General features: G+C 36.8%; 9 protein-coding genes and 1 non-coding gene across 18 annotated transcripts; 4 read left to right on the top strand and 6 right to left on the bottom strand.

The window, feature by feature from the left end:
- Positions 1-22054: 22054 nt before the first annotated feature.
- Positions 22055-22128, bottom strand: Trnai-aau (transfer RNA isoleucine (anticodon AAU)). The gene has a single exon. It is a non-coding gene; the product is annotated as a tRNA-Ile (tRNA).
- Positions 22129-30859: 8731 nt separating this feature from the next.
- On the top strand, positions 30860-59689 carry LOC106065936 (barH-like 2 homeobox protein). Its single transcript, XM_056040454.1, has 5 exons — positions 30860-31335; positions 42246-43439; positions 56559-56787; positions 57447-57564; positions 58635-59689. Exons 2-5 carry the CDS (start codon positions 42524-42526, stop codon positions 58812-58814), a joined length of 1443 nt encoding a protein of 480 aa, XP_055896429.1. The 5' UTR covers positions 30860-31335; positions 42246-42523; the 3' UTR covers positions 58815-59689.
- A 30801-nt stretch (positions 59690-90490) lies between these two features.
- Positions 90491-98792, bottom strand: LOC106065935 (uncharacterized). The gene is made up of 2 exons (XM_056042409.1): positions 98652-98792; positions 90491-91476 (listed from the first exon to the last, which is right to left on the bottom strand). Exons 1-2 carry the CDS (start codon positions 98664-98666, stop codon positions 90541-90543), a joined length of 951 nt encoding a protein of 316 aa, XP_055898384.1. The 5' UTR covers positions 98667-98792; the 3' UTR covers positions 90491-90540.
- A 1122-nt stretch (positions 98793-99914) lies between these two features.
- Positions 99915-109290, bottom strand: LOC106065934 (outer dynein arm-docking complex subunit 3-like). Its single transcript, XM_013224871.2, has 12 exons — positions 109111-109290; positions 108211-108332; positions 107872-107949; positions 107586-107765; positions 106858-106962; positions 106144-106392; positions 105519-105662; positions 105186-105346; positions 104686-104842; positions 103849-104004; positions 101561-101645; positions 99915-101378 (listed from the first exon to the last, which is right to left on the bottom strand). Exons 1-12 carry the CDS (start codon positions 109187-109189, stop codon positions 101251-101253), a joined length of 1644 nt encoding a protein of 547 aa, XP_013080325.2. The 5' UTR covers positions 109190-109290; the 3' UTR covers positions 99915-101250.
- A 5785-nt stretch (positions 109291-115075) lies between these two features.
- LOC106054520 (receptor-type tyrosine-protein phosphatase kappa-like) lies at positions 115076-217577 on the top strand. Of its 4 annotated transcripts, none has more exons than XM_056041556.1 (24): positions 115076-115108; positions 116765-116838; positions 192658-192744; positions 193214-193321; positions 193867-194007; positions 194430-194567; positions 194757-194877; positions 195896-196134; positions 198835-198867; positions 199437-199603; positions 201208-201349; positions 202165-202260; positions 203272-203466; positions 204193-204416; positions 205495-205674; positions 206320-206494; positions 207937-208087; positions 208468-208582; positions 209060-209287; positions 209876-210050; positions 210766-211810; positions 212172-212858; positions 213336-213993; positions 214769-217577. In XM_056041556.1, exons 2-24 carry the CDS (start codon positions 116766-116768, stop codon positions 214934-214936), a joined length of 5346 nt encoding a protein of 1781 aa, XP_055897531.1. In that variant the 5' UTR covers positions 115076-115108; position 116765; the 3' UTR covers positions 214937-217577. The 4 variants fall into 4 exon arrangements, with proteins under 4 accessions (XP_055897531.1, XP_055897528.1, XP_055897530.1 ...); XM_056041553.1 differs by lacking the exon at positions 115076-115108 and adding an exon at positions 116220-116420; XM_056041555.1 differs by lacking the exon at positions 115076-115108 and adding an exon at positions 116427-116629.
- LOC106054519 (uncharacterized) lies at positions 125211-140486 on the bottom strand. 5 transcript variants are annotated; one of them, XM_056041563.1, is made up of 5 exons: positions 140244-140484; positions 138526-138653; positions 137892-137960; positions 136318-137020; positions 125211-125442 (listed from the first exon to the last, which is right to left on the bottom strand). In XM_056041563.1, the coding sequence occupies exons 2-5, from the start codon at positions 138551-138553 to the stop codon at positions 125370-125372; spliced, it is 873 nt and encodes a 290-aa protein (XP_055897538.1). In that variant the 5' UTR covers positions 138554-138653; positions 140244-140484; the 3' UTR covers positions 125211-125369. The 5 variants fall into 5 exon arrangements, with proteins under 5 accessions (XP_055897538.1, XP_055897537.1, XP_055897536.1 ...); XM_056041562.1 differs by lacking the exon at positions 125211-125442 and adding an exon at positions 134877-135600 and having other exon boundaries at positions 140244-140486; XM_056041561.1 differs by lacking the exon at positions 125211-125442 and having other exon boundaries at positions 135721-137020; positions 138544-138653; positions 140244-140483.
- On the top strand, positions 125993-127282 carry LOC106063557 (uncharacterized). The gene is made up of 2 exons (XM_013221950.2): positions 125993-126360; positions 126777-127282. The coding sequence occupies exons 1-2, from the start codon at positions 126203-126205 to the stop codon at positions 127036-127038; spliced, it is 420 nt and encodes a 139-aa protein (XP_013077404.2). The 5' UTR covers positions 125993-126202; the 3' UTR covers positions 127039-127282.
- Positions 141360-167864, bottom strand: LOC106054517 (deleted in malignant brain tumors 1 protein-like). The gene is made up of 11 exons (XM_056041558.1): positions 167566-167864; positions 163388-163550; positions 162645-162895; positions 161247-161403; positions 160440-160651; positions 159488-159678; positions 159097-159185; positions 148782-148881; positions 147699-147901; positions 146802-147085; positions 141360-144508 (listed from the first exon to the last, which is right to left on the bottom strand). The coding sequence occupies exons 1-11, from the start codon at positions 167672-167674 to the stop codon at positions 144282-144284; spliced, it is 1986 nt and encodes a 661-aa protein (XP_055897533.1). The 5' UTR covers positions 167675-167864; the 3' UTR covers positions 141360-144281.
- Positions 217578-217836: 259 nt separating the features above from the next.
- Positions 217837-251949, bottom strand: LOC106054515 (receptor-type tyrosine-protein phosphatase U-like). Its single transcript, XM_056041557.1, has 17 exons — positions 251667-251949; positions 250352-250427; positions 248930-249096; positions 247843-247990; positions 244646-244741; positions 242968-243168; positions 240622-240839; positions 236598-236759; positions 235691-235859; positions 234978-235119; positions 234003-234102; positions 232101-232325; positions 231131-231302; positions 228414-229467; positions 220387-221064; positions 219021-219711; positions 217837-218316 (listed from the first exon to the last, which is right to left on the bottom strand). The coding sequence occupies exons 1-17, from the start codon at positions 251670-251672 to the stop codon at positions 218248-218250; spliced, it is 4374 nt and encodes a 1457-aa protein (XP_055897532.1). The 5' UTR covers positions 251673-251949; the 3' UTR covers positions 217837-218247.
- A 2752-nt stretch (positions 251950-254701) lies between these two features.
- Positions 254702-283671, top strand: LOC106054522 (uncharacterized). Of its 2 annotated transcripts, none has more exons than XM_013210410.2 (12): positions 254702-254777; positions 255583-255851; positions 265446-265599; positions 268810-268922; positions 269898-270155; positions 272157-272376; positions 272804-272949; positions 276343-276648; positions 279167-279357; positions 280476-280634; positions 282707-282853; positions 283541-283671. In XM_013210410.2, the coding sequence occupies exons 2-11, from the start codon at positions 255625-255627 to the stop codon at positions 282838-282840; spliced, it is 1908 nt and encodes a 635-aa protein (XP_013065864.2). In that variant the 5' UTR covers positions 254702-254777; positions 255583-255624; the 3' UTR covers positions 282841-282853; positions 283541-283671. The 2 variants fall into 2 exon arrangements, with proteins under 2 accessions (XP_013065864.2, XP_013065863.2); XM_013210409.2 differs by having other exon boundaries at positions 254703-254777; positions 276340-276648.
- The last annotated feature ends 4687 nt before the right edge of the window (positions 283672-288358 follow it).

Here is a 288358-nt window from a genome sequence, read left to right as displayed (position 1 = left end):
GTATTTTCAATCATAAGTGGATCTTTATTTAATCTGTCGAAAAATTATAGGCTGTCTCCAAACAAATCCTGCCCCGGGGCATCAACATACTTAAATCTGGCCCTAACGAAAGGTTAAGCTTAAATTATCAGTACAGCGTTTCATTGAATACTAACGACTAAGATTTTTTAAAATACTACTACTACTACTACTACTAATACTACTACTACTACCACTACTACTACTACTACTAATAATAATAATAATACTGGGATAGGCCTATTCTGACCGACAAAACGGTAGATTTCAATCGCCCGGATCTGCTGTTCATCGATAAAAAAGAAAAAACCGCTACCATTATCGATATCGCCGTACCACTGTCTCATAATTTAAGAAAAACTGAGATAGAAAAACAAAGAAAATATGAGAACCTAGGCTTGGACTCCTTGGAGATTAAGCGTCTATGGAAATTGTGAAAAATAACAATATACCCCATTGTTATATCAACCGAGGGGATAATAACAACTGACCTCACAGACACCTTCAAGGCCCTTAACATTCCTAGGAACATCTTCGTTGCCTGTCAGAGGGCGGTACTGCTGCAGACCTGCCACATCACCAGAAAATTCCTCAGTGGAAACTGTTAAAGGGACTACGATGAATTTTGTTTCTCTTTAGCAAAACTCGACCCTGGCAGCGCCAGAGAATGACTACTCGTTCATTTCTAACATAATAATAATAATAAATATGTATAATATCAAAGTACCTTACTAAATAAAATTGTTTTTTTTTGACAAAGCTTGTATCACCTCACTCTGTCTGGCATGTAAAACGTTGGTACACATCCAATCTCGGATAGAGCTGACATTTAATGTGATTGTTACTTTTACCAGGCAACACAATAATCAGTTAAAAAAAACATTTAGTTAATTAACCATTGGTAATTGATTACATTTGTTGATATCGAACAAGGGAAAGAAATTGTACTTGACTGATATGGTGGTATAAGTTGAATTAGCCCCTTGTATATTTTGTAAGTCACCTCTTAAAAGCTTGAAGCTAACAATATCTATCTATCTATCTATCTATCTATCTATCTATCTATCTATCTATCTATCTATCTATCATTCTATCTATCTATCTATCTATCTATCTATCTATCTATCTATCTATCTATCTATCTATTTATCTATCTATCTATCTATCTATCTATCTATCTATCTATCTATATCTATATCTATATCTATTTCTATATCTATATCTATAACTATATCTCTCTCTCTCTCTCTCTCTCTCTCTCTCTCTCTCTCTCTCTATACATATCTATCTTAGTTGGCAGCAGTCTTGTCAGTATGATCAGTGAGGCACGAAGACCTCTCCCACCGCCTGAGACAACCCGTGGCGTCCATACATTACGCCAATCAAGTTGGACTTATAACCCGCAACTGCTGTCTCCCGTGTTGTTTTAGCCGCTTTGCAGCAGAACAAGAGTTTCCTCTCCGGGGCGCATTCCTGGGTCTTAGTTAAAGGGGTCATAGGCAGCCCATGCGTCATGGTCCCTCTTTCGACCTTGCTGATGAGTCCCAAAGGAACGCTTCGCATTAAATTTGGCACCAGCTCAGTTGCAGAAGCTGCTGGAGGAAATGTCAAAATTGCTATTCCCAACGCCTAAGGGGCTTCACTCCTGATTTTTCCTCGAGGTTGTCTTCTGAAGCCTCAGTACCGCAAGGCAGCCGGGGTTTCAAGTCAGAGGACCCCTTTCCTAGATGAATAGCCTTACTAGGCTGACGAGCTCCTTCTGCCCAAAACTCCCGGTTTTGTGGCACCAGGTATCTGCCTTCACCCTTTCACCTGTTAGTAAGAGCAGTTTCGCCGGGCTTAATATTCTAAACCACATAAGCAGGCCAGGTGCTGGACTTAGTTGTCAGAGGCTATTTGAGACGCATCCCATTAGGAGTATTTTATACACAATGGGAGCCTAATCCACATTGACACCCTTGGCCATGACAACCTTTGAAACCTATCAGTTGCATATTTCTGGAAAAACGTCATCGACAAAACTGTTGCTCTTGAACTTTGGTGGTTGGCTGTAAGCTTTGTTTGCGAACATTGGGAGAATTATGGCGGCGCCCTATCCGATGTTCTTACTCACGGAAGCACAGTCATACACTCTGCTCGACAATACGCTGCCTACATGAACACTTCAGGCAATTAGCGGCGTATGCTACGGGTCGACTAGTATAGCTATAAAACTTTCAATTTTCATAAGAGATTCGCTGGCACAGTGGTTAGTGTGGGCTTCTTATGTGTTGTCTGTCTTATGTATAGTATTTCTTATGTATGTCTGTCTAATGTTTCGTTTTCCTAGTATGTAATCTCACTTTTGGGTTCAGTCACTCTCCACTAACTTCGTATTCCTGAACCCAGGTCTACCGGTACCCTGCTACGCCACTGCAGGCTGTATTGACACTTTCGGAGGACTGTCCTCTCTCAGTTTAATTTTCCTAAGTAAAAAAAAAAAAGAAAGCAACATTTGAAGATATAAATCTAGTACAACGTTTACAAACACATTATATGAAATGAAGGCGCCTGGTCAGGTGTTAAATTAGTCCCGGCACTGGCTCAACACCAGGCCAGCATTGACCAAAACAATCAAGTTTTTGTTTTCTCTGCGATCGTCTTAATGTGCGTCCGACTTGCCTAGCACCCACGAGCCCAACTCCACGTTAACGATGTACCAGCACGTGACATGCCCACGTCGTGATTTGGAGGCGCCAGGGGAGCGTGAAATTCGCGCCACACTTTCCCCCCCAGTGATGTGGCCGGAGTATGCTGTTTTGCTTGATGCTGTATCATTGTACTTTTAGGTCAGCAAATCTTCGGTTTCGATCAGCTTCTGGTCATTCTCGTTGAACTTTTCTTCATTTGTAGTCTGTGTTTGTGTGAGTGTGTGTGTGTGTTTTGTGTGAGTGTGTGTGAACTTCTAATTGTGTGTTTGTATATGTGTTTTAATTTAATTATTTGTGTATGTTAGCTCATTATCCTAGGTTGACTATCCATCTTGGAGAAGGAATACTCTGAATCCAAACCTCCGCTGCCTTGCACCTTTACCCAAACACGGGAAAAGGCTTTAAGAGTCAACCCTGATAAAAGGTTCCCCATAGGCGGCTCGTATGTTGCACTCTGGTTCTCATATACCGCTGATCCCAAATTTCATCGGGTGCCGTTTACTCTCAAAAGAGTTGAACCGAGGAAAGCCTGAATAAACAAAACGCTCTGTCTGGAAGAGGTCCAAGTGTGATTGAAGAAAGCGCTCTGTCTGGAAGAGGTCCAAGTCAGATTGAAGAAAGCGCTCTGTCTGGAAGTGGTCCAAGTGTGATTGAAGAAAGCGCTCAATCTGGAAGAGGTCCAAGTCAGATTGAAGAAAGCGCTCTGTCTGGAAGTGGTCCAAGTGTGATTGAAGAAAGCGCTCTGTCTGGAAGTGGTCCAAGTGTGATTGAAGAAAGCGCTCTGTCTGGAAGTGGTCCAAGTCAGATTGAACAAAGCGCTCTGTCTGGAAGTGGTCCAAGTCAGATTGAACAAAGCGCTCTGTCTTAAAGTGGTCCAAGTCAGATTGAACAAAGCGCTCTGTCTGGAAGTGGTCCAAGTCAGATTGAAGAAAGCGCTCTGTCTGGAAGTGGTCCAAGTCAGATTGAACAAAGCGCTCTGTCTGGAAGTGGTCCAAGTGTGATTGAAGAAAGCGCTCTGTCTGGAAGTGGTCTAAGTCAGATTGAACAAAGCGCTCTGTCTGGAAGTGGTCCAAGTCAGATTGAAGAAAGCGCTCTGTCTGAAAGTGGTCCAAGTCAGATTGAACAAAGCGCTCTGTCTGGAAGTGGTCCAAGTCAGATTGAAGAAAGCGCTCTGTCTGGAAGTGGTCCAAGTCAGATTGAAGAAAGCGCTCTGTCTGGAAGTGGTCCAAGTGTGATTGAAGAAAGCGCTCTGTCTGGAAGAGGTCCAAGTCAGATTGAAGAAAGCGCTCTGTCTGGAAGTGGTCCAAGTGTGATTGAAGAAAGCGCTCTGTCTGGAAGAGGTCCAAGTCAGATTGAAGAAAGCGCTCTGTCTGGAAGTGGTCCAAGTGTGATTGAAGAAAGCGCTCTGTCTGGAAGTGGTCCAAGTCAGATTGAACAAAGCGCTCTGTCTGGAAGTGGTCCAAGTCAGATTGAACAAAGCGCTCTGTCTGGAAACAGGGACCCTATATAAGAGCGAGTGTGTTATGAGTGTTATGAGACACTTCACGTTACCTCGCAATGTGACCAGTACGAGGCGAAGTTAGAAACAGTACGGTGTGTGAAGTCAGGCGGAGCAAGGCTAGGTTTTTGGACAGTTAGTGTAATGTTGTTGTCAATTGTGATGTATTTGAAATTAAACTGCTACTGATACTTTGGAGACCTGAGTTGTGAGGTTCTTTAAGTTCATTGTGCCGTGTGGTGCAGTTTGAAGAGAGCCTGGAATAGTGGAGATTATAGTATATATATGGCTCCTTTTGTCTCGAAAGGCAATGGATGCGCCCAAATGAGTCACTGGTTTGGCTTAATCTTGAGACGGGGCAGAGTCTGGTGTGGCTAATCAAGCCAATTCTAGAACGGCAGACTTTGCCACAATTCGTACATGTGTATGCCTCTGATTCAGGGCTAGCGGACAGGGCAGCTTTCCTTTTTTCCCTCTTGATTAAGGCCGCTTCAATTCTTTTGTTCTCAGCAAGGCTTGTCCCAGCATGCACAGTCTGTCTACATGCACTCCGGTCTTTGGCTATGTTTTCCCACATACTTTCGCTGATATCTGTGGCTCTCATGTCTCGCTTGCAGACATCTCTATATGTTAGTCTTGGGCGACCCTTGGGTCTGACTCCTTCCACAAGCTCAGCATATAAGATATCTTTGGGGATTCTACAATCTGGCATGCGGGTGACATGTCTGAGCCAGCGTAATCTTCTTTGTGTCAGGAGAGCATACATGCTGTTCATATTGGCCAATCTCAAAACTTCCTGATTGGAGACATGGTCCCTCCAAGAGATGCCCTTTATGCTCACAACACCGGCCTTGTAGACTAGGATTTTGGTCGCTGTGGTCAATTTACCATTTTCCCAGACGCGTTTGGAGAGTTTTGCCAATGCTGTGGTAGCTTTTCCTATCCTTTTTGTCAGCTCGATGTCTAAGTCTAGGTTACTGACAATTGTTGAACCCAAGTAGGTAAATTCCTGCACCGCTGAAAGGTTGTGGTTCCCAATATGTATTATAGGTATTTCTGCGACGTCTTGTTCCAGGATATCGGAGAGACTTATAGTAAGGCTAAACTCTTGACAAGCAGCTGCTAAGGCGTTCACTAGCTTCTGTAGACCTCCTTGTGAGTGAGATACGAGTGCCGCGTCATCGGCAAACAGCAGCTCCCTTATCAAGATACGACAGATCCTGGCAGATCTTGTTTATCCAGAGTCGCAGTGTGGCTTTAGGGCAGGTAGATCTACAACAGATATGATTTTCTCTCTGCGGCAGCTACAGGAGAAGAGAACAAAAGCAGCCCCTCTTCATAGTATTTATTGATTTGACCAAGGCCTTTGACCTTGTTAGCAGAAGCGGTCTGTTTGCTGTACTAGAGAGAATCGGCTGCTCAAATAAGTTAAGAAAACTAGTGTCAGCTTTTCACGAAAATTTGCAGGGCACTGTTCAGTTTGAAAGTTCTTCCTCCAGGCCATTCTCCATTAAGAGCGGTGTAAAACAAGGACGTGTACTGGCCCCTACACTATTTGGCATCTTCTTCTCAGTCGTACTAACCAGTGCTTTTAAATCCCTAGAAGATGGAATATATATCCATAGCAGATCCGATGGAAGGCTCTTTAACCTGGCACGTCTTAAAGCCCAAACGAAAAGGCGTCTTATCTTGATATATATATGTATGTATGTATGTATGTATGTATGTATGTATGTATGTATATATGTATGTATGTATGTATGTATGTATGTATATATGTATGTATGTATGTATGTATGTATGTATGTATGTATGTATGTATGTATGTATGTATGTATGTATGTATGTATGTATGTATGTATGTATGTATGTATATGTATGTGCGTGTGTGTGTGTGTGTGTTACTAAATCAGAGAATAGTAAGTAAACTATTAATTGTAATTGTATCCATTAGTTTGTGGAAAGAATGGGGCCTATGTGTGAAGGTTACCGTCAATGCTTTTAAAATGTATTATATATATATCAATACATTAAATTACCACGTGCTTTTAAAATGTATTATATAGATATCAATACATTAAATTACCACGTGCTTTTAAAATGTATTATATATATATCAATACATTAAATTACCACGTGCTTATGAAATTAGAATGTTCCATAGATATTTCTTGTTAATTTCAAACTTTAAACGACAAAGTATGAATGGACTACTTCAAACTATACCGCCACATCAGTCAGTACAATTTCTTTCCCTTGTTCGATAGCAAACAAAATAAATTAACTACCAATAGTTAAAAATACGTATTGGTTATTGATTCTTGTCTTGTCAGGTACAAGAAATTGTGAAAAGTTTCAACTTGATCCGAGAATGGGCGTGGGAGAAATAACGTATTCAAACGTAGACAGACAAACAGACAGATTGAGTTGATATAAGCTTTGTGGGGGAGAAAAAAAAACAACGCAGAGGGCGTTCAGTGATAGTAAAAATCATTTTGAATTTCTTTTTGTAATGATGTTTATGTGGTGTAGCTGTGCTTGATTACTCATGCTATAACCACACCGTGATATTGACTGTCCGGTGCCTCCCACACATGAAGGATGCTCTTCTGTCTTGAAGTATTTTATTGACCATAAAAAGAACGACAAAACATAAACATTAATCATAAACAAAATCATAACAAAATAGTATTTCCATGTTGTACAGTGGAGTATATATTTATTTACGTTAATAAAATGTATTTGTTTCAGTTTTTAATACGCTTTGATACAATCAGCATAGCAGAGCGAGAACATAAAGCTATAAACATTTGATGACTTGAAGGCTTGGTCTCCACTTTATGTCTTATGTAGGTCTCTCCCTTTGTAGTGGTCAAGGACACGTCCTCGTTGTTCATGACAAGGCAGATACTGCATTGTACAAATCATTGCTTTCCATATTTATATTTGCTTTAATGTGATTCTTGGCTTTACTTTTCAACTTTTCAGATTGTAGTAGATGTTATTGAATTTTGTGGTATTGATTCTACAGGTTGTAGTTATGTAACTTCTTTTATGTTTAAGAGTGTGTGTCAGTGTGTGCGTGTGTGTGCGCGCAGAGGCGACTTTTTGAAAGGTTTCAAGTAGGAACATACTTTGGACGTTGCTTCAGGGCAGAAGATTATTACATCCTGTACAAAACCTCTCGCAGAACGAGAATTTCGGGTGTCAGGGTTTGAACCCGTGACCATTGTGACGGCATTCCAGAGCGCATCCACACGACCAGGTAGTCAAGGAACGATGTAGATCTATATTCGTACTGAGTGTAAGCATCAGTTTGACTGTGATCTATAATTTAAAAAAAGTATCTAGTCTTTGCTGTTTTTTTTTAATGTATGATTTATATTTCTTATATAATTATATAATAGTCATATAATGCTAAAATGAAAAGCTGGGGAAATGTAAATTTGTAAATTTCTTTTTGCAATATGTTTTTCTCCTTTTCATGATCTGTCATACACACATGGACAATAATGCTCAGATCTTTCAATGGTCTCTGTGGGCCAGGCACTGGGTCGTTGAGACCCCTTAGACCTACGGTTGCAACGTCTATATTTGTGCTATAGAAATCAACATCATCTTTCATTGAGTTCCTCGTGGAACATAGGGCCTCATTAAAAACACGCCACTCTCCACGGTCTCTTGCTAGTTTTTTAATGGCTTCCTAGCTCTTTCCTGTCCTCTGGGCTTGATCTAGTATACTGCGTCGCAATGTTCTTTTTGGTCTTTCTCTAAGTCTAGTTCCCTTGGGGGTTCCACTCCAAGGCCTGTAAGTTGAGTGGTCGGCCTTACAGGATTCGTTCGACTTTCCCTGAAAAGTTTTATAAATCGCCTCAGACTATGTTTAGTGTTTGTTTTTTTTTGTTTTTTGCTATGGTTTCTGTAACAGTATGTTTTTCCATGGGCAGGTTTTAGCACAAACCCTATGTCTCGGGGAAGGGGGATGCACCTTTAATCTGGCCTCTTTTCTAACAGACCTCTCCAGCTTGGTAGTACCTGCCAGGAGTGATGAGCTCCCGCCGGTATAGCTCTGAGGGTCATTGAGGTACTCAAGCTGTCACACCACGGCAAGGTATGTGCATCAGGTGACAGGCTATAGAAATAGACATAGGGAATTCCCTATACATATAATTACTAAATATATAAATATTTTTCTTTCTTTCTCTCACATCCTGTGTCTTTCACTGATTCTCTCTCTCTCTCTCTTCATCTCTCTCGCTCTCTGTCTCTTTCTATTTTTTCCTATACTACAAGTACTCACGGATGGAATTTTGTTATCAACGTATTGAAGATTTTCATACATGGCTGAAAAACTGTAAATAGTCAACTTTCTGGTGTATCTGGTGTACAGAATAAAGGAAGAGTTGATAAACTAGGTGTGTTTTTTTAAACGTACATGATAATTTGTATGCACATTTTCAAAACTGCAGAATCAACGTTCCTAAGCACTTCCATTTGTCACACAGACTAATTGTTTCTTGGTAAAGGTCTTACACGTCTGGGATGTTCCTTCAGATTTCAACCTAACCCAAAGCTCCCGCAGTACGAGGGTGTATGGCAGCAGACAAGGTATGAACCCGAGCTATTGGGACCATGGGCGTAGCTAGGATTTTTTTCAGGGAGGGCTTTGGGGGGATTCCCCCCCCCCCGACATATATATATATATATATATATATATATATATATATATATATATATATTAGTATGTGTGTATGTGTGTACATAATTAATCTATATTGCATGCTGACCTTTCAATCTTTCGGAAGTTGTTTATTGTAACCTGGAGTTAATAAAAAAAAAAACTGTAGACACCCCGCCCTTTTTAAACGCAAAACCCTTCTTGGCTAACTCTCATAGAGTCTGGTGACATATGTATGCTTTAGTCTTATATTGAATAGGGGCTTTTATCGTAAACAAAAAATATCAGGAGGGGTTTTTTAAACTCAAAATCCCCCTTGGCCATGCTCTTAGAATTTGAGGATTGTAGTTTGCATTCATTTTTGTGTGTGTGTTATAGAAGAGGGTGTTTGAATGGGGGTTGAACCCCCCCTCCCCCGCTACGCCCATGATCGAGACTATCCGAACAACATCGTGACCATCCGAACGACAATCCAGTGCGCAAACCACGCGACCAGGCAGCCATCCAATGAAGCGTTACACTTTCCCTCTACTAACATCTTATCAATATGTGTTATCATAGAACCTAACATTTACAACCAATAAGCTTTTAGAAATACTTTATGTACAAAAATAAAGTGTCTACTACTTAACAGTGTAATCTCTCGCTATTGCTAGTTGTATCAATGTAAGATTGAACAGAAAAGAGTGGACCATACGTCAGGTGATTAATTGACTTCATTATGTTGTAGACAATGACTTGACTTCAGATCTCTTGTTGGTGTGGACCTTTGCAACACCCTTACCCCCTCCATCCACCAAACAAAAAATAAAATAATATTCACATAAATGGGTATATCTCACAAGAGCGGAAAGAGAAAGAGAGAGAGAGAGAGAGAGGGAGACAACCTTTAAACGAGCAATTAGCACAGGAGTCACGAGTTACCTGTAAGCTAATTATAGCCCATCATTAAACATTCATCGCGAAGCCATTTAGCCCTGTCGAAGTTCAGTCCCAACAGAAGGTGTCTCATAACTTTATGACTTCATGCAGGCATAAAAGTCCTTTCTTGTCATCAGTACTCTCTCTCTCTCTCTCTCTCTCTCTCTCTCTGTCATACGCCCACGCGTACACCAACACGTTATAACTCCAGTGGCAGGTCGACCGTAATCAAATCGGAGGGTTAAACTGACGCAGGAGTAAGAGAGGGGCTGGTAGGGTGGTGGTCCCGGCGAGCTGGAATCCCAAGTCTTACCATCTGCTTGTATTAATCAACAACTTCTCTCAGAGAAATTAATTTCTCATTGAATTAATTGATTAGATTGAAGCCGTAAATATGCCCATTTACTTGACGCAGACTAATCCTGCAATTCAAAAGTATCCATTTATATAATAAAAAAAAAGGCAAGTTCAAAATACAAGAGTTATTTTATAATGAGCAACTTAAAAGCCAAGTAATTGAGAAAACGTATTGAAACGTATGTAGCTTTTAATATATTGATAATTGTATTAAACAATAGAGAAGTATTGAATAGATGGCTCATACTGACTTATTCTCAGAGCTTTTGTTTCTTCTAGCCTGAGGCTGAGGCTGCAAAGAATTACCTCACAAAAAGTTGTAGATGAGAGGCTGGTCTTTCAATCCACTGCGGGGAGCGTAAAAATCGACCCGAAGTATACAATGCATAAATAACGTGATTTAGTCACTTAGTAAGCTAGTGATTTATTGAGTTAGTGAGCTAGTCAGTTGGTGAGTTAATGAGTTAGTCAACATCCTCTCGACCATGTCCTCGTAGAACCTTAAGACTGAATGTGACAACAAAAACTGAATGAATGTGTGTGTGTAACCAGTGGCGTAGCATCCATGGCGATGGACACGGGCCCATGACCATAAGGGGCCCACAGCCCGTGGAGTAGCAACCATGGCGCGGATAGGTTTTATTGCGCTTGGGCTGATGGGTCATGACCAATTAGGGCCCACATGAGCCCTTGGGAGTAACACTAAAGAGAAAAAAAATAACTGCAACTTTTGTAAGAGCCAATTAACACGATCTTGTTTCTTGACCGATGTCGGAATACCCAAAGAATTAGCAATCAGAGAGTCATTTCTAGATTTTCGTATTTGCAGGAACCAGAAATCTGCAGAATTGGCTGATCAAATACTCCAAGTGAAAAAAAAATCATTATTTATCTTTCAATAAATTGCGAAGCCAAGGCTGTAATGTTTCTTCCCATATGAGTGGACAGTACAATAAACTTCCAATACATAAAATACATAGATATATTTACAATTGATTTTTATCAGCTTATTTTTAAAAATTCATATATTATAAACCTATTTTAAAACTTAACCAGTAACTTCTATTGTCTTTAACGTTCCTACTGTATATAGGATACAGTATAGTGGTATTCTAGAAAAATTTAAGGCACGGCATGACCTCAATCGTGTCAATGTGCCATATAATCAAAATCTAATCAAACCTTCGGACATCGATTTTGCAAAAAAAGTCCTGCGCATTTTGTTCACTGTGCTAACCACAACTTAAATTTGGTCTTCAATGATTCCGTCAGCTGCGTTCAAGAAGTTGCAGATTTCGAGTACAAAACGTTTACGACTATTTTTGCTCACAACATATGATGGGTGCTTCTTGAATCCAGTAGGGAAAGCATAGCTTATAGAACACTACCAAATTGTGATCTGCAAGTGGTCATCAAGGAACGATGTGCTAATAGCAATGAGATTCAGATATCTTGATGTACTAAAGATGTTGACACCAAAAGTAAAAAGATTGCATGGAAACTGCAGCACTCAGGTGAGAATTAGAAACATTCCATATTATTAATGATTATTTGATTATTATTAATTATTGTCAAGTGCAAAAATTGTATCTTTGTGTCTAAAAATGGAAGAATGAGCAGCAAAATCTACTTACAGCTGTAAATGAACTGGAGAAGATGTATACTGAAGTGCGTCATCTGAAAACTGGCTTTGAGAATGAAAGCAAGGAAGCATCTTAGAAGCTCAATCTTAAACTGGGAATCCGGTTCTACACTTAACGCGATTGCGGAAAGTTAAAGTTTAAATTGATGAGCTGACTACAGTGAAGAGAACATTCAAGATGCAGAGAGAGGTTTTAAAATCAACGTATTTGACTGAACTATCAATGTCTTTATAATTGCTCACTTAGGCCACCGACATGACAGATTTCATTTTTAAAATGTTTTAACGCGTTTCAGTCGTTAGTCCCCAGTCACTTGACCTTATCTTCTTATCTTATCAAATACAGACACGACTTCAAAAATGTAAGTGATTACGTCCTACGCGTGTCCCTAGGTCAATCTAGTCATGCATGTTAATCAATGACTTAATCTCTGCCAATTTGTTGGTTTTCCCGACTGACTCAGGCAACCCATTCTATGCTCTAGAAGCACTAGGGAAGAACGAGTATTGGTACAAATTTGTCTTAGCATTTCGAAATGAAGACCCACCCTTTGTGTCTTTATGAATATTTTATTAGCGTCCCCCGAAAGGGGAAAAGACGCTTTTAGTTTTGCGTGGTCTGTCTGTCCGCCCGTCCCGTTTAGATCTCGTAAACTAGAAAAGATATTGAAAACCGACATCATGATATTTTAGAGTTAGACGACTCAAAGTTCTATTGCAACGGCGATTTTTTTCTTTTCTGAAAATGAAAAATGTAATTTTTGAAATCAACAATGCAAGCAGTTTTTTCATAAAATGCACCATTTTTACAACTATTCACTTTTACGTATCTCTCTATCCAGGCTCTCTGCAAACTGCACCTTACACCACCTTACACCACCTTACACCACCAACTTAAAGAACTTGACAACTCTGTGCTTCAAAATATCGTAATGGTTTAATGTCGATAAATAACAGCCAATACTGTACAATTGGCAGCACGTAACACAAGACTGTACAAATATCTATCCGCCGTATCAACTCTTGCACTGGTCTCTCTGTCTCGCCTCGGACTGGTACTAAGCCGTTGTAACGAACTGTAGATCGGGAAGTTGTGACTGACTGGTCTCTGATACCTTCGCTCTTTATATAGGGTCCCTACTGGCCTTCTCGAACCAGACAGAACGCCGCTCGACGTTTCTAGGTGGTCAGATGACTACAACTCTCGTGACGCTCCTGAGCTCTGTTCACAACGTCGATCCTTCCCGGACCGCCGTCGATCCTTCCCGAACCGCCGTGTTGACACTCGTCTCGGCTGACCATCGTAGCTCGTCACGGTTGACCGCTCGTCTAGCGCTGGCCTGGGGCGATTTGCGTCGGCTGACTACACACACACCACTACCCCCATTTGTGCCACCACCAGGTTTATAACACTGCCCCCTCCTTAGATCTGTCCGTCCCGGGCAGATCCAGCTTCACCATAGTACTTGTTGAGTCTGTCGATGTGGACGAACTTCAGTTTCGACCTTGGGCTCTTCTGTATTCGATACACAACATCGTTGATTCTTTTTATCACTCTGTAGGGTCCTTCCCAGTCTTTTTGAAGCTTTGGAGACTTGCCTTTTCGTCTTTGTGGATTGTAAAGCCACACTAGATCGTTCTCCTGAAACCCAGCGGCATTGGCCCGTTTGTCGTACCTTGTCTTCACCTGGTCACTGTTGATCTTGATGTTCCTGCGGGCAAGAGCGTGAGTTTTCTCCATCCGTTTTCGGAGATTTGCGACATAGTCTGTTGAAGAGGCTGGCACATTTCCCGGGATCCCGAATAGCAAATCACATGGTAGTTGCAGCTCTCGGCCGAACAACATCTTTGCTGGAGTGTAACCGGTGGTGCTGTGAATCGATCCTCTATATGCCATAAGGAACATTGGGATATAGGTGTCCCAGTCCTCTTGATGTTCATCGACGACTTTCGACAGGTATTGCTCCAGTGTTCGGTTAAATCGTTCCACCATTCCGTCTGACTGGGGGTGAAGAGGAGTTGTGCGTGTCTTTTCGATGCCGAGTACCTGGCACATCTCTTGGAATATCTTGGATTCGAAGTTTCGGCCTTGATCGGAGTGTAATTCCCTAGGAGCACCAAAACGGCTAATCCAATTCTCCACAAGTGTTTCCGCTATGATGGTGGCTTCTTGGTTTGGTATCGCATATGCTTCGGGCCACTTAGTAAAATAATCTATCACTACTAGAACGTACTTGTTTCCTCTCTGGGACTCAGGAAACGGTCCGGCTACATCGATCGCTATTCTTTCGAATGGATTACCGACGTTATATAGCTGCATACGTCCCCTCGTTCTCCTGTGTGGGCCTTTTGCTGCTGCACATGTGTCGCACCTTCGGCACCATTCTTCTACATCATCTCGGTAGCCGAACCAGTAAAACCGCTGGCGTACTTTTTCAAAGGTCTTGTTGACGCCTAAATGTGACCCACTGGCATTATTATGGATTTCTTGCAGCACCTCAGCAACTCTCACTTTGGGCAACAATAGCTGTAAGCGATTGCATGTCCCATCTGCCGTTTCCCAGACTCTCTTGAGAACTCCATTTTCGATTGTCAGTGAGTCCCATTGCGCCCAATATGCCTTGGTGGCAGCTCCCTTGTCGGAAAGGTGATGCCATTCCGGCCTTTGCCCGTCTTCCTTCATAAGCAGAATGGGAGCTAGATCTTCATCTTTTAACTGGTCTTCTCGGATTCTTTCGTCGGACCATGACCCGGAAGCTTGTACACCAAGACGTTGGCAATCAATGATAACTCCCTTTTCTTCAACCTTGCTGCAGTGTTTACATTCCATTCTGCAAGGTCGTCGAGACAGCGCGTCAGCATTCTGGTGAGTTTGTCCTTTTCGGTGCTGTGTCTCGAAGTCATAGGTTTGCAAACGTTCAATCCACCTGGCGACTTGTCCTTCAGGATTTTTAAATGACAACAGCCATTGAAGAGCAGCGTGGTCTGTCCTAAGGATGAATTTTTGCCCATATAAGTATTTGTGGAAATGTTGTATGGCATCCACAACTGCCAGTAGCTCACGTCTGGTGACACAGTAGTTTCTCTCGGCTTTTGACGAGCTCCGACTGAAGTAAGCTATAACCCTCTCAGTTCCATCTACCCTTTGGGATAAGACAGCGCCTATTCCAGTATTGATCGCATCGGTGTCAAGTATGAACGTCTCGCCTGGTATCGGGTAGGCCAGAATGGGTGATGAAACAAGAGCCTTTTTAAGTTGCTCAAAGACCTGCTGACATTCCGTTGTCCAAATAAACGGCCGCTTCGGTTCGGTCAATTGATAGAGGGCGCTACAGAGGCTAGAGAAGTTTGGCACGAAACGTCTGTAGTACGTGCAGAGTCCAAGAAAGCTTCTTAATTCCTGGATATTAGCGGGGATCGGCCATCCATTTACAGCTTCAACTTTATCCGGGTCTGTGCTGACTCCTTCATTCGACACGATATGCCCAAGGTACTTGACGCTCCTTCTGAACAAGGAACACTTCTTTGGATTCAATTTCATTCCAGCGTTTCTGATTCGTTCGAATACTTCCTTCAGGTTTGCGATATGTTCCTCGAAGGTTCTGCCTATGACGATAATGTCATCTAAGTAAACAAGACACGTGGTCCAGTTGAGTCCTCTCAACACATGCTCCATTAGTCTTTCAAAGGTGGCTGGGGCGTTGCAGAGTCCAAAAGGCATCACGGTAAATTGCCAGAGACCATTACCAGCAGAGAAGGCCGTTTTATCTCTGTCCTCGGGGTGTAGTCCCACTTGCCAGTAACCGCTCTTCAGGTCAAGGGTGGAAAAGATCTGTGACCCAGCAAGTGTGTCCAATGTGTCGTCAATCCTAGGAAGCGGGTAGCTGTCCTTGTGTGTGGCGCCATTTAATAATCTATAGTCGACACAAAATCTCGTGGATCCATCTTTCTTCTTTACCAAGACGATGGGTGAACACCATGGACTGCTGGATGGTTCAACAACCCCTTGCTGCCTCATTCGTTCTATGATGTCCATAGCTTCTTGGTGTTTTGCCAGCGGCAGGCGACGTGGTTGCTGTCGGATAGGTCTAGTGTTTCCTGTGTCTATTCGATGCTGGATTAGATTTGTCCGCCCAAAGTCCATTTCATCAGATAGCAATATGTCAGAAAACTCTCTGAGGAATTGTTCTGCTTTGGTGTACTGTTCTTTTGACAAGATCGTTTTGACTTCTGTCAGAAGTTTAGTAACCTGCGGTTCACTGGACTCGAGTCTTTCTTCGGAGTTTTCACTGCTACAGTTTCTTATCATCTCAAGAGCATGGCAACCAGCGATGGTGCTACCTTCCCGCAAATATTTCTCTACTGTAGCGATGTTCATAATTCTTATGGGTACCTTTTGGTCTTCCCCAATCGTGACTAGTGTCTTTCCTACTGCTATCCCGTTGTGGATGGTGTCCAAGCTTTCTACCAGCGCTGTTCCTGTCTTGGGATAGCCGTCCTCAATTTTACCCCAAATGATCATTTCAGACTTCGCAGGCAAGGTTGTATTTTCTACCAACTTAATCCTTCTGACTCGGTCATCTTCTTCATTCTCGTCGCCAAGCAAGGGTACTTCGAGATCCCCACATTGTAAAGTGCCTCCGCCGATATTTAAGGAAAAGCCATATTTCAGCATGAAGTCGAGCCCTATTATGCAGTCATCTGTGACGTCAGCAATCAGGAATTCGTGTTTGAATGACTGATTTCCGATCTCGACTGTTATGTCGATCAGGCCTTTTATGGGCATCAGTTCTCCACTGGCTGTTTTCAACTAGTAGGCCCTAACTGGCGTTTTCTTGCTACTGTCCACTTTATCTGACCGGATGACTGATCGTGAGGCACCAGTGTCTAGGAGGAAGCGATAGTTTTGACATCCAATTTTTCCGATGATTTTCAGACTCTTACTCTGCCCTAGCACGGCGACCGGGATGATGGTTGCAGGGGCTCTCATTGTCTGTGCCGCCGGGTTCCGCCCCTTGAAGCCGGCGCGTGCTAGTTTCCCTGGTAGCCCCGGGAGCTTGGTCGTGCATACCTTTCTGATCTGTAATGGGTCCCGGTTTGTGGAAATCTTCTAGTGCAGCTTCTTTGTATATGACCGAGTTCACCACAATTCCAGCATCGTACAGGAACCCTAGGTTGATTTTCTGGTATCTGGTTTGTTCGTCGTTCATCTAGTGCCTCTGTCACCACCCTTCTAACAAGTTGTTCGAATTCTTCCTCTTTGACTTCCAACCTTCGGCCTTGATGAGCGTTCCCAGATGCGTCTCTAGCGGCTTCATATGAGAGAGCGTATACGAGGGCTTCACTTGCCTTACGTCTACCACTAACTCTGGTGGCTTTCTTCAACTCGGGGTCTCGAAGCGCATCAATGAATGAGTCTGTGATAATGACTCCCAGAAAATCTTGTGATGCTGTTGGGTATGCCAGATGTGCGAGACGTTCGATGTCTGTCTCTAGCTCCTGTAGTGTTTCATCGGGGCGCTGTAGTCGGGTCTTTAGTTGCACACGATAAACTTCTTGCAGATGTTCATCCCCGTATCGGAGTTCCATAGCCTGGACAAGGGCGGTAAAGTCTTGTTGGTTCGGTAGAGACTGTAGCAATTCGGAGGCTTTTCCTCTTAGGGATAACACAAGGGCTGTCGCTTTCTCCTCCTCGCTGTTCCATTTGTTAACTTTGGCTGCTGCGTCAAATTGCTTCTTGTACACGGACCAGGACACGGAACCATCAAACACGGGGGGCTTCATTTTTCCGGAGACTTCAGGTACAAATGACGTCACATCTGCTTCCGGTACATTAGTGTGCTTGCGTTGGACTTGTATCTTCATTTCGTCGATGGCCTTCTCCACTGCGTCGACCCTCTGGTTCATCTGCTCGTCAATGTTAGTGATTCTCTCCTCCACAGCATGAATGCGTTGGTTCATTGCCAATAACTCCGATTTGATTCCCGAGTCCATCGTGTCTATCTTGTAATTGGTGTTTCCTAGCTCCTCACGAACCGCTGCCATCTGTTCCTTCTTGCTACTGGCGATCTCTTCTCGCAAATCCGGTTCGACTTCAAAAAGATATGTGTCCGGATCTTCCCCTTCTTCCACAATGTCTTCTCGAAGGCGTGCTTGTAAGGTTTCTTTATTTCCGCTCGTCTTCAGATCTCGATTACGGAGCTCTTGCCTAAGTTCCTTCACAAGGAGTTGGTCTAGCGTTTTCGTAGTAGCCATTGCAGATCCCACTTCTGACACCAGTGTTACGTATCTCTCTATCCAGGCTCTCTGCAAACTGCACCTTACACCACCAACTTAAAGAACTTGACAACTCTGTGCTTCAAAATAACGTAATGGTTTAATGTCGATAAATAACAGCCAATACTGTACAATTGGCAGCACGTAACACAAGACTGTACAAATATCTATCCGCCGTATCAACTCTTGCACTGGTCTCTCTGTCTCGCCTCGGACTGGTACTAAGCTGTTGTAACGAACTGTAGATCGGGAAGTTGTGACTGACTGGTCTCTGATACCTTCGCTCTTTATATAGGGTCCCTACTGGCCTTCTCGAACCAGACAGAACGCCGCTCGACGTTTCTAGGTGGTCAGATGACTACAACTCTCGTGACGCTCCTGAGCTCTGTTCACAACGTCGATCCTTCCCGGACCGCCGTCGATCCTTCCCGAACCGCCGTGTTGACACTCGTCTCGGCTGACCATCGTAGCTCGTCACGGTTGACCGCTCGTCTAGCGCTGGCCTGGGGCGATTTGCGTCGGCTGACTACACACACACCACTACCCCCATTTGTGCCACCACCAGGTTTATAACAATAGTAACAGACACGGGAGGCTATTTAATAAGGCAAATGACTATTTACCATATTTTCAACACATTTATGCAAACGGTTTTAGATTTTTTGTCATTTTTTTTATTACAATAGTATTTCCAAGAAAGTTCTGTCATAATACATGTTATCTCTGTATGTCTATCTATCTATCTATCTATAGGTATCTATCTATCTATCTATCTATCTATCTATCTATCCTAGCATAATTAAACGATACTAATAATGTTTATGTTTAACAGCTGCACTGCAGTCTGCCTGGCCAAAGTAATGTAGAACTCTGAAACTGAAGATAACTTTAAATCTTACGCTGCCATCCATTTCCATTTCTAGTTGCTAAAAGTTCAAGTCTGCCATAAGGTGTTTGAAAAAATGTACGTGAATATTTAAGAAAAAAAAATATTAGTTTTTTTTTTTTTTTAAATGAATTCGATGGGGGCCGCCTCTGTGTTTGTGTAACTACACAAACTCTCTTTGTAATCTTTTTTTTAAGAGAATAGTTTATTTGTGTTTATATAGAGAGGATGTAACGGATGATGGAGAGACAATATCAGAGAGGGGGAGAGAAAATGAAATAATGAGTGAGAGATGGGGGAGAGAATGCACGAGAATGTAATAAAGAGAGAGAAAGAGAGTGGTAGGTAGGGCTCAGAAATTAATACTAGTAATGAGAAGAAGAGTAGATAAAAGAGTGACAGACAGAGAGAGAGGGAGAGAGAAAGAAAGAGAAAAAGAAAGAGAAAAAGAGAGAATAGTGTTCTATGAGAGAAAGAATGAGAAAAAGAAAGTGAGAAAAGAAAGAGAGAGAGAAAAAGAAAGAAAGAAAGAGAGAAAAAGAAAGAAAGAGAGAGAGAGAAAAAAAGAAAGACAGAGAGAGAGAGGGAGAGAGAAAGAAAGAGAGAGAAAAAAAAGAGAAAAAGAGAGAATAGTGTTCTATGAGAGAAAGAATGAGAGAAATATAAGTGAAAAAAAGAAAGAGAGAGAGAAAAAAAAGAGAGAGAGAAAAAGAAAGAAAGACAGATAAAAAGAAAGAAAGAGAGAGAGAGAAAAAGAAAGAAAGAGAGAGAGAGAAAAAGAAAGAAAGAGAGAGAAAAAGAAAGAGAGAGGAAAAGAAAGAAAGAGAGAGAGAAAGAAAGATAGAGAGAAAAAGAAAGAAAGAAAGAGAGAGAAAAAAAGAAAGAAAGAGAGAGAGAGAAAAGAAAGAGAAAATAATGTTCTTTGAGAGAAAAAGAAAGGGAGAAAAAGAGAGAGAGAAAAAGAAAGAAAGAGAGAAAAAGAAAGAAAGAAAGAGAGAAAAAGAAAGAAAGAGAGAGAGAGAAAAAGAAGGAAAGACACAGAGAGAAGGAGTGAGGAAAAAAGAGAGAGAAAAAAAAAAGAGAATAGTGTTCTATGAGAGAAAGAATGAGAGAAAAAGAAAGTGAGAAAAGAAAGAAAGAGAGAAAAAGAAAGAGAGAAAGAAAAAGAAAGAGAGAAAAAGAAAGAAAGAGAGAAAAAGAAAGAAAGAGATAGAGAGAAAAAGAAAGAAAGAGAGAGAAAAAGAAAGAGAGAGAAAAAGAAAGAAAGAGAGAGAGAAAGAAAGAAAGAAATAGAGAGAGAAAGAAAGAAAGAGAGAAAAAGAAAGAAAGAGAGAGAAAAAGAAAGAAAGAGAGAGAGAAAAAGAAAGAAAGAGAGAGAGAGAGAGAGAAAAGGAAGAGAAAATATTTTCTTTGAGAGAAAAAGAAAGGGAGAAAAAGAAAGAGAGAGAAAAAGAAAGAAAGAGAGAAAAAGAAAGAAAGAGAGAGAGAGACAAAGAGAGTAAGAGAGAGAGAAAAAGAAAGAGAGAGAAAAAAGAAAGAAAGAGAGAGAAAAAGAAAGAAAGAGAGAGAGAAAAGAAAGAAAGAGAGAGAAAAGGAAGGAGAGAGAAAAATAAAGAAAGGGAGAAAAAGAAAGAGAGCGAGAAGTAAAGAGAGAGAAATTAGCCTATAATTTTGTGTAGTCTGATTTGCTAATTATTTTTTCTCTTTCGTGTTCAATTTTAAATGACTGTGTTTCAAGTCACGCGCGTGTGTGTTTGTGTGTGTGTGTTTATTTATTTGTTGTCGAAACATTTTTTAAAATTTTATTTTGATTCCTACGTACCAAGTTAGTGCATCCAGTTAGAATACCGGTATGAGACAAGAGTACAAGTGAAACATATGCCAGCCTCGATCTGGCTCATGGACTATTAATGAGGTCACACAAAGATGAAGACCACAATTCTAAGACGTGTGTACTCGACGTTGGACCGTTGTTTCGCCTACCTTTACATCTGCCATGTTGCTCTTCCACAGGTGCGGGGAGAGGTAGGATAGAAGGGATCACTGGAACATTGCTTGAATGTGCGACAGTGTCTGTTGGGAAATGAACGATTTGGGGACGCCATACAACACTCCGAATGGCTGAACTTTATAACCTTTACAGTTACACTATGAGACATTTTTAAGACATGTTGACTTACTTTACACCAGTGGGCCTAAACCTATTTTGGCCTACCGCCCCCTTTCGTATTGTATCTTTTAAAAAATACGCCAGCGCTATCCCCCACCCCCTTCCACCATCTAATAAAAATACTAAGTGTTAGAAGGCAAATGTGAATACAGTTTTATCTAATTATTTATGTATGTTTGTCCCGAATAATAATCAAAACCTAATTACCAATCTTGATAAATCTTGGCGTAAATGTTCCTTAGATCATGGCGGAGACTGTAGTGTATGTTTAATGTCCCTCCCACACTCCGAGGACACTAAACATAGACAAAAAGTACATAATTGAATCTCAAAAAACGAAACTTTTTAACAATTCGGGTAAACCCGTTTTCTTTGTATTTTATATTGGATACAAAAAGTCGGCTGAAAGGGTAAAACCCATTTTCACAATCTACTTTTATTTTCGTGACAAACATGAAAGACAAAATGTTTAACGAAAATCTAAATCCAATCAGCAAATCAGTAATACCTAGACTTAGATCCGCAGGCCGCGGGTCATATCAAGATACTAAATGCATAAAAGAAAAGGAAAAAATACTAACGATATCGATTATGCAGTCAAAAATAAATTACTTTTTGTTTGTCCAGTAAAACGAGTTGAACTGTTATTTTTCTTTTAAAATACAAATGTACCATCAAATAAAATATTTTTATAAATAAACAATAAATAAAATAAATTGAGTTATTGTTACACAAACTCTTAGCCATATTTCTAGCACGACAAATCTGATGTTGACATTGAATTTTTATAACGCTTTTAATTGTGATTTTATTTCCATTGGGATATTACGAGATGCATATATTGAATTCTTAATGCAACATTATTAAAGACAGAATGCCAGGAAAAACAAATAAACTTAAAATAAAAAAAAACACTGTTGGCCAGTATGGGGATCGAATCCACGACATTCGCGTTATTAGCACGACGCTCTAACCAACTGAGCTAACCGGCCACTTACTAATGTAGTTATCTAGCAACCAAACTTAAGCTGCTAAAGCATTCTTTTGCGTGATCTCCTGAGTGTGTGGCTAGCAGGTCTAGATCTAAATATAAGGCTGTGAGCGGAAGTCGATGCAACCAAGAACTGCTTCTTCTTCTTATAATTGAGATAAGAGTAGAGAATTACCTCCTTTGTTATATATAACAGCCAGAACTTGTCTACAGTTTTGTCTTTCGCTGTGGCCACCATCTGGCTAGATTTAGGCGGGCGACAAACAGGAATCAAGAATTCATCGCACGACCAAAAGGTTACTTCAAATCTCTCGAACCCTAGATTCTAGATGTCATTCAAGTCTAATATGATAGACCTAAACTTCTCTTATACTTTAACACATATTCCAATAGCACATATATTTGAATTAAGTACGTCAGGACTTCTACATTCAAAGATATGAGGTACGGATTTATGTAAAATTTCTTTTGAAACACAAATTCGAAGGTTAATTTTATCAAATAATGACATCAATGGACTATATTATGCATGTTCATGTGTCAAAGTAAAAGAAAAATTATCGTTGCAAAGTGTAGTTCTCAAAATTAGATCTATGTTTCGATCTTGTCTCATATAAACATGGCTATATGACCTAGATCCATGAAATAGGAATACCTTCATAGAGTTGGGCAACTTTTTTTTTTGAGAGTTTTAACCTCGCTTTAGTGCTACATTACATACGTTACTGTTCCACTTAATACCCAAGGAAAATTTATGCCAAGTTTTATTAAGATTGGTCCAACGGTTTAGATTTCTATGCGGACATACACGCATACATACATATATACATACATACATGCATACATATGCCTTACTGTATGCTTTATATTATATTTATAAACATATATCTATATATCTATATCTATATTTATATAGTATATATATATATATATATGTAATAGATATACAGAAATAGATATAGATGTTGTTTTTTTTAGCTTTTAAAAACCTATAAAATAGTAAAAAAGAATAGTAAAATAAAAAAAATAACTACATAATGAGCCATAGGAAGGACAGATAAATATTATACAAATATAAAGATTGTAGATCCATGAATATGGCTAACTGGCCATAGCGTGGGTATAACCGATCAAGTGTATTGGGCCTGGATCCACGTGAAATTTTATTTTGCCTAGAAAATAAAAGTTGAGTGTAAAACTGAGTTTACTCATCTAGTTGACATAATCATCCTTCCATCTTAGCCAAAAGGCCGAGAAGCAATACACATATATACAAAATACTGTAAACAAAAAAAAAAGGTTTTACTCGATTAGTGAAAAGTTTGTTTGTTTTTTTATTCAGATAATTTTTATTTTTAATTTTTACTGACATTCGGATAGACGGATGATTCGCGGCCCGCGAGCCTTAGCTTGAGAATTACTGATCTACTTGATTAAATTTAGTCAAAACATGACAAATATTCCCGTCTTTTTTTTTTTAAATAATTTGGCCACGAAAATAAAAGTAGAGTGTGAAAATGGGTTCAGCCGACATATTCATATCAAGTACTGTTGCAACGGGTTTACCCGATTTTTTAAAAAGTTTCGTTTTTTAATGGTGATAAATTTTTTAGTTTTTTATTTTATTTTTTTTTTTTAAATTTATTTCTAGCGCCTCCCGGTTTTGGGAGGGACACATTAAACATACACTAAGGTCCAAGCCATGATCTAATAAATATTTAAGCCGAGCTTTATCAAGATTGGTCAAACGGTTTTGATTTCTATGCGGAACATACAAAATACATACATATTGTTGTTATTCAATAATATATATATATATATATATATATATATATATATATATATATATGGATAGATATATATATATGGATATATATATATATATATATATATATATATATATATATATATATATAATATATTTAAAAGAGAGAGAGAGTAGATATTTGTAAGTTATCTTAGCCTTCATTGTACAATAACTCATCACGCTTCCGACACCAAAACTTTGATTTCCTCTTGCATATACTTAGAATGCTACTAATGAAATAGTTTTTCGTGTTGACACAGTGATAGTCTCATTTCGTGTCAAGGTATTGCCAGATGTCACCATGGGACTCTTCTCTCTTGTTACTCTCTAGAAATACAGCTATAATATTCCAGATTTGGGCAGGAACGGTGTCGCTATCCTTAGTTGGCTACCCACATATTAGAAAGAAAACTTTGAATCCAAATCCCCACTGCTGACTAAACCCAAAGCACGGAAAGGTTTCGAGAGTCAACCCTGAGAAAAATGAAGAGTCGTTGCCCCTTAGGCAGCTTGCAGCAAACAGTGCTTATATTAAAATTTAGAAAAGTGTTTGTATATAAAAATACATTACTGTCTATATTGTCGTGTGTATTGGTAAAAGGAACTATAATCTAACTAAGAAACAAGCAGTTTTAATATCAGTTAATGTAATTTACATATGTATAGGTAATACATCGTCTACTCGACTTGTATAAATAAATACCGCAAGATTCTATGAAAGGTCATGCAGGGTTAGCCCGAAGATAAGGGCGCCGATTTATATTGAAGGGTGGACAGGGGCGTGAAGGAGTAGCTATAAAACCTATGCAATTTGACGCCACTATGTGAATGCGGCTTTGAGTTTCATGACAGGGGCCCCCATTCGTTCAGGCCTTGCCAAATAGAAGCGAGTGACACTAAAAGGGGTGCTCCTGTCTGGGCTGGTGACAGTGGTAGCAGGGCTACAATTGTGGGACGTGTCGGAGATGATAGTATGGGATGGGGAGGGCTGGGGGTGCACAGACTTCACCTTTATGTTCCTCTCCACCCCACACACTCCACCTTTCTTGTACACAGCTAAGCTTTAAAACTGAAAGTTAATTTTACAAAGCTTATATCAACTCACTCTGTATGTCTGTCTGTCTGGTAAAAAAAAATTGAACACATTGTTTCTCCTACTGCCATTCTTGGAACAAGTTGAAACTTTGCACAATTATTCATTGGCGTAGACAATGCACGAATACAAAAAAAAATTAATTAATCCATTAATTTACTAGCAATTAATTACTTTGTTTAATGCCAATAAGGGAATTTAATCCTTCAATATTCTCAGATATGGGAAATATGTCGGGGTTTTGTCCCCTTAAATAATTGTACACGTTCTAACTCCCACACCCATCCTCGGATCAATTTCTAATTTTAAAACAATTATTTATTGTACCAAACAAAACATAAGTCAATTAAAAAATTAACAAATTAGTTAATTCATTATTGGTAATTAATTATTTTGTTCAGTATCGAAAAAAGAGTAATAGCTTCTACATTCTTGAGAGATATAGCTGTAAGTGTGGAGTTCTATCCCTTAGATAAGCTTTGTTTTTATAAATGGATTTTTAAAATATTTTGCTTGTTTGTCGTATCGACAATGGCAAGGACAGATAGATGGCAAACAGATGCATTTTATTGACATTAAGACCACAATGGCTACCAGAATGCTAGTGATGTACATGGTGAGGGATTATCAAGTCTGTTGTACATTGTGAGGGACTATCAAGTCTGATGTACATGGTGAGGGACTATCAAGTCTGATGTACATGGTGAGGGACTATCAAGTCTTCACGAAGTTCTATGTAGCCAACGTCAAGACCTCTGGCAAAGGTTCTCCTTCTAGTCCTTACTGTATTTGGGGCCAATGATATACACTTGTTTTTCTATTGCCGATGGTTTACAAAGCGGAAGCCAAGCGCTTGATCACTCCATTGTTTCTGGTGGTCCAAATGAAATGGGTACAAAGGCGAAAGCTTGAACATAATAGCTACACTTATCTTTAAGAGTTGTAGCTACATTCATCTCTAAGAGTTGTAGCTACACTCATCTCTAAGAGTTGTAGCTACACTTATCTTTAAGAGTTGTAGCTACATTCATCTCTAAGAGTTGTAGCTACACTCATCTCTAAGAGTTGTAGCTACATTCATCTTTAAGAGTTGTAGCTACATTCATCTTTAAGATTTTTAGCTACATTCATCTCTAAGAGTTGTAGCTACACTTATCTTTAAGAGTTGTAGCTACATTCATCTCTAAGAGTTGTAGCTACACTCATCTTTAAGAGCTGTAGCTACACTCATCTCTAAGAGTTGCAGCTACACTCATCTCTAAGAGTTGTAGCTACACTCATCTCTAAGAGTTGTAGCTACACTCATCTTTAAGAGTTGTAGCTACATTCATCTCTAAGAGTTGTAGCTACACTCATCTTTAAGACTTATCAAAATGTATACATTGAATAACTTTACTATGAATCGGAGGTGACGGCGTAAGAGTCAAAGAAATGTGAAACAAAGACATGTTTTGCTTTTTTTTTTTTAGGGATGGGATGTTTTTTATATGTGTATTGACGTATATATTGTCAATACACTAGCCTAGTATGACCCGCGGCCTGCGGGCCGGATTTATCCTATTTGTCTAAACGTTTTACTTTTTAATAGAGATACATTTAGGTATTTTCTTTTATTTTTAGGGCCCACCGGTTGTGGTAGGACATTTAAGATAGACTATGGTCTCTGCCATGACCTAATGAACAGTTGTGCCATGTTTTATCAAGGTTGGTCAAACGGTTTTGATTTCTATGCGGGATATACATACATACATACATAAATACATACATACGTACATACATACATACATACATACATACATACATACATACATACATACATACATACATACATGCATACATACATACATACATACATACATACATACATACATACATACATACATACATACATACATACATACATACATACGTACGTACGTACGTACATACACACATACATACATACATAAATACATACATACGTACATACATACATACATAAATACATACATACGTACATACGTACATACATACATACATAAATACGTACATACATACATACATACATACATACATACATACGTACATACATACATACATACTATACATACATACATACATACATACATACATACATACATACATACATACATACATACATACTTACATACGTACGTACGTACGTACATACATACATACATACATACATACATACATACATACATACATACATACATACATACATACATACATACGTACATACATACATACATACATACATACATACATACGTACATACATACATACATACATACATACACCTTACTATGACCTAATGAACAGTTGTGCCATGTTTTATCAAGGTTGGTCAAACGGTTTTGATTTCTATGCGGGATATACATACATACATACATAAATACATACATACGTACATACATACATACATACATACATACATACATACATACATACATACATACATACATACATACATACATACGTACGTACGTACGTACGTACGTACGTACATACATACATTCATACATACATACATACATACATACATACATACATACATACATACATACATACATACATACGTACATACATACATACATAAATACATACATACGTACATACGTACATACATACATACATAAATACGTACATACATACATACATACATACGTACATACATACATACATACTATACATACATACATACATACATACATACATACATACATACATACATACATACGTACATACATACATACATACATACATACATACGTACATACATACATACATACATACATACACCTTACTATGACCTAATGAACAGTTGTGCCATGTTTTATCAAGGTTGGTCAAACGGTTTTGATTTCTATGCGGGATATACATACATACATACATAAATACATACATACGTACATACATACATACATACATACATACATACATACATACATACATACATACATACATACATACATACATACATACGTACGTACGTACGTACGTACATACATACATACATACATACATACATACATACATACATACATACATACATACATACATACATACATACATACATACATACATAAATACATACATACGTACATACATACATACATAAATACATACGTACGTACATACATACATACATACATACATACATACATACATACATACATACATACGTACATACATACATACATACTATACATACATACATACATACATACATACATACATACATACATACATACATACATACATACATACTTACATACGTACGTACGTACGTACATACATACATACATACATACATACATACATACATACATACATACATACATACATACATACATGCATACATACATACATACATACATACATACATACATACATACATACATACATACATACATACATACATACATACGTACATACATACATACATACATACATACGTACATACATACATACATACATACATACACCTTACTATGATCTTTATATCTTAGATGTTGTATATACTAGGATGCTATTGTACGTACCATGACCTAAAATGAACATAAATACTAGGGAGGGTCAAAACCAAAAAGCCCAAACTTGAGGTTAACAAGGCATGTGTTTTAAGCACGCTACTCTACGGCAGAGATATATTCTACGGCTGAGGTGCCCAAAATACGGCCTGCGGGAAACATCAAGCCGACGGCGTGGTTCTGTCTGGCCCACCGAAACGTCGTCACAAAGTGTAATAGATCCCCCCCCCCTTTCCATACAAAAAGAGGTGGGAAAATGTAACTTTACCAACGTTAGGGCCCTCACTTTTTGTCTGATGGATTGGTACCATGACCTTTAACATTTGCGTGTTTATGAAACGGGACTTTGAATATAGAATCTCTCATTAAAAGTGGATAGATCTTTAATTTTTTCTGGAGCGTGATAATAAGCCAATATTGTTGTTTTATAAAGACATTTTGGCTGTTTAATAAAACAACATATAAAATGCACTGCATTACAAAACAAATATGACCTCATTCTAGGTCTGAGCTGCAAATAAAAGATTTTTAAACTACGCTTAGAGATTGGAGGATGTATGTAGTAAAGTAAAGTTCCCCTTTTAGACCTTGCGGTCTATAGGGCAGATGATGTAAAGGTCATCTGTTTCTGTGGCCTACGGTTAACGAGGGTGTCATGTGGCCAGCACAACGACCAACCGCCTTTACTTTTCCCCAACTAATGTCAGGTACCCATTAGAGCTGGGTGGACTCAGAGGTGCCCGAAGATCCCGAAATTAAAAATCCCAGTCCTCACCAGAATTCGAACCCCGGTCTCCGGTTAGGAAGACAAGCGCTTTACCGCTCAGCCACCGCGCCTCCTGGAGGATGTAATGTCAAGAAAATAAGTAGGTGGTAAAGCTAGCTACAATGTTGCTCAAAAGTACATTTAGTGTTAGTATCTTTTCGTTGATGTAGCCCGCGACAAGAGTGTTGAAAATTAAAATTGCCCGCAGGCCGAATTACTGTACTACGGTAACTACCTCTGCAAATGAAGAGAGAGAATTCAATTCATTTCACTTACGCTTCCTCTAAAGGATGTTGAAAACACCAAGGCAAGAAAGAGTGTGTAACCCTGAGATACTCGCTCGAGCAGATCTTCCCAGCATCTTTAGACAACATCGTCTGCGCTGACTCCGTCATGTACGCAGAATGGAGGACGAACGTCCTCCTCAATGGGCAATTCGCGACAAGCTCAAGAAAAACTGGTGAACATGTCTGGGAATATTAGCAGGGGACATTGATGTTGAGTACTGGAAAGACGTAGTTACATAGCCCCAGGCCGCACTATAAGGAGAGCGATGGGGAAAAAGAAGGCTGTGGACAGTGAAAAAGCGTTGGCCTCAGCTCTGGAACAAAAGCGTGCCAAACGAAAAAAGGCTGGCTCCTCTACCACCAAAGAGAATGTCATCTTAACCTGCGTGATATGTTTACGGGAATGTCTCCGGGAAAGATGTCCACAGTCACATGAAAAAGTGTTTGGTTCTAATACCGAAAGACTCAAACAAAAACAAACAACTTTATATTTATATATAACGTGTATAAGTAAAATTACAGATGTCCGCTAAAGGAGGCCATGCAATCCTTATTGGGGTCGTGTCCTCCGTACGGCAGGCATTGGCCTAAACGTAACAAACAAAACAAAACAAAACAATATAATATCTAATATCGAAATAGCAGTTAACAATATAACATTGGAACTAAAACACTTTAAAATATAACAATATAGGGAATAAGAATGAATGACCCGAGACAGACAGACTGACAGACAAATGATAGATAGATAGATAGATAGATAGATAGATAGATAGATAGATAGATAGATAGATAGATAGATAGATAACAAAATGATAGATTTACATTATTAAATAAACCAAGCGATAACAATGTGAAGGTTAAAATGAGAAAACTGACACCCTCCTCTGCATTACACCTCCTTGCAGCTCTCCAGCACCCACCACCCTCAGGGCCACCGCCACACTGGCCGACCAGGTCCCCCCCCCCCTCGCTTCACGTCCAATCATCAGCAAGCACTCGACTGGCACCCCCATAAAACCAGCAGCTGAAAATAGACGGGCGATATCAGCCGTAAAACCGGCCCCCTTGTTTCTCCCGAGCCGACGATCGAACTGGCCTGGGGTAGCGCCCTGCTTTCGCCCCGCCCATTTTCACCGTTGTTGACAGCCCGCAATGGCTTGTCAGCCAAACTAGAAGGCGTGGCACATATCGCTTTCCAAAAGTGAAACACACATACACACTGAGAAAAGAACGCACTTTAAAAATGTATAAACTCTTATTTGTATTACTTTTGCTGAGTACTCTTCCATGCTGGATTTCAGAGACTCAGTGACGCGGCCACCCTCACTATAAGTCCCGCATTGTCACAGTGTTCTATTATATTAGGAGACAGTAGGGAGTTGTTGTTTTCTTTATTTCTCCCCACTCCACGCCACACACACACGGAGAAATTTCTCCCACATCTGAATCTCCACACACACATAGACATATTCACGGCACGGAAGAATAGAAAGGAAGGCGAAAGCTCCAATCCGTTTGAACGAATTCCACGTAGGATTTGTATTTTCATGAATAACTTTTTGGCGTGTAATATTTGGACATGAGTAATGTCAGCAATCAGAGTTGACGTCCTTGAACTGCCCGAAGATTTTTGTGTTTAATTGTTTCGTATTAGACAGGATTTTCAGCAAGAGGCAAGGACATATCGCAGCAGAGACATCTAGACCCGCCTTTCTGTTGGTGAGTTGAGAGCTTTCATTACTATGTGGTTGAATGAGATAGGACTAGTCCTGGGCCTGGACCTAGTCTTAGACCTAGACCTAGTCTTAGATCTAGTCCTAGACCTACATCTACACCTAGACCTAGACTTAGTTAGACCTACATCTACACCTAGACCTAGATTTAGTTAGACCTACATTTGTTCTTACGTTGACTCACTTCTTATGTGCAAACACAGTCCACATAAATTGATCATATTGAGACAAACAGTGCTAAGAAGGCTATAAAGATTTTGAGCATAAAAAAAATCAGCCTCTTCATTTTGATTTGAACATTCGACCATCACAAAGCTATAAGACATTGATCGCAAACATTAAGGCACAAAGAATCTTTTCTTCCTTTGGCCATTAAATTATTGAACAATTTGTAACTTATTGTTGTCCATTGCGCTTGTAATGTTTAGCAAAAACTGGGGTATAGAAGCATATTTTAGCTATTGATTGTACACACGTTTGTTCTAATCATGTATTGTTTTTTTTGTAATGCACAATCGTCAAACAAATTTCCTCACGGATAATAAATATTATTATTATTATTATTATTACAAAGATCTTAATACATTCCAGTAGATCTTAATACATTCAAGCATTGAAAAAAGTGTCTATGTGTTTATAATAATAGTTTGAGCATTTGATTGAGAAGTCAAGCTAACCCTAATAATGTACGTTTATGGTCGACCAGGTTTAAAAAAAACAACACCCTAACTCAGTTAAGATTAATGTTTATGTTATTCTTTTGTGTGTATTTACCTGTCCGCCTTTTCATCTAATGAGTGTAAGAACTAAGTTGTTAGAAATTCTAGGGATCATGCTATCTTATGTCGAAATCTGTTGGGGTCCTATGGATCATGCTATCTTATGTCGAAATCTGTTGGGGTCCTAGGGATCATGCTATCTTATGTCGAAATCTGTTGGGGGTCCTAGGGATCATGCTATCTTATGTCGAAATCTGTTGGGGTCCTAGGGATCATGCTATCTTATGTCGAAATATGTTGGGGTCCTAGGGATCATGCTATCTTATGTCGAAATCTGTTGGGGGGTCCAAGGGATCATGCTATCCACGCTTGCCCAACTTGCATACTTGCTATTTACGCAATTAGAGTGCAAGTGAATAAGATAAAAAGTTATGCTCTCATGATAATCATATAAATCAATGTGAGAATTGGATCTAGTAACTTTTAAAGTTTCGGAGTCTGTCTTCAGACTAAAATGAAGCAAAGCTATTTTGTTATTTGTTGCAGTACAGAATGGGTTTTAGATATTGTCTGTTTTCACAAAAAATTGTAGTTTGTTTTCACAATTATTCTGTTTTTGTCTGTTTTCACATTTATTGGTTTTTGTCTGTTTTCACAATATTTATTCTGGTCTTTCCCCCCCCCCCACCCCCCCACCCCCCAAATACAAGTCTTTGTTCCTGAAGCAGATGAGTATATTCCTCAATAATTTGACTTGTTCTTTCAATATTTTAGTCCAGCGTGGTGAGAAAAAATATCTAGGCCACCTGGAATATCTATATATTTATTTACACGAATTAAAAAGAAATGGAATATGTCTAATATCCCCAACAGTAAGGATACACCGAGGTTATCTGAGGGCAGAGATATGGCAGTTCAAGCGCCCCTCTGTGGGTGTCTTTTCTTTTGTTAATGTCATCACGGGTGACATGACGCCGGCTTTCAGCAGTCTCTACGCATGACGCATGACTCACGACGCCATGGGTATCCCCACTTGTAATATTTACATCAACTATTTGTCCGGGAAATGGCATAAAAAAAAATAAGTCCCTAAATCTTGTATTCGTTTAATCTGGAATGAGTACGCGGTACAATTAACCTTTACGTATCAGAGAAGACAATTATAAGATAGTTTTAAGTGTTAAATAGCTAAATAAAGAAATCCACAGATTTTGCTGATTTCATACTGCGAGTGCAAGAAAAATCGGTAGACGGTAATTACGTTGTTAATGAACGTTAAAAAAGTCGTGATTGAAACTATGAATAATGACAATAGATTTTTTTTTTGTTTTAGGCTTATGTCTTCTTTTTTTTTTGGGGGGGGGGGAGGGGAGGGGGCTTTATGCCTCTTTTTGGGGGGCTTTATGACTCTTTTTTTGGTTATTCCAGCTTCATTCCGTTTTGTTTATCGGACTTCTGCTGATATTAATTGTTTCCAATTTGAATCAGATAGATTGAAGTCTGCAGATTTCATCTATAGATAGTTTTATTGGGGGCTTGCTTATTTTTGTTTATTCTGACCTCATTTCAGTTTGTTTGGTAGACATCTACCGCTGATGTAATGTCCAATTAATACCAGGTATACAATTTATTTATAGGTAGTACAATTTTTTACAGTCTAAGTACCAGCAAAGTAATGATCTACACAGCATAGTCAGATAATGACGATAAAGAAGGTTATAATTCTGGTTTCCTTTAATTGCAGAGCAACCATTCAAATGTCTTGTTAGATCCAAAAGAAATTATTGGATTTTATACACCATGTCAACTGTTTGCTGGTCTTCTATTTTCTTCTAGAAAATACATTAAAAAAAAAACCAACATGAACTGAAATTATTAACAGGGGGGCGGGGGAGGGGTTTAAGGATCATTTATGAGAAGTAAATTGATTAAATGAAATATTGAAAGATTAATACAGTCTGCTAAATTAATCATCTTTAAAAAAAAATTTTACTGAGGAGAATTAAAAATTACAATCCTAGAGAGTTAGATTTAATTCTTTCACTATTTTGATAAAAAGTTATAAATACAATATGTTTATTATGATTGTACCGAATTAGGATATACTAAATTAATACTTTGACATTATACATTAAAATAAGTTACAACAGAGAGAAAAGGTTCAGAAGCTACACATTCGTCTATTGTACTTAGATCACATTGATATTATTAACCATTGTGTAAACGATATTGATGACAATTTAAATTTTTATAAACATTATTATTACTATTTTTATTAATATAATTATTACCAATGTTTTTGATAGAAAATTCAAATATTGATGTACTTAAAGGTCGGCCAATAAACTTCAGTATAAATAGAAGACTCCATGTTTAGTATAAAGGATTACAGAGAGGACTATCTTTTAGTCGATAGTACTAAGTGAACTACGAGTTTTACCTATGCTGATTCTACTCTGTTACCTTTAAACAAATATTGAATAACAGACATTTATATATATATTCAAGGCGCCGATGTTATAAATATCGAGTTCTATAATTATACTTTAAGGAAACAGTCGAATGTCGCAAAAATCCTCCGTAAAAAAGTACGTTGTTACTTTATGAAGTCTCAAGCCCGTTGCCTCTGTCTTCTAATTAACCCGAGTTCTGTTTTTAATCTATCGTCGCATCGCTACAGACATTCCCGATTGTGTTTCTACCTAGACCATTCGCTATACAAGGCCTCACTACTGACCTGCGACGTCACAACCTGTGGGCTGTGGAGGCCAATAGCTCTTTGCCAAGTCGTACAGACATGTGACGTGGCAACACGCTATTGGTCTAAACTGCCCACAGGTTGCAACGTTGCTAGTCTGTGTTCAGGCCTTTTATGACGAATTGGCTCTCTTCTACGGGCCAGCCTATTGAATCACTACAAGTTTCATTCATTGATTAAAATTACGAAATAAATTGACGTGGGAATAAAAAAAAAACAGTAACATTTATTCATCTTGATTTGCGGTATCATCAATAATCCTTTTTAACTTAAATCAAAAATGATGTCATTTATTTATAATTATTTATAATTAAAATAATTTATTTCTAGATTTCTGTTAACAAACATTATGTCATACAATGGACAAAAAACAATAGCCCCCCACACACACACACAACCTAAAACAAGAACAAAAGAAAATCAAACGAAGTTTTCAACAGTTAAGAGCTAAATGTATATCTTGAACTCAGTATAACATGGGGACTGTCTGCGCTTAATGTATATCTTGAACTGAGTAAAACATGGGCACTGTCTGCGCGTAATGTATATCTTGAACTCAGTATAACATGGGCTCTGTCTGCGCTTAATCTGGAGAGGGTTGTCATTCAGAAACTAAAATCCAACACTACTATCTCGTTACTCTAAGTAATGAAGTGTTTGTCACTTGTCTGTGCTTTATTTCTCAAATAAAAAACGGTATTATTCAATAAAAGAGTCTTATTTTTTTATCTTTTGTTAATTTTAATTATATACTTTACCAATTGGATGCCGAAATTCAGGGGACCCTAAAAAGGTCAAATCCCTAGCTGCGCCATTGAATGCAGTGCCGGGTATGGGTGATGCTAGGCGCTGCTCCTGCTACTCCATACGAGAGGGGCCCAAAAAATACAGATTAAAAATATATACGTAGTAGTGAAAATGATTTAGTCCGAGAGCTACATGTGAGCGAAATGATTTAGTCCGGGAGCTACATGTGAGCGAAATGATTTAGTCCGGGGCTACATGTGAGCGAAATGATTTAGTCCGGGAGCTACATGTGAGCGAAAGGATTTAGTCCGGGAGCTACATGTGAGCGAAATGATTTAGTCCGAGAGCTACATGTGAGCGAAATGATTTAGCCCGAGAGCTACATGTGAGCGAAATGATTTAGTCCGGGAGCTACATGTGAGCGAAATGATTTAGTCCGGGAGCTACATGTGAGCGAAATGATTTAGTCCGGGAGCTACATGTGAGCGAAATGATTTAGTCCGGGAGCTACATGTGAGCGAAATGATTTAGTCCGGGAGCTACATGTGAGCGAAATGATTTAGTCCGGGAGCTACATGTGAGCGAAATGATCAAATAATTTTTATCGAAAAAAGCTGCAAAGTTTCATTTGTTAACGCGGTCATTTAATTTGTAAGAAATTGTATTTTGACTTTAAGAACTTACTACAGTCTTTGATTTAAAAAAAATATTTGTTGGCTATAAATTTTTGAAGGAAAAGCAATCCTTTTATTTGGAAAATAATTGGGGGCCTTCGTTGCCCCGGGTTCTTCAAACCTTTGAACCGGACTTTCTGTAGTTAATATTTTAATCAAGCTGTTTTATGTGTATCTGTCCATATGTGCTGAGATAATGTATGTCAATCGAGGGTTTCTGTTTATGTGTTTGTACACGTATGACCTTTGGTTGGTATATGTTGTCACACACACTCATACACAAATACACACACACACGAGTAAACAATGGAGCTAATACAATTAATGCAGACCTTACCAATGAATTAAATTCCATTTGGCTGCGATCGGGTTTTATCCCTCGGCCCAATAATTGTCAGCTGTCACGACATGTCACTGGTAATCTGTCACATTGTCACACTCAGCCAACGACTCTCACCAGATTAATGGCTTTGAACTCCCGCAATTAAACATAGCGTCGGTCTGTCTGTCTGTTAGCATGTCATGCAGTTTCTGTTAATGTGAATACATTTTTTTTTGTTTTTTACATTTGGTCATTTTACATTTCATCTGTCACATTCAGTTCAACAGCCCCCCCCCCCCCCCCCAAACCGTGCAACTTGCAGCTCTTTAGATCTATACTTCCACAGTGACTTAATGACTCAACAGTCAAATGATAATCATGTATGTGTCTACGTGTGCAAGTATGAATGTATGTATGTTTGTATGTATGTTTGTATGTATGTATGTATGTATGTATGTATGTATGTATGTATGTATGTATGTATGTATGTATGTCTCTATCTATCTATCTATTTATCTATCTATCTATCTATCTATCTATCTATCTATCTATCTATCTATCTATCTATCTATCTATCTATCTATCTATCTATCTATCTATCTATCTATCTATCTATCTATCTATCTATCTTTCTTTCTTTCTTTCTTTCATTCTTTCTATTCATCTATATTTCTATGTGTACATGTCATTTGGGTGAATTTGTTAAGTACTTGTGACTATGCTCTATTATACAATTAAACAAACACACATACACAAGCTTTATTCCTGTTTAGATTCTCACCATTGTATTATTTAATTATGGATTAATTACTTTTGAGTCTCTGGTTTAACGATGCAACGAAGTGTCCATTTTAATTCTGGTTTCTATTCTTGTGTTGTAGTTTTTAAATCGATCCTCTACAAAGGACATTGTTGGCATGGCAAATCTAATTCTTTCTGCTTTTACGAACCCAATGCCCTCCGTGAGTGGGATAGATTCTTTCTTTTCTTGAACTTTGGGAGTTTCTTTCTGTATTTTAAGGCGTGGCATAAACTATCAAAATGTGAGTTCAAGGTCTAATGAAGGTCATCGTATGCTTTTAAATATGGTGATTTTGATAGTTATTAGATTCCAATAAAGAAATAAGGAATATTAGTTAAACGCCTTAAAATCATCTGGGGGTTTTTAAATGCATTTACACAAAATAAAAGAAAAAAGGTGATCGGCCGAAATTGGAACTCGGGGGCTAAGGGCTTCTCAGCCCCCTGGAGGGTTTTATAGTTATCTATTGTAAGCTTCAAACGTTAAAACGGAGACCTGTAAAGCGAGCTAATTCAACTTATACCACCACATCAGTCAAGTACATTATTTCCTCTTTTTCGAGATACAAAAAAAAAATAATTACCAATAATTAATTAACTAATTGGTTAATTTTTTTTTTTTTATTGATTCTTCTATTGCCAGGTAAAAGAAATAATTTTGAAAATTTCAGCTTGATCCGAAATTGGGTGTGGGAAAAATAACATGTATAAACTTTTTACCAGATAGACGGACATAGTTGATATACGCTTTGTAAAAGTAAGGTTAATATTAAGATCAATAAGATGAATTTTTTTAAATTTTTGAAATGTAAGTATTTAAATGTGTATTTATTCATACAACATAAAAGTTTTTTTTCAGAACATAAAGTTTATTTATAACAAAAATGGAATCGTCATCATTTTATCGTCACTTAATCTCTTTAAAGCAATAAAATTGACAAATTATTCGTTAATTAACATAAGAAATAAACGTTTTATTAAGATGATAAGTAGCACATATCCCAGAAGTCATGCAAATAAGCCGGCCCCCCTCACACATATAAATTGATGTTCATGTGGAACTGTAAGGTCGCATACATCCTTCATAAACCATACAGTGAGATCCCCTCCTTGAGTGTAATAGTTGTGTCAACAGTTGTGATATTGTATAAAAGAACAATAAAAAAAACATGTCGTTTCCTAAGCCACAGATGTTTTTTGACATTCGCTGACGATGTTTTGTATTATCCGAAAGGACATTTTATCTTTATCCAAGTTCAAACAGTTGATTTATTGGTTTCGGACGTTCGTTTGGAAAAGAAGATTATTACCTGATAGCCCAAACCTTCCACATGAAAGCAAGGGATGGCAGCGGGCTTGAAATCTAGGACCATCACAGTGACAATTTAAGGCCCATACCAATCGACCAGGCATTGAGCTTAATAATTGACACTTTGTAATCTGTCTTTGGTCCACGAAAATAATTATTTTGTCCTCTAGTGAACTAACCCTAGAAGATAACAAACTAATGAATCATAATAACATCTCAAAATCTAACTCACAGGTTCCCACGTTTGTCAATTATATTTTTAATTTTAAAAGTTAATTGAAATCTCTAAGTCTTAATTTAATGTGATTTCCTTTTTTTTTTTTTGTAATCCCACCACCCAGCGAGAACTTGACAGACCAAACATCAACAAGTACATTTCTGGTGTGTCATTGTCCAAATATGTAAGACTTCATCATTTGACTTTTAACGAAATAAAAAAAAAATAATATTTTTCAAAGTTTTTTTGTTGTTCGAGCTGATCAGGAACGTCGTCTGCTGCAGGAAGGACACAATGACACATCAGTCCGTGATCACATGATCACTTCGTAGCCATCGCCCTCAACGACCCGATAATCCCTTTCGGGGAACGAGAAAGCAACATCTAAAGAAAGTCCAAATTCTTTCTTTCACTCTTTCATTCCTTCCCGTCCCTCCGTCCCTCCTCCTCGCTGCGCCGTAAGACAGAATGACAACACTCAACGACCTCAGGATAGAAATGAAAGCAGACGAGATTCGTGTCGAGCAGACGCGAGTAAGTCTGGTAGACGATTGGCGCTCGACTTCTTCGCTGTCTTAGAGAATCGTGAATAGGAATAGAATACGAGAAGAAGAATGGGTTTAAGTGTCATATAATATTTTAATAAAGTTAGGAAAGTAATCGGTCCAAATGGAGTACAGGCAGAGTTACGATGTTTTTTTCTCTTTATTTTTGGAGAAAGCGCCAAGAAGAATGGGAGCGCATGGGGCTTGATGAAGTCGTCAAGTTTGTTTTGCGAGCGAAGGCAGCGCCCTTGTCGAGGCTGGGCCGAGGGCTGGTTCACTAGGTCCCGTCCTTTCTCCCACTACTTATACAACGTATTATTGACGTTAATCGCAAATAAGGCCAAAAGTGACTGCTAGCTGTTGTCTTTATGCCTGAGGGGGGAAGAAAAGGGGGGGGGGAGCAGGTAGGAGGGAGTAGTATTGGACGCTCTCACTCTCTCCTCGCGAGGGTAACTTAGCGCAGTGCTTAGACCGCGACTCGTTGAAAAACCGTTTTGTGTTACGTCCCGTGGACCCGCCGTGTGAAAGCCACTGCCACGTTAGCTCTATGAACTGTGCAGTAATGGATCCCATTGTCCCCCATTGTGCACGCCCTTGTAGGGGGCTGGGGTAAACGGAGTACCAGAATGCTAGCCTATGATCCCAGTTTGCACTTGAGGAACTCGGGGGGAAACAAGGCGTCGCTCTAGGGGGTTCCCTCGTTTTATTTTTTTCCTTCTTCACCCCAACGAAGCGCTAACAAAAGGCGGCCCAAAATGTTTCAATTCAAGTCGAGTCCCTTCTATTTTACATTTCTCCTTGCCACACCCCCCCACCCCACCCGATAGATATTTTCTAATCATTTTAATAGAATTAAGAATTCCTTTATTACTTTTTTTTTCCTTAATCATTTTGCATGAGAGAGTCTCGGGAAGTGCTAAAGTCAAACACTAAATGACCTCGAACTTAGGAATGTAGCACTTTAGTTTGTGTTACCTCTGATTCTCACTGATGCCTTCCCTGCTAGATGTCGAGGCAAGTGTCGAGTTTTGTTGTATTGTGTCTTCGCCCTGGACTGCAAAAGACTTTATTCATTGACTACCTCCAGCTCCCCTCCCTTCCTCCTCTAACTTTCCTACCTCTTTCTTGTTCACTCTCTGCCTCTCTCGGCTTGTAACGAACTCAGTCACCAATCGATGGGGGAGCACTCGAGTACTTTCTACGATCAATCGATTGTTGTCGTTCCCTTTCTCAGCCTTGCACCTTCAGACAAACACACACACACACACACACACACAGTATGTAGAGTGCACACACATAGACACTTTCTTTTTATGTCCTCTTGATTTCGACTTCCTCCATAACATTGTTCTTGTGTCGTATGTCTGTCTGTGTGGACTACATGTCGCCCCGCTCACATGCACGTATGACATTGTCTCAAAGAAATTTAAACACATTGTTGACAGCAGAAACTCTAAATGAATTGTACATGATTAGTACAGTGTAGTATTATTTGCAACGTTACCACTCAGTGAGTCTACTAAATAGCTCAGGAATGCCCTATGCCCTGATCACTAAAAAAAAAAAGAAATTATTGCAAGGGTAAAAACACCAGGATGATATAGGTACACAAGTCTATAAAGGATGATATAGGTACACAAGTCTATAAAGGAAGATATCGGTACACAAGTCTATAAAGGATGATATAGGTACACAAGTCTATAAAGGATGATATAGGTACACAAGTCTATAAAGGATGATATAGGTACACAAGTCTATAAAGGATGATATAGGTACACAAGTCTATAAAGGATGATATAGGTACACAAGTCTATAAAGGATGATATAGGTACACAAGTCTATAAAGGAAGATATCGGTACACAAGTCTATAAAGGAAGATATAGGTACACAAGTCTATAAAGGAAGATATAGGTACACAAGTCTATAAAGGAAGATATAGGTACACAAGTCTATAAAGGAAGATATAGGTACACAAGTCTATAAAGGAAGATATAGGTACACAAGTCTATAAAGGAAGATATAGGTACACAAGTCTATAAAGGAAGATATAGGTACACAAGTCTATAAAGGAAGATATAGGTACACAAGTCTATAAAGGAAGATATCGGTACACAAGTCTATAAAGGAAGATATAGGTACACAAGTCTATAAAGGCAGATGTCGAGAAGTTCAGGGTCAGTGTACCACTATGATTTGTCTGTTATTTCATTCAATTCAAATTTATTATTCCAAAATGTAATGTAGGAGAAACTACCTAGACTAATTATTGCGACTTTTCCATTAAAGTGGCTTCCATCTGTAATGTCTGTATCATGTCATCCCCAAAGCCTATGTCACGGGGATTGTCACCTATACAAATTAGCTGTTTGCTCCTGGTTGAAACTGTAATAACGCCTATATCAAAAGAATGTAAGAGTTCCATAATCTAACATAATTGACTTTGATGATTTAAATATATATAGTGCTATATAAATGTCAATATCAAAATACGTAGGAAGCGTAGTCAAGAGGCTATGTTTCCTTGAACTTCGCTTGGCTTCCTATGAAGAGGGCTCGAGGTTCGATACCCGACTCGAGCAGAGTTGTGTTGACTAAGCGCCTACAGGCAGCACGGAAAACCTTCTTCCAGATACCCTCTCCCCCAACTAATCCATAAATGAGATTGGACCATAGCGCTCTGAGCATGCTATAAGCATGAAAGTAGCGCTATATAAAAGCTATAATTTATTTAATTAGAGACACGTAGTCTTTTGTGTGAAATCTTTTTTTGGTAAACTTTTATTTTTTTTTTGTTTTGTTTAAGGTCTCTGATACACACCGAAAGAAGCCTACAGTTTACAGCAATCATTCTCTACCGCTTCTTCAGCAAACAATTGTTTTCACCGTCACCTGCATCAAGGGAGATAATTGGCGATAAACTTCCAAGAATAACTCATTGAATGTTTATTCTGTTCGACTAGTAGAAAGTGTCTTGTGATGGCCCGGTCCATACAATCAGGCCCCTAATGTTTAATTGAAGCTAACAAAGGAAGCGACAACTTTTTGTGTTCTTTGAAAGCAGCCGAAAAAGTGGTCATAAACATGGCTACTCAGGTGGCTAGGCCAAGACAGTTAAGCGTGATTAAGCCAGATGACGTCATCCACTCCGATGACGAGACCATTGACGTCATGACAGATACTCTGGAGAAGACGGACGACACCAAAGCCAATGAAGCAGAAGACTCTGCCAAAGAAGTGATCAGTGACTCCGAGGAGACTGCAAGCCGGCATGGGGATGACAGCAGGGTTAGCGGAGAGCAGCCCATTAATCTGTCGCCCACAACGCCGCAGTTAAAGGGAGATAAGCTGTTTGCCAGCCCTCCACAACACTTGGAACACCGGAACAGCGCTTTCAGCGCTCTCAATTTTCACAAGAACAATTTCCTCCATTCGAGCTACTCTGCGTTCCCCTTCGACGTACAGGCGAGCATGAAGTGTTTGCCCCTGGGTTTCCCAAACTTTCTAAACCTCCACCACCCTCCTTCGCCTGTATCTCCTCCAACGTTACCGCTACATCCTTCCTCACTGCAATCCAGAACATTCTTTTCATCGCCGCCTTCATCTCTGCCCATGAACCTGAAAACAGACCCTTCTCAAAGTATGAGCCAATCTGGCGCCAAAGACGCAAAAACGCCACCCAGCTCCCGTCCATCCTTTTTAATAACAGACATTCTCGGGCCGAGGCCGACAGAGGCGGATCGATCATTCGACGCCTCTGATATGAGCAATGACTCTGCGCTGGGTAGGCCCAATTTGACTTTCGGCGCTGCTTCCATCAGACACACGTTTCCGGCAGTTTCCGACAGAGTTCGGCAACTTTCAGAAAAAGAAGCCGACTTGGAGGACGATGCTGAAATAGATGTTGATGATTTGAACGATGAGAACTGTGGCGATGATAGCCTCAACGGGGGAGATAACTTGGATGACAGCCATTTTGGTAGTGCATCTGACGATGACGGTAAGTTTATGCCCGTTCATTTTTTTTTCGCCTGTCAGTATGCATCTGTGTCGCCCAGACTACGGCCCGCGGAACACATCCGGTCCCTAATGCGCTTCGATCTGATCTCTCGAAATTTCTGTCACAGAGCTTAATGAAGCAGCAGCTTTGCCCTCAACGATTTCTTTTGCGCTGAGGCGGCAAGAAACGTCTGCTTTTGGACATTTCAATGGTCTCTAAGTCAAAGGTTCGGCAGCGTTGATATAAATTATAAAACAATGGTTCTTTAATGGGCAGGACATTTGGAACTTTTCCGAACGCCCCTGCCAACTCGCCGATATTTAAATTCTTGCAGTGTATTGTGAATGAGATTTCAGTAGTTTAAGTCGAAATGTACTCGTTTCATCGGGCCCAGCTAGGGTTAGGCAAAGTATGTGTTCATGCTTGAATCGTAGCTCCAAATGTGAACATAACATCATTAGCAAACTTAGTGTTCATACAATAAACTATTTTCTTTTTCTATAAACCATTAAAAAAATATTTGCCAACATTTGTTTCCTTTAACTAAATTTCTCTGAAAACGAGCACAGTTGGTCAGTTGTTGTTTTTTATTTGAAAAAAAAAACAAAAAAAAAAACGTAAGTCGCAAAGAGACATACTTTCTTTTCTTTCCCTTAGTGTAAAGCAATAACTATCAATATTCTAATATGTTCTTTACATCAACTAACAGCCCTGCATTACAAAACTAACCTCCCAAGAAATTATTTTTTCTCTCCTTAAAAATGCGAATTTAATCTTTAACGATTTCTTTCTAATATTTTCCTGTTGCTATTTTTTTTTCTCCCTCTTAAATTGTTAAAGCTTAACAAGGGAAATGACTCCCCAACACGGGATTTCATTCGGCAAGTGAGATTATCTCCTCTTAGCTTGCCTTTTGCTTTGAGAGCTAGACGAATCTATTGATTGATTTTTTTTTTTAATCTAAATTTCTATTAAATAGTAAAAAAAAAAAAAATATCTTCCAACTTTCTTAACGGATCACGTTTCAATAAGATATTAGTGAGGAATTAAATAAAGAACGTTTTCTTTCTAGAATTTCAATTTTAGGCAGGGGGGAGTTAATCTTTAAGAAAAACGAATCTCCAGCTTTGCCAATCAGAAAGACTTAGAATTACAAAAGATTTGTGTTGTTATTTTTATTTCGGTACAATTACACATGCGCTAAAATGAAATAGTATTACGAGGTCTATACAGTGTTGATGAGTAGGTTTTTTTCCCCTCTCTATTTAATGACTTTCTAATTTTGGTCGTACCTTCTATTAGAAGAGAACAAATCATCAAGAGTCGTTTCAAACATATAATATATTGGCAAGGATATAATATGTACCTGTCTTCAAGTGTCGTTACGTAGAATATATTGCCTAGGGAATAGGTTGTACTGAAATACGTTGGAATCTTTTGTTATTTGAAAAGAAATTTGGGTTTTAGTTTTAACAAAAGAGATTAGACAATATCTGGCCTGTGACGTAGAGCTATCTGGTCAATGACGTAGAGCTATCTGGTCAATGACGCACAGCTTGCCTTCTGGCCATAACGTAGAGCTATCAGGCCAAACTTATTGATACAATTACAAATAATATAAGCCTTTTTTAAAAGTATTTTTGTTTACAAGGCTTGTATCTACTCTCTCCGTCTGTCCGTCTGTCTGGTACACATTTTGTACACGTTAGTTCTTCCACTTCCCATTCTCGGATCAAGTTCAAACTTTGTACAACTACCCATTGTCCCTAACAAAATAAAAAATCAATAATAAAAACAATTATTTCATCAATCAGTGGTAATTGATTAATTTTGTTTGATATAGAAAAAAAGGGGAGTAAATCTTACTATATCGAGAGATACTTATATAAGCTATGTTTCTTCTAGTTACTTTCTTTTGTTCGTATAACTGGCTTTATATTTGAAACTGTATTCGAGGTGCAGCCTATTAAACATGTTATTAACGGACATATTTTTAGGGCTAGCCAAGATTCAAACATCATTTTGCTACTCGCTCTGTCTGGAGATCTGAAGTTTATAAAAGTGCAAAGTTAGATATCAATCTAACACCAGTTGTTAATACTCTGATATAGGTGAATTCCTGTGTTGTAAATTTACAAGTTCTTATATTATTCATAGACTAATGTTGTTAAGCCTTATGTATTCCAACACATTTTCGATTAATGAGAAACAGCAGTTTACGTAAAGATTGTTGTCATTAATATGGATGTCATGTCTGTTATATCTGACCATCGGAGGATAGGGTAATTAAAATAAGCATGAATACAAAAGTTATCGGAGATCTCCAGTTCGCTTTGTACTGAGAGTTATCCGCCCATGATTGTCTTTGATGATTCAAATTAGCACGTCGCTCAGGTAGATATTAAAGTAGATTAAACCTTTTTTTTAAGGGACGCCCTTGGTGTCCGTGAGATATGATTGCATCTTGCTCCTTTAGAAATCAATGCGCAGCACTAAGAAACACCTTTGATGACCAGAACAAAATATGGGCACGCTCCACACTGGCATAAAGTCAGGTGAAACACGGTCGAACAGGTGTCATGAAGAGGGGGATCCGCTCTCAGCGTAAACCTGTTACGAGTTTGGAAAGTAAAATAAAGCAGCAACGAGAGAAATATGAATTTACAAAATCCTCTCAATACCAACATCTGTTGTCACACGCGCTGATAAAAAAAAAACACATATACGCAGAAAGATAGGGCCACGTAGATCTTACAAACACGCACAGACACAGTCGTGATTAACGTATACATTACAATAACCTAGCTTAATATGACACTTCCGTGATAATTACATCCCCCTGATTCAGTCATAAATCACCAGTTATCTTTGCCTGAATTACTCCCATCATGGCGCTATCAAGAGTCCTCTGATCAAAACAATGTGTCCCCCCCCCCCCCCCCCCCCAGATGACGGCAAATTAAACCTTAAGGTCGGCTAGCGAATAAAAAGATTAGTGTCTGAAGCAAACACAATTAAAGAAATTGAGATAAATGGTGGAAAGAGAAAAAGACAGTGTGCGTCGTTAGAGCTGATTTAAAATAGGTATATGTGAGTGGTGTGATGCACGTGTAACTGGTGTGTGTAAGTGGTGTGCGTGTAAGTTGTGTGTGTATGTGTAAGTTGTGTGCGTGTAAGTTCTGTGTGTATGTGTAAGTTGTGTGCGTGTAAGTTGTGTGTGTATGTGTAAGTTGTGTGCGTGTAAGTTGTGTGTGTATGTGTAAGTTGTGTGCGTGTAAGTTGTGTGTGTATGTGTAAGTTGTGTGCGTGTAAGTTGTGTGTGTATGTGTAAGTTGTGTGCGTATAAGTTTTGTGTGTATGTGTAAGTTGTGTGCGTGTAAGTGGTGTGTGTGTGTAAACGTGGTGTTTGTAAGTGTAGTGTGTCAATATTTGTGTAAGTTATGTGTGTGTAATTGGTGTGAGTAAGTAGTGTGTGTGTGTGTAGTGGGTGTGTATAAGTGGTGTGTGTGTAACTGGTGTATTTGTGTACGTGGTGTGTGTTTGTAAGTGTGTGTGTGTAAGTGGTGTGTATGTGTGTAAGTGGTGTGTGTGTGTGTAAGTGGTGTAGGTGCTAGTTGTATGTGTGATTTGTATGTGTTGGAGAGTTATATGTTAGTGGTATATGTGAGTAGTATTTGTGAGTCGTGTGTGAGCGGAGAATTGCAGTGGTTAGTGTGAGTGCTATGTGGGAACAGTGTGAATGGTATGTGTGCGAGTGATATGTGTAAATGTGCTGTCATTTGAATGTGAGTGGTATGCGTGAGAAACATATGAGTGATTGTTTGTATGTAGATATGATAGTACACTTCTACATGCATGTATGTCATTTCGCAATCACTATTTCATCCATACGGCTTAATGGCCATACTGCTAAATAGCTGCAATGCTACATGGATAGATAACTAGTATTGCTACATTGCTACAAGGCTACGTAGCTACTTTGTAGAATTGCTGCCTGTTCGTGGAATATAGACTACGTACTGTCGTTACTGTCGTCCAGGGTTTGAACCCTGTTGCCATCATTCCCTCCCACCGTGAAGTAGTTTTGGACTAGGATGTTATCATTTTTCAATTATGATGGAACATCTGAAACTTACAAGGCAATTCTAGGGCTACGCTAGGCTGCAATGAGTTAAACACAAACATGACGTGATACTATCATAGAGTCTGGTGAAGTCATGTTATAAGACTAAACTAGTCTCCACGGCTCCAATAGTCTAGAACACGGACAAAATGTGACTTTATCATGCAGGATCCAAAGCCTCGTGGATCTAGCATTCGTTAACACTTTTGAAGGATTTCCTTTCAAGACTCCTTGCCCATTTTTGTCAATGTAATGACCAAAGTATTCATTAAAATATCAATAAATGCGAAAGATTATTTTTCAATGAATGTAGTATTAAGTGTTATATTAACTTATATACACGAGAAAGAAGAAAAATATTTTTTTTTAAATGTCTCAATAATAATTATATAAATGTAAACAACAATTAAAGAAGAAAATGTAAACAAAATCACAACACTATTCTGTTCCACAATAATGGTTGTATGGTTGGATAGCATTACAATATCCCTCCATTTCGCGCCACTGCCGGGCATGTAAGCGCCACCTGCAGACGTCAGGTCGTCTACTCTTCCCCGAGCACGTGACGCAAGCCAGCAGATCTCAATTTCAGTTCACGGTGTGACTACACGAGCACTTGTTTTCACATGTGCTTCAAATTTTCAAACGGCCAGTGAGGATATCTTCAATTGGGGGACGAAACAGAGGCAGCACTTTTAAATTTTGAATTCATTATTTATTTTTAAATTGGTCGCCACAATAATCAGGGCCATGTTGTCATCGCTAAGAGTGCAACACTCAGCACACATTGCATTCATTCCTAGTTTATGTAGTTGGTGCTCAACGAAGTCTTGTGATTTTACCATAACGAAAATAGAAGACAAACAGACACAAACATTCAAAGTTTTGAAATAATGCAACATCATTTCTCGAATTTTCTTTAGACTAGGCTATTAATCACATCTATATTCACGCTAAAATACGAAACAAGGCCATTTCCTGTTAGTTTCCATTGGGATAATGTTTCAAAAAATTCTAGATCGAAATGATTCATGCCTGTTGATTTTAATCATCTTACGTAGCCTACATTTAAATTGATTGATTACTTAGATCTTTCTAGATTATGTATCTAAAAATTGCAAAATAATAATTATGAGACGAAAGTACTCTTATTTTTTATGTTTAATTACTAGATCTAGATCTAAAAATTAAATTATATGTTACATAGGTTCGGGTTGAAAAAAAAAAACACCACTCTACTTCTTATAACTACTTTACAAAACAACGCCTTGTTTTAAATTTTTGTAGTGTTCAAAAATCTCCCTGTTCAGTCTAGATATAGTCTATGTCTATGTGTAGAACTTTTAAAATATATTGTTTCTACACACTCCTAAAACTTGCACATCGGATAAAAAAAAAAAAGAGTTATCCGCCATAATCCAATACACTTTTTAAAGATGAGATCTAGAAAGATGAAATCTATAAAATCATCTTCTTTAGGTATGAGCAGCATAAGACGAGAACATAATTGTTCCATACATTATTGTAGAGCCATTCAGCAATACGGTTGCACTGGTGATAGCGAAATTACATACAGGCATAAGTCTACTTACTATCCAAATGGAGTTCAAACAAAATTCTGGCATTTTGATGGATACGTTTTCTAGAACTTTCTACAATTCTAAATGAATAGATTAATTTACTTAATAAATATTTTTGACTAGATATGAACAACTAGTGGACTATAAAATGTTTTTTCTTGGTTTCTTTGAATTCTTTCTGACAGAGTTACCATAGCAACCAACTGGGGGAGTCGCATTTGCCTTGAAAAAAAAATTATGAAGAGTTCTCTTAACAACCAACTGGGCTAACGCCTTGACAAAAAAAAAAAAAAAAAAAGTCTGAAAAGTTCCCATATCAGCCAACCTGGGCACCGCCTTGAATTGAACTCCCCATCTCGTCCCGCCCCAACTGTCACAAATTAATGATTTGCCTGCTCAAGGCTCACCTCACAGGTCGTGTGAACAAATACTGTCAATTAGGAGGGCCATGTTTCCAAGTGCTTGTAATAATTCTAATCCTATTCTTGTCCTAATGGGGACATAATCCTTGTCTATACATGTCGCGGTGTCGGCTTTCAGCAATAAAACATATTAAAGAATGGCATGAACAAGGGAGGAACCCCCCCCCCTACTCCAATACTATAAAAAAGGAAAAAGACTTGATCCTTGAGCTTGTAGGGATGCTCTTGGCAACTGCCTACCATTTCTCAATCTCGTTTTTCCAGACATAGTGTGCCATTACATGTTCCCAAGACTTTGCCCCGCTTCTTCTCCCCCCGCTGAACAAGCTGTTGCGAGGTCATAGCGTCATCTCTGAAAACAATCGTGTCCTAATACCTCGCACGTAATAGCGTAGTTCCGACTACAAAAATAAATTATTTTTTTTTAGACTAACTTCTAGAGGTTAGAACGAATTACTTAAAGCCAATGAGGCAAGCTAAGGGCTAGATGTGGCCAATATATTCTGTAATATGATGCTTGTGTACTTTTAAAAAAATGGTCTTACAACTAGAGATGGACGTTATAACGAATTACTTGAAGCCATCGTGGCAAGCATAGGGCTAGAAGTGGCCAAGAGATTCTGCAATATGATGCTGATGTACTTTAAAGTAAAAAAAAATTCCAGTCTTACAATTAGAAATGGTGATTATATTAACCAATTACTTGAACCCAACGTGGCAAGCATTGGGCTAGAAGTGGCCAAGAGATTCTGCAATATGATGCTGATGTACTTTAAAGTAAAAAAAAATTCCAGTCTTACAATTAGAAATGGTGATTATATTAACCAATTACTTGAACCCAACGTGGCAAGCATTGGGCTAGAAGTGGCCAAGAGATTCTGCAATATGATGCTGATGTACTTTAAAGTAAAAAAAAATTCCAGTCTTACAATTAGAAATGGTGATTATATTAACCAATTACTTGAACCCAACGTGGCAAGCATTGGGCTAGAAGTGGCCAAGAGATTCTGCAATATGATGCTGATGTACTTTAAAGTAAAAAAAAATTCCAGTCTTACAATTAGAAATGGTGATTATATTAACCAATTACTTGAACCCAACGTGGCAAGCATTGGGCTAGAAGTGGCCAAGAGATTCTGCAATATGATGCTGATGTACTTTAAAGTAAAAAAAAATTCCAGTCTTACAATTAGAAATGGTGATTATATTAACCAATTACTTGAACCCAACGTGGCAAGCATTGGGCTAGAAGTGGCCAAGAGATTCTGCAATATGATGCTGATGTACTTTAAAGTAAAAAAAAATTCCAGTCTTACAATTAGAAATGGTGATTATATTAACCAATTACTTGAACCCAACGTGGCAAGCATTGGGCTAGAAGTGGCCAAGAGATTCTGCAATATGATGCTGATGTACTTTAAAGTAAAAAAAAAATTCCAGTCTTACAATTAGAAATGGTGATTATATTAACCAATTACTTGAACCCAACGTGGCAAGCATTGGGCTAGAAGTGGCCAAGAGATTCTGCAATATGATGCTGATGTACTTTAAAGTAAAAAAAAATTCCAGTCTTACAATTAGAAATGGTGATTATATTAACCAATTACTTGAACCCAACGTGGCAAGCATTGGGCTAGAAGTGGCCAAGAGATTCTGCAATATGATGCTGATGTACTTTAAAGTAAAAAAAAATTCCAGTCTTACAATTAGAAATGGTGATTATATTAACCAATTACTTGAACCCAACGTGGCAAGCATTGGGCTAGAAGTGGCCAAGAGATTCTGCAATATGATGCTGATGTACTTTAAAGTAAAAAAAAATTCCAGTCTTACAATTAGAAATGGTGATTATATTAACCAATTACTTGAACCCAACGTGGCAAGCATTGGGCTAGAAGTGGCCAAGAGATTCTGCAATATGATGCTGATGTACTTTAAAGTAAAAAAAAATTCCAGTCTTACAATTAGAAATGGTGATTATATTAACCAATTACTTGAACCCAACGTGGCAAGCATTGGGCTAGAAGTGGCCAAGAGATTCTGCAATATGATGCTGATGTACTTTAAAGTAAAAAAAAATTCCAGTCTTACAATTAGAAATGGTGATTATATTAACCAATTACTTGAACCCAACGTGGCAAGCATTGGGCTAGAAGTGGCCAAGAGATTCTGCAATATGATGCTGATGTACTTTAAAGTAAAAAAAAATTCCAGTCTTACAATTAGAAATGGTGATTATATTAACCAATTACTTGAACCCAACGTGGCAAGCATTGGGCTAGAAGTGGCCAAGAGATTCTGCAATATGATGCTGATGTACTTTAAAGTAAAAAAAAATTCCAGTCTTACAATTAGAAATGGTGATTATATTAACCAATTACTTGAACCCAACGTGGCAAGCATTGGGCTAGAAGTGGCCAAGAGATTCTGCAATATGATGCTGATGTACTTTAAAGTAAAAAAAAATTCCAGTCTTACAATTAGAAATGGTGATTATATTAACCAATTACTTGAACCCAACGTGGCAAGCATTGGGCTAGAAGTGGCCAAGAGATTCTGCAATATGATGCTGATGTACTTTAAAGTAAAAAAAAATTCCAGTCTTACAATTAGAAATGGTGATTATATTAACCAATTACTTGAACCCAACGTGGCAAGCATTGGGCTAGAAGTGGCCAAGAGATTCTGCAATATGATGCTGATGTACTTTAAAGTAAAAAAAAATTCCAGTCTTACAATTAGAAATGGTGATTATATTAACCAATTACTTGAACCCAACGTGGCAAGCATTGGGCTAGAAGTGGCCAAGAGATTCTGCAATATGATGCTGATGTACTTTAAAGTAAAAAAAAATTCCAGTCTTACAATTAGAAATGGTGATTATATTAACCAATTACTTGAACCCAACGTGGCAAGCATTGGGCTAGAAGTGGCCAAGAGATTCTGCAATATGATGCTGATGTACTTTAAAGTAAAAAAAAATTCCAGTCTTACAATTAGAAATGGTGATTATATTAACCAATTACTTGAACCCAACGTGGCAAGCATTGGGCTAGAAGTGGCCAAGAGATTCTGCAATATGATGCTGATGTACTTTAAAGTAAAAAAAAATTCCAGTCTTACAATTAGAAATGGTGATTATATTAACCAATTACTTGAACCCAACGTGGCAAGCATTGGGCTAGAAGTGGCCAAGAGATTCTGCAATATGATGCTGATGTACTTTAAAGTAAAAAAAAATTCCAGTCTTACAATTAGAAATGGTGATTATATTAACCAATTACTTGAACCCAACGTGGCAAGCATTGGGCTAGAAGTGGCCAAGAGATTCTGCAATATGATGCTGATGTACTTTAAAGTAAAAAAAAATTCCAGTCTTACAATTAGAAATGGTGATTATATTAACCAATTACTTGAACCCAACGTGGCAAGCATTGGGCTAGAAGTGGCCAAGAGATTCTGCAATATGATGCTGATGTACTTTAAAGTAAAAAAAAATTCCAGTCTTACAATTAGAAATGGTGATTATATTAACCAATTACTTGAACCCAACGTGGCAAGCATTGGGCTAGAAGTGGCCAAGAGATTCTGCAATATGATGCTGATGTACTTTAAAGTAAAAAAAAATTCCAGTCTTACAATTAGAAATGGTGATTATATTAACCAATTACTTGAACCCAACGTGGCAAGCATTGGGCTAGAAGTGGCCAAGAGATTCTGCAATATGATGCTGATGTACTTTAAAGTAAAAAAAAATTCCAGTCTTACAATTAGAAATGGTGATTATATTAACCAATTACTTGAACCCAACGTGGCAAGCATTGGGCTAGAAGTGGCCAAGAGATTCTGCAATATGATGCTATGCTCTTTTTTTTAAATTTAATTTTATGTTATTTTTCCTGTAGGCGTTTTTGATTCAAATATGCAAATTATATTTAAAGAAAAAAATAAATGCTGTGAGATGGCTTTGTACAGTCGTTCACCCCTGCAGCAGTACATCTTTGTTATTTGTGATATGGATTGTAGAGGAAGGTTGGGGGGGGGGGATGTCTGGCTAGGGTGAAAACACTGATCATACATTACCTGATCAAGTTTGATTTAAAAAAAAAATGTCATTTATTTTAAAGTAGTTCTTAACAAAGTCTCTCCTTCCGAGTTGCCAGGCGACATCTTGGCGTTCTTGCTTAACATTCGCCAAAATTGGGGATGGGAGGTGGTGCTGGGGTGGCTGGGGAGAAACAGCTTGACAAGGGCGGCAATTTGATCGAACTCTATTCAGAGCACTCAGTACGAGTGGAAATAGTCCGGGTAGAGTTATCTCCATCGTGGAGACGCTCTTCGTCCGTTCATTTGTGGGGACGTATTTGGTTCAGTTAGATGCGTGAATTGTGTCAAAATCTGGCAAATCAATCGACGATCATCTCTCACGATAAGTGGTCCTACAGAAGAGTGTGTTTATTACTCTCATTTGTCCTTGTCTCCCAAGCACTATACACTAATAAACCCCAGAAATATACAGGTCAAGGTCATACAGTTTAAATTTTCTCTGACTATAGCATAGCACACACAACATTTTTAAATGAAATACTTTTGAAAACAATTTATTTGGATTTAAAAAAAAAACGTGATTCTAGCCCTCACATTTGGATGGTCTCTTCTTTTCAATTGAGATCATCCTAATGTGGGGGCCTAACATGACATTCAGAGGTATGCTGGGAAACAAGATCACAACGCGACTCTCTCCCCCCCCCCCCTGTTCCTGACACTCTCATCATAATTCACTGACATTTGTTTTCAAGACGGCCTTAACGGTGCTCCATAATTCACTGACATTTGTTTTCAAGACGGCCTTAACGGTGCTCCATAATTCACTGACATTTGTTTTCAAGACGGCCTTAGCGGTGCTCGGAGCACAGGGTGAGCGTCATATCAGGTCCACGAATGGCTGGATGCCACACTCGCCACACCCTAAGACCTCAAAAGGTTTGAGGATCTCATCAGATGGTTATTTAAGTATTTCCAGTAATGGTGGACAGCACCTTTATAAAAACGTATCTTCGTGGGTGGTCGTATATGTGCCGTGATGCCCCAATGGTCTAACGGGATAGGCGAAGTTGAAAGTATATTGACCTAAGATGTTACGTAGGAACGTAATGTATATACCAGCAAAAGTAAAGTTCCCCGTTCACAACTTGAGATCTATGGGGCAGATGATGTAAATGTCATCTGCTTCTGTGGCCATGGTTTACGAGTGTGTCATATGGCCAACACAACGACCAACCGTCAGGAATAGTAGAAAGAAAAGGTTGAAAAACGCTGTGACGCCCCATTCCTGATTAAAACTTTTTGTTAACACCTTGTACTTTGATCCTTGGTAACGTTTGTACCCCAAAGGACCACCGCAGTAACTTTTACGTATTCATTTTGTAGTCATTCTGCAAGTCTGTTCCGTTTGTACAGTACAAAGTAATCTACAGAACAGTAGCCAGTGAAAAAGTCCTGTTCTATCTAAATACAATGGCTCCAACACAGAGAGCCTACAATCGTCAAACTTAACTCTGTGCTGATGAGTAAAACCTAACATTGTTTGCAAACACCCTTAAATAATCGATTAGCCGATTACTGATCATTAACAATAAGCCGCTAAAACTGTTGGCTAAAAAAATCAACTAAAAAAAACCTCTGGAAAAAATGAATGTATTTTATGATATCAATAATTACACTAATAAACTGAAGAGATACACTGAATTGTAATGCTTATCATTTGAATTTCATTCGAGGATCAATCATTTCAATAATGGGATGACAATAATGTTCATAATCGACTATTTTATTAGCTTGATGGTCAACAAATGCAATATAAAACGCTTACTTTTAATTAAAATTCAGGTTTTAAAAAATGGTTGAGAGAGTTCAGATGTATGTGCACTAGTTGACACAGAGAGTTCAGGTGTATGTGCACTAGTTGACACAGAGTTCAGATGTATGTGCACTAGTTGACACAGAGTTCAGATGTGTGTGCACTAGTTGACACAGAGAGTTCAGATGTATGTGCACTAGTTGACACAGAGAGTTCAGGTGTATGTGCACTAGTTGACACAGAGAAATCAGGTGTATGTGCACTAGTTGGCACAGAGAAATCAGGTGCATGTGCACTAGTTGGCACAGACAGTCAGATGCATGTGCACTAGCTGGCACAGACAGTCAGATGTATGTGCACTAGCTGGCACAGACAGTCAGGTGTATGTGCACTAGTTGACACAGAGTTCAGATGTATGTGCACTAGTTGACACAGAGTTCAGATGTGTGTGCACTAGTTGACACAGAGAGTTCAGGTGTATGTGCACTAGTTGACACAGAGTTCAGATGTATGTGCACTAGTTGACACAGAGAGTTCAGATGTATGTGCACTAGTTGACACAGAGAGTTCAGATGTATGTGCATTAGTTGACACAGAGTTCAGATGTAGTTGACACAGAGCTCAGATGTAGTTGACACAGAGAGTTCGAAATGGTATTTTTAGTTGAATGTCTGTTAGGCAAAGGCCTGTCGAATGATCAGCATTTTAAATAAAAATAAATGTAATAGTTATCAGAATGTGTTAAGTTTGTACAGAATCATGAGATAATCGTCATAAAAATAACGAAACAAAACAACCCAACATATTTATAAAAAAAAAACTGATTTTAAACTAACTCGTCAGCTTCATTATCTCCCTTTATTTATCGACCACATTTTAACATGATTGGGACTAACGAAAATGCCAAAGAGTACACAATCTTTATTTTTAGCGCCCCTTGACTTCTTTTCTTTCTCTTCCATTTTCTATTCTTCTAAAAAAATAGACCTAAGAACAATGACCCACCCTCACTTCCACCAACGACCTAAGTTTGAAAATATGTGACTTCATCTGTAAATCTATGAGCTTATGACTTCATCTGTAAATCTATGAGCTTATGACTTCATCTGTAAATCTATGAACTTTCGTTCCCAGAGTCCAGCGATGGAAGACCGCACAGAAAGAGGGGCAGCTCCGGCTCCCCGTTGATGATCAAGTCCAAGAAGCCCAGAAAAGCCAGGACTGCCTTCACTGACCACCAGCTGTCTGTCCTCGAGAAAACTTTTGAGAGACAAAAATACCTGAGTGTCCAGGACAGGATGGAGCTGGCCTCAAAACTCAACTTGACAGACACGCAGGTCAAGACATGGTACCAGAACAGAAGGTACGAATGTTAACTACAGCATAATATTGTGTTTCTATCCAGCCCACTCAACCACCAAAACAAAACTAATTTGGAGAGCGCAAATGAAATGGCAATAGAATTACACAAATTAATGCTCATTAGAGAAATATGAATAAACAAAAATAAAAACAACAAATAAGCTTACAGCATAATTATACATAATAATAATAATAAGATGGTAAAAATATTACCAGAACCAATGAGCTGATAGTATTCTGAGAATCTTTGAATTATCTTTGGACTCTCAATGATAATAATAATGGAGACATTATGCTGGCTAATAAGATTTATATAAAAAAAACTTTTTACCAAAACTCTTTTTTTTTTTACATTAACTTCAAATACCTTACACATTTTTCTTAGTCCAATGTGGGAAGGTGGTCAAAAGCACATATAGAAATGAAAGAATCAATCCTTTATTTCAAGCTAAACTTTTGCACACATTAGTATCGCTGGTTAACAAAAGTGATAAGCAATGTCGCTAAGAAAGTGAATGGAGTGGATTCGATCCTCATTCTGGCCAACATTTGTCTCTTTATCTTTGCACTGACAAATAAAATATGAATATTTAGTTTGCTTTAGTCTTGGAACATTAGTTACGAAATGATTTTAATTCTGTAGTACTTGTTTGTCTCCAGAACCAAATGGAAACGTCAGACAGCTGTTGGTCTGGAACTTCTTGCTGAGGCAGGAAATTACGCAGCAGTCCAGAGAATGCTACAGACCAATCCCTATTGGTTCAACTATCACCCTCAGGTCTGTGTTGGAGATTTCAAACGTTCATTTTAAATAAGCTGTCTATGTTCTTGACAACAAAATAAAACAAACACATTGATAACTAACTATGGCAGAGTGGCAATACCCACATTTATTTTCAATCTTGAGAATATCTTATTTGGCATATCTTTTATTTTGTTTTATTATTTATTTTTTATTTTTTTGGGCCTTGTTTTCTCCAAAGCCAAACCACTTTAAGATTGTGGATGCACGGTCGTTGGATTGTTACCTCAAGTCCAATTCAATCCGTTGTAGGCGTATTCTTTTTTATTTGAGAACTTGAACTAAACTTGAACTGAATTCTTTCTAAACCCAAATGAACGTCACATTTCGTGACAGTATAGAACACAGCTTTCAATTTCAATTGAGAGGAATGTAGGAACTAGAAACAAAAATAGCAATCACATGAGCATTTTAAACAAGATACAACTAAAAAAACAAAAACAAAAAAACATAACACGTTTTTTTTTCATTCATCTCTCGTCTCCCACTTGGGCTCTCTCTACAAATTCCTATCCCCCTATTTAGAACCTCAACTTCGATGGACTTACATCATAAAGTAAAGTTCTCCTTTCAGACCTGCGGGCAGATGATGTAAAGATCATCTGTTTCTATGGCCCACATTCAACGAGGAAGTTATGCGGCCAGCACAACGTTTACTTCCCCCCCCCCTCCCCTTATACCACTTACCTTCTAGTTTGAATGCCAAGCGCTTCGCCACTCCGCCACCGCGCCTCTACATCATAATCTATTCAGATAATAAAAACCAATTCTCTGCCGTAATTTTACTCCTTGTTGCATCACGCACACACATTCCATAACAGAGGTGACCGCGGGCAAGCTTAGAACTCTGGACAATCGTTACCACATTACCAATCACATAGCACACGACCAGACAGCTAATAAGTGCATTAAAATAAGGCTTTAATTAGTTATTTAATTTTTTTTAAATAATTACCATACATATTCTCTACCTCCATATTTAAACGGAAATTAATTTCCGTGGACTGAAGTTTTAAACTATCGCATTGTTCTTTGTTTATTTTCAGGCCGCGGCCATCTTGTCCAATCTGGATGCCCTCTACTTCCGGAACCCTGAAAATTCAATGTCGCCAGCGCCTCACCGGCCTCTGCTACCCCGTATGTTTATTCATGGACTCCAGCAACACGTCAGTCAACTTCCGGTTCAAAGCTCGCCATCTTTGTTTCCGGCTGAAAATAGAGGATGAAGACGAATGAAAATAAAAAAAAACAGTATTGGGGAAAGCAATACAAATCAGAAACAGGAAGGAGAGAGAGAAAAAATGTTTAAAACAACACATGAATCTTAAGACAATGATTGCTTTCAAAAAATAATAAATTCTATCTTGCCTATTTTGTGTGTGCACAGTTTTTGATTTGATTTCTACGTCGCCGTCACTATTCTTGACTTTATGAAGACAAGAGTCAATGCAGTACTTTATTTTTTCCACTACAAGTGAGAGTGGCCTCTCTTGGAAATGAATCGATACGCTCGTCGAAACTTCAGTGCAAAGGAATCATTTCTTTATAATTATTCAGACACACTTGACATTGAATAACTGTTGACATTTTAAAATGCTTGAACTTAAAACGATCCTGCTTGATTAAAAGCAGTTGCTCTTGGCGTGTGGTCTATTTAACCCCTTAAGTCAGTGCTATATATTCTAAATGATATATAAAACGTTTTCGGTTTTGAGGCGAATGAACACTAAATAACGTATAAAGTGAGGAGCAAAAATGTGTTCTCTGCAACAATGCTGAATTGAAAAACAGTGAAAAACAATAAGATTGGCATTCCTATCTTGAAAATATTTGGCCATTGTTAAGATTTTTTCTTAGCACACAAATATGGCTAAAACACAAGTCAGACAATTATTGTAAATAATAATAATACCTATAACTAATTGTAAAAAAATATTGATTTTAGACTAAAAGACAATCATTTTAAATCATTTTTTTTTCATTTGGTGATGTTTTCTTAATTAACAAATATTTTTGTTTTCTTTATAAGAGATTTATGATAAAATATATGCTTTTCTTTTATATAACCAATGTATATCAATAAAAACAACTTCATTTCTTATTTCACCTTTGTTTATTTTTTCCTGTATTATGGAGAAGGAATATGAGATCTTTCTTGTAATTCATTTTTTTTTATACAGACGTTCTTATAAACCTTATATGTAGAGCTTGTTTTCAATGGAAACAATACTATTTACAATACTTGTGTACAAGATACATGACAATGTATACAAGATACATCACAATGTATACAAGATACATGACACAACTCACCTCTTGTTCTTAAATGACGTCAAAGTAAAATGTCCAGCCATCTAAGTGCAGGTGGCACTCGAGCAAGAAAACTTTGACACTTAGACTCCAGTCCAAAAAACCAACCAGTAAATAATGGGTTTAGGTCATGAGATCTTCCTGCGTATAGTTCATGACAACAAGGACAATCTGTTACATTGTAGGTATTTTTTAGAACAAGTCATGTTTCAGGTCTCCTCTCACAATCACCAACAAAACCTGGAAGATAAGATCTTGAAACAAAACAAATGGACTGTGGATAGCATTGATAATAATAATAATAATAATAAAATTATTCTCGTTGCCTGTCTGAGGGCAGAACTACTGTTAAGATGTTTGAAAAATATTTGACATGTTTCGTGTGTTCCTTCAGAGTTGAAGATAGTTTACTTACTTCCTAGTCAAAACCTCCCGCAGGACGACGGGGGATGGCAGAGGGCATAGTATGAACCAGGGACCACCGAGAAGTCCGAACGACAGTCTAGTGCGCATGTTGCAAGACAAGGAGGCCATTCTGGCACATCACCAGAAAATTTCTCAGTGGACACTTTTAAAGGGACCTCAATGAATTTCTCTCTAACGAAGCTCGACGTTGTGCCAGAGAATGAATCTTAGTTTATTTTCATAATAATAATAATAATAATAATAATAATAATAATAATAATAATATTAATATGAATATGAATGCTTACAATTGAGATGAATAAGCAACATTATAGATTAATTTAAATAATAATATATCCTACTGTGATATCACCCGAAGGGGTGGTGACTATTTACCTTGCAGACATCTTTGAGACCATGACCATTGCTAGGAAGATCTTTGCTAATTATGATTGCGCAGTACTGCTGCAGACCTGCCACGTCATCCGAATATTTCTTGGTAAACACTCTTAGAGAGTACAATAAGTTTGTTTCATTGAAAGATTGTAACCATGGCAGTGCCATCAAAACTCTGTTTGCTTGTTAGTTTCTTGTTGGAGATTTTCCTACATGGCGGAGAGACACAATAAATAGCTGGCTTTCTGGTATGCCCGGTGTAAAGACAGAGTTGATAAACTAGCTTCGTTTCGTTCTTTTTTTTAACTCTATGATTTCATTTTTTTGTGCAATTTTCAGCACTGCAGCATAAAATATTAATAGCGCTTCTGTTTGTAGCAAAAAATAATTTCAATATTAGAATGAAACATTAAACTCTCACTTTATGACCTAAAACTTATTTAAGACAAGTGGGCAACTAACTAGCAATAAAATAAAGGCAATTTGATATGAAGATAAACTGCCCAGCTCAATTCTTTTCTTTTTTTCTTTTGTCGTTGTCAATAACAACGTCTTTAGTTTTTGTGTGAAAATATCGACAGTAACCAATGTAGCCTGTGTCAATAACAATATAATATTTCTTATTGCACGCTGTTTATTCTTTTCAAAAGATAAGATCCTCTGGCTTCTCTGAGTGAGAAAGAAAATGTGTTTTATTTTAATCAGAAGACTACAACGAACCTGTGAGTCTCTTAAACATAGGCCCTATGTTGATCCTGACAGAGAATGACTACATTTAAAAAAAAAAATGGGTAAAAATGTATTTCACAAAAAGATGTTCCGATATAGCTACAACTCCCACGTTTAACTAGTGTTTCTCTTTGCTGTCTCTGTTTCTCAACGCCGCCCATTTTGAACTGTGCAAAATGATTTGCGTAATTATAAGTTTAGATTTCTAAATGAGTTCTCCCCCATTCCTCTGTCTCTCTCTCTCTCTTTCTCTCTCTCTCTCTCTCTTTCTCTCTCTCTCTTTCTCTCTCTCTCTCTCTCTCTCCCGCCCCCCAATTAGTCTATCAAGGGTAGGTAACTCATCCTCTTCCAATGGGGACAACCTCTAATATTTCATGGGAACCGCAGGTATGGGAAGCACCGTGTCTTATTGTCTGGTTACAAGACAGGACTTTAGAGAGCGAGATAATATCTGACAATTATCTCTCACAAAGGTAGCCTTTCTTTATTCCCCCCCCTCCCCTCCAACGACAACAACCCCCCCCCCTCTCTAGACATACAGAGCGGGTACGGAAGTGAGGTCTTAGTAGTGTCATTAACAAATGGCAGACATTAGGGCACCTCAGCAGAACAAACAACCTATTAACAATTTTTCTTTTGCGTCGTATGTTTATTTGTTTTTTTTATTTGAATAGCTTCAACTACGAGATATCGATACGAATCAGTTGATTGGTTTAAAATATCAAAGCATAATTACCAATAAAACGATATATTGTTTTAGTTGACCTTTGCCCTCTACTACAGACAGGCCACTGTTCGATAAGCTGAGCTTTGAATATATTGTAAAGCTTACACTGTAAACCAATGACTTGGCAACAAGAAAAGTCTTTGACAGATCCTCAACTACGTCAGCCGTGTGGATAGTTTTCCTGGAATTTTGACTTTTGTACGGAACATTATCCTAAACAAAGCATTACTTTTTTAAAGCTTTTAAATTATACAACAAATCTTTCTAATCTCTAGACCAACCTTTGTTTCGTGTTTCTCTAGACTCTGGAGTCTCCAAGTGTCCATTGCTGTCTATTTTATTATTTTGTTTCAAGAGCTAGATTGTCCAACTGTCTTGCGCCAAATGACGTGGCCTGTGTGGCAGAGAGGCAGACACCGCTTGGCTACAGTTTGATTACCTAACAAGGAGGCTCTTCCATGAAATCAAGAAACTCTATGCTGATATGTCATTGACGTTTTATAGAATAAATATATAACATATTGTGATATCAGCCGAAACGGTGGTGACAAAAGACTTCGCAAATATCATCGGAGCCCTGAACATATTGAAGAAGATTCTGATAACCTGACAGAGGGCAGAACTGCTGCGGGCCTGCCATATTATTCGACGATTATTCAGTAAACATGGTGACAATCTGCCTATATCTCTGCTAATGCTAATAATAAATGTATGAAACACTGTTGGTAAAATAAGCGACAGACATAACATGGAGTAAGTGATGGAGATGGCATGGTCTCGAATGGTAGTAATACCGTTGAAAACTTGCTACAGCGGTACTTATCAGCAATGCCTTTTACTCCATCAGATATGGTGGCCCAGACAATAGTAAAGAGTGAAGAGGTGGCTGGCAGTCAAGAAAGTCAACGTTTTCCATTATCCAGAAGATGATGAGAGGCTACATTAAATCTATAGATCTAGAAATTCTCTAAAATACCTTAAAAAGTTTTTTCAGCATTGATATAATTGTGTATCTAGTCTATCTAGATTTTAACATTCTAAATGTGTAGTTTATATTGTCTTTTTGACATTCTAAATGTGTAGTTTATATTTTCTGTTTGACATTCTAAATGTGTAGTTCATATTGTCTACATGGTTATTGAAATAGAAAAGGAATATAGGAAATTAAGCATATGCTTTTTTTTTAAAGTCAAGTAAAACTCGCTGTAACCCTATAGCACTACAATATTGAATCAATGCACCCTCGCAGTAATGATGGAGGAAACGCCACCGTCTAAGCCCCGATAGCCAACAACGGCGCAGGTCTCAATTACAGACAACTCAGATTATTGGTTGCCTCAGTATTGTTGTCCGTTGTTTGTCGGCTGCGCTTGCTGGAGTTGCGATCTGGACTTTGCTGTAAGACTTCAAATTGTTGTCCATTGTTGTCGATGTCCATTCTGTAGTGTAATGGAAGATTTAGAAACAAACTTTTGAGCTTGTAATGATCAATTTTTTAAAAACATATTTGAGGATACATTGAAAGACAATACAACACTAGAAGAGGACATTTTCCTTAGAGATTTTAATCTTATTTTTTAACCTTTATTTTTGGTAATACAATCCATATTTACATTGAAATAAGCATGGCCAATGACACTAGCTCCAGCTGGAATAAGCTGCCCAGTGTGCAGTCGAACATTTCGGCTCACATAGATCTCACCAGCCACACGAGGAGGCACAAAACCCCAGTGCAAAGCCCTCAGCCCCCAGGAAGACAAAAGTGGTCATCATCAAACCACGATGAACGAACTATATATATATACAGTGAAATTAAAGTTATCACCAAAGATTTGGATTTAGTACTTAAAAAAAAAGAGTTGTACAATTGCAGACTATATTCTCCCCAGAAAATGAAACAATGTCATTTAAAAATAATTTTTTTTACATTTCATTACCTTTTCTAAAAACATCATTGAGGAAAAACTGAAAGGAATAATAAAAACAAACAAACAAACTACAAAAAAAAAAAAAACAAGGTTACAAAGACAGTTTGTGTGGAGACACAAACTTAAAATCGGCCCCCGAAATGGTCCACCCAGGCAGGTAAAAAGGCAGGTTTCAATATTTTCAGAAAGAACATCAGAATGAAATTCTGTCAAAGACAAATGACAGAGAAGAATGGAGAAAGAAGGTTGACGGATCTTGCGTGGTGCCCCAGCGGACCACATAATAAATTTCTTTAGTTCAGTGTTCTATCGTCAGTAGGCAATAGTGCAGTTCAAGCGATACTACGATAAACTACTCATTAATTGTTGTTTTAAATTATGTGCAACTTATATGCATTTTAAATAGATTTTTTTATCTTTTTGTGTAAATGTACCTAGCATGTGAAGTCTGGACTTGGCGGCCTGTGCGTAACGTCACAAAACTAGACTAATCGGACAGAATGACAAGTACCAGCACAGTGCTGTGGAGTACTCAAGAGCAGGACAAGACACACAGAAAGTCTCTGGTCATCCACTGCACCCAAACTTGTCCCCGGACGTCTTGACCAAATCTTGCTTCCGGAAAAGGACGGGCTTTAGGGCGAGAGAGTGAGGTCGACGTGTTGCGCGAATCCTCCTCACTTTAATCCAAATTCCAGCGCAAGTCACTTGTCATCCCCCTCCCCCACCCCTATATAACATAACTTACTTAACTTAGCAATACAAATGTAAAAAAAAAATACATTTTTTGACAAAAAATCTAAAACCGTTTGCATAGATGTGTTAAAGATATGGTAGATATGTATTTTCCCTACTAAGGAACCTTTAGTGTTTGTTCCTATTAATAGTAAATAGTTGTAAAAGTGGTGTATTTTAATGAAAAACTGCTTGCGTAAGTGATTTAAAAAATTAGATTTTTCACTTTTCAGAAAAGAAAAAAGTAGCCGTTGCATCAGAACTTTGAATGGTCTAAAATATTATGATGTCGGATTTTCACTATCTTTTCTAGTTTATGAGATCTAAACGGGACGGACGGACGGACAGACATTCCACACAAAACTAATAACGTCTTTTCCCCTTTCGGGGGCCGCTAAGAAGACGACTTGGGCTATCAGTATTTCGGATACATAAACTTTTTTAAAGAGTATTACAGTATTCTTTTAAACCCTTGCAACCAAACAGTAGGCGGAGCTAATGTTCCCAAGAGCTTCTCTATTTCCCGCCATCATGGTGACAAAGGCGTTAATTTTGATCCAGACGATAAGAAAAAATGTCGCCTCTGCGAACAAAATTGTCTTTCTTTTATTTGTGTGTGTTTAGGTCGATTATGAGGTTTATACTTTCCGCTAATGAGCCCTGAGATTTTGATTTCTGAGATACAATGAATTCACCCCCCCCCTTTTTTTTTTTCTTTTTTTCTTTTAAAAAAAAAGTTAAACTAAAGGAAGAGATAGATAAAGGATAGCGCGTTTTCAAGTCTAGACAATATTAAACGGTTCTCAAAAAGGAGTTAGTCAGACAAAATGTTGATGTTGCAGAGACAAAATGTTGATGTTGCAGAGACAAAATGTTGATGTTGCAAACTGTAGTTTCTAAGATCCTTTCGATCTTTTCATGCAAATATGGTAAACATAGTCTAGATCGATGAAGTTATAATGCTTTCATAGAGTTGGAAAACTTTTTGTTTGAGAGTCTTAAGTTTGTTTTAGGGCTACAATACATACACTACGGTCTAAGTTAGTACCCAAGGAACGTTTACGCCAAGTTTTATCAAGATTGGTCAAACGGTTTTGATTTCTATTCGTAACATACATACATACATACATACATACATACATACATACATACATACATACATAAATACATACATACATACATACGCCTTACTTTCTACTTTATAATATAGATGAACTTTACATCATCTGCCCTAAAGAACACAAGGTCTGAAAGGAGAACTTTTTTTTTTTTTACTATTTTTATTATTCTTATTATTTACTTGAACACAGGAAACCAGGTGACAAGTGGAGTTTGTGTAAAACTGTGTAGGCAGACCTAGTGGGTCCGTTGAGTTCCAACATTACATTTACATACTGACACCAAGCACACATTCACAACGGCCACTTTGAATGAATCCATTATGATGAGAGACAGAGTGTGTACGACATATAGTTGAAGAGTTGTGTCCCTTTTCGCAATCTTATCGAGATTGGGATGAATTAATACAGTTATTTAATAACTCGAATTCCATTTTGTGTTGTAAAAATAGTTTTCATGTATGCAAGTGTACATGCAATATGCCTACTCAAAGGTAAGCATTTAATTGTTTCATCAGGGCCGGATTTACGGCGGTGAGGACTATGAAGTCGCCTAGGGACTCACCCTTTAAAAAAAAATGGCGGGGGGAAGGAATGACAAACACAATACTATACACTTTAAAAAATATAAAACATATTAAATATAAAAAAAAGATTTAGAAAAAAAATGAGATAAATCTTTTCAAATACTCTATTCCTTAATTCAAAAATATTTTGAGGGTTTAGATTTAATTATCAACATCAATTAAGTGCGTGTCTTATTCAAGCACTCAATTTGGCCTCCTCAACAAAAAGAAAAAAAAATCCGGTTCAAGGTCTCCACTAAGTAAAATCCGACATTGTTTTGTAAGCAAGATACAATTTTACCCACTAGGAAGATGCTCGTGTACAGTACAGCATGACTACCATGAAACTATTTCTATGTGTTGAACAGTGCTTAGTCAGAGTTAGTTAGTACAAATACAAAGAGTGCTCTGGAAGGACAGTCACTAAGTTAAAAGTCACATAATTTCGAACGCAGGCAACAATGAAAGAGAAAATTTTAATTGATTTATTTAGATTTTGAAAGAAGTCTGCACATTACATTACACGTTTCAAAGTATAGATATATATAAGTAAAACATACAAAACACTTTAAAAAAAAACAACAAAGCTTATATTAAGGGTAGGCCTACTTGTATCAATTAGTTTGGATCAGTCATGTTATTAAATTTGTAATAGATCTAGACCAGTGATTCCCAAAGTGGTCTATATAGACCCCCAGGGGTCTACGAAGACCTCCAAGGGGTCTACGAAAGTGAAACAATAAATTGGGGGTCTATGAGATGTCCACGGGGGTCTACGACATTAGATTTCATTTAAGCAGGTCGAGTTACTTTATTTTCACATTTCATTAATGTAATTATTTCCTTCACTAATATATGATTTGTACCTTCGTTAATTCTTTATCTTGCTATTCAAATGAAAAATTGTTGTAATCAATTTCAATACTTATTTAAATAGCTTAATTTTGTCTACATGCAACTAATATTTAGAAAAAGAAAAGAAATGTAGACAGTACATCATTAATTATTTAAAATTGGGATTCCTTCCTTCCTTGTCAAACAAGCAGTTGCCTAAGTGACTTTTTTATGACGATATGAACCAGTTAAGCTGGAAGATCATCTGAGACAATGTCACCCTGATAACAATTAAGATTAGAAAAACCTTTGAACACTCAAAGTTCAAAATAGAACCACAAAATTTCTGTTCGACATCATATAGAGAAGATGATGGTTTGTGAGAGTCTTACAAGATTTCTTTTCTTATAGCAAAATACTGAAAACAGCCAAGGTCAAACATTGATTCTACCAGCCGTTTTGCACAAACCTACATCTGTTATTATTAAAAGAATTTCGTTAAGCAACAATACAGTTCAAGGTCGCTTCGGTGGCATGAGTTATAAAATTAAAAGCTTCTTTTGTAAATTTTTGCAAAAGACATAAATACAGTTTGGTCTGACAAGGTGTAGCGCTGTGTGCTACAAACTGTCTAATGGTCACCATCTCATCTCATCTATGCCTGTGGTTCCTTCTGGGTATAGGCCACCAACCAGCTTCCTCGAGGCATCTCGGTTCTGGGCGAATCTCTCCAACTGTCCCCACGTCTTGCCCATCTGCTAGGCATCTGCTTCCAGATTGCGGAGACCTGGAGAACCATCATCACCACCATGAAAAAAAATCCAGGTATTCATCAAAACCTGCCTGAGGAAGATTCTTATAATCCGCTGACCAGACAAGATCTCGAATGAGGAACTGTGGCAAAGAACAAAGCAGCAGCCCATTAAAGTAGATATCCTTCAGAAACGCTGAAGATGGATAGGACAGACCCTTCGCAAGCCTGCATCCAACATAACAAGGCAAGCCCTAACTTGGAACCCCCAAGGAAAGAGAAAGAGGGGACGGCCCAGGAATACATGGCGCTAATGGTCACCGTCTCCTTATATTTCCTTAGGGTTGACCCACGAGACCTTTCCCATGTTTGGGTATAGTAGCAAGGCAGCAGGGGTTTGAATTCAGTTTTCCTTCTGCTAGGTGAGTAGCAAGCCAAGGCAATGAGCCCTTCCTGCTCGAAGCTTACTGGTTTAGGAGACAGTTATTCGCCTTCGCCCTTTCTCCTGTTAATGAAAACAGTTCCGCAGATTCAAAACTGCTCATTGCGAAACCTTTACAATGATACTTAATGCATATTAATTAATTAATTAATATTTAAAGTTGGAAAGACTACTTCATAGAACGACAAATTCGTATATGAAACATAATATCCGTAGTTGTGTAGTTTTAAATTACTTTTTTGTTAATGGATTTGCAAAAATGTGCAAGTTGAGCAAGTTGAAAGTTGAGCAGGGGGTCTATCAAAAACCAGAAAACATAGCAATGGGTCTACGAGACAAAAAAGTTTGGGAACCACTGATCTAGACTAACAATAAAAAAGCATTTAAAAAATAAATATTTAAAAAAAGAGGGAACGAACTGAATTCGAACTTGTGAGCCTTGTCAAGCCAACGCGGTAACCACTCTACTAGCGTAGAGTCTATGAACATGGAAAATTGTAGAGTTATCTCTCTTGTTTCTAGTTCATGTTTGTGTTCGCGTTCGCTAAGCCTGAGGCGGCAGCCTAATTTAAAGGGGACTAATTCAGCTTATACCACCACTTCGGTCAAGTACTATTTCATTCCCTTGTTTGACTTACCAAACAAAGTAATTTTTTACCAATAGTTAATTAACTAATTTTTTTTTTTTTTTTTTTTTAATTGATTCTTGTGATGTCAAGTAAAAGAAATAATTGTGCACAATTTCAGCTTAATTCGAGATTGGGTGTGGGATAAATAACGTGTACAAACTTTTACCAGACAGATAGTCAGACAGAGTGAGTTGATATAAGAGCTTTGTAATAAGATAAAAATGTCACGTGACAAAAACATTGTGGTCAACATAGAACCCCAGTTTGTTTCATTGATTTGTTTGTAAAATGTTTGACATGGTTCGGATGTTCCTTCAGAGTTAAAGATAACTTACTTCCTAGTCCAAACCTCTCCCAGATCGACGCGAGCAGGGTATGAACCCGGGACCATCGACAAGTCCGAAAGACAGTTTAGCGCGACTACCACAATTAGGTAGATGACTGTAGCACAGGGCAAGTCATACGTAACACATTAAGTGTAGTTAAAACAAGCCCCAAGTTGACGAACTTAGTTAATTAGCTAAAGTCAAGCTCTATCCTAACAGGCATGTATTACAAGACACCTTCCTGTTTAAGTTCAGTCCCTCCATTTCTTCCATTTTATTTAGAACTTTTTTTTTAAATTTTCAACGTCCAAACACAACCTCCCCCCAACCCCCCCTAATTTTTTTTTCATAATAGCGAAAAGTCTTGTCGTCTGCAAACATAGGCCTATAATTATTTCCAATATTTCGGGACTCTCGTGGTCGTGAGATCATCATCGCAGATATCACGTGACACTATCGTCCGGTAATCTTGACGTCTGCAGTTTCAGCCATTACTCATGGCTGGACACGGTTTGTTTCGTCTGTGATCCTGGGGCGACAATTGCGGGAAAAAAGAAGTCCCCCCACCACTTCCAAAACCGACAGCTCCTTGCACTTTCGACACCAAGCGTTTTGTCAAACTACGCAAAACTATGATCCTATTGTTGCCAGGAAGACTTAGACAATCTTGTGGCCAAAATGAAAAGACAAACGTTTTAAAGTATTTTGGCTTAGTATTTCTCTGGCGTGTCACCCGATTACCTACTAGGTATTATATGTAAGTGTTAATGTCGTCTGCTTATATCTGAGGCCTGATTTACGACCTCAACCTATTTGCGTAAGGATTAAGTTTAGATGTGAAAGAAAATATAAACAGATCGATGTCTCGCCGGTTCTGACATCCTCAAATCTTTAGGAGAAACGTTGTCACGGATGGATGTTAATTCTTTGACTAAATTGGGCCTTATGGCTGTGTGGTTAGAACGCTTGGCCTGCAACAACCAAGGGTGTGTCCTTTACGCAGGTCTTAGCAGAAGTGTTTTAGTGTTGTACAGAGGCGTAGCGCGCACCCTAGATCTAAAATCATGTTCCCTAACCTCCGCCAAGTTTCCACTCCTAAAAGAGTCATGAGCAAACTACGGCCCGCGGGTCAACTCTGGCCCACAGAAAGGTTCAATTCAAGGTCCAAAAGTTTGTAAAAATTATTTAAAATAATTTCACTCACAATGTAAAAATTAAAATTTCAGTTTTGCTAATTATAATTCTTACGTGATTCATTACCGATTGCTTCAGCTGACGACGTCAAAAATGTCAACTCTAAAGCTGGAATTAAAAACTGTAAAATTTATTTAGAATGTTTTATTTTAAAGATGAGTGGATTATAACTATTTGTTATTTGCAAAGACACTGTGGCCTTTTATAAGAACATTAATATTTCTCATCCCTTCACAGTATCCCTTTCAGACCTTGGATCTGGATCTCTAGGGCAGATGATGTAAAGGTCATTAGTTTCTGTGGCCTAAGGTTAGCGAGGGTGACATGTGGCCAGCACAATGACCAACCGCCTTTACTTTTCCCCAACTAATTTCAGGTACCCATTTGAGCTGGTTGGACTGTGATGCGCCCTAAAGATCACACAATTAAAAATCAGTCTTCACCAGGATTCGAGCCGGTGAACCCTCTGTTTGGAAGCCGAGCGCATTACCACTCAGCCACCGAACCTGTTCTAAACAAAGTAACTCTCTTTCTACCCATGACGAAAGTAAAGCAAAAAGCAAAAGAAAAAAAGATTACATTTAAAAAAGACTATATAAGGGAAAGAACCGCTAATTAATGCCATCTATCTGAAATTGGCAGGATTTAACTCTTTTTCTGCTGCATAAAACACACTTAATTAATCAGAACAAATTCATTCATAAATTGGTTAATTTTTGGATTGATTCGTGTATTGTCATCGACTATGAATAATTGTGCAATATCTCAACTTGAGCCGAGAATAGGAAGTGGGAGAAAAAAACGTGTAAAAACGTATTTAGGGGATTAAATTCAAATATACATCCAAATCTCTCATTAAGTAGCATTTATTCCCCTTATTTAGATATCAAACAATAATAAATCGTTAAATTTTTTAGAATTGATTCATGTCTTGTCAGGTACATTGAATAATTGTGCAAAGTTTTACTTGTTCCGACCATGGGAAAAGGGAGAAAAAAACAACTTTTTAGCAGGCAAACAGACATCTAGACAGACAGACAGAGTGAGTTGATATAAGCTTTGTAAAAAGTGGACTAGAAGTTCTGAGACAATACAAGACTTTCAGCTTTATTGAATTGCGATTTAAAAATCCTCGCAAACAATTATTTATAAATTTTCCAAATTAAAGTTCTACAGGAGCGTTTCGAATTCCAGTTTAAAGACAAATTGTGTCGAACTTTGAACAAATCAATCGAGTCGTCAGACAACGCATTCGTTCAAACTTTGTATAAAATGTTAGATATTATGGCTGGTCAAAATTTTTCCTTCACATGTAAGTGTCATTGTTTAGCCATATCTGGAGTCGTCATGGTGTCACTGCTTAGCTCTATCTGGAGTCGACACGGTGTCACTGTTTAGCTCTATCTGGAGTCGTCATGGTGTCACTGTTTATCTCTATCTGGAGTCGACATGGTGTCACTGCTTACCTCTATCTGGAGTCGACATGGTGTCACTGTTTAGCTCTATCTGGAGTCGACACGGTGTCTCTACATAAAGCCAATGTAGGACACAATCTAAAAGTCAATCGAGGACACACTCTGTGACATTATCAAGGTCGCAATCTCAAAAGACAAGAAAACTGCGACACAACCAACGCTACAGATTTAGGCAGTGGTGTAGCCTACTTCTGTGTCCTGGTCTATTCGGGTCTATCTTATTTCCGTTGCAATGTAAAGTTAAGTTCATGGTTTGTTCAGTCTATTCTCTGGATAAGTGTAAAAGCTTTGTCTACCCAACCCCACTCCTAAAAAAAAAAAAACAACAACGTGGGCTTCCATTACAGAACGCGGATCACGTTGCCCCATTCCTGGTAACGTAACTGTGTTAAAACGGCTAATGATTGATGAGAGGCTTCCTCAGAAACACTGGATTTAACTTCTCGTGAATTGAAAGATGTTCGCCTTCCCCCCCCCCCATATTTCCTTCCCCTCTCTTCCTCCATTGCCCCCTCTCTTCCCCACCTCCCTCTAGTCGCCAACACCTTATTTCCATAATCAGATTTAACATTACAAGATCGAGTTTTATTGCGTAGGTGAAATAATGGCTCGCGGTCTACGGGGCGAGAAAACTGTCACTAAGAGGTTAATGGTTTTGTAACATTTTAGATAAGATTAGATAGATAGATAGATAGATAGATAGATAGATAGATAGATAGATAGATAGGGTTAAGGTATCCAAACATATACACTGGTATTAAAACAATAACAACTCCAGAACTAACGAACGTTTTCTAGGACATTGCTCTTCACATCATGCGTTTCTAACACAAAGTAATGAACTCAAATTGTGGTCAGGAAATTGTAGGTGTCCTTTTTTTCAAGGTTAAATTAAAAAACTGTATAAATCTTAAAAAAGGTTTGTTTGTTTATTTAGGCTGAATATAAGGAGGGAAAATGAGGTGTATAGATATTTTGGCGTATCAAGAGTCTAAACTTTCGTAATCCTCGAACGACCTTTTTTTTTTTAAATATTGTTATCCTTTATTAAAGTTAGGGTCTCGTAAGTGGGCAAAAAGAGAAGTCTACATTTTTCTAGCACATACATTTCTATTTGATTGTGTAGAAATTACAATATTCTGGTCAAATAATAAATACATTGCGATAGGTGAAGCTGCATTTCCTATATCTTTCACTAATTTTCATTTTTAGTAAAAGTTCACGATGTATAACAGGTCTACAAACACATATTTGGGTTGTTTAGTAAATGGAAAAACGAGAAGGGGCAGTAATCGTACCTGCGTTTCCAGGACCGCTAAGATACAAGAAAGTTAAAGTAGACCCATTTTAGTTTTTGTTTTTTTTATTTTTAAATCACAACCCCCCCTCCTCAAAAAGTTCTAGATCCTCTCGCCTAGAGGGGCGGGAGGCATTTATTCCATCGTTATCTCGTTGATCTCGTTATCTAAAAGTACATGGATTCGAAGTGATCCAGTTCAAAAAAAAAGGAAATCTAGGATACAAGAGAGTGACGTAACAGTAGGTCCCCTTGGACTGATCATCTTGTAACTCTGCTGCCTTAAGGTTAAGTCACTTTCCAAAAAGCGTTTACATTTGGCCCGGTCACACTGACCTGCAATAGAGATGTCTATTGACATGGCTACTTGTGTGTTAGCCTGCACATAAATCAGATTTAGTATTTAAAATGTCCCTTTCAGATGTTAAATGTTTGACAAGCTTAGAGTCATGTTCCATGCGTGCTTTCTCTAAGTGCTATGTTTGAAAGTGATCATAATGGCAAGCTTTTTCTCCGTATTGGCGACGTATCAAGGGTAGGGTCAGGTGAGGTTATTAGAACAAATACAACAATTCTATTTCATTACAATTTTATCACGTATAGGCATTTACGTGTCGTTGTTGTTTTTATGTTAATACGCTTGTTTTAATATTTGATTGAAATCAAGCCAATGTTCACTGATTCTAATATGGAAATCTAAAGACTAAGTCCATAGTATTGTTGTAAATCTAAGGCAGGCTGTTGTAAATCTAAGGAATTAGTAATAGACAATGTATTTATTTACAGCTAGTACAAACAAACAAGCTTGGACATCAGCCATCAAGTCCCAGAGTGGCTTAAGTTCCACCAGTCCTTTTCTATCTAAATACTTGTACCGACCACCGACACACTTCCCAGTGCCGCCCCAGGTCTTCAAAGGACGTCTCTTGATCCCAGACAGCTCAGACTCCAATAACTTCCAGATCACATCAGCCGGATCTACAACAGTCCTTCTTCGTGTAGAATCAACATGTCTCGTACAACTTGTGTTGAATGGTGCTCTGATGCGCACCATCAGAGTGGGGCTGGAACGGAGTTACAACCATAGACTTATTTATTATATCTAGACTGGAAATCGGAAATAAATTCTTATCCGCGATTGATCGATTCACAGACCTATACATATATAGATTTTTATGTACGTAAACTCTTTTTTCAAGCTCTAAGGGAAGTCGCCCCAATCAATTTTTTCTGTCTTAGAAAGTAATGATCTTTAGGTTTCAAAGTTTAGAAATAATGCAAAATCATTTCTCGGATATTCACGCAAATTTATGAAACAAAGCCGTTTCCTGTTTGTTTCCATTGAGATAATGTTTCAAAAATCCTAGATGGAAATAATTCATGTTGATTTAAACCATCTTATGTACATTTAAATACATTGATTACCTAGAATTTTCTAGATTATGTATCTAATAATTGCAAAATAATAATTATGAGACGATAGTATTCTTATTTTTGATGTTCAATTACTAGATCTAGATCTAAAAATTAAATTATGTGTTACATAGGTTAGGGTTGAAAAAAAAACACACTTTACTTCTTTTAACCTCCTTACAAAACAACGCCTTGATCCAACTTTCTAACAAATTTTCACGACATCTTATGTAGTGTTACAAAATCTCCATGTCCAGTCTAGATATAGTATATATAAGTCTATTGTTTCAACAATATGGATATATATACACTGAAATATAAGATACGCCACAGAATACTTAATTCATCTAACAACCTTTGTAAAACAGTTTTTAGGATTTTGTTTTCATTGAATAGAAACAAGACTACAAAAAGAGATTGTGTGTACACATGTTATAGCTCTCACACCAAATCTCGGATCAAGTGGAAATTTCGTACAATTATTTCTCGTACCTGATAAAACAATTTAATCAATTTAAAATAATAACCAGTTAGTTAATCAATTATTGGTAATTAATTATTTTGTTTGGCATCGAACAAGGGAAAGAAATTCTACTAGACAGACGTGATGGTATAAGTTGAATTAGTCCCTTTGAGGAGGCTTAAGCATAGCGTTCGAACTGCAGTAACTCAACAATTCTTTTTAAAGCATTTAAAAAGCGATCGCTGTAACTTTCACACAGATACCCCCTTCGTTCCTCCCTCTCCCTTTCCCAAATGGTCTAAACTAGTGATAGGTTAATAGCACATTTACAATGCTAAAAAAATGTAATTGCACTAAACAAAAAAAAAATCGATAACAATATTTCTAATCTCACAGATTTATCATTGTTAGTCGAGATGTATTACAAATGTAATAGCTTGACAGATCCAAACTTTGAGATACAAATACACTGAGTATAAGCTTTGTCTTTTTTTTTTTATAAAAGATTTTTATTTGTGTTGCGATCAGACCACACAAAACCGAATTTCCCCTATTGGGGGCTGCTAAAAAAAATACTACAGCGTTGTTATTTTTTAAACCTCCAAACGAAGTTATAACTGATAGGAAGTTGAAAAACATTTGTCAAAATACCATTGTTTTCTGTTCAAAGCATGTGTTAGAATATCAGAGAGAATTATATGAGTCAATATTCTATACAAAGCTTATAGCAACTCATTCCGTGTGGTAAAATTGTGAACATGCTAGTTATTCCCCTTCCCTTTCTTGGATCAAGTTGAAGCTTTGCACAATTATTCATTGTCTAAGACAATACATGAATCAATAAAACAAATTAACCAATTTGTTTGATACCAACAAGGGAAATTAATCCTTCAGTATTTGGAGATATGGCTAAATATGTTGGATTTTATCCACCCTAGATAATTGTACACGTTATTTCTCCCATACCCATTCTCGAATCAAGTTGACACTTTTAGCAATTATTTATTTGGCTGACAAAATGTGAATCGATTACAAAAGTTAACTAATAAGCTAAATTAAATATGTTAATTGATTATGTCTATCCGTATCGAGAAAGAGAAATAACTCCTACAATAGTGAGATATATAGTTGTGAATGTGGTGTTCTACTTTTTCCTAGATTTTTGTTTTGTTTCAAGATGTGTTTATATTTGTTTCAAGATGTGTTTATATTTGTTTCAAGATGTGTTTATATTTGTTTCAAGATGTGTTTATATTTGTTTCAAGATGTGTTTATATTTGTTTCAAGATGTGTTTATATTTGTTTCAAGATGTGTTTATATTTGTTTCAAGATGTGTTTATATTTGTTTCAAGATGTGTTTATATTTGTTTCAAGATGTGTTTATATTTGTTTCAAGATGTGTTTATATTTGTTTCAAGATGTGTTTATATTTGTTTCAAGATGTGTTTATATTTGTTTCAAGATGTGTTTATATTTGTTTCAAGATGTGTTTATATTTGTTTCAAGATGTGTTTATATTTGTTTCAAGATGTGTTTATATTTGTTTCAAGATGTGTTTATATTTGTTTCAAGATGTGTTTATATTTGTTTCAAGATGTGTTTATATTTGTTTCAAGATGTGTTTATATTTGTTTCAAGATGTGTTTATATTTGTTTCAAGATGTGTTTATATTTGTTTCAAGCAAACAAATTATGAAGATCAATGAGGTTTTCCAAAGTAATCCGTATTCATAATGAGTGAGTTGTGAATGATTCTTGTCATATTCCTCTCAATTGAAATCTGACCACATTGACATGGCTGGAACGAAAACAACAAGAAGTGGATCTCAAAATCAAAAACAACTTCAAAAACATTTGATAAATTAATAATTGACATCAACTAAGTACATGTACCTCAACAAATATGCCAACAAATCTGTGCAGTAGATTGTTGTAAACTTCTAAACCTCTACAGATACAATAATTTCGCTTTATAATGTATGATTTATTATAAGATTTCGTTGTTTTTTTTTAATTATTTAACGCAGATTATAATCCCCTGACTCTGATCTTAAAAACCAAAAAGTCAAGAGATGGAAATCAGATTCTGACTTTGATTTTAAGACCAAACCTGCAAAATATAAAAAGAAAACCAAAGTTTATATAATGGAAAGGAAAGAACCGCACAATTAATGCCATATCTCTATACTAGAAGGTTTTGATCCCCTTTTCTCTATAGAGGATTTTTTTTTATTTACCACTAATTAATTAACTAACTGGTTTATTATTTTTTTATTGATTCAGGTTTTGTTATCAACAATGAATAGGCCTGTGAATGCAAAGCTTCAAGTGGAGGAGATAACATGTACAAGACTCCACCCAGACAGAGTGAATTAATACAAGACTCCAACCAGACTCAGTGAATTAATACACGCTTTAAAATAATCAGAAAATCCTTGTACTATTTCAGAAGTGTGCAGCAAAACAGAGCGAGACGCGCAGATCGAACAAAGTAATCTTCCAGCATGTATTATAGCTATAACGACACACTTGAAACTAAAGATGTTTAAAAAGAAAAAGAAAACAAAGAATAAATTAAACAACTTTTTCAATACCAAGTATTGTATGATGAACAGATGGATTAATCAGGTGCTCCAAGGGAAGCCACTACATTGCATCCATAAAGAAAAAGCCAGAACAATACGAGAATTAATTTCCACTTTTTTATTTCCACTCGTTGCCGGACCATCGTGTCAAGATTACGTGAGGTTTTCAAATAGTCACACCCCAGCGATTGAATGTCTTAAACGAGGTTTATCTGGCACAAAGACACCGATGCCACCTTGGCTTTCTCCGGCACGTAAGAACGACAACTTTGATCTCCTGGCAGACAGGAACAAGAAATAATATACCACTCATTTTGACTCATCGGTCTGGAGAGTTTTCTACGTAAAAAAAACAAAATGAAATAAATCATCACAAAATGTTGAGCTTAGTTAAACACACGCTAATGTTATTCTACCTTTTTTTTTCTTTATATAATCGTGGCTTTCTTTTTATGTCAAGTTTTTTATTTTTAAAAATCAAATTATGTTGATGTAGTCTTGCTCATGTACTATTCTATTTGAGATGCGTGATTCCACTATAACGAAACATTAGAGCAGGACCACGTTAGTTGTGAAACACATGAGACCATAGATACAATTAAAGATAGCATACTATATATCAACGAAGAAGCCATCACAGACATCATCATCAACAACATCACAGACATTAAGAAAGAAACCAGAATAGACATAACAACAGACAATATCATAAACACTAAGAAAGACCAGCATCACAGACATCACTACAGACACCATAATAGACAAAAACTACACATATATCACTAAAGACAACATCACAGAGATCACTAAAGACATCATCACAGACATCACCCCAAAGACCGTCACAGTCACCATCACAAACAATACCACAACATAAAATCATAACAGATATCACCACATATACCATCACAGATACCATCACAGATATCACCACAGACATCGACACAGACAACATCACGGACATCAACACATACATTACCTCAAACACAATCACAAGCATCATCAGAAACCACCAGAGACACCATCACAAACACTTTCACAGACACCATCCCAGACATCTCTACAGACACCATCATAGGTATAGGCTAAGACACTCGCACGGGTTTTAACACAAACTCCATAACAGACATTACCACAGACACCATCATATATATATATATATATATATATATAGCTCCTCCTTCGTGGTCGAAGATGAGCACATTTCTCATTTCCTATGGACTCGAAGATGGCTGTAAAGCCCAATCCTCGCTTTAAAAAGCTGGCCGTATGGGCATGGGTGGGTTAGGTCAGTTTCAGATAGACCACAGACACCATCACATACATCATCCCAGACATTCTTATAGGCATCACCACTATACCACCATGTACACCATCACAGACACTCTTATAGACATCACCGCTATACCACCATGTACACCATCACAGACACTCTTATAGACATCACCACTATACCACCATGTACACCATCCCAGACACTCTTATAGACATCACCACTATACCACCATGTACACCATCACAGACACTCTTATAGACATCACCATTATACCATCATGTACACCATCACAGACACTCTTATAGACATTACCACTATACCATCATGTACACCATCCCAGACACTCTTATAGACATCACCACTATACCACCATGTACACCATCACAGACACTCTTATAGACATCACCAATATACCATCATGTACACCATCACAGACACTCTTATAGACATCACCACTATACCAGCATGTACACCATCACAGACACTCTTATAGACATCACCACTATACCACCATGTACACTATCACAGACACTCTTATAGACATCACCACTATACCACCATGTACACCATCACAGACACTCTTATAGACATCACCACTATACCACCATGTACACCATCCCAGACACTCTTATAGACATCACCACTATACCACCATGTACACCATCACAGACACTCTTATAGACATCACCATTATACCATCATGTACACCATCACAGACACTCTTATAGACATTACCACTATACCATCATGTACACCATCCCAGACACTCTTATAGACATCACCACTATACCACCATGTACACCATCACAGACACTCTTATAGACATCACCAATATACCATCATGTACACCATCACAGACACTCTTATAGACATCACCACTATACCACCATGTACACTATCACAGACACTCTTATAGACATCACCACTGTACCATCATGTACACAATCACATACACTCTTATAGACATCACCACTATACCACCATGTACACCATCACAGACACTCTTATAGACATCACCACTATACCATCATGTACACCATCACAGACACTCTTATAGACATCACCACTATACCACCATGTACACCATCACAGACACTCTTATAGACATCGCCACTATACCATCATGTACACCATCACATACACTCTTATAGACATCACCACTATACCGTCATGTACACCATCACAGACACGATCACAGACTTCCCTACAGACGCCATAATATCACCATCACAGACATAACCACAGACACCATCGCTATCACCATCATAGTCACCATCATATGTATACAGACACCATCGCTTGTATCACTGCAGCACCATTACAGGCATTACCACAGGCAACATCTCATACACTATCACAGACAACACCACTGACACCACCTCATACACTATCACAGACAACACCACAGACACCACCTCATACACTATCACAGACAACACCACAGACACCACCTCATACACTATCACAGACAACACCACAGACACCACCTCATACACTATCACAGACAACACCACAGACACCACCTCATACACTATCACAGACAACACCGCAGACACCACAAAACTTATGTTTACTGTAAAGAAATAAAACACAACATCAAACATCTGGTTTGACAATTCATCCGTTAAAGAGAAAGAAAAAATTCATGATTTCGTTTCACACTTGATACAAACCGTTTTAAGACTCTAAAAAAACGGATAAATAACCTAGAATTATTACTTTTCAATCGTGCCAGTTAGATTAGAGTTGAATCAAATTGTAATATGTTTAGTTATTGGAATAGTTTTGAGAGCTGAAAATATTTTTTGGATGCCAATGTTCGTTGTTTAGAATTCGATCTACTTCCAATTGACTACATCTCCCACGACTGAGGTCCCAGCATCCGTGGCACCAGAAACTATTATCTGGCACTATCTGATCTCCTAAATATCTTCTTACAGGTCAGTGCCATAATTGTAGTTGTAATGGTCCCAAAGTGTAAGCACGAAAGAGTGAAATATAAAAACGTGTAATAATCAGTCTATGTGTGCTGTAGTGGTAGGATCTATTTACTGCTGGATTCAGATCACAGATATATGTATTTAGTAACGAACTATAGAAGACCGGATAAGATGGGGGCTAGATGAGATAATAATACCCATACAGGCATAACATGACCACACGAGGTAGCGTGAGTACCAGGGAAAGGTAAGCGCTATCTTGTCTGTCATCATGGTAAGGCTGTTCATTGCCGGGTTAAAGGGCACCTCTAGGTAAAGTGGGCTAGGACAGGACAAGGGGAGAGGGGTAGAGAACAAGGGAGGTAAATGATCGGGGTTTGAGAAAGGAAAAAGTTAGGCCCCTGGGAACGTGATTTGTCGAGCGAGATTGTTGGAGGGGGTGTAGAAGTAGAACAAAACAATGTACAATATCTCAAGTCTGAACCATTATTTATTTGTTAATTTACATGCCATAAATTGTATATTAAACAATAACAGAAAATATAGCAATACAACTGAATGCAATGTTTAAACTATACCAAGTGCCTAAAATAGAACACATAAGTACAACCAAGTTCACTCTATGGAATAACAGTTTCACAATTGCACCAATTTGAAGCTAAATTATTGCTCTTCCAAAGTCCTATGTCACACTAAAATATCGGAAAGATTTTACAGCTCTGTGCAGTTCATGGAAACTGAGTGGTACCCGAACAATGGACGGGTTGTTTCGAAAACGGCTCTAACATTTTCCAAACTAAAGCTGATCATAAATTATTAGTGATCAACGATGACAAATGTATGACTCGCTCATCTGGCAATTCTGTTCATTGAACTTTCTTTTTTTTTCATTGTTTACCTTTCAGACTTTGCAATCTATGGGGCAGGTGCTGTAGAGGTCGTCTGTTTCTCTGGCCCACGGTTAACGAGGATGTCATGTGGCCAACACAACCGCCTCTACTTTTTCCAAACTAATGTTAGGTACACATTAGAGCTGGCAAATCCCAGTCTTCATCAGGAATCGAACCCGGGAGCTTTCGGTTTGAAAGCCAAGTGTTTTCATCTACTGCGATTCCCTTTGAACAAGAAGTGTTGGAAAACATTGATTTTGATTGTTTAGCCAGCAAGAAAGCACGTACGACTCATTGGTCTTGTCTTTTTATAAAATTGTTTGTTGCGAATAAGCAATGGTTAGAAAATGAATACATGCTTTTCCTTTTTGAGGGCATCATGGGGAGCTGCCGCACGGGCATAATATACCCTAGCTATGCAACTGCTGCACAGCACCTTTTTGCCAGTAATTAAAGAGCAGTTCATTTAGGTGATGACTTAATGTAGCTTTAGAAGATCATAGGGGGGGGGGGGAAGCCATCGCAGCCATCGGAAAAAGCCTATGGCTTTTGTCAAGATTTACTAAGGTGGGTATTTCATCTGACTCAGTCATTGTGGGTATGTATAAATATAAATAAAGTAAGAAAGACGATACAGAATTAGTCTTTGTCTTCGAGACCTAATATTAAGAATGAGTGCATTATTGAGACCTGCATAGTTTGCCATACCTAAAGCAGACAGAGACGTTGTCTGTTGGGGTCTTTATTAAAAATCTCTTTTGCAGTCAGGCTGCGTTACAATGTGAGGAGCACTGAAAAAAAAATTCGTGTTTAAAGCTATGTGTTGGTCAATATTGTTTAGTTGCTTCAAATGTCAAAGTGGGGGGGGGGGGGTAATGTTCGTTTCACGTCATGTGTAACTGCTAACTTTACACTGGGTTTTAAAGTTTTATTTGACCTTGTTGAATTCATGCCCTGTTTGCCTTTGCTATTCTTTTTGTTTTTGCCTTTACAAACTCTGTTTCAGTTCAATTGAAAAAAAAAATAGTAGGCCTACTTCTGTTTACAAAATTTGAAACTTTAATTAAATATATTTACTTCATATAATTGTGTGCAATTGAAATTATGGTAATGTGATAAAGAATTTTTTTACTAAAAGGAGTAAAATCAAAAATGATAAATTCTGGTTCTCACTGGGATTCAATCTGGATTCCCTTAGCCCGGCAGCCAAGCAATTTATGAAGGTTGCACTGTTCAAACCATGTAGACATTGTCCCTAATGACATTTTTAATGACAAGAAAGAAACAGGAAATCCTTACAACTTTTTGTATTCATTGCATTGTGTTAGCACGTCAATAAAGGTGTTAGTTTTGAGAGTCAAGAGCTCCAACCTTCAATGGAGGAACCTCAACTCAATATAGCCTACGCCTTATATCAGAATACAGATTGGATATAAACTCTAGGTGCTGTACATGTCATGAATAAAGAATGTTCGCTAACTAAAAACTTGTCAGTTCAAGACATAAAGATCCGGAACTATCCAGTGTATGAAGCTCCCACAGAAGTATAATATTGTTCTTCTATTTGGGCTTGTGTGGGTTCAATTATCGCTCCCTTTCTAGTTCCTTTCGCGACTGCCTCAGAGAAAGTGTGTAGTATGGGAGGCGGGGAGGTGGGGGGGTTGGTTTGTTGAAAGGGAGATAAATGTATTGAAAGATATTAAATTAAATTAATGACCCTGATTCCCTGGGAGGGCGACATCATGAATGAAGCTTCGCTTTTAGTTCGTGCCTCTACAAGGGAGAAGACTTTGGTCTATTCTCCAGCAAATCTAGGGGGTTGATTAACGAGCGAAAGTTAGGAAAACATTTGCCCATTGACTGAAAAGGGCACTTCTCGAGATTGTAACAAAACGCCCCCCGTTGAGTGGGGGGAAAAAAAGCATCGCCGATTTGAGCGAGATTAGCCGGAGTTTGCCGATGTTTGACGAACGTGACGCCTCGTAATGCTACGTCAATACGCCTGTCCAAACTTTAGGGGAGATAATGAAAAGAATAGTACGCTGTGATTTTCAGAAAATAGGGCTCCATCTCTTTCCTCCTCTCCCCCCGCCACCGCCCACTCTCCCGTTCGTCCTTCATTGACAGCGCAAATACAGCCGCTGGAAACATACGGAGGTAGAAATATTAATCCACGTTTGTTCAGAGTAAGGGAGACTGATTTCCCTTGAACGATCCGGAAGGAGCTAGAGACGTTGCCCACCCCTTTCTTCTGGAGAAGCTCTTCGCTGCTGTTTGGTTAAGTCGAAGAAGCTGAAAGGAAGTGCCGGGGGGGGGGGCGCTGCCTTTCTTATGTCTTACCCCAGTGTCCATTACACTTCCTGTGGCCTACTGCGGGGCGCTCCTTAGAAAGAAATCTAGGGACTTTATACAGAATATAGTAAATCGGGTGTATTTAGGTTTTATAAGAATAAAGAAGAGAAAAAAACAACTTAAAAAACAAGAAATATATATATTAGGTGTAATTGTATCAAATAAGTTTAGATTAGTTAGGTCATGTCATTACATTTGTAATAGATCTGGATTAACAATTATAAATCTGTGCGATTAGAAATATTTTTTACGAATGGTTTTTCTTTAGTGCAATTTCATGCTTTTAGCTTAATACTTAATCACTAGTCTGGACCAGTTCGGAAGGGGAGGGGTAGGAAGTATCTTATAAATGTTACCATGATAGCTTTTAAAATGCATTTTATAAAAAAAAAGTTGTACTACTTAAATTCCAAGTCAAGGCCTCAAGCCTCCTCAAGCCTCTCCTCAAGCCTCCTCAAGCCTCTCCTCAAGCCTCCTCAAGCCTCCTCAAGCCAATACACTATCCACTAAAGCAGCGAAGTGCTTATGAAAATTGGTTACATAGTTATTTGTTGCCAGTTTCAAACATTTCGACAACTAAACACAATAATTAATTATGTTTTTTTTTAAAATTGATCTTTGTGTTGTCAGGTAAAAGAAATGATTGTGCAAAATTTCAGCTTGATCCAATATTGGGTGTGGGAAAAATAACGTGTACAAACTTTTTACCAGACAAACAGACATAGACAGTTGATATAATCTTTATGAAGAGTTGATCTGAGCTTTGTAATTATTAATTTAAAATTTAAAAAAAAATTTGTTTGTACATTTTTTTCGTTCCCTAGTGATCTATTCTATGTAAACACTAAAGTGTGACTAAAGCATGACACTATATAATGTAACCATATCATTATGCAGACTATAAATAGATCACCTTTTTACACCTTTTTTTTTAATATTGATAAATGCTGACTGTTATTTTAGAACACATGCATTAGAAACTAGCACATATAATTAAACAAACTCGTACGCCCAAAAGGTCAGTGAAAATAAATTATCTAAGGTAAGGGAAATAGCAAAGATATTTCTTCCCATGCAAGCATTACTCCCCTTGAAGTCATTTCTTACAGTTTGGCCTACGACAATGTGAAAAAAACTAACAATTTTCTCAGTTTGAGATAGATCATATGACATTTAGATCCATAACCTATTTGAACGTTTGCATATGTAGTACATTAAGCAATAAGCAATTAAATTCTGTGTACCAGCGTTACCCCCCCCCCCGGCTCTCTGAAGGTCCATCATCATCTTTACCACATAATGAAAATTATTTTCCATTTTCCTTTCAAATCAACAGACAATAAACAAGCACACTAATGATACAGGCGTTTTAAGATATGCTTCGAAGTGTGCTTGTACAAGACCTAATTGAATGAATAGCTGGGGGACGGCTGCCCACTCAGACTCTTAGCCCATGAATGGGTGGGTAAAGGGCGGCTCAAAAGGACATTGTTAATGCGGACTGCATTGAGTCTGTCCCAAGAGCTTGCTCCTCTCCCCTCAACGGAAAGAGCTGCTTTCGCTATCACCTGGGCTTTCCACCCGGCAACAGTTCCCAAGCTGCCAGAGGTGCGGAAAACGATGATTGATTCAAAGGTAAACAAGAAATATACACCAAACCTACTAAATAGCACTGTGAGTCACTGTGAGAGAAACCATAGCCTAGTACCAGAAAGACACCATCAATGTCTATACGGACGGATCTACGAGAGATGTCCAAGGCAGAACAAACTCGGGCTATGGAGCGGTACTCAGTTTCCCCGGTGTAACAGAATGCGACGAACTGGTAGGTCCATGTGCAGGAGAAAGCTACTATGTTGAGGAAATGGAAGAAATCAGACATGCCCTGGAGCACATTGAACAGCGTATTGAGGAAGGAACTGCGGCACCAGCCAATGTAATCCTCTTTACAGACTCACTTTCCTGCCTGCAAGCTCTCGAGAGCCCAGAGACGTGGCCTACCCTACTGGCAAAAACAATGGCATGTGTGGAAAGGAAACATAAGGTACTTATAAAGATGTAATGGATTCCCTCACATTGTGGAATCAGAGAATACGAGAGGGTTGATAGTTTGGCAAAGCTCAGAACGCTTCTAGACCCACCAAAGGGGCCGCAGACATACACGAGAGTGCAAAAGCCAAGATTTGTGAATGAATCAAGTCCAAGTGGTACGAGGGCTGGGACCAATGTAGCACGGGACGGGAGGTCTGGGAGGTTCTCAAATGCCCAAACAGGAAGAACTAATAGTGGCAGTTAGAAAGGATCAGGCAATTTTGGCACTGTTTCGCACGGGACACTGTCCGATAGGAGCCTATTTCGCTAGGATCTGAGAGAATCATGACCCAGATGTCAACACTGTCACACGGAATACGACACAGTAGAACACATCCTCAATGATGCAGTGTGCTCAGAGACACATTCGAAGATACGTTTAGTCTTGAAACATGAAACAGAACTGGTACATGCGGGGGTCTTGCCCTGTACGGAGACAGGCAAACCCTACAGAACACTGCCTGATACCTGGACCGTGCTATTAGGGATTAATCTCAGCACAGAGCCTTTAGTGCATGGAGGCTTACAAATTGCATGAACCACATGATCTACATGAGTTGAAAATGTTTTTTGCTCTCAATCGCAGACTATAGAAACTCGTTATATGGTACACTGACATAATCTCATTTTCATGATAACTAGCTTACCTTAATTTGGGATTATTTGTAATGCCTGTATCGTTGCTTATATTTAGTTGTGTGGTATGAGCCTCGGACTGTTGACAAGACGTTCTATAGTTTGAATCCTGCTTGGTACCATCCCCGTCTGACCTACAGTACTACGTTTCATTTGTGGAAAGACATCCAAATAAAGCAAATTACATTTCATTATAACAAACTTTTTTTTACTAAACCAACGTATGTTTGGTACCCATGAGAGTTGGGCGGACTCAAAGGCGTTCTACAAATTCTGAAATTCAAAATCCCAGTCTTCACTGGGATTCTTACTTTTGACATGTCGGTTACAACACAGCCTCAACATATAAAGTAATTTGCTTCGCGAACGTTTTGGATTGTCTCCGAAATACAACTTACCGTAGACATACTTAGTGACAACTTTTAAGTTTAAACACTGACAATAATGTTTTGTTTCGGCAATTTAGAACTACCAGTCGACACGCTATTTTGCAGGGCCGGCTTAAGGCCAATGCAACCTATGCGACCGCAGTGGTCCCCGCACTTTCAAAGGACCCGCGCTAATTCTAGGTGTAAATTATTAAATTGCAAAATATACAAAAAAGTCATGGAAATCTCTGGAATTTATTAAAAAATCTTTTGAAAACACATACAAATCTCACGAAATATATATAAAAAGGTGTCATTTCGGGGTGTCATTCAATATTGAAAACGCCAATCCTACGCGCGATAAATAAAAACGGCATTATGCATTACCCGTAATTGTGTAATCTGGTAAAAGAAGCTTCTCGAGGTTAACAATTCTCGTAGATAGATTAAAACATTTGATAATTCCTGCTATTGAGAGTGATCTATGTAGGAAATAAAATTTTATGATCTACTGTATGACTTCGCTACATGCAATGTTCATAAAGTAGTTCTGTACGTAGTAAAGAATGAATAAAATGCAAAGACGAATTTATTTTCTAATACAAACTCTTAAATTTCACTATCCCTACCCAAACTGGACCCCGCGAAATCCGTTTCGCATAGGGCCCCACAACGGTTAAGTCCTGCTATTTAGTGACGGGTGAATACAGAGTAGATTACTTGTTCTCATACCCTCTCTTTTTTCGCCGCTAAAACTACGTGGGGTAGAAATTAAAGAAAATGTGATCTTTCCATGACTTCTTGGTCACAACGGTTAAGTCCGGCCCTGCTATTTTGTGACGGGTGAATACTACTTGTTCTCCCCCCTTCTTTTATTTTTTTTCGTAGGGTAACTCTAGTCCGTCCGACTTGCAGAAATAAAAAGTGATCTTTCCTTTACTTCTTGTACAAACTCTTAAGCCATGAAGAGAATTATGTATACATATAAAAGTAACACACAGATGAATCCTAAATTTTTTATTTCAATACAAATTCAATATCAATACAAAAAAAAATTTATGTTCTAGCCAGGCAGTTTATTTAAAGAAGTAAATTTATTTAGTAAATTAGAAAATTTTAATTATCTTATACATGCACTGTCATTTCTGTCCATAAAGTCGTACTATAATACAATATGTTTTATTTAAATATACTCTGTAGTTATATAATTGTATACAAATGTATTACAGTTGTACTTAAAGAGAAGCAGCTAATGGGGTTTGATTCTCTGATAGCCTAATTGTGTTTCTGTTCATTACATTTGGCAAGACATTTAAACAAAAAAGGGTTTATTTCTCTACTGTTTAATTTGTTCACCATTTAGCGAACTATATATAGTCAAAGTTGCTTAACTCAATTCTAAAAACAATCATGTTTTGTATTTAATAATTTCCCTTATATTTAATGCTACCAGCGATATATCTTAACAGCGATTTTAGATTATATGTGTCCTTGTATTGTGTATGCTTTGTTTTGTGTGTTGTGTTTGCATTCAACGCTTTGCTTCGTTAGACAAGTTTGTAGATCTATATTTCCCATATGGATAAAGTATTTAATAAAATACAAATAATAATAATGTTCAAAATACAAACTAGAAAAAGTATTCTCTAATTTCTCTACTGTTTTATTTACTCGCCATTTAGTTAAACGGAACAACTAGTGAAAGCTGCTTAACTCAAAAAATTATAAAACTATAAAACTATCATATTTTAATTTTAATTATCTCCCTTCAATTGAAATAATATTTCTCAAAAAGGATTTTAAGTTCTTCAAACGATGAGATTGTATAAGGCAGTATAAGCCTTCGTGTTAGTGCCTCGTTATTTCATACATTTATAGATCTATAGTTGCAATTTGGCTAAAACATGAAATAAAATACAAACAATAATAATAATGTTTAAAATACAAACTAGAGATAATATTCCCTTGAAATCAAAATTTTAAATAGTTTGAAAACTAAACTATTGTTGTGTTCAAAGCATAGAATTTATTTATCTTTTCAAAATAAAGTTTGTATCAAGCAAACAGAGCAACAATCAAATCACAAATCAAAGAAAAATCTTCTAGTAATGGAAGAACTGTTAGTTTACGGTAGTAAACAAAAAAAAGAGTCCAGCCGCCCAGGGTTTCGCCCTCAAAACGGCTGCCTTCACAAAAACCTAAACAAATAAAAACTTTAAAAAGATCCTTACTAAATATGAAATAATAATAATAATAAATGAACAATGAGCCTTAACAATTTGGGCTCCGAATAAAGAGATACTTTAATGAGTGTAATACATACGCAAAAAGAAGCAATCAAATACTGTACAATTGGCAGTAGTCAATGTCTGAATATAGCAACTATACACAACTTGGTTCTCGGTCTCGTTTTCTGTGATATGAAATACTTTGTTGCTGTTTTTTTTTTTTAGCAAAGCGGCATATATATATATAGAGAGAGAGAGACGGAGAGAAGAGAAAGATTAGTTTCACAAGGGCACATAATCCATGAACTAACACTTCATTTTAAGATTTTATCAGTTTTCTCCCTTTGGGCATACTACAAAATGTGTCAATAGTTGATAAAAGCATATTTATGTTTACAAAACGCTTTCATAAAAAAACAGCGGTGGAAAAAAAGTAATTGTATAGGGTATATTTCTATAAAGATTATATATTCATTAATTACACTGAATAATTTCAACATTTGATTTCCCCGTACAATACTTTATTCACCAACAGTACCTTAAATCCGAAATAGAACACTGTCAAATGCTAAACATCTTATTGTCTATCATCATCTGATTGTTTGTAGCTGACTAAACCCTAGTTCAAACTTGGCATAAAATCCTGAAATCCAATCGAAACGATGTTCTGTTTATTTATGATGCATTGTGGGTTGAAGTTTCAATGGACCAAGTAGAAGCACATTAGTTGTCAGATATGTCCCGCGGGTCGTGGTTTGGGCATCACTCTTTTATGTGTGTGTGTGTGTTTTAAATAGAATGCTAGTACCGCACTAATCATTACTTCGTGTCCACATTGTGACCAAACTTAGACATAGATAACTCCAGCACCGCTGAAGTTGAGCCCATTAGAAGAGGCGCCACTATGAAGAAGCTCGTCCCACCAACCCCACTCTTTAAACCCCATCAAGTAAACCGGCGCCCCACTGCTCCCTGGGCAGGTGTTTGCAGTGTAGTGGAATCTGTGGTAGCTGTTGTTGTCACCCACTTGCTGTTTGTTCTCCCAGTGGCCTAAACTGATCTGCTTGGGGCCTCCGTGAGGATGAGATACAATAATAGCCCGAGGGTCATTTTGCCTGGACTTTGCATAGATGTAGTAGAAGTCATTTCTGGTCTTCTCAAATAGTTTCAGCTTAGCGGCTAGCGCGTCGCCTAAATCTGAGTCACACGTTGTGCATTTTAGCAAGCACCAGTCTCTTTCGACGTTGGCGTAACACATACTTAGGACATGAAGGTTTACTTTTGGACTTAGATAGCTGTCAAAGAACAGTCTTATGGAAGCTTTCTTTGCCTCTTCCTCATCAAAAACCACGTGTGTGGCAGTGTCTATAAAAACTATGTACGACCCAAGATTGGGCGTGTCTGATTGACGGCATATACTGCACGTGCAAGGAGAGTCTGGACAGTACACAACTCTGTTGATTCTTCCACTTCCGAATCTGGAAAGCTTTTCCCCTCTGACTTTGTAAAAGGGATAAGGACACTGCTCCTCCGACCCAATGACCTGTGGCCAAAATTCTGGGCGCGATGTACTGACATATACACAACGGACTCTGACAGTTATATCTGCTACAGATTTTATTAAACTGTGCATATGTTCGTCGCGGTATTCTAGAGGAATATGTTGGTCACAAAAATGCGCAGGAATGTAGTCTTCATGGTTCTTGCTACAGTTTAGAAAGCATTGATTCAGGTTAGTTCTGTTGTCCTCTAACACTTGACATTCAAATTTCACCTTCAATCTCTAAAAAGAAACAAAAAAATATGAAAATACATTAAAAAAACAAAGCTTATAAACTGCAAGATATATATATTTTAATTAATTACTTAGTCTACCGGACCTGTATGTTGAGCACCTTGCTGTACGGAAGTGAAACATGGTCAATCTACTCATGGCAGGAAAAAAAGCTGAATGTCTTCCACCTCCGATGCCTAAGGCGGATCTTCAAAATAAGGTGGCAAGATAAGATAACCAATGAGGAAGTGCTACGAAGAGCAGGGTGCCAGGACATCCGCTCTGTTATCAGCAGCAGACGCCTTGGCTGGCTTGGCCACGTTCGTAGAATGCCAGTAGGTCGACTTCCACAGGACATCCTGTATGGCGATCTAATAGAAGGCAGGAGAGCCGCTGGTCGCCCACTTTTACGTTATACGGATGTATGCAAACGCGACATGAAGCTCTTCAAAATCGACACTGGCAGCTGGGAAGAGGTGGCACTGGATAGATCCACATGGAGAGAGAGCATAAAGGAAGGCAGGGGCGGACTGGATGTCAAAATGTTTGTTTGTTTGTTTGTAAAATGTTTGACATGTTTCGGATGTTACTTCAGAGTTGAAGATAGTTTACTTCCTAGTCCAAACCTCCCGCAGGACGACGGGGGATGGGAGCGGGCAGGGTTTGAACCCGGGACCATCGATAAATCTGAACGACAGTCCAGAGCGCAAACCGCACGACCAGGCAGCCATCCAAAATAGGCCCAGGCATTTCTGTACAGTACAGCCCATAAATTGTATATCATATGATGGTCCTCCAATTATAGGCCTATCTGTTCTCAAAATCATCATGGTATTTTTTTTTAATGTATCGATAACTGTATGCATTCTCTATACCTTTATAAGAAATATAGGTCTTATGTTGCTTTTTAATCGTTATGTTTGTAGGCCCTAAAAAGTTGAAGCCAACTAATAGCACTGTCAATGGATGTGGGCTATTACATTATTTTTGAAAATGTGTTAGATTCAATAAGTATTATTTATACTATAGTCTGTAAAAGATGTTTTTAACATGATGCCCATATAGTTCCCATATAGTCCCTTATATATGATAATATTATTAAACTTTAACAATTTAATGCGTACCGTAGTGGCATTCATGAGGCCATTTAGTCCCGTTTGAGTACCGGCCCACCGGGCATTTGCCCAAATGCCCATATAGCCAGTCCGCCCCTGAAGGAAGGGTAACGGATTGCAGATGTCATACACAACAGAATGCAGAAAAAGGGTGAAAATGCAACGGCGCCTGGTGATTACATATGCCCAACCTGCGATTGCAGCTGTGTATCAAGGATTGGCCTCTTTAGTCACACGAGAAGTTGCAAAGGGAAAAGATCGTCTCTCTAGACGTAAAATGCCACAGAATTAATTACCTCTAAATAATTAACTTATTGGTAATTTTTTTTTATTGATTCGTGTACTGCCATCGACAATATATAGCTGCAAAGTTTCCAGTTGATCCGAGAATGGGAAGTGGGAGAAATAACGTGTACAAGATGTATACTAGACAGAGTCAAATGTGTACAAATGGCAAGCATAATATAAAGAAAATACTTTTCAACAAGCAAAGCTAATTAGTAATTTTTATTTCTTTACTTATTTATATTTTGTTAGAAACAATGAAATAATATGAAAATAAAGTTTACAAAATGTGTACCAGACAGACAGAGTTGATATAAGGTTTGCAAAAATAAGGAAATCAATCTAATATATCAATAGACCAAAGTGTTTCGTGCTAAGTTGTGTGTGTATGGATGTAAGGGTGTTGTATATCTTCGGGACACAGTATTCGTGTCATCCACCCTCCGCCTCATAGTATAAAAAAAACGTATCCAATTTTTCAATACCGTCATACAATTCAACCAAACTTAAGCATCTGTGTGTTACAGCGTATCAGATCTGGTTGCTAGAAAAACACAGAAATAATAAAATTAACACAGAGCAAGATATCCTGTTCATTCATAATTGTCCACGACTCATGTTATTATTTATTTAATTCATGTTAAAGAAATTCTTGGTATTTGAGAAATACCGCAGCAACTCATAACTCTAGTAACAAGTGGGACAAGTTTTGTCTTTCCTTATTCATTTGGCTCTTTGCGACTCATCTGATAGGTATGTCTTCATTGTAACTGTAGTAACAACTGTAGCAGACGTTAGCAATAATATTTCTTAACAGTATCTAACTTTCTACAATAACACAGCCTTTCAGTCTCACGTTATGGAGTCGTCTCCCCTAACTCAAAACAAGTGATGACTATACCACCTATGTTGCATCATTCACAACCAACCGCTAACCTTTTCCCACCGTCACCATATAAACACATACACACACACACAACATAACACCTCTGTCATGTTTAAATCCCATAACAAAACGAACACAAGATAAATAGATATATCTAATTGAAAATAGAGGCGCTATATAGAGGCTTATGCCTATTCTGTAGGTGCTAGAAATAGGTGCACAGCTACTTTTGGTCTTCGTAAAGTCAAACCTATTTGTTTTACATTTGAAAGATAAACTTTTTTTTATTATTATTAAAGCTTTTATCAACTCCCTCTGTCTGTCAGGTAAAAAGTTTGTACACGTTATTTCTCCCACACCCAATCTCATATCAGGTTTAAATTTTGCACACTTATTTCTTTTACATGCCATCAAGGGAAAGAAATATTACTCGACTGATAAGGGGGTATACGTTGAATTAGTCCCCTTATTGTTAGTCGAAAGAAAAGTTTGTAAATAACTAAAAAAAACTAACTATTTTCATGAGCAGCTCCCTGGCGCTATGGTGACCGTACTGGCTTGAGGAGGCCTTAGACCTAGAGTTCGAAGTCAGGTAGCTCACCTTTTTTTATACATACATTTAAAAAGCGATCACCCAGATACCCCCCTCTTTCTCCCTCCAACCCCTTTTCCAACTGGTCCAGACAAGTGATAGCATCAAAGCGTAATGACAAAGTTAAAAGCATGGAAAACAATTTGTCAAAAAATATTTCTAATCGCACAGATTTATTATTATTAGTCTAGATCAGGGGTGGGCTAATTACGGCCCGCGGGCCACATGCGGCCCGCCTGAGTGTTTTATGCGGCCCGCCGACACCTACAGACGTCAGTTGTGCCCACGGTATATACTTATAAAAATGCAAATATATTAAAAATAATATAAATATAAATTATTGAAACTGTCATTATAAAAAGTTTCAAGCAAACGAAGACTATGTTTATTGGCTATACATCAATACACTCAATTCAAGACACAATCTCTGATCAGTATTTATTCAATGCTATGAAGAACTGTGTTGAATGTTGGGTATGCTTGGCGCGGGCACGCTGCCCTGCCTCATCGTGGCGCCCGCGTGGAAACGGCCATTTGAGGAATTGGCTAGGCAAAATGGGTAGCAACACAGGACTCCCGTGGGGATGCCCACGGGTAGACGAGAGTCCACTCATTGCACGGGCGGAGTTGTAATAAAGTCCCCACAAACACGTCACCAATCCATGCGCTGTTCCTCAAAGGGACCGTTACATAAATGGCGGATCCCGCACAGTTAGCTTGGTACATTGAAGGAAAATGGCAGAAGTCCCCGGTGCATTCTCGGCCTTCGGCCGTGTCTTTAGTCCACGTGTCGGGGGCGGAACGCATCGGTCAACAGCAATGCCTTACATAGGCATTGTCTAGGGTCTCTCCCAAACAGAACTGTGTGTTCACACAGGTTTTTTTTTTTTTTACTGTTTGGCGTCCAAACAGGTTTTTTTTCAAACTTAGAGCTCGAAGAGCCTTCGGCTCAGCTCTTAGACATCAACAAGGGTATGCTTGGAACAAGATGGCAAGGGTGACAACTGGTGGCGCTCGATCTTTGACTGAGTAAAATAGTTAGGGTTTTTTTTTAAAATATCCCAACCATAAATCTTAAACAGGAAAGTTTGCACAAAGCTTCATAAAATTTCAGATTCTTAGTAACAAAATATAAATATAAATCAAACTTATTAGAGCTAGAGTGTAAAAACCACAGGTAGTTCCGATTATGAACAAAATGATCCAATAAATCCGCCACCTTAGCAGGGCAAGGTAAACGAGAATAGTGTAAAATCTCAAGGAAGAAATGGTTATGTTACTTGAAAGACATTGACTGTGACCTTGTTACCAATATTTCTAATGAAGAGTGGAAGACAGATTTTATGTTTCATAATTGCCATTGCAATGAGCCTTTTGCATATGAAATGTAAATGGATGTTAAATCTTTTCAAACAAGGCTTTCCCTTTTCTACAAGCAAGCAAAAGAAACAGGTTTTGTCATTTTCCTTTGCTGAAAGGTGAAATTATTTCTAGTAAAATGATTAAAAGTACAACACATTTTTAGATTCCTTCATTTTGCAATTTATAAAATCAAATTTTAAGACGTCAAGAACCGGTTTTCAATACATTGAGCTCACCGTTTAGCGCAGAAGCTGATTTAGCTCCAGAGGACATAACTCCGAGCAAAGAGAATTTCCAGTCAGTACTTCCACAGGAGTCTTATGAGTGCCAGAATCTGTATGTCAACACTACGACATTAATCCGAGAGTGGGTACATGACAAGTGGTTGAAATCCTGGGATGGCTCCAACAAAGTCCGTGGAGTCTGGCAGCATTTGTGTCACCCGGACAGCGACGATCCATGGTGGAGGCTAAAAAGGTCGGAACAATCTATCAATGCGTAGTGTAGAACTGGGCACTGCCCTGTCGGTGCATATTTTGCCCGGTTCCGGCCAAATTTTGATGCCCGTTGCCGACACTGTGGAGAGTCGGTGGAAACAGTGACGCATCTCTTGCAAGAGTATCCGCAGCTCCGAGAGCTGCGGGGTAGTTTGTCTGCAGAGTCACTTGACCTGTATGGGAGCTTGAAGGCACTACGCCTAACAGCAGAGTTTCCCCCCAAGGCTCTATTGGAGGACTGATCCTTCCAGCCTTGCCAACAATTGGAGTTCATCTCAGGTATGTCAACACTTTAAAAAATGTGCTGCTGTTCACACTATTTGTGTACACCTACATCTGTTCTTCTTCTTCTTTGTTCTCATTTTACATGTTGGAGGATTCAGATCAGTAATCCTATATCTAAGATGAACCGCGCAATGTTTTCCAGATCAGGCAGTTCTCCGAATAGTTTTGGTTCTATAGGAGGGCTTTGGGGCCAGAGTCCTGTTCGGGTCTCTGATTTAGTATGCACCATTGAAGGACATGGTCAGCATTCTCTGGTGATGCTCCAAAAGGGCAGGTTTCGCTCGTCCCGACATTTAACTTCCGGAGCATATATTGTCTCATCCAGTGAACAAGCATTATATTTTGGGTGGGGGGAAACTAAACAAGTACTGGTTGATTTTGACTGACTGTAATTTGACAGCAGTCACAAGGGTAAAAACTAGTAAGCTAGTTCCAAAGTTCCGGAACATTATGCACGAGTGTAAAAGTAAAATACTGCACATTAATTACAACTGTATATTAGTGGGGTTATTGTAGGCTAATATAAAAAGACAACAACAATTTAAAAATTATTAATTGATTTCAGAAATTGCTAACTCTTCTTTTAATTCCTTAACGTGGAGTGTGGAAAAAAAGAAACGTGAATATAATACAGTGTAACTATGAATTAAAAGTTAGCTAGAGTATTTTTCTAAGTTGTATATACATATACGGCCCGCCATCCCAAATTTAAAGAGATGCAGCCCTCAATCCAAAAAGGTTGCCCACCCCTGGTCTAGATCTATCACAAATTTAATTGCATGACTGATCCAAACTAATTAATACAACTACAGTAAGCTTTATTTGCTAGCGGCCCCCCGAAAGGGGAATAGACGCTATTAGTTTTGTTTGGTCTATAGTCCGTCCATCCGTCCCCTTTAGATCTCGTAAACTAGAAAAGATAGTGCAAATCAGGCGTCATGGTATTTTAGACCTTTCAAAGTTCTGATGCAATGGCTACTTTTTTTTTCTGAAAGCGAAAAATTTAATTTTTAAAATCAACTATACAAGTTCATAAAAATACACCATTTTTACAACTTTACACCATTTATGAGCTTGTCAATTGTAGTCAAATTGAATTTCCATTAGATTAGATCAATAAAAATTATATTATCTTTTCTTTTAACACATTTATGCAAACGGTCTTCGATTTTTTGTCAATTTTTTGTTAACAATTGTATTAATAAGTCATGTAAGTTCTGTCATACTAGCTACAACATTTACAAAAAAAAAAAATGTTTACTTTTGTTTTAAAGAGAAAGAATCTATCTTCGAAATATAAAAGTGGAACATAATTTAAAAGCAACTATTAATAAGTAGGTTTTCAGATCATCTCGTGAACTGCAACACAACCATTATAACATGAAACACTGAACAAAAGGAAAGGAGATACATTTTTTTTTCATATTCTAGGAACGGAAATATTTTTTTTTTTGAGGCTTTGAATAAGAGATTGACCCTTTACTGAACAATTAGGTTAATTAGATAATCATTATATGATATTAGTTAGACCAGGTTCACATCGAACTTTTTCACTTTCACCAATCCCTTGGTCTGCTGGACCGCTGATGCATCACACAAAATCTGTCAACCTTCTTTCTCCATTCTTCTCTGTCATTTGCCTTGGATTATTTTAATATATAGCCTGCTTAATATTTATATATTTAATTATTTGCCTTCAACAAATATTCTTTCTGAAAATATTGAAACCTGCCTTTCTATACCTACATGGGTGGACCACTTCAAAAAGGGGGAAGGGGGCTATTTTGAGTCTTCACACAAACTGTCTTTGTAACCATGTTATTGTTAGTCTAGAGTCTAGATCTAGAAAAAAAATTACATGACTGATCCAAACTATTTGATACAACTACACTTAATATACCCTTTATTTTTTAAAATAGCCTATATTCTTGTAAAATAGGCTAATTGTTGTAAGTATATATTATGTTTAAAAACGTTTCTATTATTAAATAATTGTATATATTGTTAAATCATCATCTAAAAGCCGTTCAGCTGATTTAAAAATAGAATGTTGTATATAGATCTAGTCTTTACAGTGTGTGACTAACTCTCAATCTGTATTTAAAATCTATAGGCCCAAAGTTACTTTAACACCCAGAACACACTAGAATAAACTTAATTACCTCCAATGGCTCCATTATTTAATAAATGTACTCGGTTTCGCTGGTAGACTAATTACTTTGTATCAATTGAAATTGGACACAGAAAACACATTGTGATTTAAATGTAAACAAAGCTCCAAGGCTGTGTTCATATTGAATAGTAAATAGGCCTAAAATGAGGCGGAACCAGGAAGGACTATGACGTAACTTTACGGTTCAGTGCTTAGATAAAAATAGAGCTCTAGATCTATACGTTCTGTAGTTGTAGAGTGTAAAATAATTCGACAGTCACATCTAAAAATGGTTAGACCTATGCCACGTAAGTCTGAGTTGGATAAAAAAAAAAAAAAAAGAGACCAGCTCTCCAATGTCTACATATAGCACATATTCTTTTTTTTTAATTATTTTTGTTTTCTCTCACATACAAGCTATATAGACCTACACTGACTACTTCTGAAAACAAAACAGAAATATGTGACGACATTGATATTATAATAGGCCTATTACACTTGAATTTAGTTGTTTTTAAAGTATGGTATTTACCACTTTTAGCTTTGAAAACTATTGGAGGGATCTAGCTCACTGACTCTTCACTAATCTCCTCACTTGGCCTGGACGAGAAAATACGAACATTTTAGGTTACCTTAATCAATGTACCTCAACTGAGCACCTTTCACCAACGAAACGGCTGAGGGCAAATGCAGCACTCTGCAGATATTTTTTTTCAGAACATATTGTGATGAGATACAAAATACAAAGGAGATTGTTTTTAAATGTAGGCTACCAATTCTTATATAATCATACCAGGACACTATATATATATATATATATATATATATATATATATATATATATATATATATATATATATATATATATATATATATATATATATATATATATATATGTTCTTATAAAAATTATGATGATACTGTATGAATTCATAATGTGTTTTATCTTGCATCCATTTTAAGGATCCTTAAAGGCATGTAGCTAAATGATATGGATATAAACCAGAAAATTGTTTTGGAAAAAATAATTAGTGAATGTAACCAAATGTATAAAGACTAGATATCTATTGAACTATAACCTAATGTAAAAAAAAAATTTTTGAATCACTTTCTCTTTTTTTTTCATTTTTTAAGTTGCTTGAATTCAATACTTGTCACAATTATAATTTTGGAGAGCTGTGTATTGTCTCCACAAACATATGACAAACGGATTCAGAGATGCCTATAAATCCATTCCAACTCACTACCTGCTTACACTGAAGAAAAGCTGCACTGGATATATATTTCTTTTTAGTTTAATGTTTTTAAACTCAGTTCAATAAAATAAGCTATTCAAAATATAATTCACTTGTTCAATGATAACTAAATTGACATAAAATACAATAGTTGAAATTAAACACAGTTAAAAAATAAGTAACAGGTAATAAATAATTATCAGCAAAGAATAATGACAGACCAATAACTAAGGACCAATGATCAATGACAGTGAAAAATGACTGCGATTGCTAGCTTTATATTTAGGCCTATTATATAGTACAATACAGAGCGTCACATAATTGATATTAGATGGCCAAACAAATTTCAAACAATAGTCTGTGAGAAAATAAACCCAGCAAACACCAATAGAGCAAGAAATAAAAAAATACAAATGGGGCTGGATTGAGCATACATTACAAAAAACAACAGAAAGCAATGCAAAACAGGCCCTAGACTAAAACCCACAGGGATAGAGAAAGGTCGGAGGACCCCGGAGAAGATCAGTAGACCACGAGGTAAAGACGACAGGATGGACATGGACCCAGCTGAGGGATATTGCCTAGAAAAAAGTCCAATGGTGAAGTGCTGTTGCACCCTATGATCCTCATATGTCACTTATAGTAAATTCTCCAAGTTTCTACCATAACCCTACATTTAGTTTATTCAAATCGATCAGTTTTTTTCCACACATATGCAATGGAACCTAATGATACGGACAGTTCACTTTCCACTGGTCAGCTCCTATTGTGTGCTTACCAAGCATGACACAAACACACACATGTGGCATGGTATAGTAATACACGAGTTGCCAGTTAAAAATTTTTCAAAACTAATAATGTGACTAATTAATAATGAAATACACAAATGTATCATAATTAGCAAATGGTGGAATGATATTTCAAACACAATATATTAATTGTATTAAGTATGTCAATTTATTCACATAATATGAATCAAATTAATCATTTTGACTTAATGAGTGCTGTGATTTCATCATTTAGATAAAAAAAGTAACTACAACAGGCCTTGAGATAGATATGTTAAAATGAATCATGCATCAAATTTTAAATGTACATAAAGTTAGCAATGCCAATAAACCTATAAGCTTATAATGTGCTTTACATTAATCCTACATTTTGAAATTGTATGAATGTTAAATAAACTTAAAACTATTTGGAAAATATTAGAAAACATATTTATAAAAATGAATATTCATGAAAATTCTTTGAATTCTGTGTCAAGTTAGAAAAGGACTGCTCTACAAATACATTCAAACAAATGTTGTTTTTTTTTAACGACTTAAATTGATTAAAATTGAAATTCATATTATTGAAATCACAACAACTGAAACTTTATTTTGTCTTCTTTTTCTTTTTAGGCACACGTCTCTTTGTCTTACTGTCCACAATGAATTGAGATTGTTTTTTAATTGCTGCTCTGTTTGGTACATCAAAGTCATCCTCACCACTGTCTTCGTCGTCTAAAATACAATCAACATTGTTAACATTTTATATACTAATAAAAGAAAAGTCTCTAATGTTAGGTTTTATAGTGAAACGTAACTAATGGAACAATGCAATAGTAAAAAAACTAAAAAAAATTAAAACAACTAAAAATAAAAATAAGAGTTTGCAAATTGTTTAGAGAATAAAAATAATTTACCATCATATACTAGATCTTTCTGCATTTGTGGTAACTTGACTCTGGTGTTGTACGTGGGCAGTTTGCCTTCAATACTAGCATGGAACTAGAGATGGTATAAATAAAGATTTAAGAATTTTTAAAGCAATAATATAATGTCAAAAAATTTTCAATAATAACTTTACAGCAACTTAATTTTAATTACATTGAGCCATATTGCTAGTATATTGCTTTTTTGCCCTACTTGGGCCAATCAGCCATGATGATAATTAACAGCTCTGCATTCATCTTCACTTATACAAACAAGTCTGAAACACATAAAGATAACCAGAGGTTGTCTTAGAAGTGCACTGAGCCCGGGGCGAGTGTCATATAGAGTCATAAACATTTGTAAAATGGGCTGATGGTCACAAACCGTTTCATTGTCTAAGAGGTGAGCCAAAGGCTCTTCGAGTTCTAGGTTTGAAAAAAAACAACATGATTTAACAGGAAAAAAACAACCTGTTTGAACAACCGTTCTGTCTGGAAGAGATCCAAGTCAATGCCTATGTAAAGCATTGCTGTTTCTGATATATCTGGCACTCCGGGCGCATGGGCTAGAATGCATGGCCAAAGGCCAAGTATACCACGAACCTCCACCATTTTCCTATGTTGTACCAAGCTTAGCCGTGCAGGACTCACCATTAATGTAATGGTCCCTTGAGGAACGGCGCATGGATTATCGACAGGACCATAGTAGCTCTCTTTCAACTCTGCTCCATGCAATGGGACCATTTCCACTGGAGTTTTGTTTTGCTATTCATTTAGCCTAACCACTTCCTCTAATGGTCGTTTCCACCCGAGTGTCACGTTGAGGCAGAACAGCGTACCCGGGCTGATGGTCACAAAAGATTCTATTGTCACAGGCCCCCTAAAGTGTGAGTCCTATGGCAGTTCCCCATTTTTTACCCCCTAAGGCCTACCCTACCATAGCACTACAGACAGTGGAAAACAAATTATATGAAGGAGTGCAACCACCATCAGATATTGTTGTCTTTACAGACTCCCAATCTACTCTGCAAACACTTAACAGCAGCACCTAAAACAGCCCAAAAGAGTTGACAACACTAATTGTGATAATCCATCAGATGATATCAAAATTAAATATCAATATCACACTAGAGTGGATCCCTGGACGCATTGGCATCATGGGAAATGAAAAGGCAGATAAGCTATCAAAGGCAGGTTCATCTATGGAACAACCAGATAGACCTGTTAACTACCTCACCCTAAGGTCAATGTTAGTCAACAATCACAAAGAGGAGTGGCTCAACCAATGGCCATCAGGAAACACAGGCAGAGCCATGTACAAAGAAATGAATATGCCTAACAAACTGGACAGTTTTAACTTCCTCCCCCAAAAGAACAATCTACAATTTTCCAACTAAGAACAGGACACACACCACTATTAAATTACCACCTGAACAAAATAAACTCCACATAATTCCCCCTTTGCAGACACTGCGCCCACCCCTTTGAAACCATAAACCATATCCTTTTTGAATGCCCCTCCATAATCCATCTTAGGCAGACCCTACTTCTACTACAGCCCAACATAACCTACACCCTGTACGGCAGTGCTGAACAACAGAAGAAAACAGCACACTTTTTTTCCTTGGCACAGTCTGCAAAAGAGCTCACAGATCAGCAGCAATAAAGCTGGCTAGAAGAAGAAGAAGAAGAACTCCCCCTTAGGCTACCTCTGTATAAACATCCAAGAAATAGCTTTTAAGGAAAATCTTCTATCAACATTAATACAGCTCCTTTTCTTATTATGCTTACAATATTTATTTATTTATCATGCTTTATTTCAATACACAGAGACACTTGACTAAGGTCATGTAAAGGTAATCTTAAGTTACTTATTGAAAGGCCCAAGTGCTCTTAAACATGATCAGGGGAAATTTTATAAACATTGTTAGCTCTTCCAAACACCAACCTCATAACTGTACCTCTATTACATTGACATATGGCATCTTTGCATTTTCTAAACTAAGGAAAAATGGTATATCTTATATAATAAAGATGTTACTTCAAAAAAGATGATTATGTCCTATGCGCCATGCATGTTAACCAATGAAATAAATTCTGCCAAGTCAATGATTTTCCTGGCTGGCTCAGGCAACCCATTCCATGCTCTAATAGCACTTGGGAATAAGGATCATTTGTACAAATTGGTCCTAGCATATGGAACAAGGAATGACAGTGTCCCTCTTCCTCTTAATTAAATGCCCAGTTTCCTTTTCCCACCCCTAACTAATGAGTGTCACCTCTTCTTCTTCCATTTGTTTCAAAATCTCAGCAATATCTTTTCCATCAAGCTCTTCCAGGAGTTTGAGAAGTTTTTCCTCTGACGTGGAGAGTTGGTCCAGGACATATTCATCAGAAGTAGCAGGAATTTGTGCTGTAGGCACATGTCCTTTAGTCTAAGAGTAGATAAAAAACATAGATTAGTGCTCTTAACAAATAAAGAATTTGTGTGTTTTGATAAATGTGTTTTGAAAAACTGTTACTCTTTTTATGAAACTATTTTTTTAATCCAAATATAACAAATATATGTCAAATATATATCATCACTGCTTTGTAGACTTAATAACAAAATTTATTTAAGATAAAGTTACGCTTTCAGACCTATAGAGCCTTGCGGCCTATAGGGCAGATGATGTGGCCTAAGATTAAAGAGGGTGTAATGTGGCCAGCTCAATGACCGACCGCCTTTACTTTTCACAACAAATGTCAGGTACCATTTAGAGCTGGGTGGACTCAGAGGCGCCCAGAAATCTCTAAATTAAATATCCCAGGCTTCACCACGATTTGAATCCAGGACATGGTTCAGAAGCCAAGCACTTTACCACTCAGCCAACATGCCTCCATTTAAGATAATGTTATCATATTTTGAATAACCAGTTTTCTAAGATTATTTACTCATTGCTTTTGCCAGATAACAACAATAAAACCAGAAAATGCAACTAAGGCATGTATTAATGCTATTAAGAAATGGGCTTGTTTATCTTATTTAATCAAAAGGTTGTGAATGAATAAAACAAAAAACAGGCCCTCCTACTGAAATTGATAAAATAAAACAAAAAAAAAATTACTGTTCTCACAGCTTTTAAGTGATGGAGCTTATCAGCCAGATGTTCTACACCAGCCTTCACTTGAACTAGGATGCAGCTACTTCTCTGCAGTTGTTCATCAGCCTTGTCTCTTCTCTCTTCTTCTTTAGACAAGTGGGCCTCAAACTCTTCCAGCATTGTCTGGCCGCTACGTTAAAAAAAAAGTAAATTTCTCGTTCAGAACTTGTGATCTATTGGGCAGATGATGTTAGGGTCATCTGTTTCTTTAGCCAATGGTTATCAACACAATAACCAACCATCTTTACTTTCCCCAACAAAAGCCAGGCACCCATTAGAGTTGGGTGGACTCAGAGACGCATTTAAAAATCATGAAATTCAAAATCCCAGTCTTCATTGTGATTCAGCAAACTAAAATTCATAAAAATTTACATTGTTGTCATAATTCTTTGGTTCAAATCATGTATTTAATTTAAAAGAATAAAAAATAGCAATTAGATGATGATTTATGACTATATAATACTTGTTACAACCTGGATAATTTAGCCTCTCCAGAGTATTTCATTTCCTCAAATTCTAATTGAAGTTTTTCTTTTTCTTCTCTCAACCGAGTAATTTGCTTTTCATTTTCCTTCTTAAGATCTTCAAGGTGACGAGTTGTTTCCCCTTGATTTTCAAATCTGTGAACTACTTCCTAAAATGTTAAGAAAATCTGTTTAGTGCTTGATATAGACATTAAGATACAAAATCATTTATTGCATACTTCTTTACATTTATAAAATAAAAGATTTAGATGCAGATTGCATTTAAATTTGAGAAATATGGTATTTAAATTTTTAGTATTTAGGATATTTATCAATCACTACCATAGTATCAGCAACTCCAGTGCATTCTTTGATACGTTTGAAAGCTTCTTCATATGTTGTGATTTTTTGTTGATGATCCTCCCCATTGAGAGCTGCCTTCTCCTGTGGACTGAGGTCATCTTGTTGAACTGATCCACGCTGAGCCTGGAGATTTGAAGCATTATATTTAAATTGTCATTCATCTGATAGAAAGCCTAATTAAGACAAGGGACTGATGATGACAATGATATATTGAAACACAGTTATATACATCCAATAATTGTAGTGACATTGTTGCTTTACAGTTTATGATGACTTAAACTTATTTATGCCAACACGCAAAGCTGAAAATAAATACATCTTTCTATACTGGTATAGAAATCAAAATTTACTTTTCAAAAATGAAATTTGGTACCAGTACTGCATAAAATCGAAGTGGTTTTAAAGGTCTAGAGTTACAATATAAAAGAAAGAAATTGTTTTTATTATTTCATAGCATAGCCTACTACTTTTTGTCTAGAAAAAATATTACATATCGGTAGCTTTATATAAGATTCTAGAAATAAAACACACCCCAACTCAATCTTGGAATAAATAATCTCAAGCTCGCCTACCAAATTTAGAAGAAGGATTAAATTCTACTTACCAGCCTTTTCTCAATTCTTTCATGCTGCATTTTTTTCTCTTCTGCTTCTTTCTTCATCTTTTGCAGTTCAATCTCTCTCTTTTTCCTATCAGCATAGACAGTCTCTTCATGTTTCCTCAGATCTTTCAAAGCCTTTTCTTTGGAGAGCTGTGCATCATTATGCATGGCTTTGAGCTCTTTCAGTTGAGCCTTGGTGTCACGTATTTCAGCCTCCAGAGCATCTAGTTTGGTTGGGTATTCTTGTGCCTCCTATATATAGTAAAATTTTGTCATACACTAAATACAAAGGTAAAACTTTGCAAGTCACTTTTCAATAATCTACAAAAAAAAGTACCCTAGTTCATCATGATCATCAAACTCCATTTGAGTGAGGGCTTGAGAGGCTTAAATTTACTCTTGCAAAAGCTCTGCTGTCTTGCGTAATGCATACACGTCACCATACAGGTCGAGAATTTTTGGTTTCCCAGACCTGTCGAGCGGATAGGAAGTCTGGGGCAGTCAAACAGAATATGAGGCATGGGGGCACTGTGGGCAACCTAGTTAGAAGCCTGGTGGTATGTGCTTCAGACAATCATTATGATAGTTCTAAATTTGAATGCTGCAAGAAGCCATCCCCTTAGGTTAGGACATGCTATATTTATTTTTGAAGGAATCTACAAACCATATATATCAAAGTCAATTTCAGTTAACAAAAACACACCACAAAAAAATTACCACTTCAAATCTGTGCTTAATATCCAAATATACTCTCTGTACTTGCTTGGCCTCTTCTGTTTTTAGAACTACTTTATCATAACTGTTTTCCAAATAGCGCATTGTCTGTAAAGAATACAGCAAATATTCTATATCAGAAAATGTCTTGAATAATAGCATTTGAACAATTTAAATTATTAAAATTTATTAAAGTTTTTAAAACTCATTTATACAGATAGTTTAGAAACTTTCATTCCAAGGATGTTCAATTAAAATGAAGTTAATTCTCTGTTAAAATTGCAGACATTCAGTCAATATCAATAACTAACTTGTATTTGAATAACAATCACACTGAAAGTGGGGAAGCAACTGGAATATAGGCATATACATATATAGGGCTTGAAAAAATTATTACTTTTCTTGTATTTTAACGTATATTATTAATTTTTAGTAGTTAAAAGTTAGGCAATCAACTATACTGAGTACCAGTACCTATAAAAAAAAAAGCACTGTATATAAATACATATATGATTGTATTTATGTTTAAGTTATAGTGAGTAACATGCTAAATATTTGTAACTTTTATGGCCAAAGTTTTTTTTAAACAAAAGTAAAAAATATAATGAGACCCACTAATCTTTACATACATAGAGCTAAACCCAACTTAATGTACTAAATGCCTTTATCCACATTTATGATTTTAATAATGCTAATTTTACTTATATTTAAAAAAAAAAAAAATTAGTTACCTGGGCTTCCTCAGAGTCACCTTTGTCTGTTTTTACAGCATCAGATGAATCTTTTTTCATCTGTTCATACTGAGTCTCCAGCTCAGCTAGCCTCTTTTCTTTTCTGGCAGTTTGATGGCGCTTGTGGTTCAGTAGCTTAATGGAGTCACAAACTTTATGATCGAAAATGGTGATGGCCTCCTGAAAAACAAGTGTTACAAAGAAAATGTAATTAATTAAACTAAATTACATGATACAAAGATTCAAAATATGTTTTATGTCAAACAAAGAACTGTTTACCACTTACTCTCCCAGTTTTGTTTGAGAGGGCAGCTCTTTCAACTGGCCTGTCATGGAAAGCTTTGCCGATAACATGAGCATCTTGCTGAAATATACATGAAAGTAATCTTTTAGTGTTTGTAGTGTGAATATTTGCATAAAAAAAGGATGTGTCCTTTTAAAAAAAAGGACATTTAATAAGAGAGAAAATGTTTTTCAGATAAAAGTTTCATTTATGCTAAAGGGTCATCACAAGATTCTGTTATAAATTTTCTCTGTTTGTAAAACTTGACATAAATATATAATGAAACTAGAAATAAAGTTATAAACATGCTTTACATGAAGTTATTAATTTTGTAAAACTTACACTTAGTTTATCTTTAAGACTTTGTCGCAGCTCTTTATTCTCTTTCCTGAGCTTCAAAATATCCTCTTTGTTTTTCTTAATAGCATATTGTGAAGATTCATAGTAAGCCTTGCGGTCTCCCTCTGAAAGTATTGATAAAGTTTTAACACTATGAAAACTTACATATGACATTGTTAAGCTGGTCATATATTCTCTTGTTCCCATTAAACTATTTTCTGTTAATGACTCCCCTTATTATAAGAGAGATATATTTTATTTAATACTTGCAACAAATTTATGTATGAAAATGCCTACAATCCTACATGTGCACAAAAATAAAAAAAGATTTATTTAAGTCAATATGTAACTATTAAAAGCAGGGGCATTAAACATTTTATAATAATATAATTAATATATAATATAATATAGGCATATAGGTCTACTTTTTGTTTTAAACCTTAAGTTAAGATCTAGATTTACTTGACAATTCTATTTTTATAAATCAAGGGCTTAACTTAAATGACTTAATAAATCTAGAATATAGATCTATTACTACTTGTACTATTAGTAGTACTGTATATAAATATTTAGTAGCTCACTTTAGTCTTTACTAGATTCTAAATCTAGTAGTAGCCTACTAGTAATAAGTAGTAGATCTAGTAGCTTGATTAGAAAGAATTTTAAGTTTAAGATGATTGTCATCACAAATTGAAAATGTTGATCTATCATCTAGATCTATCTACATAATGATAATCTAGATAATTTTAGTAGATAACCTAATTATTCAATTCTAATAAAAAATTAGATCTAGATTCTAGATCTATAAAATCTAGACTATTATTTTAATTAATAAATTATTATCCTCATATCCTGATAATGCCTGATTTATTTTAAATAATTAATTTATAACAATTAAATTACCTAGAAGTGAGATCTTGGCTTTTAATTCTTCTATTTGTTCTGATATTGGCCTCTGAACTGCAGGACTATTAGTTGGCATTTTTCAAATATTAAGTTTGCTTTTATTTAATGACATTAGCTAGTCCATGCAGAAGTTCTAGACAAACTCAATTTTGGGCACAATAAGTGACAATATAAAATGTTTACCGTTGTTGTTAGGGCATTTTTGCGCATGCGCACAGTAGATCTATTTCCTCTCTCGCTAAAAAGTCTCGCATTTTTAAACATTGACTCGTTAGCACTTGGCTATTGGCATTGGTAAGTAGGCCTATAAAGTCACTGTTATTACATGTTTTATTACATGTATTAGATGTTTTAAGTAATGTCATTAGTTATATAATTTCAATGTAGTTATATACTGCAGTTTTTCTGAATTAGACAATACATAAATATGAGTGGGTAAAACTTGCAAGGTACAGTAATAAAAATAAAGGGAAACGAGAGGGGGGGGGGAAGTAAACGTTTTAAAACTACTTTATGGCTCTTGCATTTCAAAATAATAATTTATACAGAATTCGTACGTTATGTAATACAAAACATACATATATATGTTTTTATGAAATGTTAATCTTTTCACAATGAAACTAAGATAGGTGACGTAGGTTTATATTAGGCCTACCAAACCAAATGTAGGTATGGTGCAGAGTTGCTCAATTCGTGAAGTGCGTCCACCTGCTAGATCCTCTGGCTACCTACTGACCAAAACAAAACAAAAAAAGGAGTCGAAGCCAACTGGTTTCTTTTACGAGGGATAAAAAAAAAAGTGTTTGTATTGTAGATATCTATTCATGTTTGACTATTAAAGGAAGTAAAATGACTTTATTACATTACTTTATTATATATGTGTGATAGATTCAAACATTTTAAATGTCTTTTCATCTTCTAATAAGGATTCTTTAAAAAGTATACCTTTTTTTTTGCGTATGCGACAACATTAACTCCTTACTTTTTGAATATGGCTTTTCAAAATATTATCACTTTACGTGATTCTTCTTGTCATTTTTTTTAATGTGACATTTGTCGAGGGAAAAAACGAAGAAGCCTTTCCCTTTGGTTAAGTCTGTCCGGTAAAAAATTTGTTCACGCTATTTCACCCACCCCCATTCTTGGATCAAGTTGGAACTTTGCACAATTATTCATTGGAATAGACAAGACATGAGAAATATAAAAAAAATTAGTCAATTGATTACAGCTATTATTTATTTTGTTTGAAAACAACAAGGAAAGTAATCCCTAGATAATTATTATACACATTATTTCTCCCACATAAGTTGAAACGTAAAACAATTATTTATTGTAACTATCAAAACATTAATCAATTTAAAAATTAACCAATTATTTAATCAATGAATTAGTGGTAATTAATTATTTTTGTTTGATATCGAATAAGGGAAATAACTTCTACATTATTGAGAGATATAGTTGTAAGTGCAAAGTTCTTCCCCTTAGGTAATGCTTTGTTGTTGTTTTTTTAATATTTGTTTAAATTTTTCTTATATGAACAATCGGCTCGCTTTGAGAAAAAAAAAAAAAAGCATTTGTACTAACACTTTGCAAGATGTAAAATCTAGATATCGGATTTTCAATAAATTTTTCTAGCTTTTGGCATCTAAATGGGATGGACGAGCGGACGTAGAAACTAACAATTAGGTGGCTATTCCTCTTTCGGAGGCTGCTTAAAAAAAAGACTAAGTAGACTTGCTTTAATGTAAATTTAATACGTACTTTTATATTCTTAAAATACTTTAAATATTGATGCAAAATACGTCCGTAAAAGTGTTATATATATATATATATATATATGTCTTTAAGTTTGTTTTCTTTTTTTTACTTTCTAAAAGCTCCCCCCCCCCCCGGAAGCCTACCTTGCTCCTCAAGGTCTTCAGCTAGTAAATATACACGCGAACAAATTATTTCTCGGGTGGCACCACTGGCAAAAGTTTGAGAAACAATAGTGTTAGAAAAAAAAAGATAAGCTAAATTAGATTTTGTAGCCTAAGCTAGACCTAAATTTTGAACGCTATCATTATGAAAAGTGTAGTTCGATACATGAACCAAACAGGCACCAACATAAAGTGACCAGATATTTGAAGAGAGAGACAGCGGGACGCTGGTTGATCTAGGACGAAAGAAAGAAAGCTTTGCTCAAATGTTGCACAGCAATTGTACTTTTGACAATCAAGATCTACGTCAATAAAATCGCACCTTAATAATGAAAAAGAAAGACAAACGGTATTAAAATTTACATTGGGTCTACCTAGCTTATCTCAGCTGTGCCAATGAGGTTTGAAACGGTTTCCCAAGATGCAACCTTTTCAATGAGATCCACCTAAATGCGTCAACGTTGTTGACGGAGGGCTAGAGTGGGGAGGGCAGTAGAAGTAATCACCACCCCCCCCCCCACTAGCGGATCCAGAACTTTGGAGTGGGGGGGGGCGAATTTTTTTCAAACCCTAACCCTAACGCCCAGTAAACCCTAACCCTATGCATAAACGTGCGTACAGCGCGCGCGCGCACACACACACACACACACACACATATATATATATATATATATATATATCATTTCTCAACCTTCGGCGAAAAACAAAACAACTGGGGCAGAGCTATAAGGCCCCGACGACAAAAGTGTTTTCTTGCTTTTTTCACTGTAGAAACGTATTCTCCTGACATCTACAGCTCATTATTCATCAGTGGAGTTCGGGGCGAAGCCCCGACGCCAAAAGCGTTTTCTTGCATTCTTCACTGCAGAAACGCATTCTCCTGACATCTACAGCTCATTATTCATCAATGGAGTTCGGGGCGATGCCCCGACGCCAAAAGCGTATTCTTGCATTCTTCATTGCAGAAACGCATTCTCCTGACATCTACAGCTCATTATTCATCAAAGGAGTTCGGGGCGAAGCCCCGACTCCAAAAGCGTTTTTTTTTTTGCATTCTTCACTGCAGAAACGCATTCTCCTGACATCTACAGCTCAATATTCATCAATGGACTTCGGGGCGAAGCCCCGATGCAAAAAAGTTTTTCTTGCATTCTTCACTGCAGAAACGCATTCTCCTGACATCTACAGCTCATTATTCATACTATTAAAAAAGGACCTTGAAAAATATTCTAATATAAATTTATAGGCCCATAATACATTGCAAATAAAACTGATTTGTTCCTTGAAAAGATAGGATACCCCACATATTTAGCTTTTTGCTTTGAGGATCGCCGCCGAAAAAAAAAATTATTCGATAAATAGTATTTAAGAAAATTGTGAGTTATAGTCCCAAATTTATTTAACTAGAAAAATATCAGATTGAGTAAAGGTTGGGAAAAGGCGACTATGAAAATACTATTTGAGCTTAGAACTCATCTCAATCATGACTTTTATACTGAAAAATTTCGTTTGAATGCAAAGTCTTTCTTAAAATAATTATGATAAATTCATGTGAAATTATATAAATAAACTCTGTCTGGAAATGGGAGGGGCGGTAGAGTGAAAATGATTAATCTTAGCTTCTTTAATATTTTCTGCTAAATATTGCATTTGGCATTAAAGAACAGGGGTGGGGCGACTCGATATAAGAATTTAATTTATAGTGTATATAAATTATATTAGTGACAGATTTTTTTTAATTTTGTAATTTCTTAACTATAATACAAAAAGAAAAAGTATTGATTTTTCCGATGGGGGAAATGCGATTGCATGTATCGCCCCTCCCAACTGGTACAACCATCTTTCATTTAAATTTACTAATGATACAATTTGAGATTAGAATATGGTACGACATAATAAACAATGGGTCACATATCAATACGTAGTTTATATTATATAGATATTCAACTAATTTTGTTCACAAACTATGATTCTCCACAAAAATAGGACTGCCCCCCCCCAGCACTCAGAGGGCTAGAGTGGGGAGGGCAGTACATGCAATCGCCCCCCCCCCCTCACCCCACCGAATCGGCTAATAAACCAGAAAGGGAGCGACATAATGTAAAATGTATATATTAATTCAACTAATTTTGTTCACAAACTATGATTTCTCCATAAAAACGGACCGCCCCCCCCCACTCAAAGGGTTTAGTTGGGAAGGGCAGTAGAGGTATTCGCCACCCCCCCCCCCCACACACACCAATCGGCAAACAGGGAACGACATAAAGATCGGTTAAAATATCAATAATAAGTTTTAATAATATAGATATGTAATTGATTTTGTTAGCAAGCTGTGATTTCTACAAACAAATTGGACCGCCCCCCCCCACTCGAAAGTGTAGGGGGGAGGGAGGGCGCGGGACTGATACCATCGCCCCCTCCTGACCCCACCAAATCGGTCAACATACTAGAAAGGGGGGGGGCGAAATAATCTAAAAATAGGTTGAAATATAAATAATTTGTATATATTTTTAACATAAGTAATAAATTCGTATACAAATTGTGTGAATCCTATACTAAAGTTCGTCCGCCTCACCCCCCCGGGGGGGGGGGTCGGCCGAGTGGGGGGGGCGATCGCCCCTACCGCCCCCCCCCCCCTGGATCCGCCAGTGCCCCCCCCCCCCACACCCAACTCACCGAATCGGCGAAGATACCAGAAGGGTAGCGACATAATAAAAATTTCTTATTATATAGTAATTCAACTAATTTGGTTCACAAACTATGATTTCTTAATAAAAGAAGAATCACCCCTCCCCCCCCCCACACACACAGACACTCGAAGGGTTTAGGTGGGAAGGGCAGTAGATGTATTCGCCCTCCCCCCCCCCAGCCAATCGGCTAACAGGAGAACGATAATATGTGGATTTGATATCAATAGCAAGTTTAAACCATATAGATATTTAATTGATTCTGTTAACAAGCTGTGGTTTCTTAAAATAAATTAGACCGCCCCCCACTCGAAAGTTTATGATGAGGGGGGGGGGCGGGATTGATGCCATCGCCACCTCCCCACCCCACCAAAATTGTCCAACACACTAGAGGGGGGGGGGCTGAAATAATCTAAAAATAGGTTGAAAAATAACTAATTAGTATATATTATTAACATAACTAATAAATTCGTATACCAATTGTGTGATGTTTTTACTAAAATTCGTGCGCCCACCCCAGGGGGTGGGGGTCGGCCGAGTTGGGGGGGGTGCGATCGCCAGTGGTGCAAAGTAATTAATTAGGAAGGAGTCTTTTCGGCAAAGGTACAATGCCTATCTACTTTGAGAGTGCTGACGTTCTGTCACTTAGTGTGTAGAAGTGCTGCATGGAATTTCACTGTGATTTGTAGGCCTATGTAAAATGCAGCCGCAACTCAGCTCACGGGTTTTCAAGAAAGTTTTTTTTTATTATAAGTGGGTACTTCATTTGAGAAAAGAAACAGGTTTTCAATGCAACAATGATATAATTTCAGTCATCTTTTTGCCGCAGGCATAAGACATAAACTAAAACTGTTTTTCTATATCTCGAATTAGGCCTACTGTTATATTTTCTACATCAACAAATTTTCACAATTCCTTGGATTCCATGCTAAGAGTCTATGAGCAGAAGTAGCCTAATAACAAATTGGAATAGTTTACACGTCTATTGTTAGACAATCTGAAGCAGTTTTTTTACGACATGGTATACTATGTGAGCAACACAGAAAATACACTGACAGTTTTTTTTTATATTATGTCGGGGTTGTCGTGATACGGCTGGACCGTGAGAGAGGCGGTAGATACAACTGCCCCACCCCGATAGGTCCTGTCCTAGGGGGAAGGCGGGTGTATTTCAGTGGAGAATTTTAATGTAAAATAAAAAGAAGGGGGGGGGGAGTGGCATGTTCTATCCAAAAAGCCATAAATCAAATATTTCGCTATCGAATTGAGAGGCCGAAGAAAAGATATATGTAGGGCTAACCTTTGTTGTTAATATATATATATATATTACAGTTTGCTCCGCTGTTTAAGACAGTTAAATAAAAATAATAATTAACAACTGTCACTTAGGTAAGAGAGACAACGTTTCTAAGTTATTTGAATTATTTATATTTAAATAGTCTAAAGGTCAACACAGACCTGTATCTGATAAAATATAGGCCTATATTTCGTTTAATAGCTTTGATTTTTTTTTTATAGGCCTACCGTACTAAGAACATTGAGTAAGCTATATTAGTAAGACTAAGACTGCTTTATTGATCCTTATGGAAAGTCGTTGTGATTACAAGGACTCTTTTCTCAAATATAGAAACAATACAACAGAAACATTGGCATAGATGAATTCATTTCAACTTTAACATAGCTTCACCGTTACCTGTTGTGAACTTGTTGTTTTTTACAATACATATAAGATTGTATGAATATCTAAATACTAAAATTAACGACGTTAACCATCATTAACATTGTCAGCATTTGATGATTGTGGACAGAAAGCTTGAAACAGACGGCTTGAAACAACTTACTTGAAACAAACAGCTTGAAACAACCGGCTTGAAACAGACAGCTTGAAACAACTTAATTGAAACAAACAGCTTGAAACAACTTACTTGAAACAAACAGCTTGAAACAACTTACTTGAAACAGACAGCTTGAAACAACTTACTTGAAACAAACAGCTTGAAACAACTTACTTGAAACAAACAGCTTAAGCAACAGGCTTGAAACAGACAGCTTGAAACAACTTACTTGAAACAAACAGCTTGAAACAACCGGCTTGAAGCAGACGGCATGAAACAACTTACTTGAAACAAACAGCTTGAAACAACTTGAATCAAACAGCTTGAAACAAAACAACCGGTTTGAAAAGGACGGCTTGAAACAACTTATTGAAACAAACAGCTTGAAACAAATCAACCGGCTTGAAACAGATGGCTTGAAAAACCTTACTTGAAACAAACAGGTTGAAACAACATAAAACAAACAGCTTGAAACAACTTAGGCCTACTTGATACAAACAGACTGAAACAAAACAACCGGCTTGAAACAGACGGCTTGAAACAACTTACTTGAAACAAACAGCTTGAAACTACTTACATGAAGCAAACAGCTTGAAACAACTTACTTGAAACAGACAACTTGAAACAACCGGCATGTAACAAGCTATTTAACTTTAACTCATATTCTTATCTATTTAAGTTTTGAGTTTATCTACAATAGCACTACAATAGAACTACAAGTAATAATCTTGTGTTAAGCTGGTGAATCATATCCTGATCGAGATCTGTGTTCTAGAACGTCTCTGACTCAATGCTATTTTAACTCGGTTGGGGAAAGTTAATGTGGCTGGTAAAGATTAACCAATGTATCGAGACACAAGTCAATCGTAAGCACATTTAAGAATAATTTTTCGTTATTTTTGTTGTTTGCACCAAGTCTGACGACCTTTTTAAAAACCAAAAGTCAGCTCGTTAAAAAAAAAATTACTATAAAGCAGTGAAGTCATACAGTACGGCTGCTCATTTATGATTTTTTTCTACCCAAAACTTTGATTACGATATTCTTCCTAGAAACCTTTATCGTTCTTTGAAGCACGTAAGTTTTCCCAACGCACTCTTTGCTGGCACCGTTTTAAAAACAATAGTTGTAATTATTATTGAATGCTCTAGTATAATATATACACCATAGAACAGATTATTCTCATAAGTTCTCACATTTCGCTCATTTCAGAATGTCGCCTGTCACGTTCTTGCTATTGGCAGTCTTGACTGTTTTCTTCTTACTTAACTGTAGAACCTTAGCACGTAAGTACGTCTAGCTAATCCAATAGTGCATGAGTGTTTGAGCGTGTTTGTTATGTGTGTGAGTCAATGTGGTGTGAACGTTTTCTTCTGTATTGATACATGTATATGTAGACCTACTGTTGAGGATTATTTCTTAACAATGAAATCATGTATTATCTTTCATGCTCATATGTACATATTTAATGCACTTTGAAATATTTTAAAACTGACCGGTCTTACAGGTATTTAGAAGTAGCATATTACCATTTTTATATATTTTTTTTTTTGATTTTGGTGTAGTGGCCTATAATTCCCTTATAAAGAGAAGATTGCTATATATAGGCCCTAGAATTTAGCCTGTAACCTTATCTATGTATTAGATAGATGTACTCTCGTATGGAGTTAGGATGATCCGAGAGTGGAAAGTGAGAGAGATAACGTATTCACAATTTTTACCAGACAGACAGACAAACGGAGTGAGTTGATATAAGCACATTCCCCATGCTGTCAAAAGTTGAATGAATAAGATTCCAACAATGACTTGACACCGACAATGGCTGACGGACATCAACTGATTCACAACTGCCATTAATAGTCCTGCACTGACAAAAAAAAACACCCTGGCACCCTGTACAAATAAAAAGCAAGACTAACGTCTGAACTAAAAGTAAAAATACGAATCGAATTCCCACACAAACTACTCATAGAAAAAAAAATATTTAAAAAAAGCTCTTTATTAAAACTCACTACAAAATGTAGAAACTAATGTCGAGCTCGTTGAGCCCAATGGGAGGACACTCTAGTTTGACGTTTTCAAAGTAAAGAATAATTACATCTTACAGTTGGCTAGAGATGTAGGTTTAGATCTTGATCCAACTTAGGTTGTGAACGTAATGGTCATTTGAGGGGAAAAGAAACTGGTACGCATGGCAAGCTAGCTCTGTACGGAGACAGGGCAACTCTGGAACGAACTGCTGCTTTCCGTGTTATCAGAGAATAGTTTTCTTAACACGGTGCCTCGGTACAATGAGACTTACATGGCTTAGAAAGTGAAATCGCGTTCTTGAGAGGACGTTCACTTTCGTGAATTCCCGAATGTAAGGCTTTGATTCAAGAGCTTAATAAATAAAAGAATAATTTTGCGTAAAAAATGTCCCATTGTTTTTTAATCAAGCATTCATTAGTTAATAAGTGAAAAAATTTCGCTTTGTTTAGGACTACGTTGCATAAAGAAGAATGTGATTAAGATTGAACCATATGGATTAAACTATTCCATTTAATATTAGACTGTTCTTTGTAGAAGAAACCATATTATATGTGTAGTTAAGACTTGCTCATTATCAATTACAGACTTTTATTAATAACTAATTAATATAAATACAGTTTATGGGTTCAATCTCTACATCAACATATAGCCTTTGATATAATCTGTACATTAAAAAAAGTAAAGTTACCCTTTCAGTCTATAGCCGCTTTAACACTCAGCCATCTCGCCTCTAGTCTGTACATTAATATTGAGTTATTTGTCCCTAGCTACTTTTCACTTCTGCCTGCCATGCTATATTAACAAATCTGTCCGATTGCTGTATTATTTAAATTATTCATTTCTATCTTTATTTTCCTTAGCAAGTTGAATAATATCTTATTTTATCTTTTACAGACGTTACTTCAAAAATAAAAAGGAATAAGGCTTTTCAATGTTAAATCTTCATCAATTTGTTAAGCACTTGGTAGTGTAATGACATCAGGCGTTGCCTTAGCCGCCAATCAGTGATTTTACGAATTATGTATAAGAAATCTTATTTTGTTGGTCTACTTTGATCAAATAATTATTGCAGCTTTTTAAAAAAAAAAACACCCATCACCGTACCTTTGTGACTTTCTAACAGGAAAGTATGCACTTAGAAAACTATTTACTTGAGCGACGTTTGTGACGTTTGACGCAGCCAGTTAGGCGCTCACCATTTTGGCGCTAGAAGTTCTGGTGATAACTTCAAAAAAAAAAAAAAAACAACACTAAACCTTTTTTATTTACTATACTATATGATAGTATCTATAGTATACGCTCTAGCGAACTCTCCATAAAAGTTGTAATAAAGGTGTTGCATACACATTGCGAACTATGAGACGTCAGAACGGTCAGATTCATACCTGAGACGACAATGTTGACATGATCTCCCCCTTCTTGTATATGTGAGCAGGTCTGGCAGGCGCGAGTGGGAGAACCTATTCTCTGCAGATGTTTGCGCTACTGGGTGGGCTCAATCTGTGCACCTCGGTATGGTGACCAAGGGGTTAGAGCAGTGATTCCCAAAGTGGTCCATATAGACCCCCAGGGGTCTACGAAGACCTCCAAGGGGTCCACGAAAGTAAAAAAATAAATTGGGGGTCTATGAGATGTCCAGGGGGGTCTACGGTAATAGATTTCATTTAAGCAGGTCGTAACTGAATTTTCACATTCCATTAATGTAATTATTTCATACACTAATATATGATTTGTACCCGAGTTAATCCTTTCAATATTTATCCTGCTATTGAAACGAAACATTCTTGTATTCAATTTCAATACTTTTTTAAATAGCTTAATTTTGTCTACATGTAACTAATATTTAAAAAAAAAAGAAATGTAGAATGTACAGCGTTAATTATTTAAAATTGGGATTCATTCCTTCCTTGTCAAACAACAGTTGCCTAAATGACTTTTATAACGATATGAAACCAGTTACGCTGGAGGATCATCTGAGACAATGCCACCCTGACAAAATTAAGATTTGAACAACTTTCGAACACTCAAAGTTCAGAATAGACCCACAAAATCTCTGTTCGACATCATGTAGAGAAGATTTTGGTTTGTGAGCGTCTTTCAAGATTTCTTTACTTATAGCAACATACGGAAAAAAGCAAAGGTCGATAATTGTTATTACCTTTTTACACAAACCTACATCTGTTACTATTAAAAGAATTTCTTTAATCGACAATACAGTTTAAGGTCGCTTCGGTGGCATGAGTTATAAAATTAAAACCTTCTTATGTAAATCTTTGCAAAAGATATAAATACAGTTTGGTCAGACAAGGTGTAGTGCTGTGTGCTACAAACTGTCTAAGGTCACCATCTTATCTCATCTCATCTCATCTATGCCTGTGGTCCTTTCTGGGCATAGGCCACCAATCAGCTTTTTCCAGGCATCTCGGTTCTGGGCGAGACTCTCCAACTGTCCCCTGGCATCTGCTTCCAAATCGCGGTGCTATTGTAAAGCTCAAGCAGCCTTCCATTAGCTGAAGAACACCTGGGGATCTAGGGAAAAAGGCACCACCACCAAGATTAGGCTATGTAACACCATTGTTAAGCCGATACTACTTTATGGAGAATAGACCTGGAGAACCACCATCACCACCATGAAAAAAATCCAGGTATTCATCAATAGCTGTCTGAGGAAGATTCTTATAATCCGCTGGCCAGATAAGATCTCGAATGAGGAACAGTGGCAAAGAACAAAGCAACAGCCCATTGAAGTAGATATCCTTCAGAGACGCTGGAGATGGATAGGTCACACCCTTTGCCAGCCTACATCCAACATAACAAGCAAGCCCTAGCCTGGAACCCACAAGGAAAGAAGAAGAGGGGACGGCCCAGGGATACATGGCGGTAATGGTGCCGTCTCCTTATATTTCCTTAAGGTTGACCGACGAGACCTGGTTTAAGCTCCAGTTACTCGCCTTTGCCCCTCTCCTGTTATAAAAACAGTTCCACAGATTTAATATTTGAGCCACACGTGAAAGATCAAGAAATACACGAGAAACTGCTCTTTGCGAAACCTTTTACAATGATACTTTTACTTAAAGCATATTAATTAATTAATTAATTAATATTTAATGTTAGAAAGACTAATTAATAGAAAAACAGATTTGTGTATAAAACATTATATCCGTAGTTGTGTAGTTTTAAATTACTATTTCACTCTTCAACGCACTACAGTTAGAAATTTGTTTAAAAATAATGTTGATGAATTTGCAAAAATTTGCAAGTTGAGTAGGGGGTCTACCGAAAACCAGAAAACATGGCAGGGGGTCTACGAGACAAAAAAGTTTGGGAACCACTGGGTTAGAGTCACCTAAGTAACCAGACAACTAACTATACTAACTTAACTAAATGAAAACAAGATAACAAACTTTAGTTTACGATAAATAAAACAAAACGAAACTTTATTTACATTAAAAAATAAATCAATAATAAATTATAATATATACACTAACTTGACTAATCACTACTACTGAACCCATCAACTAACTAAAACCCTCTAAATCTACACCACTACAAACACTAACAAACTAACCAAACCAACTATCTAACTAAATCACTACAACCATGGGCGTAGCCAGGATTTTTTTTCCCGCGCAAAAAAATATTTGTATGTATGTATGTGTGTGTGTAAATAATCTTTATTACATTCTGACCCTTCATTCTTTCGGAAGACGTTTATTGTGCCCTAGAATAGGTTCTTCCTGTAGGGGGATTTTAAACTCAAAACCATCTGGAGGAGAGGAGGAGTTTAAACTCAAAACCCCCTATTGGCTTGGCTACCCTCAAATAATTTTCGTGTGTAATTTGCTTTTTTATATTGAAGAGATATTTTTTAGCATCAAACCCTTCTGAAGAGGGATTTAAACTCAAAACCCCTTTTGGCAACGCTCATAGCATTTTGAGTGAGTAATTTGCTTTTTTTTTTAGGTTGAAGATGTATTTTTTAGCTTCAAATCCCGCTGGCGGGGGGAGCGGGGTTAAACTCAAAACCCCTTTGGCTACGCTCATAGATTTTAGAGTAATTTGCTTTTTTTTAATTGAAAAATGTATTTTTTAGCTTTAAACTCCACTGGAGGGGAGTTTAAACTTAAAACTGAGTCAAAACCCATTTAGCTACGCTCATAACATTTTGAGTGCATAATTTGCTATTTTTTCATATTGAAGAGGGGATTTATCGTAAATTTAGGAGGGGGTTTTAAAATCAAAATATTCCTTAACTTTGCTCTTGGAATTTAAGGTATGTCGTTTGCATTTTTTTTTTTATAGAAGAGGGGGATTTAACTTCAAAAACCCCTGGTAAGGGGTTTTAAACTCAAAACCTCCTGGTAGGGGTTTTAAACTCAAAACCCCTTTGGCTACGCTCATAACATTTTGAGTGCATAATTTGCTATTTTTTCATATTGAAGAGGGGGGTTATCGTAAATTTTGGAGGGGGTTTTAAAATCAAAATATTCCTTAACTTTGCTCTCGGAATTTAAGGTATGTCGTTTGCATTTTTTTTTTATAGAAGAGGGGGATTTAACTTCAAAAACCCCTGGTAGGGGGTTTTAAACTCAAAACCCCCTGGTAGGGGTTTTAAACTCAAAACCCCTTTGGCTACGCTCATAACATTTTTAATGCATAATTTGCTTTTTTTTTATATTGAAGAGGGGGTTTATCGCAAATTTTGGAGGGGGGTTTAAAATAAAAATCTTCCTTAACTATGCTCTTGGAATTTGGGGATTATCGTTTTCATTTTGGATCTACACAAACACACTACAATAAACTAGTCTAGATATACAATATCCTACTACTATAACCAACCCATAACTAAAACAAGAACATCTTAGCCTTAGTACACTTACTATTAGTATTCACTAAGAACAGAAATAGACTATAACTTATAACTAAGTGGTATAAGGCAACACAACATAAACAAAATAACACCAGCTTCCTTAGAATTAGATCTAGAATAGATCTACAGAAACAATAACAAAACTATCAATAGCAGAAACAAAATAACACTAGATTCCCTAGAATTAGAAAAGATCTACAACAGCAGTTATAAGCAGCAGCTATTTCAGCAGAGTAATTGCAGCAGCTAAAAGCAGCAGTGTAATAGCAGCAGCTAAAAGCAGTAATTATAGCCTGCAATACATAAATGCAAAAAAGGCCGTCCCAGGTACAGAATAAAAATATAATTAGACCACAGACCACAAAGATCTTCAGCTGTCACACAGACATACTATACTGACCACAGGTCAACTGTACACTCAACTGTTTTAAGACAAATTGTAGTACATCACTTTTATACTATCCCGCACTAACCTATATAAATATGCTGAAGTACAATTATAAAATCTGACACTAACCTATAAAAATAAAATATATAAAAATAGATCTAACCTATACAACAAAAATGCATTTAAAAAATAGCTAAAATTGCATATAAAACTAGCTCTGGGAGCGCAAGCTCACCTATAGTATAGGTGAGGGGTGCGAAATGCACAGGATAACATAGCCTACTTATTTTTAGCTGCCCCCGAAAGGGGAAAAGACGCTATTAGTTTTGTGCGAAATGTCTGTCCGTCTGTCCCGTTTAGATCTCGTAAACTAGAAAAGATATTGAAAATCCGACATCACAATATTTTAGACCATTCAAAGTTCTGATGCAACGGCTACTTTTTTTTCTGAAAGCGAAAAATCTAATTTTTAAAATCAGTTATGCAAGCAGTTTTTTAAAGAGAAAAAGATAATTAGTATGCATTATAAGTTAGACCTAATTTAACACGAATAGTAATCTTGTAAACTTCATTTTCCTGGACCTTTTTTTTAATTTTTTTTTAAGGATTCGAATAAGAGATTGAGGCTTCTCAAAACAATTATAAGACATCAGTTAGGCCCGAGGAGGCGCGGTGGCTGAGCGGTAAAGCGTTTGGCTTCCGAACCGGGGGTCCCGGGTTCGAATCCTGGTGAAGATTGGGATTTTCAACTTTGGAATCTTTGGGCACCACTGAGTCCACTCAGCTCTAATGGGTACCTGACATTAGTTTGGGAAAGTAAAGGCGGTTGGTCGTTGTGCTGGCTACATGACACCCTCGTTAACCGTAGGTCACAAAAAACAGATGAACTTTACATCATTTGACCTATAGGCCACAAGGTCTGAAAGGGGAACTAGTTAGGCCAGGTTCACATCTATTTTTACATTCACTTTCACCTATCCTTTGATCTGCGGGACCGTTGGGGCACTACCCAAGATCTGTTAACTTTTTTTCTCCATTTTTATCTCTCATTTGTCTTTCATATAATTTCATTCGGATGTTCTTTCTAAAAATATTGAAGCCTGCCTGGGTGGACCACTTCGGGGGCCGATTTTGAGTTTGTGTTAAACTGTCTTTTGTAACCTTGTTTTTTTTTTATCTAGTAGGAGATATCATTAAAAGAAATTCTATCATTGGTTCATTTTTTTAAAACAAAAAACGCATTCAACCATTTATTATGTTAAAGACATAACAATAATTACGCAACAAACTTAAATCCCAAAATCTTATGGACCAAAAGAAAAAATACTTAAAAAAAAAACATTTTAACACAAACATATATACATCCTGATATCGCAATATATTTGGTGTTTGCCTTTTTTCCTTTTCAATCAGAATGAACTCCTCCTTGTCTGAGAGTAAATGCTTGCCCTACCAACACTTATTGTGCAGAGAAACCAGATGGCACTATATCATGTATAGGTAAATGTATTATTATTGTTATTATTTTTTAAAGATCACTTCATTAAAAAAGAGGGGAGGGGGGAGTAAGCAAAGCATCAGTTGTTTCTTTTCCTTAGTTTACATATAGTCATTAAAGCATGTTTTCCAAATAAAAAAATATATTTTATTTTGATATTAACTATAGCATGTGATGTGTCATGTGAGCTTATAGCTGTGATGGGCCTGGTCCAGAATTCTGTAAAAGTTGTAAAGCAGGCTACTATAAGCCTTCCACTAATTTTCATGTATGCACAGGTTAGTTTGGAAATTGATATGAAAAACTTATATTCAGCTTTTCACTAGTTTTTGTGACAATGGCCCAACTAATGGGTCAAGAAGGTGTAAAATGGCTAGCTTTTTGACCAAATAAATATCTCGTACTTAAGTTTGTGATTTATATTTATCTAAACAGCCAAACTTTAACTGCCTTACCAATATATTGATCATGCTTGTTCTTAGAATGTGATGTTGATTTCTATGGAGTGAACTGTTCTAAACAATGTCGTTGTCTGAACAATGAACTTTGCAATAAAACTGATGGATTCTGTAACGGTTGGAAGTGTGACAGAGGCTATACTGGACTACCCTACTGCCAAGACAGTAAGTTTAAAGAAATTTCTATATTTAAAAAAAAACATTTTAATTACTTTAAATTATATTAGGACTATTATAATTCATCTCACAGATTACAATAAAAATGTTACATTGGACACTAGCATTATAATTTAATAGGTAAAAAACTCGAATTTGAATTGTTCTAGATAAAACTTCATGGACCAAGTCTCAAGTATATTATTTGAAATTGACATTTAAACATCAGAGAATTTGTAACAAACAGCTTAATCAAGTGAATGATATTTACATATGATTCTTTTTAAACAGTTTTACACATTTTCTTCTTGTACTTGTGCTATAGACATTAATAATGTCTATCTAATGTGTGCTGCTTCCAGAGTGCCCAGTAAACACATTTGGACTTGATTGTGGGTTTGTGTGCCACTGTCCAGTCAATGACAATTGTAGTAATATGCAGGGGGACTGTAGCAGTGGAAAGTGTGGCGCTGACTGGGATGGACCTGGCTGTCAAAGAAGTAAGAATATTGAATGTACAAGTATGTTAACTAAATACAAACATGCAAACACAACAATTGCTTTTAACTTAACAATTTTGTAATACAAAAATAAATTTTGTTTGTCTTCCTGATGACAATTTTTTTTTCACATCACACATCTTTGTTAAAACAATACAAATTAAACTTCACTACTATTGAAGCTTCTTGTAGCAAAGAAAATCTTAACAAGCAAAATATAAAAAAAATCCTTTTTTTTTTTTTTTTAAAAAGTGTATTTAAGGGGGAAGAACTACACCCGTTAAACTATATCTACCAATAATGTACAAGCTATTTCCCTTTTCGATACCAAACAAAATTATAAATTACCATTAATTTATTTAATAATTGAGTATTTTGTTGATTGATTCATGTTTTATTAGGTATAATAAATAATTGTTTTAAGTATGACCTTGATTGGAGAATGTGTGAGGGAGAATTAATAATTGTTTAAGGGGACAAACCCAACACATTTAGCCATATCTATGAATACTGAAGTATTAGTTTAGTTTCCCTTGTTATTAAACGAATAATTAATTACCACTAATTAATAGTCTAATTTTTGTAGTTTTTTAAATTGGTCTTTGTCAATGAATTATTGTGTGAAATTTAAACTTGATACAAGAATGGAAGAAATAAAGTGCACACACTTTAAAGTGACAGACAGACAGAGTAAGTTAATATAAGCTTTGTAAATAACAAAAAAGAAAACAATTTAAAACTACAGAATCATGATTTTTAAACTAACTAACCTGCTCTTCTCTTCAGGAGTGCCTAAGTTAATGTTGCCACCAAGACTACAGTCAGCCACATGTAACAACATAACTATATATTGGGATGTTTTTAATAAGTCAGTTGATATTGGATTAGGCCCTATCAAACAATATAAGTAAGTTCATTGTAATGTTTTAACTATTGTGTACACATGGAGGAGGATTGAGTTCCAATAAAAGTCTAACATTGTTTATTTTTAAAAAGCGATAACAGTAACATTCACCCAGATACCCCCATTCTTCCTCCCTCCAACCCCTTTCTCAACTGGTCCAGACAGTTGATAGTATCATAGCGCATCAAGAAAGCTAAAAGTATGAAATTGTGCTAAATAAAACAATAGGTACAAATATTTCTAATCCCACAGATTTATTATTGTTAGTCTAGATCTATTACAAATTTAATGACATGACTGATCCAAACTAATTGATACAATTACACTTACTTAAAACTTTGTTTTTTCTTAACTGTTTTTTGTTTTGTTTCTCTTGTTAAAATTGGTCTTAATATTCTAAAAACTTTTTCGGTTTTCAGTGTATTGTACAAACAGATTACCACTGTATCAGCAAATGGCAAGACTAATTGGACTAATTATATTAGTATAGATGATCTGCATGATGGGCGTAAGACCTACATTGTTAGCATTACTAGTGGGTTGCTGCAAGATGTTGATTACAACTTTAGGGTGGTTGTGGTTGGAATGGAAAATGACAAGCTACTGAAAAGTACCACTGCTGGAACTGTGTCTGCTGCCATTCGAAACACATGTACTGTAAACAAGCCCACATGCTCTTAACATACTTTTTTTTAAGCTTACAAGAACAATGTATCATTTGTTATAATAGTTATAATAATATTTTATATACTCTCTTCTAACAATTGTATTTAATCTTATTGGCAATTAGCTCAAGGATAAGAAAAGAGACTTCTACAACATTTTTGGAAAAATTATTTGTGAATGTGTCTAAGTATAAAGACTTAGATATCTTTTTGATCTATAACCTAATGTTATAAAATGTTTGAAAAAAATATTTACAATTGTTAAAACTCAATACTTTTAAATTAAATTATATTCTTCTTCTTCTTCTTCTAGCCAGCTTTAAATTAAATTATATAAATTCTCTATTTTTTTCAGTTGCTTAAATTCATATTTGATTTGCTTTTAATGATGTGGTAAAACTTACTATGTGAAATATTTAAAAAGTAGTCTAATAATATAATTAAATCATAATTTTTTTATATTTATACATCAATTGTATTATGAATATAAATTATAGTCAATCAATCTAACTTAGATTTTTCTCACGTCATCATTTATAAAATCAAATTAATCATTATTACAGGTCTTTAAGAGTGAAATTATATTTTAAGATGAACATAAAGTTGACAATGCTAATAAATAAAAAGTTTAATATGTTTTACATTAGTCCAACCCTTTGAAATTGTATGAATGTTAAGGAGCATATTTTTTTTTATTGAGAGAACATCAATTAAAGAAGTGTGTTTTAAAGAATCACAATTAAAAATCTTACTATCAGGATCACAAATTTATGATTTTTAGGCCACTGTATGGAAAAAGAAATTCAATAGATCATTTTTTTTTGGTTGTGATTTAGAAATACAGCCTGTTCTCTACATAGGATATTGAGAGGATTTTATATAAAAGTGTGTCTAATAGAGCATGTGCATTTATTTTTTACAATATCTTTGTTAGGGCCTACCAAGACAATTTCTTTTATCTTTTTCCAATATCAAAATGTCTAAGGGTAATTAAGTCATTAGTTAAGAGTAAAATAAAATAAATAGAATAAATACTTAAAAAAAAACACACAACTTATCTTAAGGGAAGAATCGCAAAATCACTGGCATATATCTCAATACTGCAAGAATAAGCTAACTTTTTTTCTCTATTAACAAAATTAATTAATTGCCACTAATTGATTAACTATTTAGGATTTATTTATTTATTTATTCACGAATTGTCATCAACTATGAATAATTATGTGAATTTTCAAATTGATACGAGTATGTTAAGTAGTAGAAAAAAAATGTACAAAATGAAATAGGAGGAATTACTCAACTTATACAGTCTCTCAATAAGTAGAATTTGCTTCCCTTGTTCAATACCAAACAAAATAATTAATTACTGTCAGGAGGGTTTAGCCGCTTAAGTAGGGTATGATATGATGGTCCTGTATCCCCAGCTTGAACAGAGTAACACAAGAACCCAAAGGTAGTGGCATGTAAAATACGAACACCGAATAACAGTTGTTCAACTGAACAGTTAGTGAATAACAACAGTTATCAATATGAACAATATTTAATAATAATTAATTATAAGTTCTCAACATATTTACATATACATCACTATCATTGAAGTCATCATTGAATTAATAATTAGTCTAATATAACGCCAATAAGTTTCCATAACACACCTCCACGCTCACACTCCATCTCGGCGCCCAACGTAACCTCAACAACAAGAGTTACTGCAAAACTCCAAAGGCGACACACTTTCCGCATAGCCCAACGCCTAACACCCTGAAACGACAAGAAAACCTAGATCTAGCGAAAAAACTTTTCAATAGCGACACCCGTACCGAAAGATCAGCCTACTTAATAAAACTATGTACTTACGTACCCTTACAAGGGGGAAACACAACCAGCTACCTAGCTCACAAAAGAAGCTCTCTCTCTTGCGGGAACTAAGGATGACGTAAACACACACACACAATATTCTAGGCAACAAAACGCACTTAAAAGAAACTACTTCCTATACACTAAAACGCCAATATTAAATGCAAAGAAAACTTCACGCGCGCACGACAATTACCACCACTTAGTTATGTTTTTTTTAATGTACCGTACCATACACGATGTGGGAAGTTTCAACTTGATCCGAGAATGGGTGTGGGAGAAATAACTTGTACAAAAATTGTACCATACAGACAGACAGAGTGTGCTAATATGTTTATATTGTGTCATTGTTGTGAATGTTTTTGTGAGAAAGTACTGTTACGATCCGATCCTCTCTCCTAATCAGGCCTTCTGATCCGGCCTTCTGTAAACACTGCTAAACACAACACAGCACATCTAACACATCAAGAACCTGACAACAAGAGCTCTAAATAATCTGGCACTTTAATAATGAGTGAATAAGTAGAAGACAGCCAATACTAGACTATTGGCAACACATCAACAACTAAAATGTTACATTGTACATCACCGTACACAACTCTACTGTCTCTATTTCTTCCTGGACTCCGTACATAACACTTGAGGACTCGACCAGGAATTTAGGAAATTTAGGCACCGGATATTTAGGCACCGCGTATTTACGGATATTTAGGCACCGGATATTTAGGCACCCGGAAATTTAGGCACCCGGATATTTAGGCACCCGGATAATTAGGCACCCGGAAATTTAGGCACCGGATAATTAGGCACTTTTTGACAAGGCGGAAAATTAGGCACCGGATAATTAGGCACTCTTTAATTAGCGACCTTAATTTTGAAAGTAGTTTTAAAATGTTAACGTATATGTTATCCTTTAAAGTGCTCTACCCATCTTCTTTGGTTAGCAAAGTTTTGCCTTGCTTGTCTTTTATTGGTGCCCCATGTCCACTCTTTGCTCCAGTGAGATCTCGGACAATACGATGGAGGGTTTTTGTGTCATTTCTGCTTGCAGCTGCTTGTGCCTCTTGTCCCTTCTGCTCAATCCAGTCCCGTTTATCTTGCCGACAGCTTCTCTTTACTTTCAGATCTGCTTCCCTATAGGCTTCTTCCGCTAGGCTGCGATCCTGTGTTTCATTTTTCTGATCTCGTCTACGTTTGGCCTCTTTCCTCTCATCTATCAATTTCCATGTTCTGTCTTGTATCCACCGTTCCTTGTATGAACCTCGCCTCCTTCCGATAACTTCTTCTGCGCACCCAATAGTGGTATCTTTGAAGTTGGCCCACTCTTCTTCAAGGGTCAATATATCTGCAAGAGCCTCAAAGCGGTTCGTTAGTTTCAATTGGAACTGTGCTGCAGTATTGCCGTCTTTAAGCTTCTCTACATTAAATGGGCGGGGTCGTGTGGCTCGTTTTGGTTGGCGTTTCAATCGGAGCTTACATTTGCCACTGACAAGGTAGTGGTCTGAGCCGATATCAGCTCCTCTGCGGGTCCGCACGTCTAACAGAGATGACCTCCATCGTTTGGAGATGCAAATGTAATCTATCTCGTTGAAGGTTTCTCCATTTGGTGATCGCCATGTTTTTTTGTGTATTTGTTTGTGCTTAAAATATGTGTTTCCAATTGAAAGGCTGTTGGATGCACAGAGAGAAATCAAGCGCTCGCCATTATCACTGATGTTTTCTGCAGAGCCATATGGTCCCATTACATATTCAAAGCCAGTTCGGTTGGGATTGATTTTGGCGTTAAAGTCTCCCATCAGTAGAATTAGGTCGTGAGTAGGTGTTTCATCAAGAGTGGTTTGTAGTTGATTATAGAAATGATCTTTGATGGTATCTTCTGCATCCTCTGTAGGGGCATAGGCTTGGATGGTAGTGACTTTAATTTGCTTTGTTTGGAGTCGAGCTGTAATGATGCGATCACTGACCGGCTTCCAAGCAATTAGCGCTGAAGCTGCTATTTTAGACATGATGATTCCTACACCACCAATGTGCTCCTTGTCATGTCCTGAATATATTATTGTCTTGCCATCATTGATTATTTGTCCACTTGATGTCCACCGCATCTCGCAGATCCCAAGGATGTCCAGCCGGTAAGAGTCAAACTCTCTTAAAAGTTGGGCCAGTTTACCGCATTGATTCAGGGTTCTTACATTCCACGTGCCTATAAGAGTCGGTTTCTTTGCGTTGAAAGGCTTGCCATGTATCGGGTATTGGACTTCCAGTTGGCTTTGATCCAACACCGTCATCAGGGTTTGGCTGCCCTCGCCGCATGTATAGTTTTCATTATGTGTCGAGTTTGCCGTTTCTGTAGCAATAGTGGTTTTACAGGGTGGGGTCGCTAGCCCCACGCCAAACCCTCCTCCTTTCTCACCCGGGCTTGGGACCGGCATATGGCGGGAAAGAGACCCTTAACCAACTGTCGCCAGACCTAACTTACATATTCAAGGACCCCTCTCCAGACAATGATCTCAAGGTCAAGACAGACCCAATAACTGCTGAGGAGGTTACCATGGCCATAGCAGTGCTAAAGAATAACAAAGCACCAGGACTAGACATGATATCAGCAGAAATGCTAAAATATGGGGGACAGTGCATTGTTAACAGAATGACTGATCTCTTAAATCTCTGTTGGCGAACTTCAAAAGTCCCAGAGGACTGGCAAAAGGGAGTGATTGTAAAGCTTCCAAAAAAGGGCAACTTGGCAGACTGCAACAACTGGAGGGGCATTACTCTCCTCTCTGTCCCAGGCAAAGTTTTCAGCACTGTTTTGTTGAGACGGCTTCAACAGTCTGTAGATGAAAGACTCAGAGAAGAACAAGCAGGGTTCCGAAGAGGCAGATCATGTACAGAGCAGATTTTCGTTTTACGAAATATCATAGAACAAAGTCTTGAGTACCAACAACGGCTAACGATCAGTTTTGTGGACTTCAAAAAAGCGTTTGATAGTGTCCACCGAGAATCACTATGGAAAATAGTTAGAGAATACGGTATCCCAGAAAAATTCGTCCAGATCCTACGACACCTTTACAGTCAGTCTAGTTGCTGCATTAAAACAGAAGAGGGAACAACAGAGTTTTTTACAATCGAGACAGGTGTGAGACAGGGGTGCATCTTATCTCCCTTCCTTTTCCTCCTAGCCATTGACTACATAATGAGGAGAGCAATGAACCAGACTGCCTTTGGTATTCCATGGCATGAACAACTCCGATTGACGGACTTGGACTTTGCTGATGATGTTGCACTACTCGGGGCTACAAATAAATGCATTCAAGAAATGACGGAGAGCCTAGACAGAGAGGCACCCAAAATTGGCCTCCGCATAAACTTGGATAAGACTAAAATTATGCGAGTGGGATATAAGGCAAAGGGTGTCCCCATCAGACTTGGCGAGTCAAAGCTTGAAGAGCTGGACAAGTTCACGTACCTTGGCAGCATCATAACAAATGATGGAGATGCTTACCATGATGTAGCATGTCGAATAGGAAAGGCAGGGAGCATTTTCCAAAGGCTGCAGCCTATTTGGACTAGCCAAGCCATTGGACTCGAGACAAAAATACACCTTCTCAACACAATCGTCATTCCAACTGCTACATATGCATGTGAGACGTGGAAGTCATCTGTCAAAATTGAGAAAACACTAAATGTGGCTCAACAGAGATGGCTGAGACGGATTTTGGGAGTCAGTTACACAGACCGGATCTCAAACAAGGAAATCCTATGCCGAACTGGGAGTCGAACACTTAGTGAGGTTGTGACTGAGCGTCGCATGAGGTTTGCAGGACATGTTCTACGTCAAAATGAATTACGCACACCAAGAGTTGCGATAACATGGAAGCCAAAACGAGGAAAGCGCAAACAGGGACGTCCTCGTATTACCTGGCGACACACCTTCATGGAGGACCTCAGAACAGTGGACACCAGATGGGAGGAGGCTTCAGACATTGCCAGTGACAGATCATTATGGAGACAGCTTGCCGCCCAATGCGCCGAACGGCGCGGGAGGACCTAAGTCCTAAGTAATATGTTATCCTTAGGCTATGGGCTATCGGTGACGTTATCAAAAAATAGCAACCATAACGATTCTAACTAAAGAAAAGCTGACAAAATGGGGAAAATGACAATCATGAGAATGTGTGGAAAAAAAAAAGACTCCTGAGTCATTATATAATATAGACATCACAGCATTCAGGGGAGGGGAGGTAGAGAGGATTCTCCGCTCATTGCTTCCGTCCATTACCAACCCCTAAGGTTGACTGGTGAGTTTTTTAAATTGATGATTATGCAAATTGTGTAAATATTTAGTTACTAATGTAAATACTTAGGATTAAAAAGTATTATAAAATATTTTTATTATGTCGGGGAGTGTTGGTGATAAATATAATCGCAATCGCCCTCTGCTTGTGGAAAAGGGAGGGGTCGTACTCTTAAAATGGGATGGGCGGGGCGGGGGGGAGGGGGCGCACACACTCTCACTTAAATGAGAGGATTTTACGCAGGTAGATGTAAACTTAGTCGTAAAAGTTACGTAGTGAATCTGAAGGCTACACACTGGACTAAAGGGTATGGAAACACAAAGGTGTTCAAATGGAAGTCTGGGGATTATATTTTAGAGGCCTTCCAAAAACTTTGGTAGACACATTTCTGTTAAAACCATCATAATAATAAGAACAGTAATAAAAATAATAATATATATAAGGGAAATGAACATCGGCAGTTTTGAAAGTTAGGGAAACGAGTGTTTTTTTTTTTTTAATATGTGTGTGTGTGTGTTTAATAATGAGTGTATGAAACCTTTTTTGTCGTTTTTTTTTTCATTCTGTAGAAAAAAATAATTGTATAAGGTAGGCCTACTGAACACAAAAGGAATGGAGGAATCATACCTTCTCGAAAATTGTAGTAAATATATTTGGTTTATGATAGAGAAGGCGGGGTTAAATTGGAACATCAACAATCTTCTATAAGCAGAGTAAGTATTAATAAGAGACCAATATTCCAAAAAAAAAATGATATTTAAATTTTTAACTCATCTGTCTTCTCCATAAACTTTTTTTTAATTTTCAAAACATTATATTTTATCGTAATTTCTAGCCGTTTTGCGATTTCCATTGCTATTTATATAAATATTATATTACATAAATCTACATATTAATTCAATAAAAGTTAATAACCACATTTGAAGGACGTAACACACCTATACACTCCCACAATAGATCTTGTTAAAGGGGTTACCCATTAACAATATAAAAGAAGGAGTGTTGATAATAGATATTAATGCTATTATAAAATATGTATAGGGCCTACTACTTTAGTTTATCAACATATTTAATTCCTATAAGCAAATCCACCCTGCTCATTTCCATTCCCACTATAAGAAGACAATTTCTCCAGACTTCCATTTTAGCAGTTATGTTCAATGCTGTACCCTGCCCTGTACTCCAGTGTGTAGCCTTGAGACTCATTGCGTCATTTTCACGACCTAGCTCAACATCTACCCGCGACAAATCCTCTCCCTTTAGTGGGAGTGCGTAGAGGGGGAAGTGCTAATGAGTTGAAGCAATGAGAAGAGAATCAACTCTACCTCCCCTTCCCTGAATCCTGTGAGGTCTATATTTTATAATGACTATTAATCCGGAGTCATTTTTTCCACACATTCTCACGATTGTCATTTTTTTCGTTTTGTCTGTTTTTCTTTTATATCATGAAAATTCAGTTAGAATCGTTATAGTTGTATTTTTTTTTTGATAACGTCACCAATAGCCCATAGCCTAAGGATAACATATACGTTAACATTTTAAAACTATTTTCAAAATTAAGGTCGCTAATTAAAGAGTGCCTAATTATCCGGTGCCCAATTTTCCGCCTTGTCAAAAAGTGCCTAATTATCCGGTGCCTAAATTTCCGGTGCCTAAATATCCGGTGCCTAATTATCCGGTGCCTAAATTTCCAGATACCCTCGACCAGGACCGACTTCATGGCCGACTAACAGTCCCGGTCTCAATGCTCTCCGGTCTTGAACTGCCGCTTTCTTACACACTGTGTCTCTGGTCTGCGCAGGCTTATGATCAGATGACCATAACACGGTCGCTATTCACATGCAAAGTTCATGCCAGTACTGTCCCATGCCTTTCAATATAGCACGCTAAACTGTATTACTGGCCTGTGTCACATATGTCAGCTGATCACACACAGTTAACCCTTTTGCGTCGTGAATAGGGTTATAACAGTACTTAAAAGGATGTGACGTAATAAAATGATAGTCTTCAATGTCTATTTATATCAATACAAATGCTCTGTTCATTAATTGTTAATATTAATGTCTACAGTATTTTATTTATTTCTCTGTGACAACAGAACACAAAGTGAGCTGATATATAAGTTTTGCAAAAACAAAACAAAAAACTAATTATCTTGTTCATGGTGAACCAGTCACAAGACTAAAAAATAAAAATATCTAGGCCTGATAATATATGAAAAATTATCATGAAATACCCATATTGATGAAATTATTAATAATCAAATAAAGCATTAGATTTTTTTCTTTTAAAGAATTTTTTTTACATATCAAACAAGAACATTAAACTAAAATGATATTTAACCTTAGTTAGGCCAATATGTTATTAGAATAGTCGTCATCTTTTTGGGTTGCCATAACTCGAGAAACCAGAGCATACACAAAATAGAGCTGAGAGATTTATAACAAACAAATATTCAAATTAGATTAGAGTAATACAATTAGTAAAATCACTAGATTTAGAGTAAAGTAGCAATTATACATACAACACTTAACCATAGTTTCCAAATACAAAACCTAATAAAATACTCAGAAAGACAAAGGCACATTTCTTATTCCATATGCAAGGACATAAACTTGAACAAGCACTCATTCTTCCATAGTGCTGTCAGAGCATGGAACGGGTTGCCTGAATCATACAGATAAACCAACGACTTAGCAGAGCTTAAGTAACTGATTCAAATGCATGAATAGATTTACACATGTGCAATTCATCCAAGTCATTCATCCAAGTCATTTACCCAAGTCATTCATCAATGAGCCGAACGTTTTAAGCAGAGATTGTAAGAAATCAATGAGATCAGTGTAATTTAGTTCCATTCAATCTGCCAAAGTATCAAACATTTTGTTAAGCCAGTAGTTACTCAGGTCAGCCAGCCCACGCCACTGTAATTGATCTCATTCAAAGCTCCACTATGGACATGGGGTCTCATCCCACTGGAACTGTAGCCCACACAAAAGACACTTGCTCCACTGGTACCCGGGCAGGTGCACGTATCGTAAGTCAGCTTGTAATAATCCCCATCACCCACGTGGTCTTTTTCTGTCCACTGACCGAAGCTGACCTGCTTAGAGCACCCATGGGGGTGGGACACTATAAACATAAACCTGTTCACATCTCTTATGCTATGGTACCGGATGCGCACTCGCCAGAAAATGTGATCAAAGCTTCTGTACATCTTGTAGAGTCTGTCGCCAAGATCACTGTCACACGTTACGCATTTCAACCGTGAAGTATCTCTTTCAGAATCTGCTTCGAGGAAGCCTACGCTATCAATGATGATCTTGGGGCTATCTACTCTGTCGTAGAAAAGCCTCAGAAGTGATTGGTTCGCCTCAATGTCATCGAAGATCACATGTGCGGCAGTGTTGACATCTATCTCCCACCAGACGTTGCTTGGTGTGTCCGAACATCTACATTTTTTGCACCAGCAAGTGGTATAGTCTTTCCAGTGCTCATGTTTAAAGTCGCTGACACCATCAGTGAACCTGGTCACAGCTGACACCTTTCCAGTTCCCGTCCTTGCGTGTTTAAGTCCTCTTTTATGATATAAAAAATATGGAATGCTTGTGTTTGGCAAGAACTCTGGTCTATTTGGACTAACCAAACTGACACTAATTCTAACCGTCAAGTCAGCTACAGATTTAATCAGCCCAAAAATGTCATCTTTGCGGTAGTGCTCGGGAAGATCTTGCTGGGTGAATTTTTCCACAGGAATAAACTTTGTATGACCTGGATTCTTCCTGCAGCTATGAAGATCTCTGTGTAGATCTGCTTCCTCGCCACTTGTAGTCTGGGTTTCATATTCACCTACAATTATTTAAATAATTTAATGTATTAGTCATGCGACATCGAGCTTTGTAGCAGCTCAATATATGTTAATAATATAATGTATTTAAATGTATATTATATGTATGTATGTATATATATATATATATATATATATATATATATATATATATATATATATATATATATATATAGGCTATATAAGGCTTGTCTTCAGGTCTAAAGATTAATGAGGAATGCAGTATTTCCTGTGCTATGTAGTCCCAGCTGTGACCTACATATTTTGCCTTAACCAAGGCAGGCAAAACCATTGTATATCTATATATAGGCTATATATAATCATCTTAACTTTACAGTCTGGGCTAGCAATGTTATTATGAATTTTCGATCAACTGAATAAAAGAGTAAAAAAAATGTAGTGTCTATGTTTATTCAAAGTCCAGTAATGTAAATAAAGGAAGAGTAGTAATGTAATGGTGGAACATGGAAAAGACTTGTGCACTAAAAAAAAATCTTATATCTTACAGAACTGAGTTATCATATGGAGAGTTGTTTATCAGTTAATTGTTTTCTCAAGGTTTAAGTCATATATCTAATTAACATCTTGATATTTTGCTAATGTTTTTAAGACTAGTTAACTCTAGTTAAGATTTGTAAAGCAACGTCAAAAGATCTATTAAATTTGAAAAACAACACTAAGAAGAAGTTAGGTAAACACAAGAAAATATGGACTGGTGATATCAATGATCAGGTTAATATACAACGTAGAGGGGTGGAGATACATGACACTAAATTGTCTCAAAGCAATGAAGTTTAACACTTAAAATATACATTAAAACATCAATAGCCTATTATTGTTAGAGTACTTTGTATGATAAACATTTAGGCTTACCATAGCACACATTTTCTTCAGCGACAAACTCGTCAGTGACACTTGTGTCAGTAACATCCACCAGACTATCTGCAACATTCAACAAAAGCTCAGTATTTGTTAGTGATTATTATAAAATGCTATTACAAATATTAAATCCTCTATATTTTCTCTGCTTGGTTTAGTGGACATATGAGTATACAACATATAGAGAGCTTCATTGAACTGTATGAACTCCTTTTTTTGGTCATAGATGAGCATACTAAAAAGCTGATTACATTCAAGGGACACAGTTTGCATTTTTATTTGTTTTTTTTTGTTTTTTTTGGCTTGTATTTTTTTAATGTCAGCTAACCTCTTTGTGTAAAGTATTGATGAGATCTTGGGCTAGGTTTTGCCAGTCATAGATGTTGTTTTTTCAATGCCTTGAGGCAGATCTTGGAGGTACCTGAATATTTCTATTGTCCCCCCCCCCCCCCACCCTCTGAGAATGCCTTTAAAACCATCAGACATGGAGAATCCAGCGCATCGTAGTTAGGGAATTTGTTTCTTTTCCAGGCTAGAATAAAATAAATGTGAAATGGACTACTCAAGATAATTTTAAAATTATTTACTTGGCCTAAGTGTAATTTTTTAAAACTATATTTAGAATTACCTTTGTTAATTGAAATACCTTTATTCATTTTGCACCTTTAGAAGAGATTGCAAAGTGTAAACAATAATTTTCTTCTACTAATTAAGTCAGTTGTGAAGGCATCTTGATTTTGCACACATCATATAAAACTGTAAACATAGAAATAGAATCTGTAGTTTGTAAGAGACAATAATTTTACATTTGTTCCTTCAAAAAGATTGTTACGCCCCCAGAAGTATCCAATAACTCATTATGATATGTTTGATTGACAGGCATGTTTTGTACCTGCATCTTTCCTTCGGGATAATGAAACTTACTATTGATATTATTTTAACTTATATTATTGTGAATCCATTTGAAAATTAGTTCTGGAAATTCTGCCTTTTCCTGATCCTCGCCAACTAAATGTTAGGCTTAATTACAGAGACATATATTATTATGATTAATCTTCAACAATAGAATTTTATGTTTTAGTTGTAAAGTTCCCCTTTAATAAGATCTTGCGATCTCTAGGAAAAATGATGTAAAGATAATCTGTTTCTGTGGCCCACGGTTAACGATGGTGTCATTTGGCCAGCACAACGACCAACCACCTTTACTTTTATCCCAACTTATGTCATGAGTTAGAGTAGGTTGAATCAAAGTCTTCACCGGTAGTCCAACCTGAGACCCTTCAGTTCAGAAGCCAAGTGATTAACATGCGCGCCACCCTATATGTTTTGGTACGACTTAAAAAAATCTTTGGGTCTTGTATTAAATCTACTACAATTAATTTTCATATTAGGCTTGAGCTAGGTCTAGTTCTGTGAATGAAAATATAGGGCTACTAGAATCTATATTTATAAAACAATGTGACAATGTAAAGATACAGATAGAGCGTTAATTACAACAAAATCTTTAAAATGCGTTAGAACATTAATAAGCAAGCTTCCACTATAAATAATTTGTGATAGTCTATAGATCTAGATCTAGTTTAGTAGTCTGGATCTAATCAATTTCAAAATCTATACTAGAGTCTAGTACTATACCTAAATAGTGGTAGCCTAGAAATGTATTTTATAATTTTACATCGTCTTGCAGAAAGAAAACAAACATTAATTATTATTAATATTTAAAGCATTTCTCGTTGTATTGTGAATGTGTTTATGCATTGCGCTCTAGTCTAATACTATGCCTTAACCTTAAAGTTAATGTGGATATGCATGTGGTAGCAGTGGGAGGTATTAACCCAGCCGACACAACTCAACTCGAGTTAAATCATGTCTTTAAAATTTTGAGTCCCTACTCTTATATTTCCTTGTAATTGACCCATCTTTTGTACCACCAACCCAGACTCTTCAAGTTCGGTTACTATGTTAAAGGGATAATATATAGATCTATAAGCTGTTTTATTTTGTCTTGTAGTCTCCCTTGTTCAACTATTCGGTGTGTTTACGTTTTTCTAAAGTGAGTTCGTATTGTGTTGCATCAGTCTATTTTCTTCTTCAACGTATGTTAATAAAATGAAGTCATGTTATGAACCTCCGTGTTTGTGGTTGATAGAGATCTAGCTACAGATGTAGTGAACATGTTACAATATAAGCCTTTATAGATATACAGACTACATGCATATCCTAAAACTATGTAGGCCTACTAAAACATTGCAAATATTATGTCAAAGTAGACTAGTAGTTGTTCTAGGCTGGCTTCAACAACTATAAAATAATAAATATTTATTTACTAATCGACAGCCTTCTTACCTCTAATCTTTATACAGCACATTGGTAGTTAGTGATAAGCCTATCCCACTATAAATTTAACAACCGTCATTTTCTTTTTCTTTGGCAATGGGCCAACTGCAGTAATCGCCGTGACCTATTTTCTCTTAACATATTGATGACCTGCTTTTCTTTTTCAGCAAAAGGATTGTAATTGTTAGTTTTAGTGAAACCAGAGGGATTCTCAAACTTTTTCTTTCTCCCTTCACAATTCCATCCTATTTACGCAAATATGTAATGATAGACCTACAATACACATAGATATACACTTATGCATTATTGTGTGTCAGTTAATTTTAGACACATAAGAAATAGTGTATGTACCTGTGACTTCGAAGAATGATATATAGCCAGCTACCTTATAAACCCATACAATTTTAAGTCTAAAAACACAGGTTAAAATATGTCTATCCAGTGTAGTGCGCTAATAACAAAAATGCTAATAACACAAATTCAAGAGGCTTTTTTTCAGTATTGTTTTTTAAAAAAAGACTAAAATGATCAATACTTTTGTATTATGATCTAAATTTGATTCCTCTTACATTATTATTTAAATACTTTTAGATTCTTTATTTTGCCATAAGTGAACAAGTAAAAAAATGGTACAATTATAAAACAGATCACTCGAATCACTCTTCAAATCTTTTTAGGTGCAAGTTTGAGGAAAACAAAAAGAATAGAAAAACAAAATTCCTTGGATTACCATTTCCAGTGCCTGCATGCGAGACCTGAACACTGACCTGTGATGTCACTTTCCTGTGGTCAGTTTAGACAAAAAAGCTCATCGCCACATTACAGGACTGACATAACGATCTGTGATGTTGCAATCTGCTAATTGGTCTAAACTGCCCACAAGTTGCGAGGTCTTCTATAACAATTGGTCTCATTATATGCGTCCTCTAAGCTGGCTAATTTCAGTAGTTCTTGTATGTCCAATTATTAAAATCACAGAACATATAGCTGTCCATTTCATGTAAAAATAAAGTGTAATATAATCCTAGATCTGATATTAATAACACAGATTTATATTTGAAATTAACTAAAGACATAAATGATCAGCTACAATATAAATGATAAACAAATAATACTATAAGAGTAGCCCATCTATAGTAACAAGTTTTATTTTACAGCAAAACAGATGTATATATTAAAAGTAATTAAAAAAAACAACTCAACTATAACAATAATTTATTTAATAAAATAAAGTAAAGTACAAAAAATTCATGGAAAGTTGTAAATATTAAATATAAAGATTTATTAAAAGATAGTAGATTTGAATACATTTTTTGGGCTTATCTATATAAAAGCATAATATTAACCAAAAAGAAAAAAAAACACATTATATATTTCTAATTGATAATTTAAAAACAAAATATTTACATTTATAAATTACATATCAAATCACAGAGTGCTATTTACAAAAAAAAAATCTTGTAAAAAAAAAAAACACTACAAAACTCACTATCTCTCAAGTTTGTTTGTCATTTAGATTTCTTCATTACTTTTTGTTTGCCTCACATGTCAGTTGTGTATCATGTTTTGTAACTTATTGAACTTGAGAAAACAAGTGAAATTCATTACAGAATATTTTATCCCTTAATAATTCATGTGTTGTAGCATGACAAGTAATACATGTGGACTATAAAAATTCTAAAAGGAATTAAATATGAATATTAGGTAAATATAAATATTTTAGGCCAACTGAAAATAGAAAATTTTTAATTAATCTTCACATAATATAATATTTATCTTTATTATATTTCAAAATTTTTGTGATTACCAAAAAAAAATCATAGCTCCAGAATTATTATAGATACAAAAGTTAACAAAATCCTTCTTGTCTGTTGTAACCAAAATATCATCAAAGACGAACAGAAAGCCTTGTTTTTAGTGTGTGACCAAACTATCAGTAAAATTTATTTGTATTGAAGCACAACTGGAATAACTAGTAAATCTATACCATCTAACAAAGAGAAGCTTCAGAGTACTAGTGTACATGTCAACAGCTAGTTTCTTTTATATTTAAGTAACTGATATAAATTATACTTGTTGCCTGAATATAGAAATACTACTTTCTTGCTCTTAAAAAGCAGTGTTTTAAGCTCAAAATAGATTCTTAATATCTACATAAAACTATTGCACAGAAATCAACCAAAAAATAAGCATGGAAAAAAAAAACTTAGCAGTAAAATTTTATTAAATTCAATAATGACATCAAGAGTTTTCATACTCCCTGTGATTAATAGTGCATACCATATTTTTGTTCATATAACCCTTGGGCTATACAAATTTGACAAAGAATGGCAGCTGTATGGTGTATGCAACAGTATGGAGTTTACAACATTTATTTTACTCTTAAACATAGCATAATGGAAATTATAGACATACCGGTGGGTCTTTCATACTTCTTATAGTTCGCTGTGTGGTAACTGTGGTTGTGAAATGTACATTGGAAAGCTTTATGAAAATCTCAGTATAAACCTCAAGAAAACAAAAAAGTATTAATGTGGCAAAGAATCTTTAATTTACTGGTAATTAATTGTGACACGTTTACAGCAAGTTGCACTTGTTTTTACTTATTTTGTAATTTGTGTGGGGTAGGGTTAGGGTTTAGGGCTGTGCGGGTTATATGCATGTATGGGTTACATGTGCAAAAATACAGTATATATTTGAAACCTTAAAAAACATTTTTTTTAAAGTGCTTAACTTCATTAATAACTGAAACAAAACAATCTGGAGAAGAAAAAAATACATTCATTATTTACTACATTAACAGTATAACTGAAACTAAAATATAAACTTTTTAATGAAATTAAAAAAAACATTTTGTATTTCATCAGCCAGTTCAAAATTTTGTACAAACAAAATTTTTAAAACCCTTTTGATTCATCCTATTTTATCAGCAATGTTAAACTTATGCAACTAGACACAATGTCTAAGTACAGAGGGAAAAAAAACATATTAAAGACTGACAATAATAAAAACACTTTACTCTATGGCATCCAAGAAGTACATGTCATTTAACACACAGTTCATAATAACCAACTTGTTAATGGCATTGTAGAGTTTAACTAATTAGTATAACTCCTGATAAAATATAAGAAAATTATTGTATCACATTGTATAGTTTTATACCGGTACATGGGATAAAAAAAATATATATTGTAGCAGGACCATGGCTGTATAAATATATACAACAGAAGCTAATAAATATTTAAAAAATGTGAGATCAGATATGATGTGGAACTGATGTTATATACTACTAAACAAACTAATTAGCACTTTAAAAATGTAAAATAAAAATTGAGCAGATACCTAATTATGCTAATTAATAACTAATCAACACTTTCAAGATTTAAATTATTTTACAAATAAAGTACATACATATATTATAAATAAATTAGTAAATTGCTTTTGAGAAATCTCACTGTCTTTTTTATGCAGTAGTTAGGCTGAATTGTATTTTATAGCCCAGTTCTTATGGCTAAATTTTGGTCATACCTTATGGATATACTTAAAAATTTTTTTTGTCATATTTTATTTCTAAATCGTTACATTCTTTTACTTTAAAAAAAAGTAGAGAGATCTTCACATTAGAACACAATGTAACAATTATGCCCACATTTATTTTTAAAAGAAAAATAAATAGGAATGAAATAAAAGCAAATTTACTGAGCATAAAAGAAATTGTAGATGAAACAAAATATATATATATTATATGTATTATCTATAAATCTAGCAGACAATTTAAAAAATGTAATTATTATTATATTAATATGCTAGAATTTATTTTGATATTTTAATTGATTCAATAAAAACATTTAAAATTGTATGTGGTTTCATATATAAAAAATTCTTAGATTGTATAAAAGGCACCAGCACAAGACAATAACAATTGATTACTTAAGAAAATATGTGGCATTTAAAAGTAACTTCAATAAGTAAATTTAAATAAATATTATTTTAAAAAAGCTTTTTTACTTAGTGAAATTACAAGGAAAATAATAGTTCTGAATGACTTTAAAAAATGTAGACCATTGCAGCGCATATTAATAACAAACAATATAATTGTACCAGTGAAAATTTATGTTTGTTTCCCAAATTGTTGTCAAGCAGTAAGTTTGACTTCTCCTCTTTATTTGATATAGAATTTTGAATTTGTTGTGACATAGGAGCAAAGGTTGTTAGGACTGCTTCTTTCTCTGTGCTGGCTATAATTACTTTGTTTGGTTGGCTAGTTACAACATCTGTACAAAACAATAAAAGATAAAGCTAAGAATATACATCCATATATGTGTCATTCCTATGTACATGTAGCCTGTTGCTATATATATTACTTAAACGTTTGTACATTAAAAAACTTTCTTAAATATATCTATAAATTGAAAGAAATAAGAGCTTGTTGCAGAAATGAGGCCAAAGCTCATTATTCAAATACTGTAAAAACCCTTTGGATGATAGTTTGTACTACAACATTTATGTTTGGTTTCAAAGGATTTTATATTGTCATAGCCAGGAGTTTTAACTGGGGATAAGCTCACATCTATCTGTATATATAATTCTCTACGTCACCCAACCATGCGGGACACCATGCAGGCACGCCCAATCTCTAACCCTCGATGAAAAAGTCATGGAAAGATAACTCTTTTATTTCTGCAAGTCGGTCTAGAGTTACCCCAAGTAACTTTTGCAGTGACAGAGAGTGTGGATCAGAAAAAAAAGAGGGGGGGGGAGAACAAGTAATCTTCTCACTAAATAGTGGTGTATGCTATGCTGGGGGTTAGCTTGTATATATAATTCTCTACGTTGTCAACCATGCACGACACCCTGCATGAACGCTGACTCTCTAACCCTCCTCCCACCCTATTCCGCCCCTTCCTGCCTACACCTGCACCTTCATCGCTCTCCAGGCATGCACACACAGTCGTTTGCCCAAACTCACCCCTTTGGACAACTGTTTTTCAGGAAGTGTTCACTTGTCACTAAATAGCGGCGTATGCTAAGCCGCGGGTCAGCTAGTTTTTATAAAAAACAACTTGAAGGCATGAGTCTGAAATAGCCTCTGACTATCAAGTCAAGAAACTGACCAGCTTGAGTGACTTAGACATTAAACCTTTTGAAACTGTCTCTTCACCTATCCCTTAGTCCAGAGGTTCTCACACTTTTTTTTTTGCCCTTATGCAGTTAAAACTTGCCCATGGACTCCTAAGTTAAAAAGCTACATAAATGCTTCTTACATAAATTACTAATGTAAAAAAACAAAACATTTTGTTGACGAAGTGTTTATTGAGATTAAAATTTTGTTTTAAATGACATTTAAAAAAAATTATTGACTCAGATGATTTTATGAAAGTATTTCTGTCCGGCTTAATGTTTGTAAGTAGCAACTGCAAATCTCCATGAGCACACATTTCTAGTCCGTTTCTTTTATTTGTGATAAAATTCATCATCAGGCAATGTTGTATCCACTTTCTAACATAACAAGAGGGTAAGCAGTCAACAGCTTCTGTACAATGACCCATAATGCAGGATCTAAAATAGGAATCTGTATTTGTAACCAGAATTAATGGTCTCCTTGTTCAAACATAAGTTTCAGTTTCTTGTTTTTTCTAAATTTCAATAGGCTGCTCCTGCATTAGTATGGATTCATGTGTGATTGGGATTTGTGTTTATCCAGCACAAAAGTGTTAAATACCCAGTCGGGAATATCCAAGAATGTCTTCAAATCTTTGGTTTAGGTCTACATAGAATAGTATCTAAGAGGCACCCTGATCCAATCAGATAAACTGGCTTTTAACAAAGAAGTTATTTTAATCGTATACAATTTTGTATCTTTCTGTGGAGCCCCTAAGGTCCTCACCAGACCTCTTGGGGTCATGGACCAATCACTGTAATAACCCTGTCTCTAATCTCTTCATTTGTGATGCAGTCTTTAGATCTGATACCTAGAATCTTTTTTTAGCATCTCAATTCCGTTGCTAGGATACTCCTCTCTAGCTCTGCAGTCAGCATCCAAGACTTGAAATCATATAAGAATGTGGCCATGACTAAAGAGAACATCAGTCTTATTTTGCAATCGAGGGCTATGCCTTTACTGAAAGGTAAAAAGGTTGTTATTGGATGATTCTAAAGCCTGGAGTTTTGTGAAGATAAAGCTTTTAAATGTAGTAATACAATGAACCAAGATAAGGTTTCTCTGATTCTATAATTCCACTGCCTCTAACGTTAAGACTTTATTTCCAATAGGAAATATCAGGACTATTTATTATTTATGATAAAGTTCTGACAGCTCTTAAATTGCAACAGACCAACTACTAACTATATACCGGTAATAGAAGCCCTTTGAATTATACCAGTGATGTCAAAAGAGGAAGCATGATTCATATTTAATCCATGGCACATTTATCTAATGCCTAAGAATGTACGCCAAAGAGGAAACTCTGGTACTGCTGCAGAGCAGTTGGGTCTGTTGTTCAAATTGTTATATGTTATTGTTGAAAAAAAATGTTTCAAAAAGATATTTATTTTCTAAGATCTTACCTATCACACTTGGTCCAGTGCTATATAGAATTATTGGTTTTGAGTCAGTATAGACATAATACACACCAGCTTCTCTTTTTCTTCTGCCAGCAGCAGCTGTGCTGTTTGGTTTGGTGTTGTTACAAGTTCTGTCACATTCTTTGATGTTTTCAGAAGCAATACATACAATGGCATCACAATGTAAATACAAAAGATCATAGCCTACAAACTTAAATGGCTTGAAGCGGAAACCAAACTTGAAGTTACTAATTGGATAAAAGGACAATGTACTTTCTTGGCTGCACCTAGTGATGAAACAAATTTGATATTTAGTTTGACAGAGAAAAGAACAAGATTAGACAATATGGTTGAATTATAATTATATTATTTATAAAAAGAAAGCAAGTAAAAGGTAGATTCAAAAGAATTTGGTATTTCTAAAATTGCTTTTTAAAAAATCAAAATAAATGCATTTCAAATATATGATCAGTTAATATTATTTTTCATTTTTTTTAACGTATTAATTGAACCTACAATGCCAAAACGTAAAAAAATCTTTAAAAAAAAATGAGAATTAACACAGTTAAAATTTCTTTTTGTTCATAAGTAATACCTATGAAGACCTAAAAAGCATAACAAAAGAAGGAGAGATGTAAATGAGTGTTCATATTTCTAATTCAGTGTACTGCCAGTTAGTTCAATTTTGAAGTGTCTTGAATTAAATCTTTATGAGTTGTTTTACATGTTTCAGATGTTTCTTCATATTCTGCAGATAATTACATCAAGCCCAAACCTCCTGCAGGACGACGGGAAATCGCAGCTAGCAGGGTCCAAATACAGAACAACAGTCCAGAGCGCATACCACATGATTGTATAGTAATTCTAAATGTTTAATTAAAGCACCAATACATCTCTTACTTGTTAGCAATTAACACTTGTTTGACCGTTCCGGTTTTATTGCCAGTGGGTGTTGCAAGGCAATCTGTAACTGTTAACAATAGCCTTGGGTCATACTGTTCCATGACAATAGCCATATTAAGCCATTCTCCAAGGGGGACAACCACTGGGTTGTCACTAACTGCTATACTAAATGAATCATTTCTGTAAATCTCCATTGTGGCCTGGAAATACAATGGCATTTAATTATTCAATTATTTTTTAACAAAGTATTTTTGAAGCATTTTATTATGACATGATTTTTAAAAATTTAATAAATATTTTTTTTTGTTTCTCAAAGTAAATTTTTGAACACTAGATAGAGCAGTGTTAGAATGTTGGGTGAATTCTAAAATGGAAGATATCAACCTATGATGAAATTGTTAGTTTTAAACCTTAGCCATTGCTGATAATAATAATAATAATAATAATAATCTTTATTATCCGTAAGGAAATTTGTCTTACAATTTGTGCATTACACCAAACAAAAAACATTATAACTATAAGAAACCAAAGTGTACATTCACACCAGACTCACTCATAATTTACATGTGACAAAGTTTATACCAGATTGTTCTTATTTAAGTGTATATATTTTGTTTTTGTCATGCCTGCTGTTGTTATTTAGTTGCCAGTATGTGGACCCTATTATTATTATTGTTTCATATTACTAGAAGTGTAAAAAGGATAACACTTTCCTTAATATCATGTCAAAGTTGTATTAAGCAAGCCATGGTAAAACATTAAGTTTATCTTAGTGTGAGAAGGTATTCAGTCAGTGCAATGATGGTAAAAAAAGACACAAAGATTTTGTTTTTTTTTTAGAATAAATAACATTTTTAGTATTTTTTTTCATGTTCAATGTGATACTTATTTAAAAAAACAGTTAAAAATTAAACAATGGAGAACTAATTGAATCAATGGAATTCATTAGAAATAGATTTAAGCATTTAAATTAGAAAAAAAAAAGTAATACTAAATTAAATATACCAGGAGATAAAAAGAGATGTTTTTTTTCAATTTATTTTAAGTGGATTTTGTTAGTTTCTTGTTGTAATTACTTACGGTGAAAGCTCCAACAGCCTTTTGTGTAACTAATTCAGTGACGGACTGCACCCTTTGTGTCACACCTTCATTCACAGGTAGAGCACATGTTATGTCAATCCTAGAATCAGAGAAATGTTTATCTAACACTTTAGTTTTAAATGTACAGAATGAACATAGTGAATTGAATCAGTATCTTCTACAAACTATTATATTGTTACGAATCTCTCTATCCCGGCTCTCTGCAAACGGCACCAGACACCACCAACTTAAAGAACTTGACAACTCTGGGCTTCAAAATAACGTAATAGTTTAATGTCAATAAATAAGAGCCAATACTGTACAATTGGCAGCACGTAACACAAGACTGTACAAATATCTCTCCGCCGTATCAACTCTTGCACTGGTCTCTCTCTGTCTCGCCTCGGACTTGCACTGAGCCGTTGTAACGAACTGTAGATCGGGAAGTTGTGACTGACTGGTCTCTGATACCTTTGCTCTTTATATAGGGTCCCTGCTGGCATTCTAGAACCGGACAGAACGTCGCTCGGCCATTCTGGGTGGTCAGATGACTACAACTCTCGTGACGCCCCTGAGCTCTGTTCACGTCGGCGATCCTTCCCGAACTCTCTTGTTGACACTCGTCTCGGCCGATCGTCGTAACTCGTCACGGTTGACCGCTCGTCTAGCGCTGGCCTGGGGCGATTTGCGTCGGCTGACTACACACACACCACTACCCCCATCTGTGCCACCACCAGGTTTATAACACTGCCCCCTCCTTAGATCTGTCCGTCCCGGGCAGATCCAGCTTCACCATAGTACTTGTTGAGTCTGTCGATGTGGACGACCTTCAGTTTCGACCTTGGGCTCTTCTGTGTTCGATACACAACATCGTTTATTCTTTTTATCACTCGGTAGGGTCCTTCCCAGTCTCTTTGAAGCTTTGGGGACTTGCCTTTTCGTCTTTGTGGGTTGTAAAGCCACACCAGATCGTTCTCCTGAAACCCAGCGGCATTGGCCCGTTTGTCGTACCTTGTCTTCACCTGGTCACTGTTGATCTTGATGTTCCTTCGGGCTAGAGCATGAGTTTTCTCCATCCGTTTTCGGAGATTCGTGACATAGTCTGTTGAAGAGGCTGGCACATTTCCCGGGATCCCGAATAACAAGTCACATGGTAGTTGCAGCTCTCGGCCGAACAACATCTTTGCTGGAGTGTAACCAGTGGTGCTGTGAATCGATCCTCTATATGCCATAAGGAACATTGGTATATAGGTGTCCCAGTCATCTTGGCGATCATCGACGACTTTCGACAGGTGTTGTTCCAGTGTTCGGTTAAATCGTTCTACCATCCCGTCTGACTGGGGGTGAAGAGGGGTTGTGCGTGTCTTCTCGATGCCGAGTACCTGGCACATCTCTTGGAAGATCTTGGATTCGAAGTTTCGGCCCTGGTCGGAGTGTAACTCTATGGGAGCACCAAATCGGCTGATCCAATTTTCTACAAGTGTTTCCGCTATCGTTGTGGCTTCTTGGTTTGGTATCGCATACGCTTCAGGCCACTTAGTAAAATAGTCGATCGCCACTAGAACGTACTTGTTTCCTCTCTGGGACTCAGGAAACGGTCCGGCTACATCGATCGCTATTCTTTCGAAGGGATTACCGACGTTGTATTGCTGCATACGTCCCCTCGTTCTCCTGTGCGGGCCCTTCGCTGCTGCACACGCGTCGCACCTTCGGCACCATTCTTCTACATCATCCCGGTAGCCGAACCAGTAAAACCGCTGGCGTACTTTTTCAAAGGTCTTGTTGACACCTAAATGTGACCCACTAGAATTATTATGGATTTCTTGCAACACCTCGGCAACTCTCACTTTAGGCAGCAACATCTGCAAGCGATTGCTTTCTCCATCTGCGGTTTCCCAGACCCTCTTGAGAACTCCGTTGTCAATTGTCAGTGAGTCCCATTGCGCCCAATATGCCTTGGTAGCAGCTCCTTTATCAGAAAGGTGATGCCATTCCGGTCTTTGTCCGTCTTCCTTCATAAGCAGAATGGGGGCCAGATCTTCATCTTTTAACTGGTCTTCTCGGATTCTTTCGTCGGACCATGATCCACAAGCTTGTACTCCAAGACGTTGGCAATCAATGATACCCCCCTTTTCTTCAACCTTGCTGCAGTGTTTACATTCCATTCTGCAAGGCCGTCGAGACAGCGCGTCAGCATTCTGGTGAGTTTGGCCTTTTCGGTGCTGTGTCTCGAAGTCATAGGTTTGCAAACGTTCAATCCACCTGGCGACTTGTCCTTCAGGATTTTTAAATGACAACAGCCATTGAAGAGCAGCGTGATCTGTCCTAAGGATGAATTTTTGCCCATACAAGTATTTGTGAAAATGTTGTATGGCATCCACAACTGCCAGTAGCTCACGTCTTGTGACACAGTAGTTTCTCTCGGCTTTGGACAATCTCCGACTAAAGTAAGCTATGACTCTCTCAGTTCCATCTATCTTTTGGGATAATACAGCGCCTATTCCAGTATTGCTCGCATCGGTGTCAAGTATGAACGTCTCGCCTGGTATCGGATAGGCCAGAATGGGTGACGAAACAAGAGCCTTTTTAAGTCGCTCAAAGGCCTCCTGGCATTCCGTTGTCCAAATAAACGGCCGCTTTGGTTCTGTCAATTGATGAAGGGCGCTACAGAGGCTAGAGAAGTTTGGTACGAAACGTCTGTAGTACGTGCAGAGTCCAAGAAAGCTTCTTAACTCCTGGATATTAGCGGGGATCGGCCATTCATTTACGGCTTCGACTTTATCCGGGTCTGTGCTGACTCCTTCCTTCGACACGATGTGCCCAAGGTACTTGACGCTCCTTCTGAACAAGGAGCACTTCTTTGGATTCAATTTCATTCCAGCGTTTCTGATTCGTTCGAATACTTCCTTCAGGTTTGCGATATGTTCCTCGAAAGTTCTGCCTATGACGATAATGTCATCTAAGTAGACAAGACACGTGGTCCAGTTGAGTCCTCTTAACACATGCTCCATTAGTCTTTCAAAGGTGGCTGGGGCGTTGCAGAGTCCAAAAGGCATCACGGTAAATTGCCAGAGACCATTACCAGCAGAGAAGGCCGTTTTATCTCTGTCCTCGGGGTGTAGTCCTACTTGCCAGTAACCGCTCTTCAGGTCAAGGGTGGAAAAGATCTGTGACCCAGCAAGTGTGTCCAATGTATCGTCAATCCTAGGAAGCGGGTAGCTGTCCTTGTGTGTGGCGTCATTTAATAATCTATAGTCGACACAAAATCTCGTGGACCCATCTTTCTTCTTTACCAAGACGATGGGTGAACACCATGGACTGTTGGATGGTTCAACAACCCCTTGCTGCCTCATTCGTTCTATGATGTCCATAGCTTCTTGGTGTTTTGCTAGCGGCAGGCGACGTGGTTGCTGTCGTATAGGCCTAGTGTTTCCTGTGTCTATTCGATGCTGGATTAGATTTGTCCGCCCAAAGTCCATTTCATCAGATGGCAATATGTCAGAAAACTCTCTGAGGAATTGTTCTGCTTTGGTGTACTGTTCTTTCGACAATATCGTTTTGACTTCTGTCAGAAATTTAGTAACCTGCGGTTCACTGGACTCGAGTCTTTCGACGGGGTTTTCACTGCTACAGTTTCTTATCATCTCAAGAGCATGGCAACCAGCGATGGTGCTACCTTTCCGAAAGTGTTTCTCTACTGTACCGAGGTTCATAATTCTTACTGGTACCATTAGGTCTTTCCCAATCGTGACTAGTGCCTTTCCTACTGCTATCCCGTTGTGGTTGGTGTCCAAGCTTTCTACCAGCGCTGTTCCTGTCGTGGGATAGCCGTCCTCAATTTTCCCCCAAATGATCATTTCAGACTTGGCAGGCAAGGTTGTATTTTCTACCAACTTAACCCTTCTGACTCGGCCATCTTCTTCATTCTCGTCGCCAAGCAAGGGTACTTCGAGGTCCCCACATTGTAAAGTGCCTCCGCCGATATTTAAGGAAAAGCCATATTTCAGCATGAAGTCGAGCCCTATTATGCAATCATCTGTGACGTCAGCAATCAGGAATTCGTGTTCGAATGACTGATTCCCGATTTCGACTGTTATGTCGATCAGGCCTTTTATGGGCATCAGTTCTCCACTGGCTGTTTTCAACGAGTAGGCTCTAACTGGCGTTTTCTTGCTACTGTCCACTTTATCCGTCCGGATGACTGATCGTGAGGCACCAGTATCTAGGAGGAAGTGATAATTTTGACATCCAATTTTTCCGATGATTTTCAGACTCTTACTCTGTCCTAGCACGGCGACCGGGATGATGGTTGTAGGGGCTCTCATTCTCTGTGTCGCCGGGTTCCGCCCCTTGAAGCCGGCGCGTGCTAGTTTCCCTGGTAGCCCCGAGAACTTGGTCGTGCATACCTTTCTGATCTGTAATGGGTTCCAGTTTGTGGAAATCTTCTACTGCAGCTTCTTTGTATATGACCGAGTTCACCACAATTCCAGCATCGTACAGGAGCCCTAGGTTGATGTTCTGGTATCTGGTTTGTTCGTCGTTCATCTAGTGCCTCTGTCACCCTTCTAACAAGTTGCGCGAATTCTTCCTCTTTGACTTCCAACTTTCGGCCTTGATGAACGCTCCCAGATGCGTCTTTAGCGGCTTCATATGAGAGAGCGTATACGAGGGCTTCACTGGCCTTACGTCTACCACTAACTCTGGTGGCTTTCTTTAACTCGGGGTCTCGAAGCGCATCAATGAAGGCGTCTGTAATTATGACCTCCAGAAAATCTTGTGCGGCTGTTGGGTAGGCTAGATGTGCGAGGCGTTCGATGTCTGTTTCTAGCTCCTGTAGTGTTTCATCGAGGCGCTGTTGTCTGGTCTTTAGTTGCACACGATATACTTCTTGTAGATGTTCATCCCCGTATCGGAGTTCCATTGCCTGGACAAGGGCGGCGAAGTCTTGCTGGTTCGGTAGAGACTGTAGCAATTCGGAGGCTTTTCCTCTTAGGGATAACACAAGGGCTGTTGCTTTCTCCTCCTCGCTGTTCCATTTGTTAACTTTGGCTGCTGCGTCAAATTGCTTCTTGTATACTGACCAGGACACGGAACCATCAAATACGGGGGGCTTCATTTTCCCGAAGACTTCAGGTACAAATGACGTCATATCTGCTTCTGGTACATTTGTGTGCTTGCGTTGGACTTGTACCTTCATTTCGTCGATGGCCTTCTCTACTGCGTCGACCCTCTGATTCATCTGCTCGTCAATGTTGGTGATTCTCTCCTCCACAGCATGTATGCGTTGGTTCATTGCCAATAACTCCGTTTTGATTCCCGAGTCCATTGCGTCTATCTTGTAATTGGTGTTTTCTAGCCCCGAGTTCATAGCTGCCATCTGCTCCTGTTTGCTACTGGCGATCTGTCCCTGCATAGCTGCCATCTGTCCCTGCATAGCTGCCATCTGTTCCTGCATGATACTGTTACTGGTGATCTGTTGCTGCATGCTACTGGTGAGCTGTTCCAGCAAGTCCGGTTCAACTTCAAAAAGATATGTGTCCGGATCTTCTTTTTCCTTCACCAGTTCTTCCCGAAGGCGTGCTTGTAAGGTTTCTTTGTTGCCGCCCGTCTTCAAACCTCGACCACGGAGCTCTTCCTTCAGTTCCTTCACAAGGAGTTGGTCTAACGTTTTCGTAGTAGCCATTGCAGATCCGATCCCACTTCTGACACCAGTGTTACGAATCTCTCTATCCCGGCTCTCTGCAAACGGCACCAGACACCACCAACTTAAAGAACTTGACAACTCTGGGCTTCAAAATAACGTAATAGTTTAATGTCAATAAATAAGAGCCAATACTGTACAATTGGCAGCACGTAACACAAGACTGTACAAATATCTCTCCGCCGTATCAACTCTTGCACTGGTCTCTCTCTGTCTCGCCTCGGACTTGCACTGAGCCGTTGTAACGAACTGTAGATCGGGAAGTTGTGACTGACTGGTCTCTGATACCTTTGCTCTTTATATAGGGTCCCTGCTGGCATTCTAGAACCGGACAGAACGTCGCTCGGCCATTCTGGGTGGTCAGATGACTACAACTCTCGTGACGCCCCTGAGCTCTGTTCACGTCGGCGATCCTTCCCGAACTCTCTTGTTGACACTCGTCTCGGCCGATCGTCGTAACTCGTCACGGTTGACCGCTCGTCTAGCGCTGGCCTGGGGCGATTTGCGTCGGCTGACTACACACACACCACTACCCCCATCTGTGCCACCACCAGGTTTATAACAATATGATCATCACCTTAAGCAGAAAGATGATAATCAAATGTTGGGCAAAACAACATTTATCAACCCTTCCCTATCCTCTGATTTAGGCCATTTTGATAGGTAGTTTGTAAGTCAATTGTGATCCAGACCCTGAAAACATTTTCTCAGACTTAAGCACTTTTTTGATGACCCTTACCTAAGAAAAGGATTTCAGCAACAGCTAGGAATAAACGATAGGGTCTCTATTGACCTTTCTGTCTACAGAGCCTCAATCAAATAACATTCATTTTGAGGTTCTTTTTCTTCAAGCCTCACTCTATAGTGAGTACAGGGGGATAACTTCTTATTCTTTATCTGTACAACAACAAAAATTTAAGTAGGCATTTACCACAGCGTTCATACCACCTTTCTGAAAAACACCATTGTAGATTTGTGATGACAATTAGAAAGCCATTTTTACATTTTCAATGCAATGTAATCACTACCCAGTTAGACCACAGTAGGCTGTGTTAATCAATTAACCTTTGTCTTTTGTTAGTAGGCCAAAGCCTGGGCTAACAAGAATTCAAGTAGCTAATTGGTGATGATGGGTGGATCTATGTGTGCTAGCATCATCTAAGTAACCAGAAGACACATAACTAATTGCTAAGCTAAGCTAACTTTGCTAAGCTAACTAACTGAAAAATATAAACAGAAATTTAATTTAAGCTGAAATGATCTTTTATTTAATGGTAATTAAAAGTAGAAAAAAGTTCCCTTTCAAACATTGCAATTTATGGGGAAGACGATGTTGAGGTCATCTGTTTCTTTGGCTAACAGTTAACAAGTGTCATGTGGCCAGAAACAGCAACAAACTGCCTTTACTTTACTATATTCAGGTACCCATTAGATTTGGGTGGATTCAGGGTCATCCTAAATATCCTGAAATTCAAAATCCCACGAAATTTGAACCCATGACCCTACTGTTGGCCAAAGAAACAGATGACCTTAACATCTTCTGCCCCATAAATTGCAATGTGCTTAACCACTCAGCCACCATGCCCCCTTTATTTAATAAATTTAAAAAAACAAAACACACAATAGAAATAAAGAGCACAACCCACCCTTACTAGATCTACACTAACACTAGAAAGATAAATAATAGAAGCTAGATTTACATGCAGTAATAAAACAACACAATAACATAGCTGAGTCATGCAGACAGTTGTAAGGCAGGAATAATAGCAGACAGTCTTTTAGACCAAAATAAAAAAAACCCCACTAATACACATAACTTTCTCTGGAGCCACTCCCCACAACACAACCACCTGTTGTTGCTCGGTTGTTGGCTTGTAGCTCCAATCAGCTAGTACAATTAAACCAATGTATGTGCATTATATTTTTAATAAACTTTAAATAACATGAAACTTCTTTTGTGAGCAAAAACTCAATATAACTGTTATTAAAATATTCAATGATTTTTTTTTAAATGAGATAAAGATCTAATAGTAATAATTTAAACTATTGCTGCTTCTACTTCTAAATTTAGTCATATCTAGATCTAACATTAACTTAGAATGTAGGTCTAGATCTGTAACTTTTTTTGAGGTGCAAACTATTGAAGTCCTAATTGAAAATACACTGATATTTAAACTAAATCTAACTCATAACAAAAACAAGTCTTTACTCTTTGATTTCTATAAATTGTCAGAAGTTCTTTACATATCACAGACCCTGTTGTAATTTCATCATTTCACAAGATCAAAAATTAGTTCTCCCTTTCTTCATCATCACTTTGGAAACAAACACACACAATCCATAACACTACACACTTTGACAACAGATCAAAAAGGGATAGAAGCACAGCATCTGTTGTACTTAAATACCAAGAGATCATAAGGGTCATATTTAACCCCAACGTATTGTTGTAACTCTCTAGGTTAGGCACTCAACGAATAGGCATGCAACTCAACACAGTGTAACAGGAAATAAATACAGGTGTTTATTCACTAGGACAAACACATAGCATCCTTCAGCTTCCTCAGAGTCTTTCTACTAATTTACCAGTCCTTTAGACAGCAACCCGAATGTGGACCAACGACAGCCTTCCCCGCTTCGCTCCAGGTCCCTTCTACAACCTTCAGGCAGCACCAAAAGCTGGCTTCTTAGTTTCCAAACATTCAGACTCTTCACAATCCCTGATGCAATGTTATTATCTCCGTTCTAGTCTCTTCCTGTTTACGTTCACTAGTGCGCTAGTGCGCACCTCAAGCACTGGTGCAAGGCAGGGTTACAACACTACCCCCACCTTAGTCTTTTCGTCCCGAAAAGAAACATGTTCACGGTTGGCCAGTGCAGGTGGAGGTCGGTCAGTGGGAGTCACAGATTGCATTGATCGTGCTCCCCACAAAGCAATCCACACTGCTCTCTGCAGGTGCCGCTTTCTCCTTCTGCTCCAATGGACCTGCCTTTGGTTAAGGGGAAGTCGTTTCCGTTGTCTGGCCTTTCTCTTAGTTACCACCGACGGCAGACTCATGGCAAGAAGCGATGCAGTGGATGTCATAGCGTAGGTCATCAAGACCATTTGTCTTACACGTTGCTCCAGCAGGCTTTCTCGATGTGCCGTGGGCCCCCAGGAGGCCAGGTTGTCAAACACGGTATAATCTTTAAGCCTGTCTGAAAGACATATCTGTGGGGCACGTTTACAACGTCCTATGTGTCCATCTGCTGTACCACCATCAGCGCTTCTCTTGCTGATACTGGTATCAGGACAAATACTTAGTTGGCAGGTCTTCCGGTGCTCGAATTCTCCCTTTGAGGAGGTCCCGTCATCTCAGTTATTTTTCAACGTCTGAGTGTAGGCAGGAATCACGATAGCATGATCAGATCTGTGCTCAGTACTTTCACAACAAATGTTAGGATTCTTGTCGTAGGAGCCAAGCTTGCACGGCTCACTATTACAGTCATAGACAGCGCCACCATCAACGGCGTCTCCGTTGAGTAACGGATTGTTTATACCTGTCGACATGGTAGCCATCTGATCGTCGGTCTTGCTCATCACGGTATCAAACGTATCATCAGTCTTGTTCAGCGAGGTACTGATACCTATCTGTTTAATCATGGTACAGATCTGCTCGTTGACCTCTTTTAGCTGTACCTGGAACGAGTTCATCTGATCTGTCACGGTATTCATGAGCTCTCTGATATCTGGTTGTACTTCGAACAGATACGAGTCCGGATCTTCATCTTCGTCCAGCAAGGCTTGTCGAAGGCGTTCTCTCATTTTTTCTTTGGCACAGAAGATCCTCAGCTCCCTGGCTCGGAGCTCCTCTTTTAACTGTTTACAGCTTAGTTCATCTAGCTTCCTCAGCGTTGTCATTGTTTCCTTTCGTTGAGCTGCCCAAATCCCACTTCTGATACCAATTGTTGTAACTCTCTAGGTTAGGCACTCAACGAATAGGCATGCAACTCAACACAGTGTAACAGGAAATAAATACAGGTGTTTATTCACTAGGACAAACACATAGCATCCTTCAGCTTCCTCAGAGTCTTTCTACTAATTTACCTGTCCTTTAGACAGCAACCCGAATGTGGACCAATGACAGCCTTCCCCGCTTCGCTCCAGGTCCCTTCTACAACCTTCAGGCAGCACCAAAAGCTGGCTTCTTAGTTTCCAAACATTCAGACTCTTCACAATCCCTGATGCAATGTTATTATCTCCGTTCTAGTCTCTTCCTGTTTACGTTCACTAGTGCGCTAGTGCGCACCTCAAGCACTGGTGCAAGGCAGGGTTACAACAGTATGTTGACATGTCCATATTGACTCCATACTGAGGCAAGGAGAACTTTTAGTTTTACCCTTGCTGTTCCCAGCTACTGAAGCCACTATCTACATTTATACGGCTCCATATTACAAGGTTACAAAATACTTTTTATAATTCATTTGTATTAAGATTACATATGGTATTATATTGCACTTTCAATTTCTATACTATTACATATAAATAAGTAATTCAAACATAAATATAGACTATTCACATGGACTACTTTATTAATTTATTAGACAGAGGTGAAACCAAAAAAAAATACAAACCTGTAAACATTAACTCTTGTGATTGCACCTTCTTGAGAAGTGAAGTCATATTTAAGCTCATTGAAGTAAAGAATGTGTGTTCCATTTCTCTGAAACAGTGAAATAATATATTCTTCAAGATTGACTGATAGAAATAACATTGAAGGTTCAATTATTGTTTGACCCAATATACGAAAAGGTCAATTATTGTTTGACCCAATATACGAAACATCAATCTCAAACTACCAACTTTGAACAAGTTATCATTTTATTCTTTTTTCTTTAGCTTGAATATTTTAAAAAAAAATGATTACAAATTATTTGAGATTCATCCAAATCATGGCTAGTTTATAGAGTTGTTCTAATTTTTAGCTTTAAAAATGTCAGGCTTTAATATAAGTCTTCAACTTACTGATATAATTGTACCACACTTATCAACAGGAATTGTGATAGAAACATAATCTGTGGTGGTGGACTTGGTCACATCAGTACAGTTAGCTTGGCTTAGCACAGAAAGATGTTTCTCTTCAAGATTTGGATCTTGGGTTCTTGAGAACTGTGCCACCATTAGGCCCTGACCACACTTCAACACTGGGACTGGAGCTGGAGGAATTAGGTTAAAATTTTAAAATAATATTCTAGCAAGACCAAATTAAATTATTTTTTAAATAGTTGCCAGAAATATTCTAAGAAGCTGTGGATCCAACTAAATTAACACAGTCAAGCAACTGATAAATATATTTCATTATTTACTTATTCTTAAGATTAATATTTCTATATGTTATTTTGAAATTATAGATTGGCAAATAAATAAAACTAATGATGGAATTACTCTTATAATTCACAAATATTAAAAAAATGTTTTAAGGATCACTGAATAACTAGCAAAATTTCAAGCTTCAAAATATTGTTAGTGCCAAAAATCCCATGAGAAATTTTACAACTAGAAAAAAATAATACCATAGTAAAGTAAATCATAATCTGAATTAGTATAATTATAGAATAGATCTTAAAGGAGTTTACACATATTTTACCATCAATAAATGTTGTATCCCTTACAAAGGAAACATTAGAGAGAATTAAAAGTAAGCAATCTATATTTAACATGGTAAACTGACAGGATCTCTTCAAACTGATTATCATTCATCACTGCTTATTTTTGTAATATACCGGTATCTCAAAACTTCTTCTCATCTTGATGTCTACACTATAAGTTTTACAGACAGGGAAAACCTTTATTCCATATTGTACTTGGTTGAAAAGACTAGACACAATCATAGTATGTACATTTTAAATACAAGTAAATAACAATCCATTTGGAATAGCACTTTATCAGACTTTATTGATTAGGTGAAACAACTTACGAGCTGGAGGTTGATATGTTGCTGCCACACACTGAACACCTGCCAATTCATCTTCATCTTTTTTGCAGTCTGACTGGTACCATGTGGCATGTTGGCAGTCTTGTAGTGTTGCCTCTGTACCTGTGCATTGTACATTATCCAAATAGATAGAAGCATTGACTGGTTTCAGCTTATTCTCTGCTGGTATGCCAGGCTTGGCTGTGTAGTTGGTCCTAAATTGTGAAATAATAATAAAAATAATAGATGGTCTTTAACATGAAAAACAAAGTTACACATTTTAAAAATATTTTAAAAGTCTAATAATGCACACAAAAAAATTCATATGTTTATTTGTCATGCTAAAAGATGATTATTTTTATGATTGCAGCATTCCATTTTTCAATGCCAAGGAACCTGGTAAAAATGCATTTCAATTAACTGTGTGTATCTTGCAGCACTATTAGGCAAAAGGAATATTTATATTAATTCCTTGGTTTTCCTGTAACCATTATATAATATTGTATTAAACTCTTAACATATCAAGGAAGTCCTGCCAAGACCCCAGTGGTTAATTTTAGTTTATCCTGTTCTAACTGTAATACTTTTTGTTTTCATGCTGAAATGTAGTTTCCTAAACATACAAAAAAAAACTATTTTGAGTACAAATAGCACTTACAAAATCTACAAAAATCAATGGGATCCCTACAGGACCCCATCTAGGTAAATCATGTTGACTTCATAGCTAAATGCTACAATTTCATGTATTTGGATATAATTCAATGTGTTATAACTGTAAATTACAACCACTGCTATGGATGGATTACTTACGGATAGCACAGCTGAGCACATACAATTTTTGCAGCGACTTCATTCCAATTGTCATCACACACATAGCCCCATGAGCCATTGGGAGCTTGCACTTGCACATAACCCATTCCATCAATTCCTTGCTTACCATACAGTTTGACAGTTGGAACAGTTTGGCCTTTAAAATGTTCAGAAGAAACATTGATCAATTATAGATTGAATGCTTTGCTATTTTCTTCCGTCTTGAAAATTTGCTAAAAACTATTTAACTTATTTTTATCTATTTATTAAACATTTGAGGACAATTGATACATTACTACATGGTTACAATAAAGTGCTTGGCTACCACAGAGACTACTAGCCTTCATAAAGAGCAGGGGAGTGTAAGATGTGAAATTGTGTGTCTGTTTATTTTATTAGTTGTTGTGAACTGTTTTAGCACAGGGTTTTCAAGGGAATTAATAAGGTTCCCAGTGGTCAGTCTAGTCAGTTGGAGAGCTGACCTGGTCTGAGTAGAGTGTTGGTGATTGTTTTCGGTTATTATGTTTAGAGTATGGAGATAATATTCTTTCTAAGTGTGTGTACTGAATATTTGGGTAATGCTATGTTGTATCATGATACCCTTAAGTAATCTATTATTGAATCTAGTCTAACCACCCTTGAATATTTAATTTGGGCACATTTAATACCTTTTAGTATTGATGATTGTGTATTCTGTATTATATGTGTAACCCATTGTATGCTATAAATAAATACTAAGTTCCTACTCCTTTGCTGAGTGTAATCTATAATAACCAATAAGTAATATCGGAAAATTGACCACTGTGGCATCTCCTTCATGTTGAATATGAATAGTGAATCATACCCGAGGGTGTTAAACCCAAACTCACCTGCGCTCGTTATACTTTAAAATGACCAGCACCTAGTCAGTGTCGCTCTATACATTGGGTATCATATCTATAATACTTGTATGCTTTAATTGATCTACAGTTGGGGCATTAAGTTACAACCCTCAAAGAACTAACCTAAGTTCTTTACAGCCTTCTATATTGTTGTAAACTTGTTCCCCTAACTGACCATTATTTCCACATGAGAACTTTTTGAATTTTGTTTATGCTTGGAGGCGAAACTGACCTGAGCGAGTGTGTTGATGTGTGAAGTTTTTTCTTGAATCGTTTTTTTTTTTGTGAATAGGGATATGTACATTTTATTAGGAGAACTGTGAAATTATTTTTTTCTACTTGGAGTATTGGCTGTTCATAGTTGGATTGTGCTTCAGCAATCAGAAGGATACTGGCGACCTGACAATCAGTGAGTTCACTTTCTTTATTCTACTCCAAAGTCGTAACAATATGATACACAGTGACTAAGACAGAAAATATATTTCCATATTTAAAATTTTTATAAAACTTGTCTTACATTTTCCACTAATTATATTTGATCCGGGAGTTGTTGTTGTAGCTGGTGCTGGTGTTACTCCTCCACTGCCAGAGTTCTCATTGCATTCTACACCAACCTCTACATCTTTTGTTGCCTGTGAACAATCTATAGTCTGACTAGCAATACACTCTGTTAGATTTTTTTCATCTCCAGTGCATGCTGCACCATCCATAAGAAAAACAAAGTTCCCAGTGCCATAGAGATCAGACAACACAGCTTTGCCACCATTTCTAAAATATAATAGATTATTACAAAGCTTATATCAACTCACTCTGTCTGTCTGGCCAAATGGTTGTACACATTATTTCTCCGACACCTAACATAGGATCAAGCTGAAATTTTGCACAATTATTTTTTTTTACCTGACAACACAAGAATCAATAAAAAAAAATTGTCAATTAGTTGATTGACTATTGGTATTAAAATTATTTTGTCTGATATCTCAAACAAGGGAAAGAAATAGTACTTGACTGAAGTGGTGGTATAAGCTTTATATTAGGTTGTCATCTGAGGCTTAGTGAACACAAACATGAAATAGAAACAATAGATAACTATACAAACTTCCATGTTCATAGACTCTTTGCTAGCAATTTTTTTTTTTTTAGTTTTAGCTATATTTAAAATAATTATCTCACTATGGAAGATCTCAGACTATTTCTATTGAGCATAAGCCAAAAAACAATTAATGAGAAAATAAGTAATAATTAACATAAGTAGCTTACGTATATCCAAGCATTCTGCATGCAACAACAGCATCCTTATCATCCCAGCCATCATCACAAATAGATCCCCAGGTGTCAATATTATCTACCTGAATCTCAATACGACCTATTCTAGTAGAAACAGTTGATCCATTTTTTAATTGAATCCTTGTAACCTTTACACCTGAGAAAATTTATAATATTTTTAACAAATTACATTTGTTTAAATTTACATCGCCAACTTCAAAAAACATATACATACCTGAATTTAAAAAACTTTCTGTTAATTGATGTTATTAAATAAAATTTTCTAAACCTCAGTTTTAAATATTCAACTTTTACTGTTGAAATTTTTATATTTTATTCCATTATATATTTGAAGAGATTGTTTCATTTTTAATCTATAGTTGAATTGATATGTAAATGGCACCAATGAACAAATGTTCTTTGAGATTAAAAAGGTTTATTATTTTTATTAATATTATTAGGGATAATATTATTTGAAAGATTTATAAACAGCAAAGAAACACAGCAGATACCTTTTTTGAAAGAGTCCAAATTTTACCCAAATAAAATTCATACTAGAGTTGCAAAAAAAAAGGTATGGAAATAAAGTTGCCATTGAAACCTAAAAGTAAAGATCTCATAGCATGTTTCAATATTAAAAATTAATTCCTTAAGCCCACAGACCATGATTAATCAATGGTTGATGAAGGTGTCATTTGGCTAGCAAAATTACCAACAATTTTTTTTCCTCAATAAGTATATGTCAGGACAGGTATACCATTTGGCTTGGACTTCTGCTAAGCTGTGCATTGTACACTTAATATTATCTGAAATGTCTGGAATGTAAACCCAGTAAAAGCTGTTTATTTTTTTTTTAGTTGGGACAGAGTAATTTCGTTTTATGGGAAAATTTAAAAGCGTATTAAATGAAAAGAATAAAAAATACCCAGAATTCAAATTTCAGCCTTCACTGCACCTCAACATTTTGAGACTGGAATCACACAGGCAGAGGCCAACAAATCAATTTAGTGAGAAGAGAAAAGTTGTGTCATATTTTATATCTGGAAGTTATAACTAATTTATGTGCTTATTGGCAAAGTTGTGAAAAGGAATGGCAATAAATCAGACAGTCCTCACTAAACATTTGATATACATAACAGTGAATCAAAGTTACGACAGGCTTGATGACTGACCCATTATTTTCATTGTACAATAAAATTTCAAAGCTACAACATTGCATGGCTGACTGATATTTTTGACAAGTGTGGAGTGAAGCAGGAGCATAATCCTTGTCAGGCAGTGTCTAATGCAAATAAGCAAACAGAGGTAACACTCAACAAAATCCAATAACACTGGCAAAAGGCTGAACAATCAATATAAGTTAGTCGACGCTGATACTGAATGTCGAACAAGAAGTTTAATAGCAATGAAGCGAACCATCAAATGTCAGCTAACTCTCTATGTCTATCAAAGGCTTCCTATCTCTAACGTGTCCAGGAGGTAGCCTGTTTACGTTGGCTGATATTTCGTTGTATCTAAAACCTGTCCTTGTTTTTACTAGTCACGTCATTGTCTCTAAGTTGAAACTTCCCGTATTTCCGAAACAAATAATTAATTCCTAATTGTGCCATAACATCATAAATAAAAATGATTAATGTATCCCTATCAGACTTTGCGATTTATAGGGCAGATGATGCAAAGGTCATCATATTCCATCATATTCCACTACATATCTATCGTTTAAAGACTACCATTCATTCTAAGGGGCTGATCCATTATTGCAAAAAAATTCTTGACCATTAGTTATGACATCCTAATTAGTAAAAGAATGCCCATAAGCCTGTATATCAATAATAACAAATCACTGTAAATCTTGTTTGCTTTGTAAAATGTTTTACATTTTTCAGATGTTCAAACCTCCTGCAGGACAATGTGTGATGTCAGCAGGCAGAGTATGAACCAAGGATCCCCAAGATGACACAGTGACAGTCCAGCCCACATACAGCAGACCAGGCACACTCAAAATTATTTGGGAGAAAGCTACATGAAAATGTTAACAGCTAGTAGAGATAGGTTAAAGAGAGAGAAAAACTGTAACATGAGATTACAAAAATAAATTCCATGTCCAGTCTACTAAAAGATAGATTAGCTTAAATAAATAATTCCAATGGAGCTCTGTCATTAAGCAAGGAATTTTATTTAAACAATATATATATATATATTTATATATATATATATATATATATATATATAAGGAAGAGAGAGAGAGAAAGAGATGCATGTGATGTGTGGACCTAATTGCTTATTCCCTGAAGTTCTGAACCAAAGAATTATATAATATTATAATTATTATAATGTAATCATTATGCCTACAGATAGGTATTCCTAATGTTTAAAAAAAATAATTTGACAATATTTTTTTAAAAATTTTCAATGAAGACTTATAGATTTGATTATTACTAGTGATGGGCAAAAGTTAACTAAAAAATTAGTTAAGGCCATTGTTTAACTAGAAAAAAAAAGTTTAGTTAAAATCGTAGTTTAATTATTTTTTTTTAGTTACTAACTAAAAAGTTTAATTAAAATTTGTAAAACTTTTTAACATGTGGTCAGGGTTGAAACGCACTCCCTGTTTTCTGGTCATGTGATATCAATAACTTTGATTTAACAAAAAAATGATGCAGTTAACAACTATTTAAACAGTCTGCATTTGAAGAGGGTAAAGTAAGATCCTGGTAGAAGTTATGGGAGTAAATATTTGCACTTGAAAGTAGCAGTATTATAAAATGTTAAACATTTTTTGCCAAAAGCTTCTATGCAGTATTATGAATGAGGTTGTTCCGAATTGTTTTGTGAGTCATGTGGAGGTGTTTAATTTCTGTTTCTAGTGGGAATCTGATTAGTGAGTTAGGTCAATATTTAGTGGTTTTAATCAATTAATTTGCAGCAAACAATATTTTTTTAACTGCAGGAACATCAAGTACACCCTTTTATAGTCTTAAGACTTTTATTGAGATCTATTAAGTCTAAATCAAAAGCTAGGCCTATATAGATCTAAAAGCATTAGGGTAACCAACTCTAGAAAAAAAATCCTAATCCACACCCTCTCTGACCATAAAGTAAATAGACTGTGTCCAACTGATTTTAACAACCTGGTCAGCTAGACATACATATGACCACATGTAGGCCTAGTGTACTGCACGTGTGTAGTCAATAATACTGCAAGACTACCCTGCATAAAGCGTTATGCAATAGTGTTTGCTTAATATGGAGAGGTCAGACAAGAAAATAACACACTGGCGTGGCTACTCAAGCATGTTCGTAGATATATCTTTACACTAAAATAGTTATACACCCTCCCTGCCCAGAAAGTAAATAGACAGTGTGTCCGACTGATTTTAACAACCTGGCCAGATAGACGTACACGTGTAGGTCTATATAGTATACTGAGTGTGCAGTCCATAATGACAAGATCACCCAGTTTTTTTCCCCTTGCGCGTTTAACGGTTATGCAATAGTGTTAGTTGTATTTTTAGTGGTCAGACAAGAAAAAAGCACATTGGCATGGTTAGTCAAGCATGTATTTTACACTATAAAATAATTATACAGGTCAAATGTTTTAAAAACTCCAACGATTTCTTTTCTATTTCTTTGGATACTAGATCTAAATTTGAAATACTAAATATATGTAATTTAATGAGATTTTAAAATTTACCAGTATAAGTAAGATTTTCCGTTATATAGTAAGTTTATATATTTGTTTTCAAAAGAGTACCATTATTTTCTAAAGGTTTAAATTCAAGGCAAAAATTCAAGCACACATATTTATTTAGACATTTTATTTTATTGTGCATTAACGTTTATGTAAGAAACACATTCCTTATTACTGATTTTATTATAGATAAATATTACTAGAATGTTAAAAGAATAAGATCGAACTGTAGGCATACAGTCGGATGATTATATCTATGTAGGTCTAGTTCAACCCCGCCCCTCCCTCCCCCCCTCAAAAAAATTTGTTATAGTTTAATTAACTTTCTTTAGATTAGTTTAACTATCTTTTGGAATTCATGATAAACTAATAGTTTAACTACTTTATTTTAGTTGAAAACTAGTTTTAGTTTAACTTTTAAAAGTTAGTTTAGTTCCCATCACTAATTAGTAATTATTATTACAATAAAAAATAAAATTACCAAGTATACAAGGTGCCAGGACTAACAGTGCCAATGCTGTAGACACAGAATATAAATAACAACTAGATCTAGTCGATCTAGACCTAGGTTTATTAAGAAGATGATTCATTCCAATGAAGATTTAGAAAAGTTCTGATTATTTTATAATATATAAATAGAATCTACATTCACATTGAATATATCCTCACAAAAAGTGACATATCCTTGAATTTGATGAAATATGTTGATTCTGCTATCCCCTCTAGCCTAGCTAGTATCAGCCCTATGGCCTCAAACAAACAAGAGATAGCTTGGATCTATTAAATATAATTAAATCTATATTCTTTATAAAATATTAATCTATTCGGTAATATCAGGTAACTCAGGTTTTTATTCAATATGATAGATCTAGATTTACGTTTCTTTATGTTTTGTTTTTCGAAATATTGCATCAAAGTTAAAAACAAGTCAAAACACTTTATTCTGGCAAATGCACATGCGCAGAGATTACATTGTTCACATTTAAAGCATGATTCGTTGAGTGAATCATATGGTTGATAAAAATCGACCGATTAAGTTAAGCCTTAACTTAAGGATCGATCGTTTGTTTGAACATGACTATTTATGATTGCGTTAGTTAACTGCAAAGTCATCTTAAATTATAATACTCAATTACTGGGTTTGAGTAGTATTTTAGTTTGAAAAAATGTAATTTGTTATTTTTCGGACTAATTTCAATTTGCAATTTTATCAGGCATTCTAAGACGTTTCTGTTTGTTTATTATTGTTACCATAGGGATTTCAATTTATAACTGCTATAAACTGATATAGCTTTTGTCGTATTCATGGTCCTATTATTTACATTCAAATAATGAGATCACTGAGCTATATATTATATAAAGTTGGTAAAAAACAACGTTTGCACTGGTTCGATTTTTCGATCCTATTGTCAATGCTGAAATAGATGTGAAAAGAAAACAACAACAATGTTTGGTACTACTCGACAGCTGGATATAGAGAGTCTAGAATATTATATTTCTTTTTCAGTTTACTTAAAACTGTAACATATGTGCTAGAAATCTAGTTCTCAATGTAGAAGATAGTTTGTTTGTTTTTTGTGTGATTCAATATATATAAGGACGACTAGTTTTCTCTACACAAACAGATGCATTGGCGTCAACCCATTGTTGTTGTTTTTTGTTGTTTTTAACTGCCCTACTGCATTTTAATAAATCACTCTGCTAGATGTACCTTTTTTATTTCAAAGACAGAAGAAATTAATGTTAAATGAGATTGCTGTGGTGTTACGTAAAAGGGCCTATATATGTGCAAAGGGAAGGGGTGGAGAAAAAGTGAGCTTAGTTGTTATTGTGTCTTCTTGAACATTTTGTATGAAAGTAAAAAAAAAAAAGTCCGGAAATTGAAATGAAGAACATTGTCGAATGTAATAGTTAATTATTATATTCAGTTAGAATTTGTGAAACACTGTAAAGCATCCAGCCTACGCAAAGTATTTTTATAGTGGAATGTGGATTGCGCAGACCAAAATGACCAAAACCACTCTTTAGACCAGGGGTTCTCAACCTGTGGGTCGCGACCCCCTTGGGGGTCGTTTGACCAATTGCCAGGGGTCGCCTAAGACAATAGAAAATATGGATTGTTATTGTCTATTCTTCTATTGCTGTATGTGTGTGAGTGTGTGTGTGTGTGGGGGGGGGGTCGCGGCAGAGTGGGGCATTGTAAAAAGGGGTCACCAAACTTAAAAGGTTGAGAACCGCTGCTTTAGACCAATTGTCGACCAAATGCAGTGGTTCGGTAATTTGAAACCGCTGTTTTACTTTTCATCTAGGCTACTAGAGTGTCCTATACAATTCTGTCTGCCAAATTATTAACATCGATCGCAAATATAATTCCTTACAACTGCTTTACGTAGAATCAGTGAGTAGGATTAATACTTAGTGTAGACCTAGATTAGGTGCGTAGGACGTAATTCTGTTCTTTTTTTGAAGTAACGTCTGTAATCTATAAGATAAGAAAAGATGATATCTCGACCTACTTCTGTAAATAAACTAAAATCAATGCAACTGTTGTTTATATTATATATGTTTATACATTATATTGTATCACTTACTAGCGACTGTTCTTATGCAAATATAGATTACACACATCATCGTTTTTCAATCGGTTTGTCTTGCCCTTAAAAGGGGAGGAGGAGTTGTAAATGTTTGTAAAATGTTTTTCATGTTTCGGATGTTCCTTAAGAATTGAAGATAATTTACTTCCTAGTCCAAACTTCCCGCAGGACGACGGGGGATGGGAGCGGGCAGGGTTTGAACCCAAGACCATCGATAAGTCTGAACGACAGTCCAGCGCGCAAACCGCACGACTAGGCAGCAAGCTCTCTCCATATAAATCCGTCCTAGGCGACTTTCATAGCCACTTTCCAGCTAGTGCAAAAGAAATTCAGGACTTCTAAAAAGGTGTGACTGATGCAGACGACCTTTTTTGTTTTCGTTCCTCATTTCGGCTTTCATGTTAAGGCTTACTTTGGTAAACATGTTTCGTCTTGTCTAATGATATGTCTCACAAATGTCAATCGACATTTAGTCGCCACTTCCCTTAGACGCGAATGCGTGTGCGGGAAAAGATTTCTCTATTGGGAACATTATCTCGGTATGTTATTCCTTCTCAGCCATCACTGCTCAGCCTCTTTTCAACCTGCCACGTCTCGATGCGTAGGTGGCCATTGGGAAAATGATTGTATTAAGTAGGTTGGTTTTAATCTCCAGGCTAATTGATTTTTTTCAGAATGTTCAGTTTTTGAAAGACGACTCCTGCTTGCAGCACGTGATATGCATCTCCATGGCTTGAGATAACACTGCCTAAATAGGTTAACTTTTCTATTTATTCAAGATCTGTATGGCCAATGTTGATTGGGGTACTGGGTAACCTGCACCTAATATGCATAAGTTTGAGGGCATCTTTATCCGTTGACTCGTGTATACATTTAATTGTATTTCAAAGTGATGTTATGTTGTCTGCTAAATCCTATTTGGTTTAGTTTACGCAATGAAGACCCGAATGTAGCCTGTTTAATTTTATGACATTGTCGATGGCTACAAGAAAGAGAAAGGATGACTAGATACACCCTAATCTCATATTCGTCTCGACAATGAAGAATTCAAATTCCACTGTCTGTTGTGACACAAAAGCTTGATTTGCTTTAGACATGTCGCTGAATTTGGACAAATTGTTGCGAGATGCCTTATTCTCTTGCTATTTTCCAGAGTGATTTGAGAGAAGCTATTAAACTTTTTCTTTAATCTACGAAACCAATCAACATTCTTTGGTGGTATTCCAGGTTTTGATCGACGATATTTCGCAGGACGTAAACCTGTTTTTAATTTATGTAATAACTTTTAATAAAATGTCAATAACAGATTTTAAAATATAATCAAAAAACATTTTCGGGTGTAACCATCAATTAATTAGCTTAAAGTTTTATTGTTCAACAAAAAGAAACAAATCAAGCAATAGTATTTTTTATATTTTTTTTTTAGGGAGATTATTTTTTCCCACCGGGTGACACCAACCCTAGTGACGCCACTGATGTATAGATTCAAAGAAAAAGAAACGGAAACACAAGTTATTTTTTTTTTCTGTTACTTTGCAAAAAATGGCGTTCTGTCTATTCAGGGCCGGTCCTACAGATTGCGGATTTCGCTGGGCCCATTCTGGGTAGGGATAAGGATTATAAGTGAAAAATTAAGATTTTCTATTTTGTATAAATTCGTCTTTGCATTTTTTTCATACGTTATGAAGTACAAAATTAACTTTACGAACCATCTACAATAGATACAAATTTTCCAAGTAAATTGAGTATTTGAAATTCTTGTTTTGGTTAAAATCTGTCTTTATTATTACATTTTTATGAAATAAAAGCTGTCAATGATGTTTTGTTTTTTTTCAATCGCGAGTAGGATTGTCGTTTTCCATATTGAATAACACCCCGGAATGACAATTTAGTCTTTTCTTGAGATTTGCATCAGTTTTTCAGAAGATTTTCATGGCTATTTCGTATCTTTGAAATTTCAGGATACATCATTTGAACCCTTTAATAATAAGTTAAAATGGTTTAGTATAATAATTTACACCTACAATTCGCGCGGGCATATGTTAGTGCGGGGCCCACTACGGCCGCATAGGTTGCAGAGGCCTAAGACCGACCCTTTGTCTATTACGGTGCAAACATCCAAACTTAAAAAAAAAAAAAGAATTCTTAAAAAAACAAAACAAAGCTTAAGTAAGGGAAAGAACCGTTAATTACTGCAATTTTTCTGAAACTGGCAGGGTTTAGCTCTCCCTCTCTGTTATTTAAAAAAGTAATTAATTACCACTAATTGATTATTGGTTTAATTTTTGGATTGATTCGTGTATTGTTAATGTTATGATTGGTCCATAATATGTCTTGTACAAAGTTTCACTTTGATCCGAGAGTGAAAATGGAAAAAAAAAACTTTAAACTTTTTACCAGACAGAGAGAGTTGATATAAGCTTAGTAAAAAAACAAACACTTCCTAGATGCTGATGTCACTTACGGCTTATATAATCTCTATTAAACATTATTAAACATACTACAAGTACCCTAAAGAGATTTGTAAAACTAAAGGATAAAAAAACTTATTTCTATACTAGTCAACACTCCATATTACTTTGTAATACCTCCTGATTTAAGAGAGTGAATGGAAGAGGGAAGGGAGAGAGAGAGCGGCAGAGAGGGATCTATTAGATAATTTCCTTTTTGAAAGTCTCCTTTCCATGTTATCCTTTTTCTATCACCCTAACTATTATTTATAGTGCCATTTTAATTTTTAAAAGTACCTATAATTTGAATAAATGATATTGTAAACATTTCTTAAATATGACTAATTGTTTTGTTTTATTAGGCCTACATAACTGCAGATCCATAATTTTACTTTTTTTTTATTTACTAAGTTGCTATGCAGATTAGGACACGTTTTTCAAACACAGCAGTTTCCTTTTTTTTATAAATACAATTTATTTATTTTACAATTTTTATAAAGCCTAGATCTAAATCTGAAATAAGAAATGTCTTTTTTTTACTTACAGCCTAGGATTATATAAATAACTACTAATTATATTCAAAACTACATTTATAGGCCTAGAAAGACCTATAGGTCTAACCTACACCCATATAGAACCCTACGTTATTAATAGTAATAATAATTTATATTCTGTTAATGGTTTTATGTAACAAATGCTGTTAACCAGATGTGCACAGCAGTGCTCTACTCTTGAAAATCCACGCCCATTCCACACCCAAGCCACATCCACCATGTGTCATAGCTATAACAAGAACCAATCAATATTCTATCGGCAGACGACAGCCTACACACTGGAAACTCTTGCTGTAGGAGTAACACACCACACTTGGTTGAGTGTTCGTCTGATCATCACGCACAGACACGCTTTAAAAAAAAATAATAACTGCACACATGAAAGAAAACATTGTAGAACACCATTGCATTTACGTATTGATCATAAGGAACTACGTTATGTATTTATCTATAAGCGTATAATCAATTCGTTTTAATGTACTTTAAATTGTTTATTTTAAAAATACTTAGATTCTGGACTATTTTGATAATCAGTAATTGAATAAACAAACAAGTCGTTAAAACAACACTGAGGCGTGTGACTGCTGGTTCAGAGATTGACAGACCATTGTTCAAGATAATTGTGTTAGATTTCTTAGTAGGCTAGTATGTGCAGTGACATCTAGGTAATAAAAATGTCTACCTGTAAATATAGATCTATATACTTGAGAGAATTATGAGGCTCCAGGATTACTATAACACTTTCAGAGCTGACATTTCATTGGTAGGCATGGCGCAATAAAATGTAAGGTGAGAGATGCATTCATTAAATATTTATTAAAACACATTTTTAAAGGGCGATAAGTAAATATGAAATATTAATAACAGCCATATAACTCTCTTTTGTAGTATTTTGATGCTGAATACAAAACAAAGCATTCTAACGAGATGCACATATTAAGTGTCTTTAGTTATCCCTTACTACAGTGTTTCCTAAATGTTTTCCTTAACGGAACATTCTGAGTATCTAGTTTTATCTTATCTTATATAATACAGACGTTACTTCAAAAAAGAAGATGATTACGTGTTATGCATCATGCATCTAGTCATGCATGTTAACCGATGACTTAAATTCTGCAAAGTCATTGGTTTTACTGTCTGGCTCAGGCAACCCATTCCATACTCTAATAGCAATAGGAAGAAGGAGCATTTGTACAAATTTGTCCTAGCATATTGAACGATGAATATGTCTTTATCTTTGTGTCTTTCTGAGTATTTTATTAAATTTTGGTTTTTTGTATTTGAAGATTATGGTTCAGTGTTTTATGTATAATTGCTACTTTACTTTTGAGTCTTCTGTCCAGAAGGCTTTCTAAATTTAGTAATTTTACTAAAGGTGTTACTCTAGTCAAATGTGAATATTCGTTTGTTATGAATCTCACTGCTCTATTTTGTGTCTGTTCCAGTTTCTTAATGTTTTCTTGAGTTGAGGGGTCCCAAACAGAGGATGCACATTCTATTATTGGCCTAACTAAGGTTAAATAACATTTTAGTTTTATGTTCTTATTAGATTTATAGAAATTTCTTTTAATAAATCCTAATGCTTTGTTTGATTTTTTTATAGTTTCATCAATATGTGGATTCCATGACAGTTTTTCATTTATTATAACACCTAGGTATTTTGCGTTTTTAGTCTGTGTTACTGGTTTGCCATGAATAAGATAAGTGGAATTAATTTGTTTTAGTTTTTTTGTTACTCTTAACAACTGACATTTTTCTGGGTGGAAAGACATGCTCCAATTTGATTCCCATTTCTGTAATTCCTCTAATTCTCTTTGTAAAATATCTGTGTCTTGTGTTGTTTTCATTGTTCTATATATTATGCAATCATCTGCAAATAATATAACTTTTGTTCCTGAAGTAATGCAATTTGGTAAATCTTTTATGTAAATTAAAAATAGTAGTGGACCCAAGACTGTTCCTTGAGGCACACCTGAGTTTACTGTTATCGGTGTTGATTTAGAGAGCCATTTATTATTACAGTTTGTTCTCTCCCTATCAGAAAATCTTTAATCCACTGATGCAGTGGACCATTAATGCCGAAATATTTTATTTTTTTTAAGCAAACTATGGTGGTGAACTTTGTCAAAAGCCTTAGAGAAATCTAGTAAGATAGTATCTATTTGTTCACTATTATCTAAACCTTTTGAAAAATCATCAATTAGTCCTATTAGTTGTGTTTCACATGATCTATATTTCCTAAAGCCATGTTGGTATGGTGTGAGGACATTATGTTTGTCTAAGTGGTATATGATGTTACTACATATTATGTGTTCTAGGATTGTACATGTGACGCTGGTAAGTGATACTGGTCTGTAGTTTCCTGGGTCAGATTTTTCTCCTTTTTTAAATAGTATTTAGCGGAACAACTTTTTTTAAGAGAGATTAATTCACGTGGTGGTCTCCTAGTTAATTGCTCCAGTAGTTAGTGGAACACTTATTCAGGCCTCGCGGAACACTAGGGTTTCGAGGAACACAGTTTGGGAAACACTGCCATATTAGAATAATGCTCTCAGCTCCTGGTCAGTATAGCCAGTAATACACTCATTGGTTTTGTATCCTATACATGCAATACACGTATGAGAAGAACTGCCAACTACTTTCTAGCAGTTCTTCTTCTAACTATTTGTCTGTAAAGCTCGATAAGTTATGTAACTATCTTTCAACTCACTTTTACCCCGGGGCTATGCACTATATACAGAATTCGATTACATCTTTAAAAAAATAGTGTTTAAATGTCAGAAAAAAGATATATATATAAGAACTATGAGAGATAAAATGTGGCCTTTGCTTCTACAAAGGTGGTCGCTAGAAAAGCGGAAAATGTGTCAAACAGTTATTTATTTTTTACAAAGAATAACTTTTACACATTTTTTTTAAAGGCGTATGTTATATTACACTCATAAATGCTCAGAATGTCGTCTTTGCACTTCAAGCTCCAAACGCAGTCATCCATTACACTTAAGTCTGGACGTTAGGAGTTTGTTATTCATGATCACAGTTGACCCTCCAAATTTCCGCTTTTCTAGCGACCACACTGCATTTAAAACAGGAACCTGACACCTTTTTTTTTTACTGAGGTTAAAGCAAGTCACTCCGTCTGTCTGTCTGGTAAAAATCTTATAAACTTTATTTATTACACTTCCCATTTTTCGAATCAAGTTGACACTTTTCAAAATTATTTATTGTCGCTGACAACACACGAATTAATATAACAAAATGTGCTTATCTACGAATCAATAAAACAAAATGTGCTTATCAATTAGTCGTAATTAATGAACTCTGTTTTTCACGGAAAATTTACTAAATCGGTGGCGAGCGAACTGTGACATATAATCATGCACAGTTGCAGCCGTAATTCCCAATAGACGAGCAGAGTACTGGGTCGTTCGCTAGAAAATTATTAAACTAAAAATTAAGGTAATAAAACCTTTTTTGAATAGCTAAGTGGCAAAACAAGCCAACTTTCCGTCATAGAGGCTCAAGTTCGAATTCAGACTCGAGCTACTTCCTTTTTTAAAAATTGCTTTTGAAACGGCAGCATGGAAACCATCTTCCCTCTCCAACTAGTCCTCAAAATTGATTTGACCATAATGCACCGAGCATGCTATACTATAAGCATTTTATACAGAAAATAATCACGCACAGTCTTACCCCGACAAACAATAATAGTGTTCTCAAATAATACACAGTGAGCAGGGCCGGCCTGCAATCGCTCCTAATAGGGCCCCGCGCCTGACAGAAGTTCCGAAATTTACATTTAGCATAATAATTGCATATCACTATCAGTCATGTCCTGTCAAAGGCTTTTAAAGGTGTAGGACTTAAAGGGTTTATATATTTAGTGTATCATACGATACGAGCTCGAATCCTAATAAGGACTGGGATTTTTAATTTCAGGATCTTTAGAGCGCCCCTGAGTCCGCTCAGCTCTTAGGGTATCGGAAATTAGTTGGATAAAAAGTAAAGGCGGCTGGTCGTTGTGCTGGCAAAAAATAGCCCTAATTAACACCGTGGGCCACAGAAACAGGTGACCTTTACATTATCTTTCTTATAGATCGAACGGTCTGAAAGGGGAGCTTTACTTACTTTTTTTTACGATTGATGTAGCTTTAATTAACCCGCCGGCACCAACTGTTGAGTTGTTTCCAATGCATATTTTATAATAAATGTTAATATAATAATTTAATTAAAAGTTGTTGTTGTAAAAAAAAAATTAGAACTGGGGCCTCGCCAGCATCCATTACATTGGGCCCCGCTATTTGTAAGGCCGTCCCTCACAGCGAGGTAACGTCCTATGATAAACAAAAGGTTTAACCTTTTTGAACAACAAACCTATATGGTATTGAATGTGTTTGGTTACATTATGAGTCATTATAAATTATTTGCATGATTGATTCAAAATAGTTGATGGAAATTCATTCACTATAAGCGATAGGCTTGGGCTACCCAACACAGTACTAGAACCAAATATTGTATCAGCGCTAAGTAGGCCTAATGGGTTGCCATTCAAAGTATAAACTTAAATAAGTTGCTTTATTCTACACCATGTTTAACTGGAAATAACTCAAAATATTTAATACATTTTTTTATACAAATAGGCTGCATCACTTCAAAAGATGTGAGAATTACATCTATATTATAATTACAAAGCAGTCCCCAACCTAATAATCCTATTGAAAAGAATAAGCAAAGTATTATTTTGTGTGATATCTAAACATAAGGTTTCGATGTTAGTATAAGAACGAGTAATAACAAGAAAATTAGAAAAAAACTTAAAAAGAAACAACAAAAAAAAATTAAGCTAATTTGTATCATATAGCTTGGATTAGTCGGACAGTGTGAGTTGTTATAAGCTTTGTAAAAATATATGTAGTGGGGAGGACATAATATACGGGTCGGCTGAACTTGGGCAAGCACCGGTCAGCAAAAGATCAAGTTGACCACTGCCCATGAAGCCGGGATTTGAATTCCTTTTCCTGTTGACATCCTCAATTTGAATTCCTTTTCCTGCTGGCATCCTGCATTAAAACTCACTGGGCCGCATCCACTCCAATACCACCTTGTCTGATCCTGTTCTGTTTTTCCTAAGTCCATTGTTTTGACCAAGGCTGCAGGTTTTTTGTGTACATTAAACTTGAAATAAGCCTCCTGACTTGCTTCGTCATTTTGGTTGTCATATTCTGTGCTGAACCCACCACATATATGAAGTTTAATAAGTATCCTATTTGTAAATTAGAACTATGGTGTACTGAAGGCGTGCATTTTTTTCAATAAACTAAATATACACAAAAAAACACATCATTTTTGAAACACAATTCAGGTTTATTCGGCACTTTTTGGTATTTAATGGTCCCTCGCACTCCGACAAGCAGTTATTTTTTGCGTGTGCGCACTTTCGAAGAATAGAAGGTTATGTAATTTCCCATTATTAACCCGACTACTTTTCATGATATAACATTTTCAAATATTGTTTTTAAAAATGGTTTTTGTATGAAAACAACGCTCTTGCATTTTAATTTTAAATCAAAATGGTATCCTTTTAGTAGACAATAATCTTGAACACGATAATAGCGATGGGGATATAAATATCGCTTTTAGTTTTTGAGACATTCTGCCTTACTGAACAGCTGACTAGTTAAAGTGACCTTGCTAAAGGCTTAAGGTACATTTTTGTATTAAAAAAACAACAACAAAAACTCGCCATTGAACACTAATAAAACATTCCTAATGTATTCCCTTCAAAGCCAGTACACATTACATGACAAGCCACTCTTTTTTTGTAAAAACATTGATCTTCAAGACGATCCCCAACAACAAGAATACAAAGGTGTTTTTTGTCTATCGCCAGATCGAATGAATAGCTTTGGGTCTTCTGTTGTTCAAACGTGCCAGAGGATTGGCGAATCATGAAAAAAAAAAGCAATTGATTGATCCATACTTTATATATATATATATGTATAGCCAGAATAGGCCTATCTTTCTTGAATAAGAATTCTATTATATAATGGACACTACCTAGCAGAGGCGTTATACTACTTAGCTATATGAGTCTGGTGGGGGTCGTACGGGGATTCAGGCGGTGAGGGACATCAAACTTTACCCCTAGGTATTAACCTTTTAACCTCAGATTCAGATTTATGAGTCAATGTTTAAAAAAAGAACATGCCACGTCCTACCATAGAAAGTCCCTTATTAAAAATCTAGCAATGTGTTGGCATCAAGAAGGAGGTGAAACAGAATTTGAATGACAACATCAAGACAATGTCGTAAAGTTGATAAAAATACAATTCAATATTTAGAGAACATATGTTTTGAAACTGCGTTAAATTTGTCCCTCGTGTCCCACACATCATTATGTTGAAGTCTTTTGCGAGACCAAAGCAGTATCATTACGAGGCGACTTGTTTAGTACAAAAAAGACTTTTACAAGGATACATTCCACTGTTCCCTACATGAACTATGTCGTCCCTTTTTATTATGAATTGTACACTACCTATGACAGTATGTCTACAATGTAGCTCGGCCCCATACCTTCCTAGCGAAGTGTACAGCGCTTCTCTAGACTGGTTGATGGGAGAGACGCACACTTCAATGGTTTTGTGTGAGAGTGGCACATTGAAACGTTGGAGAGGTAATGAGGTCTGAAACACACGGTGTCTGGACAAACATAACACAATGTTGTTGTTGTTGTTTTTTTATATTTTTGTTTTATAGTTTTGGAAAGTCAATTCAACCATGAATCAAATACCCTAACACATGGGCGTAGCCAGGGGGGGGGAGTTCTTGGGGTTCAACCCCCCCCACCCCGAAATGAAATCCCCTCCCCCCCCCCCCCGAAGGGGGGATCGGAATTCAGTAATTGATTTTTTGCTTTTGTTTATTTTGTGTGACATTTTAATACAATAACATCACTTGCCCCAGCGCAGCCAAAAGGGTTTGAGTTTAAAACCCCTATCAGGGGGGTTTGAGTTTAAAACCCCTACCTGGGGGTTTTTAGTTTAAAATCCTACAAGGGGGTTTTGAGTTTAAAATCCCCTACCAGGGGGGTTTGAGTTCAAAACCCCTATAAGGGGGTTTTGAGTTTAAAACTCCCTACCAGGTTTTTTTGCAGTTAAATCCCTCTCTTCTAATAACAAACAAAACAAAAAAAAAAAAAAAAAAGGAAACGACTATCTCCAAATTCCAAGAGCACAGTTAAGGAAGATTTTGATTTTATAACCCTGTATTCAATATAAACAAAGCAAATTACACACTCAAAATTCTATAAGCGTAGCCTAAGGGTTTTGAGTTGAAACCCCCCCCCCTTTCCTCCTCTTCAGTAGGGTTTGAAGCTAAAAAAAATACCTCTTCAATATGAAAAAAAAAGCAAATTACGCACTCAAAATGTTATGAGCGTAGATAAATGGGTTTCGACTCAGTTTTGAGTTTAAACCCCTTTTAGCGGGGTTTGAAGGTAAAAAAATACCTCTTTAATATTAAAAACAAAGCAAATTATACACTCAAAATTCAAAGGGGTTTTGAGTTTAAACTCCCCTCCAGTAGAGTTTGAAGCTAAAAAAAATAACTCTTCAACATAAAAAACGCACTCAAAATGCTATGAGAGTTGCCAAAAGGGGTTTTGAGTTTAAACCCCCTTTCAGCGGGGTTTGATGCTAAAAAAATACCTCATTAATATAAAATAAGCATATTACACACAAAAATTATTTGAGCGTAGCCAAGCCAATTGGGGGTTTTGAGTTTAAACCCCTCTCCTACTGTTTGCATTTCTTAAAAGTTTAAAACCCCTCCAGATGGTTTTGAGTTTAAAAAAAATTCTAAAGCAAAATACAGTTACCAAATACTATGACCGTAGCTAAATTGGGTTTTGAATTAAAAAAACAAAAAACTCCAGAGATTTTTTAGTTTAAAATCCACAACAGATGATTTTGACGATAAAACTTCCCTTTTCGAAATAAAATCTAAAGCAAACTACAGTCACCTAATTCCAAGAGCGTATTCAAGAGAGGTTACACATTTCTACCAGTGGCGGGGCTCCATTAATAAAGTTCTTTGAAAAGTCATCTGCCGAAATTGAAAAACACTAAATGTGGCTCAACAAAGATGGCTAAGATAGATTTAAGAAGTCAGTTATAAAGATCGGGTCTAAATCAAGGAAATCCTATGCCGAATTGGGAGTCGACCCCTTAGTAAGGTTGTGACAGAGCGTCGCATGAGGTTTGCGGGACATGTTCTTCGACAAAATGAATTACGCATACTTAAGGGTTGCAATGACATCCTAGTACAACTTAGCGCCAGTAAGGCATTGAGAATAGCATTTGAGGTTTTTGAAATAAAACATTTGAATAGCAGGAAAATTTACTGTAGATACCTCAGAACATTCATTTTGTTGGCTTTCAATACCAGAAATAGTGCTCCCCCAGATCCCATTGCTATGAATGGCGGGGAGTCTACACTTTTTCCACTAACTCCAGGAAGAAACATTGTAGGGCTTATAAACATCTTTCGAAAGAATGAAGGGTCAGAATGTAATAAAGATCATGTACACACACACACATACATACTATTAATTTTTTTTTCTGGGGAGGGGGCGGGGGGGGGGGTTGCAAAAAATCCCCCCCCCCCAAAAAAAAATCTTGGCTACGCCCATGCCCTAACATACCCACTAACAAAAAAAGTATTACCTACTAAAGTAAAAAAAAAATAACAAGTATAGTTTCATGTTTACCTTAACACTCTTATAGCGACACAAAGGTTGTGTGTATCATATTGTGATCGAGACTTTTATTTCAGAGCGTCTCTAACTCAATTCTATTCCAACTCGGTTGGGAAAGTAAAGAGTTAGCTTTTTGGTGAATCACGAGTCTTCAAATGTATATAAAATGTATGAATGATTCTTAGAACAAAAACTACACGGAGAGCTGCCTGGCCTGAAAACTACTGCGCTTTCATATCAGAAATAGAATTAGTCATCTGAACCCTCCAATAGCATAATTCGAACGAAGAATAAGACATTTCTTGTTCACGTGACCTTTACACCTCACACCAATACCAAATTACATTTTGATACTTCATACCTGGAATGCAGATAGTATTACTCACCAACAAATCACGAAAGTCTGGCTAGTGGTGAGGTATGAGCTCAGAACTGTCGTCTTGATGGTCGCGGTTTCGAATCCTGCCTACCTTCAGCCTCGCCGTCATGCGCAAAGATGAAACAACCCCCGCCGTCATGCGCAAGGATGAAACAACCCCCGCCGTCATGCGCAAAGATGAAACAACCCCGCCGTCATGCGCAAGGATGAAACAACCTACGCCGTCATGCGCAAAGATAAAACAAACCCCGCCATTATGCGCAAAGATGAAACAACCCCCACCGTTATGCTCAAGGATGAAACAACCTCGCCGTCATGCACCGTCATGCGCAAGGATGAAACATCCTCGCCGTCATGCGCAAGGATGAAACAACCTCGCCGTCATGCGCAAGGATAAAACAACCCCCGCCGTCATGCGCAAGGATGAAACAATCTTCAAGTCCAAAGAAACATCCTAAACATGCAAAACAAACAATTACAGACTACTCCGAAATTTTACAAAAAATTTTTTTTCGGTTTAAGAAAACTTCTTTCCAGAAAAATACTTTCTTCTATTGAGACCTGCCATTACATTTCTTATTACCTCGTCTTTGAAGAAAGACAAGCTTTGGAAAGTTTAATTAGTTCATTAACATTAGGAACAACCCATATAGCCAGCTTGGATTCAACATGAAGTTCCCGATTACTAAACCAAAAACTGATGCACTATTCTCAACTTGCTACTCCACTAGCAGGGGCGGGTTGTCAATATCGGCCCGGACATTATCATACAATTCGGCCCACAACGTGATTGCATATGTTATGCATAAAACTGAACGCATGTATGCAAACATGGGTTAAAATAATGTATTGTATTTTTATGTGTAAATAGACTTAAGGGCTATAGGAAATCTCAATTTGCAAAAAGAACTATACAGTGCAATCTATGTGTTCTGGAGTGTCGTCTCGGTGGTCCCATGTTTCAATTCTGCTCGACGCCCACTCCCCCCCTCCCCCACCCAACGTCCTGTGGAATGTTCGGGCTATTTTGAAGTAACAGACAAAACATGTCAAACAAAACAAACCAACAATGTGAAAAGGAAGTGACGTGAAACTTTCTACCAACAGAGAAATGTCTTCACATTCAAGGGATAAGAAAAGTCTTTCTTCAACAAACTCCTCGCTTACAGATCGATTATGCTTAGGTCTTAAACAATTTCTTTTGAGCTTAATCACCAGTCTTCAATCATGAAACCCTGCAAGTGTTCTTGTGCCACGCTATTCCTTATATGCAGAAACTCTCAATCTCTTAGTGTGTAAACTCACAGAGGCACGGTTTAAGGGTAGGGGCGAATCCATTATTTCGGAATATGTGACTAGTATTACACAGTTTAGTATGTAAAGATCTTTTAGAAAAGGTAAGGCGGGGCCAATTATGTTTACGGGACTTATGATATTTAGTGTGGCCCATTTAAACACGGGCCCACCAGGCATTAGCCGGTAGCCCATATATCCAGTCCTCCCCTGTCCACCACAGCTTCTACATTACAACTTCATGACGCTACGATCGAATAGAAGTAATAGAACAACAAATTATACAGGGTGAGAACGGGGAGATAAAAAGGATGTAGCCTACATTTACTAATGATTAGACAACGTGACAACAGAGTTTTGGTTCTTTTCAAGAAGCACACGTTCCCTTACGGCCTTTATCTATAGATGAAAATCTTAGCTATGTATCCACGTGATTTGATGACATCGAAATATATATATGTAAAAAGAAATAACTAGCCGAATGGCTGAATGTATATTTAAATTATAGTTTGTTATTTCTTGTTTATCCACAACAATTATTCAATTTTATCCATGAAAGTCATATATCTCCTATAACGGTTGTTTTTTTTTTTTTCAAAATGCCATTTTCATTTTTTCCTGACAAAATTTAACATATAAACTAAGCCGCTAATATAATTTCTCACAAGTTCTCATATTTCGTATATTTCAGAATGTCGCCTGTCAAGTTCGTGCTATTGGCAGTCTTGACTGTTTTCTTCTTACTTAACTTTGATGACATCGAAATATATATATGTAAAAAGAAATAACTAGCCGAATGGCTGAATGTATATTTAAATTATAGTTTGTTATTTCTTGTTTATCCACAACAATTATTCAATTTTATCCATGAAAGTCATATATCTCCTATAACGGTTGTTGTTTTTTTTTCAAAATGCCATTTTCATTTTTTCCTGACAAAATTTAACATATAAACTAAGCCGCTAATATAATTTCTCACAAGTTCTCATATTTCGTATATTTCAGAATGTCGCCTGTCAAGTTCGTGCTATTGGCAGTCTTGACTGTTTTCTTCTTACTTAACTTTAGAACCTTAGCACGTAAGTACAGCAAGCCAATATTGAGACAATAGTGCATGAGTGTTTGAGCGTATTTGTTTAGTCACTTTAGTGTGTGACTCAATGTGATGTGTGTGTCATTAAGACATAAAAGTGTGCAAATATTGATAGAAGTAAGTGCAGGCCTACTGTTGGGCAAAAAATCAAACAAAGCATTAGGGTTTATAAGAAGAAATTTCTATAAATCTAATAAGAACATAAAACTAAAATGTTATTTAACCTTGGTTAGGCCAATAATAGAATATGCACCCTTTGTTTGGGACCCCTCAACTCAAGAAAACATTAAGAAACAGAAACAGACATAAAATAGAGCAGTGAGATTCATAACAAACGAATATTCACATTTGACTAGAGTAACACCTTTAGTAAAATCACTAAATTTAGAAAGCCTTCAGGACAGAAGGTTCAAAAGTAAAGTAGCAATTATAGCCTACATAAAACACTGAAACATAATCTTCAAATACCGGTACAAAAAACAAAATCTAATAAAATAGACAGAAAGACACAAAGATAAAGGCACATTCCTCGTTCCATATGCTAGGACAAATTTGTACAAAGGCTCCATCTTCCCTAGTGTTATTAGAGCATGGAATGGGTTACCTGAGCCAGCCAGGAAAACCAGTGACTTGGCAGAATTTCAGTCTTTGGTTAACATGCATGACGCGTAGGACGTAGTCATCTTCTTTTTTGAAGTAACTTCTATATTATATAAGAACAGATAAGGTATTTAATGATAAAATAATATTTAATAGATTTAAGGCTTGTATATGTGACGTATGGTATTTCGAATGATCTTTAACCAATATAACGTGTGTAAACGGTGTGTTAGTATTAAATACTACAAACCACTATCTATTGAATCTTGTAATAAAAATGAGTAGGCCTATAAATAAGTGTATATACTCTTTAAACTAAAATAAACGTTTTTGGGTAGCCTACGGTCAATCATCTGTTATACACTAGAAACATTTTTATTGTTACATATTTCGACGAGGATCAAAACTCTATATGCAAATGATTTAGAACAAATACGATCCTTTCTTGTATTACACCCATCATTACTAATATTATTAGAAACTATATTGATCAAGTCTTTCAAGTTATTAGGTCTATTTCTACAAAATTAAAAAAAATTACAGTTTATTTATTTATTTTTTAAAGGGCATGATTTCAGAAGAACAATAATAGCTGTTGCACTTTTTTTTTTCAAATACAAAATATATTGCGATCAGATTATTAATACGCTTAAGGTTTTTGAGATCTAAACAGAAGGACTAACACAACTAGCACCCTTTCGTGGGTCACTAAAATGAAACAAGAAATAATAAACTTAGGAAATCTTCTTGAGAGAAGTGTCTTGTGGGAAGTGTAAAACTGTTTCGCACAATACCTCCTAATTCTATCGGTCAATTCTTTGTGGGTTCAGTTTCCTATATCTCAAGAGCTGTGGTGTTCTCCCCTTCAACGATTCAAGTTAATTACTTGGCAGTGAATGGGTTTATAGTACAGAATCTATGTCAAGAACTAGTCAAAAGCCAAGTAGATATCGTACAAGTACTAGTTTGAAGGAGTGTGATTCAAGATAGAGCAGTCTACCCATATGGGCCTACGATTTCAGCCATACGCGAGTTTCATGTTTTTTTTTATGAAAGATAGCAAGTTTCAAGTTACTATAAATTATTAATTGATCCAAATTTCAGCCAATCACACTTAAGAAATATTTTTCTAAGAAAATTCTTATGTATGTTGCAGGCAAAGTGTGAAATCCGGCATTCTAAAAGAAGTAACATCCATTTCCTTATTTCCCAATACATTGCATGCACTATTTCTCATTTCTAATTAAAGAATGCCTGTTTTTTTTTTCGGAAATAATGTTTCGTAGATAGGTTTTAAGTGTTTTGTATACTCAATAAAGTTAGTTTTTTTTTTTCAGGAGATAGAATTGAAGATGTATCAGTAGGCCTATTGGGGACACTGGCGGATCCAGGGGGGGGGCGGTAGGGGCGATCGCCCCCCCCCCCCACTCGGCCGACCCCCCCCCCCCGAAGGGGGGGGGGGCGGACGAATTTTAGTATAGAAGTCACACAATTTGTATACGAATTTATTACTTATGTTAATAATATATACTAATTATTTATATTTCAAACTATTTTTAGATTATTTCGCCCCCCTCTAGTATGTTGGTGGGTCGGGAGGGGGCGATAGCATCGATCCGCCCCCCCCCCCACCATAAACTTTTGAGTGGGGGGGGGCGGTCCAATTTATTTGTAGAAATTACAGCTCGCCAAAAGAATCAATTAAATATCTATATGATTAAAACTTGTTATTGATATTTTAACCGATCTTTATATTATGTCGTTCCCCTGTTGTCCGATTGGTGTGTGTGGGGGAGGGGGGCGAAACCTCTACTGCCCTTCCCACCTAAACCCTTCGAGTGGGGGGGCGGTCCTACTTTTATGGAGAAATCAGAGTTTGTGAGCAAGATTAGTTGCATTGATATATAAATTTGATATTATGTCGCTCTCCTTCAGGTATCTTGGCCGATTCGGTGGGGTAAGGGGGGGGCGATTGCATGTACTGCCCTCCCCGCTCTAGCCCTCTGAGTGGGGGGGGGGGCGGTCATATTTTTATGGAGGAATCATAGTTTGTGAACAAAAATAGTTGAATTTCTATATAATTGATATGTGAAACCATTTGTATAATATGTCGCACCACACTCTAATCTCAAATTTTATGATTAGTAAATATAAAAGGAAAAAGGTGGGAAGGGCGATACATGCCATCTCCTTTCCCTCATCGGACGAAGCAATAATTTTTCTTTTTGTATTATAGTTAAGAAATTACAAAATGTAAAAAAAAAAATCAGCCACTAATATAATTTATATATGCTATAAATTAAATTCTCGTATCGAGTGGCCCCACCCTTATTCTTTAATGCCAAATGCAATCATTGGCAGAAATTATAAAAAGGAGCGAGGATAAATCGTTTTCATTCTACCGCCCCTCCCATTTCCAGACAGAGTTTATGTAATTTCACATGAATTTATCATAATTATTTTAAGAAAGACTTTGCTTTGGAAAAGTTAGAATTGAAACAAAAATTTTCAGTATAAGAGTCACGATTGAGATGAGTAGCCTTTTTTGCAACCTCTACTCAATCTAGTTAAATTTGGGACTATAACTCACAATTTATGCTTGAATTTTATTGAATATTATTTATCGAATTTTTTTTTCGGCGGCGATCCTCAAAGCCTTAATCTAAAAATGTGGGGTATCTGATCTTTTCAAGGAACAAATCGGATTTATTTGCAATATATTAAGGGCGTATACATTCAAATTAGAATATTTTTCAAGTACAATATTATTCAAAAAGTCCTTTATTTAATAGGATGAATAATGAGCTTTAGGTAAGGAGAATGCGTTTCTTCAGCGAAGAATGCAAGAAAACGCTTTTAGCGTCGGGGCTTCGCCCCGAAAATCACTGATGTATAGTGAGCTGTAGTTGTCAGGAGCAGGCGTTTCTGCAGTGAAAAATGCAAGAAAACGCTTTTGGCGTCGGGGCGAACCGAACTCCACTGATTAATAATGAGCTGTAGATGTCAGGAGAATGCGTTTCTTCAGTGAAGAATGCATGAAAACGCTTTCTGCGTCGGGGCTACGCCCCGAAAATCACTGATGAATAGTGAGCTGTAGTTGTCAGAAGCAGGCGTTTCTGCAGTGAAAAATGCTTAAATTAAATCTCTCAATCAGGCCCTTGTTGCAAAAGTTCAAAGGCTTTTGAAAAAACTGAGACAAACCGTTGAGGTCTCTTTCGCTCCAGATAAAATTCGTTTTTGTCAATGTCTCAATCAGGTGGCTAACACGTCTTTGAGGTTCTGCGCTAATCACCAAATCCGAGCACATGCATTCTGTAAAGGTAGCACTGGCTTCAGCGATGTTCTCCTGACTAGTAGTAAATAATGTTTTTAAATATTTTCCGTTTAAGTGCTCAATCTTGAATTGACCATCTCTGGTTTTTGAAGGTAGACATATGCGTCCTTAATTCAGTTAATACAGGGGTCAAAAACCCAAGGTAGGTGAAAAAATGAAGACTGCCTAGCAACTAACAATCCGCCTGCTTCAGACCTAGTAGAAGAGTTTTCATCTGTTCTAGTCAATGTCTCTATAGAGTTTCTATAATTTAAAAAAAAAATGAATCCATACCACTTAACGACTTCTACTCTGGCGCTCCGGCACGTTATATTCAAGCGCTTAATGCTAGTTTCAGTTATTTTTTTGAAGAAATTCTAGCGGTGTGCTGAAGTCAATAAAAAGGTGTGTAAATTGTCCAATGTACCGAAAAATGCTACTGAATTGATTTCAGCCTTAGCCCGCATTCCGGCCAAACTAACAGAATGTTTCGAGCAGATAATGAATCAAGATATGTCAATGAAAGACTACAGAATTTGTACCCCGTCATTATCCATGACAATGTAACCTCAACTTTTGAAAAAATTGATCCAGTTTTGGGATGTCAGGTGAACTGTCAAAAAACGCGAAAAATATTTGTCTCATTATCACACAATATTACAATAAGTTCGTTTAGTATTTGTGGATACATGTAAGCATTTGGTCTGGAACTAAGATTAGTTGGGAGCACATGTTCTCTCAGGAGTGGATTAAATTGGGATAGTAATTTCATAAACTTTTAGAAATGACCTAGATTTTGTCTGTCATTCTTCTTCAACTTGTTTGCGGTGCCCATTAAGTGCCTGATTCTGCTATTTTAAGGTCTAGGGCATTTATTTATAAGCTGTAGATCTAGATGAAACCAGCATACTGAAAAAAAAAGAGTAACAAAATGTGCCCAGAAGAAAGTGGACGTGTCAAAGTGCGTTGCCTTCAGAGATTCAACTTGATTCAACCTGGTTAATAGCTTACTTTTAATGTAAGAAAGAACATAGGAGATTAACAAAAGTAGCAAAGTAAATTAATTTCTAGTCAACATTTCAAATTCAGTTGTTTGTCTTTGTTTATTTATGTACAATGCGTTGATTTTATTGAGAAAATGTATCCTTAGTTTGATGCCCCCCGCTACTTGATGCCCCGTGCGGCCCGCACAACTTGCACATGGCTAGCTACGGCACTAGTTGCCAAACTGAGGGTCTTAATTTCTAAACCTGATGAGGGAGAGTTTTTTTATTTTTTTATTCTTGACTTTGCGACGTACTTAAGCTCCCCTCAATTAATTGAGTCTTTTGGATTCCAAACATAATTTTATTTAGAAAGCTCGGAATGCAAGAATCTCTTGGACACCCAAGGAGGTGGAAAGGGGGAAGAGGGGTTTACAACGCTCTAAAAGAACATTCTCCAGCGGCCAAAAAAAAAAAAAAAAGGGGGAAAGGCGAGCTTTTTGTGTGTGTGTGTCTGGGGCGTCACTAGTAAAGTTAGACAAACACTGATCTAAGGATCTGAAACCAATCATACAATGCAGAATGGAAGTTGGCGAGCGACCAACAATGCTAATCAGATTAACAAGACAAAAAAAAAAAGAAATGTTTATGACCGCACCCTTCCTTTTTATCATACAATTCTTCCAATGTCTAACTTAGGCCTAAACTCATAAAAGTCAGACAAACTGAATTGACATTGAAATATATTACCTTTAATGCAATTAAATGGGGTTACAATCAACCGTCTTGAAGTCATTGAACGTCCGATAAATGCATGCTTTGGTTTTGAATTGTTTTCTTAAGGTGGACAGTTGTGTTTTACGACAATTTCTTATCTTCTGGTGCTTAAAAATTGAGGAAAAGTTTCGTTTCTTTATCCTATTCTGCTATTCGGACATCTATATATAGTAATTCTATAGGCCCAAATTTGAAAGTTTGACTTTGGACAGCGCATTATTTTACAATGGTTCGACATAGAAATGAAAATGAAGTATCAAAATCTTCTATAGTTAATGGAGAATAAGGATGACTACTTATATTTGTACCCCTAACCTATATTTGTTATTATATTTAAGGTCAAAGAATCCGTGTGTTTTCATTTAATTCGGACAAATTTGACCCACATTATTTGATTCGGACACCATAATTTATTTCAGACAGTCTCTAAATTTAGGAATCAATAAACTCAGATTTTAACCTATATTAACATTAACTAAATTTTAAGATCCCCAGGCCCAGGCATAGCCCCTCACAGTCACATGAAATCATTAAGATGTTTTCAAACTATGCAATTAAATGTGAACACAAAAACATAAAAATATGAACACACTTATTCTACCAAAATTAGGTCATTGGGATAGTGACTTCTGCACCGACTTTTAGACTTATTTTATGTTTGCATGATTAGATGTGTGTTGAGTGTTTGTGTTTTTTGTTTATTAATTTAATAAATTTCTAATACAGATGATCTTTCGTAGTATAGTACAGGTTAGGATAGCCGTTCTTGCCTAACTAATTTGTACAAATACTCCTTCTTCCCTAGTGCTATTAGAGCATGGAATGGGTTGCCTGAGCTAGCCAGGAAAACCAGTGACTTGGCAGAATTTAAGTCATTGGTTAATATGCATGACTAAATGCATGACGCGTAGGACGTAATCATCTTCTTTTTGAAGTAACGTCTGTATTATATAAGATAAGATAACTGAATCCTCTAAATTCTCTCTATAAATCTAGATCTATCTAGTAGGTCTAGATCTAAGCATTTAACTTCACTCAATGTACCAAGCTGACTCCAAACATTTGCCCATTTATTCTCTATTTAAAAAAACGACAACAAACGAACAAATATAATAAAAGATCATTTTTATTGATGTCCAAAACTGGCTGTTTGAAATAAATTTTGGTAAGAAAATCGTTTATTTAATTCGCACACCCTATTAATTTTTTTTTTTATTAAATCTAACAACATGGCTTATGACTTATGAATCAAATAAATCCCCTCCAAAAACAGAATAAATATTGCCGGGCTCATTAGTATAGACTTAGCCAATCAAAAAATAACCCTTAACCCTAGGAAGATGTAAACTCATCCAGGTAACAGGAAAAAACAACAACCTGACTAATAAATTTGAAATTCGTTTTTCTTACAGAAAAAAGACAGCTGAATGGAAGGAAATTGGGTCAGAATCATTGGAAAATGGACAAGCACATTATACAGCGCGCTAGTTTTATAATAAATATTAAAATAATTATTCAATGACCACAAAAAACAGTGAATGTCCGAATTCATGTAATGTCCGAATTAAATAAACTACTATACTTCATATAGATATACAATTAAAACAATTTCTTGATAAAGTAAAACTACTAAAACTGAGAACTAAAAACCATTTTATTTTATTGAATAATTTGAATAATAAATAAATAATCAACTTGACTCTTAATGCTGTTTATATGTACATTAGGTACAATTCTATGATGACCTAAACCTAACATTTGAAGACATTCTTTACTTGGATATTACCAACAGCGCATTGAACTGTTTTGCTCGTGGATTAACTCAGATCCCTATCACAGATCCATACTAATGCAGGAGCAGCTTATTGAAATATCCACAAATCGAGGAACTTAGCCTAAACAAGTATATCACAAATTCTGGTTACAAAAACATATTCCAAATCTATATCCTGCATATTATGGGTTGACTTTTCCCGTCTTCTTATTTGGCATAACATGGATTCCTTGGAACCTCATCACAACTAAGAAACTGACTTGAAATTTGTGCTTGTTAAACTCGTCCAAGTCCCAGAGTCAACAACTAGTTCCATCACCATGTCTCTGTCTGTCTGTCTGTCTGTCAGTCTGCTGTCTGTCTGTCTGCTGTCTGTCTGCTTGTCTGTCTGCTGTCTGTCTATCTATCTATCTATCTATCTATCTATCTATCTATCTATCTATCTATCTATCTATCTATCTATCTATCTATCTATCTATCTATCTATCTATCTATCTTTCTATCTATCTATATATCTATATATCTATATCTAATATATATATATATATGGCCTTTCATTTGCGAAGCGACTATGGATCAACTCATGAAATGAGAATAATGCCTGGGTTTTAGCTGTGGTTGGAGCTATGTTGCCCACACATCAATTCCCCCCTCTCGATGCAGCAGATGTATCCAAAGGAGTACCAATTTCTGGTACCGTTTGGGTTCAGTGGCATTGCAGGCTCTGCCAGGGTGTAGCACTGAGTGGTCATCAGTTCCTGATTTTTTCTCAGGATGACTCTTGAAGCCTTTTCCATGTCAGAGGCTATTTGAGACACATGCAATTAGGAAGCATTAATAGGTAGTGGAGTGCTTATATCCATTACCACCTCCGGCAGTAACAACCTCGTGGAACCATACAGAAATATATATATATATATATATATATATATATATATACATACATATGATGATTTACATGTAAATAAAATCATGTCAATATATTTGCACTTTTTTCTTTTCAATCAGAATCAACTCCTCCTTGTCTGAGAGTAAATGCTTGCCCTAACAACACTTATTGTGCAGAGAAACCAGATGGCACTATATCATGTATAGGTAAATGTATATTATTTTGTTTTATCATACTCTTTAGGTGGTGCAATTTTACATTATTTAATAAGCTTCAACAAATTTGTACAAGTCTTCCCTAGTGCCAATACAGAATGGAATGAGTTGCCTGAATCAGCCAGGAAAACCAATGACTTAGCAGAGTTTAAGTCATTGAGTAACATGCATGACTAGATTGACATATGAAATGTTTAGGACTTAATTATCATCTTTTTTGAAATAATGTTTGTAATCTATAAAGATCAGAACAGAAAGACCAATTCATCAAAAAAAAAAAAATGGGGTAGGGGAGGGGAAGCAATCATCAGTTGTTGTTTTTCCTTAGTTTACTAATTGCATTACAGGTGAAGAAATAAAATGAATGTAAATAACCATACTGAACTTATTTTAAAAAGCTAATTAGGCTAAAAACATTTAATGTTGTCAAGTAATTTAACTCTATTGATATTTGCTGTAGCATGTGATGTGTCTTGTGAGCTTGGCTGTGATGGACCTGGTCCAGAATGGTGTAAAAGTTGTAAGGCAGGTTACTATAAGCCTCCCACTCTTTTACAAGCATGCACTGGTGAGTTTGGAAATGAACAACTTAATTTAGCTTTTCATTAAAACAATTGTTGCTTAAATAGATATTTATTAATTTTTTATTTATTTATTAGATATTTAGCATAAACATATATTTTTAAAATTATTGATTATAATGATACAGTGTCCTTTCAAAATGACTTACTGGCCATATGGTATCCATTTTGGACTAACATTACAATGGTTTTAAGTTTGAGCGCTTCATACCTTCATCCTCTGTGTTTCTTCTGAATGTTTGAGCTGAAATATAATCAACATTTCTGAATATATAAAGGCTAACAGACGACAGACTTCATGTATTTATGTAACTAATGGGAGATGATAGTATATTACAGCTAGCTTATTGACAAACTAGCTTCACTGTTCCTGACGAGTTCCCATTAAATCTGGGTGCAATCAGACACATCCTCAAATTGAAAATATCAACTTGGATTTGAGTTTGTGCATATAATATGTTTATTCAAAAAGCCTACCTCTAAATGTTCAAATATTTTAAATATAATTGATTTTGCTCATGCTTGTTCTTAGAATGTGATGTTGGTTTCTATGGAGTGAACTGTTCTAAACAATGTCGTTGTCTGAACAATGAACTTTGCAATAAAACTGATGGATTCTGTAATGGTTGGAAGTGTGACAGAGGCTATACTGGGCTGCCCTACTGCCAGGACAGTAAGTTTGAAATAAAAAAAAAAGCTTTTAATTTAGATGCAACAAAAAAAAAAATCTTTTAATTTTGATACAATATAAATTATTGTTATATTCACATTAACCATTGAATACAAATTTTATTAGGTAAAAGTCAATGTTGTCTCTGGCCTATATAAAATTTCATGAATAAAGTCGCCAGTAAATTTGATGAGAGGTGAAATTTAAATATGAGAGAAATACAAAATGCTTCAACTAAATTTGTTCTAAAGACTTCAACATTGTAACACACTTTAACATAGTTGTGGTTAAATGAATATCCAAACAGATTAAAATTAGTGGATGATATATGACATGAAAACATTTTTTTTCGACAAGTTTCATTTTTCTTCTTGTACTTGTGCTACAGACATTAATAATGTCTCTGTTATGTGTGTTGCTTACAGAGTGCCCAATAAACACATTTGGACTTGATTGTGGGTTTGTGTGCCACTGTCCAGTCAATGACAATTGTAGTAATGTGCAGGGGGACTGTAGCAGTGGAAAGTGTGACGCTGACTGGGATGGACCTGGCTGTCAAAGAAGTAAGAATATTGAATGATCAAATGTACAAGTATGTTAACAAAATAAAAACATGAAAAAAAAAATGTTTACGACCATTAATGGTTCTTCAAGCAAAATGTAAAAAAAAATCACAGAAAGAACAAATCAAAATGTTTGAACAGCGCACATGATTTTAAAGCATAATCATCTATTCTTATTCTTATCATCAGGATTGCCTAAACTAGTGTTGCCCCCAAGACCACTATCCGTCACATGTAACAACATAACTATATACTGGGATGCTTTTAATAAGTCTGTTGATATTGGATTGGACCCTATCAAACAGTATAAGTAAGTTCATTGTATTGTCAAGCATATTGTATGCACATGAATTAAACAAAATATTTATTTTTGTCTAGTTTTTGAAACCTGATTGTCAATTAGAATTCTTTGATGTCTATGTATTTCCATACTTTAGGCTATGTCTGAACAGAAGATAACTCTATGCATTCTTATATATAAGGCAGAGCAAAAGAATTCTGTTAAAAAAATGTTGGACTGTGCGCTGGACTGTCATTCAGTTGTCTTGATGGTCCAGGATTCATACCCTGCCCGCTGCCATCCACCGTCATCCTGCGTGAGGTTTTGACTACGATGTAGATTATCTTTAATTCTGAAGGAACATCAGAAACATTTCAAACATTTTACAGTTTTTAACATTTCCATGTCAACATTGCCTTGACTGGAGTTTGATGTGGCATGCGTTTTTATTGTAATTCATATTTTTGTTTAGGAGTTTTTTAATATTTTCCTTTCACTGTCACACAGATGACTAAAAATACTCTCAATAAAGTTTACTTGATAGATATACAAGAAAAATTAGGAATAAGGATAAAAAGAGACAAAATAACATAATACCAATGATTATTTTCATTGCTCATTGCTAATATCTGAGGTTGTGAGTGACCTTATTGTTCTTATGTTGTCCTCTTGGTTGTCTTGTTGTTTTTATTGAGAATGTCTCTGCTGAGATGCAAAAGGTAGGTTGTTTGGTGTGTTATATATATTTTTGCCTAGAAGATGGTAAAAGAGGAAGGATTTGGGGGAGGGGGGTGAATGTATTTGTTTTAGACTTTAAATACTTCAGATGGAAATTTGTTGAGTCTTATATTTTGATTGAGATATTATTAAACATTTCAACCCCATGACAGCTGTTTTTCCCACCTCACGTCTAAAACATTTCTTGGCCAACTTCATCACCGAGCAATTAATTTATTATTCATAAGTAATTACTTCAAAAACCTTTCTGACCTACTTGTTAACATTTTTGTTAGAATTCAGAAAACATTTTTTGTTGTTTTATTTTCAGTGTATTGTACAAACAGAATACCACTGTATCAGCAAATGGCACCACTAATTGGACTAATTATATTAGTATAGATGATCTGCATGATGGGCGTAAGACCTACATTGTTAGCATTACTAGTGGGTTGCTGCAAGATGTTGATTACAACTTTAGGGTGGACGTGGTTGGAATGGAAAATGACAAGCCACTGAAAAGTACCACTGCTGGAACTGTGTCTGCTGCCATTCGAAACACATGTACAAGTAAGGCAGTTTGATTGTATTATAAAGTATAAAACACATGTACAAGTAAGGCAGTTTGATTGTATTATAAAGTATAAAACACATGTACAAGTAAGGCAGTTTGATTGTATTATAAAGTATAAAACACATGTACAAGTAAGGCAGTTTGATTGTATTATAAAGTATAAAACACATGTACAAGTAAGGCAGTTTGATTGTATTATAAAGTATAAAACACTTGTACAAGTAAGGCAGTTTGATTGTATTATAAAGTATAAAACACATGTACAAGTAAGGCAGTTTGATTGTATTATAAAGTATAAAACACATGTACAAGTAAGGCAGTTTGATTGTATTATAAAGTATAAAACACATGTACAAGTAAGGCAATTTGATTGTATTATAAAGTATAAAACACATGTACAAGTAAGGCAATTTGATTGTATTATAAAGTATAAAACATGTACAAGTAAGGCAGTTTGATTGTATTATAAAGTATAAAACACTTGTACATTGTTAGGGTTCTATTTTAGGCCTCTTGCCTCATCTGCTTGGGCACCCCAACAGGTTATCAATTCACTGTGTAATTAAGCCAAAGAAGTAATGAAAATAAACTACGTACAGCATTCAACAACAAGCCTTAATTAACCAATGTTTAATGATTTGATAATATGAATGATAGCTGATTCATAGCAATCACAGCAAACAAACATTACATTACAAATTATGCTTATGTTACATTATTTGTTATGTTATTTACAAAATAAATTACAAGTGAAACTTAAAGGCACACTTTGGCTACAATGCCAAGGCCCCCCCTCCAGGCCAACACTTCCCACAACTAAATACAGCCCATACACATCAACAAGCACGGCCCATAGACATCGACCAAGTACGGTATATACAGATCAACCAAGTATGGCCCATACACATCAACCAAGTACAACCCATACACATAAACCAAGTACAGCCCATACACATCAACCAAGTACAGTCCATACACATCAACCAAGCACAGTCCATACACATCAACCAAGTACAGTCCATACACATCAACCAAGTACGGCCCATACACATCAACCAAGCACAGTCCATACACATCAACCAAGTACAGTCCATACACATCAACCAAGTACAGTCCATACACATCAACCAAGTATGGCCCATACACATCAACCAAGTACAGTCCATACACATCAACCAAGTATGGCCCATATACATCAACCAAGTACAGTCCATACACATTAACCAAGTACTGTCCATACACATCAACCAAGTACGGCCCATACACATCAACCAAGTACAACCCATACACATAAACCAAGTACAACCCATACACATCAACCAAGTACAGTCCATACACATCAACCAAGCACAGTCCATACACATCAACCAAGTACAGTCCATACACATCAACCAAGTACGGCCCATACACATCAACCAAGTACAGTCCATACACATCAACCAAGTATGGCCCATATACATAAACCAAGTACAGTCCATACACATCAACCAAGTACAGTCCATACACATCAACCAAGTACGGCCCATATACATCAACCAAGTACAGTCCATACACATCAACCAAGTATGGCCCATATACATAAACCAAGTACAGTCCATACACATCAACCAAGTACAGTCCATACACATCAACCAAGTATGGCCCATATACATCAACCAAGTACAGTCCATACACATTAACCAAGTACTGTCCATACACATCAACCAAGTACTGTCCATACACATCAACCAAGTACGGCCCATACACATCAACCAAGTACGGCCCATACACATCAACCAAGTACAGTCCATACACATTAACCAAGTACTGTCCATACACATCAACCAAGTACGGCCCATACACATCAACCAAGTACGGCCCATACACATCAACCAAGTACAGTCCATACACATTAACCAAGTACTGTCCATACACATCAACCAAGTACAGTCCATACACATTAACCAAGTACGGCCCATACACATCAACCAAGTACAGTCCATACACATTTAACCAAGTACAGCCCATACACATCAACCAAGTACAGTCCATACACATCAACCAAGTACAGTCCATACACATCAACCAAGTACAGTCCATAAATATCAACCAAGTACAGTCCATACACATCAAACAAGTACAGCCATACACATCAGCCAAGTACAGTCCATACACATCAACCAAGTACAGCCCATACAAAGCCCAAAGCCTACACTTAGATCAAGCTTAACTCTTAACACAAGAGTCTCAAGGTTAGGACCCTCAAACAAGACAAATAGGCAATCTCAATCTGATGGAAACTAAAATGGTGAATCAACAACAAACAATTTTACAAAGAAAGAGTACAATATAAGTAGACTTAGCCACTGATTGGAAACAAAATGGTTTAGCTTCAAAAAGGCTCCCAAAGCGCCAACAAACAGATGCTTCCAGCTACAAGGTACAAGGAAGAATGAATTGTGTTTACAAACAAAGCATGACAACAATGCAAAAGCTATTGATAATGTTAACTTGTGCAGATGCGCATGATTATATAATAAAGTATGAAACATGTACATAAGGCAGTTTGATTTTATTATAAATATAAACTGTAAAACACATGTACAACTAAGGTAGTTTAACATTACAGAGCATGTAATACTTGTTTATTTTTATTTGAATATATTTTTAGTGGAATATACAATGTCTCATTTTTCTTTTTTTTTTCGTTTGAACAGCAGCAACAGCCACTACACCAGTAGTTGTTATATGTAAGTTTTTTCATGATATGCTTATAAATACATTTGGACCCACTGAATTGCAATATTCCCATTTTTGCATTGTTGAAAATTTAAACCCTAATTTAATTTCTGTTGAATAACTTGCTGATTAATCATACACATGCTAATTATATGATTTTGCTTATCAGCATATTGACATAGTTAAATTTTTTTGGTAAAGCGCTTGGCTTCCAAATTGACGAGTCCTGGGTCCAAAATCTGGTGAAGACTGGGATTTTTAATTTCTGGATCTTTAGGGTGCCTTTGAGTCCACCCAGCTCTGACATTAATTGGGGAAAAGTAAAGGTGGTTGGTCATTGTGCATGCAAGATGACACCTTCATTAACCATGGGCCACAGAAACAGATGACCTTTATATCATTTACCCCATAGATTGCAAGGTCTGAAAGGGAAATTTGACTTTGCTTACATTATGATAGAATAAGTGGTAGTGGTAGTTAATAAGAGCACCTTATACACATAACATTCACCATCCCATTCAAATGTTCTTTGCTCAAATCTGTTACTGGTATACTGTTATTATTAAATTTAATGTTTTAGCTCGTAAAGTTTTTGACACTGTGACTATTCGAGCGGTAAACTCCACCACTGTAAATGTTGATTACACTATTCTGAAAGAGTTCAGTGGCTACGAGTATGATGTTTACTTCACTAGGACACATTTAGGAAATGGAGACTGTGAGGATGGAGCAGGGGATAGAAACATTGTAAGTTATTGACAAACCTGAAACAAAAATCATCCATTGTTAAACCTTTTTTTTTTATTATTTTTTAGCGGAGGATGTTCTCAAATGAATTTTATGACATCTGTTGCAGAATTAGATTATTGTTTGTAGATTCTGTTTGGGTTTATTTTGTATCAGAACATGTATGGGAAAATTAATGACTGAATTATTTATTGACCTGATGAAGACAAACAATGTACAAATAATAAACTTTAGTAGCTCTGAGTGGTAACATGTTGATGCCTTAGCAGTAACTAGAACATAGCAGATTATAACGACTTAAAATTCATAAAAGATTGTCTTTTTTGTGACTTAAGTAAAATTGTTTTTAAGTTCAGAAAACTCTCCATTACTAATAGCTTTGCAGAAACAATCACATTTATCATTTGTTCATAAATTGATGCTCAGCAGTATCTAACACTTTTGAGAATTTAGTTTTTCTAACCATTATAAATATTTTAAAAATAATTTAATTTTATATTATCTTCTAAGTGTAATAAGGATTTCATTCAGTAGGCCAAATGATATTATCAGTTAGAATAGTCTCATTTGTTTATAGATTTATCAGTAAATGAAATGTTCCTGTTAAGAATGAGAAGACCTGAAACAAGAAAAACTTAAAAAATACTTGAAAAAAAAACTCAAAGCTTATACGAAGTATAGTTGTATCAACTAGTTTGAAGCTGTCATGTAATTAAGTTTGTAAAGGATCTAGATGAAACAACAATAAATCTGTCCAATAAGAAATATTTTTAACAATCGTTTTTGTTTAGCGCTATTTCATGCTTTTAGCTTTCTCAATGCTCCTATCACTTGTCTGGACTAGTTGGGAAAATGGGGTGAGGGAAGGGGGAACAAAAGAAAGGGAGATCTGGGTACATTTTACTGTAATCACTTTTTAAAAGCATTTATAAAAAAAAGGGAACCACCTGAATTTAAACTCATGACTCAAGTCTCCTCAAGCCAACATACTAACCAATCTGCTAGAGTGGTGCTTATCAAAAATAGAAGATATTTATTGTATAGTTATTGTTTGTTTTAAACTTACTTTAAAGCGGCAAACTATAAAGGGGAATAATTCAGCTTGTAACACCACTTTAGTCAAGTACAATTTCTTTCCCTTGATTGAGATAGAAACCAAACAAAATAATTAATTACCAATAGTTAATTAACTAATTTATTAATTTTTTTTTATTGATTCTTGTGTTGTCAGGTAAAAGAAATAATTGTGCAAATTTTTAGCTTGATCCAAGATTGGGTGTCAGAGAAATGACATTAACTAACTTTTTACCAGACAGACAGACAGAGTGAGTTGACATAAGCCATGTCAAAATAGGTGTAAGAATTATTAACATTGATTGTCTTTACCATATCATAGAATAAATACAAATTAAGTTTTTTTGTTTTTTTTTTAGTTTACAAATATACATTTATGAGATTAAGACTAAGGCTAAGACTGATTTATTGATCCTTATGGAAATTTGTTGTGATTACAAGGACTCTTTTCTCATATACATGTATATTCACTTAACCAGTACTTTTGTTGTAGTTCAATATTAACTTTGGTCTATTTTTGTATGTCTTAGTCTGGACCTCACAATGCCTATTACTTTGTGACTTATGTTAACCTGACCAGCTGGAGTAAATACAACATTGCTATAAACATAACAGCTAAATCTATGGATGTTCGAGAGTATTACACACAGAATATCACCACTGCTGAAGTCTGTAAGTAATATATATTTTTTAATTAAATTTCTTGTAGTGTTGAATATATTATTACTATTTATGTTACTTAAAACAATATCTATAAACATTTTTCCTTCAAGATCTTAATGACACATGATTTAAAGTTTTTATGGATTACAGCTACCCTTTAAAACTGTGTAGACTTAGGAACATTCTCAAATCCTGAGTACAGGGCATACATTTTTTTTGCCAGGATTTGATTAACAGCTAGGTAGACTAAAACTCTTAACATTCAACCATGATATTAAAAGGTGTATGCAAATGTGAAATAAATAGCATGGATGAGTGCAAATAGGTTAAATATTGATAGATAAAAAGTTGACTAATTGTTATAGAATGTACACAATGTGTGAGAGTAATATCAAGATGTTATTTTAAGCAAGCAATTTTCTTTTCTGTTTCTCACCATTTTCATTTGAATGAATGTGTCATGTCTCTTGTCTTCTGTGCTTATCTATGGAATGTTCTTGTTTTTAAATTAAAAATAGTAATCCAATAAAGCTGTCTTAATCTTAACATTCTGGAGGTGCGGTGGCTGAGTGGTAAAGGGCTTGTCTTTCCCACCTGTTTTTTTTTCCTGTCGCCTCTGAGTCTACCCAGCTCTAATGGGTACCTGATATTAGTGGGAGACAATTGAAGATGGTTGGTTGTTGTGCTGGCCACATGACACTCTCATTAACCGTGGGCCATAGAAACAGATGACCTTTACATCATCAGCACCATAGATCACTAGCTCTGAAAGGGGAACAAAAGTCTTAACATTCTACATTGATTTGTTTACATTTTTTGTTCAGTGCCAACAGGACTAGTGACAAATGTAAGTGTTGATAGTGTGACATCATCATCTGCCACAGTCAGTTGGTTGGCACCTTCTTGCAGTCAAAGAAAAGGTTGGTCATCAAGGAAAATGATGTTTTTATGTATCAAATAAGAAACTGTTTAGATATTATAAGCATACTGTATGTGGTGCCAGGTTACTTACTTTACTTACTTCAATGTTTCACTTACAATTACTCCAGCTCTACATCAAGTAATTGTGTCAACTCTTAAAGATTTTAGTAGACACTATTCCATGTTTACATACTAGTATAAGTTCATAGTATTTGTTTACAATATACATTTAGTTAATTTGTCTACATAATAGATCTAGTTAATATGTCATGTTTATAAAATAGATTTATTTCATATATGATGTCTTAAATGGATAAAACTTTTGTATTAATGTAACTTGTGATCCTTAAAGAGCTGCAGCAGCTTTCATAAAATTATTGAATTTTCTTGTATGTTGATTATTTATAATTTAAGAATTCAGATATAGCTGCGTCATAATTCACCCTACAGAAATAATTTAACTTTCTTGACTGATTAGCAGGAATCTTTTTTCTGTAAGAAGCTTAGACATGTACTTCTAGCAGATTATCATTAGTAGAATTTATTTTTCATATTGTCCACCAAATCAGGAAAGCCAAATTCTTAAATAATTTCTGTGCTTGTTTTGTTAATGTAATGATCTTGTTATTACAGAAAATGAGAAAAGAAAGGGGAAATAAATGTTAAAAAATTATTTTTTTTACATACCGGTATTAAAAAAAAGAAAAAGTTTGTTTGTGTGTGAGATAAATATAAAAAGTATTGAGATTACTTTTTATGACGCATTTATTTTTGTTAAGAAAATAGTTTTATAAGCTAAAATGGTTATATTGTCATATTAATAAACACAACTCTACCTCTTAATCTTTATCATAATTCTCAAAGATCAAATTAACATTTAAAGAAGAAAAAAAAAAACTGCAACACTATTGGCCCAGAAACTTTTTATTTCGTAATAAAAGAAAAGCTTTGTAATAAGCAATCAAAAACATATAATAAAAAAAACTTATTTTCAATCATTGTGTTCCCAGGTTTACTCAAGTCCTACAGTATCTACTTGGAAACAGTAGGAAGTACTAACATAAGACTCTACTCTGCAGCTGATATTAAGTACACTATCACTGACTTAGTGCCATACACCAATTACTCTCTTCAAGTGGCTTACAATAACTCTGTTGGTCAGGGACCACTTAGTCCAAAGGTGTACTTTAACTCAAGTGAGGGAGGTAGGTCAACTGGTTGATTTAAAATAAATTCAAATACTTTTCATACGAGTAATGTCTTTCTTTTAGAAAACTAAAAAAAATTATTTATTTAATTGGTTTTTATATTTAGGTTTTAAACATGGTGTTAGGTTAAGTAGCTTGATCTTAACATATTACTTTTTTTTTTTTTAGTTTTACATCATAAATATAATGTATTGAACCCTTTGAGATCTTGAATGCAAAGAAAAAAACTCAGCTGTGTTTGTGTCTAACTTGTAAAAAATGATGCAAAGGTTACATGATTTTGGGGTCAATGGTTGACGAGGGCGTCAAAAGGCTTGCACAATGACCTATCACCGGTAATTTTCACAACTTAGGTTCCCATAAAAAGTCATTATACTTAAGGACTTCCTAAAATACTTAATAGAAATCTTGGCAATCAATGTAACTAAATTAGCTCTGACAGTGTTGAAGCCAAGTGCTTTGCCACAATGACTTAACTGTTTCAAAGGATTTTACTTTGCCATTATAAGTTAGTTTTACTCTTGCACAGATTAGTGAACTTTGGGAACACTAGAACTCAAATTCTTAATCTTCAATAGGATTTGACTTTGAAATCAAAACCTCAATTACACACATCACTTAATACTTTTTCCATGTATATTTTGATATTATTAGAAATCTATTTATCCAATTAAGTATTATCTTCTTTACAATTATAATCCATAAAAAAAAATTCTTCAACAGCCCCTTCATCAGTGGATATAGTGTCAGCCATTCCAGCCTACTCCTCAGTGAATATAACATTCAGACCTCCTGTCACAACCAATGGGATACTGACTACATACACTGTCATGTTTAGTGAGACAGTTGACTTTGACAAGTATGACACTGTCACTGTCAGAGCAGTTGATGGACAGAGGACTTTATTTGTTGACAGGCTTAAACCACAGACTTATTACTACTTTAAGGTAAATCAAAAGCATGTTTAATTTCTTCTTTTTTTCTTCTATTTTTTTCTTTGTTTTATAATGCGATTTGTCACATTTGCCTTGGTTTTGTTAGAACCTGACTGCAAGGTTGTGTATTCTCTAACAATTTTAAATATGGTTAAACTTGCTCTGATGCAATTGGAGATAAATGTTGAGCAGCATTTGATCATCTTTTATCGTGTAATTGACTGAATGACCCTGTTACAGAAATAAGAATCCTTTGGTTGTAACCAGTGGCTTAGCTAGGGATTTGGGGGCCCTGGGGACTTGAGCTTTTTAGGGGACCCTGCATTTTGACATTCGACATCATGACATGATATGTACTTAATAAATATGTCTAAATTCAAATTGGTGATATAAGTAAAATTTTTAAAAATAATCATTATGACTCTTTTAATGAATAATACTGTTGTTTATTGGCGAAATAATGTACAAGTGTAAATCTCAATTTATATTGCCTCATATGCAGCAAAGGTATCTTCAATATTATCTAGATTAATACTTTTTAGTATTTTCGATTCCACGTGAATATCAAGATTACATTGCAGTGGCATAATAGTTAATGTGAAAAAAAAAATTAGGACATTCTTTTGGGGCCCCCATCAGGACTTTCGAATTTGGACCCCCACAAGAAAAATTTTAAAAAATACTTGGAAAAAAAAAGATTATATAAGGGGAAGAATTTCCCCCCACCCTAGCTACGTCACTGGTTGTAACATCCACACTCTCAGCTGACTTGTCACTAACTCCTTTTAAAAATGTAAGGCACCATGTTGCATCAGGCATATCTCCATCTGGATAAGTTTTCAAGTCTGCCTGTCTATCATACTCATTTTTTATGTTGCAAGATTAAATTACTTCATATTAACATGTAACTTACATGCACATTTAGTTGGTAGGATATTGTAAAAACTGTAGCTTTCTTGTCAAGAATCAACTTGACAATTTTGAATAAATATATCTGTTTGGTTCAAGGGAAACTAGAATGTTAAATTTAATGTAAAATACAATAATATTTTCAGTATAGTTTATCTTGAGAAAAAAATGTTTGTTTTAGATGGCAGCAAGTACTTCAGCAGCTTTGGGACCATTTGGTGATGTTTCTTCAGCATTAACCTTGCAGACACCACCATCTTCAGAAAGTATTAAACTGGAGTTGACCAACAACTCGCTGAAATGTTTAGACCTGCGCTGGACACCACCACAGAATGGAACAAATGTCATTACATCATATTTGGTTAGTTTGACTGGCACTTTAAGTATAATTGTTGTTTTTTAAGCTAGTAAAAGATAATTTAATAAACTCATTTGAAATAATCAACAAATTCACACCTCTTTTAACTGTGGTAAAATAAAATGTCCATTTAAGACCATACTTCCTAAACTGAGTTGGTGAAATGTGGCTCATTAGCTTCTAGAATGATGAGTAGGCTAGTTGAGTATTCTGGACACAATAATCAGCTCCTATTTATGTCTTATAGTTTCAGACATCTCTTCAAAAATGAATATTATAACATCCTAATTCAATTCTACTGCCAACTAGACTGCTATCTCACCTGTCAATTTTATATTTGAACTGGTTGGTCGAAATATACATCTCAATATTCAAATTTTGAACAGAAGAAATGGAAATGCTTTTTCTTTAGTCCAACTAGGGCTAATGGATATTTAAGGTTCAAAGGGTGTTGGTTGTTGGTGAAAATATTCTAACCTTTTCCTCACTAAATAAATCTGGCATGTTTCATTATCTATCAATGGACAGATAGATAGATTTTACTTACTCCACTACCACATCTCACAAGTCTGTTTTTACTTTTGAAACATTTTAATTGGTCAAAAAAATTCAATAACTCTGGATCATAATTTTATTTTTATCTGTCAGCTTGAGGTGCGTAGAGCCAGTGCAGACTTCTCCACTTCAGTGAACACAACTCTTGCTGCTAATCAAACCTCGTATTCTGTGTGCTCTCTGAAACCAAGTACATTATACATTGTTACACTGACAGGCTTCAGTGCACAGAGTGTTGTATCTAGAGTCACAGAGAACTTCAGCACAGGTACACTATTAGGCTCTTTATCCGAATAATCAAATCAGCTACTTATTCATATGGAACTGTTACATATTGAATGAGGTTGCTTGTAAGAGTACCCCAGGTTACATAATAATGGGGATTGATTCTAAAAGAGCACCCCTGTCTACATAATAAAATTTTGATCAATTAAATTTACCTATTAGGGGGTTTCGCTAAAAAGATTCAAGTAGACTTATAGCTAGATTTAGGTATTTTAGATCAACAGATCAGTGTTAAAGGTGTGCTGGCACATTCGTTTAGTAGCATATTGGCCCCTACTTGTATTTCCTAGGTTATTAAGTATAACCTCTAGGTATACAATTAAACTGTTATATGCAAAACAAGACTTAACAAAGTTGCAGGCAAACATATATACAAACATATAAGTAAATAAATGGCCATCAACTCACAGGCCTTCTCAACACAAAATAAACAAAAGTTTCACATTCAAAAATAGTATGGTAACCGCCCTAGTCTGTAAAATGTTTTACATGTTTCGGATGTTCCTTCAGAGTTGAAGATAATTACTTCCTAGTCCAAACCTCCCGCAGGACGACGGGGGATGGGAGCGGGCAGGGTTTGAACCCTTGACCATCGATAAATCTGAACGACAGTCCAGCGCGCAAACCGCACGACCAGGCAGCCATCCTATGTTACAACTAAATATACAATCTATTGTCTAATTCGGGACATCACACATCAGTGTCAACAAAAATGAAGGTCTCAGGTCAACACACGACCATTTTTGGCCACTCTGAGGTCACAGGCTGACACAGCCACTTTCAGCCAAAAAAAACAAAAGGGTCATGATGAAATATAAGCTTCAGGGAAACCTATGAGCCTACAATCTTTATAGAAATCTGTTTTGGTAAAGCTCATCTGATGATTCAATACAGAGTTGAATCCCTCAGAGACAAGGCTATAAAAATGTCACATTTGGGAGTACCCCAGGATGCAGAACATCAGTGTAAAATATACTGGCTGGAAATCATTTGAGGCTATATCTACTAATTAATACATAATATAAAATACAATAATGGCTAAGATATACTTAGCCCAAAGATCTCCAGAGCAGGGCACACTTCTCCCGAGTACCCCAAGACACACGACCAATAACTAACAGAAAAAAATATATACAGCTCACAACACAGGTCCAGTGGTCAAGCTGATAACTCAGGAGCAAGTGGCAATTAAACATGGTCTACATGCCCTTATATAAACTTCATAAGGGGAATCACTCCTGTCTTTACAAGTAATCAAAAATAGTTTTTTCCCAATTATGTCACATAAAACAGAAAATGTTTATGTAGTTGCACTAACCATTTATTAAGACCAAAAATGATTATATTTCAATGTTGTTCAATTAATATGTACATAATTTTAATTTTGATTTGGTCAAGCTTAGAGTTGTCTAACATATTTTTCAGTCCATGGGACACCACCAGCACCAGTACGCCCAATATTTGTCCGCTCTACCTACACAACCATTACCATAGCCATTGAGCCTGTAGTGTCCCTTGATGTCCCAGTCACCAGCTATCAGCTGATGGTGCAGAAACTGACAACACAAAGAAAGAAGTGAGACTGGCATTTATTTGTTAGTTATAAAATAAAAAGCAGAACAAATAAACACATTTGACAATTATTTGTACATCTCTGAAAATTTTTAACTTGTATTGTAAACAATAATACTCACAAAAAATAAAATAATAATTAGGCTTGACTGTAGCCATAATTTTATTTTCTATTCTAGTTGTTTCAATTTAATAAAGTTAATTATTAATTGCAGTGTTACCAAAAATAACTGATGTAATTTTTCATTAGTATGTGAAGCAGAACTAATTAATACTCATGCTCTGCAATTAATTTATATTGATTAATTTAACTAAAAATTGTAGTAAAACTTGACGTGAGTCTATTCTTCTTGCATTACAATAACAATCTTATTATATTTTAAGGAGAGTGGCAGGCCTTCCTGGCTATGTGACGGCACAATTTGATGTTTCCAACATAACACAGAAAATGAACTTTGTTATTGGAGATAACCAAACCTATGGGGATTACTTGAACTTGGTGGGTTAATAGTTCATATTAAAAACTATGGAAATCACTTCAACTTGGTGGGTTAATTAATAGTTCATGTTAAAACCTATGGGGACTACTTTAAACTTGTTGGTTAATAGTTCATGTCACCATTTAACAGTTACAATAATTGTAAATATATTAATATTTCACTGTTATTTGATGTAGTACACTATAATAAAGCTCATTGCTGCCAAGTGTAGGATTCTGATTTCAAAACCTGGTGGATGCTAATATTATTTTAAGACTTTAGGACCTTCTTTAGCTTTCCTGATATCAGTTGTCTAAAATAGTTTATTTGGTTATTGGGCTGGCCAAAAATGTCACCTAAGATAAAAATTAACTTCTAGCATATCCCTGTATCCAAAATATTTCTGGGCCTTAAAAGTGTTAGGGATCTACATTGACTTTATATTTGGATTGTTTTTTCTTTGTTACTTATTTGTATTGCTTTTCATTTCACAACAGGTGCTAGACAACAACACGTATTATATGATCTATTATGTAGCTCTGAGCACGCTGAACCAGCTAACAACTTTCAGTTCTTCCAACCTTATAGATCCTGTCAGAACTATTCCTTATGACCCAGCTACTAGCCCTCCTGTCCAGATAGATGTCTCAGATAAGAGCACCTCATGTATGTCTTTGAATTGGACAAGCCCTGAAGAAATAAAAAATATCATCACTGGGTTCACAGTAAGAATCAAGTCTTACTATAGTTTTCAATATTTAGTAATTAAAATAGTTTTTGTCATTTTGTAAGAAAGTATAGAAATAAAAATATTCACTTAGACCAATGTAATAAAAAGTTATTTAAATTACTAGGTGTACTTCTAGAATAAAGTAGAACAATTTGAGGGCTTATCTTTTCTATCAGCTTAAAATAAGTTATTGAAATACAACTTTAAAAGTAATATTTGAATCCTAAAACCCCAAAATTAAATTTTGATTAATGAATTAATTTTTCTAGTTTAGCAATACAAACCATTATCAAAATGTTCTTATAGATTAATTTTTCATAATGTAAAAAAAAAGTTACACAAAAAATTCTGGATTTATTTTATTGCATTAAGTCATATTTTAAGTCACATTTGTTTTTGCCTTAGAAACATTGTAAGAATCAGGCATATTGTATAAACAAAAATGTCTTTAAAATAAAGGCTTTATAATATTTATTAAGTAATAGCGAAAAGTAACGATTTGAGGAAAAAAAATAAGTCAATTTTTTAAATTAACAGTGGATGAAAATAAAAGAACTCACAAACTTCTGCATTTGTATTACAGTTTAGCTTACAAGAAACAGGGAATGCAAACACAGCCCCAGTATTGGAAGAGCTCAATTCAACAACAAAAGCCATAAGAAAATGTAATCTTAAGTCTTTCACTCTGTACACTGCTACCATCTCGGCCAAGTCAGCTAATGGTATCCTTACAGTCTCATCTAATACTTTTAGAACTGGTAAGAGTTCTTTGCAATATGACTTGTTTGATTAGTATAATTAAAGTAATGTGGTATTTAATTGCATATAATTCATCTCTCATTTTTTTTATGCAGTATAAATTTATTTTCATTACATATTCCTTATTAGTCTTATGTTTTTCTTGATAAGTTAATTAAAAATGAAAAAAAAAGAAGTAAGATGGTACTATTGAAACATTTTTTCACAAGCGTTCTCCAAAAGTCAGCAATTTTATTTCTATTCTGCTGAACTTCAATCTATTCTCTTCTGAAAATTTAATGCGAAATTAGTTTTCCATCATTGCTTATATCTCTTTTGAATACCCTCTCCCTTTTTGAGTTAGTGTGGACCAATATAAGAATACATCCCTATAAGGTCTGCAAAGTTTTTTCAGGGACTTTTATATGTGAAGTAAAGAAAATATGATGGAAAGGATAAATAATATACCAAGAAATCAACTTCTGGTGAAACCTAAATTGCCATTGTAAGACTAATCTCTTCATGTATAATACATAATGTGAAAATCCTTACCAGATTATATGAAAACATTTATTATTTAATTGGTTTGGAACATATTTTGTTTTTTTGTTTTAAATTTGTTGAGATTTTATTTTCATTGTTATAATCTTATAAAATTATTTAGAATATTATTTCTAAGAATTTTGTTTAGGATGAAATTTTGGTCAAACTAATTATGTTACTTCTGAATTTCAGTTCATGAGCCTCCTCCAAGGCCCAGTGCTCCAGTCTTTGTGAACTCAAGTTACACCACCATAACTGTCACACTTGACCCTATAGTTCTCACTGCTGGACCAGTCACAGCATATCAGATACATGTTGAAAAAGTCCTTGCACCAAGTAGGCGCAGGAAACGTTTCTCTAAACCTTTTATTGGTCGTTTGAGACGTAAACGCATGTCAGGGGTTCCAGGCTATGTAACGGCAGAGCTAGCCCCTTCTTATATCATTACAAAGATAAACTTTACTGTAGGTGATGGGAAGAGCTATAATGGCTACACCAATCAAGCGTTAACTGAGAAAACCTGGTACACAGTCCACTATGTGGTCATAAGTACAAGCAGCAACATCACCTACTTCAACTACTCTTCCATGAGTCCACCTGTCATCACAGTGCCATACGTCTTAACCACAGCAGGTCCAGTGGCTCAGTCCAGCGAGAACAATGGTGTCCTCATTGGTGTGATCGTTGGCTTCATTCTATTTATACTTTTAATTTTGCTGTTAATAGGCCTGTATATATGGTGGAGGCGGAGGAACAGGTTCAACCCATATGAGTACCAAGAGGATGACTCCAGCACCCTAGAACTGCCCCCTTACAAAGATGACTATGATCCATCCAAGTACTGGAGTGCTACAAACAACTTGAGAGAAAGCCGGTACATCATTGCTGGCAGAGAGCTGGTGTATGATTATAACACCACACCTCACCCAAAGCAAAACAAAGGTCCTAACCTGGACTCTCCACTTATGTCCTTTAAAGATGAGTACCAGGGACTGCCACACAAGTCCAGCAGAGCCACAGACAACGCTGCTCGTAGTTATCGCAACTTCAACAGGTTCCCCCACTTACTTCCCTATGACCACAGCTTAGTCTCACTCAAATCTGACATCAATGTTCACAGAACTTACATTAATGCTAGTTTCATACCAGGCTTCAGGAATTCAATTTCCTATATTGCTGCCCAGAGTCCATATGATGATGAAACTGCTCTAGATTTTTGGCGCCTCATTTACCAAAGGTAAATTTGTAGAATAAGTTTTAATTTTATTGGTGTATTTTTTACTTGACTTTATTAAGATCATGAATAATAATATTTGATGTAAACTTAAATGTAAACCTTTCTATTAATTGATTTTATGTTACAGAATTTTAAAAGTATTATTTTCATGCCTATTTATCTAAAGGATGACATGTAAAGCCTTTTTTTTTTACTTAGCGAAATGGGCAGCTGACCAAGGAAGACACATTTGAGACAAAAAGTTTTTGTTTTCAGTTTTGTTTTCAGTTTACAAACTTCATTTGTCTTGATTTTATGTATAAACATTTTTTAACATCAATGGCATTAAATTTATAAATAAAATTGTTTTTGTTTTTTTTAGGTCTATCAAAACAATAGTAATGATTACAAATGTAGTGGAGGATGATATTGTCAAGTGTACCCAGTATTGGCCTGACAAAACAAAAGCTAGTTATGGACACTTCCTTCTGCATATGACTGAGGTGCTGGAGTATGCTGACTACACCATCCGCACAATTGAACTACACTGTAAGGGAGATAAAGATATTACGATGGTCAAGCTTTTTGAGTACACCTCCTGGCCTGAACATGGAGTGCCTGATGACCCTATCCCCTTCTTGGATATGCGGTACAAGATCCGGCAGAACCATGCTGAAGACCCCTCCCCCATCTTAGTCCACTGTGGGACAGGCATGGGCAGGACTGGTGTTTTCATAGCTGTGGACGCCCTTGTAGACCAGTATGCTTTAGAGGGTAAAGTGGCAGTGTACAGCTACATCAAGAAAATGCGCAAACACAGACCTTACATGGTGCGCACACTGAGGCAGTATGTCTTCATTTATGAGGCTCTGTTTGAAAAGTTTCATGCTGGAAGCACATTGGCTAGCTTTGACCTGAAGGACAGGTACCACAACTGGATGCAGATCAACCCCAAGACAGAGCACTCCTACTTGAGAGATCAGTTTGAACTGTTGGAGAAATTTACAAGGGGGCCAAGACGAGAAGATTGTAAGGCTGCTTTTTTACCAGCAAATATCAAGAAAAACAGGTACAAATATTTATATATAAGTATATTTATATTATTGCTCTAGTATTGCACATCCTTCATGCTCTAGCATGCTTAATGCATTCTGATCTCTTTTGTAGACATGAAAGTCTGGGGTATCTGGGAAAAGATTCCCATGCTGCCTTTTGGCATTCAGGAAACACAACTCAGCTTGAGGGCTGTTTTTGGCATATGTTTATCCCCCATACGGGGTATGTAGACTGCCCAGCATAATTGTGGGACCATAAGGATCAGTATAATAAATAGTAATTAACTTTTCACATGTTACTTTGTTTCAATTACATTTTAAAGCTAGACACTTTTTTTTTACAATTATTATGGAAATATTTTTTAGATGAAATATCTTATTCCTCTTTAAAACATCAACATAGAGATATTTAGTAAGCGTTTTGCAATACAACATATTTCATATGTGCTTTTTAAAGAATTAATTCTACAACTATTTCCTGTTCTTTCCAGATACCTGGATGTTGTTCCTTCGGAAATGCACAGACCATTGCTACAATCTTATGGTGGAGTGAATCCTACAGATTACATCAATGCTTTGTTTGTTGATGGCTATATGAAGAGAAATCAGTTTATAGTCACACAAACACCACTTCAGGGCACCATCATAGACTTTTGGAAGCTTGTTTATGACTACAATGTTCATACTATCGTCATGGTAGAGAACTCCAGGAATGAGGATGACACTTGTGCAGAGTATTGGCCCTCTCTCAACCTTAAGCATTTTGAGCCCCTCTTTGTGGAGACCACTGCTGTTTACCAACAAGAGAACATCACAATAAGAAATTTTAAGATTCGCAGCACTCAGCACCCTAAGGTACCAGCCAGGTTTGTTAGACAGTTCCAATTCAATGCCTGGGTGCAGCCTAATCTAACTCCACAGTCCAAGACCATGATGATGGACTTTATCGACAGTGTCTTCCGTTGGCAGGATGAAGCATGCCAGAATGAGACTCCCGTGGTGGTTCATTGCCAGGATGGAGCTACCCACTCTGGCTTATTTGTCATTCTTGCCATCCTCTGTGATAAAATGGAGCTAAACAAGGAAGTGGATGTCTATCACACAATCAAACATTGTAAGAGACGTCGCACCCAGTTTATAGCAGACTATGTAAGTATTGTTTTCACCCAGTTTATAGTACATTCTGTAAGCATTGTTTTGAGTCAGTTTATACCTGATTATGTAAGTATTGTCTTTACTCAATGTATAGTACATTCTGTAAGCATTGTTTTGAGTCAGTTTATACCTGATTATGTAAGTATTGTCTTTATTCAATGTATAGTACATTCTGTAAGCATTGTTTTGAGTTTATACCTATGTAAGTATTGGTTTCTCTTAGTTTATACCTGATTATGTAAGTATTGTTTTATGTCACAATTATTTTATAATATTCTAATGAGCATTAAAATTATTAAAAATTAATTTAAAATAGCCAAGAACTTTTAAAAATTTACTTTTTTGTTTCTTAACTCTTTTCTCTCTGTCATTATCTTTCAGATAGAATTATTCATTTTGCTCATTTGTATCTCCTGTTATGATAACTTTTTGTTTGTTATCAGAGAACGTTATATTTGTGTCCAATTGTAGGGGAAGCATGCTTTTTTTTTTACACAACACAAATTGAAGTTTATAAATCCAAAAATCAATTTAGTTTAATAGGGTCAAATCAACGTTGGCATCGTCTATTGGGAGAGAAAGAGTTAAATGTAGTTATTTATAAGATAAGACTAATAAGATTTTGAAAACATCTATTGCAGCTTTTTAAAGCTCTTGCTAAGTCAAAGTGTCAACAAATGTGTATAGCACCTCTCTCCATGTATCATATTTTTGGCTTATTCCTTTTAGTTAACTCAATTGTGTCCATCATTGTTTATATTGCTTGCAGGACCAGTTCCGTTTCTGTTACAAGACAGTCTGGGACTTCATGAACTTGAGAATGTCAGATGGTGCTTACACTAATACCTTGGGGGAGTCCAAGAGTAACCCAGCTTACACAGGAGCTTCTCTCAATTTAAGTTCTACAGTTTTTGATGACACATTCTCAACTTTTTAGAGGATAATCCAGGACTTTTAGCTTATCTGTGATATCTCTCTTACTTAGCCAATAGATAACTTGAAAACAGTGTTTAACTTTCTCATTAATAAAGTTATAACATATTATGACATAAAAATTTGATTAGTGAGCCAAGAAGAGGCCAGTGTGTTGTAGTAAGCTTAGATTAACATGTTTCTTCTAATAAATGAGAACTATGTTTAAATGATTAAAGTTTATTGTAAATATTTATTTCTGATTATTAAATTTCTTTTTACACTTTGCCTTTACAATGAATGTACAGTGTATTGATTTTTGTGTAATACTTATGTACATAAAATATTTAAGATGTGTACTATATATTTTTCTTCCTATTTACAACATTATCTATTTAAAAAAATAATGAATAACATTTTCTATTAAGATTTAATATATGCAATGTTATACATAATAACTATTCTATCCTTTATTTCTTACAAAATATATTTTTTTTTTACTTTGGTGCTAAACATTTTAAAGGACTGGTTAAAAAGTATTTCTCAACTTATTACTAGTGTGCTATAGACAAATTGCGTGCTTTTGATTTTTGTAAGTCACTTAGTGTATCTAGTATTCTTTCACATTTGTTTGTATATTGTTAAACAGGTTTGAAATCAGTCTCAGAGAAAATAATACTTTTGTGGTTGCAAACTGATCTTGGGCTTTCCTACTTCTGTCTCATGACAGTTGATGTTAAGTATTGAAACTTTTCTATAGCCCTAGTTGACTGATTGACTCATAACTAATTCTCCCACTTGGGCTGGACAAAAAAAAAATGCTGAAACTTTTATTTATTAGCCTACTACTTACTGTGTACCTAGAAAAACTATTGTATGTTTCTGTTGCTGCATTCATTAACTTTGTTTTCATTTATTCATTATAGGTACATTTTGTATTGCTTTTTGGTGACTCCTTATATACAAATTTCATTTAGCTACACTATTAGGAGATAAGGGGCCAAAAGGCCCTGCTGCACCTCGGGCCCTTTGTGCCTACGACCCAAAGTATTCCACTGATCTTGTTGATGTTATAAACTGGGTAATGTTTTCTCCAAATCTTTCTCCTACTATTTGTTTCTTGATCATGTGAGAGACTCTATGCCCCTCAATTGTCTCAGAAACAATCTACCTTGTTCACTCACAGTATACAGAATGATTTGCAAGCCAAACTATGGACTTTTAGCTTTACATTCTCTATCGCCTCCTGTGATGATGAGCCCAACATTTACTGTTCCAGATTATTTTAATTTTGGTCACTGGAAAAGCATCCATCATTTTTTATTGTCGTAATTTAAGTTTCAGTTGTATTTTTTCAACCAATATTGTGCATTGTCCAGCATATCACAGTCTTATGAGAAGAAAAAGAGCATGTATTTCTCAAGTAAAGATTTACTATGGCCCTCAATGCATCAAAACTTACAAGAGTTTAGTTACAAATATTAAAAAAAAAAACAGCTGGGTTTTACATATCTTTTTTATGAATATCTAATTAGGGTATCATCAAATAGAAAGGGAGTCTACTTATTTTTGGTTTATCATCTCCACTGACTAAGATATTGATCTTTCTTTTTTTTAAACCTTTTTATATTTTCCTTGTATGAGAGGCGCTTGAACTTGGCTTGGCTACCTAGAAGGGGGCTCGAGGTTCGACACCCGACTTGGGCAGAGTTGTGTTTACTGAGCGCCTAAAGGAAGCACGGAAAACCAACTCCTAGATACCCCCTTTCCCCCTGACTGGTCCACAAATGAGATTGGACCAAAAGCGCTCTGAGCATGCTATAAGCATGAAAGTAGCACTATATAAAAGCTGTAATAATGGTCATTTGTTTCAGTGGCCCACAATTAACAAGGTTATGATGTGACAAGCACACAACCATCCACCTTTAAATTTTCCAACTAATGTCAGGTACCAATTAGATATGGGTGGACTTAGAGGTGCCCTAAAGATCCTGAAATTAAAAATCCCAGTTTTTCTTCGGAGTCCAAGCAGTTTTCCCATTCAACTACAGCACCTCCCATATATATATATATTGATAAGATCATGACTGCTATTTCTATATTATGTACTCTTTCTATGGGATGACTTTCAAAAGTACAGGGAGGACCAGGTAGTGGGAAGATGTTACATTTATAGAAAGAAAGTTGGCAGGTATATAGGCCTACTCCTTTATGTAATCATACTGTAGAATATCTTGGTTGAAAATTTCACAAATATTAGGATTTTCTTATAATATAGGAAGACATTTAAATAAGGAACATAGCCATTTGTTAAGACTAGAACTAAAGTCAAAATTTTAGATTTTAATTGTATCACTAATAAGGAACATAGCCATTTGTTAAGACTAGAACTAAAGTCAAAATTTTAGATTTTAATTGTATCACTAATTTTACTAGAAATCATGTTATGAAAACAAGAATACTTTTATCATGAGCATCTTTGTAAGGGCAGTCATCACATTTTATGTGCATTCAAACTATGAATTATTTTGTAGAGGCAACTTAATTTAGTTCTGATATGCATTAGTTAATCGTGTTATATATTCCCCCTGTAATCATGTTGATAGCAAATTTATGTTCAAACATACAGATATTATCTCTAAATAAATCTTTTTTTTAAGTTTCAATTTTCTGCTATTTTGTGTTAATTTTTCTATGTCCATACATGACATCTGATGACTTTTTCTGTCTTAGTTCATGCACTGAAGATCCAGTCATAAATAGTACATGCACACCAGTCCACTTTTACACAGAAAATAACTGATTTTGGGTTTGGGTGTCACTAGAAAGTTTTGGACTAACCACATAGAATTTTCTCAAAGATGAGTCTGGACAGTTATATCAGTTTATATTTTAACATAACTGTAGTCAATAATACACTAAAACTAATAGTAAATTATTTTATTTGTAAAACAACATTAGAAATAACACCATATCACCTAGATTACACACAAGAAAGACTAAGGATAGAGGTGGGAATTGGGCTGAATTTATATCAGGGATTTCTGATTTCAAGTGTTTGAAGGTAACAAGTTTCAATGATGTGCTTGTAGGTTGATAATTTCAAGTGATGTGCTTTACTGCAGCAAATTTCAAGCAGTGAGATTGTAGATAGCATCCTTTTTTACTTTTATTGTCATTTCCAAACGAAAGTTTTTGTTTACGCCTTGGTCAGGGTTGACCACCCAAACTTTGAAACATTAATATTAGTAACTAATCTATGACTTGGTTATTTTTTAAAGCAATGTTTCAGATTAAGTGCAATGCGTGAAGGTTCTGCCACCACTGTGGATGTTTCTAGATATTACTGTAATTCTGTAATTCCATAAAGGTCTTCAGGACTTGAATGCAAAATTTGTATTCATTCTGAAAGTAAATATTTTTGAAAGTCTATCGAAGTATGCAATATGAACACTTTACAATTGTTTAATTGACAATAAATAGTAATGCACCATTGTGGCAAACTAAGTTTTGACATGTCACGGTTTAAAATAGGAACACTTGTAATGCCTACAATTGTTATTGTCCTAAAAGTTAAAACTTGTTAAAATGAATACAAAGGCTTAGAAGTAAAGGTCTCTTTTCATGCCTTGCCACCTATGGAGGTAGAGAATGTAAAGCTGATCTGTTTCTATGACCAAATGTTATCGAGGGTTTCATACTGTCAGCATATGACCAACAACCCCACGTAAGTCAGGCAGGCCAACCCCAGTAGATATTATATTGAAATCAGGGTCGTCCTAAAAATCCAGAAGTTCAATTCGCGTCCTCTCGGCTCAGAAGCCAAGCTCTTTAACACTCGGTCCCAGTTAGAAAATAAAAAAAAGGTGGTATAGACTTGAAGTAGATAGATTTACTTTTGTACAAAAAACCTGCCCCCCCCCCCCCTTCTATTTGTCTCATATCTACGTGCTGGATGTGTCTTAAGTGAGAAAACTAGTGAGAACAATGTGTGGCAGGGAATGTTAATCCATGGTCTAAACCACTTATAATAACTTATATATCTACTCACAGCGTTAATTCTACAAACGTATATCTAAATGTACAAAAGTATTCATTGTGGTACTTACACAATTCTTTACTAGTTGATAATATCTGTTATAGTATTTGATGGTCCTGTAAACATCTACTTCCTCGTCGACCGCAGCTTTCTTGCAGATGATTAAAAGCATGACGACAAGTTCTGCACTCAGATTGGTCTCACCCTGCACTAAAACCTGGCTAACATCAGAGTTTGCGTTCTGCCAGTTAACGACGTCTGCTAACAATCGTGCAACCAAATCAGCTGTTTGTGACCCCAGGTCCTTGGGCGTGTTAATTTTGTGAAAAACTCGAATCCGATCAGCCCCCGCGATATTGCTATGGCCTCCTGGACCAATTTTCAAATCCGACATTGCGAATTGAGCACTTGATATAGAAGTTGAAATTAAGATTGTGCGCCCTTGACCTAGATCCACAACTCTCTCACTATTGTAGAAAGAATTGTCCCCAAGTGAAATGACAGTTCTGATAGTGTTGTCTAGTAGAAACTGAAATACTTGATGGTCGTTGTTCGAACTCGAATTGTCGATGACAACATACTTTTGAGTTTTGATGTCCCCAAGTATAATTAGACAATGTCCTGTACGAGGATTATGTATCTGAATACTTTCAATGGCTGGAAAGAAAGGTTTGGCGTTTGGTTTGACTTTGTCCAAACTTAAGTTAAAATCTGATGTAGACTCTGACTCGTATGATGTCTGGAAGGTCAACATTGGGTCACTGTGGTTTAAAATAGAAATGAAAACAAACATTTCAAAACATTTTAGTTTCAGTTTTAATTTTTTTTTTACAAATCAAAAAATCAATTTCAGAGTGGCAGACAATAGGTCTGGGTTTACTTATAGGCAACAAAAGCTTGACGGCCCCCAAAAATGTTTCTTTTCATTCTGAAGAAAAAACAAACAAATTTGAGTAATGTTAATTTTAAAGGGGCCCCATATCTAACAATAAAACTTTTAGGATCTTATCAAGTTTAAAATCCGGTTCTGGAATAAGGTGAAATAAACGTTTAGAAATTGATCTTTTAAAGGCTAATCTAAATTAACTTTGTTTTTATAAAAAATTAGCATTTTGTAGTGTTTGTTTCTAAAGGCACAGAATAATTTTCCTGTTATTGTAGACCCAGGGCCAACCTTGCTCCAGTTTTGCAAAAAAAATAATTATTAGAATTTTGGAACAAATAGTTACAATTTAATGCACACTCGGTTTTGTTTTCGATTTAGTTACATTTTAGATCTATCTGTCTATCTGTTTGTACCACAAGCTACACTTAGGATTCAGTTCACAGAGAGTTAATTGAAGAAACTAAATGACTAGAACGCTGAATTATACACAGTGAAAGAGAAATGTATTTCATACTATTGATGAGTTCTGGTCTGTTATAAGTTGACTTACCCGTGTTTGTTTAGACCCTGTGTGTACTTGATTCCTTCCAAACTAAGACCAATTGTTCTCTTCCTTCGAGTGAATCTTCGCATCAGAGTGTACTGCTCTTGCAAATAACATTGACTAGTGGCGAACATTGGTGAACGTTTCTCTTCTGTATCTGGTTTATCCACACTAGCAAGGAAGAACTGAAGCAGTGCGTCGTAGATGAACACATACTGAGAGAAAGTACGCACTATTCCGTTTCTATCTTTGCGGATTGCTCTGATGAAGTCAAACACCTGGACCCCGCCTTCTGCCTCGTACTGCTCTATTAGGGCATCGACTGCTATGAACACTCCCGAGCGCCCAACTCCAGTGCCACAGTGCACCAGAATCGGGGTTGTGTCCTCTCTGTGGTGGCGCTTGATTGACTGCCTCATCTCTAAGAGTGGAAGTGGATCATCCGGCACGCCACAGAGCGGCCAAGAAGTGAACTGAAATATTTGAACTATCCTTGGATCTGTTTCATTTTGAGTTCTGACCTGAACAACTATAACAGTATAGTGGGTGTACTCTGTTGTATGAGTTACACAAAGTTGGAACATGCCAATGTGGTCACTTTGTTGTCCATTTGGCCAGTACTGAAAGCACATAGTGACGTCATTCTCTTCCAGATTGGTCATCATCACAACAGTTTTGATGCCCCTGAAGATGTTTGGACAAAATGCTTTTACTTTGAAATAAAGACAGAAAGGCAAATACATAAATAAAGAGCAAACAGCAAAGGAGCTAGGATTGAAGTGCAAAGGAGAATGGACTAGAAGTAAGGTGCAAAGGGGCTAAGAGTAAGGTGTGCAAAGGGAAAAGGACTAGAAGCGAAAGGGCAAGGGGAAGATAGATCAGTAGTAAGATGCAAAGTGGGATGGACTAGAAGCAAAGGGAAATGGACTAGGAGTTAGGTGCAAAGGGGCTAAGAGTAAGGTGCAAGGGGAAGATAGACCAGGAGTAAGGTGCAAAGGGGCTAAGAGTAAGGTGCAAGGGGAAGATAGACCAGGAGTAAGGTGCAAAGGGGAAGATAGACCAGGAGTAAGGTGCAAAGGGAAAGATAGACCAGGAGTAAGGTGCAAAGGGAAAAAGGACTAAGAGTTAGGTGCAAAGGGAAAGATAGACCAGGAGTAAGGTGCAAAGGGAAAAAGGACTAAGAGTTAGGTGCAAAGGGAAAGATAGACCAGGAGTAAGGTGCAAAGGGAAAAAGGACTAAGAGTTAGGTGCAAAGGGAAAGATAGACCAGGAGTAAGGTGCAAAGGAAAAGATAGACCAGGAGTAAGGTGCAAAGGGAAAAAGGACTAAGAGTTAGGTGCAAAGGGAAAGATAGACCAGGAGTAAGGTGCAAAGGGAAAGATAGACCAGGAGTAAGGTGCAAAGGAAAAGATAGACCAGGAGTAAGGTGCAAAGGGAAAAAGGACTAAGAGTTAGGTGCAAAGGGAAAGATAGACCAGGAGTAAGGTGCAAAGGGGAAGATAGACCAGGAGTAAGGTGCAAAGGGGAAGATAGACCAGGAGTAAGGTGCAAAGGGGAAGATAGACCAGGAGTAAGGTGCAAAAGGGGGAAGATAGACCAGGAGTAAGGTGCAAAAGGGGAAGATAGACCAGGAGTAAGGTGCAAAGGGGAAGATAGACCAGGAGTAAGGTGCAAAGGGGGAAGATAGACCAGGAGTAAGGTGCAAAGGGGAAGATAGACCAGGAGTAAGGTGCAAAGGGGAAGATAGACCAGGAGTAAGGTGCAAGGGGAAGATAGACCAGGAGTAAGGTGCAAAAGGGGAAGATAGACCAGGAGGAAGGTGCAAAGGGGAAGATAGACCAGGAGTAAGGTGCAAAGGGGAAGATAGACCAGGAGTAAGGTGCAAGGGGAAGATAGACCAGGAGTAAGGTGCAAAAGGGGAAGATAGACCAGGAGTAAGGTGCAAGGGGAAGATAGACCAGGAGTAAGGTGCAAAGGGGAAGATAGACCAGGAGTAAGGTGCAAAGGGGAAGATAGACCAGGAGTAAGGTGCAAAGGGGAAGATAGACCAGGAGTAAGGTGCAAAAGGGGAAGATAGACCAGGAGTAAGGTGCAAGGGGAAGATAGACCAGGAGTAAGGTGCAAAGGGGAAGATAGACCATGAGTAAGGTGCAAAGGGGAAGATTGACCAGGAGTAAGGTGCAAAGGGGAAGATAGACCAGGAGTAAGGTGCAAAGGGGAAGATAGACCAGGAGTAAGGTGCAAAGGGGAAGATAGACCAGGAGTAAGGTGCAAAGGGAAAGATAGACCAGGAGTAAGGTGCAAAGGGAAAAAGGACTAAGAGTTAGGTGCAAAGGGAAAGATAGACCAGGAGTAAGGTGCAAAGGGAAAAAGGACTAAGAGTTAGGTGCAAAGGGAAAGATAGACCAGGAGTAAGGTGCAAAGGGAAAAAGGACTAAGAGTTAGGTGCAAAGGGAAAGATAGACCAGGAGTAAGGTGCAAAGGAAAAGATAGACCAGGAGTAAGGTGCAAAGGGAAAAAGGACTAAGAGTTAGGTGCAAAGGGAAAGATAGACCAGGAGTAAGGTGCAAAGGGAAAGATAGACCAGGAGTAAGGTGCAAAGGAAAAGATAGACCAGGAGTAAGGTGCAAAGGGAAAAAGGACTAAGAGTTAGGTGCAAAGGGAAAGATAGACCAGGAGTAAGGTGCAAAGGGGAAGATAGACCAGGAGTAAGGTGCAAAAGGGAAGATAGACCAGGAGTAAGGTGCAAAGGGGAAGATAGACCAGGAGTAAGGTGCAAAAGGGGGAAGATAGACCAGGAGTAAGGTGCAAAAGGGGAAGATAGACCAGGAGTAAGGTGCAAAGGGGAAGATAGACCAGGAGTAAGGTGCAAAGGGGGAAGATAGACCAGGAGTAAGGTGCAAAGGGGAAGATAGACCAGGAGTAAGGTGCAAAGGGGAAGATAGACCAGGAGTAAGGTGCAAGGGGAAGATAGACCAGGAGTAAGGTGCAAAAGGGGAAGATAGACCAGGAGGAAGGTGCAAAGGGGAAGATAGACCAGGAGTAAGGTGCAAAGGGGAAGATAGACCAGGAGTAAGGTGCAAGGGGAAGATAGACCAGGAGTAAGGTGCAAAAGGGGAAGATAGACCAGGAGTAAGGTGCAAGGGGAAGATAGACCAGGAGTAAGGTGCAAAGGGGAAGATAGACCAGGAGTAAGGTGCAAAGGGGAAGATAGACCAGGAGTAAGGTGCAAAGGGGAAGATAGACCAGGAGTAAGGTGCAAAAGGGGAAGATAGACCAGGAGTAAGGTGCAAGGGGAAGATAGACCAGGAGTAAGGTGCAAAGGGGAAGATAGACCATGAGTAAGGTGCAAAGGGGAAGATTGACCAGGAGTAAGGTGCAAAGGGGAAGATAGACCAGGAGTAAGGTGCAAAGGGGAAGATAGACCAGGAGTAAGGTGCAAAGGGGAAGATAGACCAGGAGTAAGGTGCAAAGGGAAAGATAGACCAGGAGTAAGGTGCAAAGGGAAAAAGGACTAAGAGTTAGGTGCAAAGGGAAAGATAGACCAGGAGTAAGGTGCAAAGGGAAAAAGGACTAAGAGTTAGGTGCAAAGGGAAAGATAGACCAGGAGTAAGGTGCAAAGGGAAAAAGGACTAAGAGTTAGGTGCAAAGGGAAAGATAGACCAGGAGTAAGGTGCAAAGGAAAAGATAGACCAGGAGTAAGGTGCAAAGGGAAAAAGGACTAAGAGTTAGGTGCAAAGGGAAAGATAGACCAGGAGTAAGGTGCAAAGGGAAAGATAGACCAGGAGTAAGGTGCAAAGGAAAAGATAGACCAGGAGTAAGGTGCAAAGGGAAAAAGGACTAAGAGTTAGGTGCAAAGGGAAAGATAGACCAGGAGTAAGGTGCAAAGGGGAAGATAGACCAGGAGTAAGGTGCAAAGGGGAAGATAGACCAGGAGTAAGGTGCAAAGGGGAAGATAGACCAGGAGTAAGGTGCAAAAGGGGGAAGATAGACCAGGAGTAAGGTGCAAAAGGGGAAGATAGACCAGGAGTAAGGTGCAAAGGGGAAGATAGACCAGGAGTAAGGTGCAAAGGGGGAAGATAGACCAGGAGTAAGGTGCAAAGGGGAAGATAGGCCAGGAGTAAGGTGCAAAGGGGAAGATAGACCAGGAGTAAGGTGCAAAAGGGGGAAGATAGACCAGGAGTAAGGTGCAAAAGGGGAAGATAGACCAGGAGTAAGGTGCAAAGGGGAAGATAGACCAGGAGTAAGGTGCAAAGGGGGAAGATAGACCAGGAGTAAGGTGCAAAGGGGAAGATAGACCAGGAGTAAGGTGCAAAGGGGAAGATAGACCAGGAGTAAGGTGCAAGGGGAAGATAGACCAGGAGTAAGGTGCAAAAGGGGAAGATAGACCAGGAGGAAGGTGCAAAGGGGAAGATAGACCAGGAGTAAGGTGCAAAGGGGAAGATAGACCAGGAGTAAGGTGCAAGGGGAAGATAGACCAGGAGTAAGGTGCAAAAGGGGAAGATAGACCAGGAGTAAGGTGCAAGGGGAAGATAGACCAGGAGTAAGGTGCAAAGGGGAAGATAGACCAGGAGTAAGGTGCAAAGGGGAAGATAGACCAGGAGTAAGGTGCAAAGGGGAAGATAGACCAGGAGTAAGGTGCAAAAGGGGAAGATAGACCAGGAGTAAGGTGCAAGGGGAAGATAGACCAGGAGTAAGGTGCAAAGGGGAAGATAGACCATGAGTAAGGTGCAAAGGGGAAGATTGACCAGGAGTAAGGTGCAAAGGGGAAGATAGACCAGGAGTAAGGTGCAAAGGGGAAGATAGACCAGGAGTAAGGTGCAAAGGGGAAGATAGACCAGGAGTAAGGTGCAAGGGGAAGATAAACCAGGAGTAAGGTGCAAAAGGGGAAGATAGACCAGGAGTAAGGTGCAAAGGGGAAGATAGACCAGGAGTAAGGTGCAAAGGGGAAGATAGACCAGGAGTAAGGTGCAAGGGGAAGATAGACCAGGAGTAAGGTGCAAAAGGGGAAGATAGACCAGGAGTAAGGTGCAAGGGGAAGATAGACCAGGAGTAAGGTGCAAAGGGGAAGATAGACCAGGAGTAAGGTGCAAAAGGGAAGATAGACCAGGAGTAAGGTGCAAGGGGAAGATAGACCAGGAGTAAGGTGCAAAGGGGAAGATAGACCAGGAGTAAGGTGCAAAAGGGGAAGATGGACCAGGAGAAAGGTGCAAAGGGGAATAGACTAGAAGCAAAGGTGCAAAGGGGAATGGACTAGCAGCGGTTCTCAACCTTTTTAGCTACGAGACCCCTTTTTACAATTGGCCACTATGCGGCGACTCCCATCCGTGGCATTATATTTTTCGCTAATGGTATAAAATCGTATTAATAATGAAACTATCTGTAACTTTATTACCTGCATTTATTTACTTTTATATCACGTGATCACTCTATAAATCTTTTTATACTTATGTGGCAATTATGGAAGCATTACGGAGCATAGTAAACAGCTAAGTCAACTGTATTCTACTTTGGTACAAAATTGTTGCTCCAGTGGGGACAAATATCAAGGTCATTGTGAAAGTTGAGCTTATTTTTGTTTCATCAGAACAAAAATTTTAGGGTAATCTTTGCGTCTTAGAACTTTTCCTTTCGACAGTAATCTCACTTCAGTGTGAAATAGCAGAACATTTTGGACGCATCAAACTCATTACATAGCTTGGAAAGCAGTGAACAGCTTAAAACACTCGATTTCACAGAATTGAAAGCAAAATTTAAAGCAAGAACATCGTTTTCTATTACTTCGTGTAATTCTTGTAGCATTTCCTGATATACGTCGATGACTTATATGTTTGCTGACTCAGTGTGTACCAAAAAAGAATTCCAGACCAACATACAAGCATACGTGGAGCAGCAACTTTGTAGATACTGCGAATATTTTTGCAAGAGATTTGATACTTTTTCAGAAATGAACACATTTGTCAAATACATGACGTGCTGTAGTAGTCATTTCAAGAAGAGAAACCAGTCTTTACAATCGCCATCCTCCCGTAAACATGTAACTGTGATCAATTTGCAACATCTTTGGATTCTTAAATAAATATCTGAAATGGAGCCACACAATTCATAAGTCTGCATCCAACATCACAATACTAGCCTTCACCTGTAATTTCAAAGAATACATGGCGCCGTTATTTGGAAGCCTGTGCTAAGCAGATGGGTAAGATGTTGGGACAGTTGGAGTGATTGCCCAGAGACGCCTGTTGGAGGGTGGTTGATGACCTATGCCCAAGACGGGACTACAAGCAGAGTTATATAATTTCCAGGATTATCTGATCGATAAATCACATGACAAGTCAGATTTTCTGTAAATAAATACGGAGTTTGAACTAAATTTAGTAGATCTAACAAATCCGGCTCCAATCATTACTAGAACAATAAATTTGGCCGCTGGCAAAAATCTGTTATGATGTTAGGTTTCATAGTTCTAACCATTCTGACAGCCACCAAATAAGAAGCTTCAACCGTTAGACGACTGCTATGTTTTGTATATATGCCAGCAGTAAAGTTTGGGCTTTCTTCACTCAGTTTACATTTCATCTTTGTCTACCACCACTTGACATCAAAATAACTTTCATATTGTTCAGATTCATTGATTCTGATAATAAAACTTAACTCAATGGACCTCATTCACCAAACGTACAAAAACACCATTTAGCCACGTGATTATCTATCTCTTCTATACAAATTACGTACTACACTACGGCTGTCACGTGATACGTTTTTTTTCGTTGTTTTATCAATATTAAAACGTGGCTAAATGTTGTTTGTTTACGATTGGTGAATGAGTTCCATTCTTGCTTTAACCATTGAAGTAAAACCATATCGTAAAAAATCGTCATTTTATTTTTTTTCTTAACCATCATTTTCACGAGTAGTTCAATAATGAAACTATCATCTTGTATATCATAGACTAGAACTTGATGGTGTATTACTAATTATAACCGGCTCTGGTTTTCAAATAGCCTACATGCATAAATCATCACCGTGGAAATAAAACTGTTACTAATACTGATGCTGCGACAATTGAATGTTTGAAATGATTCTGATTCAATTGTTTGCAATATCTATTCTAAAATTCTAGTTTAAAACAATAGTAGGTACCAATGAAAGAAATTGGCATAATGTCATGTTTTTTTAGACAATTTTTTTCCCGATTGTCTTAGGCGACCCCTGGAGAATCGTCATTCGACCCCCAATGGGTTCACGACAAACAGGTTGAGAACCCCTGGACTAGGAGCAATATAGACTGGCCAATTAAAGAGTTTTATGAAACGAAAATTTGTGACTTGCAATTTTGTGTACTTTATTATAAAGCATTTATGAGCAGTATAAAAGTGCTTTTTAAACTTTGATACACACCTATATATATTGTAAATAAGGAGGCAGTGTAGCTTTGTTTAATCTCTAAGAATGAAGATCATGCAATTTTTCATAATATACAAAGGGAAGATAGACTAGGGGCATGCTTTCAAAGGGATGTAAAAAAAAAAAGAAATATAGAGTAGTATTAAAAATGTTAAATGTAATAAACATAGACATAAATTAATATAGACTGGAAAAAGGAAGTAACTTCATGTAATTTGTTAACATGTATATCTATTGTATTCGGATTTCCGAATTATGAAAAATTGCATGATCTTCACGCTGAGAGATTTAAAAAAAAACACTAGTGAAAATATTGTAATAGTTATATAGGTTATGGCTGAAATAGATATGAATACTTAACTTTTATACTGCTCATAAATGCTGTATAATAAAGGACACAAAATTGCAAGTCACAAATTTTCGTTTCATAAAACTCTTTAATCGGCCAGTCTATTTATTTATGTCTATGGTAATAAAATGGTCATGTCTACGAAAGTAATGTGACTTTATGTTAGGTACTTAAAAAAACAACATAAAACGAATGAACTTCAAAATTAATCTCACAAACTGTAAATATTTGGTCTGTTTAAACAAATGACACTTTCTAAATGATGGTTAATCTTTACCTCTGATAAATAAGTCGCCAAAAGTCTAAAACTGTTGTTTCGTTAAAAGGGCTTTGTGCTGCTATATAGGCAGGCGTCTTTCTATAGCCAGGGACAAAACTTGCATTAATAAATGCGTTGGAAGAACACGAATCAGACTTTAGTCTGACTAAACTGTGATCAAAAGGTAAGAGGTTTTTGGATCTATTCAGACTAGGGAACTGCCGGGCTGTCTTGTCAGTTGCCCCTTCTGGCTTTGATCTCAGGTGTTGAAATTCATCAGCAAAAGATATAATCTTAGTCTCTGCGATGTTGCTAAAATTATCAGCATCTTTCTTGACGATTTCTACTCTGGACTTTTTGACTTCAATGCGTCTGCATTGTTGGTAATTGTAAATGGAAGTCCAACAGTCTTCAACGTTGTAGTCAGCCTCTTTGGGATGGTCGTCTTCAGAATTGACATATTCACTTCTTTTGCTTCTGTATCCTACGCTGGCATCATGAGTTTTTGTGCGACTGAAGTAAAGAAAAACAGCGACGGCACCCATTCGATGGCGTGTGTAAACAACAAGGGCGATAACCGCCAGAATGAACAGCAGAAGAAAAAGGCAGCCGATTATGATGCCAGCCGGATTCCCGTCCTCTTGCCTAGAGTTTGAGCCAGTGAAGACGCGAGGGACGGCTTGGACAGCTTGACCAACAGTTGTGTAGCTGCATTTGGTGTATCCGCCGTAAGAGCTACAGACCCCAAAGTAAAGGAGGTAGTAGCCTTGTGGTCGTAGGGGCGAGTTAAAATACCCGCCATACAGTTTCCCGTTACCCACAACGAAATAAACTCTGTCTCGCAGCTGTCTCGTGAACAGCCTGGCTGTGATATTGCCTGGCAGCGCATGGGCGTCAGCGTCTCTCTTATGCCTGGCAGAATCTCCTTTGTCACTGACCTCGTCCACTACGATGTAGTACTCATTGGTAGATCTCGTATCTTCCAGCAGAACTGGCGCTATGATCACTGTAATGTCCGTGTAGCTAGAATTGACCAGTACTGGACTGACTGGACTTGGAGGACTGACTGGAACTGGAATATTGGGAGTAGACACAAAAGAAGAAAATATAGATTTAGTATTTTAGCAATATCTCAAGATAAGAACATAATGTCATTGAAAGTGTCTTTAAAAGGTAATTAAGATAGATGAGATACTATTCTTGTGCAGATTTGAGTAATAGAACTCGAAACTGAGTAAAGGAAAGTTTTATAATAAGTTTTAAGCTAGCTGAGTATTTATCTTATGGTCATGTTTAATTTTAGATGGGTATATGTTTAGATTTACGTAGGAATTGCGAGGCTGAGATATAAAATTAATATTAGCATTAAATGAGATTATGTATCTTCATGTATATCATAATCCCATTGCTTAATTTAATATTAGATTGCCAATCATTAGAAACAGCACTTTTATTAATCCCAGAAATGTAAAGATAAATTAAGCTGCGTAGGGAATAATTGCAGTAATGCCACACTCTATGCCCAGTGCAATGTGAATTGAAAGGTGGCACGCCAGATATTTCGTACGGGCTACTCGAGACTGTTCTACCACCACTTTCCATAAGAGACCGCATAAAACCCCCCACAAAAAAACAACAGCATGGTAAAAAGTTTAGATCGCTTTTGATTGTTTAATTATATAGTTTACGTGTTGTTCCTTTATTTAGTTCTAATGTCTGCCTACATTTAATTACGACTGAAAATAGGACGATTCTTAATATAGATACATTCATTAAAACAAATTATTTGCACAAAATCTTTCAAGAAAATTTCATAATTTCACTTGGCTTAGAAAATTCAGCTCTTTTCTACATATTTTTGCCATATCCGTCCTCTGTTGAATCAGCTGACTACATAGTGTGATCTACCTTTTTATGGATCGTCTGCTGATTTGTTTAATGTTTTCCTTTAGGCCTTAAAGTTTTGTACCGTGATTTTTTTTCTCCAGAATTTGTTGGCTAGTATTTTCCGAATCCAGCTGCTGCCAAGATTTTACCCAATACCCGTGGAAGCAAGTCGACTTTTGAGATGGTCTTTGTAGAGCTTAAAAGAAGTGCATCTTTTTCGCCGTTCTCCGTTTTGTAAAATGTTTTACATTGTTTCGGATGTTTCTTCAGAGTTGAAGATAATTACTTCCTAGTCCAAACCTCCCGCAGGACGACGGGGGATGGGAGCGGGCAGGGTTTGAACCCTCGACCGTCGATAAATCCAAACGACAGTTCAGCGCGCAAACCGCACGACCAGGCCCTGTTCAACTCAATGAGTTAATTTCTCTTGGTATGCAGCAGCTTTTAATAGGAATAGTTTCAGATCTGACGATAAACACGCTTAGCATTGCCTCTATATTGGCGATTTAGTACAACATTATTGTTTGATTAATTATTTTTTCTATATCGACTATCCTTCACATTTCTTCAACTATCATTTAGTCTGTTAAACCATGGGGCAACAATCATTATCTGTCGACAGTCTTTCTCCATTGCTTTCTGTCTTTTGTCTTGAACAGAACCTCTTTCAAAGACATGCCAGTCCATTCTTTAATGTTGTCTTCCATCGCTTTCTCTGCCTATTCTTCTTTTCCCTGTTAGTGTTCCCTGAAGGAAGCCCTAAGGTCGACTATACATCATGTTAAAAAAAACGTCAAGACTAGTCGACCTTACAGGGATAATAAATATATTCGAATGGTCTCACTTACCTGTGCTAAAATCATGCACCACTCTAGCTAGTACACCGTTTCGCGTCATAACTGATAGGTCTATATTATAGGTGGTCGAGGGAGTTAGTCCACACCAGAAATGTGTTGTCATGGTGACTGTAATCCCAGGAGAGATACCGGGTCCAGATTTATTGGACTCAGCGAAGTTTAACTATATTAAATAAAGAGAAAGAAGAATTCTGAAAAAAAGCGAGTAGGTCTTCTACTAGAAAAGCAAAAAATCAAACACAGAGGACACATTAACGAAACTCTACAAAGAAATGATTGTGCCACTTCTTATTACGATGAGCTCTAAAGGTATCACACTATTGCGCCTCTAACTAATACATTTTGATTTTATTATTTCATAGAAGTGCCATTCAAATAAGTGATGACAAAATGTCTAAAGATGAAAATAATTTGCATATTAGTTTTGATTCAAAAGGGTGGATACTTTTTGTCGTTTTCATTACAACATAAAAGTTGAGCAAGTTATTTAAACACGTTTTTTTTTACTGGGTAGGAAGAGAAATTCAATAAAAAAAATGTTCTTACGAAAATCTGAGTAAGTTAAGAGATCTGGCAGAGATGCAAAAAAACAACAACAACAACAAAAAACAATGATATTATTTAACAAACTCGGACTAAGAAAATAAACCGGTAATCGCTACGTCTTTTTACATTTTTTTAAAAAAATTTGAAATATTGTAATGAGCTTAAATTAGAGAAATAAGACCATGGAGTTAGTGTTTTAACACACACTCGTAGGCGTCCCACGTGGTTCCGTTGTTTGGTAAACTTTTATTGTCGAGTGGGGGGAATGAACATATGTTTTTTCATTTTTGATAGATGAATATGTTAGATATTGTTAGCTGCTTATAGAAAAGTTGAAAAAAAAATGTGCAAACTAATGAATGACTTATGGGTAAAAAAAAAAAGTAAATCCTAGAACTAGATGCACATATCTTACCTTTAGTTCAGTGATTACTTTCTCAAATTCTCTGGGAACAGACCAGGAAACATTTATACAGGTTGTGTTTCTAGAGGTCAAAGTTAAAGAGGTGGACATGGCTACCTGTGGGTCAAATAGTTCTGTGTACACCTCCAGTGGCAGTGATGTGTTGGTAGATGTGATATTGTCCAACAAAAACTTAGCAGACAAAAATATGAGGTAATAGACGTTGGGTATTAGAGCCTGGGGAATAAAATAAAAGAGTTATAAATAATAAAGCATTTGAACTATTTAATAGATTAGAGTTATTTTTTGTATACAAGAAGGAAATTATTTAACAGCGACATGTTTAATTTGAGACAGGAAAACATTTGTTTTCATTGTAAAATTATAATTTTAGATTGCGTGTTTAAAAACAATCTTTAATCCATCTTGCAGATGTAATAGTTCGATATCCTTACTATTTTAAATCCAAAAAGGATCTCAAACTACAAGATGTCCTTACTTATGTAAGAAACCTTTCTTTTATACGCTGCCATTGGTTAATTCAAGTGAATAGTAACTGACTGAAGGTATTGACTAGGTTAGTGTTTGTAGTAACCTAATGAAACACTACAAGAAGACATGTCTTGATCCTAGGCTTTATTGAACAAGAAAGACAAAACAGTTCACGATAGCACAGTACACACCCACAAGCTGACCTGGACACCAAGACATTTTGACACACAAGAATAGATCAGTTCACAACACACAAAGTGAACATAAATACACAACAGTGTTAATTATTATTATGGCTAAACTGTTATACGTAACTTGCAAATAATTCAAATACTTAATGTAAAGTTGTGCACTTTATCCACCAACATAAGAAGATAAGATAAAATATTTTGAGAATAAAATGTAAATTGATTAGCAGGCTACATCCCAATAATGGCTAATTTGATTTCATATTACTTTCAAAAATACTAATTTAACGGGCTGATTGGATTTAAATAGTTCATTTTTGTATATCAACTCGCTCTGTCGGCCTGGTAAAAAGTTTGTACACGTTATTTCTCCCACACCAAATTTCGGATCAAGCTGACAACACAAAATATCAATTAAAAAATTAACCACTTAGTTAATTAACATTTGGTAACTAATTATTTTGTCTGGTATCGAACAAGGGGGGATTGTACTTGACTGATGTGGTGATATAAGTTGAATTATTTCAAATATAAACTATGTAGAAAGAAATAGATGGCGGCTTTAAAGTTTGAAATTAACAAAAGGTAACTATAAACCAACTATTTTCGTAAGCACTTCTCTGACGCAGGGGTTAGTATGTTGTCTTAAGAAGGCTTAAATAGGCTTGAGACCTCGAGTTCAGATCGTTTAAATTTTTTTTTCTTATTTTATAAATGCATTTAAAAAGCGATCAGGGTATTCTTCTTTTCCCCCCCCCCCCCTCCCATACCTGACTGGTCCAGACAATTGATAGTGTCATAACGTAGTGAGAAAGCTGAAAGCATGACATTGCTCTAAACAAAAACATTTGGTCAAAATATTTTTTAATGGCACAGATTTATTGCTGTTAGTCTAGATCTGATTCAAACAAATGGATACAAATACGTTGAAAATAAGTTTCGCTATTTTTCAAATATTTTTAAATTTAAGTTTCAAAATGTGTGTTAAATCTCATAACATCTGTCCCTTGATTTTATCGTAGGGGTGCTGTGATATTTTGCGTATCCAAATTCCGCCACTTTTCCCGGTCAGAAGTTGTTCTTAGCAGGATATCAAGAGAGAGGCTGGATTTTCTTCGGACGACCCTTTCTTCATCCTCCCTCCACTGTACCTGGATCTTTTCTATAAGTTGACTCAAGCTACAAAAACAAGCACAAAAGTAGATTTCAAACTTCTGTCTGCATAGAGACATACCTGGTTGAAATAGCCTCCAACCATTTGTCTCTCACCAACAAGAAAATGTGTCTTATTGGTCATTTCATTGGATGTGAACTCAGCACAGACGTAACTGTCCCTGGTGTAAACAAAAAATTAGAAATAAATAGGTTCTAGAAATATTTTCTGTTATAACAAATTAAAAGTTATAAATTTATTTTGTAACTGAATTTCATTCATTCAAATGAGTTATAAATTAAGATGCTTTTCATTTAGTTTAAAGGTAGTCTCGTTCCTTATGAAAGAAAATGCCAGGGATTTAAAGGCCCATGCACATTTGGAAGTTTAAAACATTTTTGTGATTAACTTAGACATAACCCTTTACCCCACTCCCTAACAATTCTTTCTCTTTCATCTTCCCTCTCTCTTTCTTTCTCTCTCTTCTTCCCTCTCTCTTTCTTTCTCTCTCTTCTTCCCTCTTTCTTTCTTTCTCTCTCTTCCTCCCTCTCTCTTTCTTTCTCTCTCTTCTTCCCTCTCTCTTTCTTTCTTTCTCTTCTTCCCTCTTTCTTTCTTTCTCTTCCTCCCTCTCTCTTTCTTTCTCTCTCTTCTTCCCTCTTTCTTTCTTTCTCTCTCTTCCTCCCTCTCTCTTTCTTTCTTTCTCTTCTTCCCTCTTTCTTTCTTTCTCTTCCTCCCTCTCTCTTTCTTTCTCTCTCTTCTTCCCTCTTTCTTTCTTTCTCTCTCTTCCTCCCTCTCTCTTTCTTTCTTTCTCTTCTTCCCTCTTTCTTTCTTTCTCTTCCTCCCTCTCTCTTTATTTCTCTCTCTTCTTCCCTTTCTTTCTTTCTCTCTCTTCCTCCCTCTCCCTTTCTTTCTCTCTCTTCCTCCCTCACCCTTTCTTTCTCTGTCTTTCTCCCTCTCCCTTTCTTTCTCTCTCTTCCTCCCTCTCCCTTTCTTTCTCTCTCTTCTTCCCTCTCCCTTTCTTTACCTCTAAATACTCTTTAATTCTAGTTGACTTACTTTGAACTCCGGGGTTGGACCACTATTTGATAAGACGAAACTGGCGCGTCAGTGACTTTCAATGACTCAATAGCGATTGTGACGGTTGCATTAGTTGATCTAAGCAGCACAGGCGTGAGTGGTGTCGTCGGCAGGGCGATATCTGAAGTGGCAGTCCCACAGAGAAGTAACACAATTCAAAGGCTCATTATACACACGTATGCGACAATTTAATATAGGCTCCGGTTTCTCAACTAAAATGTATGCATCAATATTTATTTGACATTTGTATATAAAAAGGTGAATGAAAGTTATCTGCTCTTTGTTTACACTTTGATTTTGAAGATCCCCTTTTACGTTCGTTGAGAAAAAAGAAGAGAAAGTGATACGAAGAAATGCAGTGGCGATATCATAGAACGGGAAAGAAAAACGCAAAAAAATGAAAAGGAGATAAAAATAGAAAATAAAACAAGGTCAAGGATGCCACATTGAAAGATCTCTGTTTTCAACAAAATTAAAATGACTTTGTGCCAGACAGAACTTAGAAACTGTATTCTACAGACGAGAAAAGTTTTAAAGACATTACAATTTGGTTCAATCTACTTCCGTCTTCTAGACACCGGATACACCCAATAGCTTGCTAGTTTTAGATTGGCCTGCATGTATTAAACATCTCTAATCAACATATTATTACAAAGTAGGAAAAGACTGTTTTGATATAAATATTTCCTTACCGGTGCTAAAGTTTGCAGTTGCTAAGGATACAACACGGTTGTTGTTATTGGCAACTATTGTGACGTTATAGAGAGTCGAAGGTCGAAGTTCACAGACTGCTTTCAGATAGGTGCTCTGGTCAAGAATTAGCTGATAATTCAAGCCATAAGTCAATGATGTTACTGTCAGCTTATACCAGACACAACAAGAAAAAATACCACATTGTAAATAGGATTTTAAAATTTTGATGGTGTTATTTTAGCAATATAGTTTAATCAGGACAACAAATTAAATAATCGGAATAATAAAATAGTGGGATAATTAAACTTACTCTTTAAAGGGACATACATGAACTTAAAAGTCTTTTTAAATTGTTAAATTGATTTATATATTTATTTTGTCGTTCAATCGCGTTAATCTTTCGCTTCTCTCTTTTTTCGGGTTTATATTCACTAATAGAAGAAGCATATAAAGCCCCCAATAAAGAGGCAAAGAAAAGAGGCCCAAGGATTCCTATGATGATAAAGTTAAAATTGAATAGCGCAAATTCTGAGATTTCCTTTAAAAAAAAAAGAAGCTATAACCATGAACTTATAAACAAAGTTTTGATAACCCTGATTGTTCGATAGTGTTACATAGTCTGGTTTTGGATGGATCTGTTAACATGCTTGTCTTTTTTGTCATTGTAAGAGGAAGTATAATCTGAATAAACCACTACAAGATGCTATTAATTTCTTGTATTTAAAAATAAACGATAAGTTAGTCACCATTTCCACTGTAGAGTTCCAAAAAGACTCAGATACACATTTTTTTTGTATAGTCACAGTCAAAGAAACAAAGTAATGGAACTTTATCTTAAAGTTAACAAGTTCGATAGATCTCACATTTTTTAAATGAAGTCCCACATTACGAGATGTTCCTACTTACAGTGAAGTTCGTGACAGACATTAAAACATCAGTAGGTAACATCCAGGCAAGAAAGAAACAATTTCTTGTCCTTGACACCAGAGTCAGATCAATCAGTTTCAATGTCCTGACTTGAGCTACTGAACCGTAAGGGCCTACATCATCATCAGAGACCGCTGCCGCCTAGTTGAATAAATAAAACAAGTTGTCAAGCTGACTGTGTATTACTTACTAATTAAATTAATTCCTTTATAACGTACACACATACACATACACGTACATATTACGCTGAATTATAAATGAAATGCTTTTTATCACTAAATAGAGTAAAAATCTTCATTAGAAGAGAACAAAGTTGCTATATCATCAAGCTAATGATTTTAATGTGACACGTTGACTCTTGTATCTAGAGAACAAAGACTTCTGATCAAATAGAGTAAGAGACATGTTGACATGAGTATGACACAATCATATCGCCACCATATGTATGCGCCTAAGCACAAAGTCTCCGTACTGAGATTTTAATTTCTTGTAGGCGTTCCAGGTATTTGGCAGTGTTTGAGGTTTCACAGTCTTTGTACAGGGCAGGATCCCAGCATGCATCAGTTTTATCGTTCTCAAGACCTAACATACCATTAAAACATGTCATCATCTGTCTTAGCACCCTGCCATCTCCTGTCTTAGCACCCTGCTACGTCTGTCTTAGCACAGTGCCATCGTCTGTCTCAGCACACTGCCATCATCTGTCTTAGCACCCTGCCATCTCCTATCTTAGCACCCTGCTATCGTCTGTCTTAGCTCAGTGCCATCGTCTGTCTCAGCACACTGCCATCTTCTGTCTTAGCACCCTGCCATCTTCTGTCTTAGTACCCTGTCATCTTCTGTCTTAGCACCCTGCCATCTCCTGTCTTAGCACCCTGCTACGTCTGTCTTAGCACAGTGCCATCGTCTGTCTCAACACACTGCCATCATCTGTCTTAGCACCCTGCCATCTCCTATCTTAGCACCCTGCTATCGTCTGTCTTAGCTCAGTGCCATCGTCTGTCTCAGCAGACTGCCATCTTCTGTCTTAGCACCCTGCCATCTTCTGTCTTAGCACCCTGTCATCTTCTGTCTTAGCACCCTGCCATCCTCTGTCTTAACACCCTGCCATCTTCTGTCTTAGCACCCTGCCATCTTCTGTCTTAGCACCCTGCCATCTTCTGTCTTAGCACCTTGCCATCTTCTGTCTTAGCACCCTGTCATCCTCTGTCTTAGCACCCTGCCATCTTCTGTCTGAGCACCCTGTCATCCTCTGTCTAAACACCCTGTCATCTTCTGTCTTAGCACCTTGTCATCCTCTGTCTTAGCACCCTGTCATCTTCTGTCTTAGCACCCTGCCATCCTCTGTCTTAACACCCTGCCATCTTCTGTCTTAGCACCCTGCCATCTTCTGTCTTAGCACCCTGCCATCTTCTGTCTTAGCACCCTGCCATCCTCTGTCTTAGCACCCTGCCATCTTCTGTCTTAGCACCCTGCTACGTCTGTCTTAGCACAGTGCCATCGTCTGTCTCAACACACTGCCATCATCTGTCTTAGCACCCTGCCATCTCCTATCTTAGCACCCTGCTATCGTCTGTCTTAGCTCAGTGCCATCGTCTGTCTCAGCAGACTGCCATCTTCTGTCTTAGCACCCTGCCATCCTCTGTCTTAACACCCTGCCATCTTCTGTCTTAGCACCCTGCCATCTTCTGTCTTAGCACCCTGCCATCTTCTGTCTTAACACCCTGCCATCTTCTGTCTTAGCACCCTGCCATCTTCTGTCTTAGCACCCTGTCATCTTCTGTCTTAGCACCCTGCCATCTTCTGTCTTAGCACCCTTGCCATCTTCTGTCTTAGCACCCTGTCATCCTCTGTCTTAACACCCTGCCATCTTCTGTCTTAGCACCCTGTCATCCTCTGTCTAAGCACCCTGCCATCCTCTGTCTTAACACCCTGCCATCTTCTGTCTTAGCACCCTGTCATCCTCTGTCTAAGCACCCTGTCATCTTCTGTCTTAGCACCTTGTCATCCTCTGTCTTAGCACCCTGTCATCTTCTGTCTTAGCACCCTGCCATCCTCTGTCTTAACACCCTGCCATCTTCTGTCTTAGCACCCTGCCATCTTCTGTCTTAGCACCCTGCCATCTTCTGTCTTAGCACCCTGTCATCCTCTGTCTTAACACCCTGCCATCTTCTGTCTTAGCACCCTGTCATCCTCTGTCTAAGCACCCTGCCATCCTCTGTCTTAACACCCTGCCATCTTCTGTCTTAACACCCTGTCATCCTCTGTCTAAGCACCCTGCCATCTTCTGTCTTAGCACCCTGCCATCCTCTGTCTTAACACTCTGCCATCTTCTGTCTTAACACCCTGTCATCCTCTGTCTAAGCACCCTGCCATCTTCTGTCTTAGCACCCTGCCATCTTCTGTCTTAGCACCCTGTCATCCTCTGTCTTAACACCCTGCCATCTTCTGTCTTAGCACCCTGCCATCTTCTGTCTTAGCACCCTGTCATCTTCTGTCTTAGCACCCTGCCATTATAGAATATGTGCTACACTGCAACCAGAACGCTACTTTAACGAATAAGAAAGAAAAACGAGTCAACGCCCTCTTGACTTTTATCTCTCATGTTATTTGTACTCTAAGCTGTTATCTAATGTTTATCACACAGTCCAGTGACTTAGCCAGGTCCTCTTGTTACCGATTCAAGACTTTGTTGGTTGCCCCTTCTAGTGGCGTAGCTAGGGATTTGACGGGCCGGGGGGGGTGGACCTCTTTAGGGGCTCCTGCATTTTGACATTCGATATCATGACATGAGATAATGGCGTAATATTTAATATAAAGACAAATTTCGGACACTCCTTTTGGAGCCCCCCTCAAGTGAAAACCCTGAAGGATTTTCAATTTTAGACACTCCCTCCCTCTAGCTACGCCACTGGCCTCTTCCTTCTTACAAGATTACAACATGGCGACAAAGAAATCCAGTCGTCCTGTTCAGTACATTGACAAAAAATGACTTCAATGTAGGCCTATTACCATATTTGACTAGTAATAGTGTCGTTACACTCAACACAGTCAGAACTTTTGACAACTAAAAATGTCTTAACACTTTTAAGTTGTAGTTCTTTTTAAACGTAATATCGTGTGTTTCATATGAACAAACAAATGTTGAGATCTTTTCTTATTTCTAAAACATATATTCGAAAGAATCGTTGACCATTGACAAGCTAGTGTTTTGTCTTCATAAAACATCAGTAGATATTTCCTTTCTTTTCTATCAGTATACGATTGATGGTAAAATCGTGTTATTCTGTCCTTCCCAATAGAATCAAAGGCCATCTATTCTAAACATTTACCTGTTTGTTTCAATGGAGAGACTAGCAAAAAACCCCCCCAAAAAAAACATGGATTGGAAAACGAAGCTGTGTCAAAGATTATACATTTCAATTCTTGTGTTCAAGACATTTTTTTTTTCATACTTTTTTTTTCAAAGGCCTCTGTAGGCCCCATTGGTCTTAGGCCCAGGCGCAAAGAATCTCTTCTCGCCATGGATGTTGCCCCAATGATCACACCACCTCATACAGAGGCGTAGCTAGGTTGGAGGAGGGAGGGGGAAAATTTTGAAAATCCCCTCGGGGGCCCCCAAATTGGTGTTTTTATATTAAATATAACAAAAAATTCGCAAAATGAAGGTCCTCCAAAGAGATCAAGCCCCCCCTCCCGGGCCCCCAAATGATGGCAAATTCCTAGCTACGCAACTGACCTTATAGTATCTCTGAAACTCTAGATCTAGATACTACTATTTGTTTAGTGTCTTTTAATTCTAAACAATTTTTCCCAAATTCTACTTGTATATATATATATTTTAAAGTTATTTATGTTTGCTTTTGAACTCACGTTCTGCATATGCAAATTAAAGAGGTTAATAAAACCTTTGGTTATATTTCTGTGCCTTTTAAATGAAAAATTACATTTAATCGAGATCTGTTGAATAACAGGCCCTATATAACAAAATAGGAAGATTTACCTTTATATAATAAGTTGTATCCGGACTAAGCTGGTTTAGAATCGCCGGTGAATTTTTGAAATTCGTAATTTTAATGAACTCAGAAGAGTTAAAATCTTGAAACTGGCTGTAAGCCAGCGTGAGGGAAGTGATACCGAGACTTGAATCAAAAGGTTCGAAGGTCAAGGTGGCTGTTGAATAGGTCATTGTCATAGTCGCGATCTCAACCGCTGGAAGGCCTGTGTAATAGGAATGCATTAGAATATTAGCTAGTGTAAGAACTCGTACATATATTACATCAATTAGATCTTATTAGATCAATTAAATCTTATTAGATCAAAAACACGTATCAGATCAATCAGAAGTTATTAGTTCAATTGTGATAAACTCGCTTTTTAAGATTTCCAACAAGATCACTCATCATCACTCGACCAAAGAAAGGCGATTTACAACTACAGCAGAACTACCGCACCATTAGCCTCATAAGCCATCCCAGCAAAGTCCTGTTACAAATTATATCAAACCGGCATGGCCACTCTGAGTGACAATTGAAAGGCTATACAGGTACTATAAGCATTAGAGCAGTGGTTCCCAAATATTTTTGTCTCGTAGACTCCTTGGTCATGTTTTCTGGTTTTCTGTAGACCCTATGCTTAACTAGCAAATTTTTTCAAATTCATCAACATTTTTTTTTTTAAATTTATTTCTAACTGTAGTGAGTTGAAGAGTAAAAAAGTAATTTAAAGCTACACATTTAGTTATAGAGATATATATTTTTTTTATTCAAATTTAAAACAATTAAAATAACAATTAATATGTACTACTGGAATCATCTAATACACTGAAATTATTTTTATTTTTTGCAGGTTTATCATCCGTTGCTACGGATATTCTGTTTCATATAGGAATTTGTTGTTCTATTAAGTAGTCCTTCAAACATTAAATATTAAGTAATTCATTAATTAATTTGTAAAAGTTTTTGCAAAGATCAGTTTCTCGTCTATGTCTTGATCTTAAGCGTGTGGCTAAAATATTTAGTCCGCGAAGCTGTTTTGACTAACAGGAGAAGGTGGCGAAGGCGAGTAACTATCACCTAAACCAGTAAGCTTCGAGCAGGAAAGGCTCATTGCCTTGGCTGGCTACCCACCTAGCAGAAAGAAAACTGAATTCAAAACTCTGCTGCCTTGCAACTATACCCAAACATGGGAAAGGTTTTGTGGGTCAACCCTGAGGAAAAATCAGGAGCCGGCGACTCTTAGGTAGTTTGCAGCTCACAGCCTGTTAGAGCGTGTGACGCCGCTAATCGCAAAATGTATTTATGACATTTGCAAAGAATTACATAAGAAGATTTAATGTTATAACTCATAACACAGATGTGATCTTGAAATGTTTTGTTGCTTAAAGAAATTCTTTTAATATTATCAGATGTAGGTTTGTGTAAAACAGTTTTTAAAACTACAATGGCTGGTAAATTCAATTTTTATCTATAGTGTATAATGATTAAAGAGCTATAGTAAGACGCTCACAAACCATCATCTTCTCTATATGATGTCTATGAGAGATTTTGTGGGTCTATTCTGAACTTTATCTTTGAGTGTTCAAAGTTTTTCAAATCATTATTTTGTCAGGGTGGCATTGTCTCAAATGATCCTCCAGCGTCATTGGTTTCATATTGTCGTAAAATAAAAATATATATCATCTACTAGTGTAGGCAAGAAGGACATCAATGGGATGTAGAAAAAAATATTTTAAGTCACGACCTGCTTAAATGAAATCTATTATCGTAGACCCCCGTGGACATCTCATAGACCCCTCATTTTATTTTGTCACTTTCGTAGACCCCTAGGAAGTCTTCGTAGACCCCTGATCTATATAGACCACTTTGGGAATCACTGCATTAGAGGAAGAATGACTAACTTGCACTTCGCTAATGACATGGTCTAGAAGGACAAACTAGCTGACTTGGTGATGCGCATAGACACATCCCATTTATAGGCATACAGCCGACTAGGCCTACTTATATTTAAAAGAAATCTAGTCAGAAAAACTTAAAACAAAGTTGAACTTCTTTTTCATCCATAGTGTCCAAAGATAAAGGATGAGCGCAGTATTTCACGTGGATCCATCTGAGACCTACATAGTTTGCAACATTTGACGTAGACAAAGCAGTAGTCTGCCGAATTTATATTTTTGTCATCAACGCCTGTCCTCGGCAAGAGCTTTTCTTTGGGTCTCAAATATGTGTCTCACGACCTTTGTATGACTTCTTCAGCCGTACTGGTTCCCTAATATTAAAAAGCTAATATCAATAGTTTTCAAAGTACAAAGTCCATTGCACGTAACCCTAACTCTACAACCATTACTTACTGTTGCTTAATGTTGTAAAGTTGATCTGACTGTAAGGACCTTTCCCAATACTGTTGACATAAGTGACCAGTACTATGTATGATGTACTGGGGTATAGATCTCTCAGTGTATATGTTGTGGCATTGGTAGGCCAACTGAGAGTTGTGTTGCTGTTAACAGAGTATGTCCGTGTAACAAGCAGTTCATACGAAGACAGTTCACCTGAGAAATGTATTAAAAAAAACATTTGTATTATACGTTAACATGTGAAGTACATTTTAATGTTAAAACATAAGTATATACAGTTAAAACATATACCTTTAATAATAGGATCGAAGATATTTTTGTAGTAGTTGTAATATGCCGTGACCTAGCAACAATAGCGTAAAGGGTTCTTTGCAGGGGTTCATTGACTAATTGGCGACCACAGTGGTCATTGGAAGATAGTTGTTTATTCCTTTAAATAAAAACCTACAAGCATTAAGTGTCTATCATTTGCAAAAAGTCTTGAGACCATCTGAGTATCAGGTTTTACACACAATAAGCCTTGAAAGGAAATATTCCATACTGTTTGTTTATCAGGTTTTACACGATCAGCCTTGAAAGTAAAAATAACCTACTGTTTCGTTTGACAGGTTTCAAATGCGCAATCAGATAAGACGATTGTTAAGTCCAAGCCCGAGCCTCCTACAAGAGGGTAGGGGGGCAGCAGGGGTGACGGCGGACGGAGGAAATGCTCCCGTCGCCTCAGCGTGGCACCTCCGTGGAAACGTCCGCCCGAGGAAGCGGAAAGGCTAAGGGCGAGAGCAAACAGGGCTCCCAGTGAGCTACCACTGTATGCTCTAGCGAGTGTACTTGCACGTGGTGGGGGTGTGAGAAAGTCTTGCTAACCAGTTCGAAACCCACCGCTTCGTTCCCCAATGGGGGCCATACGGGTGGTGATGACTCCATAACGGGGGCAATGGCACATTATAGGAATAGGGAGGCTCCCCCGTGGGCTCTGCCTCCGGCCTCGTATGGGAGAAGGAACACATTGCGTGGCTTATTTGACCGTGCCCCATGACCAAACTGACGTGATTAAATGATCATCAAGTTGCTGGGTGACTCCAGACAGAATGTTCGGTAAAGAGCCTATTCCTTATCCTTGCCTCGGGATGATATCCTTTCCCAAGTCACATGGTTCATAAAAGGGATGCGGATCATCTCGAACCATACGTGGACATCTCTACGGTGACGGCGGACAGTGTTCGAACTAGAGTCCGTTTTAACGACATTCTGTAGTGCATACCACCGACCAGGCAGCCACCCTGTTCATGAAAGAGTTTGTTCAATAAAAAAAAGTCAAGTGACTTAAGCTTATTGATCAGGATTTCATGTAATAGATCTATGTGTGTTTGGATAGTCTGCACATTAGTCTGCACATTAGTCTGCACATTAGTAGCCTTCGTTCATGCGTGGTTCTTTTTCAATATTCAGGCTCCATAGTTTACAGTTACTAAATGAATGAAATTATTTAGTTTGAATGAAATTCTATCCAAGACAAAGGCGGAGAGGAAATGAGAAAGACGGTTGGCAGATCTTGTGCCTCAACGATTCAACAGACTAAAGGACAGGTGAAGGTGAAATACTTGACATTTTGGTTTCTATTTAGACATTGCACTATCAACATTGAAAAAGTGGCTAATTTGACTGCTCTCACCTTTTCTTTGTGCACATTCAGGGGGTTGCCAACTAAGAACTGCATGATACGACTTAAGGCTTGTTACACTAAACTGTGTTACTTGGCCAGTCGGTGCTGAAACATCAACAAATATGTGATAATGTCACAATGGACCTCCTTCACCAATCGTAAACAAACAACATTTAGCCACGTGATTCTATATATCTTCTATACAAATTATGTAATCCATAAAGGCTATCACGTGATACGTATTTTCATTGTTTTATCAATATTATGACGTGGCTAAATGTGTTTATTTACGATTGGTGAATGAGGTCCATTATTCATCTGTAAATAAAAGACTTAATGTATCTTTAGTTTCTTAATAATTTTTCTTAATTAATAACGGTATTTTCGACGTTAAACCCATCAGGCACTAGCTTTCTTTAACCTGACGCTAAGTGGCCTTCAAAAGAGACAGATGGAAAATTGTCCTTAAGGGCTCAGGATACACACCAAAAAGGAAAACTAACGCCGAAGACAGGCTAAGATGATGAAAAAATCCCTTATTCGTAAATCAGTCACCGGCAAACAATCTTGTCTTTATTTATGTAAGACACAGTTCGGTCGGCCTAATTAGGTAACAAAAAAAAAAACAACTGTCTTCCTTCTCACTATTTGCACTATTCCCATATTTTATAATTATTTATGCATTCATCAAATACAAATTACATTTTCAATATCATCAATTATTTTACATAATTATCTATGATACTTGACGCCTTGACGGATGAGCTTATTACCGTGCAAGGGACTAAAGCAGTGATTCCCAAAGTGGTCTATCTACGAGGACTTCCAAGGGGTCTACGGAAGTGAAAAAATAAATTGGGTGTCTATGACCTGTAAATGAGGGTCTACTATAGTGAATCTCATTTAAGCATGTAATGACTTTAAATTTCATTTCCGATTAATGATTTTACCTTAGTTAATCCTTTCAATTGTAACTCTCTTAGTCTAATGAGTTGTTTTTATTTTTAAATTTTAACATCTTATTTTAAATACAGGAAAGTAACATTGTACATGGCCTTGTTAAAAAGAACTGTAGAAAGTACAGTGTTGGTTACTAGTCATTTGTTGTATTCGTCCTTGTCGAACAAGTCATTCCATATGTGCTTTTTCTGTAACAAAGTTTTAAGCTAAGTTACAATGAAACTATCTAACCTGGAACATCATTTGAGACAATGACAACATGATTAAATAGATTGATATTTGAAATAGCCTACTTTCAACACTTTTAGTTCAGAACAGTAGAACAAAATGTTTGATTAAAGATCCTAAAAGAAAAGAGGTTTGTGAGTGTCTTACAATTTTTTTTCTTAGGCCTATATCAAACTCCAGAAAACTGCACTATTAAAAGCCACACACATCTGATATCATAGTAAAAATTTCTCTAGACAACAATACAGTTCCAAGGTGTAATGGTAAGAGGAGTTAAGAAACTGAAAGGTTCTTATGTAATTACTTTCCAATACATACTTCTAAAAAAAAAAGCTGGACTAGTTAACCTTGCCTGATGATATAGTGTTATTATTATCATGCTTTCTTTTTGCTATGAATTAAGAAATCCATAAAGAACTGCTCATTGCCTGAAACTTTGATCAATTGCTCCATCACAATAAAGTATGATAGTTGTCGAAAGGCTTATGTTTGACAATATTTATTTCTGAGTTCTTGGGTGCTAAAAATCCAATTTTAACAGACTTATTCCATAAATTTAATGAGGGTAACTTACGCTACAAGGTGATTACCTAAATTTGATCAAAACGAAGGCATAATCTCAAAGTTTCTTGTGAGGATTAAGTAATGAAGCATACAATAGATTGGATCATCATCTAATCGAGAAGTTATGATAGATTAAGTCTAACTAAATTGAACCCTAATGTTGAAATTTTACACAAACTTGCTATCCAATAGGCCAGTGTTTCCCAAACTTTCAACACATATACCAAATATGCGTACCCCTTCAATAATTTTTGTAAATCTAAGTACCCCCCCCCCCCGCCTTTAAAAAATGAATAATTGTTGAAAATAATAAATGAACTTTAGGGAATACTGCAATAGGCGTTTCAGTCAATTCCTATAATGCATATTAAATCTTATTTTGCTTCATTTTAATTTGAATTTCATCAATGAATGGCCTAGAAATCAGTGAGAAAAACAGAAATAAAGTTGAAGAATTTTCCAAAAAATGCAGAGGGTCTACCGAAGAATGGAAAACATGGCAAGGGGTCTACGAAACAAAAAAGTTTGGGAACCAGTGGACTAAAGCAACCAATCCTGGATACAAAATTACGATTAAGTTGTGCGGATAATTGAGACTTAGATTTAGCAAGGGAGAAATATAATTAGAGAATCATATGTTTTGCTGAGGCTTAGAATGACAGCCTCTTCCACGCTAACAGCGTTCAAAGTAATGCATCAACAACACAGCTTATGGTCAGATAGTTGCCAAGTTTGCCAGATAGCATTGGTCATATCGCTGTCCCACAATGCATAGGGAGGCGGATGCCACGTTTGAACAGCTTTGACGCCCAGTACACGCACAAAAGGTGATGCGACTATAAACCAATAGTTTTGTTTGTGATACATAAATAAATAAATTGTGACAAATGTGGGGGTCTACCAACTTCCGAGACATTATCGATTTCTTCACAATCCCAGTATCTCCTTTATGGTCTGATTAAAAGCCAAGTTTAACGTTTTTGTATGGAATGGGTTGCCTGAATCAGCCAGGAAAACCAACGATTTGGCAGAGTTTAAGCATTGATTGACATACATGACTAGTTTGACACATGAAGTGCGTAGGAAGAAATAAACTTCTTTTTTGAAGTAACGTCTCTAATATATAAGAGAAGATACTAGAAATAATCCTAAATACATTTCGCAAACAGAAAAAGGCAAAGAACCGCAGGTGTGCTTTATAAGTAAAGTCTGTAATATATAAGATAAGAATGTATTGCACAGAGCTTGATAAACGTATTGCGATACTTTCAACATGACATCGCTAGATTCTTGTGTTTTCATATTATAAGAACTACAAAACAATGCACAAACAAAATATAATAAATGAAAAAATTATAAATACAAGTATTTATCAAATACTACTTTCTTTTTACTTTTCCTTGCATAATGTGAGTAGTAGAGCTATATGTATCGAAAATAAAATTTATCCTTGCCTGAGTCTTCCTGTGTGATTACTTCAGAAGTTAATAGTTGGTTGTAATATTTGTTACTGTTATTTCCCTCAATGGAGATGTTGTACCTAGTCCATCCTTTCAAGTTGCGTATCACAAAGACGCCTTTGTGTAGGGCTGAAGTGCCAACCTGATGAAATAACCACATATAACTAAGATGTCACTCAGTTATGTTATGACTATAAAATAATACAACAATAGGATAATTCTCACGGAGGCCGACCAGAACAAACCTTTGTAGAAAACAGGCACAGGAGACGTAAAGCAAACTTCAATAGATTATAATTGAACTGAATCACAGCTATAACTACTTGATATTTGTAATATACATTTCTTGAAACTAAATCTTACTGTACAACAAAACGGTAGTGAAAGTTAGACACTGAACGCTGAGGGTGAAAGAAGAATTCTAGCATTTGAGAGTCAATGCTCAAGAAAAATGCTGGGTATCAGACACAAGGAACAGAAGATGAGTTTGTACTTTTACAAGTCAACACTCTGGATGGCAATATGAATTAAGATACAGAGTCAGTTATTGAGTCCGGCTGAACTGTTATCACTAACAAGGAGAAGGGTCGGAGGCGAGTAGCTGGCACCTAAACCAGTAGGCTTTGGGTAGTAGGGGCTCGTTAAACTTCTGATGCCTTGCAGCTATACCCAACCTGTCACCCAGTAGGTCACAGCCACGGGAAATACTGCATTCCTGACAGATCTTTTTACCCAGCCTGAGGAAACATCAGGAAATGACGACCCTTAGACAGTTTGCAGAACACAGTGCTCAAACCCTGGCAGAGCTTGCGACGCTGTTAACCCCAAACTGTCTCTGCACTTGCAGTTCCTTTAGATACTGCATGGAGAAGTGGGAACTGATGTGTGGGCGACATCGTTCCGACTTTAGCTAGATCTAATGCCTAGATCTAATGTGCCTAGTTCTAATGTGCCTAGATCTAATGCCTAGGCATTAATCTCAATTCTATGAGATGATCCATAGTCTCTGAAGTAGGCTTTAAAAATATTACAAGCATGTTATATTTTTAAAAAATATTTTGACTAACAAACACTAACTTACCAGAAGTGAAGGTCCAGTTTGATTGCTACAATCCCCTTGTCCCAACAGTTTTGACCATAGCGTTATGTTCATAGGCTCAGGTTCTAGTTCCGGGTACAATGTCCAGTTCACTGTGACTTGTGCTGATGTATCCACTTTGATCCCAACTGATTGAAATATATCAGACGCTGAAGTATAAAAAAAAATGTTTATTAACAAGAAAAAACAAGGTTACAAAAGACAGTTTGTGTGGAAACACAAACTCAAAATCGGCCCCCGAAGTGGTCCACTCAGGCAGGCTTCAATATTTTCAGAAAGAACATCCGAATGAAATTATATCAAAGACAAATGAGAGATAAGAATGGAGAAAGAAGGTTAACAGATCTTGTGTAGTGCCCCAACGGTCCCGCAGATCAAAGGATAGGTGAAAGTGAATGTAAAGTTAGATGTGAACCTGGCCTAACTAGTTCCCCTTTCAGACCTTGTGGTCTATAGGGCAGATGATGTAAAGTTCATCTGTTTTGTGGCCTACGGATAACGAGGGTGTCATGTAGCCAGCACAACGACCAACCGCCGTTACTTTTCCCCAACTAATGTCAGGTACTCATTAGAGCTGAGTGGACTCAGAAGCGCCCAAAGATTCCGAAGTTGAAAATCCCAGTCTTCACCAGGATTCGAACCCGGGACCCCCGGTTCGGAAGCCAAGCGCTTTACCGCTCAGCCACCGCGCCTTGGCCTAACTGATGTCTTATAATTGATCTAATTGTTTTGAAAAGGCTCAATCTCTTATTCGAATCCTCAAAAAAAAAAAATAAAAAAAAAATTTCCGCAATAATAAAATGTTCACAAAAATGAAGTTTACAAGATTACTATTCGTGTTAAATTAAGTCTAACTTGTAATGCATACAAATTAGCTTTTTCTCTTAAAAAAACTGCTTGCATAAAATTTTTTTAAAAAAAAAATTTTTCGCTTTCAGAAAAAAAAAAGTAGCCGTTGCATCAGAACTTTGAATGGTCTAAAATATTGTGATGTCCGATTTTCAATATCTTTTCTAGTTTACGAGATCTAAACGGGACGGACGGACAGACGGACAGACATTTCGCACAAAACTAATAGCGTCTTTTCCCCTTTCGGAGCCGCTAAAAATGACAAAAATCTGTTAGCTGATAGAAGAATAAAATCTTCATATTGTTTTAGATGGTCATTCTGGTATTTCTCACTAGTGCTAAACAATAAACTTTATTGTTCCAAACAAATGGCCACGAGGTATTGGTCTAAATTGCCCACAGGTTGTGACGTTGCAGGTCAGTGTTTTTGCCTTCAATGACGAATGGTCTCGCTTTCACAGACACTAGTAGATAATGAACACTAGTAGATCAGAACACTTGGCAGAATGAATGCACTGAAAATGTTCACATAATGACATTAATCTTTCTTTTTACCTTCAGTTAATGGTACCCATACAAACAACAGCAGGGCTGTGCAAACTGGAAGTGCAGTCAATGATTCCGACATGATCTGTGGATGATATGGTACACGTTCATTTCATAATGTTATAGTATTGACCACGGTATTATTAATATTTTAATATGGAGGGGCGGAGGTAAAGCGCTTGGCTTCCGAACCGCAGTCCCGGGTTCGAATCCTCGAGAAGACTGGGCAGGGCCGGTCCTAACAATTGCGGGGCCGTATGCGAAACTTATTGCGCGGGGCCTAGTCTGGGTGTGAATAAGGATAATAAGTGAAAATTAAGATTTTGTATTAGAAAATAAATTCGACTTTGCATTTTATTCATTCTTAACTAAGTACCAAATTGCGATCAAATCAGCTTTACATTACTAACCTTGCAACCTATGGCATATTTATATGCCAATGACTATATAAGTAAATAAGGTATTGGAATTTTAGGTTTAGGTGAAAATTCGTCCGATTATTACATTTTATTACATGAAATCTGACAATGGCTTTTATCGCCCGTAGTGTTTGCGTTTTCCGTAATGAATGACACCTACAAATGTTAATTTTGTCTTTTTTTGAGGAAAAATTGTATAAATGCAGGACATTTCTAGGAATTTTTCGTATATATTTTACATTTTAATAATTACACATAGAATTAGCGCGGGGACTATGAATGCGCGGGGCCCACTGCGACCGCATAGGTTGAAGTGGCCTTAGACCGGCCCTGACTGACTGGGATTTTTACTTTCGGGATCTTTAGGACACATCTGAGTCCTTCCAGCTCTAATGGGTACCTGACATTAGTTGGGGAAAATTTAAGTCGGTTGGTCGTTGTGCAGGCCACATGCTGCCCCGAGGGCCACAGAAACAGATGGCCAAGTGGCAAGAGTGTAGAAAATGTACATATTGTTTGACTCGTATGGAAAGGTAAAGTTATCCTTTCAGACCTTGTCACCTACATAGCAGATGATGCTTCTGTGGCCCACGGTTAACAAGGGTGTCATGTGCACACCGCTTTTACTTTTCCCCAACTAATGTCAGGTACCCAAGACCCTCGGTTCGAGCGTTTTACCACTCAGCCACCGCGGAATAATTTGTGTTTAAATTAATGTTTGACTCTTTGAATAAAGGATATCCATTTTTTTTTCACCCTGCAAAGGGAAACAATGTTTTGTTAGGGAAATAACTAGTATTTAGTAAGAATGAAGAAGTAACAATTAAAAAATCATAAGACAATGTATAAAATTGTAATAGAAAAATGCTACAAAGTTATACCATGAAACCACCACATCTTCTTACCAACATGTCTGTCCGGCCTGGTATCAGCAATATGACACACTATCACTGGGCTTGTCATACATTTAGTCGGTACTGATCTATGATTAACAATGATAATTAGAAATCCATCCATTGAAATTTATTCATAAAAAAATACATCACAATAACATTATGCTGTGTACTATATATCTACATATCCTAAAACATTATGTGGCATATCCCACGAGGGAATGAAGACTCCAACTGTAATCACATTAACAGTAAACACAGTTTAGATAAGAATGTTTAGAAGATTCAACAAGAACCATGACCCAGATATGATCTGAAATCAATACTATTCAATCGATCCGGTTACCAGTATTGCCAGTTCAGACATGAAACATTATAAGGAGGAGTTGGCACTTTCCGAGAAATCATTTTCCATGAAAGTTATACGATCACATTTCCCTTTGTGGCCAGTGGCCGTGCTGGATCGAACGTGCTGTCCAATGAAACATTGGAGTAAATACGACCTCTAACTAACCAAACTTTCATTCATAAACATACAATTTGTATGCAGGCCCTATCTTAAAAATGTTGGACCATTTTGCAGTGTATAAAATTCGGGAAATATCATATCGGTTCAATAAATGAATTCAATCTTATCCAAACCTGTTTTAGATTTAACTTTTCAGGCCGTAATACTAGATTGGGGACGACGATTAACACCCAGACCCCCTACCGTCAACAGATTCAATGTCATATAATTTGTAATGCACCGCATTTAGCTTACCTTATCGTCAAAGCGTTCTACATAGTAATTCCATGCCAATTTTATGTGTATAACAGATGAATCTTAAAAAAAAATAAAAATAAAAAAATACTCTTTCATTAAGAAAAGAAACGTTATAGTCCTATAAATAATTATAATACCCTGTGAGAGATAAAAAGAAGGGATGAGGTGAAAAAAAAAGAGGTGGATGAGGTGGTAGAAGCCTGTAATGCATTTGGGTTACTTTTATGACTGTTTCAAATGTAAGAATTGTCTCCCTTAAAGTTAAAAATAGTGTTGTAAATGTTGTTTTTCTTGTTATTTAATGGAGCAGTTCTCAAACGGTGGTCCACAGACCTCCATAAGGGGACTGAAAAAATATGAAAATTGTATTAAGTTAAAATAATGTCTTCCCTTAAAGCCAGTTTATACAATCGGATAATGTGAATACTAACCAACTCGCCCCTCACTACTGTTTACTATATCTATTACGAACTATTCTATGACCACCTAAACCAAGATTTGAAGAAATTCTTTACTTGGTAATTCCCGACTGGGTATTGGTCTCCTTTGCGCGTAGACAAACTTCGATCCCAATCACAGATGAATCCATTCTAATACAGGAGCAGCTCACAAAAAACAAACGAGGAACTTAAAACTAATGTTAGAACAAGGATACCCAGAATCTCTGGTTTCGGTAACAGATTCCAATTATTTAGTAGCCTTCATTATGTGTTACCGTACAGAAGTTGTGGACTGCAATTACTGTCTTCGTATTTGATAGGACGTGGATTCAGTGCCGTCATGAACCTCGTGACAAATACAAGAAGCCGACTAGAAACTTGTGCTCGTGGAGATTGGTGGTTGCTGTTTAGAAACATTGAGTAGGGGACATAGCCTAATTATAAATCATAAAATCTCATCACGTTTGTCCTAATCATTTTTTTAAATTTTATTGTAAACAAAAGTTATAATTATAATAAACACGCCTTTAATAACATTATTATTCGTTTCGTTTCTTTTTTTTTTACATTTGTAATTCATGTAGCCTACTATGCATTTATGTAGCTTTTTTTTCACTTAGGGGTCTGTGGGCAAGTTTTTTTTATATAAAGTGGTCATGGGTCCAAAAACTTTGAGGACCTCTAGTTAAATGCATATTTTATCAGAGTAGGCTAAACTTTCTAATCCACAAAAGACATTAAAAGTTTAAATGCTACATTTGAATATTTCTGGCTCAAGGAGGGAATGAGGAACAAATCTCTTATTTCTGACCACTCTGAATAATATTCCTTCTCTCAATGATCTGACCACTCTGAATAATATTCCTTCTCTCAATGATCTGACCACTCTGAATAATCTTTCCTTCTGTCAATGATCTGACCACTCTGAATAATATTCCTTCTGTCAATGATCTGACCATTCTAAATAATCTTTCTTTCTGTCAATGATCTGAACACTTTGAATAGTCTTTCCTTCTGTCAATGATCTGACCATTCTAAATAATCTTTCCTTCTGTCAATGATCTGAACACTTTGAATAGTCTTTCCTTCTGTTAATGATCTGACGATTCTAAATAATCTTTCCTTCTGTCAATGATCTGAACACTTTGAATAGTCTTTCCTTCTGTCAATGATCTGAACACTTTGAATAGTCTTTCCTTCTGTCAATAATCTGAACCTTCTAAATAGTCTTTCCTTTTGTCAATGATCTGACCCTTCTAAATAGTCTTTCCTTCTGTCAATGATCTGACCCTTCTAAATTGTCTTTCCTTCTGTCCATGATCTGACCGCTGACGAACTGCTCAAGACAATGCACTCACTGATCTCAGCGCACTAGAAAGGAGAAAGTATGACTGAACTATTCAAATATATCAAAGATGTAACATTTAAAGCATATCAACTTTAAAAAAACTAAATTGACGTTATTGTTACCAAGGCGAGAACGGCAGTAACAGCTCACTCCTGAGCCTAGTAATCATTACATAAAATGTCCCCAAGGAAGTTTCTTTTATCTTGAACATATTTTGAGGTCTTCTTAGGATACAACTTGTTAAAGAGACGCAAGGGGAATAGAGTCTACTTCATTTTATTTAGGTACTAGATCTATATATTTTTAGGTACTAGATCTATATATTACATGCATAAAATTCCTATTGTCCTATACGCTTATATATATGGATAGATCTAGGTCTTCATTGATAAACTAACAAACCGTTTAGCCTACTAATTACTAATTTCCTTTGAGTCGATACCCCAGAAGTCTAATTAAAATTGATTGCTATGCTCTTTGCTTAGCATGCAGATTTAGTTGAAAAGATTTTTTGTCAAATTGTTTTTGTTGCTGTAACATCTTTGTTCACCAACAGCTTTGTTCCCGAGGTAATGTACGAAGACCCTTGTTTCAGGATATTCAATGCTGTGGATATTATTTTTTAAATTTATTTTAAGTAAATGAGCAAATAATTTCTATAGTTGTAATTCTGTAATTTTATAACAAAAGTCATTCATATTTGTCGACATTAAGCTTTTAAGATTGTAAAGAGTATATTTTTTTGTTTGTTTTGTTTTTTTGTCATTAAGTCAAAATGTGCAAATACTTTGCTTGTTTTTTAAAACGTAAAGAGCATTCATAGATCTAGAACTTATCAGACAAAGCTGAAATCTTGACGCTTTCACTTTTAGAGAGAATGAATGTTTTGTTGTTGTATTTTTTGTTTGGGTACAAAGGATTTAGTCCTTCATTTAAAATAGCCGATTCCTTTTAAAAAAAAAACATTTGCAATTGATAAGTCTATTAAAGGTCTCTAGTTTTTATTATTCTATATATTATGCAACCGTCTGCAAATAATCTGACTTTTGTTCCTAAAGTAGCCTAATGCAATTTGGTAAATCATTTATGTAAATTAAAAATAGTAGTGGACCTAAGACTGCTCCTTGTGGTACGCCTGAGTTTACTGTTATTGGTGTTGATTTAGAGCCATTTATTATTACAGTTTGTTCTCTCCCTATCAGAAAATCTTTAATCCACTGATGCAACGCACCATTGTTTATATTACAAGACTTTGTTCATAAAAAATTACTCTAGATGGTACCAATATTGTAATGAAGTGCAAAGTAAGGTCACTAATTTAACAAAAATGTGTTTATAACTGCTGCTCCACTCCTAACTCGCCCCTTTCCCCAGAAACATTTTTTTTTCAGATACCCGGACTTGTAGGGTCCGACAATGGGAGTTGCAGCCCTTCCATTGCTCTTGGTGTTAGCCCTGTCCAGCATACATCTGAGTAGAGCTAAAATCTGGCAGATTGATATCCCAGACAATCTGGAGGAATGTTACAAGCGTGTGAAGGACGTGGACGTGGAGACCTATGTTGGCAGCCTCCACAGCTGGCAGTGTGAGCACGCTTTGATCAACTCCAGCCTAACATCAACTGCTACAGCTGATGCAGACGCGTGAGTATATGAGGCTACACTCATTTCGCTTGGCTTATTTCAACCTTATAAATCATTTAACTCCGTTAAAACCAATGATTCATTCTATTTAAAAGCTTATTTAGCTCCGTGGAATTGAACGAGCCATTCTCTCTAATACATCTCATTGGCTCCGCTAAATAGTATGAATTCTCTTCTCTAATGTTCTTCCTAGTTCAATGAGTTGACTTTCTAATTCCTTTACGTTCAGGTGCACAACTCGTTACCATTATTTTATTGACATTCAACATTTTGTCTTTAAATTTCGCTAGACTCTAGATCAACTAGTAGTAGTTATTAACTTTGACCTCTGTGTGCATGTAGAGTAAGTAATTCAATAAATGGAGTTTGGCTTGGTATTGCCACAGCCAGGGATTCCTCGATGACGTGTGAGTGCGTTTGTATGTTCTAAATCAGGGGTTCTCAATCTGTGGTTCGCGACTCCTTTGGGGTTCGAATAACCATTTGCTAGTGGTCGCATAAGACCATCGGAAATTGGGTTTTCGTCTATTTTTCACCAGAGTTGTTTTTTTTTTTCTACAAATTATGAAACGATCGTCAAGAGTCAAATAAATAAATAAACTAAAAAAAGTGAGGGTGTACTTTGAGTTAGTAGGTGTGGAATATTTATTTAAGATAGACATGTTTTTCATTTGTAGTAATTTTTTTTTAAACGTCATTCGAAAATAGAGGCTGGAGACGACATGTTTATTGACTTAGCATAAGCTATTTTCAACAGCCCATCGAACTTTTGGCCTAACGCCATTGCGGGATCAAACTCTATTTCTTTGTTGAAGATTTAAGCACGTCGAGAAGTAATTGGAAGGGGTCATACGAAACATACCATGAACATCTCGAACAAATGAATGTTAGAAAAGAGAATATAATGGATGATTTGTTACGGTATGGTTTGACTTCAATAGTTCAAGCATGCATTGAAATACTCCGGTGCATCCTTTGTAGAGAAGTTCTATCTGCGGATGTACGAGGCTGAACAAATGCCCGAGCTTTGCCGATAAGGACATCCAGTAAGTTAGATTGAAAGGCTGAACAAATGCCCGAGCTTTGCCGATAAGGACATCCAGTAATTTAGATTGAAAGGCTGAACAAATGCCCGAGCTTTGCCGATAAGGACATCCAGTAAGTTAGATTGAAAGGCTGAACAAATGCCCGAGCTTTGCCGATAAGGACATCCAGTAATTTAGATTGAAAGGCTGAACAAATGCCCGAGCTTTGCCGATAAGGACATCCAGTAAATTAGATTGAAAGGCTGAACAAATGCCCGAGCTTTGCCGATAAGGACATCCAGTAATTTAGATTGAAAGGCTGAACAAATGCCCGAGCTTTGCCGATAAGGACATCCAGTAAGTTAGATTGAAAGGCTGAACAAATGCCCGAGCTTTGGCGATAAGGACATCCAGTAAGTTAGATTGAAAGGCTGAACAAATGCCCGAGCTTTGCCGATAAGGACATCCAGTAATTTAGATTGAAAGGCTGAACAAATACCCGAACTTTGCCGATAAGGACATCCAGTAAGTTAGATTGAAAGGCTGAACAAATGCCCGAGCTTTGCCGATAAGGACATCCAGTAAGTTAGATTGAAAGGCTGAACAAATGCCCGAGCTTTGCCGCATCCAGTAAGTTAGATTGAAAGGCTGATGAAATAAAGAAAAAAAAAGAATTGACTCAGGTGGCAAATATCCTAGTCAAAACATAGCAGCCGTTTAAGCTTCTTTTTTTTTGGTGGGGGGGTTGTTCTCAGAATTCCTAGAGCTATGAAACATCACTACTAAGGAGTCAGCGGTCAAAGAAATTACTAGAGTTATGTTTGAAGCCGAATTCATAAATAAATTTAGTACAAGTCTTTTATCTAATGACAGTGTTCAAAGGAGAATAGCTGATATGTTTGTTGATATTATCGATCAGGAAATGATGACCGTTCTATTTCCAATATTTAGCACTCAGCTTGATCAGTCCACAGGAGTTGTAAAATGTTCACAATTGCAGGTTTAAGTCAGATGTATGCATAAAAGTGATTTTAAAAACAAGTTTCTATTTTGCAAACCTCACGAAACGACCTCTACAGCACGTGATGTAACTGATAAAGTTTGTTAGTTAGTGGAAAAGTCTAAGATCTCTTGCAAAATATTTGTGGTGTCTGAACAGGCGGTGCTCCAAGTATGCCTGAATGTTGATCTGGATTTCAATGTTTGGTACAAAATGAGTTACTAAAAGTCCTCGGAACTCACTGTTTGATTTATGGACATACATTAGCAGCGTTACATCAGGACTGTTTGATTCCTTTGATGCAGACACTTCTAACCCATACAACATCCTAAACACCATCCCAAACCAAACTCACCAACCACTAGCCAGATCCACTCCTGTTAAATCTACTAAAATTAATACAACAGCCTCACTAAACAAACCTACTAAAGAAGTAACACCAAAATACCTTAAAACCTTAGTAATAAATTTTCAAAGCATTAGGAACAAAACAGCAGACTTAGAAATTTTATTAGAATGTGAGAAACCAGACATAATTGCAGGCACAGAAACTTGGCTACATCCTGAAATTTATAATGCAGAAAATTTCAATAGTAATTATGAAATTTTTAGAAAAGATAGGGCTGATAATCATGGAGGAGTTCTTTTAGCAATAAAAAACACTCTTATAGCAGAAGAAATTACCTTACCTAACTCAAAAAATGTAGAATCAACATTTTGTAAAATTAATACCACCTCAACATCCCTAATAATAGGCAGCATTTACAGACCACCAAATTCTAGTTTAGAATACATGCAGGAACTATGTAATCAGATTACGACACTTAAAGAGACAAATAAAAATGCAGTTTTTTGGATTATGGGTGATTTCAACCTACCTGATATAAATTGGAAAACACTAACCATAGATAAACACCAAAACCTTAAGGACATAAATGAGCTTTTCATAGAAACTTTACACAACCTAAGTTTAGATCAAATCATTAAAAAGCCAACTAGATTAAACAACACATTAGATCTCTTCTTAACCAACAGACCTGGATTAGTAGTTGATTATGATATTATCCCTGGTCTATCAGACCATGAGATCATAAAAATACACAGTCAGATAAAAGCAGTAGCCAATACAAAACCCAAAAGAAAAATCTTACTCTGGAATAAATGTAACCTAACACAACTACACCAAGCTGCATTAAACTTTCAACAAACATTCTTATTAGAAAAAGACATTAACCAACCAGTCGATGACCTCTGGAATTTCATTAAAAACCATCTTAAAAGCATTATAGAAAATCAAATACCAACTAAATACACATCAAACAAAATAAATAAATGCTGGTTTAATAATAGACTAAAGAAGCTTTGTAAACAGAAGGAAAACCTATATAGAAAATTTAAAGAAACTAATGCAGAAAGAGTTTACAAAAAGTATATAAAAATTAAACACTTAACCCAAAAAGTAAGCAGACAGCTGCAGAGTGAATACATAAACAATGTAATATCTAAAGACAACAACAAAAACCTATGGTCATACATTAAGTCTAAGAAAATGGAAACAACAGGCGTAGCGCCATTAAAAGATGAACATAACATAATACATAATGATAATGAAACTAAAGCAAACATTCTAAACAAATACTTTGCATCAGCATTCTCAGCCCCAGGAGACAAAGACATATTACTGAATTTGAACCAAGTAGACAACATAGAAGATATAGTAGTACAAGAAAATGGAATTCAAAAACTATTAGCCAACACCAAACCAAATAAAGCTTCTGGACCTGATGGTATTCCAGCTAGATTACTCAAAGAATTAAGTAATGAGCTAGCCCCAGTGTTCAAAATACTCTTTCAGGCTTCACTTAACCAGGGCAGAGTACCAAAGGACTGGAAAGAAGCTAATGTCACCCCACTATTTAAAAAAGGAGAAAAATCTGACCCAGGAAACTACAGACCAGTATCACTTACCAGCATCACATGTAAAATCCTAGAACACATAATATGTAGCAACATCATAAACCACTTAGACAAACATAATGTCCTCACACCATACCAACATGGCTTTAGGAAATATAGATCATGTGAAACACAACTAATAGGACTAATTGATGATTTTTCAAAAGGTTTAGATAATAGTGAACAAATAGATGCTATCTTACTAGATTTTTCTAAGGCTTTTGACAAAGTTCACCACCATAGTTTGCTTAAAAAATTAAAATATTTCGGCATTAATGGTCCACTGCATCAGTGGATTAAAGACTTTCTGATAGGGAGAGAACAAACTGTAATAATAAATGGCTCTAAATCAACACCGATAACAGTAAACTCAGGTGTACCTCAAGGAACAGTCTTGGGTCCACTACTATTTTTAATTTACATAAATGATTTACCAAATTGCATTACTTCAGCAACAAAAGTCAGATTATTTGCAGACGATTGCATAATATATAGAACAATAAAAACAACACAAGACACAGATATTTTACAAAGAGAATTAGATGAATTACAGAAATGGGAATCAAATTGGAGCATGTCTTTCCACCCAGAAAAATGTTAGTTGTTAAGAGTAACAAAAAAACTAAAATAAATTAATTCCACTTATCTTATTCATGGCAAACCAGTAACACAGACTGAAAACGCAAAATACCTAGGTGTTATAATAAATGAAAAACTGTCATGGAATCCACATATTGATGAAACTACAAAAAAATCAAACAAAGCATTAGGATTTATTAAAAGAAATTTCTATAAATCAAATAAGAACATAAAACTAAAATGTTATTTAACCTTGGTTAGGCCATTAATAGAATATGCATCCTCTGTTTGGGACCCCTCAACTCAAGAAAACATTAAGAAACTAGAACAGACACAAAATAGAGCAGTGCGATTCATAACAAACGAATATTCACATTTGACTAGAGTAACACCTTTAGTAAAATCACTAAATTTAGAAAGCATTCAGGACAGAAGGCTCAAAAGTAAAGTAGCAATAATACATAAAACACTGAACCATAATCTTCAAATACAAAAACAAAATTTAATAAAATACTCTGAAAGACACAAAGAAAAAGGCACATTCCTCGTCCCATATGCTAGGACAAATTTGTACAAATACTCCTTCTTCCCTAGTGCTATTAGAGCATGGAATGGGTTGCCTGAGCTAGCCAGGAAAACCAGTGACTTGGCAGAATTTAAGTCATTGGTTAATATGCATGACTAAATGCATGACGCGTAGGACGTAATCATCTTCTTTTTTGAAGTAACGTCTGTATTATATAAGATAACATAAGATAAGAAGACACTGCCATAAGAACTACATCGATAGAGATGCAGCTAATAATGATTTCTCTTCAATGTCAGTTACACAATTCTGGTTCCATTGTTTGTAGTCATATATGGTTCTGAGATTTTTTATGCGCCTTCTTCCATTTGCAACAACCTATCTTTGCGAAACTGGGTTGTCCAGGATGTTAGTGATCAAGACTAAGTAGAGAAGTGAGTTGTCCAGGCTGTTAGTGATCAAGTCTAAGTAGAGAAGTGAGTTGTCCAGGCTGTTAGTGATCAAGTCTAAGTAGAGAAGTAGGTTGTCCAGGCTGTTAGTGATCAAGTCTAAGTACAGAAGTAGGTTGTCCAGGCTGTTAGTGATCAAGTCTAAGTAGAGAACTGGGTTGTCCAGGCTGTTAGTGATCAAGTCTAAGTAGAGAATTAGGTTGTCCAGGCTGTTAGTGATCAAGTCTAAGTAGAGAACTAGGTTGTCCAGGCTGTTAGTGATCAGGTCTAAGTAGAGAACTGGGTTGTCCAGGCTGTTAGTGATCAAGTCTAAGTAGAGAAGTGGGTTGTCCAGGCTGTTAGTGATCAAGTCTAAGTAGAGAACTGGGTTGTCCAGGCTGTTAGTGATCAAGTCTAAGTAGAGAACTAGGTTGTCCAGGCTGTTAGTGATCAAGTCTAAGTAGAGAACTAGGTTGTCCAGGCTGTTAGTGATCAAGTCTAAGTAGAGAAGTAGGTTGTCCAGGCTGTTAGTGATCAAGTCTAAGTAGAGAAGTGAGTTATCCAGGCTGTTAGTGATCAAGTCTAAGTAAAGTAGAGAACTGGGTTGTCCAGGCTGTTAGTGATCAAGTCTAGGTAGAGAACTGGGTTGTCCAGGCTGTTAGTGATCAAGTCTAAGTAGAGAACTAGGTTGTCCAGGCTGTTAGTGATCAAGTCTAAGTAGAGAAATGGGTTGTCCAGGCTGTTAGTGATCAAGTCTAAGTAGAGAACTGGGTTGTCCAGGCTGTTAGTGATCAAGTCTAAGTAGAGAACTGGGTTGTCCAGGCTGTTAGTGATCAAGTCTAAGTAGAGAACTGGGTTGTCCAGGCTGTTAGTGATCAAGTCTAAGTAGAGAACTAGGTTGTCCAGGCTGTTAGTGATCAAGTCTAAGTAGAGAAATGGGTTGTCCAGGCTGTTAGTGATCAAGTCTAAGTAGAGAACTGGGTTGTCCAGGCTGTTAGTGATCAAGTCTAAGTAGAGAACTGGGTTGTCCAGGCTGTTAGTGATCAAGTCTAGGTAGAGAACTGGGTTGTCCAGGCTGTTAGTGATCAAGTCTAAGTAGAGAACTGGGTTGTCCAGGCTGTTAGTGATCAAGTCTAAGTAGAGAACTGGGTTGTCCAGGCTGTTAGTGATCAAGTCTAAGTAGAGAACTGGGTTGTCCAGGCTTTTAGTGATCAAGTCTAAGTAGAGAACTGGGTTGTCCAGGCTGTTAGTGATCAAGTCTAAGTAGAGAACTAGGTTGTCCAGGCTGTTAGTGATCAAGTCTAAGTAGAGAAATGGGTTGTCCAGGCTGTTAGTGATCAAGTCTAAGTAGAGAACTGGGTTGTCCAGGCTGTTAGTGATCAAGTCTAAGTAGAGAACTGGGTTGTCCAGGCTGTTAGTGATCAAGTCTAAGTAGAGAACTGGGTTGTCCAGGCTGTTAGTGATCAAGTCTAAGTACAGAAGTGAGTTATCCAGGCTGTTAGTGATCATGTCTAAGTAGAGAACTGGGTTGTCCAGGCTGTTAGTGATCAAGTCTAAGTAGAGAACTGGGTTGTCCAGGCTGTTAGTGATCAAGTCTAGGTAGAGAACTGGGTTGTCCAGGCTGTTAGTGATCAAGTCTAAGTAGAGAACTAGGTTGTCCAGGCTGTTAGTGATCAAGTCTAAGTAGAGAACTGGGTTGTCCAGGCTGTTAGTGATCAAGTCTAAGTAGAGAATTAGGTTGTCCAGGCTGTTAGTGATCAAGTCTAAGTAGAGAACTGGGTTGTCCAGGCTGTTAGTGATCAAGTCTAAGTAGAGAAGTGGGTTGTCCAGGCTGTTAGTGATCAGGTCTAAGTAGAGAACTGGGTTGTCCAGGCTGTTAGTTATCAAGTCTAAGTAGAGAACTGGGTTGTCCAGGCTGTTATCAAGTCTAAGTAGAGAACTAGGTTGTCCAGGCTGTTAGTGATCAAGTCTAAGTAGAGAACTGGGTTGTCCAGGCTGTTAGTTATCAAGTCTAAGTAGAGAACTGGGTTGTCCAGGCTGTTAGTGATCAAGTCTAAGTAGAGAAGTGAGTTGTCCAGGCTGTTAGTGATCAAGTCTAAGTACAGAAGTAGGTTGTCCAGGCTGTTAGTGATCAAGTCTAAGTACAGAAGTAGGTTGTCCAGGCTGTTAGTGATCAAGTCTCAGTAGAGAACTGGGTTGTCCAGGCTGTTAGTGATCAAGTCTAAGTAGAGAACTAGGTTGTCCAGGCTGTTAGTGATCAAGTCTAAGTAGAGAAGTGGGTTGTCCAGGCTGTTAGTGATCAAGTCTAAGTAGAGAACTGGGTTGTCCAGGCTGTTAGTGATCAAGTCTAAGTAGAGAACTGGGTTGTCCAGGCTGTTAGTGATCAAGTCTAAGTAGAGAACTGGGTTGTCCAGGCTGTTAGTGATCAAGTCTAAGTAGAGTAGTAAACTTGAGGGAGGAGATCACGTTCTTTGAGAATTAGATTTAATCTAGATTTTTTAAACTAGATCTAGATTTTGTTTTACAGTATATCAAGATATTTTAAACTAGATCTGGATTTATATTCTAATTAAAATCGTTGTACAGTTTAGATCTAGATTTTCTAGGTCTAGTTTAGACTGATATATACTAGATCAAGATATAGAATTTCAATTTCTAGACTTAAAGTGCAGATTTTGATTTCCAAACGTCTAGATCAATATTGCAATGTTATAATATACTAAAGCTAATTTATATTTTTAAATTTAATGATGCATTCAGACTATTGATAGATAATCTAGGATTTTTTATTGCATAAATCTAATCTAAATTACATCTAAATTATTCCAAATTTATATTATAGATCTAGATCAAGTAGATATAGATCTTAAGAGTAATAAATCAGAAGTTTAGTTTATGTCGATCTACATCCTTATTCTAGTTCCGTTTAAAGGAAAATGCCAATAGCTCTGTTGATAAATGTGCTGAGACATCGAAGTACAAGCACGATACATGTGTTCTTTTTTTTTTTTTTTTTTCAATTACCAATCAATGCTGAATGATTATTGTATTCAGTTTGTTATTAAATTAAGAGCAATGCCTGGTCGTGCGGTTAGCGTGCTGAACTGATTATCTCGACGGTCCCAGGTTGTTTGTTTGTTTTACATGTTTCGGATGTTCAATCAGAGTTGAAGATGGAAGTAAACTAGTACAAACCTCCCGCAGGACGACGGGGGATGGGAGCGGGGCAGGGTTTGAACCAGGGAACATCGATAAATCCTAACGATAGTCCAGCGCGCAAACTGCCCGACCAGGCAGGGTTCATACCATGCTCGCTGTATCCTCCGTCGTCCAGCCAGTAGTTAAATATTTTTAACTTAGAAACATCCGAAACATGTAAAACAGAAAAAAAACAATAACATTTTTTACCACGGTAAATGAATTTTTGGAAAATTATTACTTTTGACCATTAAAATTAAATCACGTCTTGAATATTCCTTGCGAATAGGTGGATCCGACAGGGATCCGACTCTGACGGGGGCCGCCTCTGAGTTTGTGTGATAACACAAACTCTCTTTGTAATCTTGTTATTTTATCTTATTTTGCCTGTTTGATATTAGACACAAGAAAAGACAGGACAATTAAGTTGCACACGTTTTCATGTTATTCCGGTTCAATCATACTGTAGAGTAAGAATGTAAACAAGGGCTAGATGTATGTGATTGATAGTATTATCACGCAGCGCCTCATCTTTTAAGTTGACGAGCATAATTAAAAAATTAATAATGGTTAGCAAAATATGCATATTACATAAAACAAAATAGAGGCAACACGATTAAATTTACAAGTACTCTCATTCATTCTTCAAAAATATGCTTATAAATGTCTTATTAAGTGTAGTTATAGTGACGCTTGTAGAGGTTAGAGTTTAGAGGATTCCACAGAAATCCTGAACAGGGTCTTCATTTACTGTTATTATGTGTGGAAGTTTCTGTGCCTGCTGTTTTTAAATCTTTGCCTGGTCATGTTGCTTGCATGAAACCTCACCAAAATCTAAACATTCAGAAACCGTGCTAATTGTGAACATTTTTTTTTGCTCAGGTACATCAAGTCACTTCGTGACATTGCTATCAAAAGTACAGGCAGAAATACTCGCCAGATAACATCCAGGTGTGTCAGGAAAGAGTACCGCATGTTGACTACAGAGGAGAGGACACGCTATCACAATGCAGTTGTGGCCCTGAAGAGAGACACAGTGAGTTGAGAACAAACCAACTTTGGAACTGAATCTGTTTCCTATTTTTAGCACGCTTTGAGTCAAAAAATAATGAAACAAGTCTGCATCTTTCTTCCGCAAGGTCGTTTGGTAGTCTGCATCTTTCTTCCGCAAGGTCGTTTGGTAGTCTGCATCTTTCTTCCGCAAGGTCGTTTGGTAGTCTGCATCTTTCTTCCGCAAGGTCGTTTGCTAGTCTGCATCTTCCTTTCGCACTGTGTTTTCTTTGGGTCTCAAGGTTTCCGAATAGGCTCAACAGCACACAAAAAAAAAAAGCAAAATTATACCCAGTCCATATTGTTTGTGTGTGTGTGTGTGTGTGTGGCGGTCTGCGCAGCAACTGGACCTTAAAAACGAGATAATTAATGGTGCACCAGCATTTACTTCTATAATTAATGGTGCACCAGCAGTTACTTCTATAATTAATGGTGCACCAGCAGTAGCTTCTATAATTAATGGTGCACCAGCAGTTACTTCTATAATTAATGGTGCACCAGCAGTTACTTCTATAATTAATGGTGCACCAGCTGTTACTTCTATAATTAATGGTGCACCAGTAGTTACTTCTATAATTAATGGTGCACCAGCAGTTACTTCTATAATTAATGGTGCACCAGCAGTTACTTCTATAATAAATGGTGCACCAGCAGTTACTTCTATAATTAATGGTGCACCAGTAGTTACTTCTATAATTAATGGTGCACCAGTAGTTACTTCTATAATTAATGGTGCACCAGTAGTTACTTCTATAATTAATGGTGCAACCAGTAGTTACTTCTATAATTAATGGTGCACCAGCAGTTACTTCTATAATTAATGGTGCACCAGCAGTTACTTCTATAATTAACCCTTAAAGTGCGTTGCTGTCAAAACGAAAACATTAATTTAATCACCGTGCAGGATAGAGTTAATTAATGTACAACTTCCTTCTGTCCCTGCAGTTCTAAAAATTAACACTCTGACCTATTAAAAACAATTTTTATGTAAGGAAAAGAACCGCAAAAATACTGCCATATCTAGCGTAACTGTAAGATTGATCCCCTTTTTCTGTATAAAAGTAATTCAATTAGTTACCCCTTATTCATGTTTTTTGTTAGTTTTTCATTTATTGTCTTCGATTTTGAACAATTGTATATAGTTCTAGAAAGAGAAGTGGGAAAAATAACCTGTACAAGATTTATAACAGACAGAGTGAGTTGGTATATGCCTTGTAACAGTCAGAGTGAGTTGGTATATGCCTTGTAACAGTCAGAGTGAGTTGGTATATGCCTTGTAACAGACAGTCAGAGTGAGTTGGTATATGCCTTGTAACAGACAGAGTGAGTTGGTATATGCCTTATAACAGACAGAGTGAGTTGGTATATGCCTTGTAACAGACAGAGTGAGTTGGTATAGGCCTTGTAACAGACAGACAGAGTGAGTTGGTATATGCCTTGTAACAGACAGAGTGAGTTGGTATATGCCTTGTAACAGTCAGAGTGAGTTGGTATATGCCTTGTAACAGACAGTCAGAGTGAGTTGGTATATGCCTTGTAACAGTCAGAGTGAGTTGGTATATGCCTTGTAACAGACAGTCAGAGTGAGTTGGTATATGCCTTGTAACAGACAGAGTGAGTTGGTATATGCCTTGTAACAGACAGAGTGAGTTGGTATATGCCTTGTAACAGACAGAGTGAGTTGGTATATGCCTTGTAACAGACAGACAGAGTGAGTTGGTATATGCCTTGTAACAGACAGAGTGAGTTGGTATATGCCTTGTAACAGTCAGAGCGAGTTGGTATATGCCTTGTAACAGACAGTCAGAGTGAGTTGGTATATGCCTTGTAACAGACAGAGTGAGTTGGTATATGCCTTGTAACAGACAGAGTGAGTTGGTATATGCCTTGTAACAGACAGACAGAGTGAGTTGGTATATGCCTTGTAACAGTCAGAGTGAGTTGGTATATGCCTTGTAACAGTCAGAGTGAGTTGGTATATGCCTTGTAACAGTCAGAGTGAGTAGATATATGCCTTGTAACAGACAGACAGAGTGAGTTGGTATATGCCTTGTAACAGACAGACAGAGTGAGTTGGTATATGCATTGTAAGGGACAGAGTGAGTTGGTATATGCCTTGTAACAGACAGAGTGAGTTGGTATATGCCTTGTAACAGACAGACAGAGTGAGTTGGTATATGCCTTGTAACAGACAGACAGAGTGAGTTGGTATATGCCTTGTAACAGACAGACAGAGTGAGTTGGTATATGCCTTGTAACAGACAGAGTGAGTTGGTATATGCCTTGTAACAGACAGACAGAGTGAGTTGGTATATGCCTTGTAACAAACCGTTACGTAGAAAGGATGTCTCTTGACGTTAACTACGTTCAAATGATCTCATCAATTAATCCTAATCCGAAGAAATAAGTATATTTTAAATAAAAACAAAGATGGCTTTCTAGCTTACAAATAATACTGTATAAATACATTTTACGTCCATCGCTCATTCTTGCAGAGATGGTATCAGGGTAAGCACAGAAGGAAATCATGTTTCTTCGCAAGCGCTCAAAGTGTATTTAGAAATGAAGTAATATAGCAAATAATGTCATGTAAGAATTTGATATATGCTTGTCAGTCAGACATTTTTAGAAAGCTTCTATCAACTCACTCTGTCTGTCTGACCAAAAGTCTGTACACGTTATTTCTCCGACACCCAATCTCGTATCAATCTGAAATTTCGCACAATTATTTTTTTTACCTGACAACACAAGAATCAATAAAATTAATTAACCAATTATTTAACTATTGTTAATAAATTACTTTGTTTGGTAAGTCAAACAAGGGAATGAAATAATACTTGACTGAAGTAGTGGTATATGCTGAATTAGTCCCCTTTATATCAGGCTTAGTGAACGCGAACACAATCATGAACTAGAAACAAGAGAGATAACTCTACAATCTTCCATGTTCATAGACTCTTATACGCTAGTAGAGTGGTTACCACGTTGGCTTGACAAGGCTCACAAGTTCGAATTTAGGTCGTTCCTTTCTTTTGTGTATTTACTTTTATAAATACTTTTTTTTTTAGTTTTTGTTCCAGATCTATTACAAATGTAATGACGTGACTGGATCCTAACGAATTGATACAAGTCTACGCTTAATATAAGTTGTTTTTTAAAAGTATTTTTTATGTTTGTAATGTTTTCAACTCTCCAGTCAGTGCGACCCAATAAGTTTGATGCTATAGCCAACATTCACACTGGACAGACGAACTTGATTGCTCACGGTGGAGCGGGATTCCTTGGCTGGCACAGAATTTTTCTACTCATGTGAGATTTCAGAGAATTTTCTAACAAATATCTGTTTATTTATATTGTTTTTTTGTCTCTAACAGATACTATTTTCAAATAATCTGAAGCTATTTTATTTTCCATTTTGCGGCCAAAAATTAAAAATTCTAATGCAGTTTCAATGCATGCATATTATCTAAACCTGTAAAGATTCCTAAAAGTGCTTTATGAATTCTTTCTTTCTTTATTTTATCTCTCACATTGTACATACCCCAATGAACATGACATTGAGTTTTTCAATTTCACCACATTTAAGAGTAGCATGTAGTGTTTCAATGAAATCAAATTTAGTGTTTTGTGCATCACAAGAATCTCTCTCTCTCTCTCTCTCTCTCTCTCTCTCTCGGTTTCTTTCTCTGTCGCATAGACATTTTAAAATTCTATATTTGATAAAAAAGAAATACCCAGCGACAGAAGCAGCCTTCACCTTTACCTATCCCTATTTCTTTCGAACTGTTGGGACACCACAAATGATCTTTCGACAGTCTTCCTCCGTGCCTGTCTGTCTCATTTGTCTTAAGTAGAATCTGCTCTAGTGACAGGCCTGTCTACTTTTTATGTGTTTTCTACTCATCGCTTTCTTTGCTTCTTCTTCTTTTTCCTGGTACCGTTCTCTGAACTAAGGTCTTTTGGGGACTTAAGCAAGGATACATTTACCGTTCACCTTTCCCTTAGTCTGTTGGACCGTTGATGCACCACACAAGATTTGTCAACCGTCTTTTTCCATTCTTCTCTGTCTTTTGCCTGGGATAGAACCTCTTTCAATGGCAGGCCCGTCCATTCGTTTATGTTATTTTCCCATCGCTTTCTCTGTCTGCCTCTTCTTCTTTCCCTGTTACTGTTCCCTGAAGGAAGGTCTTTTTGGGACTTGAGCTATGATATATTAAAGCGATTTATTATATACTTAATTATATATTAAGATGTTGTTCAAGATTAATGTCTGATTATTTGAAGCTATGAGACAGCACTCCGACAAGTGGATCCTCGAATTTGTCTTCCATACTGGGACTCTAGTCTTGAAGGTCAGCTAGCAAGACCACTAGAATCAAGCCTTTGGACGCCGGATTTCTTTGGAACACCTCGAGGTCCGGTTGTGGATGGCCCTTTTGCGGGCTGGAGACTACCTACTGGGGTCCAGCTAATAAGAAATGCAGGTGTTGATGGAGATCTACTGACCCCTCAAATAATCAGCAATATTCTTACAAGACGAAGGTAGACAATTTAGAGTTGTTGTTTTTTTTAAAACATTTTTAGCATTGACCAGGAGTGTAGAGATGAAAAGGGGATGTTATCATTATCATTATTATCATCAACATCATCATTATCATCATCATTATCTTTCCTTTGCGCTCCTCATGGAACATAGGGCTTTTGTAAAAACACGTTACTCTCCACGGTCTATTGTTAGTTTTTTAATTGCTTTCAGCTCTTTCCTGTCCTCTCGGCTTCATCTAGTACACTTATATTAGGCTAATTGAACACAAATATGAAATAGAAACAATAGATCACTATACAATCTTCCATCTTCATAGAAACTTCTTTAGCAGAGAGTTTACCGCCTTGGCTTGAGAAGCCTGATTAGGCTTTAGCCCACAAATTCGATTGGACCTCATTCACCAATCGTAAACAAACAACATTTAGCACGTGGTGCTCTATCTCTTCTATATAATTTACGATCTCATGTTTAATTCATGAAGGTTGTCACCTGACAGTTTTTTTCGTTGTTTTATTAATAAGATCACGTGACTAAATGTTGGTTGTTTACGATTTGTGAATGAGGTCCATTCAGGTCGTTCACCTATTTTTTTTTATGCATTTAAAAAGCGATCACCCAGATATCCCGTACTTTCTCCCCCCACCCCTTTCCAACTGGTCCAGACAAGTGATAGGATCATAGCGTAGTGCGAAAGCTAAAAGCATAAAATTGCGCAAGACAAAGCAATCGCAAGGATTTATTATTGTTAGTCTAGATGTATTACAAATGTAATAACACGACTAATCCAAAGTATTTGATACCTTTAATATAAGGTTTTTTTTTTAAAGTATTTTTTTTTTATTCTGATTGTTTTTCAAATGAGTTCTAAATTATTTATTAATAATTAGAAATGTAAAAAAAAAAAAGTAAAATTTAAATTTCCATTTTAAACAGAGCTATCTGTGGAGCATTTTATGTAAAGTTAATCCATTTTCTAAGGTGCATTTTTCGTTTAATCTGCTTCTATATAGCAATTTTTGTTTTATGATTATAGCATACTCAGCACTCTATTGTTCAATCTCTCTCCTAGACCAATGTGTGTGTGGGGGGGGGGAGAGGAGATTTCTTGGAGAAAACTTCCGTGATGACCTTTGGCGATCCGGAAACTCTGATCCAATTGTTATATTAACTCGAGCCTCTTTGTTATCTGGTCATGCCGTATCCAAGCTGACCAAGGCCTCTAAGCCACACATCCCACAAGATTAACAGGAATATCATGTGGCGAGCGCAACGACAGTGTAGGGTTTCAGTTGTATGGACTCACAGATGTCCTGAAATGCACGAAATTCAAAATCTCTTTATCGATATTCGAACTTAAGGCCCTTGGTTTGAAACCCTAGTAATTTATCCCTCGGCCTGCGTGCAATGAAATCACCTATTTAGTAGCCTTCGCGCTTAAAAGATACAGTATGAGGTCTGCTTATGTTTCAGATACGAAAATGGGCATCTGTTTATGTTTCAGATCTGAAGATGGGTGTCTGTTTATGTTTCAGATCTGAAGATGGATGTCTGTTTATGTTTCAGATCTGAAGATGGATGTCTGTTTATGTTTCAGATCTGAAGATGGGTGTCTGTTTATGTTTCAGATCTGAAGATGGATGTCTGATTATGTTTCAGATCTGACGATGGGTGTCTGATTATGTTTCAGATCTGAAGATGGATGTCTGTTTATGTTTCAGATCTGAAGATGGGTATCTGATTATGTTTCAGATCTGAAGATGGATGTCTGATTATGTTTCAGATCTGACGATGGGTGTCTGATTATGTTTCAGATCTGAAGATGGATGTCTGATTATGTTTCAGATGTGAAGATGGATGTCTGATTATGTTTCAGATATTAAGATGGATGTCTGATTATGTTTCAGATATGAAGATGGGTGTCTGATTATGTTTCAGATATGAAGATGGGTGTCTGATTATGTTTCAGATATGAAGATGGATGTCTGATTATGTTTCAGATATGAAGAGGTAGTACAGACAAGTGCCTCCCCCCAGTACGATATTGAACTTCAGCACGGCACGGCGCACATGTATGTGGGTGGAGTCATGACCAGACTGGACACTGCAGCCTTTGATCCTATTTTCTTCATGCATCACGCCTTCATTGACTACATCTTTGAGATGTTCAGAAACAGACTGAGAAGCATTGGTGTAAATCCAGCACAGTACCCAAGATCGGTAAGCAATCTCGGAATGTTCGATCATCCCTTAACTTAAACCGTTTTAGAACGCACTATATCTAGCAACTATTGATTGAAATATTTTGATGGCAGAGAGGGGGGGGGGTAAAAAATGTTCCATTGTTTTAAAATCTAACATAATTCGTTATTTAGAGAAACACAAAAAGCTCAATGAGTTGTTTAAAGGAGGTACCGTCTTATTAATAAAAAATGTTTTCCCTTTGTAAGTAGAGAATCTAGAAAGCATACGGTTCTACTTTTGTATGCTAGTACATCGTCTAGTTCACTTTGAGTTCTTCTCAAACATGGTCACGTCTCCAACAATATATATGTTAGTGCCCTAAACACAGTGGAATGACATGTTCCTATCTCACACCATTCTATTAGATTCATAGTTTGTATATCATTGTAATGTCTACCAACAGAACAGCAACTTTCGACACGAACCAACTGCAACGACTGGCTTTGGCAGCTACACCCAAGAATACGGCTACTCTGACGCACTGGCCAGTAGAACGACGTACGAACCGGTTCCAACGTGTTCTGCACGCTCTCCAACTTGCGGAGTAGGGTAAGCTTGCTTTATTTTTCCAATGAACAAGAAATATATAAAAAAAAATTACTTAAAAAAGAACGAAGCTTATATTAATTGTAATTGTATCAGTTTGTAAATGTCATATAATTAAATTTGTAATAGATCTAAACTACAGTAAAAAAAATATGTGATTAGAAATATTTTACCAATTGTTTTTTTGTTTAGAGCAATTTCATGGTCTTAGGTTTCTCATTGCGCTATGATCCTATCGCTTGCTGCACCAGTTGGGAAAGAAAAGGAGGGGGGGGGGGGGAGGGCGCATCTGAGTCAATGTCACGTGATCGCTTTTGAAATGCATTAAAAAAAAAGTTGTACGGCTTGAACTCAAGAGCTCAGGAAGTTTAATTAAACTTATTCCACCACACCTGTCAAGTACAATTTATTTCCCTTGTTCAATACTAAACAAAATAAATATTAATTACTGATAGTTTATTAGCCAATTGTTATTTTTTTTAAATTGATTCTTGTGTTGTCAGGTACAAGAAATAATCGTGCAAGCTTTTCATTGTTGTTTCCACAATTTTTATCGAAATGACGAATTATTTTTCAATGGCCATTAAATTTGAGACCTAAAAGAAGCTTAAAAGAAAGCAAAATGAAAGTAAAAGTGTTTGGTATCTCAATTTATTGGACAGGGAATTATTTACATTTCCGATACTCGAGTCATTTTTCGCATAACTGCAATAGCTTTTTGCATTATTATACAACGTCATCACATAATTTGAAGCTCTGGATAGCTCAGTGTCACAGGCTAGAGATGACCCTCGGGTCGTGGTTCGGGCATCACTGATTTGACTCGCCGACCTCAGAAAAGTGAGTGAACTATCTACTTCCTTTTTGAATTATTGTTTTATTAGTTACACGGAAACTGCAATATCACTATATATATATTATAGCTTTTATATAGCGCTACTTTCATGCTTATAGCATGCTCAGAGCGCTTTTGGTCCAATCTCATTTGTGGCGGGGAGGGGGTATCTAGGAGTTGGTTTTCCGTACTGCCTTTAGGCGCTCAGTAAACACAATCCCCTCTAGGTAGCCAAGCCAAGCCTAGCGAAATTGGCCTCTCGACCACGCTTCCCACCGGGGCAATATCACGTGATGAGCTTACATAGTAATGGGTGTAGAATAAAGGATGGCATTGTCTCAACACAATGGAGAAACGTTGTTCTTTAAGGAAAAACTTTTTTTTAATAAATCCACCACACTATAGTTCAGCCTAAATCTTCTTGGTACGGCTAACGAGGTCGAGGGCCCTAATGTGTTGATGGTATTAAAAGAATGTCCATATTGTCGTGGTTCCCATTCAGGCGCGGCCCCTTGGCTGTCGTTCATGTTCGGCATCCCCGAAGCCCGCCTCTGCTTTCCTCTAAATCAGTGTTTCTCAAACTTTTGACTGATGCGTACACCTTCTAGAATTTTTGTAACGTTAAGTACCGCTCGTCTCCCCCCCCCTCCTTACCCCTATAAAAAAAAGAAAAGAAAAGCGTGCTTGAGAGGCTAAATACGCTTAAACTTGGCTTGGCTTGGCTACCTATGAAGGGGGCTCGAGGTTTGACACCTGACTCGAGCAGACTTGTGTTTAATGAGCGCATAAAGGCAGCACGGAAAAAACTTCTTCCAGATACACCCCCCCCCAACTGGTCCACAAATGAGATTGGACCAAAGCGCTCTGGACATGCTATAAGCATGAAAGTAGGGCAATATAAAAGCTATAATAATAATAATAATAATAATAATAATGCTGATGTCAATGTCGGTTTGGACGACGTAGGGCATGAGATTCGCCAATGGGAAGAAAAAACACTCCACGGAAAATTTCCGCTTCATTACATGGGGACAACATCGACAAGACTGCTTCCTTAACATGGCTCAAAGCAGGTCATCTCTACCCTGAAACAGAAGGCTTTGTTACAGCAATACATGACAGAGTAATTAGGACAAAAAATCACGAGAAGCATATCCTGAAACTCAATGTTGTCGACAAATGCCGAAAATGTGGAAATGTGGGCGAGTCGATTGAACACATTATGGCAGGATGTCCAGCCCTATCAGAATCAGCCTACCTAGGTCGCCATAACCAAGTTGCAAAGTTAATACACCGACACCTGGCTTTGACGGACAAATTGAACGGTAAGGACACTCCCTCTTATTATAAATACTCTCCGCAAGAGGTTCTCGAGTCTACTGAACATTGCTGTACTGGGATGGGCCTATTGTTGTGATTGTTGTGAACTTCTAGCCTATGACTTTGACATGGATACATTACATATGCAATACTTCAAGAACACCAGGGATGCGTTAGAAATAAGAAACATTTAATAGTAATAAATTATAACTGTAGGCAACAAAAGCGGATCTCCTAAATATACATTAACTATCAGAACTGCCTTATAATGGCTCCTACTATGCTATCACAAAACTCCGGTCCCCTGTCAACAATAACAAAACTCAAGGGCCGTCACCCCGCTTTACCTAGTCAACCAATGGAATAATAATAAATACAATAAATAAACATAGAAATCCTCACATCTTACAACCAAGGTTCTATAAGGTGTTTTCAACAATGGTCTATACAAACACAATCACCACACCTATTCTGACCGACAAAACGGTAGATTTCAATCGCCCGGATCTGCTGTTCATCGATAAAAAAGAAAAAACCGCTACCATTATCGATATCGCCGTACCACTGTCTCATAATTTAAGAAAAACTGAGATAGAAAAACAACGAAAATATGGGAACCTAGGCTTGGAGATTAAGCGTTTATGGAAATTGTCCAAAATAACAATATACCCCATTGTTATATCAACCGAGGGGATAATAACAACTGACCTCACAGACACATTCAAGGCCCTTAACATTCCTAGGAACATCTTCGTTGCCTGTCAGAGGGCGGTACTGCTGCAGACCTGCCACATCACCAGAAAATTCCTCAGTGGAAACTGTTAAAGGGACTACGATGAATTTTGTTTCTCTTTAGCGAAACTCGACCCTGGCAGCCCCAGAGAATGACTACTCGTTCATTTCTAACATAATAATAATAAGAAGAATAAGAATAAGAATAAGAATCAATTATTTTTGCAGGCCTACATACACAAAATAATAATTACTCTATGACAATTAGCATGCAAAAATAGCGCCGTGTTTGAGTTTGTTAAAACTTATAATAAAAAATAAAAAGGATTTAAAACGTATGCTATTTTTTTGTTCTAATTTATAAACTAATTGGGTACGTGTAAAAAATCAGCATAGTTAACCCAATGTGTACACCTTCAAACTCTTCCCATACCTCTGTGGATACGCGTACCCCACTTAGGGAAACACTGCTCTGAATGATAAAATATTCTTACCCTCCATTTCAGTAGTTCCTTGGTGTGCGAAGTGTCTACCGGCCGATGTCTGCCAGCCCTAAGGTCGCCCAGGTCTAAACGCCAAAGCTCTGACAAAGTTCCTGATACCTGCAACGTGGAGAGAAACTACGCTATACCCAATCAGAACGACTATTGCTGTGAAGACCAGTGTGATATTAAGGAGTGGGTGATGATCCCTGTGAAGATAGTCAACATGAGACCCCCAAGATTTAGGAAGTACAAAAGTTTCCCCGTCAAAGATGGTGTGGTAATGGAGATGAATGACATCTACTCGCCCAAACTGTATGAGGACACTAAAAGGTAAAACACTAGTAAAAACATTATCTATATTTGTCTATCTATCTATCTATCTATCTATCTATCTATCTATCTATCTATCTATCTATCTATCTATCTATCTATCTAATCTATCTATCTATCTATCTATCTATCTATCTATCTATCTGTCTGTCTGTCTGTCTGTCTGTCTGTCTGTCTGTCTGTCTGTCTGTCTATCTATCTATCTATCTATCTATCTATCTATCTTCTGTCTGTCTGTCTGTCTATCTATCTTTCTATCTACGGGGGTCTACGATAATGAATCTCATTTTAGCAGGTCGTGACTTTAATTTTGATATACGGTTAATGGAATTATTTTATACACACATTTATGATTTGTACCTTACTAAATGCTCGGATGAAAAATAGTTGTATGTAAGTTTCTGAGATGAACTGCACAGTGGTTTCCAGATCAGGCAGCTCTCCATATAGTTTCTCTTCTATGGTGGTGATTTGGGGTCTGTGTCTTATTTGGGCTTATTGTTGAAGAATGCAGTTTTGAAGGACATGGTCGGCATTCCCTGGTGAGACTCCACGAGGGCACATTTTACTGGTTCCAATTTTCAGCTTCCGGAACATATGTTCTCTCATTCTGTTGTGTCTGATTCTTATGTGAAAAATTAGATGTTGATCGTATCGGGATGGTTTATAATAGGTGGCGTCCTTCTTGTAATTTGGATGAGAGCTTGTCCATTCTCCTTTTTGTCTATTCACAAGACTTTCTTCATATCCTAAAGAGTGTGTCAACCTTCTCATTTCCTTCTATTTCCATATGTGCTGGTATTTATTGCAGAACAGTTTTCTTGCTGTTGTTGAGCTATAAAAGTGTTGTCCTATATCGTATCACATATGAGGAAATAGAGTTGTTCAAGTTTTAAAGGACTGTTATTGCATCGGTCAGGAAGACATTCTGACTGTTTGGCGTACTTGCTAGCGTGGTAGCTGTAAGTTCCGGTGCTTCCCTTCCTGCTCTGTGGCTGACTTGATATATAACATTTATTAATTAATTGTTCTCCATTTGGCCATTCGTTGAGTATTCCAGCTCCTCCATTTGGCCATTCGTTGAATACTCCAGCTCCTCCATTTGGCCATTCGTTGAATACTCCAGCTCCTCCATTTGGCCATTCGTTGAATACTCCAGCTCCTCCATTTGGCCATTCGTTGAATACTCCAACTCCTCCATTTGGCCATTCGTTGAATACTCCAGCTCCTCCATTTGGCCATTCGTTGAATACTCCAGCTCCTCCATTTGGCCATTCGTTGAATACTCCAGCTCCTCCATTTGGCCATTCGTTGAATACTCCAGCTCCTCCATTTGGCCATTCGTTGAATACTCCAGCTCCTCCATTTGGCCATTCGTTGAATACTCCAGCTCCTCCATTTGGCCATTCGTTGAATACTCCAGCTCCTCCATTTGGCCATTCGTTGAATACTCCAGCTCCTCCATTTGGCCATTCGTTGAGTATTCCAGCTCCTCCATTTGGCCATTCGTTGAGTATTCCAGCTCCTCCATTTGGCCATTCGTTGAGTATTCCAGCTCCTCCATTTGGCCATTCGTTGAGTATTCCAGCTCCTCCATTTGGCCATTCGTTGAGTATTCCAGCTCCTCCGTTTGTGGTGGCTACTTCACATAAACTGTGACCTAAAGGTTGTTAGGACAATGATTTTATAGATGAGAGTTCACTAAATTCTTGACCTCTGTAGACTGTAGTCACGGCTTTCTTTCTTCTTATGTCATTTTTTGCAAGCAACATATATCTCCAAATGACATATTTCTCTATACAACTGGCTGAGTCAACCTTGTCTGGTAATAATGTAGTATTTTTATTGGCATATGTTGGATTTATTATAGATAAAAAAATCCACAAAAAAAAATATCTTTGCTAAAATGTTTACAAAGATACTTAAGACAAATTAAAATTTAATTTTTTGAAGGACTGCTTCATAGAACAACAAATTCGTAAATGAAACTTAATCTCTGTAGCAACGGATCGTGAAATTGCAAATTGTAGAACACTTAACTAAAGAAAACTTTTTTTTTTGAGACATTAGAAACCATTTACAAAGCAATTAGATCAATTAGATAGTCATTATAAGACATCAGTTAGGCCAGGTTCACATTTAACTTCACATTCGCTTTCACCTATCCCTTGGATTGCTGGACCGTTGAGGCACCACACAAGATCTGTCAACCTTCTTTCTCCATTCTTCTCTGCCATTAGTCTTTGATCGAATTTAATTCTGATGTTCTTTCTGAAAATATTGATACCTGCCTTTTTACCTGCCTGGGTGGACCACTTCGGGGGCCGATTTTGAGTTTGTGTGGGCAAACTGTCTTTGTAACCTTGTTTTTTTTTTTTTGTTTTTTTTTGTTGTTGTTGTTAATTAATATATAGAGACATTTTCATTTTTAATTAATATTTCGAAAAAACAAATGTTTATTATTGTTACTGGTTACGTTGCTTCAAGTTAAATACTTAATTGTGATTGTTTTCTACAGGTACATATCAGACAAACAGTCCAACCTTAAAACGTACTCCAGATGTGAAGAGGACAATTCCGTTGGTCAAATCTTCTTGTATTCTCACGGAATGAACTACGCAGGCTACTATAAAGAATCCACCATTGTTGACCAAAAGTTGACCGTGTCAGTATCCATGGGATACATTGGTGTCAAGAAACCGGCCGATGGTATGTCAAATGTAAATATCTAAATACTTGCCAAAGCATCCCGAGGTTGAGATTTAATAGAGTTCAAAGGACTTTTAAAATTGATAGTAGTATTGATTTTTGACTGTCTGTTACTTAGTATTTGGTAGTAACTTCAGACAGCTAATTGTAACGTATCTTTGAAGGCGTAGAACTTCCAAATACATCTTGAATAAAGATTAACAACTTATTTCACAAAGTAAACCTGATTAATTAAGAAATAAACACAGATTTAAATCTCAGTGTTACTTAAGATGAGAACACAACAAATTAGAAAATTTTAAATGATTTTCAAAACATATTTCAACTCGTGCCTTTCATTTCACTTATACTGAGTTACACCCTACAAGAATCACATGTGCACCCTCCTGCCCATTGCTCTTCCATTCCTCCACTTGTATACGCGTACATAATCCGACTAAATCCTTCATCAGACACTATGTACACACACACACACACACACACACATACACACACACACACACACACATACACACACGCACACACACACACACACACACACATACACACACGCACACACACACACACACACATACACACACACATACACACACACATACACACACGCACACACACACACACACACATACACACACACACATACACACACACACACACACAGCACAAAACTGAAACGCTCGTGTTGTTTTTGTATTTCTCTGATCGAGTGTTTAAAACAAATCGTGGGAATTGATCATGTGAACACACTGGCATAGCTAGCGATTTGGTGGCCCGGGGGGGGGGGGGGGGGGCTTGACCTCTTTAGGGACCACTGGATTTTGACATTCGACACTAAGACATGAGATAATGGCGTAATGTTTAATATTTCATGTAAAAATAAATTTCGGACACTCATTGGGGGTTCAAGTGGGGGCCCGATGGATTTTCAAATTTGGATCCCCCCCTCACCCACTCTAGCTACGCCACTGTTTGAGCATATGTTTTGATAACCGTTGTCACTTAACCAGCTTGCCGTTATAACTGAAGTAATGTTACAATAAGTTTAGTTCCCTGTTTCTCAATATCTAAAACATACTTTAAAAAAAACAATGAACTCTTTCACTGTCTTTTTACTCTAGGTGCTATAAGTAAAGCCATAGTCAGGGCCCATGACTCTTGTGGACGTGTGTGTCACGTGGCCTGCAGGGACAAAGAGGCAAGAGAGTACAGTATTTGTTCCGGGGCCATAGCGGTCAATAATCAGAGGCCTCTGATGTACGGGAATAAGTTTGATGAAGGTCAGTTTCGGGGCAATAGTATCATCGTCCCCGTCGCTACGCATTATTTTAACGTTTCTGCTATTTAAAATGTTTTTTTTTTTTTTTTTTTTTTGTAAATCTAACATGTATTTTAAAGTGATTATTCTAAAGCGACAAATATCATTAAATTTTCAAATAATTATGCTGCCTTAAATAACATTAAAACCATTAACAGTTATATGTACAAATCAAGGGAAACAATCTTATGACTTGAAACATTTTAAATATATTTCTAAATTAACTCCTTTGCATTTTTACTTTGACTCTTTGCAGTGGGTGCAATGTAAAAATTGCTGTAAGTTTTTTTTTTTGTTTTTGTTTTTACTACTTCTCTTATTGGCTTGCTAACTCTTTCATGGGTAGAACCTGGAAACGATTCTCGAAAATGGCTCTAACGTAAAAAAAAAGCTAATAAGCAATACAGGGAAAAACTCTAGTTTGACCGTTATTTTTTTGAAATATAATCATCTTTAAATTAAATGTGCTATAGATGTTTTGACTTTGAACACACAGACGTCAGGGGGAATTCCCGCATGTATTCATCAAAGAGTTGAATAAATAAGAGACACTGATAGACGTACGATGAAGAAACTATTAGCTGCACTGCTACAATACATTTGTGACAATACATTTGTTCATATAATACTGATGAGGGCGCGGTGGCTGAGCGGTAAAGCACTTGGCTTCCGATTAGGGTTCCGGGGTTCGAATCCTGGTAAAGATTTTTAATTTCAGTATCCTCGGGCGCCTCTGAGTCCACCCAGCTCTAATAGGTACATCACATTAGTTGGGGAAAAGTAAAGGCGGTTGGTCGTTGTGTAGCAGAAACAGATGACCTTCCCATCATCTGCCCTTTAGACCACAAGGTCTGAAAGTGGACCTTTACTTTATATAATACTTAAACACAATATCAATACTATATGTCTAACTAGACCCAGTATTCTAGTCTAGACTACAGTCTTTTAAGGTTTTTATTACAAGTCACTCCTTCACGGAGGAACCTGGGTCTGTGGACTCTGATCTCAAGAACTGCTCTAACGATTTTCCTAAACATTTAACTGTCGAAAAGAATGACTAGCTCCTTGGCCACAATGGGAAAACTATAGTTCAGCGGTTCTCAACCTTTTATGCTCCCCCTTTTTACAATCCCCCACTCTGCCGCGACACCCCCCTCACACACACACACAGACATATACAGCAATGGAAGAATAGACAATACCAATCCATATTTTCGATGGTCCTAGGCGACCCCTGGCAAATCGTCAATCGACCCCCAAGGGGTTCGCCTTCCACAAGGTTGAGAACCCCTGCTCTGGTTGGACCGTTCTTATCTTTCTAAGTAAAAATAAATCAATGTAAATTACGCTTGACTAGACCTAAAAAAAACAAAGGTTACAAAGACAGTTTGTGTGGAAACACAAACTCAAAATTGGCCCCCGAAGTGTCCTTACAGGCAGGTAAAAAGGCAGGTATCAAAATTTTCTGAAAGAACATCAGAATTAAATTTGATCAAAGACAAATGACAGAGGCATGGAGAAAGAAGGTTTACAGATCTTGTGTGGTGCCCCAGCGGTCCAGCAAACCAAAGGATAGGTGAAAGTGAATGTGAAGTTAAATGTGAACCTTTTTACGAGATCTAAACCGGACAGACGGACAGACATTTCACACAAAACTAATAGCGTCTTTTCCCCTTTCGGGTGCCGCTAATAATATGGCGTAGTCAGCTTTAGGCGGCTTAGTCTTGAGTTCGAATTCAAGTCCTACAACGTTTTTAAATGCATTTAAAAGCGATCACGGTAACATTAACATGAAATCGCCCTTTCCCCCCACTCTTTCGCAACGGGTGTAGACAAGTGATATGGTCATAGTTCATATTAAGAAAGCTAAAAGCATACAATGGCGCTAAACAAAAATAATTAGTAAATAATAATATCCAATCGCACATATTTATTATTTTTAGGCTAGGTCTTTTACAGATTTAATTCCATGACTGATTCAAACTGAAGATACAATTACACTAAATATATGCTTCTCTTGTTTATTTCGTTCAGCTCTCTTGAATATTTTTGAATATTCACCGGACAGTCCCCTGCCTAAGTTCAAGGTAGACAACTTGTTTTTGACTTTCTATTGCGACTACCGTAGTGACTACCCCTTCGCCAATTTGCCTTCCAAAAAGAAATAACACTTCAGTTTCGGTAAGTAGATTTAATTACGACATTCTTATCATGTATTTTCTAACAAAATTAATCATCAACGTCAAAGTTTTGACTTAGTTTGAAATGATGAAAAATAAGGTATCGAACTAAAAAATGGAAAAAAATATTGAAAAATATTGACTAGTAGTTTGGTATGCGCTCTGGACTGTAGTCTCCATGATCCGCCAATCTCCCATTGTCCTGTAAAAGGTTTGGACTAGGATTAAATAAACTGAAATTCTGAGCATCCGAAACATATAATACAAAAAAAAATACAAAAAAAAACTCACGCTCCTCGATTCTGGTAGACATGTGAACATGAAGTTATTTGGTTGGAAAAACAATTAATGTTGAAACAGGAAGATGTATATGACGTGAGATTGTCAGGTTTGAAAAACAAAACAGCATGACTTACAGCAATAGATTAAATCAATAATTGAACATTTTCGGAAAGTTTTTTTTTTTTTTTGTCTTGGATGCAATTAGGCTTCCAATGGTGAGTTGCTTCCGAGATATAATGAGCCCCCCTGTCTCTAGCGCTACTGCACGATTATAGGGGCCTAATTATTGGTTGTTTTTATATGAACATGGGCCATTATGTTTGTGCCACAGATGATACTATATCATTCAACTGTTAAGTACTGACTGATTAGAAACTTTCATCAGCAATTTACTTTTTTTTTCCAGATGTTTCCTGCTGTTGAAAAACAAATTGAATGAGAACATATTTCAACTAGAACACAGTTGTTGGGTGTAATTGTTGTCTTTGCTTCAGAGAAGTTTGTCATCGATTGAAAATAAATTATTATTACTAAATAGTAATGTGTGTGTGTGTGTGTTTGTGTGTGCGCGCTAGCTTGTGTATGTGTGCAACCTTTTTGTATTGAGGGCCGCATTGAAAAATTTTGGGAATGGGGAGCCGCATGTATATTTATACTTACGAATTAGAAAAATATGTTAGCTAACTGTGTATAAAGTCTTTTAATTTATATTTAGACTATTATAAATTCTTTATTTTCACACTCTTAAATGAGGAATTACAACAAGAGTTAGCAATTTCTGAAACCAATTTTACGATTTAAAAAATATGCTATTGTCTTTTTATATCACAACCTTTAACCCCAAACACACGGTGGTACTAAATGTGAAATATTTAACTGTTAACACTTGTTCGTTATGTTCCGGAACTGTGGAACTAGTTTACTAGTTGTTATCCTGGTGACTGCAAAACACAGTCAGTCAGCATCAACCTTTGATTATACTTATTAAGTTTACACAGAAAAAATGTTTGTTCACAAATGTATGTTTACCCAAATAATGTGAAAGTTTAGCAGCAAAAAATTTTTAAGTGTTGAAATACAGCTTCTGGAACCCATTAAACTCCAGGGGAAGAACTGACTAGAGCTTCTCTTTCAGGTCATTATTTGTATGGAGTTATGTTCTTTGGAGCTAAAACAGTATCAGCGCTAAATACTGAGCTGAGGGTATTGAAAACTGGTACTTGGCGTCTTAAAATTTGCTTTTATTAATTCCATAATTAAGTAATCTAAATAATGTGAAAGTTTAGCAGCAAAAAATTTTTAAGTTGGGAAATACAGTTTCTGGAACCCATTAAACTCCCGGGGAAGAACTGACTAGCGCTTCTCTTTCAGGTCATAATTTGTATGGAGTTATGTTCTTTGTAGCTAAATCAGTATCAGCGCTAAATGCTGAGCTGACGGTAATGAAAACTGTTTCTTGGCGTCTTAAAATTTGCTTTTATTAATTCCATAATTAAGGAATATAAAATAAGTCTTGTACTTTTAACCATTTCACTAGAAATAGTTTCACCTTTCAGCAAAAGAAAATGATAAAACCTGTTTTCATTTGCTTGCCTGGAGAAATTGTATAGATTGAACATGCACTTACATTACATATGCAAACAACTCATTGCAATAGATGACATGAAAAAACATGAAATCTGTCTTCCACTCTTCATTAGAAATATTGGTAACAAAGTCACAGCCAATGTCCTTCAAGAAACATAAACATTTCTTCTTTTAGATTTTATATTCTTTTCATTACCTAGCCAATGCTAAGCCAGCGGATGCAACGGAATATTTTGTTTCTAGATCATCTTCAAGTACTTGTCGGAACTGCCTGTATTTAGAATTTCTAATTTTGATAAATATGGTTCTTGTAACATTTGTCAATAGCATGTTTGTAATTTTATGCAGCTTTGTGCAAACTTTCCTGTTCATGGTTGGAATATTCTTTTAAAACAACAAAAAAAACTATTTTCTCAGTCAAATATTGAGCTTCTTCAATTGTTACACTTGCCATCCTGTTACAAGCATACCAAACACTCAACACAGTTCTTCATAGCATTGAATAAATACTGGCCTGAGAGTGTTTCTTACATTGAGTATATTGAAGTATAGTCAATTAGCTTAATCTTCGTTTACTTGAAACTTTTTATAATGAGACAGTTTCAATAATTTATACAGATAGCCTACTTAGAATTATCTTTAATATATTTGCATTTTTATATGTATATACTGTGGCCACACCTTATTTCTGTAGGTGTCCGCGGGCCGCCTAAAACACTCCGGCGGGCCGCATGTGGCCCGCTGGCCGTACTTTGCCCATCCCTGTCTTAGATAATTCTTTTCTTTTGATCAAATCGTAACGCGAGCAAGGGAGTTGGTTTACAAATGTCCCCCTGAAATGAAGAGATACCTATAGAAGGGATTAAAAATCCAGACACTCTATCTTCGTGTTTACAACTTTCTGCAGATAGGTAGCCTTTCTTTTTGGCATGTTTTAGTCCGTGGGAAAAAAATGTCAACAAAATACAAACTTTGTAACTAATTTTAGAAACGACAAAGTACGTGAATGCAGGGCCGGATTTACGTTTGAAAAGAGCCTGAGCTATTTGAGATGGAGGGCACCTTATAGAACCAGATATGATATGTCAATACCAAATATGATTTTCGGATATTGGGCGGGTTTAACTTAAATACAGTAAGAAGTACATTGATGGTAAAATAGTAGTTTTTTTTAAAGAAATCAAATATTATTTAAACAATTCTAAACACAAAAAAGTTAATCGCTGTACTACCAACAACATTGAGAGAATGACCAGCACATGAAATATACCTAGCATTGTTGGTCTACTTGTTAATCTTCAACATTATTTCATGCATACTTTTGTTACACTCTAGTATTTGATGGACATGACTGGCCTCGACGTTTACTACACTTGTAGCTGAGTTGGGCACAATCTTAGCCACACATTTCCTTGTGTAGCTCTCCATCTCTAGGAAAGTTAGAAAACGTCCAATATGGAGCCGACCATCTGGTGAAGCATACCTTACACTAACAGTGTCCTGATCAGCACCGGACCGTAGAATTTATAGATAAAGTATAAGTACTCTGCAGTTCCTAAATTATTCAAGATAGAATATCTTTTTTCGTTTGCCATAATTTCGACTAAGTTATGGAAGATTATTTTTAAAAAGACAGGATATGAAACCTGATCCTCTATTCCCAAAGTTTTGATATGTGTTGACATACAAAGAGCGAATAAGTTTGAGTAATCCAAGGAAATAATCGGTTGTGAGGAGACCCAAATGTTTCCATATCTCTTGTGAAAGGTAAACCTTGTTGTGAGGAGACCCAAATGTTTCCATATCTCTTGTGAAAGTAAACCTTATTGTGAGGAGACCTAAATTTTTCCATATCTCTTGTGAAAGGTAAACCTTGTGAGGAGACCTAAATGTTTCCATATCTCTTGTGAAAGGTAAACCTTGTTGTGAGGAGACCCAAATGTTTCCATATCTCTTGTGAAAGGTAAACCTTGTTGTGAGGAGACCCAAATGTTTCCATATCTCTTGTGAAAGTAAACCATGTTGTGAGGAGACCCAAATGTTTCCATATCTCTTGTGAAAGGTAAACCTTGTTGTGAGGAGACCCAAATGTTTCCATATCTCTTGTGAAAGGTAAACCTTGTTGTGAGGAGACCCAAATGTTTCCATATCTCTTGTGAAAGGTAAACCTCGTTGTGAGGAGACCCAAATGTTTCCTTATCTCTTGTGAAAGGTAAACCTTGTGAGGAGACCCAAATGTTCCCATATCTCTTGTGAAAGGTAAACCTTGTTGTGAGGAGACCCAAATGTTTCCATATCTCTTGTGAAAGTAAACCTTATTGTGAGGAGACCTAAATTTTTCCATATCTCTTGTGAAAGGTAAACCTTGTGAGGAGACCTAAATGTTTCCATATCTCTTGTGAAAGGTAAACCATGTTGTGAGGAGACCCAAATGTTTCCATATCTCTTGTGAAAGGTAAACCTTGTTGTGAGGAGACCCAAATGTTTCCATATCTCTTGTAAAAGGTAAACCTTGTTGTGAGGAGACCCAAATGTTTCCATATCTCTTGTGAAAGGTAAACCTCGTTGTAAGGAGACCCAAATGTTTCCTTATCTCTTGTAAAAGGTAAACCTTGTTGTGAGGAGACCCAAATGTTTCCATATCTCTTGTGAAAGGTAAACCTTGTTGTGAGGATACCTAAATGTTTCCATATCTCTTGTGAAAGGTAAACCTTGTTGTGAGGAGACCCAAATGTTTCCATATCTCTTGTGAAAGGTAAACCTTGTTGTGAGGAGACCCAAATGTTTCCATATCTCTTGTGAAAGGTAAACCTTGTTGTGAGGAGACCCAAATGTTTCCATATCTCTTGTGAAAGTAAACCTTGTTGTGAGGAGACCCAAATGTTTCCATATCTCTTGTGAAAGGTAAACCTTGTTGTGAGGAGACCCAAATGTTTCCATATCTCTTGTGAAAGGTAAACATTGTTGTGAGGAGACCCAAATGTTTCCTTATCTCTTGTGAAAGTAAACCTTATTGTGAGGAGACCTAAATTTTTCCATATCTCTTGTGATAGGTAAACCTTGTGAGGAGACCTAAATGTTTCCATATCTCTTGTGAAAGGTAAACCATGTTGTGAGGAGACCCAAATGTTTCCATATCTCTTGTGAAAGGTAAACCTTGTTGTGAGGAGACCCAAATGTTTCCATATCTCTTGTGAAAGGTAAACCTTGTTGTGAGGAGACCCAAATGTTTCCATATCTCTTGTGAAAGGTAAACCTCGTTGTGAGGAGACCCAAATGTTTCCTTATCTCTTGTGAAAGGTAAACCTTGTTGTGAGGAGACCTAAATGTTTCCATATCTCTTGTGAAAGTAAACCTTGTTGTGAGGAGACCCAAATGTTTCCATATCTCTTGTGAAAGGTAAACCTTGTTGTGAGGAGACCCAAATGTTTCCATATCTCTTGTGAAAGTAAACCTTGTTGTGAGGAGACCCAAATGTTTCCATATCTCTTGTGAAAGTAAACCTTGTTGTGAGGAGACCCAAATGTTTCCATATCTCTTGTGAAAGGTAAACCTTGTTGTGAGGAGACCCAAATGTTTCCATATCTCTTGTGAAAGGTAAACCTCGTTGTGAGGAGACCCAAATGTTTCCTTATCT

Source organism: Biomphalaria glabrata, chromosome 9 (genome assembly GCF_947242115.1).
Source record: "Biomphalaria glabrata chromosome 9, xgBioGlab47.1, whole genome shotgun sequence".
Lineage (NCBI taxonomy): Eukaryota > Metazoa > Mollusca > Gastropoda > Planorbidae > Biomphalaria > Biomphalaria glabrata.
Note: the sequence above shows the minus strand (reverse complement) of the source record. Positions and strands in the feature narration are given on the sequence as shown.

Coding starts and splice junctions, on each gene's coding strand:
- LOC106065936 (XM_056040454.1), top strand. CDS start 42,524: ATGGCTACTCAGGTGGCTAGGCCAAGACAGTTAAGCGTGATTAAGCCA. Junction 43,440..56,558: donor TAGTGCATCTGACGATGACG/GTAAGTTTATGC, acceptor TTTCGTTCCCAG/AGTCCAGCGATGGAAGACCG. Junction 57,565..58,634: donor GGTTCAACTATCACCCTCAG/GTCTGTGTTGGA, acceptor GTTTATTTTCAG/GCCGCGGCCATCTTGTCCAA.
- LOC106065934 (XM_013224871.2), bottom strand. CDS start 109,189: ATGCCAACTAATAGTCCTGCAGTTCAGAGGCCAATATCAGAACAAATA. Junction 108,333..109,110: donor AGCCAAGATCTCACTTCTAG/GTAATTTAATTG, acceptor CAATACTTTCAG/AGGGAGACCGCAAGGCTTAC. Junction 105,347..105,518: donor CTGGAGTTGCTGATACTATG/GTAGTGATTGAT, acceptor TTAACATTTTAG/GAAGTAGTTCACAGATTTGA.
- LOC106054520 (XM_056041553.1), top strand. CDS start 116,398: ATGTATCGAGACACAAGTCAATC. Junction 194,568..194,756: donor TGGACCTGGCTGTCAAAGAA/GTAAGAATATTG, acceptor TCTTATCATCAG/GATTGCCTAAACTAGTGTTG. Junction 210,051..210,765: donor ATCTAATACTTTTAGAACTG/GTAAGAGTTCTT, acceptor TCTGAATTTCAG/TTCATGAGCCTCCTCCAAGG.
- LOC106063557 (XM_013221950.2), top strand. CDS start 126,203: ATGATTTTTAAACTAACTAACCTGCTCTTCTCTTCAGGAGTGCCTAAG. Junction 126,361..126,776: donor GGCCCTATCAAACAATATAA/GTAAGTTCATTG, acceptor TTCGGTTTTCAG/TGTATTGTACAAACAGATTA.
- LOC106054519 (XM_056041559.1), bottom strand. CDS start 138,553: ATGAATAAAGGTATTTCAATTAACAAAG. Junction 137,961..138,525: donor AGGTATTTCAATTAACAAAG/GTAATTCTAAAT, acceptor TGAATGTTGCAG/ATAGTCTGGTGGATGTTACT. Junction 137,021..137,891: donor TGAAGAAAATGTGTGCTATG/GTAAGCCTAAAT, acceptor AAATAATTGTAG/GTGAATATGAAACCCAGACT.
- LOC106054517 (XM_056041558.1), bottom strand. CDS start 167,674: ATGAATCATCTTCTTAATAAACCTAGGTCTAGATCGACTAGATCTAGT. Junction 161,404..162,644: donor AAATATAATTAGTGGAAAAT/GTAAGACAAGTT, acceptor AACATTTTAAAG/GCCAAACTGTTCCAACTGTC. Junction 147,086..147,698: donor CAAGTGTTAATTGCTAACAA/GTAAGAGATGTA, acceptor TTTCATCACTAG/GTGCAGCCAAGAAAGTACAT.
- LOC106054515 (XM_056041557.1), bottom strand. Junction 249,097..250,351: donor ATGGGTACCATTAACTGAAG/GTAAAAAGAAAG, acceptor TTTATACTTCAG/CGTCTGATATATTTCAATCA. Junction 236,760..240,621: donor ATACAACTTATTATATAAAG/GTAAATCTTCCT, acceptor TTATTCAACTAG/GCGGCAGCGGTCTCTGATGA.
- LOC106054522 (XM_013210409.2), top strand. CDS start 255,625: ATGGGAGTTGCAGCCCTTCCATTGCTCTTGGTGTTAGCCCTGTCCAGC. Junction 268,923..269,897: donor CACAGAATTTTTCTACTCAT/GTGAGATTTCAG, acceptor GATTATTTGAAG/CTATGAGACAGCACTCCGAC. Junction 270,156..272,156: donor AATATTCTTACAAGACGAAG/GTAGACAATTTA, acceptor ATTATGTTTCAG/ATATGAAGAGGTAGTACAGA.